The sequence below is a fragment of the Tenrec ecaudatus genome, chromosome 8 (genome assembly GCF_050624435.1).
Source record: "Tenrec ecaudatus isolate mTenEca1 chromosome 8, mTenEca1.hap1, whole genome shotgun sequence".
Taxonomy (NCBI): domain Eukaryota; kingdom Metazoa; phylum Chordata; class Mammalia; order Afrosoricida; family Tenrecidae; genus Tenrec; species Tenrec ecaudatus.
In genome coordinates, this window is record NC_134537.1 from 154948980 (window position 1) to 155237337 (window position 288358).

The 288358-nt window shown below is 45.2% G+C and overlaps 1 protein-coding gene, 1 non-coding gene and 2 pseudogenes across 3 annotated transcripts; 2 read left to right on the top strand and 2 right to left on the bottom strand.

Moving 5' to 3' along the window:
• Positions 1 to 76800: 76800 nt before the first annotated feature.
• Positions 76801 to 76872, bottom strand: LOC142455766 (U7 small nuclear RNA; annotated as a pseudogene).
• A 12897-nt stretch (positions 76873 to 89769) lies between these two features.
• On the top strand, positions 89770 to 106180 carry LOC142455574 (interleukin enhancer-binding factor 3 pseudogene; annotated as a pseudogene).
• LOC142455664 (U4 spliceosomal RNA) lies at positions 94775 to 94914 on the bottom strand. Its single transcript, XR_012785822.1, has one exon. It is a non-coding gene; the product is annotated as a U4 spliceosomal RNA (small nuclear RNA).
• CYRIA (CYFIP related Rac1 interactor A) lies at positions 105901 to 233775 on the top strand. 2 transcript variants are annotated; one of them, XM_075557083.1, is made up of 13 exons: positions 105901 to 105986; positions 155331 to 155372; positions 157215 to 157377; positions 200599 to 200678; positions 214979 to 215100; positions 216371 to 216476; positions 218345 to 218481; positions 218966 to 219043; positions 219229 to 219345; positions 219451 to 219530; positions 222235 to 222361; positions 227392 to 227462; positions 229882 to 233775. In XM_075557083.1, exons 4-13 carry the CDS (start codon positions 200609 to 200611, stop codon positions 229943 to 229945), a joined length of 972 nt encoding a protein of 323 aa, XP_075413198.1. In that variant the 5' UTR covers positions 105901 to 105986; positions 155331 to 155372; positions 157215 to 157377; positions 200599 to 200608; the 3' UTR covers positions 229946 to 233775. The 2 variants fall into 2 exon arrangements, with proteins under 2 accessions (XP_075413198.1, XP_075413199.1); XM_075557084.1 differs by having other exon boundaries at positions 105904 to 105986; positions 157218 to 157377.
• The last annotated feature ends 54583 nt before the right edge of the window (positions 233776 to 288358 follow it).

Sequence of the window (288358 nt, forward strand, 5' to 3'; positions counted from 1 at the left end):
GTGTTGGACCCAAAAGTGTTCTGTTCGGCTACATAGAGTCATTATGAGTTGGTGCTAATTCAAGAACTCCTAACAACAACAACCAAATTAATCTCTGGAGCACAAATTGTACCGCAGAATCGGTTCCAGGTTGAGAAAAGGGAGCAGCCTTTTGTAACCCCAGACTAATCTTCTGTTAGCCTCTTGTACAACTTTGATGTGGGCGATTCTCTAGAAAGAACAGATGTGAGCGGTTGGTAGCCCACACTACCAGCAAATATAGAACTGTTACATCAGCTTGGGCAATGCACCAACATCTCCTAGAGAGGTAATCTTATTTTCCAATCTTTGATGTGGGTTCAGAGAACCAGCATCTGCCCCAACGAAAGCAGCTGGCGAGTGTGCCCTCAGAGGCAATTAGGCTTCAGCACTACAAAAGCCACAAGATCCAACGAGGAACCTGAAGGGGATGAGGAAGTCATCCCAGAAGCAAAGTGACAAAGTCTGAAAAAAGAGGGAATGGTAAGATATTTGGTCAAACAATTCAGAGACAAAAACAACGGGACTGACAGTTTCAGGGAGGACACAGGAGAAGGGGAGGTGGGAGAAAAGAAGGGGGAAGGGTCAACCAATCCAGGGACAAGGGAACAACAAGTGAACTAAAATCAATGGAGAGAAGGGCTTAATCAAGGGCAATGTAACACTGAGGAAAAACTAAACCGGAATGAAGGCTGAAAATGATAGTGGGACAAGAGGAAAGTAAAAGGAAATAGAGGAGAGAAGTAATAGGCAAAGGACATTTATACAGGTCTAAATATAGGCATGTACATGTGTAAATATATTTACATATAACAATATGGAAATAGGGGTATCAGGCATCTCAGAATTAAGGTAGACAATGTACATTGGGCCTTGACTCAAGTGTTCCCTCAACACAAGAACACTGTGTTGTAATAATCTGGCATTCCATGATGCTCACCTTCCAACATGATCTCTGAAGACAAAATAGGTATGTAAGCAAATGTGGTGAAGAAAGCTGATGGTGCCCAGCTATCAAAAGATATAGCGTCTGGGGTCTTAATGGCTTGAAGATAAACAAGCAGCCATCTAGCTCAGAAGCAACAAAGCCCACATGGAGGAAGCACAACAGATTGTGTGATCATGAGCTGTCAATGGGATAAGGTATCTGGCATCTAAGACCCAGAACAAAATCATACTAATGTGAATGGGTTAGAGGGGGCCAAGGAGTGGAGACCCAAAGCCCATCTGTGGACAATTGGACATCCCCTTACAGAATGGTCACAAGGGAGAGAGACAAGCCAGTCAGGGTATAGTATAACACCCATGGAACATACTACTTTCCTCTAGTTCTTTAATTTCTTCCCCCCCCCCACTATCATGATCTCAATTCTACCTCACAAATTGGACTAGACCAGAACATGTACACTGCTACAGATAAGAGCCTGAAACCCAGGGAATCCAGGATAGATAACCCCCAAGAACTAACAATGAGAATAGGTATACCAGGAGGATAAGGGGAAGGTGGGGGAATCAATCACAAGTATGACATATAACCCCCTCTCAGGGAGATGAAAAGTGGGTGAAGGATGACAGAGGACCATGTAAGATATGAAAATAACAATCTAAAATTTATCTAAGGTGCATGAGAAAGGGAGGGTGGTGGAGGGAGGGGAAAATGAGCTGATACCAAGGACTCAAGTAGAAAGAAGATGCTTTGAAAATGATGGCAACTTATGTACAAATGTGCTTGACACAGTGGATGAATGTATGGATTGTGATAAGGGTTGTAAGAACCCCATATAAAAGTATTTAATTAAAAAGTAAATAAATATGTTTTAAAAGAAGATATTTGGTCAAGATAAGGGAAACAGGGTAGATACTGTATTAGGGAGAAAATAAGCAAAACACCCCGCGTCTAGAAAAAGCAACTGGTGGTAGACTCCCTGGTATGTTTAGCTGATAAATTCTTCCAAACTTGATTTGCCAGAAGTGAGGACCAATTTTCTGTAAAGATAGGCTCCATCCTGGATCGATTCTGTTATCAGGAAGTACTTTTGCGCACATGCCAGAAATCCCATTCCCTGGTCCTAGAACATTTACCCATGACTTGTAATTGCTAAGATGCAATCCGGAGCAGCAAACTTCAATGTTTACAACCTTAACTTGGCACAACCTCAATCTGTACGCCAGGAGGCAAGTCCTATGGAGAGATTGATCTATAGATGGCTCAGGTCATGGCCGACATGTTATCTTTCCGCCTCCTGCTGTGCTGAAGCAGGTTCCAACTTCTTGGGGTCAGTTTAGACAACTTCATATTTATGCTCTATTACAAGGAAACAGAGGCATTAATTCCCAATTAATTAAAAAAATAAGTTGACCGAAGGAACCCACTGTGCATCAAATGACAACCGTTCTGGGAACTTAGTTTTCTTGGTGACATGTGGAGAGGCACAAAAGCAGCCACCCTGCAAATGTGTCCCGCCTTGACAGAACTGCTCTTCTCGCCACATGAACTTGTCACAAGGATTTGTGAGTGAGCACATTTCTCAGTCACTCAACAGCCCCCGGATCTCTCAGTGCTGAACTGTGGCAAGAGCACATCAGGACACTTAAGGATTGCAGCCTGAACAATAACGTGTTCAGAGCGCCCCCCTAACCCCATACCCCTGACTATGATATCAGAGGCTGGTGATAGCCTGCCTGCAGGGGCTACAGGGACAGGGCGCCCTCTGTTTGCACTGTGGCTGTGAGGCTCATCTTCAATGCGCTTCTCATTCCTGGGCCCAGATGGGCCAGGTGTGGCCAAGAATAGACTTGGAAGATTGCACAGCAGTCTCCCAGAGACAGTCTTCTCATCAGCCCGTTGTCAATACTGATTTTTAACCCCAATCCTGGACCTTCTTTTCCCCTTTCACAAACCTAAACCAAACTCACGGACATTGAGTCAATGATGACTCATAGTGACCCTGCAGGACAGGGTAGAATGGCCCCTGCAAGTTTTCCTAGACTTTAACTTGTTATATATATATATGCATAAAGGGCTTATTTTTATTTGAAATAGCTGTTTTGGAGTTTAATCTTTATATTTTTGAAGTTAACTACTACTTTCTCATGTGGAAATTTATTTGTATGTGATGAGCATGAGTGGGGATGTTGCCCAGAGGAACAGCTTTTGTGGGTTTTTTGTTTTTTAAAATCATTTTATTGGGGGCGCGTAGAACTCTTATCACAATCCATCCATGTGCCGAGAACATTTGTGCATTTGTTGCCATCATCCTTCTCAAAACACTTTTTACTTGAGCCCTTGCCCTGTCTTTCTCCTGAGGAGCAGCTGGTCGTTGCAAACTGCTGACCTCGCAGATCTCAGCCTAGTGCATGACCACTAACCCCCACTCAGGACAGAAAAAAACCACAGCCCGGGAGAGGTCATGACAATGTAGAAAGTGTACATATTTGCATACCTGAGATCCTTTTTACTGGTCTGAGAGGAATGAGTGGAAGAGGGCAGTGGAATCCTGGACTCGGTGTTTGTGATGGCCAGCACACTCTACGCAGCAGCTGTGCTCTGGACATGGAGAAAAGGTGTGAAGAGAATTCCAGTACAAAGGCTGTCAGTGAGCAAATGGGCATGGGCTTGGGCTTTTGGTCAGGCTGGGTGGCAGCAGGCTTGCCCATCTGCTCTGAAGGCCTGTAGTGCACAGTCACCTTTTGCTCCCAAAGGCATGGAACTGACTGTCTGTCCTGGGAGACAAAAGAAACTCTAAATCTTTTTTTTTATTATTTTACTGGGGGCTCTAAAAGCTCTTATAACAATCCCGGCATCAACTGTATCAAGCATATTTGTACATAAGGTGCCATCATCATTTCCTAAACATTTGCTTTCTATTTGAGCCCTTGGTATCAGCTCCTCTGTTTTTCCCTCCCACCTCCCCGCTCCCACCCTCATGATTCCATGATAAATGACAAATTATTATTGGTTTCATATCTTACACCAACTGTTATCTCCCTTCACCCACATTTCTGTTGTTCTTCTCGGGGGCAGGGGTGGGTGGGTGAACAGTAAATCTTACGTGTCTGAACCTATGGTTCTGGTCAGAAAGCAGGCAGAATTCTAGCACCTCTGGTTCGGATCATGGAGAAAAGGCTGCTGTCAGCCCTGGCTCGAGAGCGGGTGATGAGGAATGAGTTGGGAAGTACAAAGCGAAGCAGGAAAACCTCAAGTCTTTTTGCAAACTCTAGAAATAAAATTTTAAGAACATCTGGGAGTGAGGGGGAGGTGGCTTTCTTTTCGCTACAGGCCAACGGTAAAAGCAGCTGAAAGCTCACAACAGTGACAGCCAGTAGCCAGGGTATTGACTGAGTGGGCGCAGCGGGGTGCAAGCCGAAAGCCACTGTCATTCTTTTCGTCGCTCCTCAATAACTGCTCTCTCTGGGTATTCCTGCCCACCACCGCTCCTGGACGAAGTGCAGGCTGTGCTCATGGAGAGAGGCAAACTTCCCCATCGGGTTCCCAACCAAGGCTGTAAGTCTTTACTGAGCCCTGGTGGCGAAAGGGTTAATCACGTGGCTGCTAGCCGAAAGGTTGATGGTTTTCAACCACAAGTCGTCTTGTGGGAGATGGATGTGGCAGTCTTGGGGACCCTGTGAGAAAGTTCCACCCTCTTCTCAAGGGTTGCTACGAGTCGGAATTAACTCCACGGCTCAGGGTTTGGTTCGAGGGTGAAATTTTTAGCGAAGCGGAGTGCCACATCTTTCCTCCTCCTAGCAGCGTGTGGCTTTGAACCACCAACCCAACGTCCCTTAGTCACGGAAAGCACATTTCAGTCCAAAATCAAAACCCCTGACCCTTGAATCCATTGAAAGTTTCTTTGTTCCTCTTTCCTTTCCTCCCCCCTCTTTCCAGTACTTCCAGAGCGCATCACCCTTCTCAGTCTGCTGGCCCCCTTCTGAGTCATAGACAGGGTCCGTTGTTCACCCCAGTTCTAGAGCATTGCATGTCAAGCTCTCCAAGTGACTGTCTCAACGCCCTCCTCCCTTGGCGGATGGCAAGAGCTGGGGAGAAGGGCCCACTCCTGTTCCAACAGGCAAACAAGCTTTTCCCCAAAGACATTCTCTCTGTCCACTCTTCGATGTCCTTTCTGGTGAATGACTGAAAAACTGATTTTACAATTTCTTTATATTCATACACAGTTTTCTGTCCCCTCTTTTATCATTGTCATCCTTTGGGGCCTCGGCAGCAATAGATACAGAAGGTCGCTGTTTACTATCCTAATTCTTAAAAAATCAGAAAATGCCACAAACCATAGATCTCTTAGACAACTCTACAGATGTAACCCCACTCTCTGGGAAAGAAGACCTTGCTCAAGGCTGCCCAGAAAGTGAGCGACTGAATAGACTCCATCTCAGAACTCTGAGATCCCAGCACCACGTTTATATTGTACTTAAATAGACATCATTTTAGACCTTGATTTTCAAAGTTGAATAATAAATCATGATAAGTATATTAATCCCCAAATACTCATCAATAAATGAATAGATAAATAAAATGCGGTATATATGTACTTACCACGGAATGTTACTCTACCATAAAGAGCAATGAATCCTGATGGATAACAGAACATGGTTGAATCTTGACAATATCCTGCTGAGTAAAATAGCTCATCATAAGTTATTATAGGATCTTATAAATACATAGAGTAGGCAATTATAGACATCAGAGTTTAATTGTGGTTGTTGGGCAGAATGGAGAGGTCAAGAGGCAAGTTATTGTTTATGAAGCTTTGCGGGTTTGTTTAGGAAGACAGAGATGTGGCAAAGGATATTGGTGATGTATGCACAACTTTATTATAAGTGATCTCATTGAAATGTATAGATGAAAAATGTTGAATCTGCAAATGTTGAGTTATCTAATTTTGGACACAGACACCCATATTTTAATCCAATACACTTTAGTATGTTTTCAAAATGCTTCCACTCTATATTTTTATAGAAGCTTGTGTTTCTGTTTCCCTGGGAATGCTGTTGTCTAGAAGGGGAAGTGAAGGGGATCCATTTTTTTGAGGTCAAAGAGGAGCTTGGCTCAGCAAAAGAAACGACGTCTCTCCCTTGTACCCCAATATTCCATTCCATTCCAAAGAATTCTGTAACTCTTCTTTCCCCTCTCAGTGCTCTTCCTTCTTCCCTCAGCCAGACTGTTCCTTCCCTCCAACACACACACACACACACACACACACACACACACACACACACACACACGAGAGGGAGTTTATATTCTGGAAGGAGAGCTCCCATCTGCTCACGTCTCTCATATCACCATGGTTACTAGGCCCAGAGTAGTCTCTGTGGAGACAGAGGCAGAACAGTAACTGCAGACAGCTATGTAGCATGCGGCAATAAAAGGAGGGTTTAACCCGCAATTAAACTCCCAGGCCCCCGATGATATGGTTTCTTCGTTTAAGGCATATTTTTGATTTTAAAAGTTTGGGGTCCAGATTAAAAGGCTAAATAAGCAGTTTCAGTGTATTTATCTACAACTAAAATTAGACATGCAACATTCAGAGCTGCCTCTGTCATGCTGGGGTAGTGTGTGGTGGCTGATGGGAAAGCGGTGACCAGATCCCAGGGTTCTTTGGGAAAAGGGCAGAAAGGAGAGTGGGCAGTGCAGTATGAGTCCCTAAATTCAAAAGCTAATGAGAAAACAGATGATTCATATAATTCCTCATCCCCAAGAGTTGACTACAGCCTCAAGAATTGCCTTAGCCTGATGGTCATCACCAGCTTTGGGCCCAACCAGGGAAAACGTTTGCATCCCAGGTCATTCTGCGTGCTTCCTGGTAGTTTTCAAGGCTAGGAGAGATTTTTCACAGATAACAGAGAGCTTTAGAATCTGAAGGGTGTGGCTCCCAGAGAGGCTTTGACTTGGATCTTTTAGGGATTGGACATGTCATTTTTCCTTCGCTGTAATGAAATGGAGCAATTGAATTCAACATTGAGTTGGACAGGAAACTATAAATGTTGGCTGCACATTGTAACCCCTCAAAAACGCAAACTAAATTCGCTACCATTGAGTCTATTCTGACTCAGCAAGTCCATACGAGTAGAGCTGCCTCAGTGTGTGTTCAAGATTGTAAATATGGGAACATAAAGTTTCATTTTCCCCCTGAGGAGGATCCGCTGGCTTCCAGCTGCTGCTTAGTAGCCCAGCGTGGAATGGGCTGTCCCACCAGGCCTCCACTGGGAAGTGCTAACACACATTCATGCCCTGATCTGACTCCCCAGCCAGAGGATCGACAGCACAGAATGGGGAGCCAAAAAAACTCTTTTGGATGATTTAAATGACTTTTCAGGTAGAAAGCCACCGCACCGCGGAGACTTGAAGCTGCCTTCCAGCTCTGAGCTTCTGCTCTAAGAGGAAAGTATTTGGACCTTGGAACAAGAGGAAAAGCCCAGAATAGACCATGCTAAGGATGACATGCTGTTAGAAGACACTTCTACGAGGATGCTCATGTAGTCACAGCATTGTTTTAGCTCTGCTCTGGGCCCACACTCCCTAGTGGGCACAGCCAGAGTTGAAGGGAGTCCAGAGTCACTGTGATGCCTAAGTCAGTCCCGTAGGCTGCTGCCAGGAGCCCCGCACACTGGCCTGCTTGGCCCTTAGCCAGATACACGGACTGAAAAATGTCCTTCTACTCATGGCCGCAATTGGATCAACTGTAAAATAATGAAAAGGGGCATTTTGAAGGGTTAAAATACCAGCTCTGGTGTCAGACAAAAATCAGAGCCTGGGAATGCATTGTGAGCCAGTTATTTCACTTTCAGATCTTTAATTTTCTCACCTATCAAACGAGAAGAGCAAGCACTTCAAAAGCACACGAGAGCTTCCCTGAGCTGGTTCCTGTAAAATGTTAAGCAGAACCTATCTTTGTACTCAGTAGATGCCGGGATTTGCCGATCAATAATTAGAATGGCTGGATGAGATGCTCTGTGGGGTCTTTCTCGATCACTGGTTCAGGGCACAGAGGAACGGACCGTGTCTTTGGCAGATAGTGAGAGGAGAGATGGTGGAGAAGACAGAGACGAAGGAGATTTGGGAACCTGACCATGCACGTGAATCATAAATACGGCAGGGTCTAAGGCCAAAGGAGAAGTGGGCTTCGATATTGGACCAAGGAACAGAAAGAAATTATGGGTGAGAGGGGGTTAATAGCACGGGATGGAGTTCAGACTGTTCGTGCAGCTAGTGGTCCACATATTTTTAGCTAATAGATTTTATATCAAATAACATCTTTCAGAAATTTGCTTATATACAGCAAGTGAAAAGAAAGGGTCTTGAGTTGTGGGCAGCACAGGGACACAGAATCCTTAGTTTCTCACCATGGCCGCCCCCTAAACAACCTCTACAGCACTCCAGAATGTGATGCATCTAAGTTCAAAAGCCACCACAGTAAGCAACAAAGAATTTTTGGTAGCCAGTTTTTATGCCTTTGTGCACTGTGCTATGCACACTCTGTCAGATGGGAAGAGTCAGAACAAAACCCAATTCTTGCTGTCCTCAGAAATCAGAGAGCGAGATCTGGAACCGTGGAGTCGTTAAGCCTGAGCCATTGATATAGTGTCATGCGGTTCCCATGATGTGGTTTCTTCCCCTATAGCAGTTGAGAGACTTACAGATGATTGGGGGCAAAAGGGCATCGTACCACTATTATGGCAACAATGCTGGGTAGCTCACAGTTCCAAAATGCCCTGGCTTATTCAAGCAAATATTTGTTTCACACTTACAAGCCTACAGGTCATCTGGACTCTGCAGGGGTGTCCAGGGTTTGGCAGAAATCAGCTGGGATTGAGCCTGGTGAGCTCTAGGGAATGGGTTGGATTTAAGTTAGCTTCACATGTCTGCTCACTTTGGAACCAGCAGCCCCGATTGTTTTGTTTTGTTTTCTTGCTGTGAAATCAAGAAGACTCAAGACGTCTGGCGTTGCCTTCCTAATGACTCCTAGGTTTGCCTTATTATGACTTAGAAAGCTTCGATTAAAAATAGCCACCTGTCATTTCTACCCATATTCCACCCAACAAAAGCAAAGTCAGTGGAGTTGAGACTACTCTGTCCATAGAATAGCCTTGGAAGGGGTAGGGGGCAAGAAAGAATTAGGGACAAATAATAGTACCTGACAGAGGTAAGACTGATGGAAAGCTGAGCAGGCCCGAACCAGAAATCTGCCTACTGTGCATAGCCTTTAAGTCCCAGCCCATACCCTACTGCCTCTGAGGAGTCTCCTCTGACTGTCCAGGTTGAGAGAGGTCTCTGGCTCTCTGGCTTGACTTTGGCTCCTCTGCTCCTTATCTTTTGAAAGAGATCATCAGGTGATTCGAACCCCGTGGGCTTCTTGCGGTGCCTAGTGACTGAGTCAATATATACTGCTTGACAAATAGATGGCGAACGGCCACAGGAAACTGTCCCAGAAGAATGAGCAGATGATTGATTCAGGGACCATCCCATTCTTTCTCCTCCTATTACATAGCGCTGTCTTTGACCATGGCAGTGAGATGAAAAGGACAAAGGCTTGGGAGTCAGACTCAGTGAACATTACAATGCTTCTCTTTGGTCTTAGTGAAGTTACCTTCATGTATGGTGCTCCAGATGTCATATCTGTAAAGTAAGGACTACAACATATACTTCACAGGATGATTATGATTTTTCAAATCACGTTCTATACACCATCCTACCTCAAGACCATTGCTCCTGCTGATCCCTGGTGTGGTTTACTCCCTTGTTTTCATCAGATTTCTGCTCCATCACTATCTTATCAGAGATGCCTTCCCTGATCATTTTATACTAAATAGCACACACCTCCCTATTCAACTCTACCTCCTTGTCCTGGTCACTCTCTTTCCATGACTTATAAAGCCCAAACCCAAGTCCTCTGCCATGGAGTCAGTGTTGACTCAATAATCCTATAGGGCAGAGGAGAACTGCCCCTTAGGGTTTCCAAGGCTGAAATCTTGATGGGAGCATGCTGCTACATCTTTCTACTGAAGAGCTCAGTGGCTGGGTTCGAACAGTTGACCTCATAGCTAGTAGCATGAAGCACTGCACCGCCAGGTTTGCTGACTCATCAACACTGACAATTTATTATTCCTCTGTTTGTGTATATACCTCATTGCTATGTGTGCATAGGGTTATTAAGGCCCTAAACACCAATGATCTAAAGTGCCTTCTCCCTTGTGTATTCATACATTCAAATGTTGTTAGTGAATTATACACATATAAATACACATGCACACACTCCTATGTGAGTGTGAGTGTCAGCTATCTATGATGCAACTTCTTTTTTAATGTGACTGTGATGTTAAGCAATGTAGTGCACATTTGTTGTTGCTGTTAGGTGCTATTGGGTTGGTTCTGCCCCGTGGTGATCCTGTGTGCAGCAGAATGAAAAGGGGCCTGATCCCGAGCCTCTCTTACAACCGGTGCTGTGTTGGAGCCCGTTGGTGCGGGCACTGTGCCAATCCATTCCTTTGAGGATCTGTCTCTTTCTCTGTTTTGCTGTCTTTCTACTTTATAGGCCCGGTGCACTTTTCCACCAGTAGGATATGCAGTGAAAGCAAAATGAAGTAAATGGTTTTATAAAATGTTTCGTGGGTGCAAGGTACTATGATTTTTACTATATATCATATTTTCTATCCAAAAGTCTACATATTCTGTAATAATGAAAATAAGTCAGCAAATTTGGTTGTTTCCGCGAGCCATGTGAAAATTCGGTTCATCTTCCACAATGAACAATTGGCTTGCATCATGCTTGTTGTCAATGGCTCACACTTCAGTTTCGCCCTAATTGTATAATAAATGCTACAATTATAAGTGAAAGTAGGCCATAAAGGAAAACTCAATAATCAGAAAATAAACAATTCAGCCTAGCACTGTGTTTTATTTTTAGGCCGATTAAGTCTCAACAAGGAGCCCTGGGCATGTGGTACTTCCGAGTTGGGATGTGATCTGCATGGCCGGCACTTCAAAACCACCAGCAGCTCTGGGCTTTCTACTCCCACCAATATGTAGTTACAATCTTAGAAACCCACAGAGGGTTCCCTGTAAATCAGTACTGACTCGATGGCAGTGAATTTTGAGTGAATTTCAACAGCCCACCATCACCTCTATTAGAAACAAATAGTATACTCCCAATAGACTTGCAGAGATCAGGGGCTTCAAATACCCAGGAGGGGATCACAGGAGACTGAGTCCAAGGAAGGCCTTGGTAGGGTCTCCACCACTCAGCCGCCTTTACGAGAGGACACCCTGATATGCCGGTGTGGAGTTTAAATCGGGCTCGCATGCTCATCAACCTCATTTAGTGCTCGGCCGTTGCCCTTCCGCAGTCACAGATCCTATCAGCTTGGCCTCTACGGGTCTCCGCTCTGGACTGTGACTTTATTGTGTTCACTGTATTAATAACTCCAGTTTCTCCGTCACGTCAATGAAGCCTAGAAGCTGTTCCCTAAATATGGAGTGGATGAAAGAAATATGAGGATTCAAGGAGATCAGACTTGCCGCGTCCTCATAAGGTGCAGGGCATGGAGTCCACAGTCCGTAAATGGTAAAATAGTTATTTCTGAGCGGCCTCTTCTAGCCGATCCCCACGCTGAGTCCCGTCTATATTTTTCTACTCCCAAGACTTTAGGATACAGTTAACTGGAGGGCAGCACTGAGCCTCCAAAGTACCTGTTCCTGCTCATGTGTAGAAGGAGGCCCTAAGCATGTCAGAGCTGTTTGCACTCCCTCTTGATGCTTCGCAAACAGAGGGGCCTTGATGGCTGGAGGGTCCTGAATGTACTCCATCATCTTTCTTTCCTCTGGGGCCTGGACTCATCATTCACTCAGACTCCCCATGTGAATCACAGGCATTCAGCTCCTTCCTAAATGCCTTCCTCTGTGTGAGACTGGAAAATAAACCCAGAAAGCTGAACGCCAATTAATCACATGCATGGTTCTATTTTGTTCTATTGGAAAAAGCCTCTACAGGAAGGGTATTGCCATGAATTGTGAGCCTCAAACTCTTTTACCCGCCAAAAAGGGCCACCCCATGAAGACTCTGGGCCTATAGCATGAAGCTTACACCCGGCTTCCGTGAGAATAAGATAATGATGATTAGGACATAGGCAGTCCTGGGAAAAGGGATTTCAGCGTGGCTTAAATCTGAAAAAGAAGAAGTTACTGACTCTAACAATTGGGGTTCTTCATGAAATGTAATGATTATAGCTTATTTAACCTAAGTATGCTTCAAAGGCGCCTGAATAAATGGTTTATGGGCCCCAGGGTGGTAGACACTGACCTCGTTCCTAGAGAGAACCTAATCAGAGCCCCTGCCCTCAAGGACCCACATGCTGGCAGAGGCCCAGCCATATTCACCATTTGAGGTAACCTCTAAATGTTGCTCTGACAGGAAAAAACAACCTCTGGTGACACCCCTAAACCAAGAGTTGGGAGTGAGTAATCCAACCACATGGGTAAATCAGGAGACTGTCACAGAGAAGGTCCTTGAGCTGCTGCTTAAGAAACAAGCAGGTATTCCCAAGCATGTACACAGGGGAAGTATGAACAATGGTAACATTTGCCCAAGGATAAAGTTCAGAAGATCGGAAGCAAAGAAAGGGGAGAGATGGGAAACTTGGGAAAGAATTGATGAATGGAAATGGATTTTCTCGCTAAACCTTCACTAAGTGACATGAGTCTACTTCAAACTCACGCTTATGAAGAGATCACTGGAGACCTGGGGGCTGTAGCAAAGTATGGTGAAGAAACCAGGTCATACTATCTAGAAAGAATAGCATCTGTGGCTGTCAAGGCTTGTCTTCAAGATGTCAACTAAGGCCACATGGAAGAAGCACCCCAGCCCATGTGATCCAAGGATAGCAAATAATAAAATCCAAGTCTGGAGGAAGGAATGATATCAGAGCTTTGATTGTGAGCAACCAGTTTGCAGAAGGCTGTGGAAAGCAGTGGAAACTCAGAATCCATTTGGAGGATCCATTTGGATTTAGCCGCTGGTGACCCACTTCTGAACACAGTCCAGGGATAGGGAAAGTCTTGTTGTCAGAGAACATTGTAAACTGGATTATAGCAGATGTATTTACCGTATATACTAGTGAATAAGCTGAGTTTTCCAGCACATTTTTAATGCAGTTTTTGTGGTAAAATTAGGTGCCTGGGCTGAAATTCGGGTCAGCTTATACTCGAGTATATACGGTAGATTTAACTGTAATACCTTTTGATTTGATCTCCCTTTAACCCATTTCAAAAATGTTTCAGTTTTTAACATTTTCTGCTTTCTTTTCAATGAATGTTTTCCTGCATTTTCCTAATCATTGTTGTTGGCTTTGTTCGTTCGCTTTCTTCCTGTTTGTGTTTTGTGTGATTTTCTATATTTGAAATGCAGTCTAGGCAAATCCATAGAGACGGTAACTGGATTAATAATTATCTAGGGTCACGGCAGGGGCGGACGGAGATAATGGGAAGCTTACAATGAGTCTTAAGAAGAAAGTGTTCCAAAATTGATTATGGTGATGAATGCCTAATTCTTCATATGATTGAATATTTAAATTGTATCATATGTGACATATGTGCTAATGAAACTGTTTTTTAAAAAGTTAACTTCAAACAGGGGGAGGGTATCCCGGGCAAAGGAAACAGCATGAAAGAAGGCTGGCATTGCCAGGAGGTGCAGAGTCTGCTCAGGAAACCACGAGGGTCGGAATGGAGGCTTCTGCCTAGATGGCAGTGTGCTCCCTGCCTCTTTAAAGAACAGTCACATGTGACTTCAAAGTTTACAGTTTTTGACCTGGAAGGCCCCTGAACATTGATTGTCTATATTTCTTTTTACAGAAGTTTGTGAGGCGCTTCTAAAACCGAGTCATTCAGAAGCTTTCAAACCCGCAGATCTTTCCAAAGGAGAAAATCGACTCGGTTTTAGAGAGACTCTTCCCCTGCACCCCAAAGGGAATAGAATGCGTTCTCGACCTTCTTCTGGGATGAAAACATTTGCATACCCGTTCACCTCGCTCTCTGCCTAGTTTGATTTGTATGTGCATTTCCACCATCTCTAACCTGAAAATATGATGGTGAAGCTAGTGGTATTTTTCTATTGATTTGAGGTTCCTCAAGAGAGCTCCTTCTTATTTATTGAAGACAAACACCATGTTATTAAACTGGCCCATGAGATTCTCTCCCATTCAAACCCATCTATCACTCTCGTGCCATTTTTGACCACGTCTGTTTGTCATTTTCTGCTTCGATAGAGAATTGCTTCTCGTTTGGCTGTGTAGGCCTAAGTTGCCGTTGAGTTTGCTCTGATTCACAGTGATTTATGTAGAATATAAGAAAATCGCGCCCGGTCTCTTACCACGATCATGATTATTAGTGTGCTGAAACCGAAGTCCCAGCACTATATTGGAGGGCATTTTGTTGTGAGCCAAAGGTTTTCATTGGCTAATTTTTACAAGTAGATTTCCAGAACTTCCCTCCAAGTCTGTCTTAGTCGGGAAGCTTTGCTGAAGCCTGACCACCGTGGGTGGTCCGACTAATATTGGAATTCCTAGTGGCATAGCTTTCAGCGAAGGCAGCCCCCCAGCACAGCAAACTAGCATGCTCCCACTTCTTATCTCCTCAGTTCTCCTGCTCTCTTCTTTTGCCAAAGGGCTTTTCTATCTCTCTGCCTTGACATGTCCTGTTTAACCTTCAAGGCTTGGCTAAGTTTCACTAACCAGGGGAGCACTTCCACAAACCTCATTCCTTGTTGAATTAAAAGACCATGCTCTGGGCTCTCCCAAATACGATGCTTCTCAGTTTCCCACTGTGTTGTCATTGTTTGTTGTCTCGAAAGTCTCTGTTTACACACCCTCCTCAGGAAGGACTGGTATGTTCATTAGGTCAAGGACCCATGGCATTTGTAGGGATCCTCACAAGTGTTTTCATTTATTTTAAGATCAGAAGAAAACAAATGAGTGTAATTGTGGTTGTCAGGTCCTGCTCCCATCGCACAATTGTTGCTATGTTTGAGCTCATTGTTGCAGGCGCTGTCAGTCCTTCTTGTTGACGGACTTTCTCTGTTTGTTTGGGTTGTTTTGCTGTCCTTCTACTTTACCCAGCATGTTTCCAGGGATTGGTACCTCCTCATAATATGTACAAAGTTCATGAGATGAAGTATCATTATCCTCCCTTCTAAGATGCATTTCGAGTGCACTTCTTCAAACTCAGATTTATTTGTTCTTTGAGCAGTCCAGTAGTCTTTACCAGCATCATCATTCAAAGGCATCCATTCTTCGCTGGTCTCCCTTGTGCATTGTCAAGTTTTGCACACATCTGAGGCCCTTGAAACTGCCATGGCTTGAGGTCAAGAGGATCTTAGTCATCAAAAAAGAGCTTTGGTTTTTAACACTTTAACAAGGTCTTCTGCCTGATGTATGTTATCGTTTGCTTAATTTTTGCTTCGTTGGGTATCGGTTGTAAATAAAATTATAATTACTATGCAAGAATGAATCCACCCTAGATGCATCTATTTTTATACTAATGTAATAAAAAATACTTTGAATATGTTTTCTAACGTAAGAATATGAAGTGGTCCCATGAAGGCAAACATGCCTAGGTCCCTTGAAAGTACGAATGTGATCCTGCCTCCCTTATGCACCACAGTCCGAGGTGGGGCCATGTTCTTACAGCTTTGTTGCCCCTCATGCCCAGTTTAGATGCTTCCAGTGTATTCATTGAAGGTTTGTTGGAAAAACTGGGGCATCTGTGGCAGCAGGCGAAGCAGGGGCTTCCTTCCGTCTCTCGGAGCGAGAACTGGGACACTGAGTCCCAAGAAATCAATCTGCGTGACCCTCCAGTGCTATTTTAGGAACAGAGGGAATGGCACTGAGAACTGTCGGAAAGATGGGGAGAAGTTTAAATTCAACAGGCAGCCCTGTCTGTTTCTGGTTCTCTGAATTATTCGATGAGTATATGGCATGATTATAGAGAAGAATTAGTTCTTCCTGACTCTCCAGAACTAGTTGTGTGAAAATGAAGGCTTCCTTAGAACACCTTGACAGACATGCAGAAGTTGGCGGGCCTGAAACATCTCCAGAAAGAATGAGCAATGACTGGTGTATTTTATTAACATTGTGATTTTTTTTTCAGATGAATGGGTCCTGGAATAATAATCTCCTGTAATGGAAGTCCCCTTATGTCCCTAGGCAGACAAACTACTTAGCAACAAATTTGAAGGAGGCCCTGATTTTTCGAGTGGGAAGCAGATTATTTTTGCGTGGGAATTGGATTATAATCTTATTAGAAATTATTTTGTTGTTTTAAAATTAGAGACAATTCATGGCCTATAGAATAATTAAGGAGCCCCAGTAGCACCATTTTTAAATCATTTTATTAGGGGCTCATAAACTCTTATCACAATCCATACATACATCAGTTGTATAAAGCACATTTGTACATTCATTGCCCTCCTCATTCTCAAAACATTTGCTCTCCACCTAAGCCACTGGCATCAGCTCCTCATTTTCCCCTCCTTCCCCGCCCCCCCTCTTCATGGACCCTTGATAATTTATAAATTATTATTTTGTTATATCTTGCCCTATCCGCCATCTCCCTTCTTGTTGTCTGTCTCCCAGGGAGGAGGTCACATGTAGATCCTTGTAATTGGTTTCCCCTTTCCAACCCACCCTCCCTTTACCCTCCCAGTATCACCACTCTCACCACTGGTCCTGAAGGGATCATCCGCCCTGGATTCCCTGTGTTTCCATTTCCTCTCTGCACCAGTGTACATTCTCTGATCTAGCCATATTTGTAAGGTAAAACTGGGAGCATGATAGTGGGGTAGGAGGAAGCATTTAGGAACTAGAGGAAAGTTGTATGTTTCACTGTTGCTACATCGCACCCTGACTGGCTCATCTCCTACCTGAGACCCTTCTGTAGGTAGCACCATTTTTAAGCACTAAGTTGCTCTTTCATTGGTATACAATTTGAACCCCTGGTTGCCCAGAAGAGAAGACCTCATGATTTGTCCAAGAGATTATTATTCTATGACAAACAGTAGTAAAATTAGTAAGTAAAAAGTTCTGAAGAACAGAATCTCGACTCGTGAAGCTTGTAAGCTTCTTAGCAGTCTCTGCCCTCCTTCACGGTAGAAAACAAACTATGGTGGCCTGAGCAACCCAAGACTAACTAGCACATTGCCCAGCAATGACAATGCTGAGTCACCCTGCCTGAACCGTGCATGTGCTCAGAACTAAATTCTAAAGCGCTCGTTTACAGAAAGCTGCAATTTACCATGGGACCCTAAGCCCAATTTTGAGTTCAGCATTGATTCCAGACCCTTAACCAGAAATCTAACAGATTGTCTAAGAGATAAAGAATGACTAAAATATTGATTACCAATAGGGAGAGATCTTCTTGCCATCAAGTGTCTTATCTGAGCATGCCCTTACTGGTTTATAAATTCAAGTTACTAGAAGTTGGGCACACCGGCCAGAGCCCAGTGTCCTGAGTCATATCACGTAGCCAGGTGGTGGAAAGGCAGTGCACTCTCCAATCTGAAACTGTGTGCATAGCCTATATGACATATATACGTTGCTAATGGCCTTTCTCCTGATTCGTTAGTCTTGCCCCAAACAGTGAGGATCACGATTTTGTAATGACTTTCTTCATTTTCCCTTTAAGTCGATAATTAGCGCCAGGGCTGTGAATCCTTTGGATACCATTTGACCCCAGGCTGATTGTCTCTTCATCCAGGTGAATTGTGTTGGTTTTTTCTCTGTCCTTTTCCTGTGTCCCATTTAAGGCTTAATAAATGGGTCTCTATAAAAAAAAAATTTTGAATTTGGAGTCTTTTTCTCCACAGACAGGTTCCAGGCCAGCAATATCTAGCCTTTCTGTTCCTTCTATATAAATGGAAAAAGAAGACGGAAGAGGTCAATATCTATTTCTCTTTTGCAGTTTTAAATTAGGTGCCATTTTTGATTGGGGGTAGAGAACAGCCACTGGAATATAGGAATCCGTTTCTGGTCATTACAGTGGTGAAATCCGATGAAGGGCACTTTGTTGCTACATGAAGTTTGTAAATATTCCACCTTTCTTGGATCAGTGCTGCCAGGAGAGTCTCAGCCAGCACTGCTCTACCACTGACCAGTCCACGCTGCTGCAAGTGCTTGGGTTCCCCGTGGGATTGGTTAGAAGATGCAGATGGTGCTAAGCAGCGGAAGCAGTTACTTTCCTCATGACAGTGTGAGCAGGGTCTTGCATCTACTTGCTCCTTTCCCAAGGCTGACCTGCACTGCCTTCACCCAGAAAGGCTGCAGATCCTGTTTGCACATCCCTAGCAGGGCTCCTCTTACCAGCGTCTCTTTGCCTGGAGACCTTGCTGCCTCTGTGGCTCACACCTTCTCCCACTTTCCACCATCATTCAGCTGTGCACACTACAGTCAAACTAATGGACTCTGAGCATGGCTTCTGCTCCTCTTGGCAGGTTCAGAATGTCTGAAAAGGCGAGATGGTTATTGTTTGAGACTTCTAAGGGACGGTGTGTTCACCTGGGTTATCAGGGTAACCATGTTTGATAACTGTGAAGGAATTGGTTTGGCATAACAAAATCCACTGATTATAGCACCATTGGTTCTAAAAATAAATTACTTCATTCATGCAGCCAACTTAGATTAAACCCCTACTCTGTCTCAGACGCTGAAATTAAAAGATGAGGAGATTACAATCCTTGCCTTTAAGAAGCTAGAAAAGAGAGTCAGACAAGTAAACCAGCCATGAGAAATGTTGTAATAAATGTTAAGATGGAAGAATTTTCCAAGTGGGGATTCTATTTGTGATAATATGGCCGACTAGATATTTATAGATAAATCTCCAGTGGAGTAAAAGCAGCTAAAATATTGAAAACATATTTTCATACATGGCAGAGATGGAGGGGAAGGGAATTCCTTAGAAGCCAGAACTGACAAAGAAGCATTTAGGATGAGGAATGGCAAGAGGAAACCGATGCTGGAACCGGAATGCTCTGCGGTGTGCGCTGATTTCTGCGACGCTAGAGCCTGGGACCACAAGGAGAGAGTAGACAGAAACCTGCTGGCAGGATGGTTACGAGGTCAATTACTAACTGCAAGGTCAACAATTGCACGTCGATCCTCTGGAGAAGTTGCAGTGGTGTGTTTCTCTAACACTTTATAGCCTTGGAAACCCAATGGTGGTCATCATACTGTGTCCTACAGGGTTATGATAACTTAGAATTTACCTTATAGAAATAGTTTCCTTCTTCATTTTTATTGTTTGGAGGGGTGCAGGGGGAAGGAGTCCTCAACAGGTGACCAGGTATCCGTGATCAATGATACCCCTGACATCACAAGCCTTTGAGAAACAACATTTTGACTGGGCCAACAAAGGGGAAATACCACCCTGTGGAAGTGAACATTGAGGTCATGTGCTGATAGCAAAAGAAAAATATAAATAAAACTACAACCGCTTCTCCTAGAATTCCTAAATCTGAATCTGACCAATATATTTTTGATCAAAAGTAAACCTATTTGTGTGGCTGTTTTAGTCTTGGATCCACAAAAAAAAAACCCAAACCAGTATAGAGAAAGAGATATATGTCCCTATACATAGAAATTGACCTGGAGAAAATGGCTCATGTAGTAAGACAGGCTGGAGGGTTCTTGCGAGGCACTCCGCAGCAGGGGCTGTTGAACCCAAGATCCGCAAGTCAGATGACAGGCTGCTAACTTCTACTGGGAGAAGCAGGCAAGACAGTGGGTCATTGGCTCAAGTCAAAAAGTTGGCTGTCAGATAGCAAGCCAGATGCAGGATGCAGACTCAGCAAAAGGCAAGCAAGTGTGCCACCAATCCACAGATAATGAAATAGACTACATCCCCTAGGAAACTTGCTTTCCAATGATCGACAGCTTACAGCATCCCTCATCATGAGACTGGTTATAGGTATATTAGATCTTATCATGGGAATGACTTTACCTTAACTGCCAGATGATTGCAAATTCTGGCTAACCACGTTGACACACAATCTTACATATCATGTTTATTATTGTTGTTGGGTGCTGTTGCGTTAGTTCAGATTCATAGCAACCCTCTTGCTATTGCATACCACCAAGTTGGTTCTAACTTAGAGCAACATGCTGTGTAACAGAATGAAATGCTGCCTGGTCCTGTGTCATCCTCACTATTGTGGTTAGGCTGAAGCTTATTATTGTAGCCATGTGTCAGTCCATCTTGTTAAGGGTGGCCTTCATTTTTGAGGACCATGTACTCTACCGAGCATAATGTGCTTTATCCAGAGACTGGTCTCTCCTAATAGTATGCCTACAGTACAAGTGTCATAGTCTCACTATTTTGATTCTAAGGGGGCATTCTGGCTCTTCCCTGTCCTGGACAGAGTTGTTTGTTATTTTGAAGTCCATGGTACTTTCAATACTCTTTGACAGTATCACAATTCAAATGCATCAATTCTTCTTCTGTATTCCTTATTCAGTGTCAAATTTCACACGCATGTGAGACAAATGGAAATATTATGGCTGGGGTTAGGCACACTCTAGAGCCATCAAGGTAACATCCTTGACTTTCAAATCTTTAAAGAGGTCTTGTCCAGCAGATGTAACCAGTGCAATATATCATTTGCTCTTTCTAAAGCCGTTTCCATGAGCATTAACTGTGGGCCCAGGCAAGATGAAATCCTTGACAACATCTGTCTTTTCTCCATCTATCGTGATGTTAACCATTGGTCCAGGTAGGAGGATCTTGCTTTTCCTTATATTGAGTTCTCATCCATATTAAAGGTTGCGATCTTTGACTTTCACCAGTAAGTGCTTCCAGTTCTCCTCACTTTGTGCCATGTGCCTAGCAAAGGATGTCACACTATTTTTCATATAATCCAGGTTTTCTGATTATTTGCTCAGCATATCATTTGAGTAAGTATGGTGAGAGGATACAACCCTGATTTATGCCTTTCTTAATTATAAACCATACATTTTCCCCTTGTTCTGTTTGCACAGCCGCTACTGGATCCAGATACAGGTTCTGTGTGGCACAATTAGGTGTTCTGGAATTCCCTATCTTCTCAAAGATATTCATTGTTTTAATACATAGTATTTTTGTGTGGCCTACACAGTCAAATATCTTCACGTGGTCAATAAAACACAAGTAAAAATCTTTCTGATAGCCTCTGCTTTCATTAGTGATATTCCTTGTTCCATGTCCTCTTCTGAATCCAGCCTGAAATTTTGGCAGCTCCTGGGCGATATACTTCTGCAACCATTGTTACATAATCTATAGCAAAATATTGTTTGCATATGATATTGTTATATCGTTTTCATGTTCTGGTCACCTTTTTCAGAATAGGTACAAATATGGCTCTCTTCTAGTCAGTTGGATAGTTGGCTGTTTTCAAAATTTCTGGGCATAGATTCTTGGAATTCTACTGGTATTCCATCAATTCCTAGTTTCTGGCTAATGCCTTCATTGCAGCTTAGATGTCTTCCTTCAAAACAATGGGTTCTTGATCATATGCTACTCTTGAAATAGTAAGATGTTGACTAGTTATTTTTGCGGGAATTACTCCCATGTATTCTTCCAATTTTTTTTTAAAAATTTGAGGTCTTATGAAGTACTGTTTTGCAAGAGCATATTGAAACAAAAATTTTTAGAATGACAGATGCTTCCTGCATTGTTCAATATTTTGCCAATAGCATGTTCAATATTATAATTAGAGGCTTAACGTTTTTCATTAGTTCTTTCTGTTAAAATATGCCGAGTGCATTCTTTTTGTTTTCTAAATCTGCATTGCTACGCATTTCATTATGTTACTTTACTTTGTCTTCATGAGTTCCCCCTTTGAAAATTTCTGTTCACTTCTTTTGCTTCATCATTTCTCCATTTCCATTAGCTGCTGGACAATTAAGAGCAAGTTTCGGAGTCTCTCCTGACATCTACTTCCTCTCTGACATATTTCCTTCTTGTCTTGTGAGTGGCGTATTCTTTCTTCACGCATGACGTTCTTGATGTCCTCGCACCGCTCACCAGGGCTTCTGCAATTAGGGTTCAGGGTATCAAATCTGTTCTTCAGATGGTCTCAAAATTCAGGTGAGCTATACTCAGAGCTGTATTTTGGCTCTATTGGACTTTTAATTTTTTTCCGTAGCCTCATTCTGAACTTCCATATGAACAATCAACGGTCTGTTCCACAGTGGACCCTTGTCCTGGATTTAGCTGCTGATATTGAGCCTGTCCATCGTGTCTTTTGACAGAAGTAGACAATTTGATTTCTGTGAGTTCCATCTGGAGAAGTTCATATGCATAGTCACTCTTTGTGTTGTTGGTGAAAGATATATTTGGTAAACAAGTGGTTAGTCTTACAAAATTCTGTCATGAAATCTCCAGCATTGCTCCTATCACCAAGGCCATATTATCCATCGATTGTCCCTTCCTCTTTGTTTCCAACTTTTGCATTCCAGTTACCAGTAATTACGAGTGCATGTTGATTTCGTGTCTGATCAATTTCAGACTGAAACCTTTGATGCAATTCTTCATTGTCTGCATCCTGAGCTTCAGTGGTTGCTGCATAAATTTTAATAATAATAATAATATTGACTGAATTTCCTTGTATGCTAATAGATATTATCCTATCACAGATAGTAGTGTACTTCTATACAGACTTTGAAGTATCTCTTGTGTGTGTGTATGTGTGTTTTGTTTTCAAATCATTTTATTAAGGGCTCATACAACTCTTATTACAATCCATACACACATCAATTGGGTCAAGCACATTTGTACATTAATTGCCCTCATCATTCTCAAACATTTACTCTCCACTTAAACCCTTGGCATCAGCTCCTCATTTTTCCGCTTCCTCCCAGCTCCCTCACAAACCCTTGATAATTTATAAATTACTATTTTGTCATATCTTGCACTGTCCGACATCTCCCTTCACCCACTTTTCGGTTGTCCATCCCCCAGGGAGGAGGTCACATGTAGATCCTTGTAATCGGTTCCCCCTTTCCACCCCCCCCCCTCCACCCTGAAGTATCCCTTTTGACAATGGACATAGCTCCATTTCTCTTGAACTTTTCATTATAGAATATAAATCACATACTTTTGGTTTATTTTGGCCACAGAAAGGCCAATCATAGTCCATCTCATCTCACGAATGCCAAGGAAATCATCTTCATTCCATTTCATTTAGATCACTTCCATTCTCCCTAGACTCATACTGCTTCTATTCCAAGTTCTAATTATTAATAGACACTTGAAGCTGTTTCTCCTCGTGTTGCATTACACCCCATCAGCAAATGAAGGTCCCAAAGGTTTAACTTCAAAAGTCTTTACTCCATCATGTCAGTATGGTTTGTTGTGCTTTGCGCAGGCCGCTCTTTCTCAGCCATGTATTGAGGGCATTCCCACCTGAGGAGCTCAGTGTCTTTGACAACATTCTGTTTGTGTCCATGAGTTTCAGAACCACCCTGAAACAGAACAAAACTCTGCCCATTTCTGCACCTTCCTCAATTGTTAGAGTTGACCTCATAGTTGTAGCCACTGTGTCCATCCATCTAATCGAGCTTCCTTCTCTTTTCCGCTGACCCTCTAAGCTTTATTAAGCACAGTGTCCTTGTCCAGAGGCTGTTTTCTCCCGATAATATGCTCAAAGTACATGAAATGAAGTCTTCCCATTCTTAATCTAACTAGCATTTTCACTGTACTTTTCCCAAGAAAAATATGTTTTGTCTTCTGACCATCCATAGTACTTTCAATATTTTCTACCAACATCATAATTCAAATATATCAATTATTCTCTGGGGTTCCTTATTCATTGTCCAACTTTCACATGCATATGAGGAACACCTCCGTCCTCACAGGGATACTCTGGTTCTTTGTCACTTTAATGAGGTCTTGTAGAGTAGATTTGTGCAACGCAGTAATACAGCATTTGATTTCCTGAGGGCTGTTTTAATAAGCATTGATTGCCAATCTAAGCAAAGTGACATCCTTCACAACTTTAATCTTTTCTTCATTTATTCTGTTTATCATAATGTTCCCTATAAGTCTAGTTGTTGTTGGTTAAAGTATCATGGTGGCAAAAAGGAAAATTAAATAAAAACGATAGATTGCTTGTATAATGGCCCTGCATGAACTTATATTTGTTACTGCTCCAGTAGATGAAAATTCAAGTTCTCTTTGTAGAGAAATAGATATTTTCAGGCTTTCCTAACTCATTGAATATAGAGTACTCACCTACATCTTCTGCTTCTGGTGTTTTAATGGAGAGTTGTATCCCACACTAGGTGTTTGCTGTGACCTGATATAAGCCTGTATACTTATGGTGTAAATGTGAATAAATGAACTTCATCCCAACCCAACCACCGGGAACCCTGAGGACATAGGTTGTGTTAGTCTGGGTACACGAGAGAAACAAATTCACAGAAACTCATATGTATAAGGGAGTTTCATGTAAAGGGTAAGTGCACATCAAGAAAACATCCCAACCCAGTGCTGCCCAAGCCCACAAGTCCAACATTAGCCCATATGTCCAACACCAGTCAAGAAAGTCCTCCTCCATCTCACAAAACACACATGATGACATTGACTGTAGGAGGAAAGCCCAATTAGTGAACATGTAACCATCTCAGCACTGGCAGGGGTCTCCACACAACTGCTCCAGCACCCAGGGCTGCATCGGGGTAGGTCCATGCGGCTTCTCCTCAGGGATGTCTCAGGAAGTGAGCCTTGCCAGCTGAAGCAGGGCACTGGCGGAAGCAGCTGCACCCTGCTTTGACCATCAGAAAGCAAGAGACCCAAGAACTAGAAAGGTGAGGCTCACCAAGCCATTTATCTCTCCGCCCTTCAATTAATCCCACATATGTTCATTTGCCATGTTGGCACAATCAACCTTAACTATCTCATAGGTAAATGAATAATTGAACCAAAATCCATATTATCTCAAAGAATGTTTCATTTTATTCAAAATGCCTTCCTTTACTGGAAATACATTATTTCGATTTTTTAAAATTAAAGAAGAAAATAATTTGGTCTTGAAATGTTTAAAAGACCTCTAAGAATCATTAAAAATAAAGATTCCAAGAACATGAGGCCATGTAATAAGATCCAGGATAAGAGGCGAGCGTTGTACTAAAGCTTTCATTCTGAGCACCCAGTTTATAGAAGGCTCTGGATGACAGTGAAAGCCCAAAACCTATCTGCAGAGTTCCTGCTCAGATTAAGGCTCCTTTGAATTCCCTAAGACCATTGACCAAGGGTGTGAATAGTGTTGCCCCCAGAGTGCATTAGAAAGTGACAGCAGAGAAAATCTAGGCTAACATTTAGCGTATTCTCATTTGTTTTCCCTTTTGACCTGCTTTTAATGTATTCTAGTTCATCTTCTGCTTTCCTATGAATTGAGATTTTTTTTGTGTTTGATATTGATGTCATTGTTAGCTTTTGTTTGTTTTGTAATCTTCTTTATATGAAATCCAGGACAGATAATCCATAGAGACAGCAACTAGAATAATAGTTCTTTAGGATTATGGTTGCAGATGTTGGAGGGCAATGGGGAATGAATGATAATGGTACAAGAATGGGGAAACAACCGAAACTTGATTGTGGTGATGATTGCACAGTGTTGTACTAGATTGGCACAATTGGAATTGGATGGTACGTGAATTATGTGCCAATGGAATTTGTTAAAAAGAAAAATACCATGAGCTCACAATCAAAACTCAGTAACAGAAAGAGCAAGTGCCACCATCAAAGTTAACATAAATAATCAGTGATAAAATCTTTTCGATCAAAGGTACATATATTTCCATTATCATAAAGAAAATATAAAGCACAGACTACTTTGAATGCTAATTTATTAAGAAATAAAATATAAAATGATAAGACAGATGTAAAATAAAACGTATTACTTAGTGAAAAAAATAAATAGATTTATTAAAACCAAAATGACTGAGTTTATCTACAATTTTAATTGTTGAGGGAGTTTGTAAATTGGAAGGTTTATCTGAAGACATGATATAGACTTCACGTAGCAGACAACAGACACAAGGAGGTTAAGAGATGTGGACAGTAGACAAAGAAGGCATAATTTTTTGCTAATAGATTCCCCCTTTGTTCTTCTAGAACAAAGAAATCAGAAGACAGAGCAATATTTAAAGAAAAAATTTTTTCCCAGGCTCCTAGTTTCCCCATGACAGGGTAGAATTGCCCCCCTGAGTTTTCCCGCCTGTCACTCTGTCACTGTTCACAGGAGTAGAAAGCCCCTCTCTCCCCCAGGAGCAGCCGATGGTTTCCCCATGGTTAGCAGCCCAGCGCGTACCTGCTACACCACTGGGAAGACAGACTAGCAAGTCCACTCCCAAATAGTGTTTGGTCACCTTTAGAAGGACAAAAGAAAACCTGAGGAGTTGTGAAGGAAAGTCAGACCACTTATGCAGAAATCCAATTACCTTGCATCTGGCTTTTCTATGGCAGCAATGAAAATACAAACTATTTCTTTAGGGTTGGGGGAACAAAACAAATGCCAACTCAAAGTTCTATATTCATGAAGGACAACAGTTTCAGAAGGAGAGTTGGTGAAGAAAGATGAAACAGTAAATATAAAGATGAAACACATGATAAAGAGTTAAATATGTGAATTAATATAAAAATATGTATTAAGTTATAGTAATAAAGTAATTTTATTGGTTAGGTAAACATGAAAAAACTAAAATTTTGGGAAAAAAAACTAAACTAAAATTTAGGACAACAATACATACTAATTAGAATTGAAATGATCAGTGTTCCCATGTTTTAAATATCAGTATTGTTTGGTAGAAAATTAAATATAATTGTTTATTTTAGGTTATGAATTAATAATCATAAATATACATATGTATGTGTATGTTTAATTTACAAGCAAATAGGAAAGAGAATGATGGAAGGATGTCAATTCAAAAGTACACAAGAAATTAGGGAACTAAAATGTAAAAAAAGAAAAGAGGAGAAAAAAAATGATTAGGGCAAAGAATGTACAGATGTGCTTTATACTTGATGTGTGTATATGTATGGACTGTGATAAGAGTTGCATGAGCCCCTAATGAAATGTTTTTTTTTAATTAAAAAAAAGAAATTAGGGAACATATAAAAGTTCAAAACTTGAGCACTGTACATGGTATGCTGAAGGCCGGATAATTAAGCATAATTACATACTTCAGAAAGCAATTTTACATAAATTGGTAAATTAAGATGGTCGTACACTTTGACACAATACTTCCATCGCTAAATATATACACGAAAACATTTACAATCTATACCAGAATATAAATATCTAATACTATTCATTAAACGACTTTTCATAAGAGTAACAAAAAGAACAACCAAATATATTCTACCATCAGTAGAATAGACACATAAATTGTGTGAACTTATACAATGGAAAAGTATGTACATACAAGAACTAATGGGCTTTAGGGTCATGCATGAACACACCTGTATTTGGCCAAACCACGTTGAGTGAAAAATACAAGTTACAAAAGAATCCAAATGAGGCAATCCAATTAATATAAAGTTCAGGTATAGGCAAAACTATGCAAATACATCCATGTGTGGTAGTACTATAAAAATGAAAGGGATAGTTTATAAATTGAGGGGAATGATAATTTCTCAGGGGAAAAGGAGAAAAGGTAATTAGAAAAAGACACTCTAAAATTTCTCCCAAATTGATAATGTCTGTTAATGAGTTAGTGCACGATTATCTGAGTGTTTATTTTATTCTTCTTTAAAGTATACATATATACCCAGCACATTCATTTGTACATTTTAACTTTTTACTGATATAATAAAGAAGAATGAACACAAGAAGGTCAAGGACCCCAAGGGGGTGAAAAGTGGACTCTCTCCCTAAGAACCGCCCATGATGCCTGGGTTTCTCAGAGGAAGACATGTCTTCGATTAGAGGATGAAGAACAGATCTTCAGATGCAGGGCACACCGGCCCAGGCACCCTCTGAAGCAATGCAGAGCCCAGGGCAGTGGAAAACTACAGTTGGTTGTGTGTGCCTGAAGTATGGGGTGCAGGAGGGGGAGCCGGGGGTGGGGGTGGCAAAACCAGGGAGGCACCAGCGATTGGATCATTGCTCCTGCTCCTTGTATCATGAACAGGAAGGCATTTAACAAACTTGGAATTTCCTCTTGGGGATCGCCTGAGATGTAATGCTTTATGTAAATGACAGGGATGAGATTTAGCCTAAGGGAAGCACAAATAAATCTTTAGTTTGAATAGACTGGTTGCACTTTTTTGCTGGAGGATTGAATGCGAATCTCCGCACAGCGGAGACAGGAAGAGTCTCTTGGGTAATAAGGAGATGAAACCTCCGTAGATACCAACTAGCTAGGCCACAAATCAACAAACATTTGCCCCGTGGTTTGAAAGATATCATGGCAATATTAACTATTTTTTTACTAGAAATCTTTCTTTAGAATCCTTTTACTGGTTTCAAGTATATATCTAATTTGCTGCCTTAAAATCCAGATGGAGGCTTGTATTCAAGAAAGTTAGAGAGAAATGTGCACGCTTACAGCCAGTTCAGCGAGTGTCAGAAGGGAAACTAGAATGCAGGATTCCTGAAAGTTCCAGGAAGAGATTAGAAACATGGGAAGCAATAGCCAAGAAGTGACACGTGAGAACTTTCAGTCCAGCGCTTTCCACAGTTCGAGGTCGAAGTAGGCCGAGCTTGCCTGCTGGGATCACTGGACCTTGTGAGATGTAATGCACAGGATAGGGTGGCTCTAGAAGAGAGCAGAGAGGGGTGTTCAGTGAGAAGGTAAGGTTTGGAGAGAGACCAGGACGACTCGAACTTTACATGGAAAATGCCAGAAAACAAATCCCTACTGAGTCCAGGCCACTAGCTGCCTTAAACCAAGCCAAGGGTCACCGTGCAGGTTATCTAGAGACCAGTACCCATGGAAACAAGTTCCTTCACTCCACCACATTGACCAACCCCTAGTCAGCCCTCATCTGATAGCTTTGACATGATTGCGTGGTGTGCAATGTTGAAGGCTTCCTTACACCATAGACCAATGAAAATGCAGCATCGTTTTAATTATGTTCCACACCTTCTGCCCCTTTTGAGTCATGTTCAAATAAGTATTCTCTGAGCTATCTGTTAAATGCTCAGTTATGAAACTAAAAGTAATTCAAAGACACCCCTCAAGGTGCCTGAAATGCGCTTCTGAAATACAGCCTTGGGAATGGTTCCACTCTGCGCACCTGGTATTGTCATCAGTTGGAATCAAACTCAGTAGCAACTGGTAACTGGTGTGGACCATAGATCAATCTAAGATCTACACTGGCTTTGGACTGCATTTGTCTTTCATACTATAGGACAGGCCGCTGTGTTTACAGCATAGGTGATATAGAACCAGTGTTAGGTTGTATCATGTCGTCGTGGGGGCCCAGATATGACGGTGTCAAACAGAAACCTTTAAGATAGAGCATCCACTCTGAGTGTAAACATGTTAAGACATAGTTAAGAAAGGTGTGATGAGCCCCTGGCACTGTGGGAACATAAGACAGAACAGGGTGAGGAAGCACCCAGAAATAGACCCCTCTGTCCTCCCTCTATCACTTATCATATCTCGAGACCACGAAGGGAAATAACCAGTCTCTCATCTTTAAAGCAAACCAATAAACAAAGCCTCAGGTGTTTTTGGAAGAAAAAAAAAACATTACCTTAATGATCAGAGAAAGCATTAACCTCTTTCATGTACCCTGTCACAAGGAACAGACCTCACAAAAAATGTGTGCCTTTTGCTTTTCTTATTATTTTTTTTGCCCTGTTCTACAAGGCAAAAAATGATCAAAGCAGAAACATTTTGAGAGAATAAAACATCATTGGCCAAGCTGTTGGAAGTGCCTGGAAATCTTGGATAAAGAAGAAGATGTACATTTGAGAGGCGCAGAAACCTTTGTAATAGAAAAATAAGCAGTTTTAAATTGACAGACATCCGCTCAATCCCAAGGAAATGGCTCCTGGGACAACCCCAGAACACACAGGATTTTATAGATGGCAAAGAATATTTTCTCACTTGAATATTACAATTTTCATTATCTTGAAAACCAGCCTGATATTCAATTTTCCCCCAAATAATACAATGTATGAAGCATTCAATTTTTATATAATATATTCCACTTGCCTTTTCCCATTGGTAAAAAGGGCTTTCCAATGATCACTGACAGTACCTTTTGTGCTTTTGTATTGAGCAGGAGCATCTTTTCTGTTCTGTTTTGTTTTCTCCAGATTCTACTAATAACACATGCACAGTATTTTCCCTTTTCTAAACCTGGTCTCATAGTGATTACACACTGTGCTGCTAACAGTAGGGCCAGCAGTTCAAAACCGCCAGGTGCCTTTTTAGGAGAAAGACAGGATCTTCTACTCCCATATAACATTACAGTCTTGGAACCTCACGAGGCCAGTTTCTACCCTCCCCTGCAGGGTCTCTCTGAGTCAGCATTGACCGGACAGCAGTGAGTTTAGTTTTTGTTTTACCTTCATATATGTTTCAGAAAATTCACATTTTCTAAGTGTTCTTTGTCCCAAACACAGCAATCTTATAAGTTTTTGGTTTACTCACCGTTTATATCGTTCTCTTGGCAATGTCATATGTGAAGCAATTCCCCAAACAAGCCTGAATTTCCCCTGGAAAATAGTGTGATGTGGTCAAACACCTTTATGTACTTGCTGTGTTCTACAAAGTCTAACTGACAACGCTCATTGTAGCCTGCCCTCTTAGAAACAAGAATGTTCAGATGGATGGATGATCCTTATTTCCCCCCTTCCATTTACAGATCAAGAGAGTGAAATCCAGAGAGAGTGAATAACATTGCTAAGGTCACTAGGGGAGTTTGGAGAGCACCTGATTCCCAGTAATTGCCACATCATAGCGCTAAAGTCATGAGTATTAATTAGCCCAGCAGATTTTGACTCAATTTGCTTGGGTCATATTGGATTCTGATATTAAACGATCCTTGTACTGGTATAGGATTTTGTTACTAAAGAGTCCCTCCGCTTCCGCCAGCACTGTATGTGCCCCACCTAAATCTCATCCCATGCATGCATGAATGCAGGCATGTGTTTCCTCACATATGTACACCATACTTTCCACTCCCCTTTCCTGCTGCTTTCCTTCTCAAGCATCAGAGGAAGCCTTGGGTAGCCGAGTGGTATTCCTGGGTGTCTTCTTTCTTCACTTAATGGATTTCCATCCAGCCAGTATTGGCAGAACACTGCATGCGATTTCAAGAATACAGTTTGAACAGGGTACTATGCCTACTTTCTAGCTGTCCCAATCCAGTAAGGGAGGCAGGTATGAAATAAATAACTGAGAATGCAAGAGCATCAGCAAGGAAACTGAACAGTGACATAACTTATGTGAAGTGACAGAGTCAATGACCATTGGATGATGGCCACAACCTGGTTTTGCTTTATATCCTCCTGGCCCATGCCTTTAGCAAGTTTTTGCATAAAAATAAAGATTCTGTTATGGTATCTCCCAGAACAGCCCAAATGATACATTTAATTGATTCTATTGATGAGGAGTTTCAAAGTCTTCCAAGGACTAGGCAAGCAAGCACAATGAATAAGAGGAGGAAGAGGAGAAGAGACAATGGATGGAAAAGAAGGAAAATATTTTAAAATAAATAGAAAAAATGTCTATTCTTAACATCTGTAAGGAGATGGTTAACCCCAACATACTTTTCAATCAGCTGTGCTCAAAGGTTCTGAAGCAACTCCAAGTTCTTTGTCAGCATGAGCTCTGCAAGAGAATGTATGAATGTGGACACGTGAGATCAGACCTTGAACGTCACCCAAAGAATAGAGCTCATCTTTGATTTCTTGGTCCTTGATGTGGAATCCTGTCCCAACCAGAAGAAGCAGGAGCAAGGCCTTTGTTACCGAGTCCCGCATTGGGCTCTGATAAAAGAGAGAGTGGACAAAGAGAATGGCTACTGAAAATATGCGATGTGGTTAAGTGAAAAATACAACAACTAAACAAAATAACGATCACAAGCAATAAAAATTTGAGTCCAAATACATGGGCTGTCTTTCTAGCTCCTCCACCTGCTAGGTTGTGATCTTGATATTGCCATTTTGCTGTCAAGACACTACGCTTTTCTGTATATTGAGCAACCATGGCAGCACTGTTGGTGCATAACTCCGTGAATGGCCATGAGGCATTAATCAAGTAGAAAACAGTGAATGCCGGGAATTTTACGTGTCCCAAATACCTTAGCAAACAGCTTTTGTATCGAGTAATCATACATTACAGCTGGAAAGATTGTTTTATGCAATCATTTTCAATTTTTCATTTATTTGTTCATTTGTTAACTTTCACTATGGGTTAATGTATTTCCCTTAGTCAAGAGTTCTACTACTTGTAGGGCTTTAGAGATGAATAGATCATAGACTCCTCCCACAAAGACCTCAGGTGACAAGCAGTTTCCACCAGTGGGAATTACTGAATTTGTGATGGTGTTTGTGGGTATTATTATACTTGTGAGGAAAGTTGTGAAGGTGGTTGGGGGTGGGGTACAGGAGAGTATCAGCGAACCATTGAGTCAATTATTCCCATGCAAAGCATCTCGACACTGCCATGAAGTCACTGCCAACCCATAGTGACCCTATAGAACAGAGTAGATCTGCCCTTGTGAGTTTCCAGGATGGTAACTCTTTAGAGGAGTAGCAAGTCTCATCTTTCTCTCCAGGAGAAGGTGGTGGTTTTGAAATGCTGACCTTGCAGTTAGCAGCCCAACTCTTAAGCCATCATACCACCAGGGTTCTAACCTAAAGATTGGTTTCAAACTCCCCAAAGATATCAAAGAAGAAGGAGCTGGTGAGTAGCTTCTATACTTATAACAGCTGAGAAAACCCTGCAAAGCGGTTCCACTCTATCACATGTGGAGTTTCCATGCATCAGAAGCTGCTCTGTGCCAACCCAACGGGGCTGTTTGTCAGTGTTTGGTTAACACACTCTCAGAGTCCCTTCCCATTCTAGTGGAACATCTCCTTAAAGGTCTGTCAGATATGGAGCAGAAGGTCAAGGACACAGCTCGGTGGAGAGACTATCTTTGCTCTAAGAGGCAGGGATGATTTCTCAATAGAGAAAAAAGACAACACAAAACAAACAGACAGACAAAAACACTACAACTGGGTCTTGAAGGATGTGGAAGTAGTGAGGCCAAGCTTAGGATGAGAAGAGCAGTCCAGACAATGCTTGGCCCCGGATATTGTGAGTCCCAGTACAAGACTGGACCTCTTGGATCTCAGAACCACCTGAAGGGCTTCTCATGTTTCCTTTCCCAAAATTTGTTTCAAGCATGGAAGTATGAATGCCCTGCATTTCCCCATGGAGATTTAGTGACTGTCTGTTATTGAGCTGAGTGCTTTATACTTAGGCGAGTTAGGAAGGCGGTTGGGGGTGGGGTGCAGCAGAGAGTCAGCCAACCATCGAGCTTCAGTTATTCCCATGCAAGGCATCTCTAAATGGACTTCTGTGGGTGGATGCATTTTCACCTACAGGCAAAACTAAGTATAGTTATCTGCCCAAAAGACAACATGGAAACTGAGTTGTCTCATGTCAAAAAGTCAAGCATTGAATTTAGTGCTAGGTCCCAAACACAGGCTGTGGCTGTGAGTAGAAAATAAAGAAAGGGTTTTGTAAATGGCTTACGTTTCCCATCCCAGTGTCTTTCTTTAGGGATAGACCTGCAGTTTCCACATTGCATTATTGATGCTCTGGGAAGTCCAGGCCCCTGCGTGCATCAGAGAATGCTCTCAGCAGTGTGTCTGAAAGCAAGCGGTGCTCACAGGTATGGGCTTTAAACCCTGCCTCTGACGGCTCCTCTCTGTTTTTCTTCTCCTCACATCAAAACTCTGTGGTGCCTATGCACACAACACACACACACACACACACACACACACACACACACACACCATATGCACACAGTTCAGTCATACAGCTTTAACTACATCATTCCTCACTGGGTCAGTTTCTTCTATTCCCACCATTCTCCTGGCTGAGAGTCAGCCCTTGTGCTGCGTCATTCGTTCTTGCTGCACAGATGCGCTTTCCCTTCGAGCATGTGTCTCATTCTCCTTTCCCCACGTCGAGCTTTGATTTCCTACAGCCTCCAGGCCAGTCATCTTGTCTCTTCTTTTCTCAGGGTTTGGGGTCTGTAACCTATCTTCACTCCACTCCTCATCCAGTCCAGGCAGCTGCCACATTGATTTTCCTATAGCAGGAATACTTTAATGTCCCTGTTTCCTAAGAAAAATTTTTAAAAAGTTGATCTGACGGGGACTGGATGTCAAATTCCATGAGTGTAACGCAGGTTCTCCTCTATCTTTTCAGCTGGTTCTCCTGTTCAGCATGACATGGCTGTTCCAAGATTTCTCACTGCCCTCCCGTCTCCCTCAAGTTCATGCTTTGTTTTTTTCTACTATGTGCTGCACTCCATATCATACTTTATCATTTAGACTCTTCTTATCACCAGGAATGCCAAATCCTGTTCCTCGCCCAGGTGTCTCTACAAGGATCATGTCCTTGAAATCTTGTCCCAAATCATACTGCACTTCCTTATGATGTGAATTTCCACTGGTTCGCCAAGTCTCTGGAATTATTTCTTAGATACTTCCTGGGCTTATGTGTCAACTTCTCAACAGGAAAATGCTTTTATTCAAAGATAGAGATAATGAATTCTGGGAGTGTTCCACGATGCCTGGCACATAAAAGAAATGTAATGTTTTTTATTGAGGAAATTTTATGATAACTAACCTAAATAAAGAGAAAAGCATATTCCCTTATAAATTATGCAGTCTTGATATTAATATAATATTTACATGTTATCATAAATTGAAAATGTTAGGCTCTAAAATTTGTGAACCCGTTGTTTTATATATAAAAGAGAGAAGGGGTCCAAAATTCAGTTAATGACCTCAAGACCTAAATCAAAAACAGGTTACTATCAAATTGATTATAGTACATGGAATCCCCATGTATCACACAGAGAACTGCTCTGTAGTTTTCTCAGACAAACACTTTACAAAGGAACATCCTCTGGTCTCTTTTTCATCACAACACAAGTTGGCTTGAACTGCTAACTGTAAACCACATGAACCACCAAAGGGCCTCCAATGGGTTCGAGGACGACAGTGAAGACTTTATCATGGATCATGAGTACGTCACACTGGGAGTTTGCATGCACTACTCATAGAATACTTTGTAAAAGCAGCAATTTTATCTACGGGAAGGATAGTACAGGCAGAGATTCAGGTGATTCAATATATGGTTTTGGATAAAGCTGTACTTAATTTAGAACAGTTTTTAAGTTCCTGTCATTAGAAACTCAAGTTAAATTTTCAAAACCTTCTGTCCTACATTAGACTTAATTAGGATGGTCTGTAGAATCTAAATCATTCTTTTGTAACTTAGAATTCAACAAGACATGAATTTTCTAAGTTTATCTATCCATACGTCCAGGGCCGGAACTGAACGCAGCCTCGGTCCCAGCCACCCACACAGAGAGGTGTAATATTTTACTGATGCGACGTTTCTCCTTGTCATTTGGTTTCTTTCCTTACCAACTAATTTATAAGATGAGAATTTGAATATTTTAAAGTCTAAAATTTACAACATGGTCAATATTCTACATTAAGATCAATTGCCTTCTTCTTTAGATAAATGTGTTCTTACGAAGATGCATCATCATAAGTATATATATTTTTCATATTCATACAGTAATATTTCTATGAAATCTTCACATGTGGAAGTGTAAAATGAAGCTCAAGGCAGGGGACTATGATGACCGGATAACAAGGACGGGAAGATCTCCTCTATGGCTACCAGAAAGATTCGTCTAGGAGGGATATTCTGCACTTCTTGACAGTGAAAAAAATCATCTTAAAAGATAAAGAGACCCAAGTTGCTTAAAGTGGGAGAGGAATAACACCAGCTGATAGACTCCCCTTTACCACGGACTAGTGGTGTGAGGTACCTGTCTGAGCCCCACTAATCCTCAGCACAGCCACATTTTCCCAGACCCAGAGGTAACCCAGCCAGCCAGGCCCCTTACCTCCCTGACCTGGGCTGCTCTGTGTGGATCACAGGTTGTATGGGCAGCTTGGCGCAGACGTTCTCAGTACACAAGCTACACTTTCATGATATGTGTTCCCTTCCTTGCTCTTCCCTGCTTTGTTCACCCATGCCCCCCCAACATGTGATACGTACATACATGCAATAACACTGCCAAAACAGCAAGTATCTCCACCCAAAATATGATTCTATTTTTCACTGTTTTCTTAAGTTTTGTAGTATTGTTCTGTTATAATAATTTCATTTTTTTCTAATTCTCTCACACTTCTGGTGTCTCCTTATGGTGGAACCACGTGCTCTTGAGAGTATAGATTTCTTCCAGAGAAAAAGACAGTCCTGTAGATCCTAGCTCGCCTACCCAAAGGTTCCCCCCACCCCTCCCCTCACCCTGGAGTGTATAAACCCATCCGCATTCACACTGCCATAGCAGCAAAACTTCAGAACCCATACCCAAGCCACATTCAAGCCTTTGTCTCTGACTCTTTTGCTCACTTCATCCTTTATGTCGTTTAGATCGCTCCTTTTCCTTGTGAAATATATTTCTAAGAAAACTATTAATTCTGATTACCCCTCTAAAAATATACTTTCCCATTATTTTTACAAATCTGTTGGCCTAGCCAGACAGCTGCTTATTTTTACTGTTATCATTTTTATTTTATTCTCTCTCTTTCCCTAGCCAGCCCCACATTCTCCCCCTACCCATCTCTCCCCTTTTCTGAATTTCACTACCGTATGTTCTCCAGCTCCTATTAGACCCCTTCCATGTTACAGACAGGGTCAACCACTGCTACATGACACCATTAATAGCTGTATCACAATGCTAAGGAAACAGCAGAAAACCTCATCAACAACCCACCCACCCCCAGAAAACAACAACACAAACAACTGATAATCACCCACACCTCCTAAAAAAGAAGCTTTAGAACTATCAGCTGCATAATTCTGAGGAATGATGTGGGGGACACTTGTCTGATGGTTTGTCATACTGTTGTGACTTGTGTGTTGCTGTGGTGCTGGAAACGATGTCGTGAGTCTTTCAAAAGCCAGCCAGGATCACCCAACGTGAACAGGTTTCTGCAGTTTCCAGATTAAGAACAGACCATGAAGATGGAATGTGCTCCCCACCTCAGAAGAACTAGCTGCTGAAAACTTGATGCACAGTTTGAAAACTTCATTGAAGGCCTAATGAGTGGAAGAAGAACATGGTCTGAGATAATGCTGGAGAACAGGACCCTCAGGGTGGAGGGCAATGAAAATGTGACTAGGGAGGATCTGCTTTCTCAGAGTGAAATTGTCATGCTGATGTGAATGGAGGGTGATGTGAATGGAGCCTGGGGGAACAGAGCATTGGGATCTTCATTTGTGGATGGGGCACGACTCAAGTTAGAAGAAAAAGCTGGAAAACCTCCTATTGGTTGGAAGTTAGAATGTGTGCAGTATGAATCTAGAAGCATTGAAGCTTTCAAAAATGAAATGGAATGCATAGAGATGTTTATCCTAGGCATTCATGAGCTGACCTGGGATGCCATTGGCCATTTTGAATCAGGAAACCATATGGTTTTCTGTGCCTGGACTAACACAATCAAGAGAAATAGCGTGGCATTCATTGTCAAAAAGGACATTGCAGAATCAGTCCTGAAGTGCAATGCTATGATAGGATTATATCTATCTGCTTCAAAGCAATCCAATCAGTACAACTCTTTTTAAAATTTATAAACCAACCGCAAAAGCTAGTGGTGAAGAAATGGAAGCATTCTACCAACAACTTCAGTCTGAAATTTATCAAAGAGGCAATCAAGTTACATAGATAATTATTGGTGCTTGGAATGCAAAAGTTGTAAACAATGAGGAAGGAGCAGGCATTGGAAATGTGGACCTGGTGATAGAAGCGGCGAAGCTGGTAAAGCTGGAGATTGCATGATAGAAGTTTACAAGGCCAGTGACAGAATCAATGTACCAAAAAGAATTCTTCAATGTTCAACCATTTCAAGAGATGGCGTATCACCAACAACCATTGAGATCGAGAGTAGAAATCCAAACTGCACTGAAGGGTTAGTGAAAAATAATGATCTAGTGACTGGCCAAATACGAATTGCTTTATCAAGCTGATGCAGCCTTGTTAGGGAAGTACTCACTCATTGATGTCACGAAATTAGCAGCTATGTGATCAAGCAATATGATGGGATCCATATTTCTCCCCAGTCTATACAGTGGACCAACGGAAACTGCCCGACGGTATTGTTACTCTCCCGGGCACGTGAACTTTCGCTGAAGATGATGTTTAAATGATTGAAGTGTTATATGGACAGGGAACTGCTCGGAATGTAATACAGACTCAGAAGAGGACACAGATCCACGGTTGTCACTGCTTACATCAGACGGATCTTGACTGAAAGCGGAGAAGAGCAGAAAGCTCTTACCTTGTATTTCATTGACTCTAAAATGGCACTAAGCTGTGTGAATCATAGCAAACGATAATGGCATTTAGAATAAAGGGGCTTCCGGGACACAACATCATGGCTCTTGTAGAATTTGTACAGATATGAAGAGGCATTCATCCAAACAGAACAAGAGATGCCTGCGTGGTTTAAATTCAGGAAAGGTGTGGGTCATAGTTGGATCCTTTCACCACACGTATTCAATGGGAATGCTGAGAACATGATCAGAGAAACTGGACGACATGAAGAAGAACACGGCTCTGGAATTGGAGGAAGGCTTATTAACCCACAATAGGCAGATGACCTAATTCTCTTTGCTGAAAATGAGGCCTTGCAGTGTTTGCTGAAGAAAACCAAAGACTGCAATCTTGAGTGTGCGTCAAAATGGCACGTAAGGCAAACACAAGCGCTCACAGTCGGACCCACCAACAAAACTATGATTGAAGGTGTCAAGCATTTCATCTGACTTAAACTCACGTCAAGAATTGTGGAATTATCGGTCCAGAAACCAAATGGCATAGTGCAATGGGTAACTATGCTATACAGGACCTCTTGAAATGTTAAAGCGCAAGGAGGTCTCTTCTAGGACTACGGTGTGTTGAGGCAAGCCATGGCTTTTTTTAGTCACGCGAGTACATGTCTGAAAGCTGGACAGCGACTAAGACAGAAGAAAAACGGATGCATTTGAATTTTGACATTGGAAAAATACTGAATGGAAACAATGTCTTGGAGGAATTATCGCTGGAATGTTCTTAGAAAGAATTACAGAGTCACTTTGTCTCATTTACTTTGGACATGTTTATCAAGAGAGGCCATGATGCAGTGTTGATACTTACCCACTGGACCTCCCCATAGACACATCCTGAATTTGTCCTGAGGGCCAATATCTCTTAGATATTCCATGACAAAAAACATATTCCCTGGCTTCTTGAATGTTGATGGGGGTCCTCGCCCTCTCACATATTGTATGTTTGCCTTCGTATTACTGTGATCTCATCCTTACCACCTTAGTGCAATTTGTTTTTCATTGTTTTCTGTGGGGTTTCCCCGCCGTGAAGCACAGGAGGAGTGGATGCATAATGACAATAACTGGTGCAAAGTATTACAGGGCATGGAGGGGGGGGAAGGGAGATGGGAAGGGAAAGGGAAGTGTGGGAGGAAGTAATGAAGGCAGGAGCTGGGAGGGAGCACTGGGGCTGATCGCGATGGAACAAATAAACCATGGCAGGAGGGAATGCTCTAGGATGGATGTGGAGGTGATTGTGCAACCGCCACCACCCCTGACGTGTTTGCACGATTGGACTATTCAATTCTATGCCATGTAAATTATGTGCCAATAAAACTGTTGGAAAAAATACTTGAAAAATAAAATAGTGACAATTGCAAGGATGACACCGCTGGGTTGTGTTTCCGTTTATTGTGCAGAGGGTCCCTATGAGGTAGAACATACTTGATGGCATTGCACAACAACAACAACAGGAATGTGGTTTCTGCTCGACATTTCTATCGAAATGTCAGGAAGTTAATGTCCTCAGAAGCAAATCTTAACTCTGAGGTCCAGTAGTAGTGGACAAATACCTTGGAACAATTAGGAGCTCAATCCTTGTCTAGAGATCTGCTGTGACATGTCAACATTTGCAAATGCCTTTTTCCTACTCTGGCTCCTCATGTTCCCAAGGTCCTGAACTCCAAGTCTCAAAACTAAGCAAACCATAGATCAGAGTTGTGTTCTTCTTTATAGGACTGGGAACATAGGTAGGATTCTAGACAGGGAAATGCATGGTTTTATATTTTTAAAATATTTTGATTTTTAAGCAATTTAGTGGATAGGAAGAGGGACCAATGTAGAAGTAAACTAGATGAGAGAGCGACAGTGAGGGTGACAGAGGGTGAGCAAGAAAGTGCGGGAGCTATTATGAAATAGACTCCCTTGCGAGGTAGCCTTGTGTACAACAGAATAAAATATTGCTCAGTCTTACATCAGCCTCACAATCCTGACATTATGACATTTGTTAGTTCATCACTCTGTCATGATGCTTAGGAAACTCACTAAGTCACCTTCAGTGACCTTCTACTTTGCTAACTGTGTTGTCCTTTTCCAGCAATGGATCCCTCCTAATGACACGTTCGAGCTAAGCGAGTTGGGTGGGCCCTTTTCTATGGAGATGTATAAAGTTTTCATTGACTGATTTTTAGAAATAGATGGCCACATCTTTCTTCCTAGTCTGTCTCAATGTGTCAGTTGCCAATATTTGAAATCCCAGTAGCATAGCGTCCACCAGCACAGCATTACACATGACACTACATTGTGACAAACTGGAAGGTGAGTGGTTGAAATTGAGAAGCCCAATTATGACCAATGTGTGTATGTGTGTCTGTGTGAGGGCATGTTCCAAGGTGGTCATGACATGAAGCGTACAGTTCCTAAACTTCTCTGACTCCAGCCTGTGTATCCACAGCTGTTCATCTTTGCCTACTACTTATGATTTATGTTTCCACCCAGAGGCCCACCCATTTTTACTGGAAGCTCTAATTGCAGAATTACACACGTTTTCCAAAGAGAAAATACCGCCACCCCATTGACTCATGTCATTTACTGACTAACTATATATCCCATGCAGATTAAGAACCATGTTAGCATGCTTTCCACTATCCCTATTCCACAGTATATCTTGGGCCTCCTACAGAACTTGCCATTTAAGACAAAACCATGCAAGAGAAACATACAAACACTGAGGTTAGAAGACTATCTCTAATCCTGGCTCTGCCACTTCCTAGCCTTTTCTGAGTCTCCGTTTTCTTATCGTGACAGAGGGGAAGGAAATCCACGCAGAATCGGCTGCATGGACGAAAAGAAGTAGCATCGTAGGCATGAACCCACTCGATATGTGCCCATCCCTATCTTCAGCTCAACGAACTCATTCACTGAGGGGTCTTCCAAGGTCCTGGAGAGCAAGAACCATGCTTAATCAGAGTGTCCAGCTGGGGTCTAAGATACATAATGTGTGTAAGTGAACAAAGAAGACAGACCTGAATGGATGCATCAACAGTGTTGACAGCAAGATGAATCCCTGGCTCCATCAGTGAACACTGGGAGCAAAGAGTGGAGGGAGGACTCTTAAAGGCAGGACCTGGCTTGCAAGGCAGACCATGAGGCCTGAGAAAGGCAGAGCACGAGTGGTGAGAGACCAAGGAACAGCGTGGAAAGGCATCCTGCTCACCTGCAGTGCGTGCAAGTTCCTATCAAGTGCCTGGGACATGGCTCAGACAGGTGAGACAACTCATGATTTCTTGGGCTGAGGATTATCAAAGAGCTTCCTGGGGAAGGCATGCCTATATGCAGGGCTGCTGGTTTGTTTCTCTTTTTTTAAGAGAAACACAGTTGACTTATGCCTACTCTGCTCTCTCATTCTGCACATGCTGTTCTCCAAACCTACCTCTGCCTGGCCATGACTTTCTCCTCCCTAGCTATACATGCCTCACCCTGAACTGCAAACGGGGCCCCAGAAAGCCCTCGCTCAGCCCAGACCATGATTAAACCCTTCTGACACCCAATATAATGTTGGATGTTTACAGGATAGGTGAGACCAATATTTTCATGCTCTCCAATGCATAGACTGCACTGACACCTAGAATAATCTAAAATGTCCCCCTTGAGATTGCATGGGGCTTCTGTGTTTCAGATTCGCCTCCTGATTCTACCTCGGCTCCCTCCTCTCCATTGTTCTCCAGGTTCTAGACGTCTCTGTAGTGAGATCAGATGCAATGTGTTGCAATGGAGGCCATTATGGCACCTGGCATCCCTGTGTGTTTTAGAGAAGAATCACTCCATAGGAATGTTTAAAATAGCATTGTATTATGAACAAGTAAAGGTCTATCTCTATATTTTGAAAGCCCACTTTTAATCCCTTTTCTATGAACAGTTCCTCCTAGAAAATGAGTCTCTCTATGTAACCTCCTGAACCCCTTACAAGGTTGTTTGTCTTTTTTCTTACTGATTTGTTGATGCTCTTTATATATGGCACCACTTACCCTTTTGTCTGGCGTATATGTTACAGTTCCCATGGCCTCCAATCTATTCTTTGTTAGTAAGTGCTCTGCTGGTGTTGGGGTTATGAGTTAGGTTGCTAACTGAAAGGTCAGTGGTTCAAAACCACCAGTCACTCTTTGGGACAATGATGAAGCTCTCTGCTCCTGTAAAGATTTACCGTGTCAGACACCCCGGGACAGTTCCACCCTGTCCTGGTGGGTCATTATGGGTCAGAATTGACTGGATGGTAGTGAGTGGGTGAAACTGTTTTCAGTGACCATCATGTGGCAGGAGCAGATCAATAGACTCTTATTTCACAACACTGCTGGGTAATCTCAAGCTGCCAACCATTCCTGAGGACAAGAATGCCGGTCATTTGTGCCACCCAGCGGCTTGGGATCAGATTAAGACACCAGTAAAGACAGAGACCATGTCCAGAATTTAGATGGCAAATCAGGTAGCTGGATGGCCCTTCTCAGAGGGTGGAGGAGAGCATTGCACCAAACAGAGAGCACAAAGCCTGAGTTCAGAGCTCTGTGGTCTCTGACCCAAGCAATGTGTGACCTCAGAGCTAGGGCACCAGTTTACCTCCCAGGGATCCTGAATCGAGGATGTGGAAAGGTTGTTCGCATACCCTTATACCTGGCTGCGTTTTGATTGCGGTGGGATTTTACACCTGAGAGGTCGACCACAGCCACATGACATCCCTGCAGGATGTGTGCTGAGCTTCCTTGGCGTGGGATCCATCTGCTCTCACCAAGATGCTGTGATAAACATGACGCATGTAGCAGAGAGCTGAGAGCTTCTCTGGGCTCCCCAAACCCCAACTTCAGAAATGACCTTCTTTGATAGAGAGATATCTGATGAAAAAATTAAAAATCAAATAGCCCACGCACACACACATGAGTGCACTTGGGTGGATTCTGTTTCTGTTCTTGAGAATGCACTGTGCAGTCAGCACGAACACCCACCCGAGAGGCAGCTGGGTCTGGGAAGGCTGCCGATTCCGCCTGGCCTGGGTGTGCACCACGGAGCAGGTTTTGGGGGTGGGCTTGGAGCCCACGGGATGCCCATCATTTCTGATGAGCTGACACTTCACAACTGCCGTTCCTTTCTCATTCTGGGAAGTTGGTGCAGCTACACATGTCATTATGGCAAGCTCCCAGGGAGGGAGTCAATATGGTATTTGTTAAAAATAGATCCACCAAGTTTCCTAATGCAAACTGTACCTCTAAGTGCATGCTGCTGCAAACCGAGACACAGAGAGGGCAGGAGGACAGCCCAAGGACACACAGCCAGCCCACAGAGTAGCTGGGAAGCAGCTAGAGGTCATTGGCCCACAGCCCAGGACTCTTTCCAGCCAGCCCCTAGCCACCTTCCAATTTTCCTTGTGAATGTCAAAGAAGAGCTTATGCCAAGGAACGGCAGCCACTTCAGGCTGGCTCCTCCCTGGATGCCTTCCCACTAGGCTTTATCCAGATAGGAGAAAAATAAATAAATTCTCATACGTGCTTTCTGCTCCCCCCCCCCCCGCCCCCACCAAAGAACGTGACATTTTCGTGTTTGTCTGTCTGGAGTACGGTTCCCTTAGTCTTGCTCTTATCTTACTATTCGAAGCCGCTTTGTTTCTCTGACTGTCCATGGTTTGAAAGTTTCTAAGTATTGATCAATGAGGGCGATGAATTAAGACTCAGGAACCAGGGGCTCCTAACCCTCAGGGGTGAGACCCTACTCTGCAGGGGTGTGGCCACCTCCCTCTAAAAACGCTCTAGCACAGAGTGACAGAGACAGATGCCTGTTTGTAGGCCCATCTCAGATGTCACCTGCTCTGGACAGCTTTTCTTGGCTCCAGTAGAGAGGGTACATTTGACAGAGGAGCATGTAAATTGGATTGCCAAGCCACCTGCCTCATAGGAAACAATGGGAGACACGTCCTCTTTCATACTGTTATGGGGAACAGGACGCTCCATGGTCAGCCAGTGGGATTGCATGTTCCATACACAAGGCTGAGAAAGCAGTCAATATTTGCTTGGATCCACCTGATGAAGGTCACCTGCCAGACTCCGTGGTGTTGACAACTTAGCAACTATGTAGCATGTGTCTGCATGTCTCTCCCAACATCTGGGTTGTTGGTACCCCTTCCCATGACTGTCTTATGTAATGCTTCTACTCTTGTATGGTTTTACCTAAGGCATATATAGGGCTTCTCTCCTTGTTTGACTTCCTCTCCCTCTATTCCTTGCTTCCTATGACATAGGGTCCCCACATTGAAGGTCAGGCACTAGGTCCCTACTGACCCTCAATGATGTTGTCTGAGTGTGAGAGATCTTTGAACAAATGCTGTGATCTTTTACAGAGGACTTTTGGGATTAACCATTTAAGATCACATAGGAAACATTATGGGTCAGGACTTAGACATGGGGCGAGGGGGCGCCAGGGATTTTCGTGGAAGTCCCGAAATTGCATAACTAAGTAACCCCCTATTTCTCCCCACAGCCCACCAGCCTGGCATGGAACCTCAGAAAGGAATTAGATTTTATGGACTTGTTGCTAGATTATAGTGCGTAGGCCCCAATTAGAAATATGTAGGGCTCACAGTGGACAAGCCTGAGCTCTTCAGGGAAGGAATGGATTTTCATGCCAGACCCTCTGAACATGGAAGAACATGTGGGGGTTGGGGAGCGGGGGACGGATGTGGGGAGGTCTCTGACTCTGTGGCCTAGTCTAGCAAGTTCCCCAGAGTAGGAATTAAAGGGCTCAGAGAGACCTGATAAACCCACTATAGTGTGACTGCTGACCCCCCTGTGGCTGTGTGGATAATGGGGCCACTGTCTCTACCAGGCCTCTGCACATCTGTTCCCTGACAACTTCACTGCCAAAGCCACAGTGTCCACCCTCCACCCCGATGGGGCCCTCTTCTGTTAACATTCCCAGGCGGGTATAGGAGGCCACACACTCTAAGCCTAGGGTCAGGCTCCCCTTGGGTGGGTGTTGTCTCTGCAGCAGATGTCAGTGGAGGTGTGACATGCAAACATGCTACAACTTGGGGACCCAGAGGCACTAAGCACAGAGAGTCTGCTGCAGCGGTGGTGATCCCTATGTCACACAGTAGCCAAGGGCAACCAGGAAATACTGTGTTCCTGGCCTGAGAAGCACACTTATCAGTGGCCCTTTGTATAAGCTGAGGAGAAGCATATACATGAGCACACACACGTGTACACCTACATGACACGCACATGCAGAGGCACGCTTCGCAGACTACTAACAGCACAGAGAGGAGGAATGTTCGGAGATGGCAGGGTGCCAGTGCAGAGAGCAAGCAAGCGAGCATGCAGTCGGAGAGGTCATTGTTCAGAGAAGAGGAGTCCCTTTCCCCACCGCAGAGAGACTGTGCTGCGCTGGGTCACCCAGCCCCTCACAAGACTGAGTCACTCTGGGAGTTGGGACTCTCAGCTGACTTCCTCTCCGGCATGGCACTTCCCTGAAGAGAACCACTTCATTCAAGTTCACACCCCTTCCCTGGAGACTGCTCCCATCTAACAACCAGTCTGTCTCGGGGTAAAGCGGCCGGGCCCCTTTCCTCTCTCGAAGAGGACTCTGTAGGGCCAGCCCAACCCCAGACCTTCCTGTGGGAGCAGCTGCATTTCTTACCATTACATGTTAGTTCAACTTCTCCCTGGGCTCAAACCCACTTCCTTTAATCTTCACACTCGTAAAGACTCAGAGGGGTTATCCTCAGTAAACTTCCTGCCCATGAATCCAGTTTCAGCGTATGTATTTCTGTGGTAGCTCAGCTGAAGACCCTAAACCAGGCTCCGCGTTCAGTGACGGTTACACATACATGTACCGGATGTAGCTTCTGCCCTTACGCTGTTTGAGGATCCAGGCACGTAAGTAATTCGCCATGAACAAGTCCGAAAAGATTTGAGCCTACTGATGGAGCTTTTGCTGTTTGCTATCGAGCTCTGAAAGCCTCTGATTCTGTATCTTGTGAATTGGCATGATAACATGCCTAGCACATGGGCCATGTGAAAATGACACAACCGAGAGCAGACCTGTTAAAATGCACGGTAAACTGTTGAGTGGTACATGGATAAGTTGCAGCGTCAGTTAAGCGCCCCCAGGTGCACATAGCAGTGGATCAGTGGGGGTACACCAGGTTGGTCTCTTGGTGGGGAAAGAGATCAGGGAGGCTAGACTGTGGAAGGCTAGTTTTGAAGCTCCTGAGCCAAGAGACCAAGATTTCCATGACAGTTCAACCGTGGCAGCAAGTAAGCAGGTGTTATATCTCTCTGGGCCGCGCTGCCTTCCTGTGTGAAGGGAGTTGGGCTGGGACCGAAGCCTCTGGGAAGGTAGGGCCTACAGTGTAGGGAATAAAACGCCAACCAATTGAACAGGGATATGCCAACGTGAACTTCACCCAAAGGCGCACACCTCCTACTTAGAATAAAGTAAGATTTCCCAGGAAGGAAACAAACCAGAAAAGACAAGGGGCAGGGTAGAAGACAGGAGGAAAAAAAGATAGCAGTCTCTATAACTCAACATACATGAGCGTGGAGATCATAAAGGGCTTCACTGTGACCTAGAGATGACATGGAGGCCCTTCGGCCACAGGCTTTGGTCGAAGTTTGCTGAAAACTCACATGTGGTCACAGATCATGATTGCCTGCCTGAACCTCAGAGACTCAAACTCTGGCCTGCTCCTCCTCAGTCTCAGAGCTAGGTGAATATTTCTTGAATAGATGAATCAATGGTCGCTGTATCCTAAACCATCCCCTTCTCTTCACACAGGGAAGTGCACGCATGGGTGCATTTCTTAACACAGACACTATCAGCTCACAGGCTTTCATACATGCCAACAAGCCCCAGCCTACAAGGCCAGAGGCACACATATATGCGCATGCACACAGGCCCATTTACATTGTTCTCCTCTCTTTCACATACACACATGCAGGCACACACTTCTGTTCATCCTTCTCACCCAGTTTATGTTTATGGCATAGTGGTTATGTGTTGGGCTGTGATCCTCAAGGTTGGCAGTTCAAAATCACCATTCACTCCTTGAGAGAAAGATGGGGCTTTCCACTCCAGTGAACAGTTACAGTCTTGGCAACTCACAGGGACAGTTCTACACTGTCCTATACAGTCACTCTGAGTCGACACCAACTTGATGGCAATGAGTTTGTTTAACTTGAGCGTCATGAAGACAAATTGCTGACCACACATTCCTCCATTCACTGTTTCGGCACACACTACGCAAACAAGATTGACGAGGCACTGACTATGGCATATACCCACACGCACTGCCATAACTTGTTGCAAAAGCCTGAGAAATGAGTCCTAAGGGCATTTCAACTATTTAAAGTGGCCTAACAAAACCCTCCGTCACTTAGATTTGTTCTGTTAGTTCTCATTCTATTTTTGGTCAAAAATGAGACTATCTATCACATAAGATTGTGGGGGGAGACAGTTGCTAAATTAATGATTGGCTCTGTTTTATATAAGATTCAGTACCCTCAGGTAACCCATAGTCAGATTTTAAATTCTATGTCCAAATATGAAACCTATACAATAGAATGCTTCCCACCCACTTAGGGTCATTTATCATTGGAGTGACAGTTAAACGTGACTTAGAAGCAAGTAAACAGAAACAAACAAACAAAAAAGGAATAGTCTACAAAAAAGAAGAAAAATCCATTTCTGCCCTCCTGATTCATGCTGATGACAGGAAGTCAGAATCGCATGGTCTGGCAAGAGACTTGGTAGATTCAAGCACATAAATTGGTCACGTTGAATTCTGTCATCGGATTCTGGGCATATCAGTGGTGTTTCATTTGCATTAAATGAAAAGGAGTCCAGAAATATACACTGTTGCTTAGGTTACATCTTGCTAGATGCAAATGAAGATGTGTTTGTTCAGACCAGTTAAAAATATCTTGGCACTAGCTAATTTTCCCATTGGCATAAAGGGAATTATCTGCAGTCTATTAAACCGAGAAGCTAGGTTTACCTTACTCAGCATGAGGGGTCTGGAAAGAGCATGAATTCCAAGTAATATTTTTAGAACCTGCAGAAATTACTTTTTAACTCAAATAATAAATCTGTCAGTCGGGTTATTTTTATAGAGAGATATCTTTCAATAACTGGATCTACTACTATAAATATATCAATACACATTTCCCGGTTGTGACAGAACCTTCTGCATTGTTATTTTTGGAGTCTGGGGGAAGCAGGAATAAGCAAGGATAATGGTGGCTATCCACTGGTGTGGGTAGAACAGGGAGGATCATTGTCCTTGTGCAGAGTGCTTTTGTGCATATCATTTTGCTTAATTCTCCCAGTGACCTCACAAGACTGGCACCTACGTCACTATTCTCATTTCAATAGGGAGACCACAGCCCAGATGCCTTTTTCCGCCTCCTCGTAAGTAGAATGGGCAAGGGTTACATTCGGGATCAACTCCAGACACCTAATCCTTTCTCGCTATCATTCCGTCTCTATAACTGAAAATGAATGGGCAAAGAAATTTGAAACCCCTGAATAGGACATAGAAGCCAAGAACAGTGACATGTTAACATTTGTAAAAGCAAACAGTATTCACCTTCAAAGTGACTTTGGCTTTTAACCCGATTTCCTACCTCTTTTTGAGGCTGTCTCTACTTCGTGTGGGTGGAGGACCAATGCTCTCTCCAACTCCGAAGGTAGCCCACTGCCAAACTCATTGAGTGTCACTAGAGATCAAATGTTGGGGCCGAAGTAACCTCACAAGGAGTTCCTCCACTTTTTCTTGAGGGATGGAGCTCAAGGACCACATCTGCCTGAAATCCTAAGTAGAGATACAGGCTTGGATGTGTTGAGTTCATATCCAGGATTGGCCACATGGCATCCTTCTGAGTACTTTACCCACTTTAGCTCTAGGAATCCTTTACACTAGGACACTGCTGGATCAGTGATGGAATTCTCTCCCCTTCCAGGTATCTGGTGCACTGAATTACTTATTATAGCTCCTCTCGCCTCAGTGACTCCTATGCAATGATTGAATTGTGTCCTCTGAAACTATGTGTCACCTTGACTAGGCCGTGATTCTCTAGGTTGGGTAGGTTTCAGACAATCCATTTTATGATCTTACGTAAAGATCCTTCACCTGTGATGTGCTATAATTCTAGCCTCCATGCCTGTGGTTTTGTGTTATTATATAGGGAGTTATGGGGTTATGGTAATGAAGCAAGGTGACGGTGAGAGGTGTTTTAAGTCACCACCTTATTAAAGGGTATGCCTGGTGTCACCATCCTTACCTTAGTCATACCCTGACCACCCTTTCTTGAGTCACAAGTTTTAACCTCGCAGGAAAGAGAAGCAAGCAGAGAGGGGCGCCTAACTGGCATCAAGAAGAGATGGTGTGCCCTTGGGACTTGGTAGTCACTCTCTGGGACTGTCCTAGACTCAGGAGACAGATAAAGGAAGCTGTCATAGTGGAGATAGTGAGAGGCCGTGGAAACCGCCACTGCAGCAAACTAGCAACAATAAATGAAATCAATCCAGAAGACTACCAAGAGACAGCAGTGCCATCGGCTTCCTGGCCCACAGAGTTATAGAGCTGAACACCTTCAAGCAGAGACTTACTGGCAGAGGCAGGTGCCACGGGGCACTTATCAGTTGGGGTAGAGAGTTTTGCAACACTTGTAGCCTGAGCTTGGTGGAGCGGTGAAATCTGAGGATCTGAGGCCTGAGAGGCCCAAGGTCAGGAAGAGACCTACCTATCTATCCATGGCCGAAAAGCTGTCCTAATCAAAGAACTCTATCATAAATTGTACCTGAATTGTAACCTCTTACTTCCTGTGCAATGGGAGGTGTTACTGGTCTTAAAATTGGTAAAATAATAATAATAAGAGACTGGTAAGGGAAGGTATATATGACCTTTACCTCGCAGGAAATCAGTCCTGGGCTATTGGTCTTGATTGTCTTTTCCCTTCATAAAGTTAGAGAAGGTCAGATACCCCAACCCCACCATTTTCCCAAGGAGACTCAGGTGTGGTTCCAGGCAATGCTTTGCATAGCAGATGCCACCCGTCAGTCAGTGGATGCTTGGGCTTCTGTGATGAGGAACTTCAAACAGCCTCGCTTTCAGCAAGCAAGGTTCTCAAACTAGTTGGTGGAGTAGCAACTGGGATCTGAAACGTTCATGAGCAGTCATCTAAGGTACAGCTACTGGGCTTCCCTTGTCAGGAGTGAAGAAGGATGATTAACATTGAAAGACATATAGAATTAATTAGTCCAGTGGAACGATGGACACACAAACATCAGTTTCCACAACCTTGAGACCAGAAGAACTAGGAGGTACCTGGTTATTACTACCAACTTTTCCATAAAGGATCCCATTAGATGATGGTGGAGAGAGTGGGAGAAAAAATGAAGAGCAAAATTCAAAATATTTAAAAGTCCAGATCTCGTGTTTGGAAAGAGCCAGGTGGAACATGTGGCCCTTGGTTACCCTTCAGGTCTCCAACCCAACCCTGTTCTGTGTCAAAGTGATCAAGCAGCGAAGAGCACAAGGACAGCTTTTCTAGAACACAAAGTTCAGGGGTTAGCAAAGGAGCCACCGCAGCCGCAAACTCAGGGAGAAAGCAGAGTAAGTGAGGTGCACTGAGAGGATGGGAATGGATGAGTTGAAACAAACTGTGTCTAAATTGTTGAATGTAAAATAGATGATCGGCGCTACAAATCTTCACTTCATTCACAACAAAGCATCAAAATAAAGAAGATTGAAAAGTGCAGCGGTTGCCCTAGCTGTCAGAAACCACTCAGAACGAGGAGCTCTCCTCGTTTAGGGCAAAGTGTCTCTCTTGTGTCAGGAACCCCGGGAGAGCCTCAGTACATTCTTAGAATGAACAATTACCAACATGTATTTGTTTAAAAAAAAAAGACCAATGGAAAAGATTACCTTTTTCAGCTACTTGATCTTTGAGCAACAATTTTGGTACCCATTCTGCTGAGTACATGCCCAAACCTAAATATTTGTGTAAAACTTAAAATCTTAAACCTTGTGAGATCCCAATTTCAGTAGCTATTGCATCAGTAATAATTCTGTAGTCCTCTTCTACCAGCTCTGTGCTTCAGTCAAGATTTCTTCATTTGCCAAGGCTGATGATCTTCCCTCTCTTGGCTAATATTTGAGGCCTTTCCAAACTTCCTTAAAATTATTTATCTGTCTAGAATGTATTGCTTTATGTAGCATAGTAGTTTCATATATTTATTTCAAACAGTTAGTGATTTGGAAAGATTCTACTTGAGTTTTGTTAAAAATTTGATATTGGACCTGACTTTAAAATAATTTTGTCTCTAGCACCCCAAAGCATCTATTATTATTATTTCGACACTCAGACATTTGTGTCACTGAGATGACTTGTCTGCATTCACCAACTGTTCACAGACCCTTGTTTAAATACATTACTTGGGGGGTGGAAAGCCTATAGATATATGAACTAGAACTCTAGTTGTAACTTTAAAACTCACCCTCATATGTTTTAGGATAAATCTATAATTATTTGAATAATTATATTCTTCCACAATGCTGCATGATATCTTTCCTGACCAAATATTATTTATCAGTTCTGCTTCAACCATATTTCCTATAGCAATATCAATACACGGTGTGTGTCTTTAGAGATTTAGACTCTCTAATTGAAATGTTATTCTAATTTGAAAATCATATATTAAATAAACATCAGTTAATATCTAAAAAAAATGTTTCCAAAAGCAAGATGTCTCCCTTAAGGACTAAGATGCATCTCTCCAAACCTATGTTTAGTATTTTTCGATTGCCTCATACATATATGAAAACTGGACAATCCTACAAGGAACAGTAAGTGAAATATGGTGTTGCTGTAGAATATTGAATATGCCAGAAGTACATGCCATCTTGTAAGAAATACAGCCAGAATGCTCCTTGGAAGCAAGAATGGCAGGATGGTATCTAACATAATTTGGACATATGAGGAACCAGTCCCTGGAAAAGGGCATTTAGCTTGGTAAAGCAGAGTGAGGTAGTTAGTTTATTGTGGCAACTTGCCTGATGAAAACGTGGGATTAATTGAAGGGTGGAGAGGTAAATGGCTCCGTGAGCCTCGCCTTTCTTGTCTCTCGCTCTTTGATCATTGGACCAGTGTGTGGCTGCCTTGTTGATTCCTCAGTTTGCAAGCTACAATACCTGTGGGACAGCAAACCCGTGGCCTGTGTTGCTGTAATTTGAGGTTCCTACAAGACCTGCTTTGCCACACCATAGGAATGTACATCTCTTGAACTGGGGACGGTCGGGTCCCTGTCATCTGACTGACTGTTGGTGACCTGCCTTGCTGTTTGCTGCCTGAGCCCAAATTGCTCTACAGAGGACTACCTGGCGGTCCTCAAGACTTGAAGGACTGCCAGTGTCTCAAACTGTTTCGTGGGAGTGAGTGGCATTGAGCCATTTGTACTGCTTTATAATTTAATTAACTGTTTATTTTTTATGTTGTATGTCTATCTATCAGTATAAACAAAATTATTAGCATGCTGGTTTTGTTTCTCCAGAGATCCCTGTCTAACACACAGAGGTTGAGTGAAAAAGAGAAACCTCCAATGGAGAAGACTTCCACAGTCATCACAGCGGGTTCAGAAATGGCCATGGTTTTGAGGAGAGTGCAGGACATGGCAGTGTTTCTTTCTGTTGTCCACCGAGTCCCTGAAAATCCAGCGTGACTCAAGGGGATCCGACAACAAAAGTGCTGGCAGTCTACCTGAGAAACAGCGTAGTACCTTAAGTGCTTGAGCTATGTCAAGGTCTGTTCTCAGAGGCAGTAGCCCAATCCCAGTTTTCCATCTTACTGGATTGAACATGAGTGTTAACCAAATTGATGTCCTGGGAGATAAATTAGAGAACATGTCTCCGTTAGGAAAGGAGTAAAGATGGTCTCACTCACAGGAACTCTGGTGGCACAGCGGTTAAGGCAGCAGTTCTCAACCTGTGGGTCATGACCCCTTTTGGGGTCAAACGACCCTTTCACAGGGGTCACCCAATTCATAACAGTAGCAAAATTACAGTGATGAAGTTGCAACAAAAATAATGTCATGGTTGGGGGTCACCACAACATGAGGAACTGATTTAAAGGGTCACAGCCTTAGGAAAGTTGAGAACCACTGGGTTAAGTGCACAGCTTCCAATCAAAATGTTGTTGGTTCAAACTTACCAGATGCTACCCGTGATACGGGGATGGCAGTCTCCATAATAAAGTATGCTGTTGCCACCTGCCATCAAGTTGGTTCCTACTCGCAGACACCCCACTGGACAGAGGACAACTATCCCATGGGGTTCCCCAGGCTGAGCTCTTTAGGGGAGCAGGTTGCTAATCTTCTCTCTTGGCAGCAGCCGGCTTGGTTCCAACCACTGGGCCTTCCATGAGCAGCGAAGCACTTAACCATCTTGCCACCATGGCTCCACAGCTTTGTAAGCCTGTATAAAACAACTATCATGCTCATCGGTTTTACGGGCCTGGCCCAATAGAGCTTATGCTTGTTCCATGGGGCTAAATGTCAGTTGAAAGATTTAAAAGCTGGGGTCTGAGCTTCTCTGGAGACGGCCTGCTATCTCACAGGCTACTCAAGTCGGAATCCACTCAGTGACGTGAGTAGTGGTGGTGTAGGTAAACTCAAGAAGAACAATATGGTCTTGGTTAATCGCCAGCCTCTGTCCTATGACCTTCAGCACTTTTAGAACATGTTTACAAGATTTGGGAAACTCCTTCCATTCAGAGGCTGGGCCTCTTGGCTTTTTGTCCCTTCTCTTTGAATTAAGAGCTACTTTAGCATTCCTTGGTATCAAGAGAGGTCAGCGAAATCACACTGTGTGATTTAAGGGGCTTGTCCTAAAAGGCTATGGGGCATCTTCCATCACAGCCCCAATGCTCCATGTAGGGCGTCCCGAAGCCTCCATTTAGGAAGACAATAAATCCCGTTGAGAAACCACGTGCAGGCACTCGGGTCAGCCCCTAGGCTGCTAATTCTGAAAACCAGACAGCAGCCATGCGAGAACATGAACTGTTGCAGTTACTACCCCCAAACACTCCAACATGGAGTGCCCCAAAACAGCTACTTATCACAGAGTTCATGCTTCAGAAATATGCATCTGCCTGCTCTGTGCTGGAGGATCAGTCGAAGGAGTCCAATGTTGGGGATTGGACTCATCTGCAGAAGACTCACTTACTCACTTGCATAGAGGTTACTATAGGTTGATGGCCAGGCGCCCCAGTGTCTCTGCGTTTAGGCCAGTTGGGCTGCCTTATAGGCTGGTAACTAGATCCCAAGGAGGAGGGACCTGAGAGAATCCAAGAGAGAATAGTAGACGTCACATGACCTTTTGTGAACTAGCTTCAACATTATGCAAATGCCACTTACATTATATTTCCTTCTGTGGAGGCAGGTGCACATTCCTGGCCAGATTCAAGAGGAAGACAAGTATATGGTGTTTTCTGTATCCATCTTGTAGCATACTTCTTGACGGGCAGTGATGAGTTTTGAAATGAGTCCACTCTAGCCCCAAACATCTTGAAACGTGGAAGAGTTGTCTCTGTTGTGCACCTTACCAAACCCTTGACTCTTGGAATCAGAGAGCAGATACAACTGGTGCTGCTGCTAAGCAGCCGGGTGTCATCGTTATGCATTAAGCAGCACCAGTGACTGCAACAGAATCCTACCTAAAAACACAGTGGCACAGAGAAATATCTATGGTCCTGGCAGCATATTTTTGTTAGTAGGGAACAATTGGAAACAGACTTAATTTCTTCTCAAAAGGAACATGACCTGTGTTAAATAAACCGCGAGTCACACTTACCTCTACCATGGAATAAAAGGAAGCATTTTAAAATATGTACCACTACACCAGGTCCTTGTGTGATGCAAATGCTTTGTACTTGGCCCGTCATCAAAATGTTGACAGTTTGATCTCACGCAAGTGTGCAATACAAGCAAGGCTGGGCAGTCTGCTTCCAGAAAGTTTACACCCATGGGAAACCTGAGGCAGTTCTTCTCCACAACACATGGCATTGTCATGGGTCAGAATGCACTCAATGGCAACGGATTTTTATATGTACTAATGTGAAAAACCCAACCAAATACTTCAAGAGCTACTTTTAAAGCACTACATGGAACACATTTATGTTTTTAATATGAATGTGTCTGGATACCTTCACATACCCGTATGAAATGCACAGCACAAACTCTAGAAGAACACACCCAGTTAAGTGAATAGAATGATATGTATACATTTATGAGTGTATTGGCTTTGACTCTTATGTATATATTCTTTAAAAAGCATTTACTGTGGCTATGCACGCCTATATTAACAATGTAACAATAAATTGTATTCATTGATTAAATTATCCTAATGCTAGCACCTTGTGATGATCCAGGCTTAGGCTGTTCTAGGCCAAAATTGCTACTAAGCACAAGAGTCTGTTCTGATTCAGCAATCTCTAGTATCCCTCAGCTATATGGGAAACACAGCTCAGCCCTTGTAAATCTGAGTATAAAGAAAAATGCTGGGACAGCAGAAACATGATGGAAAATTCATTAGTGAACTGAATTACCAGGACCAAGACTGTTAGGTTTGGAATCGTCCATGCTTCTGCCTGGGAGTGTAGATGTCAGGCTTCTGTGGTGCCTGGAATGGCTGTTTCTGTCTTGGCTGATTCCCAAGCCAAAGAAATGAGGGATAGTCATGAGAATTTAATTCTGTAAATTGTAAAGGAAAAAGAAAAAAAAATGATTTACCAAGAGCCTACTATGTGCCTGGATCTATCCTTTAAAATGTATGTACCCAAACCCATTTAATACTCATCAAATTGTGTGCCAAAGCAATATTATTATTCCAGTTTTAGGAACAAGAGAGCTAGGGCAAAGATTGTTTGCTTAAGTGGAATCATTCTGAGATTCTTAAAGAAATGCTGTGTTTTCTTAGGTCAAAGGAGAAAGCTGGAAATGTAAGAACACTACCTAGTCTTCTCTGATACCAACTATTACTTGCTACTTTATGCTTTCTCTTTCTCAGTCCAATTACCACTTCTCCCCAAAGTGCAGGCTGACTAAGCAAGTGCAGAGTGGCTTTGGGCCCCCCATAAGCCTTTCTTCCATGTAAGGTTTCCATAGTCAGTTCTCTCCATGTTCAAGCACCTGCATCTTTTGGCATTAGTTCTGGGGGCTGAGGAGCCATGAGGAATTCAGTCAGGGGAGAACCAAGAGCCTGAACCCCGGAGAACAAGTAACACAGAATTAGTGAGCAGAAGCAAATATCAGAAACAGAAAGATTCGCTTCTTATCTCTAATCTCTTGCCCTCACTGTCATCAATGCAGACTTACAGTGACCTTGTAGGACAGGATAGAATTGTCTCTGTGAATTTCTGAGACTATAAATGCTTCTAGGAGTAGAAAGTCCCATCTTTCTCTCATAGAGAGGCTGGTGGTTTTGAACTGCTGTCCTTGCAGATTGCAGCCAAACTTGCCACCAAGACTCCTTTATTATCCCATGGTTTCCCAAGTTTATTTGGCCTACTGCCCCTATTTCAGAGAAACAAGTCCTCAGCACGGCCCTAGAGTTGACACAGTTTTGTAGTCCAGCCCATGATCCAGGGAACGTGTGGCTCATGGTTTCACAGCCCGTCTGGGTCTTTGCGGTGCAGGGGGTGGTATTGCCCACTTTGGGGACCACTGCGTAGCTGAAGAAGGAAAGAAAGTGGGGGACATGAGCAGTGCTGGAAGAGGGTGAATGGCAGGGATGCAGAGTCAGGAGTCAGATTCCAGTAAACACAGCAAACAAATACTTAGACCCTTCCGAAGCTTACCCGTGTGCGGAGAGGCAGGCTAAGACACATCCTCTGTCGCCGCCCCCTACCATGTTCTCCTTGGAATCCAGCATTCTGAAGCTCGCCTTCATGCCCTTTGTCCAAAAGCGCTCTCAAAAAGGGTCCCCAAGAGTCTCTTTTCACAGATAGTGTGTAGCATGGACTCTCAGACTTTTCTGGACTACCCTCTTGTTATGACATGCTGCTGAAGCCTCTCTGGCTCGCAGTGGCTTCAATATACAACAGAATGAAAAGAGTGGTTTGAAACGGATTGTGGTAGCCATAGTACCACGCTGCTTGATGTGATTGAACTATGAAACAGTACGATAGCTGTCTTAACTCCCAATAAAATGGTTTGGGAAAATAAATTAAAACTAGGGGAAGAAAAAAAAGAAATACTACCCGATTCTACGTCACTCCCAGGATTGTTATGTTTGAGCCTCTTGTTGCCACCATTACATCAGTCCATTTCTTGGAAGGCCTTTTTCTTCTCCACTGACCGTCTACTTGACCAAGCGATGTCTTTTCCACGGACCTGTCTCTCCTAAGAACCTGCCCCTGAGGAAGTGTTGCCGTCCTGACTCCTCAGGAGCATACAGACTGTACTTCTTCCACAAAAGGTCTGTCAGCTCTTCAGGAGGCCCCTAGCACGTTTAAGATTTTCTTCTGCATCATAATTCAAATACATCGATTATTCTTTGGGTTTCCTCCAGCTTTTGCACGAGTCTGAGGTGATTGAAAAGATAATGGTTTGGAATAGGCACCTGTTGGTCCTCAAAGTTTAGTCCTTGCTTTTTTACGTGTGAAAGAGGCAAATCTTCACAGTCGCTTTGAGTACTGGAGTGACATATCTTTTGTTTTCTTGACTACTGCTTCGGTAAGTGTTGACTGGATATCTATGAAAAACTCGAAATTTTCCAATCTTTTCTCCCTCTATTCTGGTTTGTCAAGTAGTCCAAGTTGTGAGGCTCTTGGTTTTCCTTATATTGAATTGCAATCCATGCTGAAGGGTGTTGTCTTCAATATCCATCAATAATTACTTTGTGTCCTCCTCACTTTCAGAAAGCAAAGTTGAGTCATCTGCATATTGAAGGTTGTAAATGAAACTTCATCTCATCTTGATGCTAAATTCTTCAAATAGTACAGTTTCTTGGATTATTTTTTTCAACATCCAGATTATGTGTGTTAGTCTGGGTAGACTAAAACAAATTCATAGAGACTCATATGTGTATAGGAAAAAGGTTACATACTAGAGCAATTGAATATTAAGAAAACATCCCAGCCCAGTCCAGATCAAGTCTATAAACCTGATATTAGCACATATGTCTGATATCAATCCATAAAGTCCTCTTCAGACTCACGAAACACATGCAATGATGCCAAATGCAGGAAGATCACAGGCCAGTGGGTGAATAATCTTGTGTATCCAATGATGGTGGAAGGATCTCAGAGGTAGTGTGGGTTTCCATGGGGTCCTTGAGGTCCAGGGCTGTCGCTGCCATCAGCATAGATCTGTGTGTCTTGTCAGTAGAGAGTCTCTGAGTGTCTTGCTTCCAGCAAGCTATTTATCTCCTTATTGCCTCCCAATGGGTCATCAAGCTACAACCTGATTGACAGGCCAAACTCTACCCCTTCACTCTAAAGTCTCAAATTGACACCAGATTATGTAACTACCACAGTGTGTTAAAACCCACAGAGTTAAATCTCTTTGTCAATAAAGCACAGGAAACATCTTTCTGGTATTCCGTTGTGCCTCATTTGCCTCTGAATCGGGCTTAAAGTAATGGCAGCTTCTGGCCATGTGCTCGTACAACCATTTTTTTAACTATTTTCAGCGATATTTTACTCGTATGTGACATTAATATATTGTTCAATAATTTCAATATTTTGATGGGTTAACTTTCTTTGCAATTACTTACTAGTTGGCATTCAACCATTTCAAGTTATGGATGTTTTTGTGTTACATTTACTTTTGGTGACTTTCAATTTTCCTATATTCATGTTTCCTACATTACATGTTCTGATACTTTTTTTTTTTACCAGTATCATTTTATTTAAACATCATTAAGTTCTGGGCACCTATTATTAATGTCAGAGCAGTTTCACATAAAGATTCACAGGGAAAAGGGAAGTGAATTTGTGTGCCCTGAAGGCTAATCTTAAGGTGCTACAGAAAATGTCACTTGAAAGCCCCGCGATACAGGCAACCGCCAAACTCATTAATCCTGGGATTTGTGAATAAAAACAGCACTTTAGTGAATTGGGAAAATTAGGGAAACAAGGGCAGGTAGTTAAATTCCACAATTCAGTATATGGCTCTCCATCTGTCCAGAGAGCTTATATTGACATGATTTCTACTATGAATAAAACATCACTAAGATCAATACTAGACTACATTGCAACCAAATGTGACAATAACCCATCAATGATAGCATTTGTTTGATCAAAGACTTATGGTTACTCAATCTATTTAACAAAAAGCAATAACACTTTACTGAAAATTAAATTAGGGTTGTTTTTTATAATATTTTCATTTTTTAATACTTTTATTGGGGATTCTTACATCTCTTATCACAATCCATATTTTCATCCAGTGTGTCAAGCACATTTGCTCATATGCCACCATCATCATTTTCAAAGCATTCTCTTCCCACTTGAGCCCCCATATAAGCCCCCTTTCCCTCATGAACCCTTGATAAGTTATTTTTTGTTTATTTGTTTTTTATTTTAATCAATTTACTGGGGGCTCATACAACTCATCACAATCCATACATACATCAGTTGTATAAAGTACATTTGTACATTTGTTACCCTCATCATACTCACCCTTGATAAGTAATAGATTATTTTTCCCATATCTTACATCATCCTCAATCACCCCTCACCCACTTTTCCATTATTCGTCCCCCTGGGAGGGGGTTCTAGTTGATTCTTGTGATCAATTTCCCCTTTCTCCTCCCGCCTTCCTCTAAGCCTCCTGGGATCTCTACTCTCCTTGTTGGCCCTGACGGCTTTATTTTTCCTGGATTCCCTGTGTTGCTGGCTCTTATCTATAGCTGTGTGCATGCTATGGTCTAATCTGATTTGTAAGGTAGAATTGAGGTCATGATAATGGGGTAAAAGAAGCAACAAAGACCTAGAGGAAATTTGTATGTTTCATCAGTGTTTTACTTCACCCTGACTGGCTCGTCTCTTCCCTGTGACCCCTCTGTGAGGGGATGTCCAATTGTCTACAGATGGGCATTGTGTCTCCACTCTATGCTCACCCCACACCCCAGACCCATTCACCTTGGGTATGGTTTTATTCTGGGTCTTAAATGTCTGATACCTGATCCGATCAACACCTCATGATCACACAGGCTGGTGTGCTTCTTCCATGTGGGCTTTGTTGCTTCTCCGCTAGATGGCCTCTTGTTTATCATGAAGCCTTTAAGATTCCAGATGCTATATCTTTTGATAGCTGGGCACCATCAACTTTCTTCATCACATTTGCTTATAAACCCATTTCATTTTCAGCAATCATGTCGGGAAGGTGAGCATCACAGAATGCCAGATAGTTAGAACAAATTGTTCTTGTGTTAAGGAAATACTTGAGTTGAGGCCCAATGACCATCTGCAATCTTAATTCTTAATATATAGTTCTATTCCCCTCCCATCATGTGTGTGTGTGTGTGTGTACATACCTGTATTTAGGCCTCTGTAAATGCCCTTTGCCTCCTGGTTCTTTCCTCTATTTCCTTTTTACTGTCTTGTCCCACCATCATGTTCATCTTTCATTCTTATTGGATGCTTGAAGCTATTTCCTCTCATTTTTAATCATGTCTCATCAGCAAATAAAGGTCCAGAAGCTTCACATCATCACTACTTTGAGGAGGCAATTCTTGCCCATTCATATTATGGGTTTTTTTCTGACTAGAGGGGCTCAGCCTCTCACATTTTATCTGAAAATGTCTCCTTCTTCTTTGTTCTAAGTTTGGAAGTGGAGCTGAAACCTGTTCACCTGGGGGTCCCTGCTGGTATTTGAAATATTAGAGGTATATCTTCCAGCATCACTGCAGCCCACAAACCACCTAGTGCCACAAGCCATCTGATGAGCGGGGAACTGAACGAGGAATAAACAGTGTCCACTGGGGGATAGCATCGGAACCTTATGATCTGGAAAGCCCTGAACCCAACCTTCAAGGACACCTGAGGCAGATGCTTCTTTCTCTAGGCTATAAATAGGTCTCACTTCCAATGGAGGGGATTTTCATTGGGATCTGGGTGTCCTTTACATTTGTGTCTGTGTGTTTGAGTGATGAAGAGAGGTAGTGGCTGAGTGAGACACAGAGAATGAAGTCAACAAGAAACCTTTCCGGCTGCCGCTTCGCTTGTCACACATTCAAAGTAGCATTTGAGAATGTAGAACAGCATTCTGCTCCCTTTTGTTTTAGACCAACCCGGTGGTTTGGCTTCCTAAAAGGCAAAATCAAAATCAATGCCTCAGAAGACATTATGAGAAAGAACTGGGAGTAGATAATAGAACCTAAGAGAAATAGAGGCTAAAATATAAAATTCCACCATGCATGAATAGATACTCAAAAAAGAAAAAAAATTCCGAAGTGCCCTTCACTGTCATTGAGTCCGTTTGGAACCATAGTGACCCTATAGGGCGGAGACAGACTGGCCTCTTTGAGTTTCCAAGACTGTAGATCTTTATGGGAGCGGAAGGGCTCATCTGTCTGTTGTGGGTGGACTGGTGGATTTGAACAGCGGACCTTGGAAATAGCAGCCAATACATAACCCACTGGGTTACCAAGGCTCCCGCTTAAAACATAGGAGAGGGTGAGATATTTAAAAAATTATAAACATTATATCCTAGGAAAAGAATAAAGGAAGCCAATATAAGAATAAAGAACATATTGTAGCTACAGGTACCAACTCAAAAACTCACTACCATCAAGTTGGTTCCAACTCACAGTGATCCTTTAAGACAAGGAAGAACTGCCTCTGTGGGTTTCTAAGGCTGTTACTTTTTATAGGAGAAGGTATAAATATATGTTGCTTTTAAAAATAGGCTATTTAATTGAGTCAAACATATTTATGCCAAAGATTGGCATGAAACATTTTCCAAGAGAAATACAAATAATGAAAATTAACTAAAAAGAAAGAAATCTCTAAAAAGTATGTACAATAAAAAGCATTTAACTTATATGCAAATTGTCTAGCTGCCTTGAATGGCACTTCCACATTCCCCATGTCCTGGATGTTAATGATAGAGATTTTTCAAAATTGTCATGAAACAGATAAACACTAAGTTCTAGGAAATATTTCAGAAACAGGAAGAAGAAAACAACAAATGAAACTGGCCAACATTCTTAATGAGCCCCTTAAAATCTTGAAATCAAAATTGATCACATCTAATTCTAGTTTGAAAAACATGGGGAAATCAGATATATTAATAGAGAAGTAGAAGTTCTTAATAAATGAGTAGCAGTATAATTAATTGGTAGATTAAACATAAACCAAAATAATATAATCTAGGAAATTTGCAAAATAATATAATCAAGGCAATTTGGAAAATAATATAATCAAGGAACGTAGGATAGTTCAAAATTCAAATATTATATGACTGACCACATCAGCATGGTAAAAATTAAAACACAAATAATCAGTATCCTTGAAGAGAAATAGTATTCAATAGAAAAATATCCACGGGGTAAAACACTTTGATACATTAAGAACAAAAAAACACTTCGCAAATCTAATTAAAACTGTAGTACAAATAAAACTTACCAAATGTGATTTCTGGCTATTCTATATCTATTAAATTAATTAATATGAGAATTAAAATTTTCTTTCATAAAAACCAAGTACATATACTTTGATAGAGAAGTAAATTATTTCAAATATTTATGGAAAGTAGCACCAACTTACTAGAGAACATATGTCTAAATAATTTTATGAAGTCAACATAATTTTGATATCAAACCTGACAGGAATGCAAAAAGGAAAAATTACAAGCTCTCTCTCACAGTAAATCTCAAAATGAACAGAGAAAACAATGAAGTTGTCAAATATTTAATTTTCCTTGGATCCACAATCAACACTCATAGAACTGTGAGGGCATATTGTACTGAGCAAGTCTGCTTCAAAGCTCTCCTTGACATGATAAAGGGCAAAGGTGTCTCACCTGAATCAACCCAAGGGACTTAGAATCACCCCATCTGCATACGAAAGCCAGGCAATGCATGAGAAAGACCAAAGAAGAATGGATGCATTTGAATGTGGTGTTGGTGAAGAATATTGCATATACAGGGGGCTTCCAATAAAATGAACAAATCTGTCATGGAAGATTTCATGTCTCCAGAAATCCCTTGAGAACCAAGGATGATGGGCTTCTCCTCCCGTACTTGGACATGTTATCTATCAGGAGGGATCAGACCTTGGAGAATGACACCATCCTTGATAGAGTCAACCAAAAAGAAAACTCTCAGTGAGATGGACCGACCCAGTGGCTGTCATGGTAACTCAATGTAACAATTGTGAGGATGGTGCGTGACTGGTTCCTGTCTCGTTCTGTTGTACACAGGTGCGCCGTGAATCAGAATCAATTCGACCACACCGAACAATAATCTCTTTCATAAACATAGCTGTAGAAATTCTCAAAAAGAAATTGGTAATAAGCAAGGCAACGGTAATAAGCGAACAAAAAGAGTATATTGTGAGCACACTACCTCTATTACAAGAATAAAACTCTGATTTGACAATTAAAATTTAAAAAAACATTTACAATAGCAAAATTAAAGAGAAAATTAACGTGATTATCCAGGTATATGTCTTATTATAGTTGTTAGCTGCCATTCAGTTGACTGCAGCTGATGGCTGACTAATGTGCAGTGGGGCAGGCATTGCCATGTCCTCTGTCACCTGCACAATTGCTAGCACCTTCAAGTTTAAGTCCGCTGTTCTTCTATAGTCCCAATCCTTTTCACCAATGGTTTCCCACACCTGGATGATCTGTCAGCAGTAAGTTAGCTGAACAATGTTCTCAACAATTCTTCATCATATATTAAAAAATAAACCGAGTCATTTAGGAATAAAAATAAAGCCCTTCTTAAAGGCTTGAAGATAAACAAGCAGCCATCTAGCTCAGAAGCAACAAAGCCCACATGGAAGAAGCACACCAGCCTGTGTAATCACGAGGTGTTGAAGGGATCAGGTATCAGGCATCAAAGAACAAAAAATCATATTGTGAATGAGCAGGGGAGTGCATAGTGGAGGCCCAAAGCCCATCTGTAGGCAACTGGACATCCCCTTACTGAAGGGTTGTGGGGAGGAGACAAGCCAGTCAGGGTGCAGGGTAGCAATGATGAAACATACAACTTTCTTCTAGTTGTTTTATGCTTCTCCCCACCCCAGTATCATGTGCCCAATTCTACCTTACAGATCCAGCTAGATCAGAGCATGTACACTGGCACAGATAGGAACTGGAAACACAGGGAATCCAGGACAGATGAACCCCTCAGGACCTGTGGTAAGAGTGGCGATACTGGGAGGGTGGAGGGAAAGTGAGGTAGAAAAGGGGAACCGATTACATATATATACATATACCCCCCTTCTTGGGGAAAAGACAACAGAAAAGTGGGTGAAAGAAGACACTGGACAGTGTAAGATATGAAAAAATAATAATTATAAATTATCAAGGGTTCATGAGGGGGTGGTGGGGAGGGAGGGGAAAAATGAGAAGCTAATACCAAGGGCTCGAGTAGAAAGAATATGTTTTGAGAATGATGATGGCAGCAAATGTACAAATGTGTTTGACACAATGTATATATGTATGTATGGATTGTGATAAGAGTTGTACTAGCCCCCAATAAAGTGTTTTTTTTTTAAAGAGAATGAAGGGGAAATGCAAGTGAATCAAGCTGCCAGAGAATCCCCGCTGATCTAGCCTTGCTATCATGCAAAGTGCATTGGAAAGCGGATTATTGCAGATGAGGTTAGGTGAAAATATTCATTTGATCTCCCTTTTGACCCATTTAATATTTTCACTTTCTTTTCAACTGAAGTTTTATTTGTCGCTGTTATTGGGTTAGATTGTATGTGTCCTTGTTTTTGTGTTCTGGTAAGTTTTTCTGCCTACAAAATCCAAGATAGGTAAATCTATAGAGATAGTAACTGAGTTAATGGTTTGGCGCAGGTATGGCAGGGGAGGTTAGGCAGAAATGGGGAGCTAAAAACAATGAGTATAAGAAAGAAGAAAATTGATGGTGGTGATCAGTGTGGAGCTCTTATTAACATGCTTGAACTATTCAATTGCACGACATGTGAATTACATGCCAATAAAACTTTTTTTTAAATGTCTCCCTTAATCTGGTAAAGGTATTCTACGTAAAATGCCTCAGGACACATCACATTTCATATGAAGTTACAGAAAAACTTAACAGGAGAATGGGAATGAGCCTGAAATGCATCACATATACACACACAATATGGAACCCTGCTGGCTGCTAACCAACAGTTGACAGTTCAAACCTACCAATTGCTCCCTAGAAAAAAGTTGTGATTGTCTATGTCAGAAAAAAATTTACATTTTTGGAAATTGTTTGGGCCAGACTCTCTTTTGAGTATATATATATATATATATATATATATCCACACATACAAATAATGCCCAAACAGGAAACCAGATGATAGATAGATAGATAGAGATAAATTAGAAGGTGAATCGGCAGTGTAGTCTTCAATAAAGGGTTCTAAATCAAGTGAGTTTTCTTGGAAAACATAAATCTTCTTCACATTGTATAGATCATACACAAGCACCATTTCAGTTGAAATATTTACCTAAATGTGAAAGGCAAAACAACAGTTTCTGAAGGATAACATCAACCAAATGGTACATTTATTAATGGAGATAATGCAGTAGAAAGATAAGTCAGAGGAATCCAGAGGAAGTAGCAAAAATGAGCGAAAAATGTGGTAAAATTGTTAGTATAAATTTTATTTATTGTGAATATTAAAAACTAAAACAAGGTAAGAACAGTCTATGCAATTGAATACCATTAACTCGTCTTTGAAGAATTAATGAGTAAAAGAGCAGATGTCATTGAATATTAACTAATGTTTAGAAATAAATATGACACACAATAGTGCAGTTAAATCAAGGCTTAAAACTATGACACCAAAGGCCCCTATTAAAAAAAAGAAAATATAAAGCAAATGAATTTTCGATGCAGAATAAAAAGATCACAACAGAGCAAAGTCAAAGATAAGTTTCAATGTAAACAAATCCACCGCAATAGAAATTAAACAAAATAGCAGGAGTGGTTATTCTTTCCAAAGATGTTTTTTTCCAAAGCTGAATAGCTTATACTAGGCTTTCCATGAAGGGGAAAAATTGGTTCGAAGGCCAAAAATAATAGGGACATATTAGCGACAGCTTCAAAGGCTCTAATTATTAGGGAACGGGAATACCTGTGTGTCAATAAATTTGAATGTAGGCAAACAGAAACTTTCTAGAAATTTACAAATTAGGAGAACTAAGCAGATTCACTGTGATGGCGAGTGTGCATTCAGAGATATATTCAGTTGGTTGTGGCTTCCTGGTACTATATTAGTTTTACGTCTCTAACTTACATGTGAGAGATCTATGGTTTCCTGTTTTGGTATTGTCTCTGCCGGGTTTTCTTCTTTTTTTTAACATCATGATCATAATAGCTTTGTAAATTAACTTGGAGACTTTTCCATTCTTGTGTTTTCCAGAGCAGATTATCAATCATGGCAATCACATGTATTATTTTTTATTTGAAATAAATCCTATGCAAAATCAAACTATTTTGAAATGATGCTAGAAGTACATACACTATGTTTTTGAGATATCTCAGGTTGATTGTTCCATATAGATTTTATATTTCTTTATCAATATTGCACAATTCACATTTTCAAGAAAAATAACTACATTGTATTTCAGTTATTCATGCAAAGTAAACATTATCCTTGTTTTCAAATATCTTTGTATCTCATATGCATTCTTTTGAAATTTAACTTTTATTTCCTTTCTCCCTTTTTATTGCATCATCTCCACTGATTTATTTAATGGTATTTTAGGAGACTGTCTCTTGCATGTATTTCGCAAGCCTTTTTTGTACTTTCTTTGCCTCACCTTTTATCTTGATTGTATCATTTTAGTTGTCTAAGATTAATTTTTGAAATCTTTATTTGGGTTCTTATTCCTTTAATTCCCTTTGATAGTTAGTTGCTTTCATCCCTTTGCTGCATGCATTTAGGAACAGATGAGTTTAAAGTGGGATTGTCACAAAATAATCCTTTTCCATTGTTAATATTTATGGGAACCTAACCAAACAGCCTACAGACCAGCTTAGTCACACTTGCAACCTGGGCATAAACCGTATGCTGCCTCGCCGTCGTTTCCTCAATTTCCAAGGGCCCACTTTGCTCTGGTCTGTGTCCGTCTGTTCCTCTATCTGTTGAATGCCTGCTCGGGATGGGCATGTCCTGCTCCTCCTCCCACCGTCACATGTCCCCTTCATTTACCTAGATGGCTGCTAGAGAGTCCGCATTAATCACCTGTCCACAGTGCTGCCCTCTTCAAGCCATTGTCCACAAGCCCCTGAGCATTTCTTCCTAAGTGCAACGCTGATCCAACACTCCATCAAAGTCTTAATGACTTCCCAATGCCTTGCGCCCAGTATTCTAATCAAGGCACCTAGGGACTTCCACGATTGGTTGATCCTTACAAAGAGAACGTCCTTTTGTCTCACTTGAGTTTTCCTATTTTGGAATTGCCCCCAGGACCTACTGTATCATCAGGCTGGAGAAGAGTTGCCGCCCATGAGGCCACTGTTTCCATTCCTTTTAGAAGGTCTTTCTGAGTCTACCTCACCCAATTCTAAGCCCCATAAGCAAAATGAGTATGTCTGTTTTTAACATTTTTCCATATCTAACAAGGTGCCTGTTGATGCCAGCCTATCTGAGTGCCTATTATTAGACATTTTATTAATTACATTGTATGGTCTATTAAATGCATCGCACAGAAGGCGTATGTTGGATTGTGTCACTCAAACTCGTGTACGTTTACATCTAGTTCTGGAATTGGCTGCAATGGCCACGCAGAAGTCAGAACACAAAGGAAAAGGGCTCATGCTTTGTGGGTTCTGGTAAGTCCCTAAATCAAAATGCAGATGTCTGCCGGGCAGCTCTTCCTGTTGCCAAGGCTGGAGAGGCAGGGATAGTCAGGCCCAAGAACCAGATTCAAGATCGGAAGGAGGGGAGCTACTCCAGCGCTTGCTGGTAGTGAAATCCCTTTTCGCTTCTCAGAAGGCTCATTTTATACACAGCAGGATGGCAAACGCAGTGTAGCCTGTTAGCACTTGTGTGAACCACAGATGAATCCTATTGATGTCTTCCCCACCTTTTTAGCAAGACCCATGCAGGGAACGGTCCTTAGGTAGGGATGGCCGAGAAGAGTCACATTAAATAATTTACTTCCCCTCCGTATTGACTTCGTTGTTGTTCTCTCAGTTTAAATCTATATGTTCAATCTCATGTCCTAATTCAAGTAAGAATGCCAAAGACTCATTGAGAGATAGAGGGATAGAGGGATACTGATTTTAAAAGTCGCAGGCCTGAGGCTGTTTTTTAAATAAATCTGATTATAAGGTTGGGTGGATGTTGATTTCCAAAGAGTTCCAGTATTTTCTAAGTGAATTTGCGACATGGATGTCCGTGCACAGCTGAGCCAAAAAGAAAGTGCTCCTGCGGAATCACTGCAGTCAAGCTTCTGAAGCAGCAGAAGTGTCCACGAGAAAGTGAGGATGGCCGGGGGCCGAGACTTTGAATCAAGCTCCAGAAGGAAAAGTTTGCCTGGCACCGTTTACGGTGCTTGACCTGGGATGCTCACAGAAATGCTCACTGTTAATCTCTGCTAGGAGAGGCCCCTAGTGATGCTGTTGGGAAAATGTGGGACTGCTAACGGCAAGGTTGAAGGTTCAAATCTACCAGCATCTTCTAAGCAGAAACTTGATACTATCTGTTCCTATAAACATTACAGCCTTACAGGAAAGGGGGAAGTATCATAGTGGCCAAATGGACATGTTGACAGAAAATAACATCCAAATAAAGAAAAACAAACAAACAGTGCTCTATGTCAAACACCCAGATCTGCCTAAAGTCTCATGTCTGAGTGTCCATTTGCTACTCTAGCTTTATTTTGAATGTCCTCATCAGTACTTTCTTCCCTGGGTTTTGGAAGCTATCTTGGCTGAAGGCACAACTAGCCAAAAGGGCTTGGAGGCTGATGCTGTCCCTTATCCTCCCATTACCGCCAGTCTCCAGGCCCTTAACCATGAGACCTAGGTGGGAATGCGAGACAAAGAACTTCCTTGGGAAGACTCGCTCAGATCATTTACACTCTAGAGCCGCCCCCACCCTGCCCTGTGGGCTCATGCTCAGGCCGGAACTTGGCTTTGTAATATCACCCTTGCCTGGTGTCCTCTTCCTCCCTCCTCCTACTCCAGTCACGTCCTTAGTGGGTGTTGTGTTTCTTCAGTGAAAGCCCTCGGTCATGGGTTATGTGCTACGTAACACTGAATCATACTTTTAAGGAATGCTTAGACTCAGAAGGAAAATGCGTTTGGGGCACAAATAATTCTGCCATTAGCACTAAGTAGGAGTTCCAGAATCATGATGGTCCATATAGATTATCCCTTTGTCCTCACTCCCACCCCTAAGCCTCATTCCCCTTTCCAGTTTCCCACTAGAGTTGGTTTACCAGCCAGGGGAACAGAAAGAAACTGTCAATATGAGAGACCCATGACGGTCCCTGTTCACATGCCTGCGGTTACGGGCTAGCATGGAGCCAGAAAGACATCATTGACTGTACCAAAAGTGATGGCTTTTTCTGTGCTCCACGACAGTTCATGTAACAGAAAGAATTTCATTTATAAAAGCACCTTGGTCAGGGAATAGTTGTAGGGATAGGCCTTGACTACATTTTTCTGTTTCCACATGTTAATGGATCGGTGGGTCATCTTTATATTGATTCATTTTTGCTAAACTATATTCTCTTAGAAAAATCACCCATGTTGTCTAGTTTTCAATTTTTGACAAAAAGAATGAATCTACAATTATTATAATTTTAATCAGCAGATGATTATTTTCTAATCTGCTCCTTATGTTTTTAACTTCTTACTCCCTATTTTTGCTTTGAACTAATTTCTCAAAGATTTTCTGTTTTATGGATGTTTTCAAAGGCCATCACTTCAAGGTATAGTTCTTGTTTTCTATATGTATACTTCTGCTTTTATATTTATCAAAATATCCCCGATTTTCTCATGTCCATAGAATGTTTTCCATCACTTGTCTGTCAGTCTTTCATACTGCAGTGGCTCATGTGTTGTGGTGATGTGGAAAGCTACATCACTGGTATTTCAAATAGCAATTGGGCCAACCAAACAGGTTTCAGCAGGACTTCCAGACTAAGAACAGACTGCGAAGAAGGCATTATCAATTCACTTTGGAGGAATTAGCTCTCGGAAACCTTGCAGATATCAAGATATTATCCAATACTGAAGGCCTGATAAATAGAAGCAGACCATTGTCAGAGATCGTGCCAGAGATGAACCCCTTACAACAGAAAAGGAAGTATTACTGAGGAAGAGCTGCCTTCTCAAGGCAGAGTGGACCCCAAGGACATGAATGGGGTCAAAGACCCCAGGGTCTTCCTTTGCTGATGGAACGTGACTCAAGATGAGAAGAAACATCCTGCAAATATCTAACAATTATAACTTACGTGAAGGACAAGTCTAGGAAAATTGAAAGTCATCAAAAGTGAAATACAATGCATAAAGATCAATGTTCTACATGTCAGTCAGCTGGAAGGGGCTGATTGTAGGCATATGGTTTACTGTGCTGGGAATGACACAGTCGAGCAATGGCATTGCATTCAGCCTCAAAAAGGACATGTCAAGGTCTATTTTTAAGTGCAATGCTGTCTGTGATTGGATTAGGTCTATCTGCAGTCAAGGAAATTCAATCAATGCAACTATTATTCAAATGTGTGCGCCAACCACCAAAACTGAGGAAGTCGAATCCTGCCAAAGCCTTCAGTCTGGAATTGATCAAATATGCAAGCAAGATGCATTGATAACTGTTGACAATTGGAATTTTTTTTAAAAGAAAGAAAACAGAAACAAAGAGGAAGGAGCAATAGAAAATATGCTCTCTCGTGCACTTTGGGCATGTTGTCGTAAGAGATCAGTCCCCGGAGGTCATCGAGCTTGGTAAACTAGAAGAGCAGTGTGAAAGAGGAAGGCTCTCAATGAGACAAACGGACTCAAAAAGGAACAACAGAAGATGACGCAGCGGCAGTGTTTCATTCTGTGAACATGGGTCTCTAGGAGTTGGAATGGCTGGATGGTACCTGCCCAAACCAATGCCATTTATTTTTCTATTGTATTTGGTTTTGAGTATTTTCATGTGCTTTTCTACTATCTTTAATTATAGGCTTACTTCTTTTATTCTCAATATCTTTTTGCCCTCTTATAGATGTAAGATTATACACTTCCTTCTACAACTATTCAAATTTAGCTTGGAATAGTCCTTGGAAATTTATTTCTAAAGGCTAAGTACTTTTGCCCTATCTTTAATTAACTTATTAATTGAAAGAGTTTATTTGGGTTTTCATTATAGATACACCGCTGCATAAAAATATACGAGGAGTATCATGAATGCATGGGAAATTTTAAAAATGCTTAAAAGTTATTGGTAACAGACATCCCATTATTTCATTTTCTATCTAGTAGTTTTACCTTATAGTTAGAGAATATAGTCCAGGTGATGCTTCCTTTTTTAATATTTCATTGACATTTTATTTGAGCTATTCACCAATTTTTTAAATATTTATTTTAAAATAGTATGCTTCCTCTTTTATGTTATACAGCCTATCATATCATGTGTCATATCGTATTTAATTATCAATGCCCGTTGCCAACTTTGTCCTGGTCAGAGCAGCAGCCTACAGAGAAATTGATCTGCTGGCACTCCCAGCAAATAAGCATAGCGGCTTGAAGCCTGGGGTAATTAACTCTGAGGCTGTGGCTGCCTCAGATCCCACCAGGTTACCGCGTGGCCTGTGGATCAATAACTCATCACTTCAGTGGGCTCACTGGGGTGCACCATCATGGGCAGGTAGGGAAGTTTAGTTCTCAATATTTATTGTTCACTTGAACTGCTGATTTCAGAAGAAAGATATTTTCAAATGTCCTGACTGAATGGAGAGGAGCCCTGCTGTCCCAGTGGGTTATGTGTTGTGCTGCTATACACAAGGTGAGCTGTTCAAAACTACCAGCACACCTCTAGAGTAAAACGAGGCTTTCTATTCTTGTAAAGAGTTAGAGACACTGAAACTCAGAGGCAGTAGTTTTACCCTGTCCTACAGGTTCACTCAGAGTCAAAATTGACTTCATGGAAATGAGGGTTTGTTTGATTTTTTTAATAAATGTGGATGGTCAGCTTCCCTTATAATTTGTGTCACCTTTTGCTATATATAGTTTGTATATAGATAGATGTATAAATATATATATATTTAATACACATATTAAATATGAATGATAGATATGTAAAAGTCATGACTTATGTTTTCTGTAGGATCATAATTTCTATTAATATTTTATCCCTCTGTTGTCCTCCTTAAAATTGCTCACTAAAAATGGTCTCTCATTCAAAATTAATACCGTTACTTTGGCTTCTGTACTGTAGGAATGTGCCTGGTATAGATAAATGAAGTACTTTCATTTTTGCATTTATGTCTTATTTGGTATTATGTATGTCCCTTATAAACAGCACAGACTTGATATCCAATTATCAAAACCCTTTTTTTGGTATTCACTGTAATTATGTCTGTTGGACTTACCATCATACTCATATTTTCTATATAACATGCTTTCATGCCTTTATTACATTGACAGGGTTCTTTTGCCTTTGTTCAAATGGTATTTGCATGTTTGCATACCCTATTTAAGTGTTTCTGGTGAAAAGTTTCAAATCATTTACACATACGCATTCCTCCAGCCACTATGTATCTATATCCTTGAATAAAAGAAACACTTTATTAAAGCTTTACTTTATTCTTCACATTAACCTTAATTTCTTTCTACCCGTGTAAAATATACTTTTGAATTATATTTAACAACTTTCCTTTAGTTCTTTAATACTTCCTCCCCTACCCCCACTATCATGACCCCAATTCTACTATACAAATCTGGCTAGACCCAAGTATGTACGCCGGTATGAATAAGAGCTGGAAACACGAGGAATAGATAAACCCCTCAGGGCCATACCAGAAGGGGAAAGGGAAGGTGTGGGGAGAATGGGGGAACCCAGTGCAATGATCTACCAATAACCCACTCCCAGGGGATGGACAACAGGAAAGTGGGTGAAGGGAGACATTGGTCAGTATAAGATATTAAAAATATTAATTTATAAATTATCAAGGGTTCTTGAAAGAGAGGGGAGGAATGAGAAGCTGATACCAAGAGCTCAAGTAGAAAGAAAATATTTTGAAAATGTTGATGGCAACATATGTACAAATGTGCTGGACACGATGGATGGATGGTGAGAAGAGTTCTAGGAGCCCCCAATTAAAATGATTTTAAAGAGATAAAGACATAAATAATCACTTTGACCATAAATTTCATTAGTTGTTGGCTTTTGTGAGGCGTGATTTTGTTTTACTGGATGCTTTTGTCTGGTTTTATTTTTCCCAAACTAAATTTTTAATCTGAATCTCCATCTTTCTTGGTTTATTATTTCTTTTTTTGCCAGAATTCATGTTGAAACACATCTTTTAGATGTTTCTCTTGGTGGTCAAATTCATGAGCCCTTGCACTGCAAAATAAATACATAAAATCTTTATTTAACATTTTATCCAGACATTTAATTTTTTTTAATTACTTGGATTTTCATTATGGTTTCCTATGGCATATTTCTTTCAAAATAACTTCACTCCTACTTTTTCAAAGACTTGGTTCATTGTTTCTAGCATCCAGCCTTGCCAAAGGGAAGAGAGATGCTAATCTAATCTTCAAAGCTTAGTAGATATACTGCCTTTTTTTTCCTTCTGGAATTTGTAAGTAGTTTCTCTTTTCTTCATTTCTAAATTTTTACTAGCAGGCCATTGGCTGTTCATCTTTCCTTCTGTCCTTCCTTTGTTCCTTTCATTTTAAAGACTACACTTTTTGGTCTTAGATATACAATTTCTCTTCTTCTTAAGCTTCTTAATATCAAGATCCAAGCTCCCAATGTCTTCGGTACGATGTCTTCCATGTACTTGCTCCACACTAACCTGGCCAGCCTCATTTCCCTCCATAGCTCCTGGTCACCCGCTATGCCTTTCAGGAGCCAGAAGTCAAGTCACTCTGATGTCCTGGGAGGCCATGCTTTCTCCTCCCTGCCTTGAGCTTCCCACTCCACCTCTTATCTTAACTTTCTTCTATTTATCTGTGTGGTGAGCAACAATTCATCCGAAACAGTTTCCTTTTAATTCACTTTTGAAAAGCTCCTCAATGTTCTCCTCAAGAGCGAGGGTCTTCTCTATATCCCCAGAACTTCCACCAAAATAAACCCACCAAACGCACTGCCATCCAATCCATTCTGACTCACAGGGATGCCTTAAACTCTACCCTGAGAACTTTGGACTGCCTTTCAAGGGAGACATCATGTAAGTCCACATGGAGGAAGCACACCAGTCTGTGTGAGTCAAGGATTGTAAATAATATAATCCAAACCCAAAGGACAGAATGGGATCAGCGCTTACATTGTGAACACACAGTTTACAGAACATCACAAATGGTAGTGGAAGCCCAAAATCCATTTGCAGGGTCCACAAATGGTTAAGCCTCCAGTGAATTCGCTTTGACCAGAGTTGACGCATGTGAATAGCCATGTTGTTGGACAGAGAACATTGTATTATTGGTTATGGTAGATATTAAATGTTAAAATGTAATATCTTGACTTTGGTCTCCCTTTTGACTCATGTAGAAGCTGTTCCAGTTTTGTTGTTTTGTTTTCTGAGTGAAGGGGATTAAGACTGGTGAATTCCCTCTGATCAGAGACCAGGGATGTGAATAACCTCACGATCATGCAGAATCATTAGAAAGTAGATTACTGCAGATGTAGTTAGGTTAAAATTTAACTCTTTATCATTTGACCCATTTTAAATTTGTTTTAGGTTTTCAGTATTTTCTGTTTTCTTTTCAGTTGAGGATTTTCTCTGCTTCATTTGTTATTTTTGTTGGGGTTTGTTTGGTTGTTGCCTTTGTTTTATTTTTGTATATTTTTCAGTATATGAAATCCAGGAGGTTGTGGGGAAATGGGTACAACAAAGAGTACAAGAAAAGAAAAATGTTCTAAAGTTGATTATAGAAATGATTGTACAATTCTCAATGTGATTGTACTATTGAATTATATGATATGTGGAGTAGGAATAGTAAAGTTATTCAGTAAGTGTTACTGAATACATAGATTAATGTATAAGTAAATTATTTCACTAATGAGCTATAACCATGTAAAGGAGCAATTGATTAGGAAGAAAAACGCTTTATAGATTGCTCAGGAGTATATTACACATCATAAATGGCCTCAGAGCGTTAAATATTATCAGATGCCGAATGAAGAGTAAAGCAGAGCTATCAATGCAATTTAAGATGATTTTTACAGCCTCCCACCACATATTTTAATATAAGTTTTACCTGTAAGAGTTTTGTATTGTTTGCACATTGCTTTGCCTCCTGTTAGGCTTTTGCCTGGTCTGAGCTTTCAGGTACTCTCATGAGAATGATGCCTTCAGAACTAGGCGTGGTGATCAAGAGAGTCTCTGGCTGGATTGAGTTTATGGATTGAATTGTGTCTCCTGAAATATATATTGCAATCCTGCTCTCTAAACCATAAAGAGAATTCTGTTTGGAAATGGGTGTTTCTTTGTTATGTTAATTAGGTCAGCATTCCCAGGCTATTGCAACTCAATGTGAAGAAAACAAAAATCCTCACAACTGGCCCAGTAGGTAATATCAGGATAAATGGAGAAATGATGGACATTGTGAAGGGTTTTGTCTTGCTTGGACCCATAATCAAGGCTCATGGAGGCAGCAGTCAGGTGATCAAATGACACATGGCACTGGGTAAATCTAAGAGTTTTGAAAAGCCAGGGTGCGGTCTTGAGGACTAAGATGCTCTTGACTCAAGCCATGGCATTTTATTTATTTATTTATTTGTTTGTTTGTTTATTTATTGGAGGGGGGGTGTGTTCCAGAAAGAAAAAAAAATACAGGAAACCTGCTAGAGAAATTCTAAAAGAGATGTAACACTTAGCCATGGTGTTTTAAATTGCCTCATATGCATGTGAAAGGCGGACAATAAATAACGAAGGCCAAATTAGAATTGGTGCATTAGAATTATGATGCTGGAGAAGAATATTGAAAGTACCCTGGACTGCCAAAAGTAAAGCCAAGTCAATCTTGGAGGAAGCGCAGGCAGACTACTCCTTCTAGGCAATGATAAAGAGACTGTCTCATGCACTTTGGACATGTTGTCAGGAGAGACCTGTCCTCAGAGAAGGACATCATGCTTGGTAAAGTACCAGAGCAGTGAATTAAGAGAACGACCTTTGATGAATTGACACAATGGCTGCATTGGTGCTCAAACATCTGAACAATTGTGAAGACGGCACAGGACCAGGCAGTATTTTTGCTCTGTTGTGCACAGGGTCAGTATGAAAAATTAGATGTTGCATCAAGTCCAGATCATAGTGACCCTGTTCACAACAGAACTGCCAGGTCCGGCATGATTCTCACAATTGTTCTGAGGTGTGTGCCCATTGCTGCAGTCCCTTTGTCAGACCATCTCATTGAAGGTCTTCTCTTTTGCTACTAAATCCTGAAAAAAAATTTTTTAAGTGACTCCTCCTAGGGCCACTAACTTCCTGGATTTGAACTTAAGACCTTCTAAATTATGTGAAGAAACCCTGGGGACATTATTAAGCTCTAGCCTATATCAGCCAGGTCAGTAGTTTGAGACCACCTACTGCTATTTGGGAGAAAGACCAGGCTCTCCACTCCTGTAGTTAGTCAGTCTTGGAAACTCACAGGGACAGTGTTATCGGTTCTGTAGGGTTGCTATGAGTTGGCATCGACTCAATGGCAGTGAGTGACTCAATTTTGGGAAAATAAATACCATAAATACTCGAGTATAAGCCAACTCGATATCAGCCGAGGCACCTGCTTTTACCACAAAAACGGCATTAAAAATGTACTGAAAAACTCGGCTTACACACGAGTATACATAGTATGTGATGTTTAAATCCACCCATCCGTGGTATTTACATTAAGGAAGCACGGGGTAACTAGCTGTGTGAGTAAGGGGCCAACACAACCCCGGGCCACAGTGTCCCCTCTGTTGTCCTGAGTTTCCTTCCTCAGGTTGTTCTTGCTCTGAGAAACAAAAACTGAAAGCATTCCATTCTACAACCCAGTCGTTATTTTGAAACTACTCTAGTGCTGACTTGAAATGAGTTGCCCTTTCAATACAATGGTGTCCCTGCAGACCGTCTACATGTAGATTATGTGGGTTGACCATGTGATCGCATACTGATCATGTGTTCTGTTTCCTCCTCCGCTAGAAAATTTGGAAACTCAACTTAAAAAAGAGAAATGAGAGCATGACGCTCGAGGTGAGGGATGTAGAAACTTGCATGTGCGAGACTCCATTATGCATTTTAACCACACATGGAGCATGTATTAAACACTAGGGGCACCACCAGGAGCCCTGGTCGTGGAGTGAGTTTAGCAGCGGATTGCGCTAAAATATTGCCACTTCAAACTCACTCTTCACTGATGGGGACAAGAGTAGGATCATCTGCTTCTGTAAAGATTTAGCCATAGAACCCCAATGGAACAGTTCGACTCTGTCCTGTAGGGTCGTTGGGGGTTGGAATCCACTTCCCCATCATGGGTTTGATGTACTTTTCTGGAATGCCAACATAGGAATGATTCCAATGAGAATCCATGACCTGCTATTGGAAGGGGACACATGGAATCCGGGAGCGGTGGGTGAAGTCAGTTGGAAACATGGTCTACTGGTGCTGTCTTCTATCCCAGAGCCCATGGGAGGCTGGAGGCTGGAGGTGGAGATAAGGAACACAGGCGATGAAAGTGGGATCTGAATTTGAACTGTTAGGCAAGCGTTGAGGAGAACAAGTGAGAAGGCAGTCCATAAAGAAGAACCAGCGGTGCTTTACATCACAGCCTTGTACGCATCAGACTCCCATCACCGGCTCACGATTGTCAATCTGGGAGCAGACTTCTCTGCTTATGAATGAGACGCCGCTATGTGTCATATGGTATCCTCACTTCATGTGATTTTCTTTTGCTTGTGTTGTTATTAAATACTCTCTGGCTAATACATTGCCTCCATCCCCTCAAATGAACTTCTGTGGTCTGTAATTTTACCCCCTTCCCCTGAATCTTGCTCCCTCTTCTTCTACGCTAAAATCTTTCTAGTCACGTAGATTTGAAGCCATGGGTTGACACATCCTCAAGGTTCTTCCCCTCTCTCCTCCTTCCTTCCCCCCTCTCCTCCTTCCTTCCCCCCTCTCCTCCTTCCTGCCCCTCTCTCCTCCTTCCTTCCCCCCTCTCCTCCTTCCTTCCCCCCTCTCCTCCTTCCTTCCCCTCTCTCCTCCTTCCTGCTCCTCTCTCCTCCTTCCTTCCCCTCTCTCCTCCTTCCTTCCCCTCTCTCCTCCTTCCTTCCCCTCTCTCCTCCTTCCTGCCCCTCTCTCCTCCTTCCTTCCCCCCTCTCCTCCTTCCTTCCCCTCTCTCCTCCTTCCTGCCCCTCTCTCCTCCTTCCTGCCCCTCTCTCCTCCTTCCTTCCCCCCTCTCCTCCTTCCTTCCCCCCTCTCCTCCTTCCTTCCCCTCTCTCCTCCTTCCTTCCCCTCTCTCCTCCTTCCTTCCCCCCTCTCCTCCTTCCTTCCCCTCTCTCCTCCTTCCTGCTCCTCTCTCCTCCTTCCTGCCCCTCTCTCCTCCTTCCTTCCCCTCTCTCCTCCTTCCTTCCCCTCTCTCCTCCTTCCTGCCGCTCTCTCCTCCTTCCTGCCCCTCTCTCCTCCTTCCTTCCCCTCTCTCCTCCTTCCTTCCCCCTCTCTCCTCCTTCCTGCTCCTCTCTCCTCCTTCCTTCCCCTCTCTCCTCCTTCCTTCCCCTCTCTCCTCCTTCCTTCCCCTCTCTCCTCCTTCCTTCCCCCTCTCTCCTCCTTCCTGCTCCTCTCTCCTCCTTCCTTCCCCTCTCTCCTCCTTCCTGCTCCTCTCTCCTCCTTCCTTCCCCCTCTCTCCTTCTTCCTTCCCCTCTCTCCTCCTTCCTTCCCCTCTATCCTTCTTCCTTCCCCTCTCTCCTTCCTTCCCCTCTCCCCTCCTTCCTTCCCCTCCTCCTCCTTCCTTCTCCTCTGTCATATGCAACACTCAGAGAGTCACCGTGATTACGCCTCTGCAGTATCCCCTTCCCTCCACCCCCATACATTCCCTCCTGTCTGTGTCCTAGGCGGTGCCTGGAGCCTCTCTTGGGAACCTTGGTCCTTGGCACAAGCTCTTCCTCGCCATACTGTCCTCCAGCCTTGATACTATGATCCAACCACTGTCCACAACAGACCTGACCCGCCTTTCCCCCCATATCTAAGTACTACCCTGAAACCCTTTCAGCCTTGCAAAATAGCAATGCCGCCATCTTACATCTTTTATCACACAGTTTCTACTGCTCTCCCTAACAATCCCTTAGCTGTTTCCGGTAGTAGATTACTAATTCTTCTCCCTAATGTGTCTTAGCTTGGAAGCTTAACTGAAACTTGTCCACCATGGGCTACTGTATTGGCATTTGAAATAGTAATACAGAGTTCCCAGAATCATAACCTTATACAAGCCACCACAATAGAATAGATGAACAGACAAGGGACAGGGTAGACAAGGGACACAGACACAGGGTTATCTGTTCCCTAAATATTTTCAGTCTTAGCATCAGGTGCATTATGAGACTTGACTCAATGGCAGTGGGTTGGTTTGGGGTTTTCTTTGGTCTTTCCAGGTACTACATCTGTACACTAATATTTTTGAGGGATACACGCCTATATATGTGTGTGGATGTGAGAAATAGAGACCAAGCTGGAGATTAAGATTTGCTATAGAAGGATATCAAGAAGCAAGATAATAGCATCCCAACCTAGACTACTGCCTTATGAGGAATTTTTCAGATGTACTTTTCTTTCATTTTGGCATATGACGAACCAAACTTGAATAGGTAAGCTTGTAGATTTCATTCAAAATGCAGTGGAAAGCATTCTTTTCCATAAGATTCCACCGTAGTTGGGAAGAAGAAGCTATAAGAATGGGAACAGAAAGTAAGCTAAATTCTTCCCATATAAGATTGGTGGAGAAACAAAGAAAGAAGCAGGAGGAAATAAAACGATCAGATGTGTGTTTTCAAATTTCCCCTTCTTAGACTCCTGCCCCGATGTGCAAGAGTGGTGGTTGGGCTTGGAAGACTAGGTATCCGGATGATCACCAGGCATCCAAGGCTGCCTTTACAAAGGGGAGGAGCAACCTCACCAGAGGGAGCTTGGTAGTGCAGCACTGCCAAGCCCAGAGCCACATACCCAAGTCTTCTCTCTTTCCGGAGGCTGGCGGTTTCAGATTCAGGAGCCCGCCGTGGCAGAAAATAATGTTAAAAACTAGAGGGACTCATCCACAGAAGGCCTTGATGGAAACAGGGTAGACATTTGCGGCTGCTGCCTGTGAGAACTGAAGAAAGACTGATTCTAGAACAGGGAGTGGCCCTGCCCCTTGGAGGCAGTGTCAAAACCAAAGCACGAGTCTACCAGGCACAGATTGGACAGCGAGTTCATCGGGGTATACACAGGCCAAGGCGGCATGGTGATGCCAAAGAATGCGAGTTAGTGCAGTTGTGAAGACCCGAGCAGGGAAACTATGTTACCTACCCTCCCATCTACCCAGATACCATGTAAAGATCAGAGTCTGGGGAGGGGATCTTCAAATGACTGCGCGGTTTTCATCCAATGAAAGAGCCAAGTGAATCCTCAAAAGCCAAGTCAATTCTATGATCAAGACCAAACTTTACGGACAAACTTTAGTGCAAACCATTCACATTTGACTGCTGAACCAAAGGTACTGAGGAGGAATAGTCCAGGGGGCTACATATTAAAAACTACATCAGGGAGCGCTGTTCTACCCAGACACCCACAAATCCCTCAGAAACTAGAAACAATTCAAGAGCAACCATTTACAGTTTTATAACAGTGATAATTAAATGTTGGCCATTTTTGTGGGAGCCCTGGAGGTGTGTGTGCATGTGCGTGCACGCACGCACTTCTGAAGCAACACACTTGCGTCTGCTTCTGCTTTACCTGCCTAATCTTCCTGGGTAGATTTGCAAGGAAGGCCATATAATTGCATGCAAATTTAAAAGAATAATAATCACCATTATGAAAATCAAAGTTGTGGTGAGCCTTAAATCTGGTGATTTCCTCCAAAAGTAACCCTCTAACAAATGTAGTATGGAGCAAATTGAATAGAAAAAAAATACCATAAGATCCTAAAATATTACTTAGATTAACATTAAATAATTCCATAGTTTGTCGATATATCTTTAGGTTTGTGATCCCTTCTTTCTTTTCTTTTACCCATTTTTTTTCTAATCATCTCTCCCCAGATTAGTCTCTGAAAATAAATGATGTTTGTTTTGGGTTTTTTTCTTCAAAAAGCTGCTCTTTCATTAGAAGCAGCCCCCCTCAATCTCCATGCCTCTGATTTTGCTCCAAACCCCATTTTTCTTCCCTGCTTTGTTCCAAGGCCACAGACTTGGAATAGCAAGGGCTGAGCCTCAGTGGCCATGGAGAATGAGGAATGAAATAGGAGGAGAGGAGCAACCGGGGCATTAGGCTGGCAGGACGTGGGAAAGAGGGAGCAACAGCCAACCAAAGGGATGCCACAAGGGACAAAAAGAAGGAGCGGCCTTTGGGGAGAATAATTTGCCGCTGCTGGGGTGCTTATTCAGGAACTCCAGAACATCAGATCAGTAGCCTGGGCCGGGCTGGCTTTTTCTTTATTTCTAGGAATCAGACCGGCATGAGCTAGAGCCTGAACAACAGGTGCCACTGAGGAGGAGGAGAAACCTGAGTATAAAGAGAAAGTTTCATAATTAAAACATAGCACATGCCTCCATTGGTCGTTTGCTTCTGTGGACCTAGCCTTGCTAGGAGAGTCAGCAGGAAGGGATTTCATTGGAGGTCCATGCATGTGTGTACAGTGGAGAAGTGTACATTCCTATGCAAAGAGCAGACAGACTGGCTATGACACGGAGGTTGTTTTTTTTGTTGTTATTGTTTTTTTAACAATTTATTGGGGCTCATACAATTCTTATCACAGTTCATACATATACATACATCAATTGTATAAAGCACATCTGTACAGTCTTTGCCCTAATCATTTTTTTCTCCTCTTTTCTTTTTTTTACATTTTATTAGGGACTCATACAACTCTTATCACAATCCATACATATACATACATCAATTGTATAAAGCACATCCGTACATTCCCTGCCCCAATCATTCTCAAGGCATTTGCTCTCCACTTAAGCCCCCTGCATCAGGTCCTCTTTTTTCCCCTCCCTCCTCTTTCCCCCCTCCCTCATGTGCCCTTGGTAATTTATACATCGTTATTTTGTCATATCTCGCCCTATCCAGAGTCTCCCTTCCCCCCTTCTCTGCTGTCCCTCTCCCAGGGAAGAGGTCACATGTGGATCCTTGTAATCAGTTCCCCCTTTCCAACCCACTCACCCTCCACTCTCCCAGCATCGTCCCTCACACCCTTGGTCCTGAAGGTATCATCCACCCTGGATTACCTGTACCTCCAGCCCTCATATGTACCAGTGTACAGCCTCTGTCCTATCCAGCCCTGCAAGCTAGAATTTGGATCATGGTAGTTGGGGGGAGGAAGCATCCAGGATCTGGGGGAAAGCTGTGTTCTTCATCGGTACTACCTCGCACCCTAATTAACCCATCTCCTCTCCTAAACCCGTCTATGAGGGGATCACGGAGGTTGTTGTTGGTGCAGTGGTGAGTATCCATGGATACTCTTCTAAGTGAGTGCTAACCCAAGGCCCACCCAGGCTCATACTGCCTGCTGTGTGATACCCAAAGTACCCCCTTCTGCCACTAACCCACCTCTTCCCTCTCTGCCCCCATAGAACTTGTTTGTACCCCTCTGCCAGTCTGCCATGCATTGCCATGATGGTTAGAAAGATATGCTTGAAATTCTCAAAAATATTGGTTTGGTTGTGTTAGCAAAGCTACTCTTTTTTTTAATAATAAAATTGTTTATTTATTTATTAAAACATTTTATTAGGGGTTCATACAACTCTTATCACAATCCATACATATACATACATCAATTGTATAAAGCACATCCGTACATTCTTTTCCCTAATCATTTTCAAAGCATTTGCTCTCCACTTAAGCCCTTGGCATCAGGTCCTCATATTTTTCCCCTCCTTCTTTGATGCCTGATAACTGATCCCTTCGGGACCACATGCTCACATAAGCTGGTGTGTTCTTCCATGTGGGCTTTGTTGCTTCTGAGCTAGATGGTCGCTTGTTTATCTTCAAGCCTTTAAGATCCCAGACACTATCTCTTTTTATAGCCAGGCACCATCAGCTTTCTTCACCACATTTACTTGTTCACCCACTTTGGCTTCAGCAGTTATGTCGGGAGGGTGAGCATCATAGAATGTCAATTTAACAGAAGAAAGTATTCATGCATTGAGGGAGTGCTTGAGTAGAGGCCCAAGGTCCTTCCACCACCTTAGTACTAAATCTATAAATATAGACACATAGATCTAGTTCCCCACCCTCATATATATATTTGCATGTTCATGTCTTTGTCTAGACCTCTATAAATGCCCTTTGACTCCTAAGTCTTTCCTCTATTTCCCTTGACTTTCCTCCTGCCCCACTATCATGCTCCGTCCCCACCTGGGTTACAGCTATACCTCTTCTTTACGTAACCTTACCCTTGGTCATTCCCTACCAGGCCTGCCACTCCCCCCTCACCACCAGTTTGGATCCCATGTTGTTCCCTTGTCCCTGGTTTGTTAATACCACTTCCTTACCCCCCACCCACCTTTCCCTATCCCAAGTCCCCCCGGAACTGTCGGTCCCGCTGTTTTTCCTCCAGTTAGTTCATCCTGCCTGTCTTATTTAGACAGACCTGTGGAGATAATAACATGCACAAAAACAAGACAGAGGAAAACAAAGCAACAGTATACAACCAGACAACAAAACAGCAACAACAAACCACTGACAAAGAACAAAACAAAACACATCAAGAAAGAAAAGCTTATAGTTAGTTCAAGGATAATTTGTTGGCCCTTAGGAGTGCTTTCCAGTCCAGTCTGTTGGGGCACCACGCCCTGACCCCAAAGTCCACTTTCAGCATTCCCTGGGGACCTTGCCACTCCATTCCCTTGCTGTTCCGCTGCACTCCCCGAGTGCTTTGCCTTGGTGTGGTGGGATCAGGTCAGGTGCAGTTCCCACACTGTGTCTCTGGTGCTGTCCCCTGTAGCGCCATGGGTCACTGAGGGGCATCATGTCTCATAGTGGGGCCAGCCATGGTGTCCTCTCTGTGAACTGGCTGCTCTAGTCAGGGACATCATCCTCACGGCCTGGTGGGCCAGGCTGTGCTCCACTGTCTCCTCCTCCCCCTTCATCTGCTCCTGTGTGTGCTGATCAGACTCTTAAAAACCCACGAACTCTTACGTTATTTTCCTTACCAAGTAATGGCAGACCAAATATCTTCCCCCATGCCTGGGTTTGATCTTTTCCTGATGACAGCCCATCCTTGAGCCTGCAGGGCAAGTTTGAGGGATGGCATAAGGTAAAAGCGATGTCTCCAATTTTAACGGGTACACCACATGGGTCGAATCAAATTCCCAGACTTCATGTTTCAGTGTGGGCCTGGCCCTGGACAGCCTTTGTTCTGGGTGTGCTGGGCTATCTCTGTGGCAGGATTGAGATCTCGGTGCCAGGGCTGGGTGGGCTGTGTCTGTGCCTACCTCGTGATGACCCAGGCAGCTTTTACAGCCTCTGCAAGAATGCATACATTGAACCACCAACCAGTAGTTTCATCCCACCTCCCAGGGAACTTGGCAGGACAGGAAGAGCTCTTCTTGTGTTGCCTTCTCCCACTTGGAGTCTCTGTTCCCGTTCCAGGAGAAGCCCCGTCATCTCTCCCCTTCCTCTGTCTGTCAGTTCTCAGCCAGTTGGCTCTGACCTGACCAAGACCCTCCCTTCCTCCTGGCTGACTTAGGTCACTTCAGCCTTCTCCCAGATAATGTTTGGCTCCGCTTAGATCCTCCTGCTGCTGCCAGCAGAGCCTTCCCAGATGGGTGTTCAAGATGACCCAACTCCTCTTCGTGGCAGCTCTCCTGAAGCTGCCCACGCTCACGGTCACTTACTAGCAACCACAGACATTCGCGGGGGAAGGAACTGCCCTGGAATGGAAAAGCCCAGCTCCGGCAGCCTTAAGTAGTCAAGCAGACCTGCCTGACTGTGTCCAACAGTGGACTCTTTACCAGCTACTCATCTCTATTGTGTTCAACTCTCACTGAATTTTTTCCTGAAAATAAAAAAGAACTCCAAGGCATGAAAAGAGACTCCTAAAAGGTCCCATAATACAGACCGGTGATGGCCAGCTCTGAACCCGGACCATAGAGGTATCGAGAACTTCCCACAGTCACCCAGAAAGCCAGTGGAATTTCAGAGCTAGAAGTGTCCACACCTGATGGTAAACTTGCCAACTCCACCCCAGCCCACCGCCGTCTCCTGACACTTCCTGTAATCTCCACCTCCATCATAATGCTGGTTCTCTGGGCCACCACTGGGGGACCAGTGTCCTCTCCATACTGCGTGCATGGCTTCCCAAGGCATCTTAAAAATAATGCCGCCGGGCTTGATCCTTTCTCCCTTTGTATTCATTTCGTCACTAATGTATCTTACTTTCCAAATGGTGGATGTAAAGACAGCCACTTTCAGACACATTCACCGGTACTTTCTTCCAGAAGACCTTCCTGCTAAATCTATCTCCTCCACCTTCTGCTTCATTCTGTGGATTTTCTTTTTTTTTTTTTTTACATTTTATTAGGGGCTCATACAACTCTTATCACAATCCATACATATACATACATTAATTATACAAAGCACATCTGTACATTCTTTGCCCTAATCATTTTCTTTTTCTTTTTTTTTTTTACATTTTATTAGGGGCTCATACAACTCTTATCACAATCCATACATATACATACATCAATTGCATAAAGCACATCTACATTCTTTGCCCTAATCATTTTCAAAGCATTTGCTCTCCACTTAAGCCCTTTGCATCGGGTCCTCTTTTTTTTCCCCTCCCTCCCCGCTCCCCCCATTCTGTGGATTTTCAACAGCGCAGGCCAGGACTCTTTGTACTATGACTGCGCAGTTCTTGGTGGGTTCACATACAGCTCTTTGTCCGTCTTAAATAGGTTTGTGCTTTATTGTCCAGATGTAAAATAGTCGGGTTTAACATTTGAGCGTCATTAAATTGTGTCTAACTTCCTGATTTTCAACTTTTGTTGAACTTCGCATGAAAGAAGGGAAGTTTGGTGCTTCCCAAGTTCCCTCTGCTGAGTGCTCTGGAAGCCAGGACTGAAGCCAGGGGAGGTCTCCTCAGGCCCATCCCAGTGTTCTTTGACTGTGTTCTCTTTGCCTAGATAGACTTTCAATACACTAATTCTTTATGTAAATTATTTACCTCTTGAAGTCTATGTGTGTCTACGAGTAAGGACGTGGATATCATCAATGCATTCATACAATCTCTTATTGAACCTTTGTCTAGTTTCAGTCTTTTGTGAAGGACTAGGACAGAGGGCCACTTAATAAACGCTTTTCTGGTGGTCCTGGTGATTTTTCACCAAGAGCTTTCATTTAGGGCAAGTGGGCCCTGCTGAAGGATCAGACTGCAGTTCTTCCGTTGCCACATTCATTCCGAACAACCTCAAAGAAATTCTGCAGCTGGAGCATTGCCACTCCATTGCTATTTAAGCTTTCTCTGTTCATTTCTCTGAAACCATACTTGAATGTGCAATTCCCCAAATAGAAAATGAACTGAATAGACATTAGCAAATAGCACTCTCTCAAACTTCTCTGAAAATCGCATCCTAGCTGTATTTTTCTCTGATGCTTGATAGTAGTTATGGAGAAACTAATTCTAAAATCATTCTCAGAAGCTTCAGAAATACATGATTTGAAAAAGCTTCCCTCATGGGGAAATAAAATTAGGTAAAATTACATTAGAGACTGTTGAGCTCATGTCGTGTTATCTTCATTACTTAGTAAACTCAGGGTTTAAAGAATCTCCTTTAAGCAAATGTTTAGAATGTGAACTATGGGAGCCATTTTCTGGAAAACTTCAGGTTCTTTAACTATAGTGATGCACGGTTTTTCAAGTTTGTGAACCTGGAAACAGAAAATAAACCCACACAAAATGCCCAGCTTTCCCATCTTCAGAGGTCTTTAAACTTTAGTCACGTGTTCTAGTGAACTTTACAAAGCCAAAAAACTGACCCAGATTTGTAAAAGGAGGGCACAAATTGTGAGGCATGAAAATTTGGGACAACTGGTGACCCAGTGGCAGCAGTCCAAGCAGAGGTGTGGTGTTTTCCTGAAGGGGGGGATAGAGAAAGCCACACAGGTGCCGAAGGACACAGGGCAGACTGGGAACCAAAGTGGATTCCTCTCAGAGTTGCCTGAGAGGACTCTCAAGGGCCAGTCCAGCTCTATAGCAACCTTAGACAGCAATAAAGAAGGTACTGGGGCTGGGTTGGTCACCTAGCTTAGAAGGACTAATTTTTGTGTGTGTGCTAAATACATGAAATGATGTGAGATTCAAGAGTCAATTTGAACCAGTATTTCCTGTGCATCCATGAAATGCCTGGTCTGGCCACATGAGAGCCACTTCTTTCTTTCTTTCTTTCTTTCTTTCTTTCTTTCTTTCTTTCTTTCTTTCTTTCTTTCTTTTTTAAAATCGTTTTATTAGGGGCTCATACAACTCTTATCACAATCCATAGATACATCAATTGTGTAAAGCACATCTGTACATTCATTGCCCTCATCATTCACAGAACATTTGCTCTCCACTAAAGCCCTTGGCATCAGGTCTTCATTTTTTCCCCTCCCTCCCTGCTCCCCCCTCCCTCATGAACCCTTGATAATTTATAAATTATTATTTTGTCATATCTTGCCCCTCCGATGTCTCCCTTCACCCACTTTTCTTTTGTCCGTCCCCCAGGGAGGAGGTCACATGTAGATCCTTGTAATTGATTCCCTCTTTCCAACCCAATCTCCTTCTACCCTCCCAGCATCACCACTCACACCCCTGGTCCTGAAGGTATCATCCTCCCTGGATTCCCTGTGTTTCCAGTTCCTATCTGCACCAGTGTACATCCTCTGGTCTAGCCAGACATGTGAGGTAGAATTCGGATGATGATAGTTGGGGGAGGGTGGGGCCAGGGGAGGAAGCATTTAGGAACTAGAGGAAAGTTGTACTTTTCATTGGTGCTACATCACACCTTGACTGGAGAGCCACTACTTTCTGCTAAGGTCATATGTACTACTTTCCAGATATAAAAGGGCCTTCATAAAGCTTGTCTGGAGCCCTGGTGGTCTAGTGGTTATGCATTAGGTTGCAATCCACATGGTCAGCAGTTTGAAACCACCACCAGCAGCTATTCCAGAGAAAAGACTGGGCTTTCTATTCTCTTAAGGAGTTACAATCTCAGACACCCACAGGGGTTGCTATGAGTCTGCATCGACATGATGGGACTGAGTTTGATTTGATTTTCAAAAAGTTTGTGGAAAGTAGAGTTAAAAACAAATGGAAGTTTTCCACAAATTAATTGCAGTCTCTTTGTAGATGCTAAATGAAGAGACAGGCATTAAGACACAGAAAGGCTGGGCTGAAAATAGAAAAAGAGTCCTCCTACTCCCTCTTCTCGCCATTGCAGTTGGTCTTGGGCAGTCCTGCGTGTGCCGTGGCTTTTAGAGGGAGAACCCGGGACTGTGGCAAGAGGGCAGCAGAGCAGCGGCGGCTGCGGTCCGGGGAGGAGGACGCGGAGGAGATCATTGAAGTGTTGATAACACCAAAGAAATCTGTCCCAGTTTGAAAAGATAAGCAAAATCCGGGTTTCCAGGCACTGCAGAAAAAGAACCGAACATGCGTCCAGTGCGGATTTTTGTGAATGATGACCGCCACGTGATGGCGAAGCGTTCTTCAGTGTACCCAACCCAAGAACTGGCAGCTGTTCAGAACATGGTTTCCCACCCGGAGGGTGCTCTCAAAGCGGTGTCTGGCTGGGCAGATGAGGAGGAAAAAGGGAGCGGTGAAAACGCCGAGTCTGAGACCATGGATGCGCCCTCAGAGGACGCGAGCAAGGAAGGCGCTGGGGAACAGAAGACAGCACATGACCAGGACCCTAAGGAGCGTGATGCCTGTTGGCCTCGTGGCAAAGGGCCTGTTACTCCAGGGGAACTTGGACCTGGAGCTGGTGCTGCTGTGTAAGGAGAAGCCCACCACTGCCCTCTTGGACAAGGTGGCAGACAAGCTGGGCATCCAGCTTGCTGCTGTCACAGAAGACAAATCCTCCAATCAGCCGACGAGGCTGCCATTGTGATAAAAAACACAAAAGAGCCTCCCTTGTCGCTGACCATCCATCTGACATCGCCTGTGGTCCAGGAAGAAATGGAGACAGTGTAGCTGGAGAGGCGCTATCCGTCAATGACCCCTGGACATTCTGGACAGGCAGAAATGCCTTTCTTCCTTGACGTCCCTCCGCCATGCCAAGTGGTTCCAGGCCAAAGCCAATGGGCTGAAGTCTTGTGTCATTGTCATCTGGGTTTTGAGAGACCTGTGCACCCGTGTGACCACCTGGGGTCCCCTCAGAGGATGGCCCCTGGAGCTACTCTGTGAGATGTCCATCAGCACTGCCAATGGGTCCATGGGGGCCGACGAGGCTCTGCGGAGAGTGCTGGAGTGCCTGGCCTCTGGGATCGTCATGCCAGATGGTTCTGCATTTATGACCATTGTGGAAAGGAAGCCACAGATGCTATTGGGCATCTGGACAGACAGCAACGGGAGAGATCACACAGAGTGCGCAGATGCGCTGTGGCTAGCTGCCTTTGGCCAGCTCCACCAAGTTCTGGGCATGGACGCTCTGCCTTCTAAGATGCCTAAGAAGCCAAAGAATGAACACCCAGTGAACTACACCGTTCAAATCCCGCCCAGTACCACCTATGCCACTACGCCCATGAAGCGGCCAATGGAAGAAGGCGGGAGGAAAAGTTTCCCAGCAAGAAGATCCAGAAAACAGAGAAGGTAGGGCCTCCCCAAGCCATGAACGCGCCGATGTCGCTGAACCAGCTGAAACCCGGGCTGCGGTACAAACTGGTTTTCCAAGCCGGGCCAGGCCACACCCCTATTTTTTTCTTTTTTTACATTTTATTAGGGGCTCATACAACTCTTATCACAATCTACACATATACATACATCAATTGTATAAAGCACATCCGTACATTCTTTGCCCTAATCACTCTCAGAGCATTTGCTCTCCACTTAAGCCCTTTGCATCAGGTCCTCTTTTTTTTTTCCACTCCCTCCCTGCTCCCCCCTCCCTCATGAGCCCTTGATAATCCACAGATTGTTATTTTGTCATATCTTGCCCTATCTGAAGTCTCCCTTCCCCACCTTCTCTGCTGTCCCTCTCCCAGGGAGGAGGTCACATGTGGATCCTTTTATTCAGTTCCCCCTTTCCAACCCACTCACCCTCCACTCTCCCAGCCTCGCCACTCACACCCCTGGTCCTGAAGGTATCGTCCACCCTGGATTCCCTGTGCCTCCAGCTCCTATATGCACCAGTGTACAACCTCTGCCCTATCCAGTCCTGCAAGGTACAATTCGGATCATGGTAGTTGGGGGGAGGAAGCATCCAGGATCTGGGGGAAAGCTGTGTTCTTCATCAGTGCTACATCGCACCCTGACTGACCCATCTCCTCTCCTAAACTCCTCTATGAGGGGATCTCCAGTGGTCAACACTTGGGCCTCGGTTCTCCACTCTGCACTTCCCCCTTCATTCACTATGGTATATATATATACTTTTTTTTTTTGCATGATGCCTTATATCTGGTCCCTTTGGCATCTCATGATCGCACCAGCTGGTGTGCTTCTTCCATGTGGGCTTCATTGCTTCTGAGTTAGATGGCCGCTTGTTCACCTTATGTCCCACTAACATCTCATCCTTCATTTGGGTTTCAGTAATTCCTCTCAGTTACATTACCCTTGATCATGCCCTGCCAGGCGTTCTATACCCTCGTCACCACCTATTTGGATCACTTGTTATTCCCTAGTCCCAGGATTTGTTAACACTACTTCCTTTCCCCCCTCCTCCCCTTCTCCCATGTTCCCCCAGAACTGTTGGTCCAGTTGTTTTCTCCTCCAGATTGTTCATCTAGCTTATCTTATTTAGACAGACCTGTGGAAATAATAACATACACAAAAACAAGACAGAGCAAAACAATGCAACAAAAGGAAACAAAACAACAACAAAAAGCCAATGACAGAACAACAACAAAGAAAAGCCTGTAGTTAGTTCAAGGACTGTTTGTTGGCCTTTAGGATTGTTTTCCGGTCATCTCTGATGGGGTGCTAAGCCCTGGTCCAAAGCCTATTTTTTGGTATTCCCTGGGGACTTTGTTGCTCTGTTCCGCTTACTGTGCTGTTGCACGCCCTTAGTGTTTTGCCTCCGTGTGGTTGGATCAGATCAGGCAGAATTCTCACACTGTGTCTCCAGTGCTGTCCCTTGTAGGGCTATGGGTTAATGAGGGATGTCATGTCTCATAGTGGGATCAACCATGTGGTCTTCTCTGTAGATTGGCTGCTCTGAGTGGCAATATCGTCCTCAAGGGTTGGTGAGCCAGGATGTGCTCCACTCTCTCTTCTTCCCCCTTCATTTGCTCCCGTGTGCTCTGATCACACATGTCCCTCTCCCCGAGCTGCAGCTTCAGTGCTGTCCTCCGAAATAAATTCTTCCAGGGGGAGAGACAGTTGTCCACGTTGTTGGGATTGGGGCCAGCCCCTCAGACCTCTCCACTGGTTCCCTACTCCATGGCGACATGTTGCATTCAGATCTTGGAGCACCAGGTTGAAGTCTGGTCCCTCTTTCCCTGTGGAGATATAAACAATACCCTCCCATAAGTGGACTCATGTTGTACTTGTCCTTTTGTGCTTGGCTTACTTCATTTAGCATGATTTCCTCCAGTTCTTCCCATGCAGCGATGTGCTTCATACGTTCATCACTGCTTTGTAGTGATGCATAGTACTCCATTGCATGTATGTACCAGTTTTTTAATCCTCTTGTCAGTTGATGGAAATTTGGGTTGCTTCAAACTCTTTGCTATTATGAACTGTGCCGTGACACGTGAAAAAATATTATCAACATTTTCGTCCTTTCAGGAAGTTGATGGACATCCAGAATGAGGTTTGTCATCAATCAACATTTCACCTTTTCCAAAATGAGAAAAATGTTCACGCGCTTCACTTTTTTCCAAAGTGCTGTCCTAGTAAGCTGTGTTCAACATCACAACAGTGTCTGTGGCATTTTTCCTGAGCAAGAAGCAAAATTTCACAGCCGCACGCTGTTCTCTTAAATTTGTCATAATAAAAATTGAGGTTTGAGCAAAACTGCTTTGACAAAATATTCACTGTGACCACAGAGAACCTTCCCACGCAATGCCACTGGATGCACTAACTCAGAGCAAGTTGCTGGACGCTGGCCTAGCGGGAGTGGGGTGGGTGGTGGGTGGGGGATGCGTACAATGAAAGCTCTGCTCAACGAAGTATTTTCCATTTGTTAAGTACCCTCTCATATGATAAATAATTCCAATATCTCAGTGGCTTAAATAGACAAGTATTTATTTATAGCTCACATTGAATACCCATCATGCATTGCAGTGAGGCAGAAAGTGCTCTTATTTTTATATGTCATTGTTAAAACAATTCGACAAAAATATTGGAAAAGGCTACATTTTGCAACTGGAGGGAATGTAGTTTCCTGGGTGGGTCTCATATTGACAATTCAATGTCTCAAACACAAATATTATTTTGTCTGTCCACAAACCAGTCACCAGAATTGATCACATCATTTGCAAGGAAGGCAAGGAATTATAATTCTGTCATTGGCTCAGAAGGAGGCATGGGCCAGAAATGATGCAGCACTAGAAGTTTCTGACACCCACACATGACATAGGTTATTTCACTTATTATTTGTTGTTATTGTTGCCTTAGAATTACCTCTGACTCATGATAAGCTTGTGTGTAATTAACAGTATTGCCTTTTCTATGAGATTTTCAAGATCCTCTGTGTGTTTGAGTGCATCATTTCAGCTGTTGTGAAAATTCATATCCTTGATGAATCATTGACCCCCTACTTTACCAATCAAGTTCTTTCCGTACAACATTGATCTAATCAATTATGATCCAATCATCATTGGTCTTTCCGTACAACATGATCATTCATATCTACTCATTTGATAGAAATAATGGAGTACAACTGAAGAAATGTTCCAGATAGGTAGTAGGACAAAAAACATTCCAGGTAAGTAACAGTAGCCTGGATGCTTTTTATGTGCCTCAGTATGTACATAGTCCCAGATTGGTGTGAACACCTCCCTTTCTTTACCCTGTAGTGAAGAATCAGATGATCCATGCTCCTAGGATCAGGGGAGGAGATAGGAAAGAAGTCAAACCTGAGTTATTCAGAAATTCTCCATCACTTTGCCAACTGGTCCACATCCTTTAGAGCAGTGGTTCTCTACCTTCTTAATTCCGCGACCCTCTCCTACAGTTCTTCATGTTATGGTGATCCACCCAACCATAAAATTATTGTCGTTGCTACTTCATCACTGTCATTTTGCTATTGTTATGAATTGGGTGACCCACAGGTTGAGAACCATTGCCTTAGAATAACAAAATTGATTATGATAATTGTCTAAATATGTATTCCTATTTCCAAACGTTTCAGTGGAATCAAAGTTTTCATAATGTCCCCACTGCACCACACCTCAATCCATTTTTTTTGCTCACTCTCCATAGAGACGGTCAAAATTGCCAAGGCCAACTATATTTCAGGTTGTCATGACAGGGTATCGGGGAAAGTTTTCAATTAGCAATAATGGTTCCTTGGATAAACCTCACTGGCTACGATATTGCCACTGCGCAAAGCTCCATTTTTATTTTTTTATCTCCTCCTCTTCTCCCCCTGGGTCTTTTTAGGCTTTAGGAATTGTGCTGAAAGCCCTTCTGGAAGGTGTGGTTGAATGGTGCCCCCCACAGTCCTTACAACATTTTCCTACATGTGCCTTTACAACAGGACCATTTCTTTGTATCTTACTGTTTGAGATTTTCCCCCCCACTCTGGGAAGAGACTTCCACAAAGACATCTTTCCTTAGATCCCTATTATCATTAAAACCATGAGAACAAGACACTGCCATGGATTCTGACTCGTGGACATCTTCTGTGCTATGGAGTACAACTGACTCCATTGAATTTTCTTGGCTGTATCTTTCTTCCCGGCTTTTCTTCCATTGCTCAGCTGAGTAAGTTTGAACCACTGATCATTTGGTTCATAGCTGAAAGCAAACCATTTGTCTCATGTGAGGAAGTGTTAAATATGCACTGTTAGTTGCCGTTGAGTGGATTCCAACTCACAGTGTCTCATGGGATGCGGTTGAACTCCCCCACAGGGTCTTCATGGCTGTAATATAAAGAATACAGAAATAGATGGTCAAGTCTTTCTTTTGTGTTCAAAATGCTAACCTTTCAATTAGCAACTGACTGTTTACGTGTTGGTGCTGCTATTTTTTCCAAACTCGAGTGGTGTTTGGGTAGACAAAAGATAGGGGTCAAAGAAACAGTATCACCTATGCAAGATTAGTAATTCCGAGCTAGCATGAATGACCCTTTGATAATAAACACGAGCAAAGAATTCCACCGGATGTCTTTTGTTCTGTTGCATAGTGTTCACAATGCCAGGTCTTTATGGTGGACAGGGCAGTAATTCATTATCCTGGGTGAGCCAACGAACGTCATTAAACCAAGAGAAGTTTATGACCTGGCCAAAATCATATGACAACTTTGAAGTCTTGCTCAGCGACCCCGTGTTCCAAATGGCAAGCTAGGTCCACGAGGTTACTCTCCCTGTTGAAAACAGTAGCCCCAGAGTCTTAATTCCACAATTGGCCTAGACTTGCCATGTTTTCGTATTCATGGTTCTCTGACAGGATCCAATACAGGCCAGTGGAATTGTTTTCAGATGTGTACAGCAGCCTGGGCAGGACTCGTATACTAGAGGTGCACCGAGCTTTCATCAGAAGTGCGGTTCAGCTTCAGGCAGAGCCAGCCCCATCGTCCTGAAGCCAGTAGCCCATATTTTGAATCCCCGTAATATCATTTACTTTCCATGTGACCTTGGAAGAGCATCCTTTTTTCTCAGGATCTCAGCTTCGCCTTTATTGGATTAGGAAGACATTGGGTTAGGGTTTGGTTTGCTGTTATTGTTATTATGGTAAAGATATCACAACAAGACTTTTGACATTTCAACAATCTGCACAATATATCTTTCAATGACATTGGTTATGTTCATCATATGGTTTTACTAACTTTCTTATTTGGCCCATAATTATTCCATCATCTTCAATTCATGTTCAGTGGCTCCTAAATTTTCCTTTTCCCTTTCTCCTGCCTGCCCTGATAATGAACAGTAAGTGTTGGTGTACCTCTCGATTCTAAATACTTTATATCTTTAAGGCTGCTCTGCTCTGAGACTTTTTTAAGACCTTGAAATGCTTAACTAAAATAGAAGTTAATCTTCCTCCTACTTCTATTTTTTAAAGCTACACACACACACACACACACACACACACACACACACACATTGAATAAATCCATTGAATCCCGAGTATGCATGAAATGTAAAAATCAAACAATTAACTGTACATATGAAAACATAAAAATTGCCGTATATTCTGAAAGCTTCTAGTCCCTCTCCCATCAACAGATGGGAAACCGTTTGCTGGAGTTTATCAGATGAACCAGCTGCTATCGCAACAGTCACGCCATGCGAGCGACGCTAAGAAGAAAGTGAAGCATCCAAGAACGCAAGACCGTCCTCAAGAAACAATTGTAATTCTGCCAGGGTAGCATTGGGCATGCTTATGATTTTGTCTTAGCGCTAAAATTAGCCTATGTAAATAATATTTCTTATAATGAGGATGACTATTATTTATAGCTTGCCCTTGCCTCCCAGGCAAATGTCCTGGCAAGAACACAAAGAGGCTTAGGATAATTAAAACAAAGAAAATGTAGAGGTGTTGGCATGTGCAAAAAGGAAGTGTTTCAATACCAGAAGCCAAGAACTATTTGGATTTGATTAATAAGCACTAACGTAGATTTTATTTTAAGATCACACGACTAGAGCAACACATTGTGAGAGTTTTATTTTATTCACACACACATACACACGCACACGCACGCACACACAAAGCTTCTTGCAATCTCTCTTCCGTTAAAAAGTTCTCTTTAAAAGGTTTTGTTAAAAGGGATCTTTTTTTCCTCTCTCCAGACTTGCCTACCTTTTCCTTTTCTAGAAAGAATTTTAAAGAACAATTTTTCTAATCTCTGGATTTTTAAGGAGTCAAAATTCAATTGAACTCTAGTCAACTTAGTGGGTATTTATTAAAATGCACCTTCAGTTCCAAACTTTGGGAGCATGGAATGTGTGTGTGTGTGTGTTTCGAGATCTGGAAAGGAGGGGTAAAATAAATCACTGTGCACTAAGGTATGTGAGTCACTGGACCTGGATCTGCTGCCTTCCTGGGATGAGCGCTCAAGAGAGACTTCGGTGTCAGGTAGTACTTCCGCTTCCCAGAGGAATGTTTTAGTTTGTTCCTTCACGATGGCGAGGGGCACGTTTTAGTGCTGTGGAGAAAAAGAATCATGTATAAGGGCAGAGTTAAGGCATGGAAAGAAACAGCTAAGACAGCAAGGAAGAGGCAAATAAGCAAATAATACGCTCTCCTTCCACTCATCCCCACCTTCCACCAAAAGATTAAAACAAACACTATTTTTTACTTGATTCCAATATATAGGGCTTCATTACTATATATAGGGCTTCCAAGACTATAAATCTTTATGGGAACAGACTGCCTCATCTTTTCTCACTGAGCAACCATGGGCTTGAACCACCAACTTTGCACTTAACAACCCAAGGCTTGACCCAAAGCACCACTGGGGCTACATAATCATTCCAAGAATGAGCCTGTGCCTGGTATGAAGTGAATCCATTGTATGAAGTGAATCCATTGAAGGAGTAAGACATGGAAACCTCCCTGGATGATGGGCTGCTAACCACACGGTCAGCAGTTTGAACCCCCCCCCCGGCCCCCAGCCCCTCAATGGGAGGAAAATGAGGCTTTCTACTCCTGTAAAGATTTACAGTTTCTGAAACCCAAGAGGAAAGTTAAACTCTGTCCTGTAGGGCCACAATGAGTCAGAATTGTGTATGCATATGTGTGTGTTGGTATGAATACATATGTCCATGTGTAGAACGATCACTTGGACATTATGGTGGGCAGTCAATTATATGGACTAAATATGTAGGTCAAGAGACCAACTGGAAAGCTGGCTATATAATTCAAGGTAAGAAGTGAGAATGGCTTGATCTAGGCAGGGCAAAGGAGAGGCTAAAAATAGATGCATATGAATTCTAAATATAGCAAGCTCGCATTAGCATCTTTATTCTAATACATTTCTCAAGTGCTTAAAGGGTTTAAAAGAAAAATCAATAGGTTGGAAAGAATTAAAGAGTCATTTATGAGGTTTTCCCACTTTGTAGTTATAGTGCATTTAAACATGAAACATTCCTATATTCATGGCTGGGCTTGTCAAGAAGATCTATAGAATAAGTCATTTGTTTGGTGGGAATTTTATCTTAGTACCCAAATTGTCCTATACAATTTTGTTCCCAGATTGGACACAATAGCTGACAACAATTTTGTAAAAAGGAAGATCATTTTGGCCTTTACTGATTCCAATCTATCTACTAGCTCACTAAAATATTTTCCAGGAAACAGAGTATTTACTAAGAAGAGGAAGACATTTGGTTGTCCAAGGAATTCCAGACTCTGTCCCAAGCTATTGTTTCATGTTCTTGGCTGTGGTTGTCAACTCAATGACATGAACAAGCCACCAAACCACACTCACGGCCATCGGGTCAACACTGACTCCTAGTGACCCTAGGATGCTCCAAGACTGCATCTGCTCATGGGAGTAGAAAGCCCAGTCTTTCTCCAGTGGAGCTGTCGGTCGTTCCAACTCCCGACTAAGCAGCTTGCAGCCCAGTGCATAACCACTAATTTACCTGGCTAAAAAAAGGGGCTAGTCATGAGTGAGCCCTATAGACTTTGTTGTGATGTGACCAGGCCATGTATATGTGTCATTATGTTATTGACTGTGATGTTCAGAGAATGTCTGACCTTTGTCAGGGGACAGATGAGTCCCCTAGAGGTGCCGACCCATTTTTTAAAGGGTTCACAAATTGATGCAATTGGCAATCACTGGATTTGCCTGACTAGGCTAAGATTGGGATCAACTGACCTATTAGACTTAGAAGAAAATCGGAGTCATGTACAGAAATGTTGAAAATTTGAGAGAAAAAGCGCAAGAGAGGAACAGTATACATTAATTTGTGGGTATAAATAATCATTATCATCTTTTAAGTTCAGTAGTTTGTTTACATTTGGCACTAGTAGATTATCTGAGCCAGGATGATCTCATTCAAGTTTCTGCCTGGCACATAGTAGGGGTGCAGAAACAACCCTTTATAGTAAGTTCCACTAGCACCATGTACTAACCTGCATGTTCATGTGGGTGTTACAGCTGAGAAAAGTTCAGTAATCTTTCCAGTCTCATGACTCTTAAAGGTGGTGGTGGCCAGGGTGAGGAAGAGGCTGGAGTTTAATATCTGTCTTGCTACAAGGCTCTTGAACCACCCCCCTGCCTCTGTATCCCCTTCCCTTCCTATTGGAATTCTGTATGTCAACACCAGCAGCTCATTTTATTTCCTGGGCTAGTTTTTCTCAATTGTTATTCATGATTCGACTCTATTTTTCTAGATCCTAGAAAAGTATTGTTCCATCTTCCCCTTTGGGGAGAAATGAGCAGACACCAATACTTATAATAGTCTGGGAAGATATCCGTGATAGCTACATAATGTCAGGTCACCTGGGAGAATAGACTGTCAAGCAGGGCACAGGCTATTGGTGCCTCATAAGGAGAGCCCTGGGAACCTCCCCCTGCCCTCTCTCTCTGCCTTCACCTGCCTGCTGACTGACCATGACTGCTGTCAGAGCCACCACTATTGGATCCACTCAACATTGTACCCACCGGCCTGTGGTCTTCCGGCATTCTGCACCATTGCATGTGGATGTGTGAGTCGGAAGAGGAAGTAGTATCAGACTTATGGGCTAGTAGTATCAGACTTACAGACGTTGGATGAGCCTGGGATGTTTTCCTGATATATATAAAAGTTCTTGATATACAGCTCTTTCTTACACATGTGAATGTCTCTGGATTTTTCACTAGTCAACTGGGCCTAACACAATCTGTATTAGCTAAATTTGCCATACATGAGAGGATCTACTTAACATTCAAGGCTCTCTCAAATCACTGACAGGGGCCAAATCTGTGACATGCACAGGGAGGAAACCAGCGCCATATTGCAGTTGTCATCGTGTAAGCTAATTCACGGTTGGGGAAATCTCCAAAGGAATCTGGGCTTGATTATACAGTTTACTCCTTCGATGGGCATTTGTTGCTGTTGTTAAGATATCCATCAGGTGGGGCTAAGGAGGTATTTCTGAGGGGCTGAGGAGTTCAAAAAACAATAAAATCCAGATGCTGCCCTCAGAGAGTTCGCAGTGCATCTTGGAGACACAGATAGGAATGGATCCCAGGAGTGCCGTTTGATGAGTGCACCTGTAAAGGTGTGGATGGAACACGTGGAAACATGCAAGAAAGAACCAGCAAAGCATCCTTTCAGAGTTGAAGGAGGCACTACTACCATGTGAGCTGCTTTGGGGCCAGTGTTTTTTTATTTAATTTAATTTAATAAAAACTCAATGAATGGACCAGGACAGGTCCCTCCAGGCAGAAGGGAGACACATGCAGAGGAAGGGATTTCTGAAAGAGCCTGACGTGACATGCTCAGCCTTCTGAAAGGAACAATTAAAGGCATATGGCCCAATTTAAGTCATATGTTCCAAGTCAGCCACAGGCGGACATTTTCAACCATTACAAAGTTTTGCTATAGGGTTTGGGCTGTGATTTCTGCAACAGGAAGTGTGCAGTGTGTCGGCTGTGAAAAGTGGCTCCATATTTATAATCAAATCTGTTACGTTCCCTCTGAAGCCTGAGCCATGTTTCCGTAGAAACTCATAGTTACATAAAGGGACCCTGGCCAGTCGTGGGTAAGAAAACCCATCACCTTTGGAAGTCATTACAGTAATGCCCAAGGAAAGCCCACTGCAATCCCTTCAGTGGGATACATGAGCTGGAAGAGCAGCTATAGATTATTTGCAGGGGAACAAGATCCAGCTTCCTTTCCACATCCTCATCTATAAACCAATCTACAAACCAGCCAGCATAAAAGGAGTACATCCTACATGCTCAGCGCTATACAAGGCACTGTGATAAAACAGCGCACACACACACACACACATCACTCACACAAGGATGCGCAACATTTTGTACAGCTTTTCCTTCACAGCTGTAGCACATTTTACATTAGCCCTCTTCCATCAGCCTTTGAGGTAGCTTTTATTGTTCTCATTTTATAGAAGAGGAAGTAGAAATGTCAATGGATTAAATAGCGTCTTTAAATTCACACAGCTAGTCAAGCAGGACTCACATCTCCTGGAAGTTTTATCCGTGTCCCAGAAAGTCATCAATCTTCAGAAAACTTGCATGCCTAATAAGTTACCCAAGTTAGTAAGGAGAGCAGGCAGTATGGTATGTCAGAGGAGTAATTGGCCCAGGCTCTCCGTTTTATAGGCATTCAAGGACCGAAAGAAGTCTGGGCCCCAACGTTGTCACCATCCCCAAGGCCTCATGAGCATTCTAGCTAACTGGTGTTTGATAGCTAGGGAGTGGGAAGAAGTCTTTGAGTCTGTTCTGACTCATAGCAGCCCATGAGACACACAAGAGGATAAGAGACTCTGCGCCATCCTCACCATTGTGCTGGTTGAGCGCGTTGTTGCGGCCACTGCATCCGTCCAGATATTTGAAGGGCCTTTCTCTCACTGACCCTTGAGGTGGACTATATGCATAAAAGCAAAGAAATACTCTTGCAGAAGAAGAGTGTCACATGAAGAAAGGCAATTCTAACGGTGGTGGGTTCGGACCTTGTGATTCACAGCTCAATTCTTAACCCATCCCCCCTGGGAATTATTATTGGGTGGCAATATTACTGGGTGGCTCCATTCTTAACCCATCTCCCCAGGGACATATTATTGGGTGGCCATAATCACTGGAGATCTTTCAGAGTCTGTGCTTTGAAACATGAAGGAACTCAGCCTTATCTGTGGGGGATAGCACACAGCCCCAGGGCTGGACCCTAGATCTACTGTCTTCTTTGTTTGCTTCACCGACTGCCCCAAAACCCTGCACCTATCATTAGACTCCTTTTTGGAGACTCTGACTAAGGCTTCCCAATTTCCATGAGCCAGGAGGAGGACAGCTTTCTCAGGCGGATGTCCTATGGCTCCTGTTTCCAGCTTCACTTTGTGAATCCCCCCGGGGGACTTCAGTGACACTGGATGATTTCCCACCAGGGCCTCCACTTTGTCCTGCTACCTAGATGCCTGTGACCCCATTTCCTGCCTATTGAGGGGCTAGGTTGTCTCTCAGTATTCAGCTTGAAAGCCATCCCCTTCAAGAATCTGCTCTCAATTTACCCCAAACACAAAGAAGTCCTTCTGTTTCCAAGCCCACACACAACCATCTCTATCTCACACATTCCTATTCTCATGGTAGAAGCGCATGCCAACCTATCTGGGTGAGCCACAAGGCCAGGGACACCTACGCTGACCCCATCATTGAGCACATATCTGGAACCTTGTCAATACAAGCCCAATATATTTCCAAAACAAACGTAGCAAGAAGATGTCCTTGAAAGTAGACCAGTTATGTTTAAATTGATTTTAGTTCAACTATTAAGGTTTAAGGAGCCCTGGTGGCATAGTGGTTATGTGTTGGGCTGCTAACCTCAAGGTCTGCAGTTTGAAACCAGCAGCCACTCCACAGGAGAAAGAAGAGGCTCTCTACCCCCACAAAGAGTTACAATCTCTGAACCCTTCATAGGGTCACCACAAATCACCATTGACTTGATGGCCGTGAATTTGATTTATGGTTTATTTTAGCCAGTTATGTTTGGAATAAAAACCACCTGAAATTCTGTCTCAATTTACCTGTGCCTTAAATGACAGTTTAATTTCATGTTATTATTTACTGTAGTAACCTCTAAACTTGTTGCTGGATGGTGAAAAGGACCTAACAGTGCTTTTAAATGAATGTCAGAGACTACAGTCCTCAGTATAAATGACACCATATGATACAGAAATCCAGAATCCTCACAACTGGACCCATAGACAACATCATGATATATAGTGAAAAGATTGACGTTGTAAGATATATATATATTTAGATCAGCCATCAAGGTCATGAAACCAGTCAATAGCAAATGATTTGTTGCATTGGGCAAATGTGCTATGAAAATCCCCTGTTAAGAAGAGTTAAAGAGCAAAGGTGTCCCCTAGAGAACTAAGGCGCACCTGACCCACTCCGTAACATTTTCAATAACCTTTCCGTGCATTTGGAAGCTGGCCAGCAAATACGAATGATAGAGGAAGGACCCATGCCTTCGGATAAGATAAAGATGAAGAATCCTACAGGTGTGGTGTACCACTGAGAGAACGAACTACTGTACGTTGGAAGCAGTACAGCCAGGATGCTCCTTAGAACAGAGGCTGGTGGGACTTCATCTCACCTATTTCGCATATATTCTCAGAAGGGACCAGGCCCTGGAGAAGGGCCTCATGCTTGGTAACGTAGAGGGCCAGAGAAAGAAGGGAAGGTTCTCAAAGATGAATTGGTGCTGTGGCTTCAACAGTGAGCTCAATATATCGGAACAGTGTGAATGGTGCTGGACCTGTCCGTGTCTCCTTCTGTGGGACTTGGGGTCACTGGGCATTGGGACTGACCCAAGGACATCTAACAACAACAATAACCAACTGGTGATTAGTACCACAGGTGAAATGGAAATACCATTCCGCCTGATTATAGTGTCTCAGGAAATAGTTATTAAATTCCACACTGATGATTAGAAAACCCTATTATTTTATAATGAGCTAGGCAGCAGCTTGCAGGTATCCCTCAATTACAGAAACAGAAGTCGTCTATTAGAACTGTGGAAGTGTACTCTCATACATCAAATAGTCTCTCCTCTCCAACCTGAGCTGTATTATGAGAGACACATGGGTGTGCCGTCCCCTCCTGGGTTCTGGATTATGAAGATGACCATGTCACATTTCACGTCTTTGTGTCACAAAGCCTAATCATCCCCAGGAAGGAACACCTGGGAAGCATGCATTAGCTCATCGCAAAAAAACGAATTTCTAGCAGAACTCTTCAGCCTCAGAATGGATCACCTGTGGAAGGGCAGACAGAGAGTTTGGACAACTTCCTGAGGAACATCCATGAATATGAATGGGAATGGGGGGGGCTTCCGGGTGAGAGTTAATGCTTCCATTTTCACCAGACCAGGGTTTAAAGACTTCTCCTGCCCCCTGCCTGAGAATTCACGCCTAATTCTATAGTACCTGCAGAGCTAGGCAGCTCCTGGAAGCCTTTCAGATTGGTCCATCACAGGAGCATGCAGGAAGCCCAGATGGCATCACATCCTGCAAGGAGACCAAATCTCAGAGAGAAAAGAGACTTGACTAACTTCTCAAGCTCTGACACACCCAGACCTGTGCTTTGCTCCCGGTGGCTCACAACCTCCATATCCTTTCAACCAACAGAGCTATTGGCTCCTGGCTTCATGTGTGTTGTAGGGGTTGAATAAATGTTTCATGGTGTGCCACTTGATTGAGTGGAGAGGAAGCAGTCAGAGCAGGCCTGCAGGAGGCCCCGGCAAGAGAAGCTCTGACTCACAACCTGTTTGGCACTGCACCCTGCTCCCTCTGGCTTCCTGAATGTCCCTCTCCTTGATGCAAAAAACCTCCATGGCAGATGTTTTAAAAACAATGGCATGACAAAGATGCTATAATCCCCTACTTTCCCCTCTCGACATTGGACGTTTTTGTTTAAAGTGTTTTTGCAGATTTACTTTTGAGAGTAGTTGCATTGTTGGATTAAGGATTAAGGACGACCTTTTTTGGTGACCTTATTGGGTAACCTCGCCCCCCCAGCCCCCAACCCCGAGTCTGGAATCTGTTGAAACTCAGGTGGGAGGAATTGGGAGCAAGCCAGGATTCAAACTCCAAAGCCATCCAGGAAGGTTGCGGGTATGAGTTTGGAACTGCCCTCCTGGCCCTAGTTGGACCCGTGGGCGCTCATTGGAGGATGGCCTAGTCATTTATGGATGGCAGGCCCCTTCTCCCTGCATCCCTCTCCTTTTCCATTTTAATTTCTGGAGGGTGATGGGAAGACTTCATCCTGTAAGGCTACCAACTGCCAAATTGGCAGTTCCAACCCACCAACCACTGTGGGACAGAGTTGTGATGGCGTGCTTTCCGTAAAGAATTACAGCCTGAGAAGCCCTGGGTAGGGTCTTGATCTGGGCTCCCCTGCAGTGGGTTTGGGTGGTTGGAGTCAGGACGCCACTGGGTGGGTGAGGGGGTGGAAGAAGTTTTGTGGCGGCAGCTAGGGCTGGCCCAGGCTTCTCCGCGGGCAAGGCCAGGAGGCCCTGGCCGAGAAGGGCACCAACGGGCTTGGTCCTGGGACGTTCTGTGCTCGGGACGGGTGAGCTCTGCTCCCAGGCTGCCAGAGGAGGCCCGGGGTCCCCTCTGCGGGTGGGGCGGGCGCCGGCGGCTGGGGTGGGGATCCCCGGGGGCGGGGCGGGGCGGGGCGGGGGCGGGGTCTGGGCGTCTGCTGGCTGCGGCGGCCGCGGAGAGCGTCCACAGCGGCGGCGGCTGGGGCAGCGGCGGAGCGGGCGGCGGAGCGGGGCGGCGGAGGCTGAGGGTGAGCGCGGCGGGGACGCGGCCCCGGGGCGCCTCCGGGAACGCGGGGCGGAGGGTCGGCTGCGGGGAAGCAGGGTCGGGAGCGCCGGGGCTGTGGCTGTGCAGGGCGCCGGGCGGAGGACCCTCCTTCCTTCCCCAGCTCCGGACGCCGGAGCCTTCCAGAGGGAGGGAGCGGGGGAGCACCTCGTCCTTTAGACTTTCTCAAGTGGTCGCAGTCCCACCGCCCGTCCGGGTGCTCCAGCGCCCCTCCTCCAGGATAGGCTCTCTATTCGGTAGCCAGTCCACTCCTCCGGGGTCCCTCGGTAACACCCACTCCAGTTACCTTCATCTCCAAACCCTAGTCCTGGAATAGACCCCATCCCTCCACTCCCCCACTCCACCCCCGCACGCACTCCCAACCCCCCACTCCCGGAGCTCTGGATCCCACAGCCCTGGAGGCAAGAACAGGTCAAGCCCTCACCCTAGCCCCTGAACACCTGGACCTTCCCACTGTCACTTGACAGAGGTTCTTAGCTGGCAGGCGAGCTGCCTTCCCCAGGTCCCCCGCACTCCTGGCCATCGCCCTCCCTCCTCCCCGGGACTTGAGTTTGGCAAAAGGGGCCTGTGGATCCCAAGCTTTGGGAACAATTTGACCCATTTCCCAGAAGACTGGCCCCGGGCCAGCCATGCTCCCGTGGTGGAGACACCTGTCTGGCCTGCCAGCTGAGGGACTGAGAAGCAGCAAATGGGCCAGCCAGTCCTGAAGTCCTCTTCCCAGTCCCTGTGACTTGCCAAGCATCAGAGAGCAGGACCAGGAGCTATGTCATTTGAGGCTTCCAAAGCTGTTGCTGATCCCATCCTCCTCTCCTCAGAATTCTTCATGGTGAGAGCTCAGGGATCAGTACCAATGGGGGCCACTGTTCCAGGCCTCGGGCACCCCTCTCCCCTCCACGTCCTAGTTTTCCTACCATCTAATGTCACAGGGTTAAAGCCCTTGGCAGCGAACTAAAAGATCAGCAGTTCAGGCATGACAGTCTGTGTGCATAAAGATCACAGCAGTGGAAACCTGCATTGGAATGGACTCACAACAGTGGGCTTCCTTTGGGGCTGGAGCAAGGGTGGGGGGAGTATCCAGGCAACTCGGGGTAAAGCAAAGGGGCCAGTATTCAGGGCCTGATCTTACCCCACAGTTCTGTGGCGCTCCTCCCTTCACTGTCATAAACTTTGCTCTCCCTTACTATGCACCGTCTCCTCTGGACAGGGCTTGGGTCATCTGCACATCAGTCCCCAGAGCCCAGAAGGCTGGGCTGGGACCAGGAAGGGCTGCGACCTGTCTGGGGTGGCTTGAGGAAGGTGGCTGATAGCCAGGTCAGGCTGGGTGTCTGGGCTGGGGAGCCAAGGGTTTGGGGACCTATCACTGGCATTCACTGGGCTCTGAAAAAGGGTTGGAGGGCTAGCTTTGTAGTGAAGAGAGACGGCAGAGCCAGGGCTGTTTTTCCTGCGTGTTTCTGACTGTCTTGTGTTGCTATGGTGACAGTTTTGCCTCTCTTCCTCCTTGTGACTCTTCTGGGAGCTGATTTTTATTGGTCTGTTGTCCTGTCTTTCGTGGCTCTAATATCTCCTCTCTACTTGCTCTGAAATAAACAGTCATAAATATGGGCTCTTGGCCCCGGTTGGGGGCTGGCAGAACGTCACCTCCTCCTGGCCTTGAGCTCTTGTGTGAGTTGGTGGGGGAGAGTAGGGCATAGCCATAGGGCTCGACCTGCCCACACTGCTTCCTGCCTCTCAGCTCCGGGGAGGAGGACAGCAGCATCACAGGCCCAAGCGCATAGTGGGTACCCTACTGCCTCTGTGCTAATCAGAGACAACCAGGATGGGGGAGGAGCTTCCCTTGCATGATTCTTTCCTTTCATCTTCACAACACCCGTGAGGTAGAAGCTACCCCACTAAGTTCTGGGTGGCTGAGCTATCTCCTCAAAACGATGCTGATTATGAGCACATAGCCTTCAGGTTTGGGTGAATGGATGGAACTCTCTGGAGCTGTGCAAGAGATTCACATACAAATGCAGATCTTCTGACTACACCCTGTAGAACTTGCTGTTCCTGCTTTCAGAGACCAGTGGGCCTTTCCCGGGTCCATTCATTCATGGCAAGCTCCTTGGAAGCTCCTCGGAAGGAGTTATCCAGTTCCTCTGCTCCTTCTCTGGAGGCCAGTAACCCACGAGCTGCCTGGAGCAAGCCTGCCATGGCTACTGTGCACCTTTGAACTGAATGGCTGGGACCCAGCTTGTGAGGGGAGCTAAGCCTCTGTGATTTCCTGTTTTCACGAGGCACCAAGAAGAATCCAGTTTGCTTTTACTCTCAACTCAGAGCCTAGCTTCAACCGGATGATTGGGGACACTGAGAGGGGAGCAGGTCCTCCCAAGAAAGCCTTGGGTGGGACTTCATAACTTCCCAGGGCCCCAGGGTCACTGACTGTCAGCTGTCAGTGACACGTTCCAGGGAAGCTTGACCCTCCCTCCCCTCTCCTTTCTCTTGTTTCTCTGGATTGGGAACTTGAACTTCCTGTGACCACCACTGCCTGCCTCCCATTTCTCCCTTCCCATCACCCATGATGCAACTTTGTTTTGTTAATAACAAACGGATAAAGTAATGTGGAAGCATGGCACAAAGAGGGAATGCTCAGACAGTCCCATTGTCAACTGTTGGCTCAAGGACAGCCCTTTCGCTCAGATGGATCTGTTTCATAGTCTTTAAAATGGCATTGAGACCACTTATCTTATTGGACACATCTGAAGGTTCTTTCAGGATGTTATGGAATCATTTACAGTGAATGGTGTGAAAGGCTAAAACCAGAAGGGCCCACAGTGCCCTAGTTCTCTTGGGAGGCCTCAGTGTTAAAGACTGAACTACTGTCCAGAGAGCAAGAGCTGACAGTATACGCAAGACATAAAATCTCAGGGTTAAAGGGCTCCTCAAATGTCATCTTTTCCGACCTTGATGCCGAGTTCCACTCCCCTCCCTTTTAAAATTTTCATTTATGCAGCTTGAATTTACTGCATACCAACTCTGTACCAACTTCAATTTTGGGAATTAGAAAGGGAAACGAACACAATTTTTTTTGGTATTTCACAGAAATATAATTTGGTAACAAAGACAGACATGACAGGAGATCCTTGTATGACTGTCAGAGAAATGGTGTGATGAAGGGAGGGCAGGGTCATGTGGAACCCAGAGGGGACAGCTAAACGGGGTGCCCTGTAGCTACGGGACTTGAAGTCTGCCCCTCTTTTGGGAAGCCTGGGCACTGGTCGTCAAAGCCCCAGTGTTACTCTCATAGAACTGCACCTTGGGATTTTTGAGAATGTAAGTCTTCAAGGGGGTAAACAGCCTGAGCTTTCTCATGGGGACCATCTGGTTCGTTTGAACCACTGGCCTTATGATTAACAGCTCAACGCATGACCCACTATGTCACCAGAATTCCTTGGTGTGATTCTTGGCAAGCCCCTCATTGAACTTAGGTGAGCAGGGCAAGAAAGAGATAAGACGCCTGACAAGTAGACAATCCGGCTTCGTTTGGACTCATCTGCACACAGTCGCCTCTGGCTCTGATTTAGTTTGAGTTAAAGGTGTTTCCCAAGGATGGCGTGCGTTACTCGAAAAAGTCAACGTGGTGATTAGAAAGAAAATGAGTCAAACATGAGTGTGAATTCCACTACAGCTGTTGTGCCCTGCCTCTGGGAACATGAAGGGGTGAGAGAAGACCTCTGAGCCTCAATTTTTATAGTATCTGTAAAATTGGGATAATAGATGCATCTTCTAAAGATGCAAGGATATTAGGTGTTTACACAGTCTGGTGTGGTGCCTGTGTCACAGTAGAACTGGGGAAAAGAGCTCTCTAGAGTAATTCTGGCCTTCAGAGATCCATTCAGTGTAGGTAAAAAAAGGTGCACATGCTCACATTTTTAGCATTGCTGCTTAATCTTCAAGATCAACTGCTTTTGACTACAGTATAAGAATCACCAACTCCAGGTGTCAAATCACACTTTTTTTCTTTTCCTCCGAGGCGGGGAACACTTTGGAGAATTTGAATTTTGGAAGCATGTTACTACTCTCTGTGAGAAGACTTCAAAATGAATCCTTCATGTTTCGTTGTTGTTGTTTCATTCTGAGAATGTTTAGCTTCCCCCATCGCCCTTTTTATGAAGTAGCTATTTATATGTGCTCAGATATGGAAAGAGCCCGAAGATATTGGCCTTACTGACCCTATTTCACAGGTCAGGATGCTGGGAGAGAGAAAGTCCATTGCCAGCGTCCACCAGCTAGTAAGTAACAGGGTCAAAATTTAAAACCAGGCCTTGTTTTGTTGTTTGCACCGTGTGACAGTCTTGTCACGTATTTGGCCGTTGTGGCAATAATGTAAAACCATCGTGCTCAGGAAACGCAGGCGTGTTTTGACGGAGGGTAGAGCTGGTCGTGAAGCAACTCAGACGTCAGACGTGTCGTAAATATTTGGAGATTTGATTAGAGTTTTGCTCGCAGTGTAGTATTAACAAGGCTTCCTGTGCTTGCCTGAGGTTTTAGTTCTCTAAGTGATGGACAGAAGGGGAGTTTGACATTCCTGGATTAGGGACTATGTTTGATGGTGCTAGAGGGCGCTTCTTATATACAATAATAGATGACTGTTTGATGTCATTGTTTAGTCATTTTATTGGGGCTCATACACCTCTCATCCCAATCCATATATATATATATATATATATATATATATATATATATATATCTCCATTGTGTCAAGCGCATTTGTGCATTTGTTGCCATCATCATTCTCCAAACATTTGCTTTCTGAACGAGCCCTTGGTATCAGCTCCTCATTTTTCCCCTCCCTCCCCTCCCCCTCCCTCATGAACCCTTGAAATTTATAAATTATGAGTATTTTGTCATATCTTACACTGCCCGATGTCTCCTTTCACCTGCTTTACTGTTGTAATAGATGGTTGTTTTGTCCCTGAAACTAGCCCTTGGATAGGCCCAAAATCTAATAACTTTTAAATCCAAGTAATAGATATTGAATATTCACTGTGTATCAGCCACTGCTAGAGGTTCAGGATAGAAATATAGACAGCATGCCATTCAAGCAAAATTATACCTGTACAGTTTTTGAAATCTTTACAATAATAGAAATCTAAGTTATAAGATGAATATCAAATGTCCCGTCCAAAAGCCCACTCGCACCCCCCTTTTGAATGGAGCACGTGGCAGGTGCACCCCATGGATATGCAGGCCGGAGCAGGAACTCAGTTCATAAAATGTGACGAGCTGCCTCTTCCTATGCAAAGGGAACTTGGATTCAGTCAGTCAGTATAACTCCCTTCTAGAAATACAAGTACTAAAAAGCAGTGATAGAATTGCCCACTAGTTTGTCTCTGGTCGCGGGGAATTTTAATTTCCCTGGTTTTAGAGCCCCTGTGTCCCAAAGCCACCAGGCACAAGAAGTGGGGACCTGCTTCCAAGCAGCGAGTTTAGCAGACCCAGCTTCCTACCACCAACAGCTGGGTCTCAATGTGCAATTGTCTCAAGGCCTAAGTCTGGTGTCTGCTTGTTTAATGACTTCACTTTCTAATAAGAATTCTAGATGGCACAGATAATTATATATTTTAAGTGAAACTGGTGAAACTGCGAGCCACAAGAGTTTAATTGCAGTCTTATGATGGGCCGAGCATAAACAATGAGATCATCCATTCATTGTGGATGCAGTCCGAGGGCCTTGTCCCTGCCTTCAGGTGTTGCTCACTCTATAGGGGGAGCAGAGGAGTAAACACAGGCCAAACTGGGGCTTGGTGCGTGCCACACCATGTGCACCAACTGTGGGAAGACAGAAATAGGATTGCTTGCATGCTTATTGCAACAGAGCCCAGTCCTTCACCATGGGGTGATAATTAGGGAGCTCCTGATTTCTGCACAAGAGGCAGCCTGCAACAGAGCATCACATGGCCCTGATGGCTTTTGACCCGGCCTCAGCCCTCAACATTGCTCCTACTGCCTGAGAGACTGAGAGGCATGTCTCTCTGTCTCAGGTGGGCGCATTGCCTGGGAGGTGAGGTGCTTGAATTGGATGTTGCTCTAAAGGGGCCCTTCTGCATCTAGTCAAGTGATTCTAATACACCCTGGACTCATTTCTCCGAGTAACAGGTGAAATAGCAAAACCCGACAGCCCTAGTGGATAGGGTTGCCGAGAGCCAGCGATGAGGAGAGACCAACATATTTTCAAAGGGACCTTTCAAAGGGCAGAGCCACCTTGTGCACCCTCCAAAAAAGGGAGGTGTTTCCTGATTGGATGTCCTGCTATAGTAGGTGAAAGTCAAGACCATTTGCTGACAAGAGGAAAAGGCAAGAAGGGACAGAAGAGCTCGGTGGTGCCAGAGGCCAAGAGACTGTCAGGCGTGTCTCTTATGTCCCAGGGTCGCCACCAGAATAGAGGAGGGTGTTTGACCTCAGGGATGCTTTGGTGGCTATCAGGGTGCTCCTCTGATTTTCATTCTTGTCTTTAAAAAAGCACGGGTTTACTGGTTTCCCTGCTGTAGATGAAAGAAAATGCAGAATCGTTTTATAGTCATGAGAAATGAAGGCAAACATGCATGGTATAACTTCAGTTCTTTCATTGCCTCCTGCAGTCAGAGCCAGGTAGGTTCTCCATGTGCTGGTGACTGGATCCCCTATCCCCAGCAGAGAGGCCCTGGGAAGAGCGAATGGAGAGTTGGAAAGACCTGGGGTCTTAGGCCTACATGCAGCCTCCTGTGGACTGAGCTTTGGCAAGTGCGGTTATCTCGCTGAGTTTCACGTCTCCTTGGGTAGGAGGTAAGCAGCAGCACCCACTCAACACTGTAGGGGATTGTCAGCATGGGAAAGAATAAACGCTTCTTGTCAATAGAGAGGTGTCTTCGGAAGGGTTTTGGAACGAGATGGTCCATGTAAAACAGATAAGGAAACTGAAGTCCAGAGTCATAATGTAGTATTGTGTTATAATATCAGCTTAAACTTATCATTAGGAATGGTATTGGTTTGCATGTCTTGATAAGCCTGATCTGTCTGCCATCTACTCTAAATAAGGACTGTGGAGCATGTGAGGAACATGGAATTAAGAGGCATGTGTCTTGGATAAAACATTTCTTTCAAAGTTGTATTATGTTCATGCTAACCAGCATGAACCTTCTTCAATATCTTAATATTGAATACACACACACACACGTACTCATTGATGGCTTGATAAGTTTCACATTAATCCCAGTGGCTTATATTTATGTGTCTGAACTGAAGTTCTTCTGGGCCACTTTATCAAGGACGCAATTCAGTGACAGTGAGTCAGGTCTGCAGTGTATGCAGCATCTGGCCTTGCGGAACTATGGCCCCACTCACTTGAGGCAGGTTGTGCATAACTCACTGACAGACCCTAACTGGGGACGTTAGGTCCAAGGAACAAAGCAAGGCGCGTCCTGCTCCTCCAGAGTGGTCGATGTGCATGTTTGCAAAGCTGGGTGGGGACACCTGTCCTCTTACTCAACTCTTCTGGGGACCAGAGCAGGAGACACAGTGTAAGAACACAACCCATTGGTTTTTCAAGGCTGATGCAAGAACCTTACTATGAAACTTTGAATTTCAGAGAAATGAAGAATGTGTATAGAAGTTCTGGTCGAATGTCCCAGAATTTAAGTAAGAGTGAGAGCTTGGATTTGAAACCAGACTTGGATGGCATCCTGGTTCTTCCCTGAATTTGCAGAATTCTCCAAATTGTCACTTGAGGTTAATAAATTCTGTGTCTCAGAGAGAGTTGTGAATATTAAATGAACATATATCAATATTTCAAGTTACCTTTTTGGTTAATCTTTGCCGAGAGTTTGTTTGGAAGTTTTTGCTGCTGCTTCTTGGTTATTTGTTTTTTTGTTTTGTTTTCAGTGGACAATGGTAAGAAACCTCTTTCTCTGTCTCCTTGGTTATTGCTGAATTCCCCAAAAGTTTACTCTTCTGGATATATATTCTTAGCTTATGCATTTTCACTTTATGCTTCAAAGGAACTAGCTATCGTGTGTTTATTAGATTGTAATGAAGACGGTAAGCTCAGTCATGATCAATCTTTGTACAGATGATAGATAACATTGATCTCCTGAAACCCTCAGAGTTTTCTTGATTTTTAAATGTATGCACTCCCCCCTCCCCCCACTGAAATGAGGAGCTTTCCTATCTGGTATTGTTTATTTTTATTTTCAAGTCCCAAATTCAAAAACCTCTAAAAATGGAAAGCTTCTTTTTCATCACTCCTTGACCCGATGTGACATGCAACATGACAAGTGTTTATTTACTCCATCCGGAATGAGTTTTCCTGCAGAAAGATGGGAACTTGGACTGTGCCGGCATATGTGGAAGATACATGTATGCCCGATATATACTATCGTTCTAATATAAATAAACATTTGCACCAAGATTTTGAAAAAGGGCTTATGGAATGCCTTCCCACAGTGGCTGGTGGAAATCACAGCATTCCTGAAGTTGGGAAAGCATTGGTGATGTTGTTCAACCTTGGAGATGAGATGGGAATGTTGACGTGATGCCTGATAGTAGAGGTCCACCCGTGCTCATAGAAAGCACCAAAGGCTAGGGCTCTATTTCACTAATTTAGATACTAAGACATACCATTGAATGTTGCATTGGAAGAAAATGACTTTTTTTTAAAAAACCCTCAGAAGTGAAACTAAGCTGGAACTTTTGATTTCATGTGGATTATAACCAAGTTTCATTATTGGCTTTGTGGGGAAGGTAGAAGGGAATTTTTTAAACGTCCTCATCTTTTTTTATCCTCACAAGGAGGAAGCAGTCCTTAAAGAGTGAATGGGGAAGTGAAATGCCCTGAGAAGTGTGGGAAGCTCTTGGCTCTTATCTTACCTCTCTTCTGACCTTGTTGAGTGACCTTCTGTTCCATGGGCTGTATGGAGCTGTTTCTAAGTACGTGGTTCATTCCTTTATCTCTCTGATACCTTAGGGCCCCAAAAGAGAGGTTGTTGTGCTATTTGGGGATGCATTGAGCATAAACCTCATGCTTTCTGGTGTTTTCTCAGCGATAGACACTATTGCTTCCCTTGGTGTGGGCTGCCTGCGTTTCATCCTGCTTGCCACCATATTGTCTGCCTTGGCTTCTTTAGGACCATGGGCTTACGTTGCTGTCAGTGCCGTTCACTGTTGTTATGAGGTTCTGTGTATCAGATTAATTTTATCTCCAGCACCTCCATTGCCCATGATGCCCAGTGAGGGCTTGTCAAGTGCTTCATCAGACGAGATGTGGTGATGGCGGCCCTGACGGGGACGGTCTTTTTCAGTAGGTTGTGTTGTATTGTTGGGGCGACAGTTAAAGTGGTGAGCAGGTATTATTGAGGAAGATCGGATGGAGTGTACAAGTTCCCCCCTGCACAGCACAGTAAAAGCTCTGATGGAGGAAAAGGACTAGGGCATGATTGTGGCCATTGTTTCTGTGAATCGGGCATTGAACGACCGAGCGTATCAGAAGAAAGGATTGGGGACGTCTCTTGGTATTCCCCCTACTTTCTTCTTCCTTCTCTTCCTTGCTTCCTCTTCCTCCTCCTCCTCTATCCGACCCCTTTCCCTGTCATTTTAGTTTATACTGTTGCCAGATGTAAAGTTTAACATTTCTTCTGGGTTTTAAATGTCTCTGGTGCTGTCTTTCTCTGAGGTCCTGACTTGCTCCTCTGGAGGACAGTTTGACTTAGCAGGAACTCATGAAGGGAACTAGTGGACTGCCCATATCCAGATGGTTTCTGCAACAGGAAAGTAGCCTTGGATTTTGGATCCCAAAGGCCTTTGGTTTGCACAGACTGTGAGTGTCACTCGGGGCTTGTAAATACGGTTCAGATAGAGACATAAGGATACTTTGGGGGATGGGTTGTCTTTATCTATTAGATGTGTGTGCATGTGTGCACTGCGAATGTATGCAGGGATACCCCAAAAAACTGGAATTGTGTTTCCAAAGCTGTGTATTTAAATTTTTTACAAAACAACCTTATCACCTTCAAAGTACTCTCCTTTACACTTAATTCACTTGTCAAATCTATGATTCCATTCTTGGAACTATTTTTCAAATTCATCTGTTTGGATAGCTGAGAGCACCGCCCTCATGTTTTCTTCACCTCTTCTACATCAATACATCGCTTTCCTTTCTTGTCCCTCTTCATTCATAGAAATGAAAGAAGTCACACAGAGTGAGTAAGGTGCATGGGGCAAGAGAAACATGCTGGTTTTTTGCCAAAAACTGGTGCACTGAGATGGCTGTGTGAGCAGGTGCCTTGGGGCAGCAAAACCAGTCTCCTGTCTGCCACAAATCAGGCTTTTTTTGTTGTTGTTGCACACTGCTAAGCAATTTTTTTCAGACCCACTAAATAGAAGCTGGATTAGCAGTCTGACCTGATGGAACCAAGTCCAAATGTACTACAAGTCAACATTGTTGCCCATTCAGGAAGTTGACAGGTTGTTATCAATGGACTTTTCACCTTGTTTGAAATGAGAAACTCACTCGAACACTTGAGTTTCCCCCCTAGTGTCCTTATAAGCTGTGTTCAACAGCACAACATCATCTGGGGCGTTTTTCCTGAGCAGGACCCAAAATTGCTCAGCCATACGCTGTTGTCTAAAATCAGCCATCACCCATAAAAAGCTAAGCAAAACTGCTCTCAGGAAAGAGTTCACTGTGACCAGAGAGAACCTTCCTAGGTAACGTGACTGGGTGCACTAACTCAGAGTGGCTGCCTGCTCGCCTAGCAGGAAAAAGTCATAGTAGGAAAGCTCTGCCCAGCAGAGCCTTTTTTCCAGGTTTTTTGTTTTGTATCTGGTGTGTGTGTCAGGGGGGAGGGGTAACCCCTCTTATGTATATAAGCATGAGATTGTGTATGTATGTGAGGGTGTGTGCTGTTTGAATGAATGTACGTGTGCTATGTAAAATGCTTTGATCTGTGCGTGGTATATGGGTGCATTAGAGAGAGAGAGAGAGAGAGAGAGAGAGAGAGAGAGAGAGAGAGAGAGAGAGAGAGAGAGAGAGAGAGAGAGAGAGGTATGAATGTGTATGGATGTGGTACTTGGGTGTATGAGTGAGTGTGAATATATGTGTGCTGAGTACTTCTTTTAGAGCCAGGGAGGCACTGCCAAAGGCTTGCCTCGTCCCAAACTCTGGCTGGAGAAGGCTCTCTGGAGAAGGCTCTCTGGAGAAGGCTCTCTGGAGGAGGCTATTCCTTGTACCAAACCATGGCTTTTCTGTGACTCACAAGTAGGACTGACCACTGGAGCACTGCAGGGATGAGAGAGGGATCATTTGTGTTCAGGGACCAGTGGCCACCAGGAAAGGCAATTGAAGTTACAGGAGGAAACCAAAGTAGGGTTTCTAAGGAAGGTCTCTAATTCTCGTCATTTTGAAGATAATAGCTTCACAATAATTGTAAAGGGAGAAGAATCCTAAAAAAAGGACTTTAAAAAACAAACACAAAAGCCTAAGAATGGATTACAGTTTTGTTTAACAGTGAGAAGAAGGGGAAATATGAAAATTTTAGTAGTGGGAAAGGAAGGGGAAGGAGAAAGAGAAACACAGAAATGGAAACTGCATTGAAGCTGCCGAAGGATCTGTGAAAACGTGACCTGCTCTGGTCTCCTTGTGTTTACATCTTATTCAGTTTCTTTCAGGCAGAACCTAGCAGGGCTGGAGCACAGGCTGGAGACTGCCCGTGAAAGGGGAGCTGGACGTAGGAGCTCGTGCCAGGCTTGCCCACTGTGCTAAGATGTGATGTTGCTGAAGATCTGGAAGGTGTGGTTGGGTGGTGGAGAGGGATTATGCGTGAAGGTAAAGGACGCCCAAAGGCCTAGGTATTAACCCTGGCACTGCCACAGACTCACCGCCTAGGCCTTTGGGCGTCCTTTACCTTCCCTGAGCCTCAGGTCTGAGCTCCTCTATTCCCTGAAGAGTGGGTTTGACCAGATGAAGATGAAGTCTAGAGCAGTCCCTAGGTTTGCAAGCCTGACTCCAACCTGTAGTCCCAGCAGCTCTCTTGGGATGGGGAGGAGGTGGCGTGTCTCTCGGGTACAACTAGGGAGTCCTGGTGTCGTAGCAGGTTGCATGTTAGGTTGCTACCTGTTAGGCCATCACTTCAGCCCCACCAGCACAGGATAAACGTGTGGCCTTTTGCTCCTGTAAAGATGGATAGCCTCAGAAACCCTGAGAGACTTCTCTGCCCTATGGAGTCATGCAGAGTGAGACTCTCCTCGATGTGAGTAGGTTAAGATGCAACCGCTGTGGTCCAGGTCCCTCTTCCCATGGGGCCAACCTGGGGCTCCCCCACATGCCTGGGGGCGAGGGGGTTAGCTGCAGTAGGGATCTGTGCCTATCCCATGTTTCTCCTACCTTTAAACCGCTTGTGTGGCCAGGCCTCAGCCCTTCTTTTCCTTTGCAGATTCAATAACCTGCAAGTGCAGTTACGAGTGGCATACATTTATCTGTTAAACCTCAGGTTCCGCAATAGTTCTGGTAGCTCATATAAACTAAACTAGCCACCATGCACTTGATCACCTCAAGGTACAGACATGCGAATGATTTTTTGAGGTGCTTCTGAATTTCAAATGATACCCATTACCACGAGGCAGTGTGAATCAGAATGCATTTGGCACCTGTTGCTTCGAACTTTTATTGAGTATTATTACATTGTGGCCTGTCAGACAGCCTTGCAAGATAAGTGGTTTTTTTATCCCATGTGTTTATCTCTCTTTTGAGCACAAACTCATTGAAATGACTAGTTATGGAAATTGCCTTTAAGTTATACGACTGAGCACAAGGAGTCTGGGTCTCAATGAGATCGGCCCAGCTATACAAGTCACCCACTTTCCCAAGCCACAGGCGTATCCATTCATTTTCTTATGAAAATGACATCCTTTTCTTCCTGCCAGGACTCCGCTTACGCCTCTGAAAAGGCATCACGGCTTGATATCCTTGCCTTTCTCCACAAGGAAGTACCGTGGAGGTCCCCACCATCATGTAAACTTCATGCAAACAAGCTCTGACATTTCCCGTGAAACAGCCTATGCCGGGTACTTCCAAGGCCCTGGGTGCTGTTCCAGAAATGTTTGCCTGCATCCTTTATTGGTTTCTGATTCTACTTTATAGTGAGCAAAACTAAGACTCAAGAGAGTCCAGTGATTTAGCCAAAGGCCAAAAGCATATGAGGTGCTGGGCTTGCTGGGTGACAGTTCACCGAGTGTCATGCTATAGGGTATTAAATGCTGCCACCAGCCTAGAGTTGAAACGCCCCTGTTGAACCAAGGGATCAAGTTCAGCTGATGGACCCAGCTGGCCCCCATCCTCCTTGTGCTGGGCTTCCCAAGTTTCTGTCTGCCGTGGTCATAACTGAATTTGGTGGTTGTGGAGAAAGGCATGGTTCCTCTTGTCTTTTCCCTTGTTGTATCATCCATCATCTTCCACCTTTGGCTCATTGCAGCTGACCAGAACTAATCGCAGACATGCAAATATTATGCATTAGCTTCGTATTGCAGAAGAGTGAATTGTATTGCAGCTTAACCCAAAATTACAAAGAAGTTACATCCTCTTTTCTAAAAAAATATATTTTTCTTTAGCCGGACAGATCTTGGGTGACTCAACTCTGGGGTTCTATCTCCCCTACTTAACCACCAAACACACCCAGTTGTCCATCCATCTATCCACCTAGTCACTCAACAATGTTTATTGCGAACTCAATGAATAAGGTACTTCATCTCAGGTCAAATTCTGCGATCACAGCAGTGAGCCAAGCAGGCAAGCCTTTCAGGCCCCTTGGGTCTTATATTGTGTTGGGGAGCGGTGGACCATAAATATTTAAACAAGCCAAATTACGTTAGGCTAGATGGTGACAAGTTGCAAGAAACGTGAAGCAGGGAGGGGTGTCCACCATGAGGGGTAGCTAGCGGGTGGCTTAGGGTTGCGTAACATTTCAAGACAGTAGCCAGACAAAGATGATTACTGAGCGATGGCCTAGGAGTGAGAGAATGGAACATATTAATAAGTAAGGAAAACATATTCAAAGCATGTGCAAAAGTGGGGGTAAGGTGTGGTTGCTGTGTGTAAGTCATGGCAAGGAAACGGGGAGCTGCAGCAGGATGGGCAAGTAGCTCACTAGCAGTCAAGGAGGTTGGGGAGGCAGCCGTGGGCCATTCGGTGATTTCTGATCCAGAACTTCTGCTGAATTTAAGCTGCACCTGAGTCATTGGTCTCTCCAAGACTAGCTTGTGCACTCTGATCAGAAGGCTTATGTTTTTTTCCTTGGTCTCACATCCCCGTCCCCTAGTTCATGGACTTTCCAGGAGGGTGACGACAGCAAACGCTAGTTTTATTAATAACTCTATAACTGATCTTTAAAAAAAAATCAGGGCACCCGATTAAAGGGTACTTTAATGGAGAGAGTGTTTTGATGAAAATGGGAATGATGGAGAGACACTGACTCTAAACCTACCATAGTCAGTCTTCTTCTGGATAACCATCAGGCCAGTAGAATGACTCAGGACAGAAAGCAGTTGGGAATGAAAGTGGTACAGAGGAGTGTGAATTGGGATCAGCAGAGAGAGGGATTCTCCAGAAAGCCCCTGGGGATTAACAGCACTGCCCAGATCCCTACGGGGGCACCCATGTTTACAAAAGTGACCCCAGGCTGAAACAAGGAACTCTCAAGAAATCCTCAAAGTGTGTCAGGATTGTGCTAGGACTTTCCACTTACCACTGCTGACTCAGAGAGTAGCAGGGGAGCCCAGGGGACTTGGGGGAAAGGCTTTGTCTCTAGAGATTTTTTTTTTTGAAAGAAAAGAGCATCCTCCTCTGCCAGGGAGTTTCCCCTCACAGGGTAAAACTCTGGTCTCTCAGAAGCACGGGTTTCTTCTGAGGCAGGGGAGAAAACAGAGGGCATGCTGAAGATCTAAACCAAAGGGAAAGAAGCAGGCCAACCAAAGCCTGGCTCCTCTGGTGGTCACCTGAGCACCCACGACCACCCAAGACCACCCGCGTTCCCAGACTCTCTCAATTTGAAGACCGCAGCCTGATGGTCAAGGAGGCTTCTGGCCATTGCTAGAAGGAGCTCTGTAGGGTCACAGCATGACAGGAGGGGGCTTAACGTTGGGAGGGAAGTGGAAATGGAAGCTAGAGTATATCAGACGTGTGTCCCCTGTGGAAACTATTGGGGATACTAGCAAGGGTACAGTGAGGGAAGACTTTCCAGCCATGAGTATTTGTGTGTCCAAGTGAGAGCCTGGTACAGTTACAGACGTGTGGATGTCGTTATTCATGCGGATTGCGGGAGAAGATATTTCTTTTCTCAGCTGCTTTTGGGTGACTAGTTGGCTAAACAAATAAACAACACAGCAGGACACAGGAAACCATTGCCTTTAAACAGTCCAAAGATTGTTCTTTTGAATTTACTATGCACAAGCACTACGGTGGTGCTCAAGAGAGATGCAGTGACAAACACAACGCAGAGCCCTGGTTGCACCCTGGTTAAGTGCTTGCTTGCCTGCTAACTGACAGGTTGGCAGTTCAAAGCCACCTAGTAGCTCTGTGAGAGAACATTTTGGCTATCTGCATCTGTAAGGAGCGTAGCCTAGAAAATTGGAACGGGGCAGTTTTACTTCGTCCCGTAGAGTCGCTCTGTATGAGAGTTCTCTGCATTCCAGCAGCAGCATCCACATCTCCGCGCCGTTTGTTTGGGGGACCTGTCTTCAAAGTACGTGGAATAAGATCACTTGGATTTTCTGCTGTCAAGTGGATGTTGCCACGTTATAAAAATCAAACTTGAAAAAAAATAGACAGATCACAGTATGTGATCTTAGGAGAGCGAGGAGTTGGTATGGTTCTTGCTAAAGCAGTGGTTTGCAACCTGTGGGTTGCGACCCCTTTGGGGGTCCAGCGACCCTTTCACAGGGGTCACCGGATTCATCACAGTAGCCAAATGACAGTTATGAAGTAGCAGCGAAAATAATGTTCTGGTTAGGAGTTGACCGCAATATGAGGAACTACGAAAGGGCCGTTTGCGGCTTTAGGAAGGCTGAGAGCCACTGTGCTAAAGTACCATGCGTTCATAAAGCACAAGCCCTGCTGCCCACGTGGACCACCATCACTTCCGCAGATGGAGTTGACAGTCCTTCCTGCATCACTACCACCCCCATGCCCTCTTAGAAGATTTTGGAGACAAGGAGCTTGGAAAGCAATTAAAAGCTCTGTGCAAATCTCAAGGCGTCAGCATGTCACTGGGGGACTTGGGCTGACAGTGCAAGACGTTTGGATGTGTTCAGTTCGTTCACAACTCATTTGTTAGATGTTTCGTTCCAGCTGCATGTGCTTAGCTGCCTGTTGAGAATTTCTCTCAGCTTTCAGAACTGCTTTTTCAGGTTTTATATTAGCATTGGATTTCCAGAATGGAGGGTAGTGCTTTACACACTTACCCGTGTGTGGTGGTGGTGTCGCCAGGTATTGTCAAGGTGATTCGAACTCACAGCCGCCCTGCAGGGCAGAATGCCCCGCTCCAGACAGATTCCTACATTGTAAACTCTACAGGAGCAGATCGTCCGGTGGTTGTTGTGTTGTGGGGTCTGTTTGAACTGTTTACTTTGACTTAGCTCCGGAGGAGGAGCAGGTTGTTCACCAGGCGTGGAAGAAACTTCAAAGGGTTCTTACCATTGGTGCAGTATGGAAATGCGTGGGTGGGTCAAGAGTGGGAGGCAGGTGACAAAAGTCAGCATAGCTGGTGTTGGGGAGGAAAATGGGGTGCAAACCGCTGTGGAAAATCACATCCAATGTGGCAACCCTCCCAGGCCCCACCCTCACCCCCTGCATACCCGCTGCTAAGTTGGTTTTCCTGGTGAAATGGCATTCATCCATTGCTGCAAACTAGCTCCATGTCCGTGAGCCCGTATGTGAGAACGCAGAGCCAGGCATGTCTAAATCAGTGTGACTAAAGTGACTCACTTGTTACCCTCCCCCTCCCAGGTTGACAGGAGCTCCTTTTAAAAGTGAAAGCAAGGGAGCAAGACGGAGAATAAACCCCAGAGAAAGAGCCATCAAGTTTGAATTTAAAACAATAGGAGCGAGAACATTGAGTTAGTCATTCCTGTCCAATCCTGTGGGCCTTTGTCCTGAATTACTGTCACCCTGACTAAGTCGGCCAGGAAGCCTTTCTGCTGGAATGTCCTGGTGAAATTCCACAGCTCCTGACGCTTGCCAGTCCTAGAATGGGTTGCCTGAATGGGATAGACATTATGGGACTTTTATTTACCATGTAGCTGCTACAGTCACCTTATTAGCTCAGGAAGGGGTCCCGGGTCCCGCAGCTGTGCTCGCAGGGGCTGTGGCAGCCCCGCCAGGGGTGCCGCTCCTCCAGGGCCCAACAAGGCAGGGCGAGCTGGGGAAGGTGGAAGGAGAGGGCAGGACTGTGCTTTGGTCCCTCTTTTCTTTGATTGTAAGACGCCTGCTCGTTTGACTCACCCGTCTTAATTCCAGTGAAACCGTTTTTTATGATCTGTTCGTTTTTAATCAAGCTGTAATTTGTAGAGCATGTTTGTTTTTTCTTATTAAAGCCAAGCTCCCCTTGTTCTCGACACGTTCTAGGACAATATAGTTCACGTGCGATTAACGTCAGGCTGGGGGTATCCCCGGCTCTTGCTTCGCCTTGCTCTTTGATTCCACACCATTATTGCACGACATTTAGGCCTTAAGGAGGACATCCATAAGTCGGACAGAACCGCATTTTGGCCAAGCTCAACACAAGGCCTAGGGGTGGATAGCGAGTCATTCCATTTGTATCACATCCGAGGGGCTTTGGCTTGGCCTCGGGGCCACCGCTCCACGTTTCTTCTCATTCTGAAGCCGGTGCTGAAGGAATGGGCAGTTTGGAATGGAGGAAGTGCAGCTAGAATGGTCCTGAGGAGCCAAGGCAAGGCGACTTCATGGCAAGGGCTTCAGATAGGTTATCAGGGGAAATCAGACCCTGAAACAGGACCTCAAGCTTGCTCAAGTTTCAGGCCAGTGAAGAAGAAGGGGACCTTGGAGGAAATGGATGGACATGGCGGCTCCAACAGTGGGCTCCAACATCACATGAACAGCAAGGGTGGTGCCGAACCAGGAAGCTTTTCGCTGTCTTAGAGCCAAGCGTCTCGATGACCAGGAGCCAAGTTTATACAACAACAACAACAACAGCCAACCTGTACACAGTGGGTGAAGATGTGCCTGTCTGCTTCCGTACGTGTACAGCCTGGGGAGCTTTCCTGGGGCAGCTCTGCTCCGTCCGAGAGGGTGGCTCTGTGTCAGAATCGACTTGATGGCAGTGAGTTTGCCTTGGGCTTTAACCTGTACACACCAGTCACAACTCATAGGCTGGAAACGTATCCCACAAGCTGTAAATATCTTACTTTCGGGGCCAACTAAATTACTTCATATTTGATGGTGTACAAGGAAGTGCGTTTGTATGTGATGTCATTTCAAAAACAAAACAAAACAAAGATCTCACTGCCATCTAGTCAATTCTGACTCATGGCAACCGGAAAGGGTAGAATTGCCCTTGTGGGTTTCCAAGACGGTAACTCGTTACAGGAGTTGAAAGCCTCATCTTTCTCCCATGGAGCAGCTGGTGGTTTCAAACCACTGACCTTGAGGTTAGCAGCCAAATGGGTAACTACCACACCACCAGGGCTCTTCCTGTTATTAGTGCAAAATACTTTCATTAGCATGGAACAGCTCCAAAATGAAGAAAATTTTATACTTTTCCCCTCTGTACCCCTAAAACGTAGGCCTACTTGGCAAATAGTAGCTATTTAACATGATGCAATGTTTGGGGTATATACATGATGTCACAGCTGTCCCAAGACCCGAGGATTCTAAGAAGTCTAATTAAGGTCCCCTGCAGTCTCTTTAGGATTAGAACATTTGGCAAAGTATGCGTTTTAGCTGTGTGTTAGAGAGACAGGTTTCTATAGATTCACTTAACTTCAAATGTCATCATCTCTCTAAAGATACTTGGTTGTTTTTGTTTTGTTCCTATATGGGCAGTCAGATCAGATAGAGAACTCCAGTCATGCAGGGTCCTTGGCATCGATGAAGACCAGTGTCTTTGATAGAGTCCCTTGATGAATCTTGTGTGGAACTGTTCACGACATCTATTATGCCTCTTGCCTGTTGCTGCTGGGGAGCGATGCGTTGTGGATCCCCCCCCCCCTAGATACAGGACGATGCTACACACCCCAGCGTCAGACTCTTGAGATCCACGGGGATGCTCATTGGCTCGTTTCCAAGAGTAGGAGAGCACACTGAACCTCCTTAGCCTCATCGCAAGCCATGAGGACAGCCAGCGTTACTCCTCAACTGGTCTTACTGTGGTTCCGACTCCCAGCCCCTCTGTAGGACGGCGCAGAACTGTCCCTTGGGGTTCCTGAGGCTGTGCATCTGTAGAGTAGCAGACAGACTTGTCTTTCTCCCACAGAGTGGCTGGTGGCTGGCATCTGCCGCCTTCCCAGCCCATACCGCGCTCTATGGGCAAGGCTTACATTTTATCATGATCCGCCAGTGCCTCTCCTCTGAGAGTTAAACAGAAGGGAGCCGAGGCACCCAAGTGTGAAGGTCGGGTCAGCTGCCTCCCAGGGGATGTGGCAGAGTCTTTTGGGGGGAACTCTTCCCCAACACCTAACACCACTTGTGCCCCCTTCAGCCCTGCTCCAATCCTTTCTGTGTGACTCTGGGCCCAGGACTCAAGCTCTCTGTCCTCACTGAAAATAATAACCGCATCCTCCTCCCAGGTTGGTCTACAATTTAATGAGGCAGCCATGCATGCAGAGTGTTTGCAATCCACCTGGCCATAGTGAGTCCCAGTGCATTCGAGTATCCACTATTAGGTCTAGGCATTAACCCTGACAGACACACATGGGGAGAGCAATAGGCAGAAGGGCCCTGATAGTCGACCTGTGGGGACCATTCTCCATGTTCCTGCTCTCTGAGAAGGGAGTGCATAATTCAAAACAGAGGTCCTGGATTGAGGTTGAGAGGTGTGAGTTGGTGGATTCAGAGAGCCCAGAGGGAAGAGAGAGGCAAGAAGGAGCTCTACAGCAGTGGTGGTCACCTGCCTCACCTTGAGCAGCTTCCTGGTGGGGAGCAGTCTAAGAAAACTTCAGATTCAGGGGTCTCATGACTACATTCTCCTTGACCTGGTCATCTGACACTGGGGATGGGATGCTTTGTGTTCGGCAGACTTCCTGTGTGTTCAGCCTTCCCGGCCAAGGAAAACCCAGGCACGGCCACGGGCATGATGGAGACTGGAGATTCCCAAGTATTGTGTCTCGCTTGAGACACAACAGATCCTTGACTTAGTGCTAGGCCTCTAGATCATGTTTCATGTCATGGCTTGGGTCAGGTCATGTAAGGGCAGTCTGTGAAAGATTTGAGGACCAGAAAACACGCTCAGAGACTGATCCCAGGAAGGGCTCTCACAGGATTATGGAGGCGAAGCACAGACAACTACCCCTCTTACCAGACAGCTCACAGCATTTTCACCTCTACTGCATTTATTTTGCATCTTATGTGCACACATAAGTAACGCTTGCACACAAATAACCCGCAGACTCGGCAGAGTGAAACTGACAGCAGAGGGGGTTGGAGGGCGCAGACACTGTGTAATGCGCCTGACATTTGTCCAAAAACACAACCTCCTCCAGAAGGTCCTTGCAAACCACCATTTAGATTAGACCGGGATGAGATCACGTTCTGAGAGGCCAGTGCGAACTTCAATAGGAACTTGAAAACAATAGCATGTCAGTCAGTCGTAGTCTCTCATGGAGATTTACCTTCTCTCTGGTGTATTTAATTGAAATAATGTTATGCTGAGTGTGGAGCCATCTCGGCATCCCTTGAATCATCTCATCCTCTTGTCACCAGGATTAACACCTCTTAGCAAGGCAAAACCGTTTAGTTCAATTGGCGGGTTTCTTGTTTCTAGAAAAAGCAGTGAAAGCATTATTTATAGGCTAACCATTTTTCTTAGTGGGGACACTAATGGAGGAAACGTCTGTGCACAGCTTTGCAGAGACATGGCCTTCAAGAGCCAAAAGGCCCTGCCTTTGCCGGGTGCTGGCCATGGGCCCTACCTCCATTCCCGTCACCGTGATTCTGTGAATTACATCTGATTATTTGGGTTCATTGTATGGAAAAGGAAAGGGCCAAGTCATGAACAGTGGGCCCCGGCTGCAGAGCTGGTCAATGGTAGGAGCAGGATTTGAACCCTAGAATGCTTTTGACCCTGCCTAGGATTCCAGTCAGGGCAGTGAGCATCTGAGCATACTTTCTGCACACACTTCATTTCCTCATTTGCCGGAACCAAGGGAGGGGACCTTTGTGTTTATGAAAACCACCCTCATATGGTGTATGGTGAATGTCTGGTGGACCCTGTTGTTCTTCTCTGGTGGACCCTGTTGTTTTTCTGTGCAGCTGGTGCGGAGAGAAGGGAGGACCACCTGTGTGTGTGCCTGCCTCTTCTTACCTTGTCCCATTCATAGCTTGTCCTGGGAATCCACTCAAGATTGGCTTTCTATGCTGAAGGGTATATTGGTTAGCCCTGATGTTGTTTGTTGGTTCATTCATTCATTCATGTAAAAAATAATGATTAAGCACCTACTCTATTTGTGTCACTGAACAAAACAACCTTTCCATTTTTATCTGTGCATGCATACATGGACATTTAAAGTTGCATATATGTGTATTTTTGTTGTATACATTTTCATGTGTGTATGTGTGTGTGTGTGTGTGTGTGTGTGTGTGTGTAGGACCTCTGGTGATGTTGTGGGTTATGCGCTGGCATGCTACCCACAAGGTCAGCCATTTGAAAACACCTGTCCCACCTCCGGAGAAAGATGTGGATTTCTACTCCCATAAAGATATACCGTCTTGGAAATCCATGGGGTGGTTCTACCCTTGTCCTACGGGGATGCTGTGTCAGAATCAACCCCATGGCAGTGAGATTTGTGTAAAGCTGGGTAAGGAGGGCCAGCGAGTGAAGGAATGAACTTGTATCTGGTTCTACAGGGAAGGTATATGTAGCCATGGGCTGTATGATGCCCACATATATGACCATTGCTCCAACACTCATGAAACTTCCTGTATAAGCTGTTCAGAATAATGCGTGGATGCTACTTTGTGATGTGCCTTGAAACCTTATTATGTTTTCTTATGTATTATTATGTTAAAGATCTTTCAGTGCATCTAGAAGTATTTCTTTTATATTTTTTATGCATAGAAAGGTATACCATATGCAAACTTTGAACTAACCAACATTAGCTATGAAGTGTACTGCACAGTTCCAGCTTTCATACAATTTTGCCTTAACGATAGATTTAGGAGCAGAAATGTTTGTAATGTGGGATGTGCCTATACACAATATAGTGTTCATGCAATGTTTGAATCACATCACATCCTATTCCACAGGCGTATCATGGACATTCGGCGATACCTGACTGTATAAGGTTTTATTGATTAGGGGAGTTTTGTCAATATCTGAAGGATCCAGGCTTATGAAAGATGAAGAAACAAGAAGTGGGGAGACCCTGAAGAAAGAGTGTGCTTGGTTGGTTCAGACAGCAGGAGAAGAGGGTGGTATCTCTGGAGAGAAGTTAGCAAAGGCAGGAGTGGGAGGATGAGGGAGTGAGGGCGGCTGGACAGAACTTGCAGGTATGGAGGATGCACTGGAAGCTGATTCTCTGTCCCCGCTCCTGGGTCCATCAAGCAGGTAGCGTTCTTTGAGGTCAGCCTAGCTAGAAAATTTCAAAACGTTTTAACGACATGGCCACATGAATAACACTGATCTGCGTAAGACACATTGCAGAAATGGTGAAGATGAAGATGTAGGTAACCAAAGTGCTCTGACCACCCTGACCTTATCCGCTCTCCCCTAGACTGAGGGCAGCAATGGGCATATCCTGACCACGCCATTAGAAAAACAAAAAGACACGCAAAACTGGTTTAGATGAAGCCATGTATTTCATTGGTGAGAGTACTAGAGCCCAGGGAGTGAAAAGCCAAAGAGATTGGGGGTTCTTTCAGCAACTTTCGCGGTTGCTTCTGACCACACTCCACAGTTGGCCTTACCATTTGGGTCCCTCCGGATTTCTGAGTTACTGCTTATTTGGCATTTCTCCAAAATGGTCCGAGACAGCCAACTCTCCGTATGCACCCACATGTGTGCATCCCTTCGACCTCTTCCCCACCAGATTACAAATGATCTGAGAAGAGGGACTCTGCCATATAATTTTTCTTTGCCATATTATTGTATGCTCTCCAACTTATCAAGTAGGGTAGCTTGGATGTGTCTGCATCTTACAGAATAGATGAAAAGTTATCCAGATTTGCCCTGACTTCAAGTGTCCCTTCTTCCTTGACTCCCCTGCCTCTAGAGAGTCTCTACTGCCAGGGCTTTTATTTTGGTAGCACCTTAGGGCTATTACTGGGCTCCACCTTCAATCAGAGGAGTCCCGCAGCTATAGTGGTTACCAATCAGGCTGCTAACTGCAAGGTCAGCAGTTTGAAGCCAACAGCCACTCCATAGGAGAAAGACAGGGCTTTAACTACCTCAGACACTCCCAGGGGCGGTTTTTGTCCCCTTGTGGGGTCATTGTGAGTCAGCATCAGCTCGAGGGCAGTGAGCTAATGACCTTGGATCAGTGTCAGAGGTCAACACACTCATCTGCTTTTCTAATAATGTGACCACGTAACATAATCCCATTTACTTCACAGGCATTTGATCCAGATTCAACATGTCAAGAATTGTGTGCATGTTTTTTACAGTGTGTGTTGGTGCATCTGTACCAAAAACGTGTCATTTCAATACCCTTCACATGGACAATTGATTGACATTGTCTTCAACATGTTGTATAGCTATCATTATGATTCATTATTGAATTTTTTAAATCACCCTTTATAATAGCTCTGTGCCCCTAAGAAATGAGGCCCCATTCCTCCACCCTCCCACCTGCTCCTGATAACCTTTAAGAAACCTGGCTCTATAGACACTTATCCATTGTAAATAATTCATAAAAATGGAATTATACTGTATCTACCCTTTGTGACTGACTGATTTCATTCTTTGTTGTGTTTTCAAGGTTTATTCATGGTGCAGCATATATCAAAAATTTTTTCCAGAGGATTTCTTGTACATCAAATACTGCATTAGATATTTTATTATGAGTACTCATTTTCATCACTTTTATTATTATTAAGTCTTTTATTACAAGCGCCGCTATCCCAGTAGCCATCTGAAATAGGCACAATATGTTAGCTTTATTTTTAATATTTAGAGAAACTCGGCACAAAGCAGTTATGTTACCCTCAGACTTCTGACCCCCAAGTCCTTTTATAATGTCCCAGGATCCTTTCTTGCTTACCTGAGTTGATTTTTATTGAATAAATAGACAAGGCCAGAGATAATATGGGCTTATGAATTTAGAGGTCAACAAGTGTCCTGTATAAATCGTTGGTGATTTTCACGAGCGATTGTAAAAAATACCCTCACATTGGAAAATATTAAAAGAATGTTGGTTCTCTTCAGTGTGTTCTGTTTGTCTGGCAGTTGTTCTCTGGATCATCGGCAAGTTCCATTGAAATATGACTTTCAGATGAAAGAACGCGATGGCCGCCCCAAGTCTCTCTCCTGCACTTCCAGCACAGTAGAACAGTCATTTATACCTTTCCCCGTCATGTGACTCAGTTTCCTTAATCAGTCTTGTATGTCTGAAGCAAATCCACTTTGCGGCTGACCTCCAGGGGCCGTAGTGATTGTGGGTGCAGGTATTTGTGTGTGAGAGTGAGTGTGTGTGTGTGTGTGTGTGTGTGAGAGAGAGAGAGAGAGAGAGAGAGAGAGAGAGAGAGAGAGAGAGAGAGAGAGAGAGAGAGAGAATGAGCACGTGTGTGCATGCATGCATGAAGCAAGGCTATTCAGGTCTTGCTTTATTTTTGCTGCTCTACTGATTTCCCATAGCAATAATGGACTCCCTTGTATGTTAAAGACCCCCCCTCCCACCCCCCAAGGTGGAAGAAAGCGTGCTCAGCCATGCTGGAATCATCTCCCGTGTGATTATCTGCGTTCTCCAAGGAAGCTTCTTCTCAAGCCCAGTTAATTCCCGACTCTAATCAGAGCCTGAAAGGCCCTAATCGTGCCTTCATGTTTGTTAATGGCAAGCCTTGTCACAAACATCTGGGACGAGAAAGTGTGGAGAAGAAGCTTTTGATAGATGACAGTAGTTAAGCCTCAGCAGCCTCCTGACAGATGCATCTTGAGTTTTGCCTCCATCTCACAGGAAGACACGCCAGGGACTCTTCAGAGGAGAAATGGTTGTCAGGAAGTGGAGCACTGTGAGGTCCCTCTTTAAAGGGCTTTGCGTATCCTCACCACACCCTGCGTGGCGCCTTGCCATGATTCCCTTTTTATAGATGAGAACACTGAGGGCTCCGGTGATTCAGTCAGCGACTAAAATGACTGATGTTAGGTTAGTGCCTCTATGATTCCAATTACGACCTCCCTGTGCGGCAGGTGAGCATCGTGACTAAGTGAGGTGTTTGACCTCGCTCCAGTGTCAGCTCTCCATCCTGGCATCAGACAGGTGGAGAAGAGGACTACGAAGAGGGGTGTAGCTCAGGGAGCCCTTTAAATGCCAGGCCTGCAGACACATGAGTTCTACATGCAGTCAACAGATACTTACCTATCATCTTCTCAAAGGCAGGCACCGTGCTGAGGGAGGCATGGGGGCTGGGGGAGTGTGTAGGCGAGGGCGTGATGGCGACGAGTCTGGTGGTCAGTGACGTCTCACAGCGTATTCTGATGTCATAGACTTAGTCCTGGCAGGAGACATTCACAATATATTGGTCCATTTCTTGATTCGTCGAACAAAACCCTTCCTATATCTGGAGGGTGCTGAGGGTCTGATTGTGAACAGGACTGGCAAGAGCCTGCTCTGAGAATTTATACTCGGGATAGCTGATTGTGAGCAAGGATGAGTAGAGCTTGTGATCTGTACTTTTGTAATATTTTAGAAGAAAAGGAGGTGTGGGGGGAAAACGGTAAAAAGTAAACAAAAACTGTAGTGGGAATGTTTCAGCGCAATGATCATCTAGGCTTTAATGGGTTTCATTTCCATCTTTACTGTGTGTGTTTTCGTTTTTGTGACATGGGTGTACTTTGAAGCTGCACCGTGAAATATCTTGGAGCCTTTATTTACAGCTCCGTTCTCTGACGATCTGGGCAAATTTAGACGCTGCTTAATTATGCTTCCTTAATGTCGTTCTATAATTCAGGAAGGCGATTGTACTAGCAGAACCGTATTTAGAAGAAGCCTTTGTCTTAAAGGTCTTTCAGAGGATTGTGAAGGTCTTTGCTTCGTGTGTTCCCGCCCCCCCTGCCTGCAAATGTCTTTAATTCCGTTCTTCTGTGGCTACATGCTAGTCCTTGTTGTATCTGCAATTCTGAAACCATTGACTAAAGTTAGTTATTCATGCACTGGACAGGTGTTTTTTAAGAGCCTCCTTTGTGCTAACCATTGCTCTAGGCCCAGGGTTTATGGCACATCAGTTACGGTTGTTTTTAATTGTGTAAGAAGGCAATCCTAATAGCTACAAAGTAATGATGTATCCATTTTATGCCTTGAAGTATGTTAGTAGGTCAAGAGAATGGTGGGGAGGAAAGCATCAGGGTAAAAAAAACTGGAGGTGTGATGATGTGGGAGAAGGTTGCCATTTAAAGGTGTGGTCAAGATCAACCTCACCGTGGAAGCCAGGTGGAAGCAAGAATGTTGAAAGGGTGAGGGGTGCCCATATACGTAGGCATAGTGAAAATGTGATGTCCTGGTCTGGGAGAGAGATCAGCGTAATGCTTGCATTTGAAGAACAACCAAGAGCCCAATGCGGTGATCCAAAGGAGCCGAAGGAAGCGGGGTTGTGGCAATGTTAGAAGGATCCTGGGAGGAGGCACTTTAAGGTCACTGTGAAGACTTTGACCTGAGTAAGCGGAAGCCAGTGGAGGGGTTCGGAACTGAAACGTGGCATGATCCAGGGTGGTGCGCATTCCTACCAGCTTCGTTCTGGCCTTTATGTGGAGGGGAGGCGACAGCAGGACAACGCTGAGAGCCCTTTTCGGAAGCCGTGTGAGCAGTGCAGCTGCAGTAAATGGCGAAGGGGTGTGGATAGATGCTGGGTACATTTTAAAGGTAAAGTTAAAATGATTTACTAAAGGTCTGGATGCCGGGAGGGCTAAGATGACTCAGTATTTTTGTCTTAAGAAACCAGAAGGATGGAATTGCCATTAGCTGAAATGAGAAAACCTGTGGGTGAATCAGAATTGGAAGGGACGATTCAGAGTTCAATTTGGGGCCATGTTAAGTGTGATTTAGAAATCAGGAGTAGAATCCTTGTGGACAATAGCTTATGGCAACCAAGGGAGAGGTCAAAGCTGGGGATTTGGATCCGAGACGAGCAAAGGATGTACGTTTTTACAGCGATGGAACTGCCTTCAAAGGTGTCAGCACGAACAGAAACGAGGGATATTTATGGACTGCATTCTAGGAAATACCGCTGGTCGAGGTCCCTGGGGACCGAGGGGGACCCAGCAAAGAGGACCAAGAAGGAGTAATTAGCTCGGAGGGAGAATAAGAGATGACAGTCTCTTGGAGGTCAAAAAACAAAGCCTGTCTAGGAAAGGCATGGCTTGGTTGTGTCACATATTGCTGATAGGTCTAGTACCGATGAGGACTTGGAATCGATCGTTGGATTGCACAACATGAAGTTCATTGGTGACATCTACCTGTGACCTATCCCACCCCATAGGTCTTCTCCTTGGCATGGTGCGTTCCTCTAGGGGTGTCCTTTTATACTGCATTGCTGTGACCTTTTTTGATAGATGTGTTTCCCCCCAAATAACTTGATACCTGCAATCCAGGAGCCATATACACTACGCACGCATGTCACATTAGCGAATCCCATCTGTGTCTCAGGCACCATGCAGACTACTAGAACACAAAACAGAGGCATCTTGTGGTGTGATGGTTAAAGAACTTGCCTGCGAGGTGAAAGAGCAGTCGCTCAAACCACCATCTGCTCCTCGGGAGGAAGAGAAGAGATTCTGCTTCTGTAAAGATGTACAACTCTGGCAAGCCTTGGCCAGAGGCCTCGTCCTGCAGCGCTGCTGTGAGTCAGAATGGACCCTTGACAGTGGGCGTGTAAAGATAGATGGGACACTCTCCCAGCCTCAGAGATCTCTGTGTCTGGAAGAAAATCAAAGAGGATGGAATATCTTACAACAAAGGAAAGTGATTGGAGTACATACAGTCAGAGGGTGGGAATTCCGAAGGCAGAGGGATTTCTCCAGAGGTCAGAGTTGATGCCGAGGTTCAAGAAGCCTCCGCATTTGCTCTGCGAGGACACGCACCGGGTTTTAAACGGAATTGGTGAAGGGGCGAGAAGACTGTTTTCAGTAGAAAAGCAACTGAAGAGCAAGGGCATGTGGGTGGGGAAGCTGGACAGGTGTCACGGAGATGGGAGCGGGAGAAGTGGGGATGAGACTGGAATTTGTCCCAGGGACCCAATGAACACTGGCCTTAGCCATGGGGGCCCAGGCTCTATTTCTTCATCTGGGGAAATCATCAAAGGGTGACGCAATCATAGCTACATGGCTTCAGGAAGAGCCATTAGGCTGCGTGTGCCGAGCAGGCCAGGAGAGAAACCATAAGCACCGACCTTGGAGCAGGTGCAGTGGGCGTAATGAGGAGGAGGCACATGGGACAGATCCCAGGAGCAGGATTCACAGGCCGTGGCACTCAAGACACAAGGGCGCACAATGTGCAGTCAGCAGGTTGGGCGTCCCCAACAAGCCAGCGAAGGCTGTTCAAGGGAATAGGCGTCAACTGTCATTCTTCCCTGTCATCCCTGCCGACACCCCCACCGCGTTCCAGCCCAACGGGTACACGGGCTTCACCTCATTAATGAAATAAAACTGTTTATTTGGGGAACTCTGGATTCACACACTGTCTGCATGTACGAAGCGACTGAACAGGAACTCTGTGTATTTCAGGCCCTTGGGTGCACCCCACATTGAAGAGGAGCCTCCCCAGGCCTCTGACAGCCTCCCGACCTGATCGATCCCATGCAATGTGGGAAGCACAAGCAGCTGTCAGGTCCCGAGAGGACAAGGCATGGCCAGCAGGACCACAGGAAATGCCGCGGGACCTAGAGGAGGCTCTCCCCAATGCCCTCGGAAAAGCAGACAGCCCTCCTGCTCATTCCCCCTCTGACAAACCAGCTTGCCAGGGCACGGCCCCCGTACCAGGGGGGGAAAGCCTCTTGCAGGCTCTGCGGGTCTCTCCACCTCTAGTCCGGGTGGGCTGTGACAGGGCAGGTTATGGCACCCAGGAGAATCATCCCTGATTCCAGCGAGGGTGGAGCCCCACCGCTGTGGGGGAAGGGCCTGGCCCGCAGCCAGGAGCAGCATCCCAATTCATGTGGCAGCATGGAGGGCGAGGGGGGGAGGACAGGCTTTGTGGCTGACGAGGCTGGCTTCCTCCTGAATCTGCCCATAAAAGGAGAAAAGAGCTGCTATCTGGTCGCCATTGGATAGGATTGCTGATGATAAATTTTTTAAAAGTGTGGATTTTTTTCTCCCCCCGTTTTGCAAAGATGTGTGTGTGCGTGCTTTCACACAGTTTGAAGCCTGTATGTGCTAGCAGATGGATCCAGCCTCATCTTTTATCTGGTGCTACAGAAGATAAAACTGAAATGGGATGATATGCCTCTTCGATTCAAGACGGGGAAGCGCGAGGGGAATTAAAAAAGCTCTTCAATGGCAACCCTTATGGTAGAAAAAGGAGTGGCCCGAAACATTGTCTGGCTTTACTCACAGACAAAGGATGGTAGAGCCATTTAAAAGTGATTTTTCTTCCTCCCAGACCTCTCCAAAATCTGTCATCTCTGCGTCAGAATTGGGCCAAGCTTTAAGGCTATCATGAATTATATATCAAAGGACATTATTACCCAGGAACCCGAAGCAAAGGCACTATGGTTTAAATTGTGCAGGCATCCCCCCTGACCCCCCGCCCCCCCACTTCTGCCCCCCTGTGACTTCCCGAAATGGAACAGCAAAGTGTTTTACAAGATGCGCAAGGTGACGGTATGGTAACGAAGCAAACCCTGCAATGCTTGGAAATCATTCCCCTCTGAACTGGGAAGCTTCTGTGCGCCACGCCCTGCCCTGAACACCAGGTGCTTCCATAGGCCAGCTGGTCTGGCTTTGTCTTGCCTTAGTTAAGTAGGGGCCACAGGGACCCAGAGAGGGAGTGACTCACTCACAACGGGGACAAGAGATACATGGCAGTTCTTGGATGAACCTCTGTGATAACTGGCCTTGCCATTTCATCTGAATAGCAAATGTGCTTTATTCTCTAAGATCTCAGAAGAGCTCACTGACTGTGTGAAAATAATGCTTTACATCTGAAATTGGAGTCATTTATTGGATACCTAGTGCCTTTTCTTTGCAGTTGTCATCTGGTTGAGAAAGCTAGCCTGCACATAGGTGCAGAGGACAATGTGGTACCAGGAAACCACGAATGCTTCAGCCTTTGCCCCGAGGGCCAGCTTCTCTGTCCCTTCCTGTGCTTCTCAGGCGGGTGTTTTCAAGCTCTAAGCTCCCCTGATGTACCCTAGAGCGAAGCGGGTTTCTTTCCTTATATCCACAGCCCTTGGCTTGGTTTCGACTCAAGGATGACTCGTCAGACAAAATTGGCTTTCCACAGTTGCAGTCTTTACAGAAATAGACTGCAACCTCTTTCACCCACAGAGGGGAGGAGGATTAGAACCACCTACCTTTCAATTAGCAGCTGAGCAGGTAGCTACCGTACCACCAACAAAACAAAACAAAACGAAACTCACAGCCATCGAGTCGGTGGTCCCTCATAGCAACCAGATAAGCCAGGGTAGAACTGCCCCTGTGGGTCTCTGAGACTGAACTTGCAAGGGTGCTGAAACCCTTATCTCCCCCGCTCTTAGTGGCTTGTGGTTTCAGACTGCTGACCTTCCGGTTTGCAGCCCAACGCACAGCCCCCATGCCACTAGGCCTCCTTCTTCCTTAGATAGGCTTTGCATTTTATCTTGAACGAAATATTCATTGCTGATCTGATTGTATTCTTAGAACACTTCTGGGCTATGTAGCATCACTACGCGGTGTTGTCCCCATTTGAGAGATGAGATGATGGATGGTCAGAATCCAGAAGTAACTTGACTCAGACCACTGCTGCACGGCTCAACTCACTGCGACATAAAATGCACATCTGATAGTCGTGCCTCAGCTCTGCTAAATAAGAGATAATGAAGCTCCCTGGCTTGGCTCCCATGCAGAGTGTGTAGATTTCCTTATGTGGATTTGTCAGGCCTTCACGAAGCTGGCCGACCCCATATACCTGCTATTACCAATGGCCTCCTCTGACTCCCTTGATGGTCCCCACCTTTCCCTCATGCACCCTCTTTGTCACGCCCCAGGCATAAGGAAGGAGATCATTCTTGACCTCGGGCTTCCACATTCCTTTCCATTTTGCCCTCTGGCCTCTGCTTCAACATTCACCTTCTTCGTTCCCAGTCTTTGTCTCTGTTTGTTTGGTCAAGTCCAGGGGAACTTTCCAGACTTGGCTTAGGCAGTATCCCCTCCAGGGAACCTTTTCTTGAGCAGCTGCACCCCTCATGGGTAGGGTGCCGGGATTGGAGGGGGCAGGGATAGGCAGGGAGTGCAGTCGGCTTTTATCACTGGTGCTTCAGCTTGCCAGTGCCTCCCAAAGGAGCAACCACCACCATGAACATTGTCATTCTCTCTCTGACTGTCTACAAAATACTGGTGAAGTGACACCCGTTGTTCTCCTAAGCTTTATCCCCAGAGGTGCAACACTACAGAAAAGGACAGCTAGGTTGCAGGCAGGATTTCGTCCTCCCTGTTAATATCTATTTCTCCAGGGCCCAGAGGGTTGAGTGGGTTACACGTTGGGCTGCTAACAGCAAGTCCAGCAGTTTGAAACCACCACCACCCCCCTTGGGAGAAAGATGAGGCTTTCTACTCCCGTAAAGAGTTACGTCTCAGAAACCCACAAGGGCAGTTCTTCTTTCCCCTATGCGGTCACTGTGAGTCGGAACCAACTTGACGGCCATGAGTTTTTTAAGAGAGTTCTTCTCGTTCTTCCTGGATGCATCCTAAGCAGAGACTTGGCCCAGGTGGGATGGTGAGGTGTCTGTGGTCCGGCCAGGTGTGTGGCTGCACCTGGACCCCAATGACGAATCACAATTGCTGCTCCATCATTAGCCTGACAGACACAGGCTCTTGGCACCACACCCAACTGACCTGCTAAAGAAGGAAGTTGGAGTCCTGGGATTGAGGTAGCTGATCTACCATTCAAGCACACACGCGCATTATCATTGAGCCAATTGCGACTCACAGTGACCCGATAGACTGGGTAGAGTTTCTGAGCCTGTAACTTGTTGGGAGTAGAAAACCTCTTCTTTATTTTTTTCCAGTGGCACTGGCTGGTGGTTTCGAACTGCTGACCTTCAGCAGCAGTCTGACTACTGTGTCAGCAGTAATGAAGAAGCAGGTTGGATAGTAGAATGAGCACAGGCTTCAAAATGAGACAGGCCCACACGGGGACCTCATTGTTGTGGCTGACTAGCCCCGTGACCGCAGAACTGTCACCTAAACACTAGGGGCTTTGGTTTCTATATCTGTCATGTAAAAGAGATAGAGGCTATGTGGAGCTCATGTGACCACTGGCATTATTTTGTAAAGTGTTTGATACATAAGGTATTGTCATGAAATTGGCCATCGTCATTCTAAACAAGCTCAAGGTAGGAAAACCATAAATCGTGTGATTAGTAGTAATAGAGCAAAAGGATCTTACACTTACGGACAAAGTCACCATATTCTTATTTCAAGTATGACAGGGATCAAGAAAAGACAAATTTAAGGCACCAGCTTAGGGATCAATGAAATGCATCAGCTAGTTTAACAGCCACCAGCCAAGGCTGTCTCCCAGGTCCTTCTGAGTGGCCTTGACCCTCCAGTGAGTCCAGTTAACTCTTTGCATCCCTGTGGGAGTCGTCTTGGGTCTTAGGTGTATGGTTTTCCTTTTCTTACCCTGGCTCTCCGGATAGCGTCATAAGACGCTCTAGCTTGCAGAGTTGTCCGTGGTAGAAATGACCAAGATGAGGAGGAGATGAAGGGGCCGGGTTTCCCAAAGGACAAAGCTAGTTGTTTGGTTTTTGACTCTGCTAATGTGTTTCCCTAAAGCTGCATTTTCCAAAGGGATTTTCCTGTATTCTAATGTATTTTCCTTTTTCCGTCTTGTGTTACCTTGTTCCTACCTGGGTCCTAACCAAGCTTGTTCCTGAGTTCTGAGTAAGCTTTGGGGAGGAAGTGTGGAAATCAGAGTAACATATCTTTCTTTTTTATATATAATCATTTTATTAGGGTCTCATACAACTCTTTTCACAATCCGTACATACATCATTTGTGTCCAGCACATTCGTACGTATGTTGCCATCATCATTCTCAAAACACCTGGTTTCTACTTGAACCCTTGGTATCAGCTCCTCATTATTCCCTCCCTCCCCGCTCCCCGTCCCCCATGATAATTCATAAATAATTATTTTTTTTATATCTTACACCATCCAACGTCTCCCTCGCCCTGTTCTCTGCTGTCTGTCCTCCAGGGAGGATGTTATATGTAGACCTTGTCATCTGTTCCTCCTTTCTGTCTCACCTTCCCTCCACCCTCCTGATATCTCCACTCTCACCACTGATCCTGAGGGGTTCATCTGTCCTGGATTCCCTGTATTTCTAGTTCCTATCTGTGCCAGTGTACATCCTCTGGTCCAGCTGGATATGTAAGGTAGAATTGGGATCATGATAGTTGGGGGGGGGGCATTTAAGAACTAGAGGAAATGTCTATGTTTCATCATTGCTACACTGCACTCTGACTGGCTCCTCACTTTACCACAGCCCTTTTGCCAGGGTATGTCCAATTTGCCCCACATGGGCCCTGGTTCCCCACTCTGCACTCCCCCTCATTCACAATGCTATGATTTTTTTGGGGGGGTCTTTGATGCCTGATACCTCATCCCTTCGATGCCTTGTCATCTCACAGACTGGTGTGCATTTTCCATGTGAGCTTTGTTGTTTCTCAGTTAGATGGTCCCTTGTTTATCTTCCAGCCTACGGCACCCCAGATTCTATATATTTGACAACTGGGCACCATCAGCTTTCTTCACCGCACTTGCCCATGCACCCACTCTGTCTTCAGTGTTCCTGTCCAGGTGTGTTGTTTCTTAGCTAGATGGCCGCCTGATTGTCTTCAAGCCTTTAAGGCTCCAGATGCTATATCATTTGACAGCCGGCACCATCAGCTTTCTTCACAACTTTTGCTTATGCACCCACTTTGTCCTCAGCGATCGAGTCGGGACAGGCCAGTGTGCTTCTTCCATGTGGGTTTTGTTGTCTCTCAGCTAGATGGCTGCTTGTTTATCTTCAGGTCTCTAAGACTTCAGGTGCTATATCTTTTGGTAGCTGGGCACTATCAGCTTTCTTCACCACATTTGCTTGTGCACCCATTGTCTTCAGCGACTTCAGGTGCTATATCTTTTGGTAGCTGGGCACTATCAGCTTTCTTCACCACATTTGCTTGTGCACCCATTGTCTTCAGCGACTTCAGGTGCTATATCTTTTGGTAGCTGGACACCATCAGCTTTCTTCACCATATTTGCTTGTGTACCCATTGTCATCAGCGATTGTGCCAGGCAGGTGAGCATCTTAGACTGCCGAAATGTTAGAACAAAGTGTTCTTGTGTTGAGGGAGTATTTGAGCAGGGGCCCACTGTCCATCTGTTTCCTTAATACCAAACCTATAAGTATATGTACATAGATCTATTTCCCCCTTGTCGTATATAAACAATATTTACATCTTTATATGTCTGTATTTAAATCTATCTGACTACCCTTTGCCTCCTAGTTCTTTCCTCTGTTTCTTTGTACTTTCCTCTTGTCCCACTATCATGTTCTGCCTTCATTTGGGTTTTAGGAATTCCTCTCGGTTACATTGCCCTCGATCCAGCCCTGCCAGACCTCCCACACCCTCCTTGACATTGATTTTGGATCCCTTGTTCTTCCCTTGTCCCTGGGCTTGTTAACATCCTCTTCCTTTCCCCCGCCTTCCCTACCCACATGTTCCCCCGGAACTGTCATCCCGTTGTAAACGTGACTCAGTCCTGGGCCCTGAAAAGCAGCATCCCTCTGAGAGTCCGTAAGAAATGCAGTACTGGGCCTGTGACAGTCACCTCCTTTCAGCTTGGGAAATCCTCCAGGGAATCGGATGGTCAAGTGAGTTGCCATTCGTAGACAAGGAAGGACAAAAATAGCCTCATTCTGCTCACAGCTCTGGTGCTTGACAAGCCACTCAATCCTGTCCCATCTAGAATTAGCTCTAAACCCTTGGCTTTGAATTTAAAGGCTTTGTGAGTCCTATGGTTTCTAGTCAGATTCAGATCTTAAGGGAGACACGGAGGGAGGCGCTCAGGGCTGATGTCTGTCATTCTAGAGACCAGCACCCTCTCCTAGTGCAGGGGCCAGAGATCTGGAATCAGGCAGGGAAGCTACAGGAACGGCTGTGGTTAAACTACACTCTACCACTCTGCTGACTCCAAGCCCCAGAGGCTCAGGAACAACAGAGCTATGTGCTTGCCATCCCTCTTTTTCTCCCGAGTTTCTGGGTTTTGCCAGCCTAGTCAGAGGGTTGTGGTCCTTTGATGACTGGGGCTCGCTCTGTCCTAAAATCTGTAGCACTGTATCTATCCACTTGGGTTGGCTGGTGTTAAATGCACTTTGAATTCCAAGTTCATTCTAAGGGATGAAAGATTGTCTTTAAAAAGTGGTGCTTGGACAGGTCAAAAGCCAGGCTGCCTGCTGTTTGTCTTTACAAATTGCCACCTCCTTGCAGGAGGGGAGCTTGGCGGCCTCACCTCTCAGGATGTTTCTGCTCATAATAGCAAGTGACATAAATAAAACGCCGGCTCCGGCCAGTGGTGCTGTGGTTGTCAGGTCTAACCCAAGTCTCCGGGGCTGTGACTTCTCACCAATTCGTCCTGTTACGCCCCAACGGAAGCAGAGTCACACTTGTCAGCCTCTTCTCCCTGGTGTCACTGTGGAGCTACGTGCAGTGGGCTGTGTGCCCACTCGTGAGACTGCATCATGGTTTCCACTCGCTTGAGACATGGCCCCGCCTGCTTTGCCCACAAACCACTGCGGAGCACCTGCCAGCCACCAGGCCTCATGTCAGAGCAGCAGCTTTATCATCGACTTGTCTACCTGGTTCCTACAAGCTCGCCCCAACTCCCTTCTCTTCCTTCTGGATGCGGCGATGCTCACGGTTCTTGAATAGGCTGCCCTGTTTCAATGACTTGACATCAGCATTTGTCAACCCGTGACAATCCCGGTACTCTGGGCAGAATACATCTTTGTGGTCAGAAGTGAGGGGGCCTGCCCTCTGCATTGTAGGATACTTAGCAGTGTGCCTTCACAGTACTCAGAGCAGTGCTTCCGTCTAGGGCGCGTAAGGTAGCTGTGAGTCGGAACCAAAGCCAGGGCACCCAATCACAAGACCCACTAGATGCTGTATAGCCCTACCTGTGACCAAAAATGTCCACATGACTAACAAATATTTCCTCTTAAAACAAAACACACAAACAAGCAATAACCAAAGAATGGATTCCAACTCAGAGAAGCTGGAAAGGCCAGAGTACCAGTGGCCTATAGGGTTTGCAAGGCCGTCATATTTCTGCAAGTAGAGGTGGCATCCTGAGGGTTGGCCGCACCCAGTGTTCTTACTTACAGTATCCACCCCTCTCCCACGGACCTCCTCCCATATGAGACCATGCCGAATACCTCGTAATGTTTGGTACCAATTTTAATCCTAGGGCCATATCTGATCAACATGCTTATGCATTGCATAAATGCAGTGCTTCGCAGATGATATGACTACTAACAAATAAATTATTTTGTAAACTCTTTCTACCTTGAATGGCCGCCTTACAACATGATGAGGAGCTGAACAGAAGAGTTTGTAAATGCTTCTTTGTATGTGACCCCCAATGAAACCACACAGCGTGTCCTTGTAATTGTCCAATAACAACAACACTAGAAGACTCAAAGACTAAATTACCTTAGGCTTTTAGACTTGTCATACGTTGATACATGTGAGCTGGGTGCCAAAAATTATTTTCCTTGTTATTAATATCCTTAGAAGTTTTTAAAATAACTTAAAATTAAAACAATGCATTTCTGCTGAAAGAATGCCCCAATATTTTCCAGACAGTAATTTTGGTGACACCTTCTCTGACAGTGTCCCCTGGTGTGGCCCGCATCCCCCACACCCTGCCAGTGACGCCCGGGAAGCAGGCAGCCCCGTCTTTCTTCTGTGGAACTGCTGGCGAGTTCCACATGTTGGCTTCCTACATAAGAGCTGAGTTTTTTACGTCTCTGTTACCAGGGCTCCTTCCTCACTGTTCTACATCCATCAACGCCCACTTGTGTCCTTTGTCTTATTTTTGCCTCAAAGTCAAGTGGAAGGAAAGTAAGGGCCTTTGCTCCCCTTGCAGATGAGGAGACGGAAAAATATAGACCAAAGCGGTGGTTCTCAACCTTCCTCAGGTTGTGGGATTTGCTACTTCATCACTGTAATTTTGTTACTGTTGTGAATTGGGCAACCCTTATAAAAGGGTCATTCAACCCCCCCCCCAAAGGGGTAGTGACCCCCCAGTTGAGAACCGCTGGTCCCAGGTAAGCAGTGGGTTAGAAACACAGTAAAGCCATCATCTCCATTTCCTGTCTTTCCAATCCAGTGTCCTCATGGATCAGACGGTGGTGTGTTGGCAAATGTTTATGAACTGGTTTTTCAGGGAGAGAAAAGTCCTAATTGGAAGCCTATGCCTATTTTTGTGGTGTCAATTCCCCTACTTTGGGTGGTTTTAACAAGGCGAGGTGAACATGAAGTTTGGAACGAATGCAGGCAATTGCTGGGATGAGCTGGCACAAGCGAACTCCAGGAAATCAGTGGATTCATAGTCTAGCTCTCTTGCGGATCTTGTTTCTCTCCTCCCCTAACCCCCATAGATATCCACGCGTACTACGGGGCTGTGCTATGAGGAATGCATTCGCCCAGTAAAAGCTTCTAACCACCTCTCTCTTCTGTGGCATGAACTCTCCTTAGCCTCTTGCCCTAGAAGGGGTTTCTGGAGCAGTAAGCCAGATCAGGTCTGAAAACAGAAGCCCTTAGGGATTTCGCCAGTGGTATTTCTTGTGCTGTCTGAACTCCGGCAGGGGGATTGATGCTGTTGTTCATTGTTGGCCGTGCAGCGTGTTTGGTGCTTGGGAGATGTCAAAGTAAAGATAGCCAATGGGCTGGCTGTTGGGTACACAAGGATGGAGCATAAAACAGGGTCCCAACTGAGTTTTTGCCAAAAATTGAGCTACGGTTGCTGTGATCTTTAATTTCTTCACCTGTGAGGAAAGGTGAACTAAAGAAGTAAATGGTAACTTCTCCCCTTATCTTTCTCTCCCAGATGTAGGCTGTTCAAATGTGTGATAAGGGATCAATTCTTATAGTCTTGGGCCCAAGGTATTGCCATTAAGACACTGGTTGTTGAGGCCAAAAGCTTTTGGTTCCAAAGAAATTGGTTCTTTAGTACAAGTGTTCTGGAAGGCTTAAAGAACCTCATGACCCAAAGGAACCAAGCCCTATTGCTCTAATTCCAAGTCGCTGGACAGGAGAGGGGAGAACCTCCCCAAATAGGGGAAAGAAGAGAGACTATTGGCTTCCCAGTCATGGATAGCAGGGACTGTGAGAAGAACTCTCACCTGGTTATCAGGAGACCAACATTCTCCACCCGTCTTGGATACACGTGGTATATAGGCCTGGGGAGTGGCTTGAAGAAGGAGCCCCGGTGGTGTAGTGGTTATGCATTGGGCTGCTAATTGCAAAGTCAGCAGTTCGAAATCAAGCCGAGAGTGACATTTCGTTTCTTCTCCCTGAAGTCTGTTGAAGGTCCTCGAAGGGTGTTAAGCAGGGAAGGGGTTAAGCAGGATCCATGTCATATTTTAGACATTTTTTTCTGCAGAGGTTCTAGACCCACAGTCCAGGGAGGATCCATCCAGTTAGGAGGTTGATGCATCCACCCAATGGAAAGGTGATGAGGAAACCAGCTGGCTCTACGTGCTGCCTGGTCTGTAGCAAGTGCGCTGAGATGCCGGAACAGAAGACAATGTTGAGGACAGAAGCGTCAGAGGAGAAGCAGAAAAGCCTTCCTGGGGAGACCGAGGTTGCTGTTGGCTTCAAGAATGGAGGGGAAAGTCTGGCTACAGAAGAGGAAGCAGTTGACTGCCTCTGGGCTTCATCTGAGAGTTTCAATCAGAGGAAGCTTGGTGGCACTCTGGTGAAGCACTCCTCCGCTACCCAAAGCTCGGAAGGTCAGCAGTTCTGCCGGAGAAACACGGCAGTCCCTGCTTCCATTAAGATGACCACCGTGGAAAACAGAGGGCAATTCTCCCCACCCTACAGAGTCTCCCTAAGTCGGAGTTCATGGAAAGCCCACGGGTTTCCATGAGTGTGGATGCAGGTTCAGAAATGCTCTCCCATGGGGCTCATTTCCACCCAGGATGCTTTGCCTTACACCATGGCCTTCCTGCGTGAGTGGAGTCTATAGATCAAGCAACGTGAGCCACACATAAAAGACACTCCTTGGATGACACTGGAGAGCAGGGCTGCCGGGGAATCTAGAGGTGGCTTGTGGGGCTCAGATGGCACTTACCATGTGTGAGCCAGGGTTGATGTTGGGGTACATGAGGGCTTTCTGATCGCTGCCTGCTCCCCGTCTCATTTTCCTGTGGCAGGGAGTGAGGACTGGCCCTGAGGAGGGTGTGTGCATTCACATCCGAAGCCCTGAGCCGCTGGGAAGGCAGGGGCCCTTTGCATCTGGAGGTTTAATGAGGACTGGCTGCAGATCATATGACTTCGGATTTGCCTCACAGCAGGGAGCCCAGGAAGGGGAGCAGCTGGGCTATTGTCTGGATCCTAATGGCCATTGTTTGTCTTCCAGAGCTGGGTGACCCTTGTCAGCGCTGTAGATCAAGCTGCGGCTCCAGCTGTCCCAGGTATCTTCTCAATCAGGCCATCATCTTGCTGCTGACGCCCTCTCCCCTTTACTGTTAACAATGGGAGTGTTCTGTTCCTCCCGGGCCTGTTTGTGAAACTGGTCCGTTTGTGGCCTTCAGTGTGAAGAGTGGTCGCATTGGTGTCTACGTGAAATGAGATTTGTACTTGCTGTGAAAAACTTCCTTGAAGTGTTACAAAGCAGAGTTTCCTGGGAAATGATGTGAGATGAACATTATTCCCTCTGATGCTCACAGGAGGAAAGTGAGCCCCAGAGGGGTGAAAGGACTTGCCCAAGCTTACGCAGCCAGTCATTGCTTGAGGGAAAACCAGCTAACAGAAACCCTCCAGACTTCAGTGAATTCCTGCTTGATTTGATGGGAGCATTCCGTACAAAGGGTTTGTTTTCATTGTATTTTTAGCCAAGGTCAGGGTCATAAATAATGTTATCCAATACCATAGGTGAAGCTGTTACAGAAACATTACATTGGAGGGCTGTTCTAACTACGGAGGGTCCTAAGTTCCAAAGATAGCTCAGCCGCAAACTACTTCATGATTTAGCTGGCAGGGAGCGACTTGCCCCAGGGGAATGCCTGGGAGGTAAAAACATTGAAGTGCTGCCTCCTAGCCCAAAGGTTGCCAGTTCAACCCTCAGATGCCTTGGAAGACTGTCCTGGAAGTCCACTTCTAAGAGGTCAAACACAGGGTTGAAAACCCCCTGAAGCAGTTCTACTCCACGCACGTGGGGTTCCCTTGAGCTGGAAGCCACTGGGTGGCAACGGCCAATGACATCAAGGGGCCAAGCCGAGGCTGGAACCCAGATCTCTTGCATCTCGACTCAGGTGTTCTGTTTATCACCATGAATTTACTGCCTACTCTCTGTAGATCACGCAACACAAGCCATCTAAAAGAGAGTCCTTGGATGACACTGGAGAGCAGGGCTGCCGGGGAATCTAGAGGTGGCGTGTGGGGCTCAGGTGGCACTTATCATGTGTGAGCCGGGGTGGCTGTTTTATATGTGGGTGGTGGCGCTATCTGTACAATGTAGTGGAGGACCATAGAACCACTGGAAACGTGGGCAACCTGTAACAAGCCACATTGGCTTTCCGATTGTGTCCGTGTAGTGTGATCCTGACACCAGTTCTGTTTCTTAATGCCTCGCTGCCATGGGCCTTGTGTTAGTCTGGGTTGACTAGAGAAACAAATCCAGAGACACACATATATGTGTAAGAGAGCGCTTTACATCACAGAGCAATTGCATATTGAGAAAACATCCCAACCTGGTCCAAATCAAATGCATAAGGCCGATATTAGCCCCTATGCCCGATACTAGTCTATCAATTCCTCTTCAGACTCACACAGCATATGCGATGATGCCGAATGCCGGAAGACCACAGGCCAGTGGGGGTGAAGTCTTGAGGATCCAGTGGTGGTGGAAGCATCTCTAGGGCCCTTGCAGGTCTCAGTGTGGCTCCACATGGCTTGTGACAGGACGGTGAAAGCAGAGAGAGAGAGGAAGTTCCCAGAATCCTCATGATTCTGAGAAGGCCACGCCCATAAGGAGGGATCAATCAGGCTGAGACCTGACTGACAGGCTAGACTCCACCCCTTCCTTCTTTTATCAAGTTGACATGAAATTGTGTAATTACCACAGAAGGGGAAATCATAGTTGCTGAAGGTCAGATTGGTACCAAGTAGATCACTTTACATATACTTTACATATACTGTACATCACTTTACATATACTGTATATACTCGAATATAAGCTGACCTGAAGATCAGCTGTGGAACCCAGTGTTACCACAGAAACTGCATTAAAAATATCCTGAAAAAACTCAGCTTATACACGAGTAAATACGGTAATTCTGTAGGTAATCCTAACACCCACATGGGAGGAAGTCAAAGTTCTTACAGTTCCACCGAGCCCAGACTGAAATTCACCCACTGGACTCTAGAATCTAGACTCTAGCTCCTTGCAGGCCCTCGTTCTCACGGCCACACTTCCAAAAGCATCCCTTACACGTGTTTGCTCGCCAGCTAAAGATCAAAATTCAAAGAAGCATCTGTGTATGCAAGAGCCTCCCCAGGCTGCGCCAGCCCCTTTGTCGACTGTGCCTCCCACCACTGGTCTCCTCCTTCCCCAGCCACACCTTGGCACTGGCCGCTAGGTGAGCAGAGGACATCGTTTATAATTCCCCTATAAGCCCTTCTTAGGAACTAGCAGCAACCGTCAGCAAAGATGACTTAGACGTGGCCCCTGCTCCGAAAGATCTCCCCGTCCCACGACCGAGATGAAGCATGCATCTCAATGGCTCCGACAGTTTAGAAGAGGAAGCTCATGGGATCCTAAAAAGAACCCCTGCGAGTTGCGCACAGCCTACCTCCATCTCATCCGCCTCCAGCAGATGTTGCATCTGAAGATCGGCGAGGACAGCGGGTGCCTGAAGCCAGGCCGTGCTGCGGGTAGACTCGGGTTCTTTACCTTCCTAGAAAGCCTCTGTGCCACCTGGAGGTGTCTCCCCGACTTGTATCCCTGGGGATGACTAGTCCTGACTCTGCAGGAGACTCGGATAGCTCAGATATGTTTCCGATCTTCTGGGGTATCTAAGGGCCTCCCCATAGTTCCTAACTCGGGGAAGGGCATGTAGGAAGCAGCACTGGGAAGTGCTGTCTCTGAGAGACAATGCCTTGGTTTGACTGTGAGACGGGAAGCCTTCGAAAAACTGGCTGAGGTGTGGGCCACTTTGATGGGCATCCTGCCAGCCTCGTGAGAGGATGAATTCTGGTGGCTACTTAGGTGTGATGATGGTCATGGACAGACCTGAAATTGGGAAATGGAACGAATGGGAACCCTGGAGGAGAGCCATTGCTCTTGTCCTGGCTCTGTCACCATTTGTTGCTTCTCTTAGCACCCCATGACTCAGTGACCCCATCTGTGAGTGATAGACTCAGGCCCTCTTCGTTGTGCTGGATCACAGCCGGGAGCCAGTCTGGCTTAGCTTCAAATGGCTGTTTGCCCACTCCTTCCTCTGAGCACAGGACTGGACACCTAACGTCTTGAAGTCTGTCTTCAGCTCCTCGGTTGTAAGATGTAGACCAGTGTGCCATTTTCGGCAGGATTGATAGGGGTGGGGGGTACATGAAACATTACTCAGCAGTGTTCAGCACAGCACCTGGTACACAGCACAGAGCATGCTCAGATCACAGTGGGCATTCTTCTGTCCCCTTCATGGGTTTCTTGGTCTCTGACAGTCTAGGGTTACCTAAGTCATGCCCATTCTGCATCACTCACGATATGGCGACCCTTGTCTGCTTCCTGTATTGCAGTCCCAGTGCTGGGATGGAAGCAGCCTGCCTTTGAGTGGGGAGAACGGAACCCCAGTCCTGGCTTTCCCACCTGCTTTCTGGGTAGCTTCAGAGGGGCCTGCGCCCCTCTCTAGCTCCTGGGCAGCTCTTGAGTAACAGCAACATTGAGGACATAGCAATACCCAATACTTCCTTTGGGCGTTAGACCTGGAGCTGCTCCCACATCACAATGGATGTCATCCTTGCTGCAGCACAATGAGAGAGATAGATGATAGATACTCAGAGCCCCTTTGCAGAAGAGGAAGCTGAGGTTCAGTAAACTTAAATAACTTGTTCACGATCGCGTAACAGTAAATAGCAGAGGTGGAATTCAAACCGTGTGCGTCCCGATCTGTGCTCTGAACACCCGTTCTGAGCTGCCTCCGCATGAAGGGCCAGGTAGCTGGGCTTGTTATAAAACTGCATCTCTAAAAATAATCCATTGCAGAAGCCCCAGGAAGAAACCCTAAAATGCTTCCCTGCCTGTGTTATTTTAGGGTGCAACCCAAAACCCGGCCGGCAGTAGTGTCCCCTGATCCACCCCGGGGCACCCAGCTTTCTCCTCTGAGCTTCTCTAGATGTGATGCCCCCTGGTTACACCAAGAGCCTCTTGTACATTTTATGTACACGTATTGATGGCGTGAGTTTGGCTCAAAACTGATTTCCTGGTCTCAGACTGATAGCATTTGTTCCCTGCTTGGCCAGAGACTCTTAGGGAGGCAGATTGCCCAGGATGTTGAAGATGAGAAACCGGACCCCAAAAGGCTTATTGTGGTTGGGTGCCACCAGGCCAGGTTTTGCGCATGGTGACCCTGCGAACCAAGCAGAATGATCACATCCCTTGGCTCACTCTTATGCAAGCAGCTCACAGGTCTTCTCCCACAGAGCCAAAACCTCCAGCTCCCCAATCTCCGGGCAGATGTAGGGTCTGCTTCGAGAACAAACAGTTCAGGCCAGGTCCCAGCTATAGGCTGGCCCCGGCAGAAACTGAGTCTCGTGTCTTTTCAGAGGTCAGCAACTTCTGCAGTGAGTGACCTTGGCTTCCCTGACCGGCTGCCTATCCGGTGGCCTTGGGCTACCTGGACAGAAGGCCACAGGCACCGCACTTGCTCAGGGCTTACTGGTTATTACAACAGTTGGACATTCTAGGGTGGGGTTTCCAGGTTCAAAACACCCACCAGTCCCTTTAAAGCATATTATTAAAGCTGGCCACACCCTTACATCTCATTGACTCTATCATCTTTCTACTGCCTTTCTAAAGCCCAACTGCTTTATAATCAGGCTGCATCAGCTTGTTCTATGCATAAGCCTCTAAGCTCAACTAATGTGGGAGACAGGCCGGTGAACAAAGAGAGACAGCGTTATTATAAAGGAGTGCTTGTGTAGAGTGGGAAGGGGGGCTTGTCTGGGAGAGTCCCCTCCCCCCCCCGACCCCGGTCTCCTCCCTACCAACACAAGTGAGCATAAAAATAACTGACCCCATGAGAAGGGGCAAGAACCATGTGCAGAGTGACCATATGTCCTGTGTACCTGGGACAGTCCCAGTTTATGCCTGTTGTCCCCGAGGTATTGTTAATCGGGTTCCTTTTCGCTCTCAACATTCGGGTGATAAATTACTCGGCCGTCCTCATTATACAAGGTGCTTCAGAATTCATGGGAAAGCCCCATGGTTTTTTTTTCCATCCCGTTTTTTTCCACTCCTTTTCAAAGCCCCCTTGTATGCGATCCTGTGTGTCGACATGGCGAGCACAGACTTGGGATATGTGTTGATTTCTCTGAGCCGATCCCAAATCCCGGTGACCCTTGTGTGTCAGAGTAGAGCTGTGAGCCCCGAGGGTCTTGGGCAGCTGACTTTTCAGGAGACGGTGCCTCTGGGTCCAAGCTATGGGGAGGGACACTTTGCACCAGCCGGAGATTCAAACAGTGTCATGGATGATAAAAGTGACGCAGAAGCCCTGCGCCGGTGCACTTTAGTAGCTCAACGCTGGCCACGGAACGCTATCATGGTTGCACATTGCGGGGTGAGCTAACTCACCACTTCATAGCACTGTGCAGTGGAGCCAGAATGTCAGAGAAAACGCTGTTTCAATCCTTTCTCATCGCCTACTGTCTCCGGGATCTTTAGGAAATTATTTTGGCTTCTTCACATCATCAATTAGACATAACTGTACGGACTTCACAGAGTTGGTGTCATTAATAAATGATCCATTTAAGCCATTTGGTTTATGTCCTGGCACCTACAAAGCTGTCAGCAAGTGGTGCCTGCCACTATCTTCATCATCATCATCGTCATTGTCGTCGTCAGGCCATCAGTACGATTACTTTGGCCCGCGCCCTTCCATCCGTGAAGTGCACAGTAAGATGTCTCCCTGCACTGCCTCCTCCCTACAGGTCTGTGGGGCTGAGCTTAGGCACCATTCACAGAAGCCCTGGGTCCCTGGGGATATTTCCTGCCACTCCACCCCCCAAACACAAAGCAGAAACGCACTGTCAGTGCCGGGGACATGGGCAGAGCCTCTTGTCTGCCTGCCCTGCTGGTCCATCCCTGTGGGTCATGGGAAGCAAGTTCCCAGGACACCATCCCTTCCACCCACCAGGATGACTCTCTCATCTGGGTTCCGCCCTTGGTCCACTCCCTGTCCCAGCCTCCTCTCTCCATGCACAAATGATGCAGCACACACAGCAAGGTCAGGGTGTCATTCCGTCATTCCCCTGTGCTGTGCTGACTGGTGCCTGTGGATAGTCATCAAGGGGGCCTGGGGGCCAAATGTCTGGTCCTGCCTGGGCGGCTCTGCATAGCACAACCCGCTGGGGGTATTCCTCCCCCCCACCCCCCAGAGGAAAGGCACCATCTGCTTCTAGTCTTTTACTGCTCTCCCTGCCTTGCCTGGGCTTTCTGTCTGTTTCCTCTTCAGAGGATCTGATCTGAGAAGGCTCATTTTATCATGGTGGAGCCTGGTGGTGTAGTGTTTATGCATTGGGCTGCTAACCGCAAGGTCAGCTGTTTGAAACCACCAGCCACTCCTCAGGAGAAAGATGGGGCTTTCTACTCCAGTAAAGAGTTACAGTCTCAGAAACAGACAGGCCCCTGTCCTTCCCTGTCCTGCAGGGTGGCTGCGGGTCGGACTGGAGTTGATGACAGTGAGTCATCTTATTCTTTGGCTTATTTTAGAATGAGTAGTGTCTGGGTGGTGAAATGGTTAACTGAAAAATCAGCTGCTGACTGAAAAGTCAGCATTCCAAGTTCACCCAGAAGTGCCTTAGGAGAAAGAAAGGTCTGACAATCTTTTTTTTTTTTCAATCAGCTAGTAGAGTCACATGGAGCCCACTTTTGTTCTAAGCCACGTTTCATTGCTGTAGGTCAGAACTGATTAGACAGCAACTAGTTAAGAATGGGAATTCAAGCCAGACTGCCTCAATTCAAATCTTAATTCAGCGCAGAACATAGCGGACAAATGACTTGTTTACCCGCTTTCCGCATCCGTGTGAAGGTATCCATGCGACCGCCCCACCTTTTGTGATTTCTGGAAGGTCTTAGTCAGTTTCTAGAGTCACAGTGCTCAACAAAGCCTGGCACACAGTGAGTTCCTGGAATGCCAGCGAGTTCTATTATCTGCTCTTGCTCGGATCCCTGGGAGTGTCGAGGCTAAATGTTCAGCTATTAAGGCAGCAGGTCTCAACCTGTGGGCCGTGACCCTTTTGGGGGCCAAAGGACCCTTTCACAGGAGTCACCCAGTCCATAACAGCAAAATGACAGTGATGCAGTAACAAAGACGATCATGTTATGGTTGGGGTCACCACAACCTGAGGAACTGTATGAAAGGGTGGCGGCATTAGGAAGGTTGAGAACCACTATACTCAGGGGAAGGTTGGCCATTCAAATCCACTAACTGCTCCAGGGAAGAAAGATGTGGTAGTCAGCTTCCAACAGACAGGCAGTCGTAGAAACCCTTGGGGACATTTCTACTTTATCGTTTACTGTCACGATGAGTCAGAATCGACTACAGCAGCTGGTTTGGTTTTCTTACATCTTAGTGATGCACATTGCTCTTGCTGCCATCACAAATCGGTCACACTAAACCTTTCTGATGGAGAATCTAGGCTCTGCTTCTCTCTCATGAACTGCCGAAGCGTGACTACGACGCTCCCACTTGGGGGCTTCAGATTGTTTGCCTGCACCATCTGGAGGTTGGGGGGTGCTCTTCTAGTTTCCTTAGTCCTCTCGGGAGCTGTATTGCTTTCTCTTGGGTTGCCCCCTGCCGTCCCCTCTCATTTTCAGAACCATTTGAAGCCACCCATGGACCATTCTTACACAGGGAGCGGTTCTAAGCTTTGCTCGGTACCTTCATTGAATGGGTCTGGGTGAACATGCAAAGTACAATGAGCGAATCCTTCGATGGAAGTCAGGACACCTTAGTTCTAGCACCAGCTTTGCTGTGAGACCCTGGATCAGTCATCTCAGGTCTTTGATTCCAGCTTCTCCAATTTTCAGATTAGAAAGCACCCCTCTCTGTTAGTACCTCTCTCAGAATTCATACTAACCACAGTCCTTGATCGGCCACAAGAGTCGGAGAAGACACTGTTTGGTGGTCATTGTCTCCTCGGGGCGCAGCAGAGAAGGACTGGGGAACCGCCTCTGGCTTAGATGGAAGAAATTAGCGTGATCTTCTGCGAGGTGACGCTGTGTGTGGAGAGGCGACACGTTTCAAGTTTCTTTCTCTGCTTGATCTCTCTTCTCCCTAGTGGACATTTGGCCTATGGGTGACTCACAGAGTAAACCGCCAGCAATCACTTCAAAAAACTTAGACGCTTCTCAAAGATATGCTTACTCTCTTTGCTTCCCATGTGTTTGGATGGCAGGAGGAATCATTTACAGAATCGGGGCAGGGTCTAGAAGGCCACTCGCTGTGAGGCCTTGAGCGAGCCACTGTCTCTTAGGCCCTGTGATCTTTATCACATGCAGGAGGCAGTGAGGGATAGGTTAGAATCCTCACCATCTCAACACCAGTCTGTGGGCCAGGCTAAGCCACTTCCAAGCAGCCCCAAAACGTTGTAACAATACGAGGAGGCTGCCCAGAGTTTGCTGGGACACCCCTTTTTCTTTTCATTCCATTTCTATGCAAACTTTTTGAAGCTCCTCATACGAGATTCCTGGTCCCTACTCTGGCTTGTGCTCATTCTTTGAACTAGCTCCCCCAGGTGCACAGCCAGCTGAAGGGCACCACTGGAGTGGTGGGCCTGGTGTCTGAGGGTTTGCCTCGTTGCTGGTCTGCACACCCTGTCCTGCTGGATGTCCAGCACCGGGATGCAAAGTACAGTTACAATCACCCACTTGAGCAGCATGCTCAATTCATCAGGCGACAGGCAGTCCTTGTGATGTGCTCTTGGACCGGGGAACTTCTATAAGCTTTTATATGGCAGTGAAGTGATATCTTTAGTAGAGGGCTGTTTCAGAAGAAAAGATTCTGGAGGTATTTGAGGACCATGGTCAGGAGGGTGCCCACCTTCCTACTGGATCGTTTCTGTTTGTTGTGTGGGAGGAGAGAGCAGTATGCTTACTGGGCTCAGTAAGCATGCTGGATGGGGAGTCAGACCCCATTCCTACATGAAAAATATCTTATCATGTTGACAGCATTGATGAAGAAGAGCAGTGGGGATGAGTTCGCTCCTCATCATCTGACCGCGTCACCAACTTCTCTTTTATTTCTAGATTCTCTGGCGACACCCTTGGCCTCCCAGCCACAACCACGAGGTAAGAGGCATTTTCCCATCCTAGGATCCTTCCTCCTAAACGTAACCCCTTCAATGTGGAACCTACGGGTCCTGGTGAAGCTGCCCCTGTATCCGGGATGCCCACTCCTGAGGGTTCTGTCCCCAGGCTGGACCCAGGAGTGGGAAATGGAATTCATAGGTGCCCAGCCCTAATTCAGGAGAAGCAAACTTCTCTCCCCTTGTGTCCATCATGCCGTGGCTTCCCAGAATGCAGGGCCTGCCCCACCAGTGCCGGTTAGAAATCACTTTCTCATCAGGCCAAGGACTGCTCAGAGTTGCTGTGTTTTCTCTATCATTTCCTTCCCTCTGCCCCCCCCACCCCTTCACTTCCTGTTTTTTTCTTCCTCTTTCTCCACCCCCACCCCATCTCTCCAGCTATATCCCTTGTTGTCTGAGAACAGGAACAAAGCGCCCGGCATTGATAATCACAATTTCCTGGTGTGCCCTCACTGCTTGGAGCGAAGGCCAGCACCAGGCTCCCCGGCACGTGAGCTCAGGCTGCAAGCACAGCAGGAAGCCGTGGCCTTTAAAAGCCCTGGTCTGAAAGGGAGTCAGATAGGAACAGCTCTTCAAGTCTGTGCCACAGCCCAGTTTCCAAGGGACTTCATCCAGCACTCAAATTAAAACACCGGAAAATTAAGACAACTTGTAGTGTTTGGGATTTAATAATTGCAGTACTATTTAGCTGATTTAGATGTGGCTGGGGCTGGGGCTGGAGGTGGGGGGACATGTTTAGGAATTTGACAGGCATACATGAGATCCTTGTGGTTCCATGCTGTCTTTTCTCCATGACTTTGTATACGCCTATGTTGTATAGATCATCCTAGCTTGCCATAGCTTGGTTTCCTAGCTTTTGGGGGACATGGCCTTAAAGGTACCCCACCAGGGAGTTTGGAGGACAAGGTAGAAAAAGAGGTCTATGAGAAGTTACATGGTGGGCTTGGTTGATAGGGTCTGCCTAATAAATGTAAGCTCCCTTCTCTTTTTCTGTGGCTTGGATTTCAGCACAGAGAAGCGGCTGTTCACATCCACAGTAGCCAGGGACAGACACACACACACACACACACACACACACACACACACACACACACACACACACACACAATGATCCCCTCGGGAGGAGAATTCATGCCTGCCTCTGGCTTTCTCTAAACCATGAAGAGAGAGAGAGAGAAAGGGACTCGTCCCCCACCCTGTGTGGGTGCACACATGCCCTCACGATAACACAAAGCCCACCACTGTGTTCATGGGTCATGGTGTCCCGTAACAATATTTTTCTAATGGAAAACTGGGAGAACCATCCCAGACACATGCCTGAGGTGGCCTGTTTTACTAATTTAGTTCCCAGGGGCAAATCGGAAAAACAAAACCATCACCCTCCCTCCCCAAACACACACACACACACACACACACACACACACACACACACAGTAGAAAGCATCCATATCCCTTTCTGAAAATCTGTTTAGCAAAAAAAACAAGAAAGACTTTCTATTAAGGGTCAGTGGCCACTTGTTTGAGAAGTCAGCTTGACCATGTAGCTGCTTTTCCTCTAATCACAAGGGCAGAGAGGAAGAGGCAGGCCCTCATCTAGGGAGGCTGTGTGTGTGTGTGTGTGTGTGTGTGTGTGTGTGTTTCTCACTGAGCCTCCGTTTCTCTCAGGACAAAATGAGAGAATTAAGACAACGTTATCTTAGAGACTTCTTCCATCCCTGCCAATCTGTGACTTGGTGACTCTTCTTGCCCTGCTGAACAAATATTGTTAACTAGCACAGAGCAGGAAATAGCCCCTCGTGATCACATGCCTTGCTTTCTCTTTCAGCAGGTTTACATTCCCAAAGGACAGGGAAGCAGCGGGCTCCAGGGGGCCACAGTCCTGGTGGAGGAAGCCAGGCTTGCTCGCCTTGGCCAGATAGACGCTCAGCCCCACTGGTTCGTCCCATCAGCCTGGATTGGTGAACCTGAACTGCAAGAGATATTTCCAGGTAAGAAATAGCTGATTGGGTGATCACCAACAGCTCAATAGGGAACCAATGTTGTTTGCTCCAGGGAGTGTGTACAAAGCACCTTATAGAATCTGTGAAGGTATCAAGGACGGTGATTTCACTGGTTTTTCTCAGGAGAGGTCATGCCGCCTTACAGGACATCTCTGCAAAGAGAACTACAAGGACGTCATTTGTGATCCACATGCATTCAATATAGCTGTAAATGGAAATCAGCTAAAGGTCCCTGGTGGCCGAGGGGTTAGAAGTTGGGCTGTAATCCTCCAGGTTGGCAATCCAAAACCCCCAGCCCCCTCCTCAGGAAAAATATGGGCGTCCTCACCCGCTAAAGAGTTACAGTCTTGGAAACTCACAGGGGTAATTCAACCCTGACCTATAGCACTGAGTTGGAGGAGATAGTTATGAGTGGGCATGGACTCAGTGGCAGTAAGCTTTTTGTTTTGAGAAGGTTTGTTTTTGTTTACTTATTTGTTTGTTTGGGGGGTGTGGTTTTGGCGTTCTCTAATGGAAGAAAGACAGGGCTTTCCATTAGCCTGGAGATTGTCTTGGGCACATCGGGAGACCGTTCTATCCTGCATTATAGAGTCGCTGAGAGTCAGCATTGACTCGATGGCAGTGAGTTGGGTGGTCTGTGGTGCTCTGTAATGGATGCTCTGTGGGGGTGTCGTGGTACTGAGTTTGGGTTGCCCATTGGAGAACCCTGCATAGGGTCACTGTGAGTTGGCATAGACTTCAGGGCGTTGGGTTTGGGTTTGGGGTGTTCCATGACAAGGATTCTTGATGGCCTTCTGGTTGGAGCATTTGGCTGCTAACAACATGGTGAGCTCAAATGTACCAGTACAGAGTTACAGTAGAAACATCAAGGAGCAGCTTTGCTCTGTCCTATAAGATCCCTTTGAGTTGAAACGGACTCACTGAGCATGGGTAGATGCTCTGTAACAGCGTTCTGAGTGGGAGCTGTTGTTATCTAAGGCCTTTGGGGTATTTTTTTTAAAGATATTGAATAGCTTAGAACTCAAGCAGAGGGAGAACAGATTTGAACTGTTTTAGATCACATTTTTCTTTTAGGGTCCATTTTGAGGTGAAACACAATCAGGGTTCTTTTCTGGCCAGCTCCTATTTAGAGAGGTGAGAGAGCAGTCCTTAGCCATGGCAACAACCCCCCCACCCCCGCTGGGGTGTCGATTCCCACTCGTGGTGACAGAGGACAGAGTAGAACTTCTGCATCAGGTTTCCAAGCTTGGACTCTTCATGGAATCACACGGCCACGTCTTTCTCCCGCAGAGTGGCTGGTGGGTTTGAATCACTGACCTTTCGGTGAACAGCCAAGTATGCAACAACTGAGCTGCCAGGCGTCCTTGTCGGTAGCCATGCTGAGCTGGAATCTCAGCTTCAGGTCAGAGGCCTGGTTGACACACGCCGTGGTCGAACATTCTTAGAAACAAATGTATTGCATCAAGTTATCATCCCAGGTCCCTTCCAAGGCAGTACCTGCAGCTCTTCATTCCCGTTGCTCTCTTCATTTCATTTTGCTTTCTATTGCTGTCCCTCTTCTCTCTCACCTCCTGCTAAACAGTTATGGACACGTCCCGTTATGTGGACCAAAAGGATAGGATGATGTCGACTTGAGCTTCTTCTGTGGACGTACATCTCTCTGTGCTCCATAAGATCTGTGATGTCTCATCTCTCAGGACTTTGGCATAGTAACATATCACCTTTCCACCGACCAGAGCACCTGCACAGACAAGCTCATGAGGCATGCAGGAGATGCAGATGCGCTCAGATGGCCATGCACCTGTTACCTTCTCAGGTTGCTGGAGTTCCACGCTCCTGTCCTCTGGCCCTTGGAAGCTTTTCTATTTCATCCAGGTATATTGGATTGCTCTGTAAACTAAAACCAGAATCCTTCCATAAAGCTAGTGCAGATACTGCAGAGGGTAGGACGGGGTCATTTCTAGGGCAGTCTCCATTTCTGAGTTTGCAGGATCACTTTGTCCCGGGCAGGCTTGTCTTGTGCACATTCTCTCAGAGGCAGGGGACGAGCTCCGCCTTCTGCTGCCTTCCTTCTTGTCTCTTGTGGTTTCCTTCCCGAGGGTGATCCCAGAGCTGCAGCAGAATTCCGGGGAAGGAAAAGCGCTCTTGGAATTAGAAAGCTCTGACTTCAAATGTCGGCTCTGCTGTCTATTATTAGTGGAGTGATTTTGGAGAGATCGGTTCAAATCCCCAAGTCTCTCCTCCTGCACCTGTAAAAAGGGGACATTCCACCCCGACATTATCTGCTGGTTGTTGCTGCTAGGTGCTGACGAGCACGTTCAAGTCATGATGAGAATGAACCGTGGCTCAGCCCTGCACCATCCTCGGAATCACTTCTGTGTTTGAGCCCGGCGTGTCAAACCGTCTGACTGAAGGGGTTTCCTCTTGTTCAGTGAACCTTAGCTTTACGCAGCATGATATTATTTTCTAGGGGCTAGTCCCTCCTGATAACACGACCGAAGTACATGAGATGAAGTTTCACTATCTTCACTGCTAAGGGGCTTTCCATCTATACTCCTTCCAAGACAAATGTGTTTGTTCCTTTGGCAGCTCATGGCACACACGATATTCTTCACCCTCATTGCAATCCAAGTGCATCGATTATGGTGGTGATTTTTGGCCCTTTTACTCCCTCCCAGCATCTTTTGATTTTCTGCTAGACTATTTCTGAGGCCTTAGAGAATGTCCTCACAAGTGAGTCAGTTCATTTGGGGACACATGTCCGAGCGTTGTCCTTAGTTGAATCGTGAAGCCTCCAGCACGTGTTCATCCGGCACTGCAGCCCTGTCTGCCCGCTTTGTCTGTTCACTCTCTATGAGGCATTCGGGCATCAGGTCATCCACTCACTTAACAGCTCTCGATTGAACACGTACCAGGTAGCAGGCACCATTCGTGGTGTTGGGGACACAGCACTGAACAAGACAAAGTTCCTGCTCTCATGAGCTTCCTTTCTAGCGGAGTCGGGATCATCCAGAGGTACGTATCTACGACGTCAGGCAGCAGTCGGTGCTGCGGAACAACTCAAAGAGCAGAAAGGAACAGAGGCGGAGAAATGAGCAAGACAGTTTGATAGAGTATGAAGCAACGCCTCTCTGAATAGACAGCATCTGAGCAGAACCTGAAGAAAGTGCGGGCTTAAAGCCCCTGGAAAGGAGACTGGAACACAGGCTTTGAGGTAGACACGTGCTTGGGCTGTAGGGAACTGCAAGGGGCCAATTAAAGAAGGGGTGACGACAAGAGTGGAAGGGGGTGAGGTCTAAGCAGGAATGGAGCCGAGGAGGTGGTAACAAAAACTGTCCAATCTCCTAATCAGTGTTACACATGCACTGTTTGCATAGTCCCGCCGAATCATCTGGGAGCAGTTACAGAAACTTGGATAGTAATAGTTTCTTAATATAGAAACTTTACTCGACCACAGTCTCCCACAAGTCACTTCTACCAATTCTCTTGGATGTACTCATGTCATGGACTGTGACTAAGTTTTGAATTCAGGTTAAGAGGGAATAAGACCCATTCATTCATCAAACATATGAGTGCCAATTACGTGCCAGGACCACTGCTAGCTAAGAGGGAGAAATGGTGACCTCAGTTCAGCCCCATACCTTACTGGAGCGACATGCTCGTGACTGGTGAACATGCCCTGTTTGATGGTGTGGTAAGAACGGGAGGCAGGGAAGTCGGAAGAGGGACTGTTGACCCAGGGGGCGGGTCAGAGGATCGCAAAATCAGGGACACTCCTCGAGGACACGCTGCGACCACTGACCCCTGGAAAGTAGGAGTTGTTGGGCAAGTGAAGGGGATTTGGAGAGTACATCAGGAAGGTGGGAGGAGGGGGTGGGCACTAGAGTGAATTGTGATTGCGCAAATCATCCTAAAGACAATGTAACCCTGGTGGGGGGGGTGTGCTCTAAAATGGATGTGGTGATGATTATGCAATCCTCCTTGATATGATTGAACGCTTGAACTATTGAAGTGTGTGAAAGGTAAACTATGTGCCAATAAAACTTGGAGGGGGAAAGAAAAAGAGGATGGGAGATAGACATGTGGGAGCCGTGGTGGCGAGAACTTCCGGGTACAGGAAGAGCAGGAGCCGGATGCAGGATCGGATCCGGATCAAGCAAATTGCCAGAGAACTTTACCAAAACATCCATTTCTGTTTGGATGCAGACCACGCCCCTTAGAAAACTCCTCTTAACGGATTAGCTGCTCGTGGCACATTTCATCATGAACCCATCAAGAGCAATGCCCATATCTGCCAAACTGTATCACGAGGCCAAGCTGCTGAGAAGCATGGCCAGACTCAATTGACACTCAACTTGACCCCCACCCCGACCCCCACCCCCGCGGCTTCCAAGAGAGGTCATATGAGATGCGCCTTGAGGGATCAGTAGGAGTTGGGAGAGAGACACCCCAAAGAACACTGTTACATAAACAGGGACCAACACTCAATTCTCTGTATGGATGGTAGGGAGGAAATAGCCAAAGTGATCATCAGGCACAGATAATGCCTGAATTCTGCTTCTTCAAAATCCATTTGTGGCCACCTCCTCATCCTCCCACCTTGTTCTCAACCGTGACTTAAAAGAAGCAAATTGACTAATTTAAGTTGATCTCGCCTCTGACCCCAAGGAGGCGTCAGTGAGCCGAAAAGGAGAAGGGGAGGCTAAGAAAAGAAATGGAAAGGTGGAGGAGGACAGGAGCCAGCACTTGTGTCATCCCGAAACTGGTATCACGACAACAGTTCCCCATAACTCTCCAGGGACGAAACCCAGCTTTCCCAAGAGCTGCGCCGCTCCTTGACAGGGAGAAGGAGAAGGGATTTTCAAACTGCATCCGTGCTTCCCGTGGAACGGTCTGTGTGTGTGTGTGTACCCATTAGTCAGAGTGTGTTCTGGAATGTCACCGACGGCCTAGTGCAGAAGACTTCTGCTAATGCTTATTGGCTGGAAGATGGTGGAATGGGTTAGGACTGGTCTCGCTGACCTACGCGTTGGCCCAGATGTGCCAAGATGGATGATGGTCGAGGTTCACAAGCACATGAAGAGGGAGTACAGGTACAGTGCCCATTCGTAGCAAAGGTTATCAAAGCTCAGAGAGACGAATTAATTGTCCAGAGTCCATAGCTACTGGGTGCTTAGGACACAAACGCCTTTCAAAGTTTCTTATGTGTCGCACTCTGTATGTGAAGTTTCCTGGGAGGATATTTCTAAACTCAGAATTGTCCTGGGTCGTGAGCATCGAGAAGCACAGGAGCGTCCAGCGAGAGCTCCTGGTGAAGCGTGGCAGTGGGCAGCACGTGACACACACACCGCCGTTACGTGATGGGACACCCGTGTCCTCTTAGAGATGAAATCCATCGTGTCCCCGTGAAATGTGCTTGATACATCCTGCCCCCTCCACCTGTGGCAATAATTGTCATTGTGAATGGGGCTTCTTTTGCTGATGAAAGACCGGATTAAGCAAACAAGCAGAGATGGGGAAAGACAGTCAGGCCACAGAGAGCTGCCAAGGAACCAAGGAATGGAGACTGAGAAGAATCAGGTCCCCTCGTCCAGAGCTAACCAAAAGAGAGCCAGAGCCCTGCTTTTGAACTTCAGGCCCCTGCAATGAGAGACAATAAAACCCTGCTTGTTAAAGCCGCACACTTGTGGTAGCCCTCTTAAAGCAGCTCTAGATGGCCGGAGATATATCTGAAAGGCCTCTCAGGACCGGCCCCGGGGCAGCAAGGCCTCTACGTCTTGTGTTGCGGGGGTGGCTGCTTCCCGGATTCAGTGCTTGTTTCCTCGTGGAATCGCTGGTCCTGGTGCCAGACGTTGGCCACCTTTCTCTCTTTACAGAGCCTTCCTTTCTGAACACGCCCCCATCTCATTTTTAACTGGCATGCCTATCTGCTCAGTCAAGGCCTTAAGTGGTGGGTGCTTCGCTCTAATGGGAGTCAGTCTCTGGGAGGCACTGGTCGCCCCAAGAACGCAGTCCTCTGCCCTTCCCGGGGAGAAGCAGTTGCCCTCCCCGCGGACAGGTTTCCATTTCTCTCCCTCTTGGGGAGTGTGTCTGCTCTTCTGCCCCCACTGAGCAGGAGGCAGTCTTTGGCTCCCCATTCTTCTCTGCTCCTTCTAAGGAAAGGCTTCAATGGACACAATGCCTGGCCCCCTACTCTCAGCCCCTGGCAATACCAGTGGGCTGGAGCAATTTAAAAGGGAGAAGAAGAGAGACAGAAAAGCTGCCGAGAAGGAAGAATGGAGAGAAGAGAGAAACACTCTCTCTAAAAGCAGCCCCTCTGCCCCCACTCCTGCCCTGTCTGAGGCTGCTCTCACCCTGATCTGGCCCACAGCGAGTGGCCCTTGGTGTCTTTGGATGTCATGCCAAATGCCCTCTCCCCAAGGCAGCCTTTCTGTGCCGTGGTGGTATCGATTTTTTTTTAAAACCCACTAACAATAATAATAGTAATACATACAATGATGACCGTGGCAGCTGGCTTAATTAGGCTACAACCCCAATCCATGTACTGGATCAGTAGCTTTCTTAGAGGGCCCCCTCTCCCCCAGGAGCATTTCTTCTCCAGGGTAAATGGAAAGGGATCACACTGGATGGTCCAGGTCCTTCCATCTCTGAACTTGTCTCCCAGAGTCCTGGGGTCCTGCTGAATCCCGCCATAGCCCAGCAGGAACCCACGGTGGGTTTGAAGTGTATGTGACGCCACAACCAGGAAACCAATCAAGGAAACTAGAGTGCAGCCCTCTCACCTGTGCCTGGCAGGCGGAGTACAGAAAGAGTGAGCCGTCTCCTCACCCCCTCTCTGTGTGAGCATAGAATCACACAACCGGGTGCTCAGCCTTCACCCCGTCCTCCCCTTTCCGAAGCTGTGAGGCAGAATGGGGCTCCAACATTTGTTCTGTCCCTCAGCACCTTTTCTAGGAAATCTGCTGGAAACTGCTGGGCTTAACCTTCATGATGAGCCTGTGTTTGGAACTCATAAGCCTCCAGCCCAATAGCCCTTGACCATCCAACCTACAAAGTAAGGAGTTCATCCAACCTACAAAGTAAGGAGTTCAAGGTTGTGGTGTCCTGGCTGTAGATTGGCTGAGGAGTTATAAAGAGCTACAGAAGTACACAAGAACACTTTGTAATGTTTCCTCCAAAAGCCCGTGCTTAGCTATCCAAGACCCCCACAGGGCTGTCTCTCCCAGGTCAGCTCTCTCCTTGGCTGACCTGAAGGCCTGGAAACCAAAGGAAGGGACATAGTTATCGACCAGCTTCTTCAGTTGCTGTAACGTGTGATGACAGGAACCTGCAAGTTCAGCAGCGAGTTTTAAGGAATCTCTTCATGAAGCCTCTTTGTGGGCATCCGGTGACAAGGGTTTCGGTAAACTATCACTGGCCTATCGTTCTGTAGTGTTGTGCTGATGAGCATGAACTCTGGAGCCAGATGGCCCAAGTTTGCGCCCTTCTTCACCGCGCCTGAGCTGGCTGACATTAAGTTATTGGGCCTCTCTGTAAGTTGGCGTGCTTATCTATCAGATGGGAAAACTAAGAATACCTGCCTCATGAATGAGTTTATACGTGCAAGTGTGTGAGGAATGGAGCTCATCTTAGAGACTCACGAAGTGCTCACTTTGTGTTATTTTATATGAATCTGAAATCATGGTTGAATGTTTCACTAAAGAGAAGTCGCAGGCTGTGCTGAGATTTCAGGCCTTTGATGTCTATTGAATTCACATCTTCCCGGTGCCAGATCTGTCCTGAGACACGCTGAGCTCAGGGAGTGCAGAGTCTGGTAGCAGTGATGTGTACAGATCACGGCTCCATCAGGCCATCTGCACCAGCTGACAGCCTGACAACCCGAGAATTTTAGGAGACCAGAGACACGCATGCTCCCCTGAGCATGGAAAGCATCTCATGGAAGGTTGGTGAGGACCCAACTGGAAAGGATAGAAGCAGGGATTCTGGGAGAAGAAGGCATAGCTTAGGGAGGAGTTTGGGGGAAGGATGCTATTCTGAAGCAGAGAGTTGGAAAACAACTGGGAAAAACAGAATGAGAAAATTGCTTCATATCTGTCTAGGTGCACATATATGTACTTTGGTGGTAGAGGTGATAAATGCCCATTCCCAGGTTTGGCGTAGATGTCTATTTACAGTGCCTACAGGCCCCCTGGGGAGATCTCTCCACTTTGCTCAGCTCCCGTGGATTCGGGGGAGGAAGGGGCTTTAGGGGTGCAAATGCAGGTCCCCACAGCAGAGGACAGAGCAGGCTGCTCTGCTCCAAGGCCGAGCGATTACAGGCCTTCCTCTGTGCGCGCCCGAGAGCCCGGCCAGGCCCTCGGCTCCTTGATGGAGTTCGACAAAGGCTTGCTTGTTCTCCCCTGACATCAGACCTCACCCTCAGGATGGCTCTGTCCTTCTAGGGCACGATCTCACACAGGGAGAATAGAGTCAAAGAGAAGAGAGGATGCCAGGAAAGACTGTCTGGGGCATCACCATGCCAACCCACTTGCATGCGAGGGCCGGGAAGGCGGTGCTGTGTGTGGTGTGGCACCCTTTCCCTTTGCACCCCAGGATGGGCCTGCGCCACTGGACCCCAGGGCCCTGCAGGGTGGGGGTTGCCGCTGCTGCCCCAGAGACGTTAGCCATCTGGTGAGCAACATACAAGACATGAAAGGATCAGGTTAATTCACTGTGCCCATAATAGCACAATGAATCAATTCTTTCCTGTTTTTGAGAAAGGTTATCAAATACTGCATTTAACCCCGTGGCTATCTGGTATACCAAAGGTCTGCGGAATTTTGCCTTAAATTCGGAGACGCTTACAAAGGACGGGGATCCAAGAGATCACCTGGCCCCCTTTCTGCCAGCTCCTTTTGTTCCCAGTGAGTCAACTGAGGAGGGAGAGGACCAGACTAGGATGCTAGGACACTGATGATGGCAAACACAGATCTAAGCCAATAAGTCTGCCTGCCCGAGATCATTAAGCTGAGACTAGCCAATCGGAGGGTGGTGTTTGGATGGGCGGGGTTTCTGGCTCCTTTTTGCACTTTCCCTTGTATGGGCGGGAAGTGGGGGGTAGAGGGTGGGGAAGCACAACCCAAAATCAAATGCAATGGCCATCAAGTCTGTGCTGGTTCAGAGCGAGCCTGTAGGATAGGGCAGGAATGTCCCTTTGGGGTTCCGAGATGGTCGCTCTTTACAGGAGTAGAAAGTCTAGAGAACTCCCCCCCTCCTCCTCCCCCATGTCCCACTCTTTAAGAACAGATGTCATAGGAAGCCAGGGGAAGGAGATCTTTTACTTGTAGAGGGTGACCCTAGACCTAGGACGGAAAGGGAGTTTGACATTGCAACCTCAGCTGCAGAGTCCGGGGCAGCGGTTCTTAAGCTTGAATCACTTGGGGACTTCGTCAAGAGGCAGAATCAGATTTCTGGGTTCTGGACAGGGCCTGAGCTCTTACCTTTCTGATAGGCTCTTAGGTGGGAATTATTGCTAGGGGGTCCTCCAACCTCACTTGGAGTAGCGAGTGTCTAGAGAACAAAACCAAAGAAAACTTTAAATTTGGGGGGGCCGGACAATTAACGCACTACAGCGTGGGTGTTACCGGAGCTCTGTTTATAAGTGATTCGGACCTGTTCAGAGTATGACCCAGTATACGCCTCAGTGCAGTCCCACCAAAGTGCATTTTATTTTTCCTGAGCAGTTCCGCTGTCCTGCTGTGCCTCAGTTTCCTTCTCTGAAAAGGTGGCATTAGTCACAGCTACTTTGAGAGTGGGTCTGTGGATTCTAAAAGGCCTAGCAGCAGGCTTGGGCTCCAGGAGGCCCTCCCTCCAGGCAAAGGCAGCTGTGAAGGCAGGCACGGTACCTTGGCAAGGCCCAGGCTCTACAGTGAGGTCCCCAGACTCCACTGAGGACCATGGATGCTGACCTGACATTGTTGAGCAGAGTTCTCAGATGGTGTGAACTGGGCAGGAGCCCTGGACACGGTGTTGGAAATCACACACAGTTCGCTGTCTTCCAGCGGAGTTGCGAAACCGCCTCCACATGGCTCCATCTGTCTTGGAGGCCCGAGAGCTCGAGTGGGGACGTTGTCAAAGCAGTGTTGTTGTGGCTGCCGACACTGGGCCCGAGAAACCCCAGCACAGGGTGAAGTTTAAATTAGGATAGCATGGTGAGTTCATCACAGAGCAGGACTGGGCTGAACATAAATCTAGAGATAAACTTTGTGAGGCTGTTTGTTCGGTTTCATTGTGGTCTCGGCGGGTCAAACTAAACAGGGAAGTTCCACAGTACCTTTGCCCCCTGCTTTTGTGTACTGTTTACTTCCTGCCAGAGCAATGCCCCACGACCTCGCCCCGGCCTCCCATCGGTGATTGCATCTCTCTGCATTCCGCACGCCCTAGTCTAGGACACAATTTTCCCTGCTCTCTTAGTTTACCTTTCCAGATCTAAAATGTCATTTTTCAGTGAATGTTTCAACAGAGAAATAGAAACTAATTCCTGACCGGCTCATGATGGGATATCTGCCCTTTTTTTTTACACTTTAAAAGTGGAGTCATGTTGATTCACCCGCAAGACAGATGTTTCCCTTGATGGAAAACATGATTTAAGAAATTAGCGGAAGAGGCTGGGAGGATGATTACTAAGCCAAATGTCTGAATCTATTAATTTTTCCTTCCCAAATGGCGTGGCTCCATTTCTGGCAAGCTGGTCCAGACTAATGCTTTTGAAACGGCCTTGAAGTGAGTTACGGCATGAAGTGAGCGGTGGCTGGTGGAGCAGTGGGGCTGAGTCACTTTTACTACCGAGGGGGACTATCACGGAGGAAACGTTTGGGACATGGAAATGGCTCCTCCCCTGTTGTCCCTCTTTCAGAGTTTGCTTCTGTACCAGGGACTCACCCTCCTGAGAACCGACGTTCTTTTTAAGATGAGACGATAGTGCCCCTTAGTGGACAAAATTCCAAACTGCAAGCTCTGATACGTGCGGGAAGACAAACTCAGCTTTAAGGTGGTAAGGATCCACGATTAAATGCATCATTAAAACCAAAACAACAGCTCCGGGCTCGCTGTTTGTGTGCCCATTCCAACACATAGTGAAGCTGCTATTTAAGGTCTGCTTTGGAATCTTTGCTCGAGCCGATTTTGAAAGATGCTCTTGGAAACATCTTCAAACACCTTTTACATTCTCCATCAGGATTCATCGTGGGCCAGGTTTGGAGGCCCGAGTCTTACCCCTGCCCAGAATGTCACACTCTCCCTGACTTCTGAGGACTTTAGGGAAGTTCTGCTCCAATTTCAAAAGCTGTGCTTCCCTGAACAACGGGTTCCTTAATGATTTCGTGAGCACTGGACTGCAGCAACAGACAGCGCTTGCTTCGGCATGTTGGTTTTGGTAAACCGCAGGGACAATTGCCATGCCCGGTTCTACCAGGGCAGAGGGCACTCCAGATAAAATTAATTAAATTGAGTCTAAACAGCTTGGCATTTTTCAAATTCAATACTTCTTAGAAAACTTTAAAATCAAAGGTCTGCCTTGTTTGGGGGAATGCTGTGTGTATTTCAGCTCTCGTCCCTCTATGGGTTAAATGTTGGGCTGTTGACCTCAGTTCTTCGGCTGTTCTTGCCAGCCAGCCAGCCCTTGTAAGTAAGACGAGGTTGTTTGTTCTAGTGAAGAGTTCCCGAAGGCCTGTGTGGGGCCACTGTATGCGGAATCAGCTGGATGGAAGTGGGTTTCGATTATTTCGATTTGGGATATTCCTTTTAAACGTACATCTTTCAAGTGGTTTGCAAACAGACCTTTATTTTAAAATAGGTCAGTCCTTGAAGGAGCTCTGGTGACACAGTGGTTATGTGTCAGGCTGCCACTGGTGAGGTCAACAGTTCGAACCAGTGGCTTCATGGGAGAAAGAAAGATGAGGTTTTCTACTCCTGTAAAGAGTTATCATCTCGGAAACCCACAGGGGCAGTTTGACCCTGTCCTGTGTGGTCACTGTGAGTCAAGAGGGACATGTTGGCCATGAGAGAGAGAGTTAGTCCCTGAGCCTTAGAATGAGGAAAAGATGAACATTTTACAAGAGACAGCCACATCTTTAAATGAAATGTTATCAATGATCTGTTCTTTATCTCAGTTAAATCAGTTACTTTTTCTAAAATTATTTTAATGTGGGCTGGTTATATCAGAAGAATAGCACACTGCCACAGATAAGAGCCTGAAACACTGGGAATCCAGGACAGATAAACCCCCCAGGGCCAACAATGAGAGTAGAGACACCAGGAGGATTAGAGGAGGGTGGGGAGAGAAAGGGAGTATCAATCACAAGGATCAAACTAGAACCCCCTCCCAGGGGGATGAATAACCAAAAAGTGGGTGAAGGGCAATGGAGGACAATGTAAGATATGGAAACAATAATCTATAACTTATCAAGGGTATGTGAGGGAGGGAGGGGGAAGAAATGGGGAGCTGATATCAGGGGCTCACCTGGAAAGAGAATGCTTTGAAAATGATGATGGCGGCATGTGTGCAAATGTGCTTGACACACTGGAGGAATATATGGATTGTGATAAGAGAGGTAAGAGCCCCCAATAAAAGTATTTGGGGGAAATAAGAATAGCATTTTAAAATATGGTCTTTAAGCAATCTGAAAGACAGAGAAGCTGAAAGACAGACAGGCCGTGAGGCAGAATATCACCGCAGTCATCTGGTGTAGACCATTCTGATAATCTAGAAGAGAAAACTGTCGCAGGGGTTGTCTGTGAAGAGAAGACATGAACGGTAGGTCAGGCAGCGAGTCCTTTCATAGAAGAGTGTCTCGTTGGCATTGGGACTTCTGTGCCATGCAATGTTGTGCAGCAACTTTGATAAACGAAGATGTACTTTATGTGATAGCCCCAAACCAGAGTCACTGCCGTCAAGTTATGGTGACTCAGAGGGACCCTGTGGGACAGGGGAGAATCACCCCTGTCGGTTTCCAAGAGCGTATCTCTTTACGGGAGTAGAGAAGCCCTTCTTTCTCCTGCTGAGCGGCTGCTGGTTTCAAACTGCTGACCTTACAGTTAGCATCCAGGACACCAACAGGGCTTCTTACTTGAGGAGGGTATAATCTTCAGAACTATTGTCACAAACAAGAGGAAGGGCAGCATGCCTGGTTTGCTGGCTTTGAGTAAAGGTGTCCTCATGTATGTATAGCTATATATATATATATATATATATATATACTCACAAATACATACATTTGATTTTTATGCAAAAATAGTTCTGATAATCTATAAGAGAAATAATCTATAAGAGAAAACTGTAGCAGTGTTTGTGAATTGAAGACTTGGCTGTTGGAGAGAGAGGCAGGAAAGAAACTTTTAAGTCATGAGTGCTTTCTTGTGGTGATCTCTTGAACTTTGGGTTATGTGAATCTACTGCCATTGCAAAAGCTATCAGATGGAAACAGAACACATCCCAGGACACACTGATAATGAAACTAGACAAGGAAGAGGCTCTCATGCAATAGCATGATTTGGATGAGACAAGCAGAGAAAGCTGACTCGGGCCACACACCCATAAATAGGCAATTAAGGGAAGCGACGGCCATTCGTGACTGATGTTAGACAGTCTTCTGTGCCACAGAGACTTGTTCCACAGGGCCACGCCTGACGGCCGAGAAAAACAAGAGCAGAGCGTATGCACACAGTCCTGCCGTGGCAGGAACATGGACTGTGGAGCCAGAGAGCAAACGATCCGCCAGTTCGTGGCTATTTCAAACCTCTGGAGGACACTTGAACTCTGCGCTCTTCTGTTTCCTACTTGTGTTCCGAAGATTTGACGCGCCGTAGAGAAATGCCCGAAGGGAAAGGAGGTGATCTGTGTGCTGGAATTAACATAGTGGGGAGCAGCCTTTCCACTGTGATCCCTAAAGCTGACATGAGTGGCAGCCAAATGGACTCACAAGGACAAACAGCAGTGTGCTGGTCATGTGGTGCTTGACGGCAGTGTGCTGGTCATGTGGTGCTTTGACTCAGAAGGACAAATGGCAGGTTGCATGAATGCAGGAGAGTCAATGAGGTCACCTTGTGAGCCTCTCCTGAATTCATTCTTGGGACCCTCCGTGTCGGCTCCGATAGGTCCTGGGGAAGATGTGGACTAGTGTCCAGCATTGCCCATGACAGAGTTCTCTCTGCTGGCCGGCCTGCCCCGAAGCCGAGTGCAGGCCCACTTATTTCCATGCACGCTGCTCCTTCGCTTTCGGGGTTCTCCCTGTGCAGGCATTTCGACTCCAGAAGTATCCACAGCGCAGAATCCGGTACTGCTGGGTGCGGAGATGTTGCCTTGCTCCACACATGCCTGGCCGAGCGCGCCACCTGCAGCCCTGTCCTGCCCAGTGCTTCTTTGGGGGTCAATAGGCCAGTGACTAGCGGGCGCTGGAGGTCAGAGGCGGGCAGGTCACCGGTCCTGCTTTGCCGGTGCTGGTGCTCAGAATGTCACCCATGCAGCCTGGAGGCTTCTCTTGTGGTTCCCGCTCTCTGACTGTTAACTTGCAAGCAAAGCGTCAGATTCCTGCGTGCGGCTTCCTAGGCCCAAAACCAGTTACGTTTGTATGAAACCAGATGTGAAAGTAGGGAAACACTGCTCTCCCTCCTTGCCCCACCCCCTCCTCTGTCTTCCTCTCCTCCCGCTCCATTCCTTTCTCCCTTCCTCGGCTCCTTTTCTGGTTCTAAGTTCCTGTGTAAGGTTTCAGACGGGAGGGCCATGTACACAAGTTTAGTGGTTTTCATTCATCCATTCTTTCATTTTTTAAAAAATCATCTTATTGGTAGTTCATACAGCTCTTAATACAACACGTACATGCATCCATTGTGTTGAGCACGTCTGTACATTTGTTGCATTCATTCATTCGTTCTTGTCTTGATTCAGCAAATACAGACTCCGCCCAAGTTTTGTGCCAGGCCCTGGGCAGCCTTTTGTATGCTCAGACACAAGTAAACCCCAGTTCCTGCCCTGGAGGTATCCCCGTCTCAGGAGAGGAGGCCCACCACTAAGAAGGGGGGTTTCTAGGAATGGGGGGAAGTGGGGAGAGAAGACTCCCAGGCTGTGGGGAGAAGTATGGAGGCCTGGAATTTCCTCTGCCGGGCTGGGACAGGCCATCCAGCCCATGATGGATGCAGGTAAGCCTGGCAGGAAATTGCTTTCAGAGCAGGTTTAAAAGCGACACAAGAGAACTGGCCCTACCACTCTGTCGTAGCCAGCAGATGGGGAGCTGCCAACAAATCCTAACAGCTGGACCAGTGACTGTTCTTGCCCCAAAGACCCCTCACCTCTCCCCAGCCCCTCGGTGTGTGTGATCTCAGCAGAGCTGAGTGTAAGAGGCCACGGATCCTTCTCTGCACAGAGCTCCTGGGCTCCATCGGCCATCATCCAGACTCTAACCAGTCTTCCTTCTTCATCTCATGCCCACCAGCTCAGATGGCCAAAGTCACTGCCATCGAGTGGATGCCAACTCATAGCGACCCTGTAGGAGAGGGGAGAACTTTCCCTGTGGGCTTCGGAGACTGTAACTGTTTACGGAAGAAGAAAGCCCCATCTTTCATCCACGGAGAGATGGGTGGTTTAGAACTGCTGACCTTGCAATCAGCAGGCCAACACATAACCATGATGCCGCCAGGTCTCCTAAGCCTGGGTTAGCCATCTTTTATTTTGTACCCCAAACTCTGCCTTGACCAAGATAACAGTCCCCACTAAGGCGTTTCCTGTCCTCCAGTTTTCTTGTCGCAGGTCTTTCTGCCCTCACGAGATGGCTCTAAGCCCAGGGGACAGTGCTGGGCTGTCTGTGCACTGGGCTGCTAACCTCTGGGGGAGGGTCTCTGTTCCCATGAAGGGTCACAACCTTGGAAACCCAAAGGGGGCCGTGTAGGTTCCTGTCGGGTCACCATGGGTTGGAATCCACTCCATGTCAATGAGTTTGACTTTTGGTTTTGTGGAGATTGCTCTTCCGGGCAGACAGCAGGAAGCAGGCTTTGTGTAACTCTAGCCTTTGCCAAGGGCAGATGGTCCTGCGGCTTTCCTTTGGCTTCTCTGTCTTCCTCTACCTTATTGAGGATTCAACAAGGGACCGGAGATGGAGCAGTGATTCAGCTCAAGCAGACATGTAGGCAGTATTCTCTTTCAGACAAACGTAGATGCAGGAGAGAAAAGGTATTACATTGCTAACAAGGAAGCAAACGGCTCTACCTGGGGGAGAGGGTGGTAAATGAAAGGGGGCAGGGTGCATGGAGCATTAGCTAATGGTGAGAGTGAGGTGCATTGAATGTGAGGTGAAATGTGGGAGACCTGGGCAGAGGCAGTAGAGTTTTGCTAACTGAGCAGAGTTGGTGGTTTTCTGTGTAATTTCTAGAAACTTTGAAAACACATATTGCTTATAACAACTACAACATGTTACCTTTCCCGGCAGGTTAAGTAGCTTCCCGCAGCCTTGGGATCTGTGTTAGCCGTGTTAATTAGTCATCTCGTGGCATTGTGTTTGAATGCCGGTGAAGAAAATGGAGAAAACAAGGTTGTGTTTAGCTCGCCCCCAACCTAACGCCTGCATGTTACAATGTTATGTTATGGTGACTTGACTGAGGCCCAGTGCAGGCTGCTAGGGTTGGCCCTGTGGCAGATACTGCGTGGCCTCTCCAACTCCAAAGAGAGCAGGTCTGAATTAGAGAAAATTAGAGAAAAATGTAAAATCAGGCCTTTGAACATGCATGCTAGGCCAATCAGGCTGACCCAACACTATTTTTTTAATGTACTTTGGGGCATGCTTTAGTAAATATATGACAATGGCTTATAATTGGCACATCAGTTGGCTTCATATTGTTTGTTGCTTCAGAAGTACACAGGGGCTTAAAAGCGGTGGCCCCGTTGTCACCAAGATGAGCCCGACTGTGCTCCATGATCTGCGCAGCGCCCCCTTGTGGCGGGACGCGCCACGCTGGCAGGTGCAGGGGCTGCCCTCTTTGTCCTCCCTCCGTCACAGTTAACTCCAAAGGACAGCAAGCTCTGCAGAGGTATTGGCAACGTGCAGTTCTGGTGCTGAGAAGACCCAAGGTGGGGCTCATTTCTAATGAGCTGTGTTCCCGGTCTGGCATTCAGTCGCCTCAACGTCCATATGGTGAGAGCAGGAAGTTCCTGCGTGGATCATCCAGCTCTGTCTGTGATAGTGGGGTGTAGGCAATCAAGGGCAGACACAGAGCAGGGAGTGACTTTGACCAGCATCCCACAGCAAATGTGACTGAGGAAGATCAGGAGGTGGACTTCCTGTCCAGGCGCCGGCCTTACAGGCCACTGCTCTCCTCTGTGTCCTTCAGACAGAGGGTCACACACGAACCACCTGGCCAGTCGAAAGGGCAAACACATTCCTTCTCAGGAGCATCTCTTCTCCTATTTCCTGGTTTGAAAGTTCCTCTGTAGGCACTTCTCAGATCACTGCCATCTGGGTTCCCCCCGTAAGTCTCAAAGCATACCTTCTATGCCTGGCTGTTCCTCATGAGACTCATGTCTCTTGGTCCCACATGTCCCCTCTTCTGCAGTGACGGCTGAACCCCCGCTCCCACCCACAGGCTCGCCCTCTTCCTGCCCTAAAGTTGACATCGTTCTTCCTCAACATCTTCGGTGCCGCTCTCCCTGGCATCCTCAGCCGCACTGATCTGCTCTCAGAAACTGCACTCAGTACGGTCAGTGCTCAAGATAACGCGCATTTCCATGCTTGACAATGCTGCGAGGGCCTGTGGCCTGGCCAGAGGCCACAGACCGTGTCTTAAGCCCTTTTTCTTTCTTTTTTTTTCAATTTCTAAAACTATCTAGAAGTAGCTCTAGAATATTAGTGGTAAGATAGTGATTTAGAGCCTCTGCGCCAGGTTCTTATTCCCAAATCCCCATCCTGCCAGTCATTAGCTGAGCAGTCTTGCATCAGTCACTCAACCTGCTACAGTGAGCTGGTTTGTAACGTTGAGGGAAGGGGCAGAACAGCAGCTCTCAGCTCAAAGGGACTGATCTGTGGGATGCACCTGGCGCTGCCTGTGAAGGGCGTGGATGCTGTTGTGAGTACGCAGAGACGAAGCAAACAGTACATCCCCGATTTCACATCCCTTTAACTGTAGATCAGCACATAATTGGCAGTGTGTCCTGTCTGTCCAAACCCTCGAACCGTCGAGGCATAGTGTCCAGAAGGAAGGAAGAAAAGAGTCCTGTACACATGGAATCCCGGCGCCACTTTTAGGGACTAGTCAGTCAAAGATAAGACCTAACTCATGCACGTGGAACTGCAAGACAGTGACCACCACACCCGGACAGCCTGAGAAGCTCATACAATAAACTCAGGAAACCAAACTTCCTGCCAGCAAGATAAGTCCGACTTACAGCGACCTTACAGGACAGAGTAGAACTCCCCTGTGGGTTCCCCAACTGACTATTCACGGGAGTAGAAAGCCTCATGGAGGAGCTGGTGGTCTCCAACGGCTGACCTTGCGGTTAGCAGCGCAACACATCACAGCTGTGCCACCGGGGCCTAGGAAGGAATCCACTTGATGATTCCATTAAAGAGGAGAGGCTAAGGGGTGGGGGGCTGTGGGAGTTGTTGCCATACATGCACGAAGTTTCAACTCTATCGCATTCTGTCCTAGGAGTTAGAAGGTGTGTAGGTCAGGTATGGCTCCATTTTACAGAGAGTTTTAAGGACAGTCCTGGGGGGTCGATAAAGTACTGTTTTAGAGAGTTTCCAGTGACGAGTAAAATGGATAGACCTTAGACCTATCCAGAAAGCACAGAGATATATATGTTGGGGAAAGCCCCCCAAGATTGTCACAAAAAATGGAAGTGATAGCACAAGGGAAATGAGGTGCCTGGGCCGGCTGACGCAGAGGGAAGGGGGTGGTGGGTGGGTGTGGGGTGGGAGATGGACTGCTTTAGTGTAAGTCGGCAGGGCCTTGTGGACGATGATAAGGACCTTGGAGAGAATTTTACCCAGAGTGCAGGGAGAGGTCATTGACAGCATGCAAGCAGGGGGTGATAGGATCCAACTGCTAACGCAGCCTCCCAGCTGCTGCCTGGGGGACCGCTGAGGATAGTCTGCAGTTGGCTGCTCCGTGTGATGCTCTGCCTGGCGGCCTGCGGCCTGGGCTGCTGGATGCTGGGGGAGAAGAATATGTGAGAATTGGATGGATTCAAGAATCAGCTGAAAAGAAGAGCTGATGGGAGATGTTAGTTACATAATAAGACAGGACACCAACAGATCCCTGAGGTAGGGGGGGGTTGGGGAGGAGAGAGGAGGGTCTAGAGAGAGTGGCCATGTACTGAGATGGGAAGGATGAGAGAAGGGACGGGTTTCGAAAGAGGAAACCAACACGTACATGTTTGAGGTCTGTTAGAAGTCAAGTCGTCGGTTGAAAGGAGGAGGGTAAGGGGGCAGCTGTGAACTTGGAAATCATCAGTTTATATTCTGTGGATGGATGGCTGCTGATGAGCCAACTCCCTCCCATGCTGCCTTTACATACAACCGAGTGAAGTGCTGCCCTGCCCTGCCTTGCTTCAGTCTGACAGTGACCAGCGTGTCTGTGTCTATCCATATGGCTATGATGTGCCCCCCTCCCACCAGGTGTCCCCTCACCCACCTTCGCCTAGGACTTTTCCGAACAGAATATCCACCTGCCCGTGACTGGCCCTTGCTGATGATATAGCCACAGCAAGAGAGTCTGACAGTTTTCTGTTGGGGTTTCTAAGGTTCTTATTGGCCGGCCATGGTGACCCGTTGCTATTTAAAATACTGGTGGTGGAAAGAGGGACCCATGACCAGGAGAACTGAATTAAGACTAGTGGGTGGAATGAAAATTGTTAACAATAAGTATGACATTTATCAAGTATGCATCTGGCTACTTATATAGTTGTCTCAGAATTCCTGAAAACAGTGCTAAGTCACTCACTCACTCACTGCCATTGAACCCATTTAAAATCACAGTAACTTTATAGGACAGGGTAGAACTACTCTGGTGGGTTTCTGAGACTGTAACTGTCTATGGGAGTAGAAAGCCTCATCTTTAGTCCTCAGAGCAGCCAGTGGTTTCGAACCGATAACCTTGCAATTAAGTAGCCTACCAGGTAACCCACTATGCCACGAGGTGAGGTGCCCTAACCTTTAAGAAGCTATTGTAATTGTATTGTGTTCCACTGAGTTGTATGACGAAACTTAGACTCAGGAAGATAGGCCCGCTCAGCAAATCAGTGACTGAACTGAAATGGGAAGCCCAGGTCTTTCAGACTCTGAAGTTCATGTTCTTACTACTCTGATGGCTATCAGAAGCCAGGTGGCCGTTTCTATGAAGGAGCCCATCATCTTCTCTCTTTGAACAACACAACTTACATCGGGACACGTGGTGCTACTTACAACAACACGCAGGACACAAAGAACAGCGCATGTGCAAAGCCAGAGCAAAGCGCCTTAGCCACCGAATGCTAGCTTCTTCACCCCGAAATGTAAGTTCCGAAGGATGAGGGATTTAAACCTCGACTTCTCAGTCTCCAAAGCTCACCCAATTGCCCCAGCTCCTTGAGCAGGGGAAGGGAGAGACAGGCTGGGATCCTGAGCGCCCCTTGGTGCGTTAGGTCCCCCTGGCATGCAGTTCCACGGATGGCCAGCAGAGGGAACCGCGCACCCGGCTTTCCGTAGCCAACTGCCCGAAGCCATGTTGAATGAGCAAATGTCTACAGCGGACTCTGGGAGATCTAAATGTCTCGTTGGCAGGAAATCCGCGAGCAGCACTGCGGGGTTGTGCAAACAGCCTTACAATGTCCGCTTGTGTGTGTGCACTCGGCTTCGCCCGCGTCCCCCACAATGCTCTGTTTTCTTTGGATAATGGGGCTCTGTGGACCCATGCGCCTTGTCATGCAACGGGAGTGACCTGTGTTTGTCATAAATGGGCTCTTGTATGATTAATAGCCATGTGAATGAGCCCACGGCAGCCGTTCAACGCCGCTTCATCTCTTCACGGAGGCGGTGGTCTGAGTCGGCTTTCTTCCCTCGCTCCAAAGCAACAGTGGAGAATTTATGGCTAAAAGGGAAATGACTTAATTGCACTGTGGTTGCAGTTTTCTAAGGGCCAGACAGGGGGCGCAGGCATGCACCCGCGGCTTGACAACGCTTGGCTTCCTGATCTTATTACTACCAACACTCCCAAGGACAGACACATCACGCTTTGCTTTTTTACCCACTGAGGAAAATGCAGATTCTAAAGATCGGAAAGACTTGGTCGAAGTCGGTGTGTCTGCAAACCTCGTTCTCTGCAGGCATCTCTTGCTTTTTCACGTGGCTCAGTCCTGGGCACACACACTTGGAAGGACTTGGGGATTGCATTTTCTCCGGCTGCTTCTCCCCACGGCTGTTTCCTCTGCTCAGCCTGCCTGGCATTAACACCGTGGATGCTGCTACGGGCAGCCTCTCTCCCGTGGTGCCCGGTCGGGGGGTGCAGTGTTCGTGAACCTGAGCTTCGCGCTCCGATGGGAGGAGCTGGAGGAGTGTCTGCAGCGGGCAACGGAGAATGCCTAGTGGAGACGACATTCAGAATACTGGATAGGAGTAAGACATCGCCCTTGGAAGAATTTACAGCCCAGAGCTTGTTAATTCTGCCTAGGGGAAGGAGGTGTTTGGAGGAAGCTCTTTGATGGAGGCCTTGAAAGATAGACCCTCGAGGCGAGGGAGAAGGGAAAAAGGCATTCTGGACATAGGAAAAGTGCAGGCACAGAAACAGCATGCACAGAACAAGGTCGAAACCTTGGCACCGAGTCAACAGGCTGCGGTGACGAAAACACAGTGTTTAGAGGAACGTCAGGAGCAGTGGTTGAAGCCAGAGAGAGCGTTTTATAACCCTGAAAACCAGGTAAGGAAAATAGTGCCAACCTGCTTCGGTCAGCCAGCTCGGAACACTTTTATACTAACCCATGCCTGCCTTCTACCCAGCCAGCTCCAACGTGGCGCTTGCCCTCTGAATCTCTAGGGAAGCAGCTTCCCGGGCAGAGATCCAGGGCAACTTGTCTCACCCACTTTTCTGGTCCCGGTTGGCTTAGTGCAATCAGTTTAGGATCGGAGCCAGGGAGTCCACTTCAACCGTTTATTCTGTTTGCGACGAAGAATACCTTGGAATCAAGACAATGGTCCTTTTTAACCACAGGAAGCCGGAGGGGGCAGAACCTCTCCTATCTCGCAGGTGAGGGAAAGGGCGCAGAACGTCTCCTGACTCCGGGGGGAGTCCAGAGTGAGCTTTGGGGGACTTCAGGCATTGGGATGCTTGAGATTTAAAGGGGCATGCCAACCTCCTGGGGCCCTAACTCTTCCGGTTGTTAGCATGTGAGAGGGCTTTTGTGGGACTTTTGGGTTGTTCCATCATTTCTGAGACATCTAGTCCTCCCCAAATAAGTCTGACTTAGAAACTAATCCCTCTTAAATTCTCATACTTGGACTCCACAGTCCTCTCTGCTGGTGGTCCACAGCATCAGGAAACATCACCTCAGAGTCTGGACTTACAAATGAACTCAACTCGGAGCACTAGGACTGGGTGACTGTCTGAGGGGAGGGGACTTCACTGAAGGCTGCCTTTCAGTAGCACCGCGCGTCCTTGGGCCTTGAGCTGGAAGACGTATTTCCCCACCAGACAGGGAGCTGTGGAGGCCCAGGAACCAGGAACCAGCAGCACCCATGTGTGCTGCAGCTAGCTGCCCTTGGAAGGAAAGCCGGGGCGGAAGCCAGAAGAAAGCCCTGTTATTTTTTTTTTCTGAGTTCTGTGATAAGATAACTGAAGTGGAAGAGATTTCAGTCAGCAATATTGATTTTATGCGTGACATTTGCTGAAACTTCTTCAGAGACCAAGGATCCCTGAGTTCAAGGTTAAGCATTGGTCTGGCTTAACCCCAAGGTTGGTGGTGCCAATCCTGTAGATACATTGCCTACTCCAGTGAAAGTTTGCAATTCCAGACACCCTGGGGAGCAGGGTTCTGTCCTGTATGGCCACTATGAGTCAGAATCCACTCAGGGGCAGTGGGAAAGATTCAGAGATATCTGGGGGGCAAGGAGTATCAGGCGCTGAGCTAGTGGGAAGAGAGGGGGGTGAAGGTTGGAGAGAGGGAAGGAATCCCAGAGAAGAGACTGAAGCTCAGGGAGGTGGGCACAGTTGAACTGATGGCGTTTGACGAGGGACTGGCTCCCAGGGACACAGAGGTGGCAGTACGTCAGATGTCACTCTGGTTTCTGGCATACATGATTAGATTAGATATGCTATACGATATGGTTAGATCATCTTTGATCAAACAAGGAGCAGGTCAACATTCGAGGAGGGTGGAGCACGAGGATATTTATGGCCCGAACCAAGCTGTTGTGTTTCTGGAAAACTCGGTTAATGCACAGGCTTGTTACTGATCAGGGAGGTCCAATTGGGGGCTAGAATCGAGTGGCAATGGGGTGAAAATTATGAGAGAACTCTTACAAGAGGAGGTAAGAACTGATGTATAGAGAGAGTGCTGAGGTCAGCTCTTAAGGATCAAATGGAGGAAACGGCAGGTCAGAAGGAACGTTGAAGATGAGAGAGAATCACGGAGAAGGAGGTTGTTCGCAGGGCCTAAGGGAGGAGGGATGGAGCCAAACACAAAGGTGAGGCAAGTCAGCTCTGCCGCAGCTGAGAAGGAGGGGCCGGGGGAGGAGCTGGCCACTTGTTTAAGTACCTCATCATTGCAGGAGTGTGCAGAAAGGTCATGTGTACTTACAAGAAATGCCAGTCCGTTTCTCTCACATCAGAGTCCCTTGGTATAAATGGCTAACTTGTGCTTCACGGTTAACCAGAGGGTCAGCAGTTCGAGCCCACCACCAGGAGGAGCTGCAGCTGAAAGGCCTGGTGATACCCTTCAGCTATTGAAAACCTGGTGCAACACACCGGGCCATCAGTCCAACTTGACTTGATGGGGACTCTTGGCTTGATGAATGCAAACCTCTAGCTGTGGGCACAGCCCCAGTGGAGGAAGCAATGAGGAGTTGCCTTTCATTGTGTACCAGGCCCGCGGGTCACATGCGGCCCGCCGAGGACATTTATCCGGCCCACTGGGTGTTTTCTCCCCTTTTTGTTTTTTACTTCAAAATAAGATATGTGCAGTGGGCATAGGAATTTGTTCATAGTTTTTTTTTTTTTTAAACTGCAATCCGGCCCTACAATGGGTCTGAGGGACAGTGAGCTGGCCCCTGTTTAAACAGTTTGAGGACCCCTGGTGTCCTGTGCAGCTGAGGCCGTCCTCCTGGGGTGACGTGACTGGTGCTGCATTGCATAGGAAGTCAAAAGCATTTCTTGGCCACGCGCCTGTGCTGTCTGGGTCACCTTCCCCTGAACTGGCCGAGCTGGTAGGGTGGGCTGCGGCCGTTGGCCCACCTTCCAGGGGCGGGGCAGGCGGAGTCAGCAGTGTCCCCCATCTGTGTTCTTGGTGTCCCAAGGGAAAGGGACACGGATTCACAGGTGGCTTTCCTGAGGTGGGCTGGTCCCAGGGCTAAGCCCCGCTCTACTATTTCCGCATCCACCAGTCTTTGGAATCTAGAACACCTTGACCGCCGTCCCCTGAAATAAATTTCCTGTGGCCTATATTTCTGGGAGATTCTTTTGACTGCTGCAGTATTAATATGTATGGAAAAATTAGCTCTGATGAGGTCATCGTCTATTTTCGAGAACTGAACTCAGATCTGGAAAGGACTGTGTTTAAACCTACACTTAATTGTTCAGTTCCATCCTGGCCCCTCGGGTGTGGTGGTGTTGCTGAGAATTTTCGTGGGTCCCCAAACAGCTGGACTTCAGTCCATGGGGGAAGCCCCGGCCCCTTGAGGGCCCCGTGGTGTGAATAGTTGATGAGAATGTCCATGGCAGGTTCCCATTTGAGTGCCATACTTGTGGTGGTAAAACATTTTGCAAACACATTTTCGCCGCCATTCACTCATTTTTATTGTCAGATGGAAGTGCCTAACAGACTCATTGCGCCTCAGCTTCCCTCCTTCATCATGCCATGGAATCATCTGTCGGAATCTTGGCAACCCGCCGCGCCATGGGGCGGAAAACCTCAAGGCTTCATTGAAAAGTGGCCGATGGGGGAGGGACTTGCAGCCCCGCCCAACTATCTCTAGTGGCCAGCTGGGTTCATAGGTCAGGTTCATTCACGCTCCCGGAATTTGTAAGTGGAGCTGCTTTGTATCAGGGGTGTTTTCATTATATATATATATATTATATATATATATATATATATAATATATATGTATTTTTGTTTCTCCTAAGGCAAGCAACTGCTTGCATTGTGTGAAGGACCTGAATGGCACATGCGGTGGTTCAAAGTCATCCCCCCAACAACACCCCACCCCCAACACCACCCCACCCTCCCAACACCACCCCACCCCCCAACACCACCCCACCCCACCAACACCACCCCACCCCCCAACACCACCCCACCCTCCCAACACCACCCCACCCCCCAACACCACCCCACCCCCCAACACCACCCCACCCCCCCAACACCACCCCACCCCCAACACCACCCCACCCTCCCAACACCACCCCACCCTCCCAACACCACCCCACCCCCCAACACCACACCACCCCCCCAACACCACCCCACCCCCCCAACACCACACCACCCCCCAACACCACACCACCCCCCCAACACCCCCCACCCCCCAACACCACACCACCCCCCCAACACCACCCCAACACCACCCGCCAACACTGTGGAAGAAGGGCCTGAGAGTTTGCTTCCCTAATGATTACAGGTGAGAATACCCCCCCCCCCCCCCCCGGGCAGCTCTCCTTTGTAAACCTACAAGGCGTGTTTGGTTGCTGTTAAACAGTGTATGAGAACCTTCACTTCGTTGTACTTGAGAAGTGATTTTCACAGCCATATACTGAGTCTGATATATTGTACTCTGATGACTCCCTGGAAGCTACCAGCTTGTTGTCTGTCTGTCTGTCTGTCGTCCACAACAGTCAGGCCATGGAGCGTATGAAGGGGTCGATGTTAGACTCGTGAGGCCCGGTTGACCAGAGAAACAAGTCCATTGACACTCATCTGTGTAGAAGAAAGAACTTTACCTCAAGAACGAATTAGACATCAAGAAGCTATCCCAGCCCAGCCCGACAAAAGTATGTCCGTCTGAAACTAGTCCGTAGGTCCCTCTCCAGACTCACACAGCCACATGCCATGGTGCAGAAGGCCGGGAGGTCACCGCCCGGTGGGTGCAGGGCCTTGCGGGTCCAGGGTCAGTGGAAACATGGTGGGACACTGGCAGTTCTCGAGGTCAGTGACAGAGTCCCAGCAAGCAAGCAGGACCGTGAAAAGGCAGAGAGAGCTGTTACAGAGTCTCACACTCGTCTTCTACCAAAAGTCCGATGGCATCCGGCTGTGACTTGATTGACAGCTTTGACTACACCCCTAGCCAGGAGCATCTAGTTGACACAAAATTACCCAAGTGCCCCAGTGACACCAAATTACCCAACCCAGGGGCTCCCTGTGTGGTTGCTTCCAAGGAAAGCTTCTGATGCCAGCTGATGGTCCACGCAGGCACGGGCGAAGGGACGCTGGCTTTAAAGTGCCGTGTGGGACATCCCAGTGTTAGGTTTCTGGGACGTTTTTTTCCAGTTGCTGCTTCTCGGCGCTGAAAGCATTCGTGCAGCAGAAGCACTTTGGTAACACAAGTAACTTTTATGAGGGAAAGGGAATTTCAGACAGTATATTCCCAACGAGTACACACGATCTCTGGAAAGCATTCAAGGCCACGTGGCAGGTGTATGTGGGAGAGTTCATGACTCCACTTCAGGAGCACAAGAGACCATGTGGAAGGCAGATTGGAGAATGAGAACCAAAGAGAGACTGTCTCTGCTTTTTGTCCCCTCCTACTCCCACTTGAGGGGTGTGGTTGAGGGTCTTGGACATTCTGTGACATGATGTCACCGGTGTCTAGCGTGTGGGTGTATGCCCAAGTTGAGCTTCACCGGTGTTTAGGTGACCTCGGTCTGAGCATGCCCAGCTTTGGCTCATCCCCCTAGGTGTCTAACGTGTGCCCGATTTCTTTCAAACTCTTTTGTTGTGGCACAGCCACCTAATTTTTGTTTACCGCAAGCATTCAGTAGCGACTACCCCCTTGATCTCCGATCTTCGTATCTATCACCTTCACTTCCGGGGTCCCTGGCAACGGATGGCATCCTGGCTGCCCGTTGTCAAGGCAGCAGATGGATTTTGACTTGTGACTGCCCCGCTGGATTTTCCTGACGGCAATCATTAGGGGAGCATCCCCCAGGCCTCTCTTCTGCTGGGTCACAGGATGGATCCGAAACGCCAACCTTTAGGTTAGTGATCAAAGACAAACTGCTTGTACCATCCAGGTCCTTAAAGCAATGCAAGCAGTTGTTTTCCTCCTCTGAGTCATATCGGATCCCCAGAAACATTTCTCCAACCAGAGCTGGAGAACTCTTGGGGCAGCCTTACTGCTAGATGCCAGCCTGGATGATAAAACCATGCAAGGGAGGTGGCAAGGTTCCACCGAATGGAAACCCAGGCCCAGGGGTAGCTCTGCTCCCTAACCTGGCCATGCCACTGGCTGACAAGCTCAGCCAATCTGCATTCTGAGACTTCCTAATGAGTTGAGCTGCTAACCACACAGTCTGCAGTTCAAACACACCAGCTGCTTGAAGGGAGGAAGATGAGGCTCGGCACACCTGTCAACAGTGACAGTCTGGGAAACGCACAGGGGCAGTTCTGCCCTGCCCTGTGAGGTCCCTACGGGTCACTGGGAGTCAGATGCACTCGACAGCAGTGAGAAGGCAGCACAATATCACAATAAGTGCTATAGGGCAATAGGCTTCGACAGTCTTTGTGAAAAGCGCATTAAAACCATCAAAATGTCCGAGCTACTGTAGCTTTCTGAAGCACTGGTAACATGCCCTCTGCATTTCTCCTTGGGCTGTGGGTCGCTGGTGATCTGGAACCAAGCCGCTGAGCAGGCAGCTTCGGGGTTTGTCGACAGGCTAGCCTCTGCATGGAGCCCCGGTGGCCCCTTGGTTAGGTGTTAAGTTTTGCTCCTCCCCATCGGCAGTTCGAAATCCCCAGCTGCTCTAAGAGAGAAAGACGGTGCTTTCTATGAGTGTAAAGAATTACAGTCTCAGACACACGTGTGTGCATGTGTGTGTGCGTGCATGTGCACACGTGTGCAGTTCTACCTTGTCTGATAGGTTCGCTGAGGCTACGTTGAGGAGAGAGCCCCTGAGCCAAGTGCTAGGTGACAGCTAGGCGTCAAGACAGCCCTGCTCAGGAAGACTTTACTCTAGGCGAGGTGCAGCAGAAAGCATCTATTACAGGACAGACAGACAGCACCATCGTCCAGTAAGCAGAGGGGAGCAATCGGGGAGCTTTGTCTCCATGGAGTGTAAACGCTGGGTGGGAGGTTTAGGGATTTCTTTCCCAAAGCCCTCATTTCCATACAAAAACCAGAAAGGCAATGGCGGGGGTGGGAGTGGGGGCAATGGAACATGGACATGGACGTGGGGGTGGTCAGTGACCTGGGCTTAGAATGCTAGAGCGATGGAGTCTGGACCCTGCTTTCTCTTCCGGGAGCGTCCGCTAAGATTGCTTTTGCTTGTGCTATTGTTGCAAACATCCCATTTCAGCGTATACAATCCGGTAGCCATTCTCCAAGTTTGGTGGCCATTGTTGTCCACCCACCCCCCTCTTATCTCTAAAATTAGGACTGCTTACGGCCATTGTGACGGTCGAATTTGACAATGCCTGAGAAGCTCTCATCACTGGGGCCTGCATATCATTAAAAAGTGTTAGCTGTCATTAGCAGTTGACCCGGAGAAGAAACACGTACCAGCGCCCGGAGGCAATAAAGAACCCGCTCCTGTGGCGAACTGCTGGCTGTCCCTAGTGGCTGCGTGCAGCAGGGTGCAGGAGAGGGAAAGGAGAGACTGGCCTGGGGCGGGAGGCAGCGGCCTGGGCTTTCTGTGTCCAGTGTGCACATTTGGACAGATTTTCTCCTGCAAGAGCATTGGGAAGCCAGAGAAGGAGATGAAGCCAGAAGGTAGGATAATCAGATTTGTGTTTAGAAAGCTGACTCTGCCAATAGGAGGGAATTGAATGGGAGGGAGAAGAAACCAGAGCCAGGAAGACCAGTTTGGAAGGTATTCCCTTGGTAGCAGGCAAGTTCTGCTGGGAGCCTGTATCGGGATCCGAAGCATAGGGTGGAAAGAAGTGCGTAAAATTGTCCTCCACCTCCATTGAGGGGTCTTTGTAAGTTTGCAGTGAGCATTGTGTATTTAATATGCTTTGGTAAGCCCCTACTCTGTGGACCCAGAGATCGTCTGGTGACAACGGATTCTACTTCTTAAAGAAAAATACACTTGAGGTTCCCTTGCCATCCAGCGTGAGTGGTCAGAGCGCGAGGTTGAGGACCAAGCCATCTCCATTCCAGTCCCTCCCGTGACCCAAAGGCTCCGTGGGTCTGCGGACAAAGCCTCCTCGGTCAAGTTATAAGTTTTCGCTTTTGTTTTTTTAAAGCAAGAGTTCTAATGCAGAAAGTGTGCTGATCACATAGGGTTCCAAACCACAAATGCATTGCCATGGAGACAAATCCCACTCATAGCGACCCCAGAGGACAGGGTAGAAGTACTCTGTGCAATTTCTGAGGCTGTAAATCTTTACAGGAGCAGGCGAGACACCTCATCTGTCTCCTGCAGAATGGCCAGCAGGTTTGAACTGCTGACCTTGGGGTGAGCAGTCCAGTGTATAATGAGCCGTACCACTAAGGATCCTAGGAGTCCAGATTCGTAAATGCGAAGGAGGTCCTTATGGAAAACCCTGAGGAGGGCACCGTGAGCCCGCGCCATGGAGTTCTGATCTGTAAAGTGGATCCAAGAACATACGCTCATATTGATGATAAATGGGGCCAGATAGATCTTTCGCATAGATATACTGTTAAATAAATATGATATTATAATAACGATCAGTCTGTTGATTATACACTAAAACTACATTGCCAAAGAAGATTTAGATAAACCAGGCCATTTTAAGATAATATTTTGGAAGCTTAGAAAATCTTACTCATTTTTGTTTTTTGAAAATTATTCACACCAGGAATGCTAAAGATTATAGATTGTGGAAGATATTGGCTCATTCAAAATGTGGAGAAAATTCACCCTTTCTGATCAAGGTATTGAGTATTCATCAACACAGGCTTTATGACCAAAACAATCAGAGAATTAAACCCTTGGAATTGCTGACTTTTTAATTTAATTTTGTCAGTAAGACTGGTATTTGGTTTAGAAGCTCTCCTTTGGAATAATCTCGCGGAAGGAGAACTCTCTTGAGTGAGCGTTTGCTGACCAGGACAGCCAGGCACTGGAAGGTTAGTGAATACGCCAGAGGAGGCGGCTCCCCTTGATCTGCACCTAGGCAGGATAGAGACGTCCCCATCGAGAGCAAATGCAGGTCTCCATTACCCACAGACACATCTTTTATCAAGCAAGCCCTGGCTGGTTTTACACACGACTTTGTACCCACGGGCCTGTGATCTCCCTGCATTCTGCATCATGACGTGTGGCTGCGTGACTCTGAACAGGAACATAATGGACTAGGCCAGCATGGACTTGGAGCGGGCTGTGATGTTTCCTTGATACACAATTCCTTCTTGATATAAAGCTCTTTCTTACACACACAGGAGTGTCACTGGATTTGTTTCTCTAGTCACCTGGCCTAACACATCAGGGTAGCAATTCCACTTCTTAGGGAGGAAACTTTTCCTCAACACTTCACCCAACATTGTTTTCTCTCGTCTCAAACTTTCTGAAGAACGGCATACCTCTCTGCCCACCACTGAGAAGTGTTAGTGTAGTGTATACCACTCCATGCACCTTATGCCACCTGGGGATTCTCTTCCCACAGAACGAGCCCATAAGTACAGAATCCAGGCCTCACCTTTGGGGACTCCAGGCCACCTGAAGCCCAAACAAGGCCAGCCGAGAAGTCTGGAGCTGAGGTCTCCTTCTGTGGAGAAGAAGAACACAGACTTTGAACCCACAGACTTTCCAAGTCATTTTGACACCATCTTTATTTGCTTGTGATATTGAAAGAGCTGTGTACATCTGCTAAGTGTTTTTCCTTCATGTAATGTCCAGGATGGCTACTTGACGTCTTCCTTTTATTCGTCTTTGAATAAAATTGCGTGGAGGTTCTAAATACATTGTCAAGTCTCTCGGACACCCTCAAGGACATTAAGTCGACTCTACCTCACGCTGACCCTATAGTACAAGCCAGAACTTCCCTGTGGGCTTCTGAAAAGGCAGCTCTTTAGGGGAGTAGAAAGTCTCATCTTCCTCCTGCTGGGCAGCTGTGGTCTTGAACTACTAACCTCGTACTTAGCAGCCCAGTGCATAACCTCTACTCCACCTGGGCTCCTGTTTGTCAAGAACACAATACCAAAAAGCAAAGCAGAACAAACACACCATTGCCGTCAAGCGGATGCTAGCTCATGGTGACCCCATGCATCACAGATAAACGGCTCCAAAGACTTTCATGAGTGTGGTCTTGACAGCAGGATTCCTGGTGCTGCCGTGGTTAGAGCCCCTGGCTACTAGCCAGAAAGTCCAGCAGAGCAGTTTCAGCTCACCAGCCTCTTCATGGGGATGCAGGATGAAGATGGCAGCCAGGGACACCGCTAGGGAGCATTTCTGCTCTGTCAGACAGGCTTGCTAGGAGTCAGGATCAACTAGACAGAGTGGGTGTTGAATGGTTGGGAACCTTATGGCAACAATTTACCTGGTCTTTCTTCTGAGGCACTTCTGGGTGGGTTCTAATAAAAAAAAAAATTAGTTCGTGGTCAAGCACTGTGGGATACAGAAAGATTTCTCCCAAGTTGTCTCCCCCAAATCTATGCCAAACCCAAGACACAACTTGCTACATGTGGTAAATGACTGTATACTAGGAGGTCAAAGAAAGTAGGTCAGAGGTTATTCTCCCTCAGGGTTGTCAGTCATCTAGAGCAACCAGACAGTATAGTCTGACTCACCCTAAGTAGGCCCCGACTGCCTTCTGATAAGGAGAGATTGTTCCCTTGAAGGAGAGCCCAAAGGCAAGGTTGGGACCACTCCAGGACGACAGGTTAGGTTACTATATTGACTCCAGCGTCCGCCCATCTTGCCACATATGTACTCCTAGGCCCTCCCTGTACTGTTGCCCTAGGTCATCCCCCTGCTATTGCTGGTATTGCCGATGTTGCAACCCCCAACTGTGACGTAGGTGGTTATCTCTAATCAGGAGGCTTGCCTGCCCCCAAAGATAGAGATAGACCTCGGCTCTCTCGTGCCCTCTCGTCTCTCACCTCCACGTGGACCACCAAGAGGGGCTGAGGTGAGCATGCTACTATGAAGCGTATCTGACTTCTTTATGTTACCCTCTCTCCTCTCTCTCCTATTCTCTATGACTTTAAATAACTTTGTGTATCATAACCGTACAGTTGTGCCTACTGAACCTGTGATAGCTGTGCGGGGCTGGTTACCCCCACCCAGTGCACCCATTTATGCCACCCAGAGTCCTCTAGAGAGACAGTAAGTTCCTAACGAGAGAGAAAGCTGCTGCTCTTGCCCGTCTCACATCAGAATAGCCGTCACCGAGCCCTGAGACTGTAGCAGTTGCCAGTTGGACTGTGTACTGCAAGGTGGGCAGTTTTCTCTGAGGGAGAACGATGAGACGCTCTCCGCCTGCACAGAATTCCTGTCTTATGCACTCCCGGGGTAGTTCTACCCTGTTCTCTGTCGACAGTTAGTGTGGAGGGTTTTATAATCACTTTGTTATTTAATATACACCCGAGATTTATCATGAACCAGAAATTGGCTCTGTGTTTTCAGATAGACTACCTTCTATCTACGCTGTTCAGTTCTTCAGTGTAACTTTGTCAGATCTTCCTAAATAGGATGTGTGTCGCTTGAGCACCGAGTCCAGAACAAGCCACCGTGTTTGAAGTGGCCGCAGTTGACCCTCCCTCCAAATGACTTGCAAACTCAAAAGTTATTTCAAAAAACAAATATTAAGTTGTCTCAGGCAATGGTAGTAGCAGATGCCTGACAGCAACTCTGTGTGCAATAGAACAAAACCCTGCTTGGTCCTGTGTGACTCACGACCGTTGCTGTGGGCTTTACCGCCATTGTGCCAATAGCTCTGATGGAGGGTCTTCCTCTTTTAATTTTTTATCTTCAGTGCACCCTCTACTTTTCTAAGCATGATGTTCTTCACCAGGGATTGGTCCTTCCTCCAAGCACAACAGAACATTGTGGTTGTAGTTCTGCGAAGACTTTCTTACTCTTCCACCAAAGCCACTCTCTTCAGATGCGTCAGTTCTCCTCCACCACCTCATTCACTGTTGAGCTTGTCCGTGTGTGTGAGGAGATAGAAAACCCCAGGACGTGGGGCAGACCCTCCTGAACCATCAGAGTGATGCCTGCCTTTGCTCTTTAGTAGTCTAAAGACTTCTTTGGCAGCAGATTTATCAGGTGCAATCAGATCTTTGCTTTCTTCGTGGCTCTTTCCATAAGTGTTGATTGTCAGTCTATGTAAATGGAAATGTGTATTAGCCCAGGTATACTAGAGAAACAAATTTAGGGAAACTCATGTATAGGAAAGAGCTATAGATCAAAGAGTAGTTGTATATTAAGAAAACATCCCAGCCCAGTTCAGATCAAGTCCTTAAGTCCAATATTAGCCTTTATGTCTGAGACGAGTCAATAAATTCCCCTTCAGAGTCATGCAACATTTGTAATGATGCTAAATGCAGGAAGATGGCAGGCCAGTGGGTGGAAACTCTTGTGGCTCCAGTGGTGGTGGAGGCATCTCAGCATTGGCGTGGGTCTCCACGTGGCTCCTCCAGCTCCAAGGCTCTGGCTCCATCAGTGTAGCTTCAAGTGGCTTCTCAACAGGAACGTGTCCAGGGAGAGTGTGTGTCCTGCCTATAGGGAGGAAGACAGAAGTTCCCAGAATCCTCAGGAGAAGGCCATGCCCACACTGAGGCCTCCTTGGCTATGACCTGGTTGAATCAAGCCAGGGTCAGGCTTTCTGTCAGCCATTTTCACTAAACAGCATGATCTCTCATTGGCTATGACCTGATTAACAGGCTAGACTCCACCTCTTTGCTCAAGTTGACCGGAAATTATGTAACTGTCACAAAATGAAATTCTCTCAGAGAAATTATTAAAAGTGCAATGTTATTAGACAACCAAGAAAGAAAAAGGAGATTGGTTCCTAATGTGCGTTCAGATGGTCAGTCATGAGTATCGGAGCCATTCTTTGGGTCGGTCACTGGCACCGAGCGGTCTGGTGTCTAGAAAGGAGGCAGAACACGGCACCGCTGCAGCTCCTAGTACACACCAAACCCAGCTCACGGCTTTCAGCCAATGCCGACTTGGAGCGATGCATCAGAAAGGCTAGCACTGCCCCTGTGGTTTCCAAGCGGCCACTCTACAGGAGTAGGAAACCTAGTCTCTCGCCTCAGCTTTGAACTGCTGACCTTGCAGCTAACCGCTCAACTGGTGACCGGCCTACCATGCCAGCAGAGCACCTAGCAAATCTCCCTTCTTCATCGGAGTCCCTGGAGCAGTGGTTCTCAACCTTCCTATTGCTGCGACCCTTTAATACATTCCTCATATGGTGGGGACCCCAGCCATAAAATTATTTTCGTTGCTAATTCATCGGGCGACCCTGTGAAAGGGTTGTTTTATCCCCCCAAAGGGATCGTGACCCCCAGGTTGAGAACCACTGCCCTAGATGGTGCAAACAATTAGATGCTCTGCCTCTAACTGAAGAGTTGGTGGTTCAAGTTTACCTTGAGGTGCCTCAGAAGAAAGGTCTGGCACTTTGGTTCTGAAAAATCAGCTATTTTGAAAACACTGTGTTTTTATGTTGTTCTTTAGAGGGCTGCTACATGAGCCTGCTGTTCTTTTTCAGAGTGCAGTCTCATGAGCCACTCTGGGAGGGTATTTTTTGTTTTGGTTGTTTAATTTTTTTTCACTAGGTGTTTATATTTTCTGTGGAGTTTGTTGTGTTTGGCCAATGCCATGTGTATAGACATAATCATCTCATTAAAATTGCATTTCTTAAGTGGTCACTAAAAAAGGATCCTAGGTATTCACATTTTCAAAGGATTTTTTAATATATATTTGGTGATTTTTTTGTGTCAAAATAGGGATCTTAATCTTTACACAGTTAACTGAAAACCTCAGCCTCTAATTATCACAAGCATGCATACATTCTCTTCTTTTGAAATATAAGGATGGATAGTTTTTATTTTGTTTTGTTTTAAATCATTTTATTGGGGGCCCGTACAACTCTTCTCACAATCCATACATCCATCCATTGTGTCAAGCACATTTGGACATTTGTTGCCATCATCATTCTCAAAACATTTGTTTTCTACTTGAGTCCTTGGTATCAGCTCCTCATTTTTCCCTTTCCTCCCCACCTCCGTCCCTCATAAACCCTTGATGATTTATAAATTATTATTATTTTGTCACTGTCCGACATCTCCCTTCACCCACTTTTCTGTTGTCTTTCTCCCAGAGAGGGGGTTATATGTAGATCCTTGTGATGGGTTTCCCCTTTTCTACCCTAGCTTCCCTCTACCCTCCCAGGATTGCCACTCTCACCACTGGTCCTGAAGGGATCATCCGCCCTGGATTCCCTGTGTTTCTAGTTCTTATCTGTACCAGTGTGCATCCTCTGGTCTAGCCAGTTTTGTATGGTAGAATTCGGATCATGATAGTGGGGAGGGTGGGGGGGAGGAAACATTTAGGAACTAGAGGAATGTTGTCCATTTCATCATTGCTACACTACACCCTGACTGGCTTGTCTCCTCCACACAACCCTTCTGTAAGAGGATGTCCAATTGCCTACAGATGGGCTTTGGATGCCCACTCTGCACTCCCCCTCGTTCACAATGATATGATTTTTTTGTGTTTTGATGCCTGATATCTGATCTCATTGACACCTCGTGATCACACAGGCTGATATGCTTCCTTCATGTGGTCTTTATTGCTTCTGAGCTAGATGGTCGCTTGTTTATCTTTAAGCCTTTAAGAACCCAGAAGCTATATCTTTTGATAGCCAGGCACCATCAACTTTCTTCACCACATTTGATTATGTACCCACTTTGTAGTCAGTGATCATGGAATGTCAGTTTAATAGAACAAAGTGTTTTTGCATTGAAGGAGTACTTGAATAGAGGCCCAATGTCCATCTGCTACCTTAGTACTCAACCTATAAATATATGCAGATAGATCTATTTCCCCATCATCATATATAAATATATTTACAAATGTACATGCCTGTATTTAGACCTCTAGAAATGCTCTTTGCCTCCTATTTCTTTCCTCGATTTCCTTTTACTTTCCTCTTGTCCCGCTATCATGCTCTGCTTTCATTTGGGTTTTAGTAATTTTTCTTGTGTACATTGCCCTTGATCAAGCCCTACCAGGCCTCTTACACCCTCCTCACCACCAATTTTGGATCACCTGTTGTTCTCTTGTCACTGGGTTTGTTAATACCACTTCCTGTCCTCTGCCTCCCCCTCTCCCATGTCCCCCTAGAACCCCCAGTACTGTTGTTTTGTCCTCCAGATTGTTTAGCCCACCTATCTTATCTAGATAGGCCTGCAGAGATAATAATATGCACAAAAACAAGACAGAGCAAAACAAAGCAACAAAAGAAGCAAAACAACAAAAACCAATGACCAAAAAAAAAATTCCTGTAAATAGTTAAGGGTCTGTTTGTTGACCTTTAGGAGTGTTTTCTGGTCTAGTCTGCTGGGGTGCTACACCCTGGCCCCAAAGTCTATGTTTGGTATTCCCTTGGCACTTCCTTGCTCTGCTCCCCTTGCTGTTCTGTTGAACACCCTTAGTGTTTTGCGTCAGTGTGGCGGGGTCAGATTGGGCACAGTTCCCATACTGTGTCTCCAGTGTTGTCCCCTGTAGGGCTACGGGTCAGTGAGAAATGTCGTGTCTCATAGTGGGACGCATTGGCTGCTCTGAGCGGGCATATTTCCCTCAAGGCTTGGTGGGCCAGGATGTGCTCCACTCTCTCTTGCTCTCCCTTCATTTGCTCCCGTGTGCTCTGCTCAGACATGTCCCTCTTCCTGAGCTGTAGCTTCGGTGGGTGCTGTCTTTTGAAGTAAATTCATCTGGGGGGAGGGGCAGCTGTCCACGTAGTTGGGATTGGGGATGGTCCCTTAGACCTCTCTACTGGTTTCCCGATTCATGTTGGTATGTTACATTCACATCTTGGAGTACCGGGTTGAAGTCTGATTCCTTTTTCCCTGTGGAGATTTAAACAATACCCTCCCCTTGGGTGGGTTAGTACCCTGTTCCTCCATTACCCATCCCCCCCCCTTTTTTAGTTAGCTACCATATGTATCCCTGGATTTGGCCTGGCCCCTGCCATACTACCTGGACCTCAACCCAGGAATGTTTCTATACAGCAGCTTTTTCCCTATGCCCCCTTTGCATTTTTTTTTTGAGATTACCTCAGCGGACTCATGTTGTACTTGTCCTTTTGTGCTTGGCTTACTTCGCTTAGCATAATTTCCTCCAGCTCTTCCTGTGCGGCGATGTGCTTCGTGTTCACTGCTTTTTAGCAATGCGTAGCACTGCATTGTATGTACGTACCAGAGGTTTTTAATCCATTCATCTGTTGATGGAAATTTGGGTTGATTCCAATCCTTGCAATTGTGAACTGGACCTCGCTGAACATTGGCCCACAGATGTGTGGCTGTGGTTTGTTTCTTGGGTAGGAGGATTGCTGGGTCATATGGTAGCTCATTTTCCATCTGTTTTAGATAAGGGATGGATAATTTTAATCAACTTTGACTCTTAATCAGTCTGAGTTCCCTAAAAGATATCATTCTAGTAGGTATATTTTGAAGATGGAATAAGAATGTGTCTCTAAAACCCAGTGTCTACCTCACAGAAAATCTCTCTCAGTGCTAACTATTAATACCCTTAAGCATTTACCTGGTGATAGCTTGGTGTGGAGGAATATGCATAATGCTGCACATAAAGGACCTTGGATCTTAGGAGTTTGGATCGGAATGCTAAATAAAAATGCAAATTATGTGCTTCTGGGATGCTGCCTGCATTTCTTTGATTCTCTGAATATCTTAAATCAAGAAACGCGTTGAGCTGTTGCATAATTTCAGCTAATATCTGCACATTGCTCTACAGCATACAAGGCGCTACCATGCTCTCATTCAGTGCCCGCATGAGCCCTATGCAGGAGAGATGATTACATTCCTGTAGCAAAGCTGAGCAACCCAAGACTGTTTGATAAAATAATTTGCTCTGGAAATGGGAGAGTTAATTGGTGCCTACACCAGGCAACATCCCATCATCATATCAACGTCTCAGAATCATAGCCCTCATGCATCTACTGTGTCCACTAGACAGCTTTGCGAACACTGGTTATGTGTTATCTGGGCCTGCTCTGTGCTTGAGACTCTGAAGATGGTGACTCCATCGCCAGGGGGAAGTCCAACCTGGCTGTGACAGGGAAAGCAAACCCAGACCTAGTCTATTGTCCAAAGCACCATCCCAAGGACCGGGTGGCCCACATGTCCCCGCACCTTCACTCTGACAGACAAGGAGCCTAAGTCCTAACACGCTAGATAGCCCTTTGTTCTGGATTTGGGTCTTCCTTTCTCAGGCTATTGATCCTTCTCAACTAGATGTATGCCCAAGTGGGATGGGCAGCTGGGCCACTGGGTCCCCAGTAGGATGCTGAGGGCAACCGGCAGGGGCTGGGTCTCCTTTCTTGTGTCATTGCAAAGAATAAGTCACAGTGTTTCTAGTTGGAGCCCTTGACTCAATAAAAACCAACCGCAGTTTCGTGAGAGACCATTTCTGTGAGTAGAATATTCTTAAGAGTAGCGTAGCCCCTGAAAGGGCCAGTAAACATCAAATCATGTTTTCATTATGGAAAGGGGGTGAAATATATCTCTATATTTAGCTAGCCTTGTCCTGAGTGTTTAACATCTATTTTCTCAATTCCTTAGGGTTTGACTAGACTCCTAATACTGTCTAATGCCCCCCAGTCAGTATTCCATCCAAACATACTGGACCTTTCAGGTAACTGACTCAGGTACGGGGCTTCAAACGGCTTCTTTCTGGTTCAGGCATGACTGAGAGATCAACCAGATGGACCCACATCTGTACACTGTGAATGAGCAGGAAGTCAGGACCAGAAGGGGAGGAGTGATGGGCTGATGCCCTGCGGGAGGCCTCGTCTTCCTCTTCCAAAGCAAGGGCCACATGGGTCGTGCCTAGCAACCGAAGCTCTTGAGCTGTGTAATGAACAACAAGATGCCCTGCTCAAGGATGACACTTGCCACACACAGTGCTTACATGAGTCCAGTCTCTGCATTAGGCTCCTAAGGGGTCTCAGTAGGCCTGTCCCACGTATCTCATTCCAGGACCTTAGCCAATATTTGTTCCTGTTCAAGTTACCTTGCGACATTACTCAATTTTGAGAAATCTGAGTACATTTTGATTTTACCTTGTCAGCCATGACTGACCTGGTTTGAGCCGATTGGAAGCCGTGCTTAGCTGCTGGAATCATGTTCCAAAATATTTGACCATCTCAGCCAACCAGCATAAATACCCCTTTGAACGATAGAATTCCACAGCTAATACTTGGATGTGTCTCCACATATGTTCTTTTCAGTCTGTTACTAATTTTTTTTTAGGCTTGACTGTTTCCCACCCAGGTACTATGACAGCAAAATCATGCAAGGGCAGAACTGTACGAGGAAGCTAAATCTATTCCAGTCTCTTGGAACACATTAATAGTTCGAAACCAGGGATATTAAGAATAGTCAACTTCCATTATATCCTTTTATGTGAAAGTCGGGGCTGCTACAGAACTGTAGAATCATATTCCACTGCGCATTAAACCTGAAAGAGACGCTCTCCCGGGGCCCTTAGGAGCGTGGGTGAACGGGACCCACAGGCAGAGATGATATGGACTCTCAGCTTTAATTCTGAAGAGCCTGTCTCATACAGGGCTTTGCTAAAATGTGTCAAAGGAAACATTCTTAAAGGCAAGGGAAGAATGAAAGAACCAGGGAGATTCTTTTAAAATAGGAAAACTACATAACATTGGTATGTTTGTCCAAATACTCATATACGCCAAGGTGATCGAAGTCCAAGAAGTAGCTAGTCCAACCTTCTGACCCACTGTGGTGGTTACGTACTTCCATGTCAACTTGAAGACAACAGTGTGGGAGGGGTATTCAACCTGCAGATCAGGTCACAGCCTGAGGGTGACTCCTTGTGGGCATGGCCTTCTCATAAGGAGAGTCTTGGAAACCTCCCCCGCCCTCACCTCTGTCTCTGCCTTCACCTTCTGGCTGGTGGGTCACTCAGACCTCAGAGAACCCTGTGAGGCTGCAATGCTTCCACTGCCATTGGAGCCACAAGACTTTGCCCCTCCCCCACACCCCCTCCCCTCCTCACACACCAGCCTGTGATCTTCCAGCAGTCTGCATCATTGCATGTGGGTATGTGAGTCTGAAGAGGGACTTACGGACTAGTATCCGACTTATGGACTTGAGTTGCTCTGGGCTGGGATGCTTGCTTGGTATAAAATTACTTCTTGATAGGAAGCTCTCTCTCTTACACATATATGAGTGTCACTGGATTGTTTCTCTAGTCAACCTGGCCTCACAACTAGCACATGCCACGTTTTGCCAACAGTGTGCAGTGCTGGGAGAGCTTTGTTTGGTTAGATGCGTCCCAGTCAGTTTCAACTCGCAGAGACTCTACCTAACAGGGTAGAACTGCCCTGGCTGGTTTTGTTGGCTGTTGTCTTTATGGAAACAGGCCTTTCTCCTACAGGGCCCCTAGGTGGGTTCAAACTGCCCACCTTGTGGCTAGCAGATGACCATATAACTTTTGGACTATAGGGCTCTTTCTGATACGGTACATCTCTTCAAGGTCTCCAGCACATAGATCACTATCTCATAAGGAAAATACTCGACTATTCAGATCATTCGAATTGACCCCAGTTTTTCCTGACATTGAACGGACTTCTCTTTATGACTTCCTCATGGGTCCTAGTTCTCCTCCCTAGAGACATGTAACAGCTTATTTAACCTGTTGTCGTCCATAGGGTAATTCTAAGTAAATACTTGAAAGGGGTTGGTGATAATCATCACGGCTGATAGAAATGTTGGCCTTCACCATCGTCACAGATAGTAACTGCACATACTACTGTTGCCTGAGCGATCCCTCGGAGTCTGCGTTAAGCATTACACACCTTTTGCTCCCAAATTCTCACAACTCCTTGATGAAGCAGACACACTTCAAAACTTCCTCTTGCAGATGAGGAAATGGGATTATAAGGGTGAAGGAGTTTTCCCAGGAGAGCCTGGAGAGCTCACCGGAAGCAGAACAAGGATTGAAATGAAGTCATTCCAGGAAGAGGGACCCTACGCAGTCTCTTCTAGGGGAAGGAGAGTGAGCCTTGACTTGATTTACAGGGTGATAGCAGCAGGTGTAAGAATCTAGAGGGAAAAAAAACAGGACTTGATGCAAAGGGCTTAAGTGGAGAGCAAATGCTTTGAAAATGATGAGGGGAAAGAATGTACAGATGTGCTTTACACAATTGATGTATGTATGGATTGTGATAAGAGATGTATGAGTCCCTAATAAAATACATAAATAAATTTTTTACAAAAACGAATCTAGAGGATATTCTTACAGGAGGTTTTCTGCAGGAGAAATCTAGACCTCACCACCTTCTGCACCCCAACTGTTCCATCTGTATTCTCCTGCACAAAGACATCCTTTTAGTAAATTATTTTTTCACCAGGTCTTCATTTCACCAGTCAAAACTTCTACCAACATCTACAGACTGCCAAGCATCATGTGCATAGGAAACTGCAGCTCGGAAGTCCTCATTCACTGGTCTACTGATCCTTCAAGCTGATCCTTCAGAAACTGAGATAGCTGAGTCAGGAGAGGTCACCTGCTGTAGAGTTAGGAACAGGGCTCAACATCTATCAGCTGTTCCACGAATATGCATTGGATGAAGCAGTGAGGAATGGTTGCCCTCAGCAGTGTAATTTTCAGAGCTGAGAACAGCAGAAAAGTTGCTGGCAACTTCAATAGTCACGACAGTATGTTGCATCGTAAATTTGCATTCATCATTGTAAATTATATTTCTCTGCCGAATTGACATCTTGAAGGTGTCTTAAAGTTGCAGTTTTATTGGGAATAGCATTTTGGATATTATATATTATATATTTTTGCTTTTTTGGTGCATGAAGTATCTAGTATAATTACCTTGGAAATGTCACATTATAAGAGCCTCTGAATTACAATGGTGGGAAGTCCAGCCTTCTCTCTCAGAGGCTCAGGAACTATGAATCTCTATTTTCTAAATTCTCTACCTCAGGAACTTGAAGGAAACCAACAGTGGCATCCTCACTGTTGTTCTTGTGTATTGACATAGCATGTTTCCATACAGTGGAAAAGAAAGTGGGTACAGCGGAAATATGAGGCTTAAAGATACAATGGGTTTGTGAAGAGGGAAAGCAGGCCACAGAGTAAAAGTGAGGGGCTATCTATGTAAGTATGAAAGCCCTGTCTTCTATGACTAAAATATGTGACTCTTTCAACAGGAAGGGCTTTGGTTCATTCGGTATGGCGAAAGAACCTGTCCCAAAGCTTCAAGGACACAGCACTTCGCAGCCACCAATTCAGGAACGGGGGCTGAATTAGTATTCATTCCGCAGAACAGAGATGCTTTCTCTTGGTACTTAGCGGTTATACGGACATGGGGAAGGGGCTCTGGTGGTGTAATGGAGATTAACTTTGGGCTGCTAACCTCACGGTCAGCACTTTGAAACCACCAGCTGCTCCAAGAGTAAATGATGAGGCTTTCGGCTCGCATAGAGATCTGCAGTCCAGAAAATGCACAAGCACAGTTCTAGTCTGCCCTGGAAGGTCACTCACTATGCGTCAAAAGCCACTCCATGTCAGTGAGTTGTTTAAAAGGTCAAAGGGGTCGCCATGCGAGTTTGTCAAGTCTTTCTATTCCACTGCTGATGCTATTTGGTTTTCTGTTGCCTTTCCTAGGTTTGCTGGAATGGGGAACCTGCTAAAAGTCCTTACCAGGGAAATTGAAAACTATCCACATTTTTTCCTGGATTTTGAAAGTAAGTTCCTAAAATCAAAAGACAACAATGGAAGTGTTACTCTCTCCTCAGAACTTGTTAATAAGGGAGTTATAGTGGTGATTTTATATGATGTTTAAACCAAATTCAACTGTTCTTTTGGATGGCTTATTTTGGAGTTTCACCAGAGTTCATGTGTCTTTTTAAAAATTCTTATTATTTTAGAAACTCAATTGCTCAAATGTGTTCATTGTTTTATTTTAAGCCTCACACAAAAGTCATCATGATATGTGTTTCCTAATAATGTTTATATTTTATCTCAGAGAAAAATAATAAATACAGTAGCTTCTAAGATTAATATACAACAAATAATACTAGCAGTGGCTGTAAGAGTAAGCAAATGGAGCAATTAGTTTGCAGGTAATTTAGGTTTTTAGCGTCTCCATCTGTTCATTATATACTATTTGGTTGCACAATGATACTCTTTTTTTATCTGAAAGATTATATTTCCTTTTTCAAAATTTATTTTTCCCCTTAAGAATAAAATGGCTTATGATTCAGAATTGAATACATACCAAGATGGTTTCTTATCTTGTTCATATTATTAATTGAATACATTTAAAAATAAGTGGTACAATCATTGGCAATCACCCTTAACATATGTTTTATCCTTCACTCTTACCACTACCTTTTGTCAAAGTCATGATTCCAAATCACAGCAACATTTAAAATTTTTTTTGGCATTCATCATTGGTTTCTAAAGCATTTTATCCAGGTTTTCAAAAGATAATAATGGAACTTCCTTAGATGTAGACTAAGCATCCTAGCAGATATTTTATAAATAAATGCCAAGGTACACTTATGCAGAAGAATTAAGCTCCTTGAAGGTATCTTGTCAGTGTCTTGTGGCTTGCTTAAAATAATTGTGTAAAATCAAAAAGTGGCCGTATTCTGGAAAAAAAAACCTAAGCCTCGATGCCTCTCCCTGAATGATCACTCACTTCTCATGTGAGTCAAGTCGTGGTGTCTACTGCTACTTTTGTTGTTGTGAGACCTGTCCAGTAAGCAGTGGACAGCAGGCCACAAGGTCGGTGATTCAAACCCACCAGCTGTCCTCCAAAAGAGGAGGCTCTCTGCTCCCGTCAAGCTTTGCAACACCACAGAAACTTCATGTGGGGTCCCTGTGGGCTGGGATCGACTTGGCAGCAGTGAATTCTAGCTCTTGTTTCTGTGGGGTTTGCTTTGGTTTGGTTTAGTAAGGAATCCAGTTTGGAACTCAAGAGGCAGATGGATTTGAAACTCCAAATGGACTGTGTGTTCCTACTGGTTTCGTTCTCGGCTATGCATCTAAAATAAATCCTGTTGCTATTACTGTTTTATAAATGACCATCTGTTAATAACTTTAATTTTTATTTATTTTACAAAATGATTCCTCGATTATCCCGCAATCTTCATTTTACTATTTCTACTTCTCTTTCGTTTCTTCCATTTCCTGCTCTTATGCATCAGTGTGTACAGTGGCCAGAATGGACTCTGTTCACTCACAGCTGTGAGGGCATGTCACCCCGAGGGAGGGACATCTCTGTTCTGTTTCTAGAAGCCACATGCTGCTGGGCGTGCTCTCGAGGACTGACCCGAATTGTGTGGCGAATCAGCTGTGCTTGGATTTGTGATGCTCCATGTTTGACCAAGGGCGGTAGTTGAGGTCTTTGCCACATCTGACCTTAAAAAACTGTGGCGTGGAAAAAGTAAACCCTTCAGAAACTTAAGTAGTAATTTCAAAAGTTCTCTCCTCCAGGTTTCAGACACAAGGGCTCAGGGAATCCATTCCTCCTAAAGCAGGTTGGAATAGCTAGAAAGGAGACTGTGATTGGAACATTGCCCTTCCATTCTTGAATCAGAGGCCTCTGGTTTGTTCAGCCTTGTACTTGGACAGTCTATCAACATTTTAACTAAAGAAAAGTCATGGCTTACGTACCTCATACTGTTATAATAGAAATACAATAAGAAAATAACTTAACAAGCAGAAATTTATTCTTGGCTGAATTCAAGGATGACTTTCGCTAATGTTGCCATAGATCAAGGGTGGGGGACATCCCACCCATGGGCCTTATAAAGCCCGCAAAATCATCAATGTCAGCTGACATCTCCCATCTCATTAAAGAGAAGCCATTCCAGCCACCATATTAAAGATGAATTAATTAAACATTTGACCAAACATAAGATGTTAATTTTTAAGTGGGTAATTTGTTATGGCCTGCAAATGACATTATAAGCATCCAAAAGGCCCTTGGAAGAAAACAGGTTCCCCACCACTCAGTAGGAAGGCCTTTGTCTCCTTTCAACATATGTGGACATGGCATCCCTTGTGGGCACAGCATCCCTTGTGGGCACGGCACCCCTTGTGGGCACGGCATCCCTTGTGGGCACGGCATCCCTTGTGGGCACAGCATCCCTTGTGGGCACAGCATCCCTTGCAGATCTCCATGTGTCTTGACAGAATCTTGCCAGGGTCTAGGGGGTTTATAGGAGCCCTTGTGGCATAGTGGTTATGCCACTATGGTTGAGCTCCCAACTAAAGGTCAGCGGTTAGAAACCACAAGCTGCTCCACTGGAGAAAGATGAGGCTTTCTACTCCCCTAAACAGTTACAATCTCAGAAACTCTCAGAGGAAGTGCTACCCTATCCAATGGGGTTGCTGTGAGTTGGAAATGACTTGGTAGCAATGAGCTTGAGAGGGTTTACCATATAGGACTCAAAAGACACGTCCAAAGACATGTTCTACTCCTCACTCTTCTTGCTCCCTCCTCTGTTCCTATGTCTAAGCTTTCTAAGCTCAAGAGAAATTGAGTTAAGACACAACTTAATCCTGTAGATTGCATCCTGTTTCATTCACATAATTATCACTGATCTTTCCTGATTATCATCATAGAGTTTGGGATTTGCAACATATAATATAATGACATTCAGTCACCAAATGAAGTCCTGGTGACACACATTTTGATGGACACAATTCAATCCAAAACAGTGACAAAAGAGAAGGTTTCATTTTCTGGAATTTCAACAATGGTCTGCGGTGACAAAACTAGAAAAGATATATTATAATCTACAGGTGTGATTTTTTTTCTTGAGGCAGAAATGTGGACTGGATTCCGTGTCTGGTGGTTCATTACTAAGACTGGAGGTAAAGCAATTAAGGAAAACCCAAATTAACATAATGTGTGAAATCCTGCTTATTTCTTTATCAATCCCAAAGAGCAGAGTAACTTTCTTTTACAAAGGGAGACATGGAGGCTTTGAGAAGGTCAATAACTGGCTGTGTCACACAGGGATCAATTAGGGGAACCGAGATGGGAATGCACATCTCTTTGGATCTCCTCTCCCTCCTGCTTCTCTTCCCTTAAGTGCCTGGCATCAGCAGCTTCCTGGAAGTGCTCTCATTCCATCTCCAAAGAGCAGGCGATTTCTTAGCTGTCTCCAAACGAAGACATTCAAAACCAAAGGTTGATTGGATCATCTTTGTTTGCAAGAAAGTCGAATCATGGCCTGAAAGGGTCAAAAGTCAGATCATGGCCTGTAAGGATAGAGAAATGGGTGGTGCATATGATTTTTCCTTGAGTCTGTAGTTTGCAGCTCACTCTATTAAGAAGCACAACCTAAGCAGCCCCATCAGAGCTGGACAGGAGCCGAATGAAACTACTGTCTGGTATGGAATGTGACAGAGGCACTCAGCTCAAGGCAAAGTAGGGTAAGGGGCATCAGACAGGACAGCCTGGCATGTGAGACAAGAAGGAGAGAGTACACTTGCACTTTCTGGAATCTAGGGCTACAGAAGGTGTCGGGCAATCTGGTAGCATTTGGAATAGACTTTCAATGATGAGTAAGACTTCTCTAGACACAGATGGGGAGGGACATGTTCCAAGAGGGGGAAACAGTGGGATCCAAGAGACTGGAATCTGGAGAACATGTCTGAAGAACAACAAGCAGTTGGTTTTAGATGGAGCATGACACACTGGTTGAAAAGAAATGCGGGAGGAACCGGCAAGCTAGCCTGGGATCGATCATGACAGGTATGGATGCCAGGCTGAGAAGCTCAAGGCTAGAGGTCTATAAGTGGGGTCCTCTCCAAAAAGAAACCCTGACATCCCAGATGGAAAGAGAGAGTGCCGGCCTGAGCCCAGCAGATGGGGACATTAGAAGTGCTTGTATTTAAAGGGAGTAGGAGAGCATCTAGGGGTCGCTGTAGACTCTATGGTAGAGGGAAGAGAGACACTTAAAGGAGATTTCTGAAGGCAGGGCTTGTTTCGTAATCCAGCATTTAGTTCCATGTGCTCACTGGCCAAAGTGCTTGGAGTGAGTCTCAGGAATAAATGAAGTAACAGGGTGTGCAGCCCAGCCCCAGACAACCAGGAGCTCAAGAAGAAGGAAATAGCAAACAGATTGAAATGATGCTGAGCAGTGAAGGATTTCAATACTTTAAAAAGAGGATAACTGATTGGCCAGCGAGCTATCCAAGCACTGCTGACCACAGACAGAACAATTTCAGGTTTTGTTGTTTTGAGTAAAGAGTCTGGATTGCAAAGAGTTAAGGAGTGAGGGGTGGTGAGAGGGAGGAAGGCTGAACAGCATGTTGGAACGACTTAAATGAGTCTGGCATCTCTGTGTTGACTGTTGAATATTCTTTTTGAAGTTGGTGATGGGATATAATTGAACTGGGTCAAATAGATATAATTAAGCTGGGTCACAAACCTAATAGAAAATTAGACACATCTGTCCTTAGGTTTCCATAGATCTAATTTAAATTCTTGCTCGACCTCTGTAGAGTTTCAAACTTTATGCTCACATTTCTACGCAATCACTTAGCGTCTTTGTAATTTTTTTCATCGTACTAGTATTTTTCTTTCCACCTCCTCCCCGTGCCCCATTTTCATTTTGAAAACTGAGAGCTAGAGGAAGAATAAAAAATTGATACAACCACCAAATCTTTCCAGATGGGTGGTTGTAAGGGCAGTGAACAGGGACAGGTGTGTGTGAATCTTTGCTTTATGATTTCTCCACCAAGTCTACCCATCTCCAATGTCACTCAGTCAATACCAACTCATAGGAATCCTATGGAGTGGAGAACTGTCCCGTCGGTTTGCTGAGCCTACACATCTGGAAGGGAGCTTAAAGCTCCATAGTTCTCCCTCCAGAGGAACTGCTGGGTTTGAACTGCTCGCTTTGCGATTGGCACCTGAATGCTGAACCCACAGTGTCACCAGGGCTGCTTCAGATCCACCTACGAAGACATCCCAGGGGAACAGCAGGCATCCCCTGCCAGCGAAGTTGTCCCGTTGATTCCTGGACTGACACGATTACTGAAAACACTTGGAAAATGGTGTTTTTTCTCCTTTAAAAAAAAAAAAACGTTTTAAGATAATTGCTTTGACATTACACAGACATTGGAATTCAGTGGTTTGGCCCCCAACTCTTCTTCTTCTAAAAAATTAATTAGTCTGATGTGAAAATCAAAATTAATTACTTCTTTCAAGTTGGGTACTGGCCCACTATAGTAATTGGAGGAAGGGAGGTAAACTACACAATCTTTCAGAGTTCAAAGATCCAGAGCTGAAACCTTCAGAATTCTTCCCAGAGGAGCTCTCTTCATTCCTGTTCCTGTGTTTCCCTCGCCAGCGAGGGAATGTGGAAGCAGCAGTAAATCAGGCTTAACACATCCCGGCACAGGCTTCCCCACCTGTCTTCCTTGGAAGGGAGGATCTCGAAGAGTGGTAGAAGATTCAGTAATTAAAATCTGGGCCAATGTTTCAAAAGAACTCTGGCGTTTCTTGTTTTGTGTTCAACTTGAAAACGATTTGAACGATCACCCTGTTCCTATGGGCTCTGAACAGTCTTTTTAGCTTTAAAAAAATATGCAACAAATGTCCAGTGAGCGCTTCAAAACATGGTCAACCTCATTAGCCGTGCAGTGCCTCTTCCCTCCCATTGGGCTGGCTGTAGTCATACAGCTAGGTACTAATAAATTTGGTGAGGATGTGCAGAAATCAGAGTTCTTACACTCTGCTGATGGGAATGCAAAACCATTTTGCGGTTCCCCAAAAGGTTAAGCCTAGAATTTTTATGTGACCCAGGGGTGGTGGGAGGTTATATAGTCAATAGAAATGAAAACATATGTCCACACAAACCTTGAATGGTCCATGAATGGTAATGGCCGCCTTCTTTGTAGTAGTCAGGAAGTCAACAACCTCATGCTCATCAACTGATGAAGGGCTATCCAAACAATGGAATATTACTCCCCATTTAAAACGTGCTGTCCTGGTGCATGCTACGACATAGATGGAAGCATTCTAAGTGGAAGAAGCCAGGCACCTAAACCATATGACTGCATTGATAGAAATGAGTCAGAGAGGCAAATCTATAGGAACCAGCTTTAGATTCGTGTATGTCTAGACTTGAAGGGCTGCGGGAAATGGGGAACGATGGCTCATGGGTACATCTTTCTTTGGAGGGTGGGAAAGCTATTGAATGACTGCCGTGAGGCTTGTGCAACAGATATATGAAAGAAATACTCCATTGCATACTTTATGAGTGTCAATGATATGGCATCTGATTTTCACCTCAAAGCGCTGTGGGAAATCAAAGATTCCTAGGTAAAATCCATTTTCTTACTCCTGGATGTTTGCTTACGCTTTTCTGTCCACCTAGCATAGACTAAGTCTCATCTTGGCTTGACTCCTAAACTTTAAGCATTTCTTTTGCGAAGCGTAATAGAAATGTACTGATCTTAATTGCCGACTTTATTTAGATGTGACCATTGTTTAGATTCATTGGGAGCCCTGGTAGTGTAGTGGGTGGCTCGTTGGACTTCAAGGACAGTGATTTGAAACCAGCAGCCTCTCGAAGGGAGAGAGATGTGCCTTTTTATTCTGTTAATGATTTGCCATCTCAGACCCACAGGCGCAATTCTGTTCTGTCCTGTCTCTCAAAGTTGGAATCGATTCAATTTGGATAGCAGTGAGTGAGTTATATTCATTTAGTTCGTTCTGTCAAGATCACAATTCTCCCATTCATCCAGAAAGCTCCTGCATGCCCCACGCAACCTGCCACCATCCTCTCCAATGGAGTCACTCAAGTAGTGGCTCCCAATCAAGGAACTAAAGTGTCAGCCCCCTCACCCTTCAAACCACCTCCCGTACTAGACCATACTGAATCTTTAGTGGTGTATATTATCATTGTTAATCATAGAATATATGTAATAAATAAAGTTGCAAGTGTTTTAAAGACAATATTTTTAAATGATATGGATCCTTACAGCAAAATTATTTCATAAAATCTTCGTACTTTAAACTTTAACATCATTAGCTACTGCATGATGGACCGCATTCCTAGTCCCACAGAGGAAGAAGCGGGAGGCCTGGTTGGGTGGGATGGAGCAAATGCATGCAGAGAACATTGGAAGAATTTTACTTCTTCTGGTGGTACTCAGTATGAGACCACGAAGATGGAGGCTTGTTCAACGTGAGACAAGGGTGCAGGCAAGAGCGAAGCCTTTGGCTGTTAGAACAGATAGCGCTCATTGGACGAGCCAGCAGAAGACCAGGTTCTGGAGGGGTTCAAACTGCTTGTTGGAAGGTTGAGGCACAGAGTTGGTTGGCTTATAAGGCACATCTGCTTTATGAGTATAATGACACCAAGAACAATAAGGCGGGGCTATTAAGAAGGAAGCGGTAAAACTTGCAAATCACGGTACGCGCAGTTAGGCCCTGGACATTGAGACAGCACCTTTCTCTACTTCAGGCTCCTCCTCTGTAAAATAAGGGAGGGACCAGTTGCTTCGACCACTAGCTGGGCTTTGGCTGTGGGTCCCATCACTTCCTGCTGTGCTGCTGCTCACTTCATTCGTCCGGTCTGGTCTCTTCCGCTAAGATTGTTCAGAGGAGACTAGATCATGCTGGGAGAGGAGAAAGGAGGGAAATAAAGGGTGTGTTTTGATCTCGTATCCTCACGTCACAAATGAGAAAAACAGACCAGCCTAGGGAAACGATTTACTTCGGTTTACCCAGACATTCAGTCACAAGAACTCCTTAAAGGCACTGCGCTTTTTCAAAAGTCCTTTTAGTCTGTGACGTCAGCATCCTCAGTAGAACTCTACCAGGTAGAGCACAGAGGGAGCGTCTCTTCTCTTACTAAGAACGAGGGTGAGGCATAGAGTGATGAATTTGCTTGCCGGAGGTCTAACAGGCAGTGAGTGGCTGAGCTGGGGAGAAGCCTCAGTTCTTCCAACTCCCCTCCTTGGCCACCTAGCCATCCCCCTCCCCTCCATTATGGTGCCACAGGGATTCCACTGCATGTGCTAAAGGAGTCCCTTAATCCTCCCAGCTAGCTCCTTTCAGTCCCTAGTCAGCTGGCTCCATCAGAAAGGTCTCTGCGCTCCATTGCCGAATGACTGATGTCCCTGGGAAAATAAATCTGTCATCCCAGTCACACTTAGATTTTCCAATGGGCCTTTGCAGTTTTATGCTGTTTCTGTAAGCAGTTGATATTCTGCTATAAATCGGGACCATTTCACATACCCAAATGTTAATAATAGATAGTTATTTATATGTCTTGGTTTATCCTGAAGGGAAGACGGGTTGGAGGAGTTAGGACAGGACGAGCTGTAGATTTAATTTATGGTTTTGACAAATAGCTCTCGCAGTACCTTCCTTCTGTGTTTATTCAATGGCCTTTGGGTGTTGAGATCGCTATATATCCTGTGGATGAAATGTCAGAGCTCCCTTCTACGCTAAAGATATCTCCAAATAAATTGTGTTCTCTGCACACACATTATCTTAGGCGAATTTGGTCTTGAGCCTCTGTCAACTTTTGCATAGACTCCGAGATAAGGCTGTTTGAAGGGAGAGTGGATGTTCATGGAGTGCTTGGAAGATACAGTGAGCCCTGGGCTGAGCTACAAAGAGAGGAGCCCTTTGATGTCACGGCCCTTCTCCTGGGTAAGTCCCGGGTAGCTGTGCCCTGGGCTGCATTCCCCTAAGACATTGCTGACAAAGCCCAATTCCCTGTCATCTCCATTAGCAGGTGGGATGTTGAGCACTCCGCTTTAAACCATTTTCATTGCAGTCCGCAGGGAACCCCTCCGATCTGCTCTGGGGGGCATCACTGTGTTGGCAGATTATTTTCACCACCACCAGCTAATGGAGTTGGTGGCGGGGGGAGTGGGGATGTATCCCCTGCAGACAAAATTAATCCTGTACAACGAACATAATTGATCAATGAGTATTTTTCCATTAAAATGTGGGCATTTTGTAGTTAGTGGGTTCGTGACAATAAATATATGTGTGCAAGGTCATGGTGTAGGTGACACACTGTTACAGTTTCTGCAATAGCAAGTCCAAAACAGGGGTTTAAATCATTGCCTGGGTAATGGCCTGGATAGGCTTGTTCCGGGGCTCCTGGAAGCATTGGTTTCTGAAATTGCCTGTGTAAATCACGGGGATTTCCCACAGCTCCCCTGTGAGGCAATCGTAGCCCCAGCTTTGTGAAACCACTCTGCACCATTTCGGTGAAATCATTGGTGATGATTAGCATGTAGAATGTTTGTCTTAGAAGAAACAACAACAACACATATTCGTTGCCAAGGCTGACAACAAAGACCTGTCACTATCGATCGGAAAAGGCTTGTGTGTTGTATTTGTGTGAATGTCTTGTTGGAAAGATCCATCTTTGTGTAAAGCTACAGAAAAATGAAACCTGTAGTTTGATGTTTACTAAGCATAGGTGTTAGAGGGTCCCCAAGTGGTTAAATACAGGGGTTTCCTCACCTGTGCTTCAGGGGCTCTGGACGCCTCCTTCAGTAACATGGTATATTTTACAAACACGGACACCAATTGAATCCAAACATAGACGATGCAAAAGTATGGACGACAAAGCTTCCTGAAGGGACAGTCTATGAAAGTAAAATACTAACAGCTTTATGATTCAAAGAGTAAGCCGAGTGCAGGCGCCTACCCGCCGGAAGAAATGCAAGCCGGATGTGTATGCTGACGCTTCCAGAAGACCCTGAAGTCCCCAAGAAAGAACAGGTCATGTAAGCCCATGAGTCCTGATGAAGGTGTGAATAGCGCATTTGCTTGTAGGTAAATGCACACATCGGAGTGCTAGCCAGTAGGGATGTATCAATTAAAAATAAAAACATGTAGAGGAAGAGGCTGAGAGGCTCTACCAGCGATAAAACCGGTATCTCTTTTACCACTTCCCACCACCCACCATTCTCTCCCAACAAAGTGAATTTTTAATGTATTAATTGAATGCGCAACTGTCTGCTGACTCTGTGGGGCCCTGTACATAGGACGCAATGAGTCAGAGAAGGCCCGTGGCACCTAGCAATAACAGCAACCTAGGTACTGAGGACAGGAATGCAGACCCTTCTCCAATGTGCTCAGAATTCCCAGATAAGAGCAGAAACCGCCACAAAACATTTTCTGAGACGTAGATACCGTTCATGCAATTGTTATTCAAAAAAGTGTTCTTGCTCATCTAGTGGGTGCCAGGCACTGGGACAGACCCTGGAAATGTAACGCTCACAAGTATAACTAGAGTCCACAACCTAATGGATAAGCCTCTGCTTCCTCCTGACAGCCTGGTCACTTCCATTCCATATGTAAATCACGGACTGCAGTAGAAATTCACATCCATTTTCAATGTCGCCCAAGGTTACAAGGTCATTTTCTCATCTGAACATACAGACAGATAGAAGGACAGACAGATAGAGCTTCTCTCCCATGTGTGTTTAGCCATGGAGGCTTGAGAGCTGATCCTGGTTTTAGTTGAGTGCGGGGTAAACTGGAAAGATTAGTAACTTCAGCTCCGTGACTAGGGGGAAAAGAGAGAAACAGGGTTTCCAATCAGACTAACAAATTATGGACTAAATGAGCCAACAAATTTCTAAGCCCAGATGAAAGAAGGAATGACGGATTGAGTTTCTTCCATCTAAACCCACCTCTGCTGAACCAAGCCCCAAGAGAAACATTTCGAATATGACACTAGGAAATCTGCCAAAGGAAATAGTTTCCCAGAGCGGGAGGCTGGGGATGGAGGCTCTTGTTTCCCAGCTCGCCCCGTTGCCAAGAGAGACCTATTGTATCATTGCTGACGGTCCCCACAACTCCAAACTCTGTCACCACCAGACCCCCAGGCTGCCCACCCAGGTGATCCATGGTGGTAATATAAATGTCAGTGTGGGTTCTGTTCGGCAATGAGAGGGTAGCCTGACCAAGTACCGCTCTGAAGCCATCCTGTCAAATACTGTTTATTCTTTTGAGAGCCACACAGTGTGTGTATTTCTTTCTTCAGATAATGTCTACTTACCATGAAGGCGTCACCATCAGAGAGGGGATAGACATGGTTTTCAGATAACAGCAAAGCAAAGAAACAAGCAAACCATTTGCCAGCCAGCCACTGGACACTCCTGGATGTCCGTGTAGGGGAAGTGTTAGTGGAGAACTGGACACCAGAGACTTTTATTTTTCATATACTTAAGGACGACCTCTCTTTTCAGAGAGACTTTGAAATCTCTCTTCCTTTGAGGGTAAAATGATGCTTTGTTTTGATTTTTTGTTTGCTTATTTGTATTGCGTTCTAAAATCTCGTCTTGTAGCCCGCAAAGTGTTTGTTCTGGTTTGACCAAAGCATATCAGTAATGACGTGCTAAGATTCAGTCAGAAGGCAACCAACGTCAAAAGCCCATCCACCACCACATATAATCTTATAATTATATTGAAATGGACTTAGATGCCTCTCAGCATCTTCGTTACGGACTCTATTTTGCTTTGCTTCTTGTTAAATAAATATCTCGCTAGGAAAATGTCTTTGTTTATCTTGCCCTTGTTTGATGTGCTCATCAAGAGGAGAGTGGATTTGAATTCATGGAATTTGCATACTATCCCTTTTATTTCTTTGTGGAGACCCTCTCGCTTTGTACTTGGACCTTCCCTTCCCTGGCTTCCTTCCTACTGGGAAATGACCAGCACTAACCTGGATTCTGGTCCAACGGAACGCCTTCTCTAGTCCCAGCCTTCCGGCTGGTGTGAGGGTGAGGGTGAGCCTCTTGGGAACAGTTGTGGGAAAGAGGACAAAAGGATACGGATGGTAGCAATGTTACTTACCCGATGTTCGAGGCAGACAATAGGCTGGTAGAAAAGGGTGCAGGGGTCGCAAGATTACTTGCCATTTTTTCACTTGCAAAGGAGATGGTGGGCTTTCTCTCCTGACACCCGCTCCTCCGCCACTCTTTACTCCATGCCTGCGTCGACTTCCCGTGGGCGTCCATCTACCCCGCTCGCTGACCTCGATTGCCAGAGCTTTCTCTTAGGCTCTCTGGGTGGATTACCAGGCAAACATGGGAACCGAGGGGGGCTCCACATGGAGACCCTGGTTGGAATTTGTCTCACTCCTAGAAGTCATCGTTTCCAGAGTTTCTGGATGACCTAAGGGGCTTGTGATGTTCATTTGTAAATGAGTGAGACCCACCCTTCATTTCCCAAGTATCGGTACCAATCCCATAGGGCTTAGGCACCACCTGGTAAGTTAAGCGGTCTAAAGAAGCCTGTGGGTCTCACATGTGGGGGGTCTGACTACAGCAGATGGTGACTGCGTAGGAGCAGCCATCTTTGACCCACTTCCGTCTCGGGCAACTGTTCTGAAGGAGGCTCGTGTTTGGCGTCTTCAGTTTCCGCGGCCCTTGCTTCATTCAGGTCAGACCTGCATTGTGCATGATGTCTGTGAAACCTCAGAGTAGCCCTAAGGGATTGTTACCCATTTGCACTTCTACCAAGATCAGTCCAAAGTGAGATTTGACCTGGAGATGATTCGACTAGGCATGGCTCTCTTTTCATGTGTCAGTGAGGTATACTAAGAGGATCCAGTGCCTTTGGATTGGGCTTTTTCAAAATGTAATTCTATGAAGTGTGTCTGTCTCCTTTCTCCGTCACCAGTGCTTTGTTTCAGATGCACTAACTAACGCCTTATGAGCCTCATTATTCTGCAGGCATTGCAAGAGAAATAAAATACAGTCTTTCCCACCCTTGCCTCCCCCTCTGCCCTCTCGCACCCATGCATTGCTGCCGGACACAAGAACGGCGAGAATGTAGTCAAGTGATGATTCTCTGGTTTGCTGAAGAACGTTTACTCCTGTCCTTCTGTGCCAGTGAGGACATTTTCTTAATTTTCGTGAGCTTGAATCCGTCACTTAATTTTTGTGTGCAACGGTCCCAGTCGAAGCCAAAAATAAGCAGAGCCTTCCTGAACCTTCTTTGTCGAAGCTGTGGAGCTAGACTGCATATTCCGTGAGAAGCCCCCGTGTCTTCACCTGATCAGTATATTCTAGAAAAATACTTTTCTTAATATGTAAACGTGAGGGGATGGTTACGTGTCGGGCTGTGATCCCCACAGTCAGGGGTTCGAAACCACCAGCAACTCCAAGGGAGAAAGACTGGGCTTTCTACTCCCATAAATTGTTAGTCTCGGAAGCCCCACACGCAGTTGCTGTGAATCCGCATTGGCAGCGAGTTTGGGTTGGTTTCGGTCTTTTCTGACCTGTGCTCAGATCCACAAGTTCCCCATCATTTTAGAAATACTCATCAGCTTCTTCTATCAAAAAGACCAGAAAATTGAAACCATTGCCATCGAGTCAAGAGCCCAAGAACTGTAGTCAAGAACTCATAGCAACCCTAAGTAGTGAGTCCAGGGTCGGATAAATCTCTATGGGGACAGCTCACCTTTCTCCTGAGGAGCGGCTGGTCAGTTTGTTAGGTGCTGAGCTGCTCAGCACGAGGACCAGCAGTTTGAAACCACCAGCCGCTCTGTGGGGAAAAGGAAACTGTGTTCTCCTGTACAGACTTACAGCCTTAGAAACCTCAGGGACATTTCTGCTCTGCCCTGGGGTCGCGATGTATCAAAATGGACTCGTTGCCAGTTGGTAAATCTTGCCGTTAGCAGTTCCGCGCTGACCCGACAGTGCTCATCTCCCATGAAAATCAGACCTCAAAAAACCAAGTTTATTTCTTCGATCCCACAAATAAGCACGTGAGTGCCTACAATGAGTCTAACATGCTCAACTTACGGTGTGCAGAGAAAAAAAAAACGATCCATGGTTTGAATTGATCAGCTGGCAGAAATTTTGTTAGTTTTTATTTGCAGCAGGCTGATATATTGAAATGTAAATAAATACCAAGCTCGTAGAGGGGAAGGAGACAGGATTGCCCAGCAGATAGTCCTGAGTGCGAATGCTTTTCCAAGCTGTTTGTAAACACAAGCTTTTGGTGTATCTTGGCTTCCCTGCTGTTTAGATGCCCAGCCCACAGAAGGAGAGAGAGAAATCTGGAACCAGATCAGCGCCATCCTCCAGGATTCTGAGAGCATCCTCGCAGACCTGCAGGCTTACAAGGGAGCGGGGCCAGAGATCCGAGACGTATGCCAATGATAATACTGAGCTGACAGCACCCCAGGCGGAGAAAGGAAAGCCACACAAGCACACACATACACAACAAGATTAAGTAATAGCCCTAGTATTTCCTAGAGTACTAGGAAGAACAAGGAGGGTAATGTGTCCTTAAAAACACGTATGAATGGCTCCTTCTGTTCTAGGGCATTTGTCTGCACATGCAGCGCTGTTGACTGTGTCACGTATTAGCCATCCGCCTCTTCAAATGTAGTCTGCATCCATTTGATACTGCAGAACTCACATTGAAACAATAAATCGTCACCATATTGCTTCATTGAAGAAACACCTTCATAGAAAGTCTGCGAGCAGTGCCTGAAACATGAGTTGTGAGGTCTGCGTCTGCATGCACTTTCCAAGATTTTCTAATAGTTCTGGAAGCGTCTACAAGTGTCACACACAACACCCATAAACTACCTCGCTTTTAAGGAGCCTACACGGCTGTCATCCTGTGATGTCTTATGAGATAAAAATAAATAAGTAGCTGAAAAGCCAAACAATAACCCCAAAATATTAATAGTTGTGGAACTGCCCACTGGACTTTTGAAATGTTATAATGCTGTAAAGGCAAGAGACTTCCCACTCCCTTTATTCAAAATACTTAGCTTTTGGCAATATCAACACACAGAAGTACATGTGGGCACTTGGTCAAATGTGTCACCCATCACTGTCGTTCTGCAAAGGGTGCCACTAACCACCATAGTCTCCATGCTGCTGAATCTCAGGCGGAAGAGCATTTCCGGTGAAGCAGCAGCCTACTAAGAGGTAGTTTCTCTAGTTAGAGGTCATCAGCTAATGTAGCGCCTTTAGGCAACATTGCAGACGAGCATGTAAAACATACAGCAGATAAATGGAAATCTGTCAACTATATAATTCATGATGAGCACCAGCGTCACTTCAGAAGCTTTCCACAGTGACGGATGAGGGGTGCGTTGCCTCCAATTTAAACACTGCCCCTTTTTGTATCCAAGATAACAGAAACACATTCAAGAGGCTGAGAACTAATGCAAAGCCATGTGCACCTGTCCCATGAAACTCTCCATAGTATATGAGCCTCCCGGGGGTGTGGCGGGGATAGCAGTCCCATGAATTTAAGTCGGCTTAAGTAGTAAGCATAAGCACACTACAGCAGGGATTGTATTGTTAGGATTATTTTGCTAAAATAATTTCTCATGTGTAAGGAATTCGATGTGGAAAGTATTGCTTTCTTAAGCACACAATTCTCTCGTGTTTTTTGTAGGCAATCCAAAACCCCAACGACATTCAGCTTCAGGAAAAAGCTTGGAATGCAGTGTGCCCTCTGGTTGTAAGGCTGAAGAGATTTTATGAGTTTTCCATAAGACTAGGTGAGTATGTGCGTATGGTGTCCAGGTTCCACGTGTGAACTTCTCTGTTGGCATTTGAGAAGGTAGCAGGAGGATCTCAGAAAACGCCCCACGTCCATCAGTGGTGTGTGATGAGAGGCCATTCATGGTGACAACTCCTGCTATGTTCAGTTCGTTCAATCTACCACAAAGTTCCTTCCCTCTTGTTATGGGACCCCTTTGAGCATCTCTGCATGTTACTCTCCCTGTGACGGTGTTCTCAGCTATCCCTAACTCTTAGCACAGCTTTCGCAGACCAGTCAGAACTCTGAATGACAGAGGCGGTGAAGGAGACAGATTACCTGCTCCACTTAAAAAGAACTTGGATGACTGGAGTCATCTGATGAATTCCATGTAATGAAATACAAGGAAAACAAAGATGAAGCTCTACCATCCAGGCTGAAACACAAATAATGTTCACATATAGCACAGTTTTTCAGAACCAAAAACCAAGCAGCCTCTGGTTGAGAATAGGTTCAATGTGACAAACAACATGCTGTCACTATTTCCCACTATCATAGAATTATCTCAGGCTACAATCATTGACACAGTGTATCCTGACCAAATAAAAGAAGAATTGGGTTTTATTCTATTTTTGTCATAACATTAGTTGACATTTTAAGAGGGGAAAAAATGGGTGACTCGAAATGCTTCGTAGGAGTAACAAGCATGACATTGAGATGACTCAAACCTAAGTCCGAAGGAAGAAGGAACTAGGCCAGTGTTACCGAGAGAGCTTCTGATGCTCTCAGGTAGATGAGGGACCGGTCAGTGTTCCCGAGAGAGCTTCTGATGCTCTCAGGTAGACGAGGGACCATCTTCTCTATTTCCCCTCAAAGTGTAAGTCTCACCCTTGTGAGTTGAAATACCAAGTAATCAGGTTTCAGTTCCACAGAGACAAAGTTACCTCAGAATCAGAGCTGGCTGAGGGAGAACAGGTTGCCCCAGACGACAGACAGTGAGCACTCACAAGGAAATGTTAAACACAGAGGAAAGCTGCCACTGGTGAAGACTCAGTAGAGGGCGTTTAAGGATGACACTGAGCAAAGGTCAGCCGCTTTTCCTGAACCATCACAAGCTCGTAGACATCTCAGAAGTTGTGAGTCACAGTGGTTGTCACACCTATTAAACTCTGGTTCTGGTTAAAGGCAGCCATAGGCGAGACGTAACCGAATGAGTGTGTATGCATTCTTAAAATATTTTATTTACGGAAACAAGAAGTGAGCCAGATTTAACTTGTGGGTCAGATTTGTTTAACCTTTGGTATAGAGGCTTGGCTAAATGACGCGGTGCTATTAGAAACATCGGAGAAAAACCTGACAAGGAATCCGTAGAAACAGACAAAGGGGAGTAGAACGGCAAGGACAATCATGGGGAGATGTGGCGAGGGCTGGGTAGAAAAGGAACCCCAGGGTGCTCCTCCATGAGATGCAGAGAGCGGTTGCTATGGAGCCAAACGTCTTTCTCTGCAAAGCACGCTCTCGAGCCATGTGTTTACACCGCTGCCTTATCTCGTCCTGTGATGTGGCTGGAAAGCTCATGCATATGATCCAGGAACGCATCTTTGTGGTTTTCTGGGAGTGTTTAGAATTAAGGCTACTAAGTGTGTGAGGCTCTGAGAGGGAGATTCAAAGAGCCCTGTGACTGTGGGAGGTTTCTATAATGGAGGCAGCCTGCTGACTCCATCCCGGTCCATCCACAGACTATCTCCCAACATGATGAGGCAAGACATGGTACAGCAAGACCCAAGAAAGCTCTCTTGCTCAGATTGTCAGCTGTGGTTAAGAATCGTGTGCTTGAAGGATCCCTGTGTAACACCTTGCATGTATATTTCTCTCTTTGACTTTCAGAAAAGGCTCTTCAGAGTTTATTAGAATCACTGACCTGTCCGCCCTATACACCAACTCAGCACTTGGAGCGGGAGCAGGCCCTAGCCAAGGAGTTTGCAGAAATTTTACATTTCACTCTCCGATTCGATGAGCTGAAGGTGAGGCCCAAACTTCCTTGGATATTTAATAGCAAGCCTTTACGTGTGCTATACTATGCTCCTGGTTTGAGTTGGGGAGATACAGAAATACAGGAGACTCAGCCTCCTGCCCCGAGGGCTCTCGGATGGGATGAAAATGTGCATGCAGTGGAGGAAAGTTATTTTAAGATATCAGTCTGCAAGCGGAAATTCACAATCTGCCAAATGCAATACAAGAAAACCAAATATGTGTCGTCCATCGAGAGCAACTATCCTTTTTACCAATGCCAAATCATCTCTAAACACAGAGCACACACATATTTTAAAGCAGGGAAGCTACAAAGCACGATGTCTTTTTTCAAAAAGAAACCCCTGAGGTTGCTTTGCTTCCTGGTGTCTCGAATCCTGGTATATTGACAAAATCGAGTGCCCAGGTGCCCAAGGTCAATCCCTCTCTCCGTCTGATGCCAAGAAGTGACTCCCTTGCCTCCCTTCTGGCTTTCAGATGCGGAACCCAGCCATTCAGAATGACTTCAGCTACTACAGAAGGACCATAAGTCGCAACAGGATCAACAACATGCATGTGAGTCCCTGGGCTTCCCAGGAGGCCATCTCAGGCCTCTCGGTGACCACTGGGTCTCTGTGCCCGGAGACATACACAGGAAAGAGATTGCAGGCTCGTCTGGGGTCGCATTTTAAGAGGGCATTCTTTGGAGATGGTGTCCCTTCTCTTTACAAATTGCATCCTCTCCCCTTCTTCTTCATCAGCTAGACATTGAGAATGAGGTCAATAACGAGATGGCCAACCGCATGTCCCTCTTCTATGCAGAAGCCACACCAATGCTGAAAACCCTTAGCAACGCTACAATGCATTTTGTCTCGGAAGTGAGTGAGACGGAGCTGCGGGGGGGAGGGGGCGGTTTGCTTTCTTCGTCACTGCACATCACGTTTCCCAGGCAGGGCTAACCTATGTCTGTATCTCCCCCTTAGAACAAAACCCTGCCCATCGAGAACACCACAGACTGCCTCAGTACCATGACAAGTGTCTGTAAAGTCATGCTGGAAACGCCGTAAGTTAAACCAAAGGAGACCCTTGTTGCCATGAGCCCAGCCTGCTGGGGCCTATTGTCTCCTGAAGAGCTTCAGTTAATACTGTTGTTGATGATGGAAGCCTGTCAGTTAACAGTGTTGACAATGATGGTGCTGATGATCGTGATGACAGCTACCATTTGGATCAGCACATCAGCGTTTACACTTACCGTACATATTCGTGCATCAGCCGAATTTTTCAGCACGTTTAAAAAAATTTTCATTGGGGACTCGTACAACTCATCACAATCCATCCATCCATCCATCCATCCATTGTGTCAAGCACATTTGTACATTTGTTGCCATCATCATTCTCAAAATATTTTCTTTCTACTTTAGCCCTTGGTATCAGCTGCTCATGTTTCCCCTTCCTTCCCCACCCTCCCACCCTCATGAACCCTCGATAATTTATAAATTTTTTTTTCATGTCTTACACTATCCGATGTCTTCTTTCACCCACTTTTCTGTTGTCTATTCTGAGGAGGTTATATGAAGATCCTTGTGCTCAGTTCCCCCTTTCTCCCCAACCTTCCCCTTCCCCTCCTGGTATCTGTACTCTCATTATTGGTCCTGAGGGGTTTTTCTGTCCTGGATTCCCTGTGTTTCCAGTTCCTATGTGTACCAGTGTACATCCTCTGGTCTAGCTGGATTTGTAAGGTAGACTTGAGATCATGATAGTGAGGGCAGGAAGCATTAAAGAACTAGAGGAAAGTTGTATGTTTCATCGTTGCTATACTGCACCTTGACTTGCTTGTTTCCACCCCCTGACCCTTCTCTAAGGGGATGTCCACTTGCTTACAGATGAGCTTTGGGTCTCTTCTCCGCACTCCCCCTCATTCACAATGACATGATTTTTTTGTTCTTTGATGCCTGACACCTGATCCTCTCGACACCACATGATCACACAGGCTGGTGTGCTTCTTCCATGTGGCCTTTATTGCTTCTGAGGTAGATGGCTGCTTGTTTACCTTCAAGTCTTTAAGACCCTAGACACTATGTATTTTGATAGCTGGCTCCATCAGCTCTCTTCACCACATTTGATTACGCACTCACTTTTTCTTCAGCGATTGTGTTGGGAAGGTGAACATCATGGCATTCAGCACATTTTTAATGCAATTTTTGTGGTAAACTTAGGTGCTTCAGCTAATATTCAGGTCAGCTTATATTCGAGTATATACGGTATATTATTTAATCTCATAAGAACTCTGATGGGTGTATGTATCCCCACTCTACAGTTGAGGAAACTGGGGCCCAGATTGGGTGATTGACTTCCCAGATGTTGCATAGGTAATAAGCTGTCAGAACCAAGATTCAAATAAAAGATGCTGTTGAGAATCTATAGGGAAAAGTAGAGGGTTGAGTTTTACTAGACAACCACCAAAAAAGGAGGCTTGGGAGGCATTTGAGAAGTAAGAATAGAAGTGGGATGTCTGTTTTAAGAATAAAAACGGAAACATCTCTCCATTTTGTTTTCAGTTTTCTTAATAGTTAGTACCTAACAGGAACCCAGGTGGTGCTGTGTTTAAGATAAGAACCAAAGAGTCACTGGTTTGAACCAACAGCTACATAGGGGGAAAAATATGGGGCAGCCTGCGTCCATAAAGATTACAGCCTTTGGAATCCTATGGGCCAACTGTATCCTACCCTGCAGAATCACTGAGTCAAAATCAACTGGATGGCCATGGATTTCTTTGTGTCTAAATAAATCCCTAGGTTAAAAATGATAGATGATAGAGAGATACAGGGAGGGAGGGAGGGAGGGTGGGAGGGAGAGAGAGAGGTACAAGTTTGCTATGTTACGGATGAGGCAGCATGGTAATGACGTTGGTTGTAGTGGAATGCCTGAGTACCACCTACATCACTGGCTCCTCATTTGCCCCTGGACCAGTGGTCTGATCTCCTTGGGCCCAGCTCCTGGCTCAACGACAAGCCCATAGTGCTCCCTAGTGTGCCTTCTTTGGGAGGGCCGCAGAAGTCAGCGGTAGATTTATAATATCTGATGTTCCGTTCAAATATAAGATGGCATTAATTTGAAATATTTCACTTACAACAAAGTTAAGATTTATTCCAAGGCAGAAATAGTAATCATCTTCAGTGTAGAGCCAATTCACAATGAAATACATGCTAAGAAAGCCTTTAGAATTGACCTGAATTATCTTAATCATCAGGGATCCTGTGGAGGTAAGTGGACAAAATTCAAGCTCCACAAATACTCTCAGCTCAATGAATGGCTCTATCATTTCTTTAGGTAATGTGGTCAATCCAGGGACAGCTGCAGTCTGTCTTAACAAAGAATTTACTATGGCTGCAGGCATGATAAGTACTCTGTAAAAATGAGCCATTTTCCTCTGTAACCGTGGACTGAGGTTCCTATTATAATATATTCTAGATTGATGGGCAAAGGGCTAAGCAGCACATGATCAGCTCACCTGCTGAAGGGCAGAAGAGAAGAGAATTTACTGCTTTGTAATTTGCCTTATTTTTACCCCAAACTGCTGGTTGGATAGCATCAAGGGAATGATCACGGTGGGTTTCCGGAAGAGCATATTAACTCCGTTTTTGAAATCTGTTGCAAGGGATTGTTCTCAAGCGAAGCTTAGAGGAGTCTGAGGTGGCATGTGGGACCCGAAGGTGAGCATGCGCCAACCGGGAAGTAATGCTGCTGCCGTCCCCCCTCTCTTCCAGGGAATACAGGAGTAGGTTTACGAGTGAGGAAACACTGATGTTCTGCATGCGGGTGATGGTGGGCGTCATCATCCTCTACGACCACGTCCACCCCGTGGGAGCTTTCTGCAAGACATCCAAGATCGATGTAAGAATAGCAATGAAACGGGCTTGCCAACTAAGAACCCAGAGTGGTGCCAACAGACTTTGCTGCCCCAAACTCCCTACTCTACCATACACCCAGCCTCCAATGAGAGGGATCTTTCCAGGATACCACCCCCAACCCCTTTGTGCCAGTCCTCTTCATGCCAAGGAAACCCAGCATCTGTGTGCTCACCAGTAGAACAGCTCACCCCCCAAGGGGCAGCAGGGGTACCGAGGTGCTGACTTCTTCACCCTGGATGAAGCTGAGCATATGAACAGACACATTAAGCTACCCCTTTGTGTTGGCCGTGGACCCAGTCTGCTGGCACACACCCATAACACCTGCCATATTGTGAAGAGAGTTGGGATATGTTGTGTTAGAAGACTCCTAGTTCAGATGCCAGGGTCACGGACCACCCCTTCCTACCTTCTGCTCCACCCAGATTTCATGCCTCGTCTTGAGTATGTATCTGCATATGTTTGGACCCTTCCCCTTTCCCAGTCTGTCCTTCCTCTATGCTGAGACATGATATTCCTAAGATGCCCCTTAAATGTCACTTTATCTAGGGAGACATAGCCTGTACCCTCCATGGGGCAGACCTTTCCTTTCTCTGGCTTCCAAAGCACTTGCCAGTTTGTATTCTCTGATGTGCTAACGGACTCTTGGTTCTTGGTATGAGGGCAGAGGTCATTATTCATAAATGGGATGTGTGCCTACCACAGTCTCTGGCACATAGTTCGTAGCACTCAGTAGGTGTTCCACAGAGATTTTGCTGAGTGAATGAATGACTGAATATAATCAGAAAATGTGTGACTTTGATGCTTTCTTGTTGATTGTGGGATAAAGCATTCATTCCCTGAAACCCGAATTTTCCTACAGCAGTAAATGCCATAGTGTATCCATTGGATTAATTTAAAGCCTTTTAAGTGTTGACTAGACCTTCTTTAATAAAAACACCAAAAGACTAATTTATTCTGATATGGTTAAGTTTGGGTGGCACAATCTATTACATTCATCTGCACAGAATAGCATCTTGGTGTCCTTGTACTGTGTAGGAAGTCTAAATGCCCAGTGCACCCTGGGTTCTGTAGAACACCAGAAACTTAAGTTCCAGGGGAAAATGCAACTTAAGGCAACTCACTTGGAATTCTGGGTCCTTAGTATAGCTAGGCATGGCTTTTAATTTTGTTATTTTATTGTATTTTAAAATTTTCATTACATATGTTTAGGCAACTAAAGATCATTTATTTCCACAATCTTTGCATGTGTAGTTCAGTAATATTAAATATTCCCATCATATTGCTCAACAATCGCCACTTACAACACATTTCATGTAACTATTTTCTATTTAACAAGAGAATAAGTGGTTGTTACTGAAAATGTGAAAAATATAAAATGTAAATGTATCTCGGATAACCTCAGCACTAAGAGATAACTACTACCACTAGGTCAACACACATCTCTTCTTCTTAGGTAGTAGGTATGACTCTGCATAGTACGTACTTAACAAATTTGGGGCATGCCATATGTACCATTTCAAGATACAATTAACGCAAATTCCAATAGAAGGGAGCTTCAAAAAATTGTATGATATTTTAATTCTACTTTCCCACAAACTCTTTGAAATCCATTCAGAGATCATGGACATTTTTCTTAAATGTATTTACGAAATTCTTTTTGACACATTAACTTTTTTTACGACGAATTGAGTACAGATGATTCTGAACTATAAACATTGTGTTAATGTTAGTAACGCATAGCCATCAAATCCACCATCCACTCGGTGGGTGAAAGGTATGGTAGTCTCCCACTTCCGTAAAGATGTACAACTCTCTGAGGAAGTTCTGCTCAGTCCCAGAGAGTCGCTCTGCGTTGGAATCAGCTCGACAGCAAAGGGCTGTATTTGGCCATGGTTTAATCACAGGACAGTCTAACTTACCGTGGCTATTTTTAAACATGTGTCACAAAGTTAGCCATTAGAGGGGCATTGATACACATAAACCCTTTGTCCCTTTAAGTCTTTAAAACTCTCGGCTTTGCATCTCGTTTACTGGGCGTTCCTGTTGTGTTCACAAGCAATGTGCAATGTGAGCTCTAAACAAGCACCATCTGGATGCAGTCCACTTGTCCATGCAGATCTCACGAAGACAAAGTCTGTTCCCATCGAAGGCTGTGTGTGTCTCTAACAAAGTTTCTGGGGTGCGAAACACAATCCTACTTACGATGGACCGTTTTCCTCAATGAAATAGACGGTCCTCTCCCAGGTTTCAGTCTATTGCTAGACCAGAAGTTACAAGCACTGGGTTCCTCGATCTTTACAGCATCAGCCTCAACCGTGAATAAATAGGTATGGCTGTGTCAGCCCCTTAGATAAAAACTGCACATGCCCTGACAAAAGGAGCCCTGGTAGCACAGGGGGCTATGAGTTGGACTCCTGAGCACGGGATCAGCGGTTCAAATCCACCAGATACTCTGCCTTGGAAAGCCGAAGGGGCCGTTCTGCTCTGTCCAGCAGGGTTACTGTGAGTTGGGATAGCCGTCATGGCAGCGCAGATTGGTTTGGGGTTCATGTCCAAAGGGCAAAACAAATGCCTGCTGAGCTCTTATGACCCAAATGGGGGGGGTACCTTTTCGATCTTAGAGACAGAGGTAGGTAGGGACCAGAGGGTAATGTTTGAGGTGATCTTCAGAGAACATGTAGGCTTTTCCCAAAGGAGCGGATGAAAGGAAGAGGCCTCCAGAGTAAAAGAGTTATGAGAACACAGTCACTGATGCCCGTGGGGCAGGCGCCAGCGAGAGACTACATGGTAATCTCGTGTGCCAGCAAAGGCAGGCTGAGCGAAGGTGTTTTCAGCTCCTTTCCTAGAGTCTCATGAGATGCCCCCATAAGTACTCACCTTTTAATTCATGCACCTGCTCAGACCTCACCCAAACTCTTGAGCTCACATGTTCTGAACATCTGCAGCATGGCACACCTTAAGCCCAAGGCTCACCTGGCCACACAACCTGATCCTTTGTGGTTGCCTGATATGAGATGGCCCTGTTATCCAACACGCTCAAAGGCAGAAGCCTACCAATCACCCTCCCTCCCTATCTGTCAAGCCCCATCCCCTGCCAGTCATCAGATTCTAAGGCATGTCTCAGATTAACCTGACCGTCCCGCCTTCTGTAGGCCCACTGCTTTTTTATACTTTATGCTCGCCTAGGCTCTCCCTGTACCTCCTAGCTGGTCTGCTGATTACTGTCTTGCTTCCTTCTAATCCCCTTCTATGTCCCCATTCCCTATAGGCAAAGACTCCGAAGTCCCAGACATGGTATCAAGCTTGCACTTGATCTGGCCCTGTTTACATCCCTGTGTTCCCCTGCTAGGTAGCCAATGCTGCCATCATCCTGGTATAGAAACAGAAATGCCCAGAATGTACTTAGCGCCCTCTCATTCCTCTCCTATGCCCTGCTCCCCCTGCTTGTTGTTGTTAAGTACCATTGGGCCGGTTCCAACTCACAGCAGCTCGTCTGTGCAAACAACGGGAGGAGACATCTCGCGGTGCTGTGCCATGCTCCACGTTGCGGTTCTGTTTGAGTGCATTGTGGCACCGCCGTGTCAGTCCATCTCTCGGAGAGTATTCCTGGGTTTTTGTTGTTTACTTGTTGCTGACCTTCTATCTTATCAAGCATGATGTCCTTTTCCATGGGCGAGTTTTCCCTGATAGCAGGTTCATTGGGTTTATTTTATGTGATGATTCATCACACTCAACTAATGAGTTTTTCGTGTACTTTCTGTCACTGGGCCAAGGGCTCCTTTGAGGAGGACAAAGTCTCTTCACCCTGGCCTTCTCCCATCCCTGGAATCAAGGTGTCTGCGGCACTCACAGCTGGCCTGCTGCAGCCTTTCTATGCCTGTTCCCAAGGGCCAACGTCTCCAACTGACCACACCATTCTTCCCTGATGAGCCTCTCTGTGAGCCAGGAAGGATTCTAACCCCGTGCTCCTGGCTGCCATCAGGATTTATCTTCCTTTTAGGAAACCTAGACAAAACAACGTTGATATCCCACAAGGAGACTATTTGTTTTTCAGTGTCATGGTGAAAGATACCCTTAGCATAACCAAATCTAATGCAGTTGTGGCCATCTGAGTTTAAAATGAGTGATTGTCAGTTTCGCGACAGGATTCCTTGCTCTGTCAAAACAACCCATACACAATGTGCATACTGCTCACAGAATGCCATCGATGTAAATTTAGTTTGTATGCACTTCTTAAATTATGAATAAATGAGATTCCAAAAACATGCAAAGGTGCTATGGTCTTGGGGGTACTAAATCAGTGAGTCGGGCAAAACCCAAGTCTGGTGCCTCCTTCCCCACCTGTCGGAGATGATTAGGACCCGGGCTGTACCTCTGGGGGTTGAGAATCTACTCAGGGAGACAGAAGAAGTCTGAGCATGAAGATCGTCAAGGAAGTGTGATACATGCCAAAATACTGTGGGGAACGCTATCGACAGGTGCACAAAATATAATGCTGAATTGCAGCAAATTAGCAGATGCCCTTTGGGTTGAGTCCTGAAAGCTGAGTAGGTTGGCAGACAAAGTGGATTTGGGCAAGTATGTAAGTGGAGAGCACTCCAAGGTGGCAGTTGCTACCACCTGGTGAGGGCAGTGAGGACAGGCCTGGTGAGGTCAAGGGACTCTAATTGAGGCCTACAGGAGCTGCCAGTCAAACAGCTTCAGAAGCACAAGCATTCTGGGCAGAGGGATGCTATGAAATTTCCAGATTTTATAGTGAGCACCTACTACCAGGAGAGTCCTGCTCTGGCTCCCAGAGCAGAGACAGGAAGTGAGCTCAGATTCTCAGGTCTTTGATCCCTAATCCCATACAAAATGAAATATAGTTACAATACAGTGTGAAAAGAGGCAGTTCTGTTGTTCACTTCTGGGTTATAATTTAACGGGACTTGATGCTAGATGCTGTTATGAAGGGTTACTTTTATGCATGGAATGACCGAGAGACTAACGGGACTGTGGGCTTTCTCTTCCTAGATGAAAGGATGCATTAAGGTTCTGAAGGAGCAGGCTCCGGACAGCGTGGAGGGGCTGCTGAACGCCCTCAGGTGAGCCCCAGCCGTGTACCGTTGGGACAGCCCCCCTGCAGATCCACTGCTAATGTAGCAAAGCTGTTTTATGCTGTCGTGGAGTCGGAATCATTTTGATCAATTCCTTTTAACAAATGAAAAGAGAGAGAGAGAGAGAGCGGTAGAGAGGGCAAGGAGCTTGCCGAGAGTCATACAGTAAGTGGCAGTGATGTCAACCCCAGGTTTTGGACCTAAGTCCTAGGCTCAATGATGGGTGGGACTCTTTTTCCGAAGAATTGCTCTTTCCCTTTTATCCGTGGCCCCACCTCTACACACGACAATTGTGTGGAAGCTTTGAAAGAACACTGATGGCTAAGGTTCCCACTCTAACCAAATAAATCGGAATCTCTGAGGAAGGGACTCAGGGACACAGTCCATTTCTCATTCTATAACTTCCCAGGTGACTCTCACTTGCAGCCAGATTTGAGAGCCCTGCTCTGCACTGCCCACATACCTGAGCATTGGCTCAGCCATGGCTTGTTACAGCCGCTCCCTGCTAAAAGCTCCGTGCGTCCCACAGCCGTGTGTGGGTAATTCACTTCAGGGAAGGGATTCTTATTTGGTAGCTCTGATACATATTCTTGAATCACTATGACTTTGCAGCTCATTCCCATGCTGGATTTCTCTCAGGAGGGTGTGTGGTCCTTATCTTATTCCTGTTGATTTCTAGAGTTCTAACTAATGTGGTGCATGCAAACATGTTCAATAAGAATAAGTGGAATGGATGAGTCTCAATGTACCTCTACAGAGTTGCAGCATTTATGTTTGATATGCCGTTTCCAATCACAAAGCCCCATTTGATGACTACAACTCAGATAGGGAAGACCCGTCTCTGAACCCCATTCGATAAATAAACAAACTGAGATGTACCTGATATAAATAAACCAACATTGAGGAGGAGGCGATTTTGACGTCTGCTGGGCCATCAACCTTCAGAACACATGTTGCCTGAACACAAGAGCTTTCCAGATTCTATGGGAAGCCCATTCCACACCAGGCTCACTTTTGATATGCAGTAAAAAGACTTTAGCTTCCGCAGGTTTGGAATTTTCCAAAGCTTCACTCAGTCAAGCAAGACTGTTCTGTAATTCCAGCATCGGGCCGTGAGTCTGTCTCAGCGGTGGACTTTGTGCCTCCTGTATGGACTCATGACATGAAAACAACACAGACTTTCAAGACAGCCAGACCGAGGTTGTTGTTGTTGTTGTCAGGTGTCATCCAGTCATTTACAACTCCTAGGAAGCACTACCTGGTCCAGAACCATCCTCCAAACTGCCCTTTATGTTCGAACTTCAAAATTATGCTGCTAGAAGGTGGGGAAAAAGGGACCCATGACAATGATTGGCGTACAAGCCCCCCCCCCACACACACTTGCAGGAGCGTGAACTACAGAAATGTAGGGGAAGGGAGACAGTGGACAGTATAAAATATGAAAATAAAAATAATTGATAAATTATCAAGGGTTCACGAGGTGAGAGGGTTGAGGAGGGAGGGGGGATGAAAGAAGAGCTGATAACAAGGACTCAAGTAGAAAGAAAGTATTTCAAAATGATGGCAACATATGTACAAATGTGCTTGATACAATGGATGTATGGACTGTTGTAAGTGCTGTGAGAGCCCCCAATAAAATGATTTATTAAAATAAAAAAATCATGCTGTTCTGCTTGAACATATGTTAGATTCAAAGTGAAAATTGTACACTGTTCCTCAGTCACAAATCGCTAGCTAGCTGAAATCTAACCTTCGTGAACTTCTGTTTTCTCCTATGTAAGATGGAAACAATAGCCTCTCCCGCAGATGCATAACTTGTGAAGATTTAAATGAAAACCCAGAGCAAGTCAAGGTTGCATGACAGCTAATTCCTGTTTCTCATCTTTTCATAAGCGGTTTCTAAAGAGGGCTGATGTATGGAAGCCTACTTTGTTCGTTTACCTCTATATTTCCCTCTTGGGGTGACAAGGAGGGTAAGACACCAAGTAAAAGACCCTTCAGCTTTCAGCTTCAGAGGGCTTATTTTTCTGACACAGCTCCTTGTTTCCAGTTCTGGGGCTTTGCAGGTGAAGCTTAGATGTTTGAGAGTCTATACTCGAGCCGGTGAAGGCTTCCCCCCTAGAAAATGAAATTGCTTGCATCTTCTCTGCAATGATTTGATTAGGTGAGAGACCTCCTTGCTCAATAGCCCTAGTACCAAATCCCTTTGGCAGGAAGAATCAAATATTTAATCTGCCTGAGAATACGCTGAGCACTGAAGTGTGGCCCTTGTTCTAAAGAACCAAGCTGAAGTTTGATTTATAAATATCCATTTTGTTCCCCAAGGTGACAATGGGCTAGCCAGTCATAGTGAGCCTTCCCTAAACGCACTGCGCACACTGACCTCTATCCCGCTCTTTCTATCCAGGTTCACAACGAAGCACGTGAATGATGAATCCACTTCCAAACAGATTCGTGCCATGCTTCAGTAGAGCGCTGCTCAGAGAAGAGGATCTGTGTACTGACCTCAGAAGATGTATATGTTTACATAATTTAATACAGATTGATGTTAATACTTGCGTATTTACATAACCATTTCCTTCTTGACACTGAAATATATGGACCTTAATTTGTATCCTGACCGACTCAACCCAGCACAGCATAAATTGACTGGCGAGCCTTACTTCGATGTTTAAAACAAAATTCCCTGCTCCAAAGGCAAATTTTGGAGACTTTGACTTTGCCTCTGGACTCCTTTAACCACACCTGTAACAATCACACATCCCTCCTAGACTGTGTTCTAATGCTAGATGTGTTAGCTCTCTGGTAGATCTAGAAACACAAAGTATTCGATTTTCTGTCTTGGCTCAGCTCTGAGAAACATAACTGGTCTTCCGAGAGAGGGAGAGAAATGCCAGACAAGAACACCGTGTGTGTGGAGACGCAGACCCACCTGCTTTGAATTCAGCATGCCCCTTTCTCTTGCCTCCGATGGCAGAGCACATGTGCACGTTTTCGGTTGGCATGTGTGGTATTTATCAGTGTCTTTCCGTCTCCGTGTATACCCTTTTAGCATTGATTTTCATTGTACAAGAGGACAATGAACCTGGATTTTAATCACTTTGAAATAAAGAAGTGGAATGGGTGGGGGGGCTACAGTGCCTGGGGGGTGAAAGTCTTGGAAGTGGGTGGGAAGGAAGGGCCCCGACTGCAGTCAGTGATCTGTCCCCACCCTGGTGTTTGAGGACAAGGGGATAGAGCACTGGCTTTGAAATCAGGAAATGTGTTTCTGACTTTCCAGTTCTCCGCTGAGTCCTGGAAGTACCCCACCCCAGCTCACACACCCCCACAGACACCATTGTCCTTGAATTGATTCATGTGTGTCAGAGTAGACCTGTGTTCAAGAGGATTTTCCGTGGCTGATCTGGAAGTAGATTGCCAGGACTCTCTTCTGAGGCACCTCTTTGGTGGCCTGGAACTTCTAGGCTTCCGTCAGCAGTCGAGTATATTAACCATCAAAGGATTTCTGCTCTTCTCACTGGTTAATTCTCTTCTCTGTGGTCCACTCACGTAGACACAGGGCTGGGGCACTTTATTCATTTAGCAGAAGACGGAGAAGAGGAAAAAATCCAAAATTAGATTCGGGGGTGGTCTGGTATTCAAAAGCCAGCTGCTCCCAAACTTCCCCAGCAGCCTGCTGCCACGCGTGCAGCTCCGTCTGCCCTGTATCTGGAGTCTAATCCTTGCCCTGCTAATTAGTCACAGTGTGATCTGGGAAACTTGTTCCAGCTCTCTGCACCTCATCTTCTTCATTAAAAGGGGGAAGTGATGGGGGGATTAAAACGGATACTCTCCGAGAGCCTTCTTAAGGCCATAAAACAATAAAGCAATTGGCTCCACCTTCCTTCTTTGGTGATCAGTATCTAGTAAGCATTTCTCCACTTTATTGTGATGATGAATACCATTACAACAACTGAGTCATGATTCTTCTGTAGCCCCGAGAAGACAGGGTGGGGTCCTGGAAAACCTATATCCTTAGCTCCCATGGGAAAATGAAACACAGAAAATCCAGTCACACGGGGCCACCTGCTTGTGGGGCTAGAACGCAGCATGCTTCCATCTTGACTCCACGTTCCTTCTTTCCCACCAGGTGATCTGTGAATGCATGAGACAGGACAGGGGACAGCCTTCTTAGATACAGTCTCCCTCTACAGTAGTTGTCTATTTCTCATCAAAGGGAAAATGGCCACTAGGCTAAAGATAATCAAGCCAAGGAATAGCTTTCGTAAAGATAAAGGTAATGAAGTGAATCCCAGAAAGGGGGTGGGGGGGTCGTGTCTCCATCCAACCGAGCATCCCATCATAGCCATAGCCCAAGGAAGGAGCTGTCAGGCTCCTTTGCTTTCCAGACAGTACTGATAAGCTGCAATTCCCCGGAGTCTTCCAAGAAATGGGGAGAAAATTGTGTCTTTGTTGCCGATGTGGCGGTGGAGGTAGTTCTTTTGAAAACAGAAACTCAGACCAGTGGCAGGAGAGTGCTTCGCTAGAGTCTGTCCTCTACGGAGTGTCCGTCAAGGGTGAGCTATGCCCACTTCCGTGGGGTTTGCCAAGCTGACCAATGAGTAGATGTTTAGGCAGCAGGACTCATCAGAACTGACAGATACTAGGTGGTCTTTGGGATTCTCTCAAGGCAAAGGGTCCGAAGACTCCAAAAAGGGGTGGGGGACAGATAATGGTGTGAAACCAGGGGAGCAAATTCAGTAACTATGCAGTTGAACGGATGGCGTTCTATTCAGTAGTCACAAGTGAAGCTTGGACAGAACGGTCGCTACTGTAATCATGGAAACAGGTAAGGTTTCTAGGTCTCAGGCCCGCTTTCCTCCTCTCCTGGATGAGAAGATGAAGGCTCGGAGGGAGGGAATGGGTTGCTAGTCCTCACAGAGCTTACATGGCACAGGGCTGGCCCTCCCAAGTCCTTTGATACACTCCCAAGTCATGTGACAGCACCACAGCTGCCTCTCGACTTGGTAAAGGAAAGTGGGGGAGGGGGAAGTTCGGGGTTCTCTGTAGGGTTTGTTTAAAAGAAAAAATATATAGCAGAGTAAATAGTTGAGCACATTTGTAATTTTTCATTAGAATTTCTATCAAATGGGACCAAACACATGGGTCGCCCAATTTTACCAGGATACCTCGTCTCATAGCCAGAAGGCACCAACATATGGATTCTGAAAAACTCGGTGCGTGACCCATTGCCTGGTTATGAGGACAGGTTAAGTGAATGTCTGTGATCACCAACAGGTGATGGGCCTTAGGCCGGCACCACAGCTACGGTGGGAGACAAATTCCTTGATCTGACTGTCCCTCAGGCATCAGAAGACTTGGAACATCACACTTGCTTTGGCGGCATGCACGTGGGCACAAGACCGGTAGCTGGTTTAAGGGAAAGTGCTAGAGACAGTGTCCACATCAGTGTTAATAGATCTCATATTTGATGTCTCATTGTTTTCAGGTAAACAGTGGTTTTTATGCCTCAGATATTTATTCGGGGGCAATTGTTCAGATGCACTGCTCCTTTGAATTTATGACTTCTTTCTCAGAACCCTTTTGTGTGCCAGTAGGAACGCGAAATAAAAACAATGGAAAACAAATGTTTTTGTGTGAACTGACACATTCTAAAGGCACTGCCATCGAGTCAGTGCCGACTCACAGCACCCCAGCAGAACAGGGTAGAACTGCCCCCCTGTGAATGTACAAGACTGTAACTAGTTAGGAGAGTCGAAAGCCCTGTTTTTCTCCCAAGGATCGGCTGATGGCTTCAAACTGCAGACCTTGAGCATCCTAGCTCAGTGAGCAACCACGCCGACTACAGCAGCTATCAATGGGGAGCAAACATTAGGTATTATCTTTTAACTAATAGTTAATATCACATTCACCAGGCTTTGCTCCCAGTCTTTACCATGAAATCAGTGTGTTAACCGTATGTAAGCTGAACACTTGATAGAGCATCATAGTTAAGTAAAAACAATTCTAATTTCCTTCGAAAGAAAAATGAAACAGGCCCATTTTGAAACCCAGTAGTTCGATACCTTTTTTGAGTGATTTCTCATTGAATATTGCATCCTACACAGCAACTATTTCTTCGATGTTAATGATAAACATTGGCAATTTCCCTTAAGAGCCCAAAACCTTGGAATCAACTTCCTCGCTGCAACCATAAACACAGTTGCACACATAACCTGGTTTGAAAATGGTCCTGTGTTGTTTGCTAAAGCCATTGTAATTATGTTTTTCCTGCTTTGCCTCTTTTTGTACAGACATTTTGCGTGTGAAAGGAAAATTAAAGTTTGGTACATATATTTAAAAAGATACCTCTGTTTCATATGATGTTCAAAGTTGAGAGGGTGATAAACAAATGATCATTATTCCATATAGATATGTGTTCGATATCTACCCAGGGGACCAGGACACCACATCTTTGTCATCTTTCTCAAGCCTCAGTTTCTTCAAAAACGTGAAGTACCCAATGAGCACCAGCCTTGATAATGGTGGAAGCCTAGACTCTTCGTTATGAAAAATCAACACAGAAAACAAACAAATGTGAGTGGCATTTAGACATACACAAGAACTTGCCCTGCAATGATAAGAAACCTTTCCCTTTGATTTCACTTATCAAGATGCACACACACACACACACAACACATAGGGAGTTGGAAAAGGGTAAATGTATGAAAAATAGCTAGTCGTCATTTTCATATACTCACTGCCATTGGGTCAATGCTGACTCGTAATGACCCTAGAGAACCAGGTAGCACTGGCCCTGTGAGCTTCCAACAGTGTGACTCCTGTAGGAGTGGAAAGCCCTGTCTTTCCCCCGCAGAGCGACTGCTGCGTTCAACTTGCTGACCTTGTGGATTTCAGCCCAACACATGACCGTTCCATCATCTCCACATAAATATAGTAATACATTACTCAGCAATATTTATAGGGACACTTTGTTTAAGAAGCATTTAGATGCAATCCTAGGACCAAGCTTTAATGAGTCATTGTTATTTATGACTATATCTGGTTTTATGACCTACATTTTTGAAAATTATATATTTTTAAAATCCACTGTTGCCACAATCACTATCCCCCAGGCACCCACACAAATCCACAGATATGGCAGGCATCCTCTTTATTTGGAAAAATTAAAAATAACCTATTCCACATAGGTATAATTCTCATACAATTTAAACATTAAAAATTATTTTAACATTGAAACTGTTCGAAAGCATTACTTTTCATCTTTGTAGCATTTGTACTGATATCTAGAGGCCTAACTGTACACTCTGAACAAGTCAGTCTCTAAGAAAGACCCTCATGCTGTCTATAGTAAGCAAGCAAGCAAACAAACAAACAAAAAAGGCACGCTAGTTTTGGGGCCTCAAAGGATAGCAGATAGCATTACATAATAATGAGTCCCTTAATTGGCCAAATGAAAAAATTTTAAATGGACAAAAATTCAAAGGAGCCAAAGAAATGAGGCCTTTACAGAGGCTGTGTGTGTGTGTGCATTTACATGTGTTGATAGTAAAGTATAGGAGTTAGGAGGAAGAGAGCACATATGATTGTCTATAGTAACAGAACTAGTGGAGAATTGAGGGCTATGTATTCAGAATGCCCTGCATACGATCCAGAAAGTTGGTTCCATGTCAGGTTTCTCTTAGAAAGGATAAGGAAGGAGTACAGCCAGCTTTATTCATGAAACTTGTATATTTGCAATCTAAAGTTACAGCTGATTTTCCCTTTGACTTATAAACAAATAGAATTTCTAGGAGTTGACTATTGGAAAATTTTGAACTCTATATGATCAGTTTCTACTTGGTCTTCTAGCCTCACTGGGAATCAGAACTGACTCAACAACAGTGTGTTTATTTTGGAGTTTGGGGTGGTCATCAGAGTCTATGTTAAAATTTTAAAAATTCTTATTAAAAATTTAAAAATTCAGTTATGACTCATAGCAACCCTCTAGGGCAGAGTGGAACTGATCCAAGTGGTTTCCAAGATGGTACATCTTTATGGGAACAGAAAGCTCCATCTTTCTCTCATGAAGTTCCTGCTGGTCTCGAATGCAGACCTTTCCCTTAGCAGCTGAATGCCAATCAATGATCTATGAAATCAGGAGTCCTTGAGTGACTTATTAGAAAATATAAATATTATCTTGATTGATATACTTCAGTTTTTCTCATATTTAATCTCATTAAATACATTGTCCTATTCATTACTAAGATCATGATTCCCACCAATCTAAAACCCCTGTGGACATCACCCACATGGTCCACCTTAAAGAATAAATGAAGGGGGGTCTCGCCCACTCTGCATTAGCTCAAAAGTCAAACTCTAAGGCACCTTTCATACTTTGGTTGCATATCGTTCCAGGGTCTATATTAAGACTTTTCTAGACTTCATGCCTAACAGCCTCTCAACATGTGAAAGTGGATATAACAAAACTAAAATAAAATAGTTGTCACTGAGTCGATCCCAGATCATAGCTACCAGAAAGGACAATGTAGAAGCACTTCATGGGGTTCCCAAGGCATTTATGACCTTGACGAGTGTGTAGTGCCACAACTTTCCCCTCCGGAGTGGCTGCGGGGTTAGAACCACCGACCTTTTCCCTAGCAGTCAAGTGCTTCTGTCGCTAGCACTCTTCCATCCCACAGACATTTTCTGAAAAGCATCTGCTTCAAAATAGTCTGGTAGATGATGAACGGTAGGACTGTAGAGACATCATGCTTATGGTTGAGAAGTCTTTTAGACTGAACCCCCACCCTCGACACTCAGCTGATCCCAATTTCTAGGAACCCAGCTATTACCCGAAAGGGGTCACATTAGAAGCTCTTCGATAGAGTGGGAGAAAATTGTGGAACAAAACTTAAACTCGCCAGCAGTCCCTGGCGTACGTATTGGATGGAGACTGGTGGAGCTGGCGACTCGGGCCCAGTCTCCCTTCAGGTCTGGGACTGAACTCACCTCTGCGCCTCAGTTTTCAACCAGATAATAGACAGGGTTAGAAGGGGAGCAATGACATCACTGGAGCACGCACCTTAGAATAATGAACCAGTTGATATCATGCAACAGGCAGCATGCAACCAAGGGTAATGTTCGGAAGGCTTGGGAAAAGAACGAGGAAGTGGGAAACGCAGGGAGGAAGTGGAGTAGTTGCATTGTGGAAATCACAACAATTTAAAAATGTGTATGAGTTATCGAATGGAAAAACAGATTTGCTATGAAAATGTATACCCAATTACAATAAAAGGTTTTTAAAAAGATCTACCACCTCCTCCATGAAAATTTCCCCTAACTACCCCAGCCCATGCTGATCCCTCTCTCTTTGAATCCTGAATGCATTTAATTCAATTGGAAATAAGTAAAGGACCACTCCATGCTACTTCAGGTTGTGTGTTGGTTTTTTATACTAGATATTAGGTATGTGAAGACAGAGAATTTATCTCTCAGAGGATCAACGCAACATATACCAATGGCCAATCTAGGGAAAACACTGGGTTTCTGAAACCAAAATTGATGAAGTAAAACAGAGAATTTATTTCTAAGACTCACCAATCATTCACAGTGACAAATACCTGTTCCCTAAGCTGGCTAATTGTACCCTGGAGAAATATTTGCCTATGGTCAGGATATTCTTAAAAATCTGTACACACATAGGTTGCAACTTGAGGCAGATGTGTCTGCGGTTAAGAAATTATGCAATTGTGTTGATCAAAAGTCAGACTCAGCTAGCACTCACAGGCAACATGCTAGTCTGAGATCTTACTGGTTCTAGGGAAGGGTTGCTACACTGTCAGGAAGCATATAGCGTAGGATAGAAGCAGATGGACCATAGAAAAAAACCAAGATGGTTCACTCAAATTCTGCTTTGGAGTCAGTGGTGAAACAAATCAGTTCAGTACCCTGGATAGCAACCTGCTAATAACATTGGTAGCAAATGAAGCTCTGTAAACCTGAAACATCTAAGATCCATCTCAGTTGGCACAACGTTCTAGAATCCCAGTTACCAAAGATAATGTTTTCTTTTCAGAAGGACATGCACTAAGTAGCTGTAGAAGTATTTTTCTTCTTCCTGAGACCTGTGAATGTCACATAAAATGGGCAGGCTGTAGTTGGGAGAAGTTCAGGAATCATCTTAATATCCAGGGACTATTTAGATCCGAACTGAACTCTGACAGGGAATTTTTCCTTCTTTATCAGCCCCAGCTCACCAGTCAGTCTTTAAGTCCTACGGATATTGTTTCCAAATACTTGTCAGACATATGAGACTTTCCGCGTCAGTTTTGTTTTATTTACTACAAGCTTCATCATTCCATTTCTTTCCTAGAAGTTCAGCCTCCTCTGCTCCAGCCCACACACTCTGACGGCCAATAGTCACCTTTCTGAGCCATCCATCTGACCCGGCTAGTGGCACATAATTGCCCTGTACAGTGTGCCCTGCGATGTACTTTCACAGATGATAATGATGTTCCAACAGGAAAAAATTCTGTTGTCAAGTGTTGATATAATGATATTAACAGATTATTTTATTTTCTTACTATTAGGCTTTTGATTTATTACATATATTCACAGGAGGTGGATCATATGATGTTCAGTAAATACATAACAATTTTAAACAGAACATTTTCATATTTCACAGGCATTTATAATTTCTCAGAAAGATCACTCTTCTACAGTAACAGTGGTGATAAGCCATACCCAATAGCTTCTGATGCAAAACATCCCATCTCACACATCTCCTCTCTGAATGTAGTATGTGGTTGTTTGTTTTGTTTTCTGGAATTGGTTTGTCTCTGATAATGCTGGGGTTATTTCCCGTGCTTTGTCTGTCTGATTGAAATCCTAGTCATCCTGGAAGACATTGCTCAAACGTCCCTTCTTCTTTGAACAACTTTATGACTCATCCAAGTGACGTAGTCACTCTTTCTTTCCTGTGTGCTCCCACACCTCTAAGATATAGATAGATGGATAGATAGATAGATAATAATCATGCATGAGTGTTTTACTCTTACATATTTATCACATGCTCACTGGACTGTGGATTACTTGAAGTCCATGACTGTGTCTTATTTATCTCTCCTTGCACCACCCAGGGGAATGCTACCAATATGTGCTGGGTGCATCTATAAATGAATCACCTCAATTTTCACCTAGGGTTGAAACTCAAGCCAGGTCACTACTCAGAGAAACACAGATCCATTTGTTTTTGCCCAACTGTAGCTGGGCTTGCTGGTCTCCCTCAGGTTGAGATCTCATATCACTAGAGTCTGGTCTAGAGCCACTACGTGCAGTTAGTACAGCGTGAGACAGCTGTTACTGTAAAGAAGGCTGTAGTTGAGCCCTCAGTTTACTGTCCGTAAATCCTGGCAGAGGCTCTGACAGCTGAGAGGAAGGAGCCGGGTTTGGTATTCTCACAAGAGGGAGTATGAGCTGCATCATCCACCCAGCAACCCTTCCAGAAGCCATTGGATCCTGGTTGTTGCAGCAAGTGCATTTGGTGTTGTTAGGTAGGATCCAGTCAGCCCCCTCTCGGAGTGATCCTATGCACAACAGAACAAAACTCAGCCTGGTCCTGCACCATCCTCACAATTGTTCCTACGCTTGAACCCATTGCTGCAGCCACTGTGTCCATCCATCTCATCGAGGGGCTCCCTCTTTTTGGATGCCCCTCTGCCAAGTACGATGTTCTCCTCCAGGGACTCATTGATCCTGACAAAGTGTTCAAATTACATCCGATGAAATCTCACCAGCCTCGCTAAGGATTATCCTGGCTGTACTTCTTCCAAGACAGATTTCTGTGTTCTTTGCCACTCCATGTAATTTCTATACATTTCACCAACAGCACAATGCAAATTCTTCTCTGGTCTTCCTGACTCCGTGCCTATCTTTCACATGACTATGAGAAAATTTAAAATACCATAGCTGCAAGTTAGGCACACCTTAGTCCTCAGAGTGACATCCTTGCTTTTCAATACTTTAAAGAAGTCTTGTTCTGTTATCCTTCGTTCTGCTCCTCTCTGATCACCAAATCTCTCCATGGTCTACAATCAGAAGTTTCCAAAGGAAAAATATGCTCAAATCTTTCAAGCTAAAGCAACACCAGTTACAGGTTGCTGTCCACATTTGGAAAGGGGAGACACATTCAAACTAGCACGAACACTTCCCCTAGGGCGACCCACTGTGAGAGCAGGGAAGTAGAAGCGTGGATGAGCAGCCTCAACTGAAGAACACTGTCTGGGTCAGGAAATGCATAACAATCAAGGCTCTTCAAAGGTCAACATGTATCTACTTCTACAGCACTGATTGCATCACTTGGCTTCAGTCCAAGGCAATTGTGGTCATATGAACTAAGACATGATTAACGGGGCAAATATCTAGGATGGTTAGCATAGAAACACAGATACAATCTCCAATGCGAGGAGATCTACAGACATATTAGTCAGTAATGAAGTGTGTTTTACGGTGCAACATGGACTCCCGTGGCAAGCAGTTCCTTTCCCAGGCTTGGAAACCCAACTATCTGTAACATTACGCTCCAACAGCAGTGCATATCTGGTGCACGAGAAAGATAATAAAGGGTGAGCCCCTGAGCCAGGGGGCTATAACTGAAGGAGCTGGCAGTGATCAATCTACCCCACTTCCCTGGACACATAGTTTCAGGTATGATGTAGCTAACGTACAGAAGCTGTGGCCTGTAATGAACCGCTAAATTAAAAAAAATAACTTTCAGCATTTACTATCTTTCTATGTACAATTTTATTATATGAATGTAGACAAATTATATTCTTGTATAAAAAGAGGTCATACTGAGAAAATGTTTTGAGAATGATGAGGGCAATGAATGTACAAATGTGCTCTACCCAATTGATGTATGTAAGGATGTGATAAGAGTTGTTTGAGCCCCCAAGAAAATGATTTTTTAAAAGAGTTCATACTATATTGGAATTTGTAACCAGATCTTTTACTGAAAATATACACCGAGGCTTCAAAGAGTTCATTAAAAGTCCATTAACTTTTAATTGCATTTTATTATGAAAATTTTTGAAGCCTTCTTGTATAATGAGCCTCTTCAGGAACTTGTGTGTGTGTCCAATTTAAAAGCACATATATCAAATGTAGTATGTTACATAGACACGATATCAACATATGCTGCGTGAACACACTCAGGCTATGCTTTGCCATCTGCTTCTGAACATTCCATTGTCGAAGACCCGATGGAGCAGTTCTATTCCCCGTGGATGGAGTCTCCATGAACTGGAATGGACTTAAAGGCAGTCTACAGCAATACAGATAAACACACATAGATGAGATATATCTATGTGTGTGTCGTTTATTTTTCCTACATTATTAAATCCAGTTTAGCTTACTTTTCAACAGCCTTATGAAGGTTTTACTGATGGGGAATAGACAACATTTTTCCTGGGCACATTTTGCTACTTGAGGTAGTGTCGCTGATGCCCAGTATCATAATTTGTTGTCAGCTGTCACGGAGACAGTTGCCACGGACAGTGACCCTTTGTACAACCAAGGGGACATTGCTTGGTCCTGTGCCTTCCTTAGACCGGTTGCTGTTTGAGGCCATCGTTTTGGCCACTTTGTCCTCATCATTCCAATCAGTATCAGAGACATCCGCTAACCACAAAGCTTCCCCATACTCCTTTGTAATCTTTCTGTTCCTCTTTGCTCCCCATCCCTGGTTGTCCTAGGTAGTCGCTGATCGACTTGCTATCATTCTAACTATATGTTGTTTTGGGACTATTCTAAATATCCAAGTATTTGAGGATTTTGCTAAGCTTGGTATTTTCATTTAATCAACAATGGCTAATAGTTTTGTAACGTGATCTGCATATGATTTATACTATTGTTATCATTTTGGAACTTGTTAAGGTTTTCATTGTAACCTACTCTTTTCATTTGAATTCCCTTAAAAATTGAACCTATCCCCAGGACTGAGTCACGAGTAATTTGTTTAGAAGGTGAGCTCAGGTAGCAGGAGCTGAGGAAGGAGGACCCTCTGAGAATGAACACATTTTTAAGTTCACTACGAGTGACAGCCAGAGTCTAGCCACCTCCTGAGCCTCCCGGGGACCGCATGGAAAGCACTTCAAAAATTGTCCCCTTGAAGGGCTAGATTCTTGTGTGTTTATCCACTGGCATGTGTCTCCTCAGATTGAGGTTCGTCCACAGAAGTCTTATCGGCCTACCCTTCCCTTACGCTCTGCACCTGTTGCCTGGTCTGAACAAGCCTCCTTGACTTCAAAGCAAGCTCCGGCACAGGAAAGTAAAAAGGCACATGGGAAAGCCGCTGGAAATGAGTGTGGGCCAGGTCCACCGCAGTTTAGTTCATGCCACAGATACGCCAAAGGACTGTGATGTCGGGACGCATCATTTCTCTTTACTGTGAATAGATAGAATGGATGCATTCAATATCATTGACATTATATCTTCCTTAGACAGTATTATCTTTTATTAAAAATAATAGACCTTATGGAAGGACTTCTTATCTCAGTAGAAATAATGACCATGGAAGAAAATCAGATTTTCAATTCTATATGATGGGAAGGGAAAACTCGATGGTGTCTCCTTAATTAACGGACTTATCTTCTCTCGTCCCAACCAATGGTTTCAAAGAATTGCTCTCACACTCTATACAACTTGTGAAAAATCCTCCCCAAAGGATTTTGAATATTCCCATAATATGATAAAGTCAGCATAAAATTAATTGTGGCAAGTAAAGAGCGTGCACTTATAAAAACAGAAAGGGGGGCTAACGAGAGTACAGTGTATAAAGAACATCTAACAATATTTAAGACAGATGATGGATTAACGCTGCTACTGGTAATGGGGGATCTTATGTAACATAAGCTGTTACAGATGGTAGGAATTATGGATATGAAAGGTCTCACTTTGACAGGCTTTGCCAGTGCTTTTAATAAATGTCCCATTCTAACCTTAGACAGTGTTGAGTTGTCTGAGAACCAGCCGCGCATGCCATGTCGATTTAAACTACCTGTTATTAACCTGCTCGGTAACCTCAGGATGGCTAGCCTGTACCTTCACAAAGATAGCTTCCTCAGCACCATCTGCTCAGGGGGATTTCAAGCTAGCCTTCTGTGGTCTTAGGTGAATATTGTTGACATGAGGATCAGGGTAGGAACTCTCATTGACGACATCCTTCACCTCTCTTCCTGAACAGTCACTCATTGGCCGATTTGGTAGTGGCTGAATTACATTCGGTGAGTACCCTGCACACATTACTGAGAATGTGTTGATAGAAGTTACACCATTCACAGGATAATAAGAGGAGAGAGAGCACCAAAATACGATACATTTTGATAGCTATTATGATCAAGCTCAGCACAATCGTATAAGAGGATGGTGGTCATGATGAATCTAGCTAGCCTGGGTGGTGGCAGAACTAAGCTTTGAAGACTAAAGGGAAACATCCAGAGGCCTAAAAAAGGAGGCCAAGAGCCGCAGTTTGAAAGAGACATAACAGCACAGACTGAGTGGAGAAGGCACGGTCCTGTGGGTCATACACATGAATGAAGTACAGGTGACTCTGGGTTGTCTCTTTCCGCCCCTTTCTTTCTGGGTATAAATGATGGGAACTGAGTGAATGGCGAGGCTGGACAGGAAGATCAAAAAGCTATGGTGAAGGGCCTGGATAAGGAGGTGCGTGTTCCTGAAGATGACAGGAAGGTCCAGAAGGATTTCAATTTGAGAAGTGATATATGGCCCATTTATGCTTAATGGGAAATATTTTGGCTACTGTGTAGAAAGATGACTTGGAAGTCTGGATTCAAGGTAGACAGCCACCAATTACAGTGTTATTGCACAAAAGATGTGTTTGTCATCTGGTTGTTTTTGTTTGTGTGTTTGTTCTAACCTTGTCCTCCCTCACCCCCACTCCCACCCTCCAAGTAATAGAAAAAGTATAGATAAATGTGTTTATGTAACACTTACCAGAAGTTAGGCCCTGCTTCAGAGAGTTATTTATATTACTGTGTCTTCAAGAGGGCTACTATTTAATACCGCTATTTTTACAAAGGAGGACTTGAGCTACAAAGCTGTTACATAAATTCTCCAGGATCTCATAACTTGAGTGATAGAGCTGAGGTGCAAAATGAGGCAGCTGCATCCTGGAGCCACGTTATGCACAACGGAACAACATAAACTCTACGTTGAATGGAAGCTGGCTACAGGTAAGCTGCGTGTGTGTGCTGAGCATCCTTCACTCCATTATCCCCCATGACGATAGCCCGAGATGAAGGGTAGTATTGCCCGTGTTGTGTAAGTGATGAAACTGAGGCAAGAAGACTTTCGATTTGCAATAAAGGCCAGAAAGAGAATTTGAACTCAGACTGCTTTCTTCTTTGAATAAAAACCCATTTTTGATCATTAATGTGGTACTCCCCAGCAGAAAGCCACTGTTGAATACCACATGGACTCTAAGGCGAACTATGAATGCAAAAAGTTGCCCAATATGTAATCATCACGAGGCTTAGAAGCTGAAGTACCTAGAATAAACTAGAATAAATCTGCGAGGCTCAGACCCTCTTTACTTCTTCTTCAACTGGAGTTGCCCATTTCCTTGACTATCTTTCTCACTAGTTTCTCTTTGAGGAAAGGGTCCCTAATTTCTTTATCTGTATATTTCTACAATCATAATGCCACAGTTCCCCTGAGTCAACTCCGTGACTCCATGTGCATCAGAGTAGACCTCTGCTCCATGGAGTTTTCAATAGCTTGATTATTTTTGGAAGTAGAGCATTATGTCTTTTTTCAAAGCTCCTCTGAAACAGCCACTTTCTTTAAAGCCAAGGTTGTTAATCCTCTATCTCACCTAGACACTCCAGCTGCATCATAAATGCTAGATAAACAAACGTCTCAATGGTACTCACTCCAGCTTAGGCAAAGAGGGCTTTGAGTGCAATAAAGTATGTCTACATGTTAGAGATGCAACTCCACAGACTCCTTCACAGGGAAAAGGTTGATCTTCCCTTATCCGAGGATTGTAGCTACTAGCTCTATGTAGCTGCTTAAGTTAAGGACACTTCTAATCTAGTTCCTCCAGCACATTAGCCACCTTTCGTGTGCTCAATAGACGCAGAGAAGGCTAGTGTAGTGGGCAGCACTAACAGTAAACATTTCCATCTTGGAGCAATTCCTCTTGGGAAGAATGCACATGTTTAGAAAACATATCCTTGAAATGCCTACATTGAAATTCCCTGGATAAGTTTTTTTTCAAAGCAGATTTCTGGGCCCTCTTCCAAATCTATTGAATTGGAATGCTTTTCAGTAAGTCATGGAATCTGCCATATTTTGGCATGCATCCGTGTGATTTCATTTGGGAAACACTGGTCTAGGCCTTTGTTTTCCAGCATTTTTGTCCAAGACTCTTTTATTCAGAAGCCTTGGGTAGCACAGCAGGTAAGTGCTCAGCAACAAGACAGAAGGTTGAAGGTTCAAACATACTCAGCGCCCCCTCAGAAGACAGTCCTAGAGAGCTGCTTCTAAGGCCTCAGCCCTGAACACCGTATGTGTCTGTCCTCTTCGGCTCAGCTCAAGGTGCCGTGATTTAGAATCAACTATAGGCAACTAGCCCCCAGTATTCATGATAGTCAAAGAAATCTTAAGAGTCAACAATAAGAAAATGAGAATTCTCTTTGTGTCTTTGTCTGTAAAGAAAATCTCACCAGAAAGTAACACACATATAAGTTGATCTGACTGAGTTAGATATCCAAGCCCATCAATCCCATCCCCTCGCCTAGTAAACCTCCCATGGTTTCTATGGAACAATCAAGGGCAAAGAGAGTTAACCTGGCATTTTAAAAACCAGTGCTCCCAAAGTTTTGGAAACTTCCTAGAAGCTCTGAGTTCTAAGTCCCTAGAGAATTTTTGAGGCTGAAAGGGAAGGTATAGGAGGTAAACCTGGAGCTCTCCTGACAAACTGCCTGGAGATCATGATATGTAAACTGATCCCGGAAGCACGGGAAATATTTTGCACGTGGATGACTACATAACTAAAGTGAACACACACTCATACGAAGTGTTTCACAATAAGTCAGGTTCAGTGTCAAGTCCATGTTGTACCGGTGAGAAGTAGGGGGCTCACTCATACTGTGCCTCTCTAAGCCCTGCTGTGGCTTGGTCCTCATCACTACTCTGGGGTTCTTCGCAATCTAACCTTGACAGCTAACATGGCCCTCAGAACCCTCAAACTTGGATCTTGGAGTCTGAGGCTCTGAAGGCCAGGAATTGAGAGGTCATTGAAAGCAAAAGAGAAGTCTTGACCCTACGGGTCTGAGCAGGTGGCTTGTTGCTGGCTTCCCAAGGTCCACCTGCTTGCCTACAAAGGTGCAAGCTATTGCAGCCACGTGCAGCTGCCCCCAAAGCAAACCTTTACAGGGCAGTCCTTTAATCTGATAGTGAAGTAATGATTAGAAACGCACTTTGAACTCTGTTAGGGATCACAGTTCTGCAGGAATGGGGGAGGAGGAGCCTTGGGGGGCAGAGTGGGTTGTGTGGGGGGCTGCTTACAGTAAAGCCAACAGTTTGAACCCCCCAGCTGCTCCTCAAGAGAAAGCTAAGGCTTTCTGTTCCCATCCAGAGTCATGGCCTCAGACACCCCATGAAGCAGCTCAACCCTTCCTACAGCATAGGAGTCAGGATGGACATTGATATCAACTGGGTTGGGTTGGGTGTGCTTTGGTTGTGGAGTGGGTAGAGTACTAGCTGCTGACCAAGGTCAGCAGTTCAAACCCACAACGGCTCCTGGCCGAATGATGTATCAGTCAGCCATGGAAACCCTATGAGACGGGTAAATTGGGGCTTGATTGAGGCTGGAGGGAGGGAATACAAAACTGCACATCCTTTTCTCCCAGAGGCAGCGGTACCTGCACTGAGCATTCTGTCCAGATCTGTTTGGGCAATACCTGTGATGCCACCAGAAGAGCCACATCTCTCTCGAGGAAGCCTTTTGTCCTAAGTAAAATCCAAGTGCTCTTGGTCTAAAAGAAAAGCCCAAGCTCCCTCTCTGGGTGTGCCGGGCTCAGCTCTGAAGTGATGCTCTGTACAGACAAAGAAAATGTTCACTGCATTCTATTGATTGTTCCCAATTCTTCTAGCTTTGACATCTGAGGTGTTCATATTGAATGAAGTGATGAAAGAAAGAGCTATTCTTTTATAACATTTTTATTTTCCTGGTTTCATTTGTAAACTACAAGGCTTGCCATATTTACTTAATTTCTCAGAATGACACTTGCTTCATTAAATCAAAATGTTTTAATTAACTAATGAAAATTTCATTTGTCTACCGCTTTTATGTTCACATCAGGGTTGGCCACTTTGATGACAACTTTTATAGCTATAATTAAATATTTCTAATAGATTTAGTTAACTTTTTCAAATAATAAGCTATATTTCATCTCTATTTTATCATTCATGACATAACTAATTTAGCCAAATGGCAATCACCCAGCTTTCTGTATCTTCTTTTCACAGTTCTGTGCTTCGCTGAAAAAAAACCTGGAGGCCCAGAGATATCAGCGTAGCAATGTCCATGAATTCAGAATGCCCATGCCTAGGGTCGAAGGAAGTGCCCACTCCCTGCTGTGAAATGTGACATAGGACAGTTCCAGGAGATCAACACACCCCTTAAGGCATGCATACATCTCCCAATCCATCTCCATAAACCCAGAGTTACAGCTGGATATGTGTTCCCGAGGCTCTATACCGTTCAGAAGCAGCCTTTATGAAATTCCTAGATCCCTGATCTTATAGCCCAACTTTCAGTCCCCCTCAACAATTTCTCCATGTACAATTTGGTGATATCAATTACATCATTCAAGTTGTGCACTCATTCTCACCCTCTTTTTTGAACCATTCCACCACCATTACAAGAAACTCAATACCCCCTGTAGTAATTAAGGTTGTGTATCAATGTGGCGGGGCCAGGATTCTCAGCGGGCTGGCAGTTAAGATGGGAACACTTCCATGAAGAAATCTTTAATACCAATCAGGCATCTACCTGGGGGGCAGGGGGATGGCTTACTTCCATGATAAGAGGGTGCTCAGGTCAAGCTCTTGCTGGCTTTGTGCTGGGTCTGGGTCCTGCGTCTGGCTTATCATCTGACTCTCAATTCTTTGGACTTGAGCCAACAGCTCAACTATTTGCCTGCGGATCTTGGGGTTCGGCATCAACCTGCTGAATGAGGACCTATTTGCCTCAGGAGCCCAAAACCTGCCATTTGACCGGCCGACTGCCCCTCACACTTAGAATTTGCACACTTCTACAACCGTGTGAGCCATTTCCTTGAAATAAATTTATTTCTCTCCCGTGTGTGTGTATTTACTAGTTTTGCTTCTCTACAGACAGTTGAAAGACCCAGTCTAAGTCATCACCTATGCAACAATTTTCACTTTCACCCCTCAGTATCTGCTAGTAATTTTGGTTCCTACCATTTAGTTATTTCATATGAGTGAGCCTATACAGTATTAGGGATTTCAAATGTTCATGGGAAAATGGAATTGGAAGATAATGAAATTGTGCTAGTCCTAGTTGACTAGAGAAACAAATGCATAGACACTCATATGTGTACGAGGAAACTTTAGATCAAAGAGTAATTGTCTATTAAGAAAACATCCCAGCCTAGTCCAGATCAAGTCCACGAGTTTGATATTAGTCTGTGTCCAACATAAGTCTATACATTCCTCTTCAGACTCACACAACACATTCAATGACACAGGATGCAGGAAGATCACAGGCCAGTGGGTGCAAAGTCTTGTGGCTCCAGTGGTGGTGGAAGCATCTCAGTGCTGGCAGGAGTCCCCACGTGGCTCCTCCAACTCCAGGGCTCTGGTTTCATTAGTGTAGTTCCATGTGTCTTGTCAGCAGGAAAACAAAGCAGAGAGAGTGTGTCTGGCCTCCAGTGAGCTATTGATCTTCATAGCACATCCAAATGAGGTCATCAAGCTGTGACCTGATTGACAGGCTAAACTCCACACTCACTCTGAATAGTGTCAAATTGACACCAGATTATGTAACTACCACAGAAACTTTTCCATGAACATTTGGAAGGTCCCTCACATGTGTTCTTTGTAACTGAATGATTTCACTTAGCATGATCTTTTCATGGTGCATCCTTGTGGCATGAGTGCTTTCATACTTGATCTAGAAACCTGCCTCTCCCTTCCCCCTACTGCCTTTATTATCCTGCCCTCCTCATGCATCAGCATGTTACAGCTCCCACCAGACCCTGGCATTTCTCTTTCAAGGACCATTCTCTGGTCCTCAAGAGTATCTGGAACACCATATTTATGCTGTCAGTTTTCTATGGCTCAAGATGCCTTCCTGGGGGATTGGTTTCATATTCACTTCCCATGGGGACTTATTTCCTTGCTCTCCCAAGTAAGTTATACTCTTATTGAAGGTGGTGATAACATTTGAAATGTCTGCAATATCGCTTTACTGTTTCACCCTCACCTCCTCTATTGGACTACACAGCCCAGACAGAGGCCCTGTTTCGGTCAGGTTCTTGGGAACACAGGGGGGCTCACTGGCAGAGTAAAGTGCAGAGCTCATTACCTACAGGAAAGCCGCCCCCCCCCCCCCAAAAAAAAAAGAAAATTAGATCTCTCATCAGGTTATGTTTCCAGGGCTCCCTCTAGTGTCTTTGCCGTTCTTGGGTTGGCAGTAAGTTCTTGAAATCTAGACACTAAACGGATTTTTCCTACAGTCTCATGTCTCCTCCATCCATTTGAAGCCTCCTCTTTAGTGGCAGGCTCCTGGCTGCAGTGGCGAGCATCTCCTAGGGCATCCACATAGGACCCAGGAACTTGAGACTCTACTGATTTTGAGAAACCCATTCACGCGCCTCTTCGTTTGACTTCCTCATCCCTAATCTTTCAACACGTTTCCTTCCAGTTATATTAGTAGATACTTCTTGGAAGTCACTATAACCCCCTACGTCTGGCAGTCTTTCCCTTGTGACATAGTGGAAAACCAAGTCTATTGCTTCAAGTTCCACCCACTAGGAGGACTGTCTTTACCAGGGTCCTTCAGGCCACCCTTGAGTCAGACCGTGGTCCTTTAATCACCCAATTTTATATTTTGTTGTTGGTAATACATACATTTCATAAATTTCTTCACTTCAAAGGGTACAATTCAGTGGCATGTAGTAACACTCACAGTATTGTACAACCATCTCTAGTATCTAATTCCAAAACAGATTTCTCACTACCAAAGAAAATCCAGTGCCTTTTAATTAGTCTTCCCTGGCTGCTTCCCTACCCTGACCAGATCCTGGCAACCAGCGATCTGCTTTCTGTCTCTATGGATTTTTCTGTTCTGGATATTTGATAGAAATGGAACTTTACAGCCTACGGCCTTTGTATTGGCTTCTCTCACTTAACACAGTGTGTGTAATGTTTATCCGTGTGGCAGCATACATCAGTACTTCATTCCTTTTATGAAGGAGGGGTAGGCCATCCGCTTTTGAGTGATTTCAGCCTATTAAAGCCGCATCTGTAGATCTGACTCTAGTTTTCTCGTAGTTAATTAAGCATATACAACCCTTCTAAGTGGCAATACAGAATAAATGAAGTAGAAGAGACAATACAAGATGATCTTTCTGTTGTTGTTGCTAGACAGCAGCTCTTACATGTCGAACCTCATGTTAGCCATTTCAAACAACACTTAGCTTTTGGTTAGAGGGTCAAGTGTCATAGCTACCTGTAATAGGCTTATTGACCCAACCTGGCCATACATAGGAACAGGTGAGATTAATTAGGTCACAGTTTGATTAGAGGGCAAAGAGATAAATGGCTTGGCCAGGTCCGCCCCTTCTCTCTTGCTCTCTGGTGATCAGATCAGCGTGTTGCTGCTTTAGCTAGTTCTCTGCCTCAACCTGTGTGCAATACCACCTGTGGGCCTAGCCAGCCCGTGGATCCTGTCGCTAAAGCTTGAGGCTCCTTCAAGACATGCTTCACCACGCTGCTCGTGCATCCATCGCTTAAGCTTGAGGCCAGTAGATCCTAGTGACTTGCATTGCTTGCGTTTGATATCCCGTGTGAGCCTGCTTCGCTAAGCTCTCGAGACACTGACTTGCTGACTCACCGTGCTGCTTGCTGACTGAGGGAAGACTCTGCCTGCCTGCTTCCTTGACCTTGGACCTGGCAGCCATGTGAGTAGAAGGACTTCCAGTATATTAACTGTTCCAGAAAGTGAGTTGAACTGAGCCCTCTGTACTGTTGTGTGGACTAATTAGCTATTACATACTTTCTCGCTGTATAAGACTATCCATGTATATATAATCATAAGTGGCTGGTTCTGTTTTTCTAGATAACCCTGCCTAACATAATACCTAAAGTCCCATAGTTTGCTGTTCAATCTCTACCAAAATCAAGTAGCAAATCAAAAGCTGTTACTCAAGAGGCCAGCTACGGGCAGGAGAAGGCAAAAGACAAATACTCGCTCCCAATGCCTAGATGGCTGTGGTGTGATTCTCCTAATGGTGTTTGTCCCCAAAACGCCAGAGACTTTTCTCTCTTCCATGAGCGTTCTAAATGCCCTTAGATCTGTGAGATTGCACACAGCAGGCAGGGAGTAGAATGGCCTATGCTGCCTTCTGAAATTACTGCAGAGTCTTTTTTGTGTTTAGCTGCACATTCAAAACTGAAGTGGCCCTGAGGAAGGATCAAATTTATATATATATAAATATATAAATTTATATATATTTATATATATATATATATCCTACAAAACACGTAATAGATTACTCAAGTCATACCACCTAATTCATGGAAGATGGTAAGAAGTGCATCAATTTGGCTTTTGTCTTGAAGTGAATATTTTTATGTAGTTCAGACTATTAAACCTTAAGGCAAAGGTGGTAGGAACCTGAAAGTTTATTAAATGTATTTCCACTCACTGGTTCACATATATCTTAGTCAAGTATCTAAGGCCTTGATACTTCCTAGTGATCAGATGCAGTCAAAATAATGCTATCGATAAAGTAGACTATATAATGTTTAACAGAGTGCCAAATGACTCCACAAACTACATGAATCCCAGAGCCTTGAGGCCAGTCTATGATAGCATGATTTTGGCCATGCCAGGTAAATCTAGTTATTTTTAATGGTCCTTCTATATTGATCTGGATACAAGGCAGTACCTCGGCCAATTGCATTGTACAAATGCCTAGGTTATATGCTGGTTAACTCCAGGTGGTGTGCTGGTCTACCAATCTGGGATAATGGCTGACACTGCAGCCACAGCCTGTTTAAATAGAAATTCATCCAGTTGTTCTCCCAGATTCATCTGACTTCTGGGCTGGCCTGCTGAGTGCAAGTCGTATGTAAAAGGTACTATCAACTCCTCGGCTTCCTCTAGGTCTGTGATAGTGGTGGTGGTCTCTGCACGTATCCCCAGGGATTCCGTGTTTCTTGGGGTTTATTAATTGGTAAAGCAGAGGAGCCCTAGGAGTTGGTACTTATCGCTTACTACCATAATCATTCTCATCTCATGTGTCCGAGAGCCAACGTGGGTATTCCTCCAGCTTCTAAATCTGTCTATTCTCGTTATAGATTTAAGAAAAGGAGAAATAACTGCAGAGTGAGACCCGGACCAACTGAGTCCACTAAGAATCAGACTGGTGCATTTCTTGACTAGTGAGACAGCAGGCTTTTTGAGTCCCAATGAATTTGCATACATTTAGATCTAGTGTCTAGTAATTGTAGGGGGGAAAAACCCTAAATACTTTCATTTCCTAAATGCACAGGTACTCTCAGTGGTTGCAGGTATGATTTTGTTTGGAGAAAGTTTTCTGTCTTGTACCTGAGTATATGGTTTGGGACCCTTTCTCGTGACGACCTAGTGCCTTCGGTATCTAGCACTGTGATAACAGAAATACTGCAAGTGGACAACTTTACAAATGCACATTTATTTTGTCACAGTTTAAGAAGCTAGAAGTCCACGTTCAGAGTGATGCCGGCTCTAGGGAAAATCTTTCTCTCTATACCAGCTCTGGGGAGTGTCCTTGTCTCTTCCCAACATTTGTGGAGCCAAGACCTTATGGAGATCTCCTTATGTCCCAGAATCCATCTTCCCCTGGATCTAGTAGCTTCACAGTGCGGGGACCACAGTCAAGCAAACACAATTTAATTATCTATCATTTACCTATCTATCTATCAATCATCTATCAACCATCTATCTATCATCTATCTATCTATCTATCTATCTATCTATCTATCTATCTATCTATCTATCCTTTTGGTGCTAGTAACTCCCTGCGTGTTTATTTTTCTCTCCTTTTATATATTGAAGCATGGAAGATGTTGCAGACCACAATCCCTTATATTGAACCAAGGCTGTGACAGAATTAAGAGTATTCTTGCTGGTTTATCACATCAGACCACATCTTGGGAGATTATCAACTAAGTACCACCTTACATCATAATATAACTGCCAAACCAGGGAGAATTTCACTCAGGCAAGTTGACACATTTTAGTTTCTGGGTAGTATTCCATTGTGCCTATCTACCAACATTTCTTGATCCATTCTTCTACTGATGGGAATTTAGGTTGTTTCCATCTTCTTGCTATTGGGAAGAGGCCTGTGATGAACATGAGTGTACACGTGTCTGCCCAAGTTAAGCCTCCTCCTTCTTGAGGTACATTCCGTGCAGAGGGAGTGCCGGATCGCGTGGGATTTCTGCTCCCACTTGTTTGCGGTAGCACCGTGTTGCTTTCCCCTGTGGTTGCACATAATTATATCCTCACTCACAAGGCATGAGGGTTCCAACTTCTCCTCAGCCTCTCCAGCATTTGTTATTTCTGCTAAAAACATTGACCAAATCACAAAGTACATTACTGGACGGTGGACCTGGAAAAAATAATGCTGAGTGGAATTAACCAACCACAAAAGGACAGAAATTGTTTAAGACCACTGTTACAGGAAGGAAAAGGAAAAAAAAAAAGCTAAAGATGTTCATACTAAAGGGAATGGACGTTGGAGCATGCCTAGTCAGAGAGAGGAGAAGGAAGACAAAAGCAATGGGCTAGGGTGCTGTGGCAGTTACATAATCTACTGTCAACTTGAGGAAGGGGTGGAGTCTAGCCTGTCAATCAGGTCACAACTTGATGACCTCATTTAGAGGCATGACAGTGAGAAAGAGCTTACTGGTGACCAGACACCTTCTCTGCTACACATTCATGTTGTCAAACCACATAGATCTACTCTGATGGAGTCAGAGCGCTGGAGCTGGAGGAGCCACATGGAGACCCATGCCAGCGCTGAGATGCTTCCACCACCACTGGATCCACAAGACTTTCCACCCACTGGCCTGTGATGTTCCTACATTGGGCATCATTGCATGTGTTGTGTGAATCTGAAGAGGAATTAATGGATTGGTATTGGACATATGGACTAATATCAGACTAATGGACTTGATCTGGACTAGGCTGGGATATTTTCTTAATATATAATTACTCTTTGATCTAAAGTTCTCTCTTACACACATGAGTGTCGCTGGATTTGTTTCTCCGGTCAACCTGGACTCACACAGGTGCTGAAGGGTATTCATTTGGGTGAGAAGAGTGAAACCAGAAATCAAGGAGCAGGAGAGGGATGAACTCTTGAGGGGATTGATGCTTAGTTTACATTGTAGAATACGAAATTGATCACATGAATCCAGGAGATGGGAATGAATATCTAGTGGTGGATAATGAGTGGCTTAACTTGTTGAATGCAGAGTTGATTGTCTGAAACCTAAAATACATCTCAGGTAATTCATAATAAAAATTCATTAAAAAGCATTGATGATCTGAAATGTAAACCCCCACCGAATTTACAATTAAAAATGTAAAAGAATTTCTGGGTCTGTGAATTGATTTAGATTGGGAAATTGGTTGATAGCTTATGGCGATCCACGATGACACTTAACTCAAATTTTCACTGCCACGTGGGTTCTAATTCAGAGAGACCCTGTAGGACAAGGTGGGAAGTCCAAGGGGGTTCTGAGACTGTAGCTATTTACAGGAGTAGAGCAGTGCCTCTTTCTCCCGTGGAGCTGGGTTTGGAACTGCTGACCTGGTGATTTGCCTCTCTGTGTAACCCACTCCACAAGCAGGGCTCCTCATCAGACTTGGAGATTTTTATGTTTTGTGCATTAGTACTCTGGTACAGCTTTGACACTACCAGCGTTCTCTATGAGACAAAGCATTCTGATTACTGGTACTTCCTTGATGAACTTTTTGGAGATGTACCCATCGTGTCCTTGTCAGATAAGTGTTGATACTTGGTCTTTGTGTCTAAAATTTCCATGATTGCTGCTAGCTGCCATTGATATGGCTCTGATTCATAACGGAGTATTAGAACAAAATATTTCCCGACTCTCCGCCATCCTCACCATGATTGTGATTGAGCTTATTGCTGCAGCCACTCTGTCTATCCATAGTATTGAGGGTCTTCCTCTTTCTGAGACGCTGTGTAACTATGCTGTCCTTCTTCAGTGACTGGACTCTCCTGGTAACACGTACAAACAACAGGATCTTGCCAGTCTCACCTCTAAGAAGCATTCTGGCTGTTCTCACTCATTGCCATCAAGTTGTTTCAATTTATAGCAATCCCAGTGGACAGAGTAGAAATGTTATTGTGATCTAATTAACATATCATACAATTAATAGTTTAATCGTATTAAGAAGGTTTGTGCATTCATCACCACAAACAACTTAAAAATATTTTCTTCCTTCTTGTGTCATTGTTGTTGGCTCCTCATTTCCTCCCTGCTGCCCCTTCTTGTGCCTCCAGGTAATTACAAATCCTGGGGCTGTTTTGTAAACCCACCCAGTCTGACTTCTCCATTTAGAAAAACATACAAAACAACAACAAAAAACAAAGACTGAGCAAGAATGACCAAATACAATAGAGTTTAAACTTCAATCAATAAGAAAACAGAAAATATTATTTTTTTAAAAGAATCTATTCAAAATGGGCCAGAAGAGGGTGAGGGGATGTCTAACGACAAGGTATTACATTCCAGCCTAACCACAGCTGCTAAAATGACAATTCTTTTGTCTGATATGAAGGTCATGCACGTGCGTAGAGGATTCACCGGAGACTCAGTGTTATGGAGGGATCCTGCATGTGGAGTTACGGCTTCCACTGTCAACTGCAATGTTGTGTAAACTGGGTGTTTAGAATGGCTCCGATAATGTCCCCTCTTCTGGGTTTGGATTTATTTTACTAAATTAGTTTGTTTATTTTTAACAGTTCCCCAGACTTACAACTCACACTTCATACATTTAATAGTTCGCTCACATTCTTGGGAGTTGTGAAACTGTCACTACAATCAATTCCAGGACATTCCTTCTTCCTGCACTCCTTGTTTGCAGCTCCCCGTTTCCTGCCAGCTTCCCCTGCTCTGCCTCTTTTAACCCGTCGGCACAGTTGTAGTTTCTATAGGTTGACCTAACCTGGGTTTCATATAAAGAGAAAATCAAACAAAATCAAGACAGAATACAAGCAAATAACCTAACAGCAATGACCCAATAAAATAAAGAGAAATCTTCATCAGTGAGAAAGCAGAAAATATTAAAAACTGAAGCAATTATACATTGAGTCAAGAGGGCGATCCATGAGAAGGCGTCACATGTTGACATAACTGCAGATGCAGTAATCCCTCATACGGTGCGCTCTGTGTGGTACCATGGCCTATCCCATTCCTTGGCCACAGTCAGAGCGGATTTATTAGAGGCTTGAGCCACATGGGGGACCTGCAATTGGGTCTGGGCTTTCACTTTCATTTAAAACCTTCTGCAAACTAGGTGGTCAGAATTTTAGTTCTGCTGTGATTCACTCCGTGGGTGTGGATTTTATTATTGACAATTCTTGAATCATCCATGCTAGTCGGACTTGACCAAAGCCTCCTCTAGATAGCTTCTTGTTTTAAGATGACACTGTAAGACCGCGGCTGCTATTCCTTCTGATAGACGGACACCATCTACATCCTTAATAACTCTTTGCTTCAGCATCCATCTCTTTCTTCAATGCCCACTTCATGGGAGTAGGTGTTGAGCAGGCCCATCTTTGTTAATCATGCTTTCTGTATCGCTCAATGGACTTCTTCAGTGTTGCAACTCTAGCCTTGATTTCTCTTCTTCGGCCCTTTAGCTTGAGAAACATTGAGTGTGTTCTTCCCTTTGGCTTTCTACCTCCACATCATTGAACACTTCACTATAGTACTTTACTTTGTCTTCTCGAACTGCCCTTTAGGATTTTCTTTTCAATTCTTTTATCATTCCTCCAATTCCCTTTACTTATTCTACCTGGAAAAGCAAGCTTCAGAGTCTCTTTTGACATCCAATTTGGTTTTTCTTTCTGTTTTATTTTGTTTTCATAGCCGTTTGCTTTCTTCCCATAAGATGTTCTTGATGACAATTCACAACTACTCTGGCTTTCAGTGCATAAAATATCAAATATATTCTATAGAATGTCTCTAAATTTAGGTGGGATATAATCAAGGTCATATTTTGACTTTCATGGACTTGTTTAAATTTTTTCCCAGCTTCCATTTGAACTTACAAAAGAGCAATTAAAGGTTTGTCGCATAGTCAGCCCCTGGCCTTGTTCTCACAGATGATACCGATCTGCTCTGTTTTTTCTTTTCACAGACATAATCATGTGATTCCTATATATTTCACCTGGTGAAAACCATGTGCATAGTGGTCATTCATGTTATTGGAAAAAAGGTATTTGCAATGAGTGGATCTTGCAAAATTCTCTCATGAGTCCTCCATTTTTATCTTCAGTTAGCTTCATTTTTATCACCAAGGACGTTTTTTTTTCCCAGCCGATCCTTCCTCCTTGTTTTCAACTTTCATTCAAATCACCTGCAGTTACAAATCTATCTTGATTGCATATGTGATCAATTTCAAATCGAATAAGTTGGTAACATTCTTCAGTTTCTTCATCATTGGTTTTAATGATTTGTGCACATATTTGAATAATATCCTTATTAATTGGTCTCCCTTGAGGTTGTATGGATATTATCTTATTACAATTACCAGTGGATCCCCAGATAGATCTTGAAGTGTCCTTTTTGATAATGAATGTGAGACTATTCTTTTTTTAATGTGTCATCTCCTGCATAGGAAGCCACATACTCACCCAATTGGAAAGGCCAGTACTAGTCCATTGCAGTTTACTAATGCCTATGGTACTAGTTGTTTTTGTGTGTGATTTAGGTTATTTTTGGTGCTTTCTATCATTCCTAGTTTCCTGCTTCATACATTCCACAGTCCACTTAAGGAATGTTTTCAGAGTTTCTTAGACCCCTTTCAAATCAATGAGTCCATCTCAGTAGTGATATTTTCAACATTCATAATTGACCTATGAAACAACCAGGTCTTAAAGGTTGGAATACTATCTTTATAGCTGCATATCTCAATGTACTTGAAAGGGAATTCTATGCTGGGCCTTCTCTTGGAATTAAACTGGGAAATTTGAATATAGATCCCACATAAAAATTCCAGCCCAACACTCATCTCTTCCTAAGCATGCAAAGAAACTCTGGTATCTCAGTCTCATTAAATATAGACCAAGGGTTAGTACGTATTTTATTTATGGTCAGATAGTAAATTTTTTAAGCTTGCAGGTCATGTAGTCTCTGCTGAAACTGTTCAATTCTGTTGTAGAATGAAATCATCCTAGTCAACGTTTGTAAGTGTGACTGTATTCCAATGTCATTTTATTTATAAAATCAGGTAGCTAGTTTGCAGACCGTAGTTTTCCACTCTCTGATTGCAGGCTACTGGTGACACCAAAGAGAGTCCTGGTGCCACTGTTGGTTAAATGCTGTGCTGTTGATGTCAAGGTAGGCTGTTCAAAAGCACCAGCGGCTCTATGAGAGAAAGATGAGACTGCATGCTCCCATAAAGATGGAAAGTCTCAGAAGAGCCTATATCCGGTCTAGGAGTCAGAATCAACTTGAGGGCAGTAGTTTTTATTTTTTTTTCATTGAGATGAAGTGTTAGTCAGCCAGCTACTAGAGCCACATATATGAGCTAACACAATAAATATGAAATTAACAATACTGATGACTTCCACTCTCTTTAGTGTAATATCTACATAATCTACACACATGCATGATGTCCAGTTTTCTGCCAATATATATTGTTTACACACGCAGTCTTTTCTAGTATGGACTATTTTACCTGGACGTTAGTGTGTACCTGCCTCTCTGAAGCATTTGAACCTTTTTATGGGTCTCATGACACCAGAGGGTTTTTGTGATGTGTGACCATCACTGCTACAGGAACTCCCAGACCAGGCTTTAGATTCTCAGAACAAAGGAAAACTAATTGCCTTGAACACTGCAGGGCAAGCTAATTGCAGTGGCAAAGGAAATTCAAGTGACTCATAAGTTCAAGCCTGACCATTTCATCCAGACCTCACCATATGCCTTCATTTCAAATTTTAGTATCTGATCATTCCCAGTATGTGTCCGTTTTACATGAGCAAGGTGACAAGACCCTGTCTGAACTCAACTGTTGTAATTTAGCCCTTTACACAATACATTTTGGGTTTGGTTTTTGTAGCAGTAGCAGCCAAGAGAAATAAGAGTCTATTTCAAGACTGTCGTGGAAAATTTTCTTGTTTTCAATCTGTGACTCAAACTCATCATGAAAGGATGAGAGCTTGCTATTGTCTTTCTTTCAGGGACACTTCAGAAGTGCCCGCTGAACCCCGTCGTCCCTAGATCGCCGTGCTGTCAGAATAGGTAACTGGGAAGACAGCGGCCATGTGGGCTCCCAGGCACTTGCTTCATCACATTCCCCCAAGGGTGAAAGCAGGATTAGTTGTGATGTCAGCACATGCCATCCATTTCCCATCGAGAAGGAACACAGCTGCACGCAAGTTCAAAGGCACAACCAGGGCAACTTTATTAGTCAAGAGCTCCTCGTAAGGTCTCATCAGGAGACAGTTCTTTGAACAGAGAAACATTAAAATAAATAATGATGGACTCTCACAATGGATAACATAATGAATGGGTATTCGCTGAGGGGAAGCACCTAAAGTAAAGCAAATACTCTAGGCAAGACGGGAGTGCAGTCTTTGGGAAAGATGTGCTTTTCAATTTGGGGATGACAGAGGAATTCAGTGGGCTGCTCTGGCCAGAGCAACCAACAGGTAGGTGGAGGCTGGTGGGCAGCGAGTCACACCAGAACTGGCATGGGGGAAATATCCCTTTTGGTTGCTACTGTCCACAGATGGCAATAAAGAAATGACTGGGAAGCTGGAAACACCCAGCCATTGTACACCCAAGGCTCCGGCATTGACGTGCCTGGTAAGCTCACTGGGAATCTCCCACTGACACTCGATGAGAAGGGGAATCCTGCCAGGACTCTGTGGAGCTGAGCACTCCTGCTTCTCTCTAAATGAGCGGCTGGAAGCTTCACAGCTAGAGCAAGAAGAAGCACACCCAAATCCGGAAGGGAGGCTCCTTCCTCCCGCCCTGACTCTTCTGTGCCTCCTAATGGAGAAAGCTAGCCGCATACCATCTCACAAAGGGGAAACGATTACAGGGCCCAGCTTCCTGACCACAGAACAAGCAACGAAAGGTGGATTTGGATCTGAAAGGCAATAAATGGGCATTTAGCACCAATGATCAATTATTAGAATAATAGCATTCTCATAGGCTTTATACTTTATAAAAGCAACTTGATATTTTATTTTATATTCTTATTTAATCTCATTTAAAGGATGAAGAGATTGAGGTTCAAAGACGATGACCTACCTAGAGTCTCCAAAGCTAGGAAATGCCAGAATTGGTGCTCAATCGAGTGTTTGGGGCCTGCCAGGAATGGCTGGACTTTCTCTGCCTACCGCTGTGGAAAGAAAAGCGAATGCCTTGATTATCTCAATGAAACAGTGAAATCCAAACTTACTGCCTTGGAGTTGCTGCTGGCTCATATTAAGCCTCTAGGGCAGTAGTTCTCAACCTGGGGGTCACGACCCCTTTGGAGGTCGAACAACCCTTTCACAGGGGTCACCTAAGGCCATCGGAAAACACATATTTCTGATGATCTTAGTAACTGAGACACCACTCCTCTATCCTTCTCCAGTTGGGTCCACCCACATGCAGATACACCCACATATGAGTACCTGGCGTGAAGACAGTTACCCATGCTATACCATGCTTCAAGACAAAATTTCATATATTTTTCATTAGAAACAAATATTTCACAATATAGAATGACATTGTTTTGTGATTAATCACTGTACTTTAATTATGTTAAATTTGTAACAATGAAATATATCCTGCCATTGGGCCTCTACTCAAGTACTCCCTCAATGCAAGAATACTTTATTTTATTAAACTGGCATTCCATGATGCTCACCTTCCTGACACAATCACTGAAAACAAAGCGAGTACATAAGCAAAAGTGGTGAAGAAAGCTGATGGTGCCCAGCTATCAAAAGATATAGCATCTGGGGTCTTAAAGGCTTGAAGGTAAACAAGTGGCCATCCAGCTCAGAACAAAGCCCACATGGAAGAAGCACACCACTCTGTGTGATCACAAGGTGTTGGAGGGATGAGGTATCAAACATCAGAGAACAAAAAGTCATATTGTGAATGAAGGGGAGTGCAGAGTGGGGACCCAAAGCTCATCTGTAGGCAACTGGACATCCCGTTACACAGGGGTCGTGGGGAGGAGATGAGCCAGTCAGGGTGTCGTGTAGCAATGATGAAACATACAACTTTCCTCTAGTTCCTAAATGCTTCCTCACCATCCACTATCATGATCCCAATTCTACCTTACAAATCTGGCTAGACCAGAGGATGCACACTGGTAGAGATAGGAACTGGAAACACAGGGAATCCAAGATGGATGATCCCTTCAGGACCAGTGCTGAGAGTGGCGATACTGGGAGGGTGGAGGGAAGATGGAGTAGGGAGGGGAAACCAGTTACAAAGATCTACATATAACCTCCTCCCTGAGGGATGGACAACAGAAAAGTGGGCGAAGGGAGATGTTGGACAATGTAAGATATGACAAAATAATTTATAAAGTATCAAGGGTTCACGAGGGAGGGGGTAGCGGGGAGGGAGGGGAAAAATGAGACGCTGATGCCAGGGGCTTACGTGGAGAGCCAATGTTTTGAGAGTGATGAGGGTAATGAATGTACAAATGTGCTTTGTGTAGTGAATATATGTGTGGATTGTGATAAGGGTTGCATGAGCAACTTTACAGAAGAAAAAATAGAAAATTCATCCTGCATATCAGATATTTACATGACCCATAACAGTAGCAAAATTACAATTATGAAGTAGCAACAAAAATAATTTTATTGTTGGGGAGTCACCCCAACATGAGGAACTGTATGAAAGGGCCGTGGCACTAGGAAGGTTGAGAACCCCTGCTCTAGGACTAAGTCATACTGTGCCATCAAGCTTCTGAGACTAAATCTTTAGGCGAGTAGAAAGTCTCATCCTTCTCCCAAGGGGTAACTGGTGGTCCAAATGCTAAGTGATGCTTAATCCACTGCACAACCTCCTACTACCTCCACACACAATCACTTATTGAATATCTACTATAGATGCCATCTCAGCTTCTGTGAAGCTTACAGTCTAGAGCAGGGTTAGGAAACTGTATTTCAAAGGACCAGTCAGTTAATTTTTATGTTTTGCAGTGCCGAGAAGCAAAATTTTGGAGATTATGCAGCAATTTACATAGCCATTTGAGATGTAACCATTTGAAATTTTGATAATCATGCTTCACATACAAGCTATGTGTGTTAGGCTGGGTTGTCTAGAGAAACAAATCCAGAGATACTCATATATGTATAGAAAAGAGTTTTCTATTAAAGAGTAATTGTATATTAAGAAAAAATCCCAGCCCAGTCCAGATCAAGTCTACAGGTCTGATAATAACTCATAAGTACAATTCTGGTCCATAACTTCCTCTTCAGACTCATGTAGTCACTTGTAATGATGCCAAATTCAGGAAGATGGGTGAAAAAGTCTTGTGGATCCAGTAGCGGTGGACGCATCCCCAGAACTCGGGCTGCCATCAGCGTGGCTCCATGTGGCTTGTCAACAGGAAGGTGAAGCAGAGAAAGTGTGTGACCTGCTTCCAGAGAGGAAGAGAGGAAGTTCCCAGAATCCTCATGAAAAAGCCATGCCCACAAGGAGGCATCAGGCTGTGACCTGACTGACAGGCTCTTCTCCACCCCTTCACTCTTAATACCCTCAGGCTGACATGAGATTATATAACTACCACACTATGTTAGTTGAAGTAACAGCTAATTATAGTAATGGATAGTGCACTGAAACCTGGTCTAGAGCAAGGTATTTATATATATGAAGTACATACACGTACTACTACAAAGTACAAGAGAGGCACAAACAAAAATAAGCGGACTCAACAAAGATATAGTGAATGGTATTATTTCAGGCTGTGAATCAGGGAAAGTTGTATAAGGAAAGACATTGGAAACAAGACCAGAAGGGCGTGTTGATGTTAGTGGAAGAGGAAACAACTTGAGCGGAGGCAACGGTGCCAAGGGAAATAAGAATTTGATGCAGGTGTGTGAAGAAGGTGTTAAACCACAAGAGGAACAGTGCCGTACACACAGCGGTGCATTTGGAGCCCAGAGACAAAGCGGGAGAGGACTGTGGAGAATGAACGGCAAATGATGGCAAGGAGTCTCATGAAGAGAGGAGACCAGGAGATGGTCATGCCTGGGAAAGATCCAAAGTAGAGGCAGAAGGGGCAGGAGAGGGGCAGGACAAATGTAAAGGCAAATACTTGATTCAGCCGTGGCTGGACCTCACACACTCACATCCAGGCCTGTGAAATGCTTTTATGTTTGTCAGCCTTCATGGGGAAACCCCACCTCTTGCCCTCACCTTACCCCTCACTAGCATGCCTTCCTTTCAGGCTTGTACGCTGATGCACTCAAAGAGAATGCAAACCATCTTTCCATTTCATAATTTATATGTTGTTCCTGGCCTTATAAGATAGAGCATGGAAGTAACCAGACCACCTCTTCTCTAGAAGTTGAGATAGTTCAGCATCCTGGAAAAAAGTACTAGATGAGGGTCAGGAGACCTGGGTTTCTGTTCTGGCTTAGCTTTCCCTCAGACCTTTCACCTACCCTTCTGGAGTCTGATTTAATAGGTCGCAGGGAGCAAGAAGATATATATAGGAATGAGATTCTTCAGGATCAAATGATGCCTGTAGCGTCCTCAACTATATAACTTTGGTCAAATCACTTACCTTCTCTGTGTTTCTCTGAAGATAATTACTGCACCTAATGGACAGACTGCTTTGAAAGGTAAACGAGTTATACGATGGGTTTAGCATTTTGGTGATCACGTAGAAAGCGCACAACCAATATTGGTTACATTGTCTCTCCTCTATCCTCACTTGATCTTTCCATATCTGTGTGGTAAAAACAGGGAATAAATGATGATTCCATTTTATGGATGAGGGACTTGAGGTGCAATGGAGTAAAATATCTTGCCTTAAGATCATCAGGCTGCAGAGTGCAAAATCGGTTCTCAAACGCACCCCTTTCGAGTCTGAGTCTGAGGGTCAGTCCCTGTAACACCAGACCTCAGGATAGGGAGTTACTTTGGGCAGCTCAGCAGCTGTCATTTCCTTTGCCCACGGTCCCTGAGCTGATTCTGACTCATAGCAGCCCCATGGGGCAGAATGGAATGGCTGCACAGTGCGTCGGAACCCGTAAGGCAGGCTTTCCTGCTTCTGCTGCTGACTGGCGGGCAGGCTCCAATTGTGCTTCTGGTTAGCAACTCACTTTGCTATACCAGGGCTCCTGAGTCTACCTGTACGGAGCAGAAAAGTAACGGGGTTATTGATGAGCGTACTGTCTAAGTGCCCATCCTGATCTGGCCATCCTAGCTCTACCCCCTACTCTGGGTTCGCTAGCATTGGAAACATTATTGTGAGGTGCTAGGTGGGTCGATCGCACGGCCATCGAGAAAGCAGAACCAGCAGCGGAGCTACTCCTCTGGACCCTGAGATCCCTGTGCACTGCCTTGCCTGCTCGGACCAACAGTCGACTGATGTGGTCCAGTGCCCTTAGGAGGCCCTGTCGCCCATCAGGGAGGCGATAAGGGGTTACAAGGAGCTACAGGAATGGCTGGCATTTCGGAACGGAGTCACTGAAAGCTGAACTCGATCCTCTCTTATTCCTATACCAGGCCCAATTGGCATAGAGCCACCTACGTTTAAAGCTATTTAAATAACGTGTAAATGTGCCTCCAGCTCCTATCTGCACCAGTGTACATCCTCTGTTCTATCCAGACTTACAAGGTAGAATTCGGATCATGATAGTTGGAGGGGAGGATGCATTTAGGAACTGGAGGAAAGCTGTATTCTTCATCGGTGCTACATCGCACCCTGACTGACACAGGGAATCCAGGGCGGATGATACCTTCAGGACCAGGGGTGTGAGGGGCGATACTGGGAGGGTAGAGGGTGACTGGGTTGGAAAGAGGGAACCGATTACAAGGATCTACATGTGACCTCCTCCCTGGGGGACAGACAACAGAAAAGTAGGTGAAGGGAGACGTCGGACAGGGAAAGATATGACAAAATAATAATTTATAAATTATCAAGGGCTCATGAGGGAGGGAAAAAAAAGAGGACCTGATGCAAAGGGCTTAATTGGAGAACAAATCTTTGAAAATGATGAGGGCAAAGAATGTACAGATGTGCTTTACACAATTTATGTATGCATGGATTGTGATAAGAGTTGTATGAGTCCCTAATAAAATGTTTAAATAATAAAGCGTAAATGTATTTGTTATTTTCTTCAACATAAGGGGGAAACATGCCCACTCGAACCTATCTGTGTTGTGTCTCAGGGTTGCTATCGGCGATGCTTGGCCCGGCCCTTGCCAAGCCTTGTAAGTTCCGCCACCTTCCCTGCGCAGGTCTGGCAGCTGCGAATCCTGCTCTGCGCGCCCCAAGTTCCCTTGTCCCATAAAATGCTCCTTCTGACACTGCTCCCTTTTAGAGAGCGAGTAAATCATAACTTTTCACTTAAGCATTTCTGCTTCTAGTCAGACCTACTTTAGCCTGAAGTTGAAAAAGAGTGTATTTGGTTGGATCACATTTAAACTCAGTCTAATAGATATTTGCTTAAGGGGGAAAAAGGTTGAAGAAAAAAGGGAAATGTCAAAACGGAATAATAAAACGGTCTATAAACAGAAGCAGGTTTTCTGCGATACGTTACCCTGATAAACCCGATAATGGTTCCCAAATGCACGGCGCTGGGCTCATGCCAAGCCGCCCAGCGCGGGCGGGGGCAGCAGGGGAGTGTGGGTTATTTTTCATTTCACCGTAGCCAAACCATGACCTCATCCTGCAGGAATGCTCTCCCACCAAAGAGCTGCATCGAGTTATTTGTCGGCAGAAATTCATTTGAATGTCGATTCATCGGAAACATGTGTGGTCACAGAAGTAGCCGGGAGGGAAATGGGGGTTGGGAAAAGTGGGATTTTCAAGAAAAACTTTCTCTTTGTTTTAATGAAACAAGTTGGTCCTTGCGATGCCTCAGGCCTGTGATAAAGGCAGTCTCTATAACCACTCTGTGCCCTCACCAGCCCCAGAGCAGACAACCAGGCCCCCTTTAGTGAGGGCAGTCTGTCACCCATCATCCGACAGGGGTAGGACTTGGAGCCAGCCACTCTTTGGGATAGACTCAGACTTCAGAGCGCTTCAAGCTTAGCCAATATTCAAGTAGCTTAAAGACACCACCACCACCATCCCACACATGCGCACACACACACAAACCGAAACCAGACTCGCTGCCATCCAGCCGATGACCACTGCTAGCCACCCTACCGGAGAAGCTGGGGCTGCTCCCGCGAGTTTCTGAGACTGCAACTCTCTAGGAGAGTAGAAAGCCTCATCTTTCTCTGGAAGGGCAGCTGGTGGTTTCCAACGGTTGACTCTGCAGGGAGCAGCACAACGTGTCACCACTATGAAATGGGAACGAACAATAACAACAAGGGCAACACTGAAAACGTTATCAAACATCTACCGTTGAGGGGTTTTGCTTTGCATATGATCGCTCATCCGTATAGCAAATGAAGGAGACATGATCATTTCCTATTTCAGATAGCATGTGATGAAGTAGTGGTTTAATCAAACTTCAAGCCTAAACTAGTTCAATATAAAGCTTGCTGTTCTTCCTAATACTTCCACAGTCAGAAGTCTTAAAGGGAGTTGGAGAAATACCTGCAGGTTGGAAAGTCAGAGTAGAGTAGAATCCATGTAAGGGGTATCATTGAGTGAAGTGTGAAGGACAGGTAGCATTTGGACCATGAGAGATACATCCATACAGAATAGAAGTCAAGAACAGGCAAGGTGACCCCTGCGAAGATGGAGATGGTGTAACTCCCGAAACAAAGCCATGGGAAATGTCTCAGGAGCCTGGATCATGGGAGCATCTGACTCTCAGATGACTCTACAGGCTTGGAAATTGGGTGGGAACAGACAAGTGATGCAAAAGGAAATGGCTTGAGCCACTGTCTGGTCATAGGGTGGAGAGCAGGGAGCTTGGAAAACAGGTAGAGAGGGAGATCAGTGAGAGACGATGAGCCAGGTGCGGGCACAGCAAGGAGGGTGGGGAGGAGAGGCAGAAGAGTCTAGAGCATCAATTGCCAAGTTGATTTAGTCTACTGCCCATTTTTTGAGGAGCCCTAATGGCAGAGTAGTTATGCGTTGGGCTGCTAAACACAAGGTCAGCAGTTTAAAACCACCAGCCACTTTGAGGGAGAAAGAATTTGTACTCCTTTGAAGAGTTAGAGTCTCAGGAACTCACAGAGTCATTTCTTACCTGTCTTATTGGGTCAACATGAGTCAGAATCAACTAAATGGCAGTGAGTTTGGTTTGAATTTAACCCCTTTTCAGAAAAGGAAAAAAAAAGACAGTGCCCCTGGTGCTTAGAAATGTTTGTATTGTAGCCCGCAGTCCAGGATAAAGTATAGGTAACTGCTTTTGAAGCTCCCCTGCATCATTCCAGCACCCCTCCCCAGTGGGGGGGGGGCAGATCTAGAAGATTCTGTGGTGGCTTATATACGGCTGAATTGGAAAGAGACAACCCAGAAGGAATCTCGGGTCTCTGAAATGAGCAACTGGGCAGGTGTCAGAATCACTTCCTGAAATAAGAGCGAGTTTGTCTACAAATTAATAAATCTGGCTTTTGAGAATGTTCATTCTGAGCCAGCTATTTCTGTTGCCCCAGTTCCTGCATCAAGGGATTAAATCGTGTTCTTGTGTCCCTCAGGCCCCTAGCACATGTCTCAGCACATGGACGTGGACCCGACTCAGGGAACAGGGCTGAGCAAATAGGAGCCATGTAAACATCCCCTCTCGTGTCCTCACAGAGCAAAACTTGACCCGCCGAGAGAGCTGAGTTTGGGTATACTGAGTAACATTTCAGCAGCTAAAAGCGGGTTCCAGATTCAGGCAGAACTATTTTCCAGGACTGTCTCCTGGCAGGTTTTAGGTAGGATGAGATATGGAGTAAGTATGAGCCTGACCCCGTCTTTTGCCCTCTGTGGATTGGAAATCCACGAGGATGCACATGACCCCCGAAACATCATGACTCAAGATTTCAAGGGACCTGTCCCAAATGGATGCGAACAGCATCTGGTTTGCTTTTCTCACCAAGCTCCTGTTTCCTGTGGATAGACTATATGGGAAATGGATTATTCTCTCACCCCTGAGGAATAGGGACTTCGTTATTGGGGACGAGTCAGTGCGTGCAAGTTCAAGAAGTAACTATCCATTGTTAGGGATGCTTTTGTCTTGTAAAAGGCTTGTTATACATAAGACACATATCACAGAAGGCCTGGAAAACAGAGGGTAGAGTGTGCATAATGTCTCCGTTGGATGGGAAGCGTGTCAATCCTTAAGGCCTCTCCTGGTCTACATCCACAAGTGGCTAGGACATGGCCATACTCTCTGAGGCCGTACTTACCCATAGAATCCTAACCAAATGAGGGGCCAAGAATATCGTGTTTAGAGCAGTTCTCAACTTTCCTAATTCCATGACCCTTTCGTACAGTTCCTCATGCTGTCATTTTACTACTGTTATGAATCAGGTGACCCCTGTGAAAGGGTCGTTTGACCCCAAGGGGGTCGTAACCCACAGGTTGAGAACCGCTGGTTTCGAGGTTAACTCGGCCTGGAGATCTGGTCTGGCCATCTACACCTGAAAATGCATTCGCTGAAAACACTATGCAGTGCAGTTGTGCTCCGACACACAGGGAGTTGCCATTAGTCCGAATCAACTTGACAGCGACTGGTTACCTTGGTCTCTGCCATAGGATGCTGCGATTTGAACTTGAGAGTCTCCATCTCTGAGAAGACAGAACTGAACACTCTTTGACTTGATTGATCTTTTACCAACGTGAATGAGGCAAAGAAAGTAGTCCAGTGAACCACCATGCAACTTCATTTGTGCCAACATTTCCTTCTCCTTGCTTCATGCACAGCCCCGGTTTACTTTCACTTGGCAGGTTTCTTCTGAAATTGGGATTGATTGTACCAGGTAGCATGCCCCTACAAAATCACAGCAGATCACAGGAGTCTTGGTTGCTTCCGGGATAGGAGACTTTCAGGCAAATAGCACAGTCATCTCTCAGCTCCTACAACTTGCCCAGAACCCAGGATGCAGTTAGCATTTCCAGGATGGAATGGCTGCCATGTACTCAAAAGCAAGCTCGCTGCAGTCAATGGTGACTCATAGCACCCCTATGGGTTTCTGAGATCCTAACTGTTTACGGGAGTAGAAGGCCCAGTCTTTCTCCCTTGGGGCTGCTGGTGGTTTTGATCAGCTGACCATGCAGATCGCAGCCCAACTCTTAACCGCTAGGCCACCTACATATGTGATTTTGGAAAGGTCATTAAAGTATCTAGCCACATTTTTCTCATCTATAAGGTGAGAACCAGAAAATCTACCTGATAGAGTGGTGCTGAGTTTTACATCACACAGTGCATGGGAACCACTTGGCACCAGGTAATGGTTGCGCTTTGCCTCTTTTGTCCAGTAAGACACCTCCCCTCCCTTACTCAGTTCCTCTGGGGCTGTGAGAGTCTGGGTTTTCCTAGATCATAGAACTGAAAAGTAGCAGTAGAAAGAAAAACAAGCAAAGGCAGGAAATAAAAGTAAATGAGAACTAAAGAAAAGGAGGAAAAGAAAGGAAAACAAAAACGGATATGGGAGAAGGGAGGTGGCAATAGAACCCTGAAACTCAGCTTCATGGCATAGTCAGAGTCATGACACACACATGTTGCATGTCATGCAATGCCTTGGTTATGTTCCCCATATTCCTTCCAGTCAGAAAGCTAAAGAGCTGGCCACTATTTCCCCCTCCCCCCAGGGAATATCCCTTTCCTCCTCCATCCTCCCCGTATCCCAGACCCAGAGTGCCTGTGTTCCTTTCCCAAACATCCCATCGGGACCAGAAACTCCTGAAGGCATTGCACAAGTTCTTCTCCAATATGGAGAAGGTACCATGATGGGGTGTGAAGGAGGGTGTGCTAAATTTTCCAACAAGGAGAGAATTCTGTGAGAGCGTTCTCCAAGAAATTCTCTCCCACCTGGTTTTGTGTTAGGTCCTGGACACAGATGATTAGAATAGGTGGCAATAGGAACTAGGACATCACTTAGCCAGCTGAGGGATGCCCCTGGGGGAGGCGTGCCCATAGTAAGAGAAGACTTCTCTAGAGTATCCTCTCTGACCGCTTCTGGATTCCGATCTCTAGCCTTCATACGGCGCTTGTTGCCTTAGATCGAATCACCTGTGACCTTGTTAGTGTAGTGGAGCCCTGGTGGCATAGTGGTTACAAGTTGACGTGCTAACTGCAGGTCAACAGTTCAAAACCACCACGCGCTGCTCAGGAGTCAAACGTGGCTTTCTATTCCCATTAATAGTCACCGTGTCAGAAACTCACCAGGGCAGTTCTCACCTGCCAATGGGATCATTCTGCATTGATGTCAACTGGATGGCAGTGAGCTTTTGCTGTCCCCTCCCACTAGCCTGCCAGCCCCTCAATGGTGGGGACTGTTTCCCTCATATTCCCTGCTCCCAGCACAAGGTCTAGCCAAAAAAAAAAAAGTATAAACAAATATTTGTTGAATTGAAAGCCACTGAACCTTAACTCGGGGGGAAAAGTGAAAACTGCAGCAGTCCCCAGATGGCCTGCATTCTTCTGGCAAACATTCACATGTGAAGGACACCCAAATAATGTGGTCTGGCTTTTTCAGATTCCATCCAGATGTTTGGCTTCAGGTAGAAGCAGACTAGGAAATCCTTAATGAGCAGACTGGTGTTTCTTAACATGTCGAGACTCCAGACCGCCCTGTTGTCTCCTCTGCCGAGGCTTCAGCTAATTCAACATTCTTAAGAGCGCTTCCAAACGAACTGCTCCAGATTCGATTTGTGAAAAAGGGAAAGAGGGGAGGAGAGGAAGCCAGTGCAGAGTGCCTGAGGCAAGAGCCTGCAATTGTGTGTGAGGAGCAGTGGGCAGGCAGAGAGACTGGAACCAGGGGCAGGAGGACAGGAGGTCAGAGGGATGGGATTGGGATGAGGGATGGGGCCAGATGCTTGCAGGGCACTGCAGCGATTCAAACTCTTACTCTGAGTGATGGGGAGTAACTCTTGGGTTTGGAGCAGAGCAATGGCATGTTACATACTGATAAAAGAATGCCTTGACAGATTTGTTAAGACTGGTCTGTGTAGTGAGGCCAGGAAAAGAATGGAAACAGGAATACAAGCTAGGAGGCTACTGTGGGTATCCAGATAAGAGATGATGCTGCTGGAAGCAGGCAAGGAGTGGAAGGGGGGGTGGCGGGGCGGCGGGGAGCGGGGGAGAGGGAATGCATAGTCAGATTCTGGATGGCTTTTGCCTTTTCTTTCTTTCTTTTTAAAGTATAGAAAAAATGAATTAAAATATAATGGCATCTTCCCACTTTCCCCCACTTTTTAAAAAATCACTTTATTAGGGACTCATACACCACCCATCTCGATCCATACACACATCAATTGTGTAAAGCACATTTGTACATTCGTTGCCCTCATCATTCTCAAAACTTTTGCTCTCCACCCAAGCCCCTGGCATCAGGTCCTCATTTTTTTCACCTCCCTCCCTCCTCCCCCTCCCTCATGAGCCCTGATAATTTATAAATTGTTATTTTGTCATATCTGGCTCTGTCCCATGTCTCCCTTCCCCCACTTTTCTGTTGTATGGCCCCCAGGGATGAGGTCAAATGAAGGTCCTTGAAGTAGGTACCCCCTTTCCAACCCATCCTACCTATGCCCTCCCAATATTGCAACTCACTCCACTGGTCCTCAGGGAATCATCCGCCCCGGATTCCCTGTGTTTCCAATTCTCATCTGTGCCAGTGTACCTCCTCTGGTCTAGTCAGGCTTGCATTTTCATTCTCAGTTGTCTGTCCTGTGACTTCATGCAACTGTGAAATCAAGGATGTCCCCGTATACCTAACACTGTGCAGTAGAAGAATAGCATACCCCACTTTTCCAAAATAGAGATAGATACACAGGTAAGTGGATGGATGGATGGGTGGATGGGTGAATAGAGAGAGAGATGATAGGTAAGCAGACAAACAGATAGATAGATAAAATGTTTGAAAGGATGTTGATACTGGCCATCAGAGACATGCTCCCCATAGCTAACTTTGGCCTCACCCTGCCACTCCGAAGGGCAGAGAAGTTGAAAGACCAGAAACTGAAGTGCTCTAGTGTTGTGAGGCAGTACTCGGAGAAAAAAGAATCTGTCTACTGAACAGATTTATAATCTAGGAATCGCAAGGCATAATACGATGCTCTTCTATAGAGTCACTATGAGTTGGATTTGACTTGAAGGCAGTGAGATTGAGCTTTGGGGAACAGGAGGGCTCAAATTGCAATTCAAAAATGTACTGTCAGTTTCTTCAAAATGGGTAGTATGTATACTGGCAAAGGCAAGACTATGGAGTCAAATAGCCATTCTCTTTGAACCAAGACTATTCCAAGTATGATTCACTTTACACAGAGGTAAATAAATGAAGACAATGTTGGCTGTAGTGATGATTATAACACTTATAAGCTCTAGCCTTTATTGAGTGCCTACTAACTCCTTTGGAGTTCTGATGGTGTAGTGGTTAAGAGTTGGGCTGCTAACCACAAGGTCCACCGTTCAAAACCACCATCCTCTCCTTGGGAGGAAGATTGGGTTTTCTGCTCCCATAAAGAGTTACAGTCTTGGAAACTCACAGGGGCAGTTCTCCCCCATCTTATAGGGTCAAGATAGCTCAGCATTGACTCAATGGCAGTGAGGGAGACTATCTACTCAAGGTCCTCAATGGAACAGTGAGTGCTTGAGAACTAACATAAACACTGCTGGTTTCAACCCATCAGCAGCTGTACAGAGTGCGACTGAGAAAACGCTACTGACCCCTGAGGTTGCCATGCATCAAAACCGACTGCTGGCAAGAGGTTTTTCTTTGCCATCATAGGTTTCTAAGCCTGAGATCTTCACAGAAGACTGCTCTATCTTTGGGTTTGGGTTTTACTATGTGCTAGGTATGACAACCCCTTCTATTCCTTCACCTGACACTTTATAATTGTCCAGGAAGTTTTATCTTCCTCAGCAACAAAATAAAACAAATCTTATAAAGTAGACAGCTGAGGAATCAAAAGGTTTTAATAATTTGTCTAGGATATAGAGAAAGTAAATCATTGATTACTTTTAAAGAAAATTGAATCCCACTCCAATTTCTAAGGGTCTTGGGTTTCAAATGTTGTTATAGTAAAAATTTCTGTAATATAAAAGCATTTTAAAATCTACTTAGAAAACATTGGGTTTTTTTTTTTTTTCCAAATAAGGCTCACCTCTTCCTTCTAGTATAAGAAGTTATCCAACTGGAGGAGCTCACAGTCTCCACTTTGGGGGTCTTCCCTCTATGCTCCAGGAAGTCTCTTTATTGACTCCAGACTCTACCAAATCCCCAGAGCCCAGGCGTTCTACGCTGTGGTAGGCAGGCGAAAAGAGCCTGTTTCCCAAGCCGGGGTCTGTTTACACTTCCTTGATCAGGGATAATGGTTTGTTTACATGAGCCATTCTGCCTTCATTAAACCCACTTCTGGACAATCAATAGAAGGCCTAAGATGACAAGGCACACCTGTGTTTGAAGTTCACCCATCTTGCCTTGCTCAAGAGGGACCCAGGCTCAGCCAAGACTTTTCTTGTACTGACACCTAGAACCAGGACAGCAAATGTTTTCCTTGAATTGAGAATGAATGGCTCTTCCTCATTGCAATAGAATTAAAGGCTCCAAACCCAAACCCGGCCAGCATCAAGTCCACTCCAACACATAGCGGCAATCTGAGGGGACAGAGTGGAGTGGAACTGTTCCATAGGATTTCCAAGGCTGTGATCCTAATGGAAGTGGACTGCCACCTCTTTCTCCCATAGGACAGCTGGTGAGATGAAAACACCAGCGTTTAGGTTAGAAATGGACTGCCCAAGCACTATGCCAGCAGAGATCCTTGCTCAATGTTTTGACTTTGGAAATTATTCTTCTCTGATTCCTACTACCCCTGCATGAGATATGCCTTTGCCTACTATAGTTTGTAAGCAGTGCGGCCTTCAATCTAGTAACATTTCTGTAGTTAATTTGGGGGCTTATCTTTGTAAGCACCTATTTTAGAGGTGCTTCCTCCAGGCTTAAATGACTGATGTTTTGTAAAATGGGCCTAGCATGTTTACTTTGAGATTTATATCTAAACAAAATAATTTCTTTATTATTTTTTTACAATTAGAAGTTTAATATTTCTAAATAGCCCAGCTTATTTTTTTCTTAAGTTTTGAATTTGAGGGGACTTTTTTATAGTCCAAAACCAAACTCACAGCTGTCACGTCAATTTAGACTCATCCTGATGTAAAAGACAGAGTAGAGCAGCCCCTGTGAGTTTTGGAGACTGTCACTCTTTATGGGAGTAGGAAATCCCAGCTTTCTTCCTGGGAGGGGCTTGTGGTTTCAAACTGCTGACTCTGCAGTTCGTAGCCCAGCACCCATCCACTCTGCCACAGGTTAAAAATATATATATTTTTAATTCTCAACTCTTTTGCTTTACCCTAATGTTCTTCTCCAAGCTAAAGTACAGTAAGAAATCCCACTGTTATGAATCAATTCTGGCCCATAGTATCCCCACAGTGGGTTTTCAAGACTAAAATTGTATGGAAGCAGATGACTTCCTGCTCCATCCGAGCAGCTCGTGAGTTTGAATGACTGATCTTGTCTTTAGCATTTTAATTCATGCCTCACAATGTCACTAGCGTTCCTGCTAACTTGCTTGAATCTCTTACTGCCTGTCTTATCATAACCGATCTTGTAGGTACATGGTACTATCTCAGTGTAGTTTTAATTAGCTCCACTGACTATTAACTTTGAGCATCTTCTCATTTGTGCTTCAGCCAGAGATGACCTGTGTTTTATTGAGTATGAAAGGCATTCAACTGCATGAATCAGAACCAATTACGGGTGAAATTTTGAGGAATAGAAATTCCAGAACACTTAATTATGCTTATATGGAACCTGTATATAGATCAAGAGGAAGGTGTTTGAGCAGAACAAGAGGATATTTTTTATTGTTTTTATTTGGGAAAATTGTATATGCAGGGTGATGTCTTTTCAGAACAGTTATTTAACCTATAGGCTATGCAAATAATCCCAGAAGGTGGTCTATCTGAGGAAGAATATGACATAAGAACCTGTAGTATTCAGATGACGTGCTTGCAGAAAATGACGGCATTGATGAAGATCAAAGACCACAGTCTTCAGTATGTACTATAACTACCTACAAAGAAAAAATGTCCTTAACTTTCCAATGGATAACATCGTGATAAACAAAGAAAAGATGGAAACTATCCAGGACGTCATTTTATTTGGCTCTAACATGGAAACAGCAGGAAGCAAATCAAATACATCAGATGATGGATCCCATTGACTACATCTACTGCCGAAGGCTTCTTTAACGTGTTGAAAAGCAAAGATGTCATTTTGAGGAATCTGTGTGCCTGACCTTAGCCATGGAATTCTCACTCACCTCTTGTGTGAAAGTTGGACAGTGAACAAAGAAAACCAAAGAAGAATCGATGCCTTTCCATTATGTTGACAAAGAATGTGAAATATATCAGAAACTTCCAGAAGAATAAGCAAATCTGCTCTTGGAGAAAGCTTAGACATGATGCTTCTTAGACTTCAGAATGATGAGATTTGGTCTCACATATTCTTTTATTTTTTGGGGTGGGAGGACTCTTACAGCTCTTATCACAATCCACACATATGTACATTGTGGCAAGCGCATTTGTACATATGTTGTCATCATCCTTATCAAAACACGTTTTTTCTACTTGAGCCCTGGTATCAGCTCCTCCTTTCCATTCCCCCCACTGCCCTTGCCCAACTCTCCCTTCCCCATTAACCATTGATGATTTATAAATTATTATTTTTATGTCTTTTTATGTCTCACACCGACTGTTCGCTGTCTCCCTTCACCCACTTTACTGTTGTCTGTCCCCATATGTCAATCATTGTGAACCATTGCACTTTACTCGCCGCCCCCCCCACCCCCCACGCTCCCTTAATCTCCTAGTATTGCTACTCCCATTGTTAGTCTGAAGGGATTTATCTGCCCTGGGTCTCCTGTGTTGTGAGTTCTTATCTGTACCAATGTACATGATCTGGTCTAGCCAGATTTGTAAGGTAGAGTTGGGACCATGATAATGGGGGGCAGAGGGTAGGCGGAAGCATTAAAGAACTAGAGGAAAGTTGTGTGCTTCGTCAGTGCTATACTGCACCCTGACTGGCTCATCTCTTCCTCGTGGCCCTTCTGACAGGGGATGTTCCATCAACTACTGATGGGCTTTGGGTCTCCACTCTGCCCTCCCCTTCATTCATATCGATATGATTTTTTGTTTTGTGTCTTTGATGCCTGATACCTGATACCTGATACCTGATCCCATCGATACCTCTTGATCACACAGGCTGTTATGCGTATTTCATGTGGGCTTTGTTGCTTCTCCGGCCACTTGTTTATCAAGCCTTTAAGACCCCTGATGCTGTAACTTTTGATAGCCGGGCACCATCAGCTTTCTTTACCACATTTGCTTGTGTACCCATTTTGTCTTCAGCAATCATGTCAGGAAAGGTGAGCACCACAACGTGCTGGGTTAGTAGAACAAAGCATTTTTGCTTTGGAGTAATTGAGTGTAGGCTCAATGTCCATCTGTCACTATAATACTCTATAAAGAAATATATATACATAGATATATTCCTCTATCGTTATAGATAAATCTATTTACATATTCTAAGCATGTACCAAGAGGGAGCAGACCAGAGAAAAGAGTAAAATGCTTGGCAAAGTAGAGGATCAGGGCAGAAAAATGGGGAGAGATCTTCTATGGATGGATTAAGACAGTAGTTCTAATAATGGGCTCGAACATAACGACCATTGTGAGGCTGACGTGAGACCGGGCAGCATTGCATTCTGCTGTATATGAGTCTGTACGAGGAGGAAACGGCTTGGAGGCACCTAACAGCAACATCTTCTTTAGAGAAATGCCTGTTCATGTTGGTTTTTTTTTTCATTTTGTGTTGGGTTGATTTTCCTTGTATTTTGGAGTTTGTGAGGTTCTTTGTGAATTACGGATGTCAATTCTTAATTGAGTCTATGTTTGACATATATTTTCCCCAGTCCAGTGCTTGACTCTTGATTTCCTTCATCTCTCTGTTTGGATATGCAAATGATTTGACTTTAAATGAAATACAATTTACTTCTCCCTTGTAGTCCATGCTTTGGTGTTATATTTTTAAAAAATAGCTGTCCACCCCAGGGTTTCAGACTTTATTCTAGAAACAACTGTCTCGGCCCGTCACAACTAGCCAGCAGAAGCAAAGAGAGTAGATAACTCTCTTTTAAGAGTTTTGGATCATAGTTCTGGTTTCTTGGACTGAGCCTTCTTATTTACATTTTAGCAATATCCACCCCTCATACTTCTTAGTGGGACCTAGTTGAAATATAATGCTGGAGAAGACAGTGATTGATTGAAGAGTCTCTATGATACATCTAACCTCTAATCCTAGGGACTATTTCCCCATGGCAATGTCCTGCATTTCCTTGAAGGAACGCCATCTCCCTTTCCTAGGCCCTCTTCTTCGCAACAGTCCAAACACAAGGTGCTCTAACTGCCTTTGGGGGCCTCATCGATTTCCGACAGTTCCCTTGCTTTCTCTCTCCTTGGTACTCCTTTCTTGGAAAGGCCAGCCACATTGCACCCATCCATTCCACAGAGATGGGGGTGCTCGCCAAAGGATAGGTTGGACAAACTCCTTTACATCAGATATATCGGTGCATGGAGCAGGAAGGTCTAAGGCTGTATCAGGCTCAGAGAGATAACTTATTGTTTTGGCGAAGGGCATAGGATTGATATAACTTATCAATCAGGGTCTGGTAACATCCAGCAGTGGCCACAGATTTTTATAGGAGGAATCTAATCCATGTCTCTAAAGCCTGGTAAGCAGAGCTTAGGGAATGGTCTGGTTAGGGAGCTGTCTTTTAAATAGTAGTACTGTCAGTAAAACTGCCAGATATACAACAGTTTACAGTTAAGTAGCCCCACTAGAAAGATTGAAATTGAAGGGGGTTGGGAGGAATCCACAGACATGAGAGCTCAGCAAACCTGGATTGGAATCCCAGCATCCTGCGCTACTAGTTGGGTGACCTTGCACAAAGCACTCAGCTTTGCTGACTTGCATCTTCCCCAGCTGTTGTTACAGGGTTTGTGGGGAAGCAGTGCTTATTAGGTTATTTGCCCACTTATTTGTTTTTGTGAGAGGAACTGCGGTTCCTGATCAAGATAGCATATCTTCTCTGTTCCATTGGCCCATTAGCTCCCTTTGGTGTTCAATAAAAATAAGTAAATTGTCATCCATCGCTCTGGGAGTAAGGAACTATAGGAATTTTTTCTGGTCTAACCCTTGGTCTGCACAACAGACTAATGAAAAAAGCCATGGACACCTTTTCCTAAAATTCCAAAGGAAAGAGGCTGGGGTCTTAATGTGCTTTCTTATTGTTCAGCCCTCTCTGCAGGCCTCCCTCAGAGGGCTCTCGGTAGTCAGGCAGTAGGCGTGATACGAGGGAAAGTTATGATGCTGCAGTACATGTCTAAGGATGTAAGCTGCTCCTGACTCAGCCTGGATGGCCCAGAAACTAGCATTTAGCTACAGCCACTGAGCACGTGAATGAAACTTCCAAGGGGTAGGACTCTTGGAGCTCTGGGGCCACGGCAGAACCCAGACCGTGGCAACATCCCTGAAGCAGTAGACAGGGATTGATGAATGTGAAAATAACCAGTTTTCCGCTTAAGTGCACTGTAGTCCCAGCCAGCATCCAACTCTCTCTTTATTGGCACACTGGTGGGCCCTTGGAAGTTGGGTAGGGGTTGCCCTGGAGAGGGAGAAAAGAATGCCCTGCTAAGCTGGGAAAATGGGGCATGGATGATTAATTGAAAATTGCGGAAATATTTGACCACCTCCATTCTCACGCTACTGAAATTACCCTTAGCAGTCACATATATAATGGATCAATACAATCTGCCTTTATAAGTGTGTCAGGAGAATTTGCTGACACATAATCCAGGTCAGGTAGAGTACGTGGCACATAGTAGGTTCTCAGCCAATATGTGGGCAGTAAGCCCCTGGAGTGGCTACCTGGGGTAAGATGTGACTATCTTAACTGGTATGAAGGATTAAAGCCTCAAACTGCTTGACATGATTGAACTATGGAATGATATGATATATGTATTAACTCCCAATTAATAATACATTAAAATCAATATTTTTAAAAAGAATATCATTACTGTTTCCACAATGCATCTAGAAAACTCACTTGTTGCCCGTGTTGGGCTGAGGTAGAAGTGAGGGTCTATAAGGTGGAATATAGAAAGAAGGCAAACCCTAAGATACTCATAGTTTCTGCACAATAAGACCCCCACTGATGACATGATTTAAGGAAAGAGTTAGTGAATGCAGGCCTGCCTTAGCTGGGCTCTTGGCTTGTAAGATATAAACTAACTTCTAGCCACATTGAAGGGATGGAGATCATTCAGAGCTGATGAAAGTTGGAGAAGCCCCGGCTATGCTGCGGCCAAAACAAACCTTCCCTTGCTGGAGTGGAAAGGAGGAGAGGGCACACACACATTTCACCCATCGTGAGCCTCCTGTTGGGAGCAACAAGCTTATTATCAGGATGCGCTTGGCAATGAACTAAACAAGGTGTCAAAGGAACCCAAGAGCCATGCAAGTGGCCGCAATGAGATGGCATGGACTCAGGAAAGCTTCACAGAAGGGGAAGGTTACCACACATGCAATTAACAGCAGGGATTCCACTGTCTCGGCTTCTAACCCTCCTTGTGGTAAAACCCAACCATTCTGTCCTTCGCCCTGTAGATCCTTCCGCTGCCGGTACCTTTGGTTACTCAGCCTAGCTGCTTTGAAGAAAAAGTCTTTGGAATCCTCTGGGTCTTTTTTGCTCTAAGCCAGACGCCCACTTCATTCTTCCTGAAGCTGAGTAACCTCAAGGTGTTTCCCGACGTTGAGGCTCAGTGGGCTTTGTGCTCTCAGACCTCCCCAGAGCCCAACGCAGATATTTCTCCAACCTGCACAGGACAGCCAGAACCAGCAACAGGAGCGGCGAAGGCAGTCTTGGCTCACCTAGGGCTGCAGCTCTGAGAAACCTTCTCTATGACGCTGCGTGTCAGCTTTCTCAGCTATAAAATGGAGATAATGACATAGGCTGTGGGCCTCAAAGCCAGGGACTAAAGGAGATTTGCCTCTGCCTGGAGGGTACGGAACTCTAGGCTTGTGGAAATGATAATTTGACAAGTTTATGAAGCTGTCTGTTTTACCAACCTCCTCTCTTGCTGATCCTCACGATGACTCAAATCACCTTTTACCTGTTTGGGTTGGATTTTGACTTAGAAGCCTTCCCCATCGCTCCTGTGAGGGGGGACAGAGGTAAAATGACTCTCACTAAATCAAACTCACTGTTATCCCGCAGAGTCTGAGTTATAGCAGCCCTGTAGGACAGGGTAGAATTGCCCGTGTGGGTTTCTGAGGCTGCACACCTTTATGGGAGTGGAAATCCTCCTCTTTCTCCTGAGGAACGGGTGATGGTTTTGAACTGCTGGCCTGGCAGGTAGCAGCCCAATCCACTGTGCTACCAGGGCATCTCGATGGAGATTCAGAGAGGGCCTATAACTTGGACAAGGCCACAGAGTCCTAGTCATGATTTAGCAGTAGCTAGGAGAGGCGCCCTGGTTGAGGAGCCGTTACAGGTTGGGCTGTGTCACAAGGTCTGCAGTTTGAAACCACCAACCGCTCTGGGGGAGAAGGACAGGGCTTTCGACGCCCAGAATAAGTGGCTGTCTTGGAAATTCACGGGGCCAAGTCTGCCTCATCCTACAGGGTGGCTCTGGGTCAGAATGGACCAGATGGCGGGCAGCATGGATTTGTTGCTTGGTTTGTGTTCTGGTTTAGTTTGCGGCTGTTCTCATAGAGGTCACAGGAACCAGAAGGGTTGAATGAACAGCTCTGGGGCTCGCAGGCATCTGGTTTTGATTCCTATATTTTTTCCAGGGGTGCTTTGTACTCTGGGAGGAGGAGGTCCTTCATCTCGGTTTCCCTCCTTGCTGGGCAAGCAGCTGTTGAGATGATTACAGGACTTCAGAGGGGGAAACAAGGCTCTGCCAGCCAGAAGAATTGGTAGAGGCATGAGCATCATTTCCACGCGAATTCTGGGAAGCAGAGATCAGGCCTAGACTGGCAACTTGCCCAAGGCCACAAGGTGACCCTGCTCCCAGCAGAGCGCTGTGCCCGCTCGCCTGCGCCACCTAGGGCGACGCGCACGGCCCCTAGATGGTGCTGGTGGACCAGGCAGGAGGCCGGCGCACCCCGCCTGGCCGCGCGCTCCGAGGTGGCCGCGGACGGTGCAGAGGCGGCGCGGGGACAAAGGAAGCGCCGGCTGGGCGCGGCGACCCGGCGGCAGCAGGAACCGCTGCAATGCGGAGCTCTGGCTTCTCTGCCAGGAGCCGGGCCGCGGCCCTAGGGACGCAAAGCCAAAGTGGGCGGGCCCGGAGTAGGGGTATTTCGACCCACCCCTAAAGAGACAGAATTAGGACTGAGCTCACCTGGAGAGTCTCTAAGGAGCTGGGGTGACACATAAGGCCCTGGCAGCGGCAGTGGTGGTTGGTAAGTGCCTTCCTGTCATTCGTTGAGGTTGCCCCCCTTGGACCAGTGAGTGGCCCTACTAGACCAGAGGGGGCCTGCCCTGGGACTCTGGAAAGCGAATCGAGGCTTTGGTCACCCTGTGGGGTCTGGGCATGTCGCTTCACCCCCTGGGCTCTTCCCTCCTGTAAAACAGGGACGAAGATGCTCGCCCCGCTTTGGTCATGTGCAAGTACGGAATGGATCCCAGTGCACTTGCCCACGCCCCCCTCTGCCAGGCCCTGAATGAGACAGGACCCTGGATCTGGAGGAGGCGCGATGAATGCGCCAACAGAGGAAAACAGAGCTTCAAAAATGCACCCCAAGAGAGCGGACAGACGGCCAGAGGACGAGCCCCAGTGAAGATAACTCTTGGGAAAATGCCCTGAAAACCACATGACAGCTGTGACCATTGTCATTGCCTCTGAGTGAGGGTGATTGAGCTTGATTAAAGTCCGTTTCAAGACACATCCTTTTACTTGGCATTTATAAGGCTGGTATCTCCGGCTCTTGGCTCTTACCCCTTATCTCAAGTTCAATGTGATTGGGCGCTCATTATAATAGCAGCTCTGGAAGTCCAATGGATTTGAACCCCAGCCTACCTCACTTATTAACTAGGTGACCTTGGCCAGGGGAAGTCACCTCTCCAGGCTTCCTTTCCCTGCACCGGTCGAATGGAGTTTTTTTTTAAAAAAAAAAAAAAAACCAACTGCATTGCTAGGCTGCCTACCGCTTTTGTAAGAAGTAATACAAATTGTGCTTATTACACGGAAAAACCGAACCCACAACCATAGAAGCGTGTGCCCCAGAGAGCGCTCCTTAGGAGCAAGGGGACCTCCTTGCAGGATGTCTAAAGCTATCACTCTTCACCGAAGCCTTCCTGCAGAACTACTGGTGGGATCAAAGTGCTGAGCTCAAACTTTTGGGTTATGCGCTTAATCCGTGGTGCCACCAGGATGCCTTTGCTATGGTGATCAGCCAGGGTAAATGATTCTATGGGGAGCATTGGGAATCAGGAGCTCTGGGTCCAGGTGCCACCCATTCCAGGAATTGGTTGAGGGATCTCCGGGAAGCCTTTTCAAACCATTTACCAATCTGTGCAAGCTACCCGTAGAAGGAAGGGGCATGGCACCTTGTGGTAGTGGGGGCCGCCTCCCTCCCAAGTATCCATTCTCATAGGTCACTTTCTCCAAATCCCTCAAGGTGCATGCAGTGTAAGATCTGGGAACATAGACTGGAGCCATATTAAAGGCAGTTGTCGTGGAGCTGATGTGGACACTTGGCAATCTCGTGTGTGTCGGAGAAGAAATGTACGGAGAGCTCTCAATGGCTTGAAGCCGATCATCAAGCCATTGGGTGCCTCTGGGTGGATGGGATGTAACCTGCCAGCCTTTAGTTAGTATCCAACCACTGCGCTGCATACACAACTCAGTGGTACCGCATTCTAGATGTGTGACCCTGGGCTGGTACCCTCAACGTAGCTTCTTTGCCTGTAAAATGGAATGGGGAAGGATAATAAAAAAATGTGGTTAAAGTGCACCAGGTGATGAAAATAAACCATCTCTGATCATCTCTCCAATGCAATCTAAACCAAAATGCACTGCCACCTAGTTCATTGCAACTGATAACAATATGAGGGGACAAAGTAGAACTGCTTCTGTGGGTTTCGAGAATATACACCTTCATTTGTGTCCCAGAGCAGCTGGTGGCTTCCCTCCGCCGATCTTGCGGGTGGCGGCCCCAGGCTTGGCCCACTAGCATGCAACCGGGCTCCATCTCAACCAAACTCACTGCCATCAGGAGATCCTGACTTCTAGCAATGTAGTGGACTGCCTGTGGGGCTGATGGGACCAAGGTCCAAAAGTACCAGCTGTTCCAACAGGAAAGATGAGGCTTTCTGCTCCCAGAAAGTGCTACCATCTCAGAAACTTCCAGGGGTGGTGCTAATCTGTCCCTAGGGTCTCTATGACTCTAGAGCACAGTTGAAGGGTGTTTCTTCCTTATAAAATAGTCCAGAACAGTTTCAGGGGAACAAGAAATTCTGTTCCAGTCACCGGGGTGGGAGTGGGGGGGTCCTCAGGTTGACCGCTATTCTAGCAACTGAAACTGAAGACTGCTGAGAGGGAAGAACAGGAAGAGGACACACGTGCAGCTTCATGGCAGGCCTTCTTCCCACATTCCATTGACCTGCACTCAGTCGCATGCTGCAGCGATCTCAAGGAAGCCTGGGAGCCTCATGAAGGCATCAGAAAACAGCCAGGAATCTCTCATCATTAGCTATGTTGTCATGTTGCTTTGAGAGTAAAATTCATTCACTACTCGTGTATATGGCATTTAGAGCCGTGCCCAGTCCATGGTTAAAGCTACATAAATGTTTGCTCTTATGATTTTTATGGTTATGCTACTGAAAACAGAACCGAGGAGACTGGCCTACAACCTTCTGCCAGGTTTGTACTGGGTTATGTGGACACCACCCTTTCTGCCCAAACCCACCCAATTGATGGTCTTTACTGCCGTCTGAGCCTCTCTCTGATATATTTTGCTTCTGGGATGACAGGGAAGCTTGATGGAAAGCAATTCCTTCCGGAGAGAGGCTATGTCGTTGTAGTCCTCGGAGCAGAGACTCCAGCAGTGTCCACTTGGTTTCTCAGCTCCATAGGCCCGAATAGACCACAGTTATTGGACTTGTCCCTTGTCCACTGCCCCTTCCCACAGACCAACCCTCACATACTACCTGCCTCCTTCATAGCTAAGGGCAAGTATATGAGAGCTTTCCATAGAAGGCATTACTCTCAGTCTTCTCTCCCCTGTTGAGTTCCACAACTGGACCAATAGACTGCATCATGACGAATGGAAGGAAAGATCAAGGTTGCCAAGGATCTGATTTCACTTGGATCTACAATCAACCCTCAAGGAAATAGCAGTCAAGAAACCAAATACTGTATTATACAGGGCAAATCTGTTGCACAAGACCTTTTTATTCTTTTTAATTAATTTTAATAAATCATTTTTATTGGGAGCTCTTACAGTTCTTATAATAACCCATACATCAATTGTATCAAGCACATTTGTACAAATGTTGCCATCTTCATTTCCAAAACATTTTTTTTTCCTACTTGAGCCCTTGGTATCAGCAGCTCCTCTTTTTTCCCCTTCCTCCCCTCCCCTCTTACCCCCATGAAATGAATAATTTATAAATTATTTTTATTTACTATTTTATACTATCTGCTGTCCCCTTCACCCATGTTTCTGTTGTTCATCCTCCTGGAGGGGTGGGTTGTATGTCAATCATTGAGATCAGTTCCCCCTCTCTCCTCCATCTTCCACCAGCCCTCATGGTATTGTTACTCTCATTATTTGTCCTGAGGAGTTTATCTGTCCTGGATTCTGTGTGTGAATAGTTATTATCTGTGCCAGTGTACATTCTCTGGTCTAGCCAAATTTGTAAGATAGAACTGGGGTCATGATAGTGGGAGGCAGGAAACATAAAAGAACAGGAGAATGTGCGCGACACCTCTTAAAGTGTTGATGAACACGGATACAACTTAAGACGAATCCGCACTTGACTCAAGCCATGATATTTTCAGTCACCTCATATACATATGAAAGCTGTTCATTGAATAGAAAACAATGAAAGGAGAATTGATGTATATGAATTATAATGCTGGTGAAGAATATTGAATACACCATGGACTACCTGAAGAGAAAATAACTCTATCTTGAAATACGTACAGCCAGAAAGCTCTTTGGAAGGGAGGATAGTGAGACTCTGTCTCACATATTTGGGGCATGTTTTCAAGAAAGTCAGGTATGGAGCATAGGGGAGAGAGAGAGATGGGGCAAAGACATCATCCTTGGTAGAGGAAAAGAAAAGTCAGCGAGATGGATTGACACAGTGGCTGCAGCAATGGGTTGAAGTATAACAATTGTGAGGATGACGGAGGACTGGGCAGCATTGCATTCTGTTGGACCTGGGGTTGCTTTGAATTGAAGCTGACTCAACAGAACCTTAGACTAACCACCACCTAGGGATACCTGAGGGTCATGTTTGAACCTGGTACAAGTCCTCAAGATCTAAGACTGTCAGAAATCTTTAGGTGGAGATAAGGAATGAATTCCTGTGTTATGAAGTCAGTAGAAAACATTGGCAATAAAAATGAAAGAGCGCTTTATTATAATCTCCTAATGTTGTAGCACCTTGGTAACGTTTCTATATTGCATCTACTGTGGACCCATTTTTATCTCGATTCAGTGTCACAAGCAGTGACATTGTTTACAAATCTCAATTTTTCTATCAAGTGATGACCTTAATAACCAGTGGTGTGCTGGTATTACCAACCAGCTCTTTGAACATATTTAAGAATATAGATAACAGGAGAGTTCAAAACATTTGTGAAAAGATGGAATGAAAAGACAAAGCTCCCTGTTGTGTATGTTGGTTCCCCCACATCCCCATGAGCTATTTGAATCCTATATATGTACAGAAAGTGATCATAAATTTTGCTGATATAAAGATGCAGTACACCATCTACAAAGAAGTATAAACTGTACAACTGTCTTTATGGCAAATTCCATATAGCCAATTGATTCTCACTGAATACTTTCATTGATTTTGGAGCAAAATTTTCGTATATGTTGCTAACTTACACTTGCTATGATTGAACAATAGATATTGTTTAGACAGAAATGCTAGCTGATATTTTCACTTCAGTTAACAAATAAGATGAAAGTGAAATAGACATGATGTTTGTTGGAATCTCAGTTGTTGGTCACTGTAATGAGCAATTTCTTGCTATGTCAAACCATAGTTTTGGGATGCCCAATTGTGGGGTCCAGCCCTACAGTTGAACGGTCCTGCGTAGTGACCTGGGCAATCATAGAAGATAAAAAGGACAGGACAGACAGCAAGGTTCAGGGGACTGATCTCTATTCTTGTGGGAAGCGAGAAGGGGCAGAAGAGTCCAGAGTTTATACAATAGGGTTTTATCTCAGAGGCCTGAAAGCCACTTGTTATACATATACCTTTAAGTGGGCAATGTGTTTATCTAGAATATCCCAAGCCCTCCGTGGGAATACCTAAAAAGTTAAGAATAAAGGACAAGGGAAAGGGGGCTCTTGGGAATAAGCATCCTTAACTGGGCATGTGAGGGGCCAGGCAGACAGCTTTCCATTACCATTTTAATGGAGGGTAGATGTGCTGTGGGGAAGCATCCTTCTTGGAATATCGGAACCTTGAGACTCCTCTCTATCAGGGACCCTGGAAGCGTGCTTCTCACTAGAACTGGCATGCCAAGCCCTGAGTGCTGAGAGCAGGTCATGTACATTTTCTTCCAGGTCCTCAGTTTCCCACACCACATAACATTTTATCCACGCTTGTGTTATTAACAGGTAACTGCTACAGACATGATCATCCTTAAAGTTTGTTGCTGTTGTTGTCATTGTTGCAGTTAGGTGCCATCAAGTCCATTGCCACTCATAGCGACCCCTTGTACAACAGAAGAAAACACCGCCCGGTCCTGCACCGTCCTCACACTTGTTCTTATGTTTAAGCTCATCCCTGCAGCTGCTGTGTTAATCCATCGTGTTGAAGGTCTTCCTCTTTCTTACCGACCCAATACTTTACCAAGGATAATGTCCTCCTTCAGCACTGACCTCTCCTGATATTATATTCAAATTGAGACAAAGTCTCACTACCTTGCTTCTAAGGAGCACTCTGGCTGTGTTTTACCCAACACAGATTATGTCTTTTCCTTTGACAGTCCATGGAACTTTCAATATTCTTCACCAGCCCCATAATTGAAATGCATCAGTTCTTTTTCAGTCTTCCTTATTCATTCAACATCCAACTTTCATATGCATATGAGGCAATAGGATATACTAGGACCTGATTGTTTTGCACCTTAGTCCTTGAAGTAACATTTTTGCGTTCCAATACTGTAACGATGTCTTGTACCCAATGCAATGCATTCTTTGATCTCTTCCTTGCTGACTCCATGAGCATTGATTATGGAGTCAAGCAAAATAAAGTCCTTGACAACGTCAACCTTTTCTCCATTGATCACGATGTTCCCTGTTGGTCCAACTGTGAGGATTTTGGTCTTCTTGACACTGAGTAGTCATCCATACTGGAGGCTACCATCCTTGATCTTCATCAGAATGTGCTTCAAGTTCTCCTTGCTTCCAGCAAGCAAGTTTGTGTCATCTGCAAATCACAAGTTGTTAATAAGCCTTCCTCCAAACCTGATGCCATCTCTGCTTAATATAAGCCAGCTTCTCTGATTATTGACGTAGTGAATAAAACACAAGTAGACTTATTTCTGGTTTTCTCTACCTTCAGTGAAGTTCCATCTGACATCAGCAATGTGATCCCTTGTTCTATGTCCTCTTCTGAATTTGTCCTGCTCCTATGGCACTTCCTCATTAATGTACTGGATGATCTTCAAGGACATTTTGCTTGCATGCGACATCGGTGATATTGT

Bases quoted from the DNA above. Each gene is read 5' to 3' on its own strand.
- CYRIA (XM_075557083.1), top strand. From the start codon at position 200,609: ATGGGGAACCTGCTAAAAGTCCTTACCAGGGAAATTGAAAACTATCCA. The intron at 216,477-218,344 runs GTGAGTATGTGC...TTTGACTTTCAG, and splicing joins TGAGTTTTCCATAAGACTAG to AAAAGGCTCTTCAGAGTTTA. The intron at 222,362-227,391 runs GTAAGAATAGCA...TTCTCTTCCTAG, and splicing joins GCAAGACATCCAAGATCGAT to ATGAAAGGATGCATTAAGGT.